At 42.3% G+C, this 232,248-nt stretch overlaps 7 protein-coding genes and 1 long non-coding RNA gene across 14 annotated transcripts; 5 read left to right on the plus strand and 3 right to left on the minus strand.

Moving 5' to 3' along the window:
- Positions 1–10,519: 10,519 nt before the first annotated feature.
- Positions 10,520–19,514, plus strand: tmem269 (transmembrane protein 269). Of its 2 annotated transcripts, none has more exons than XM_079176813.1 (7): positions 10,520–10,802; positions 11,916–11,959; positions 14,453–14,600; positions 15,084–15,181; positions 16,324–16,467; positions 16,557–16,757; positions 17,039–19,514. In XM_079176813.1, exons 2-7 carry the CDS (start codon positions 11,935–11,937, stop codon positions 17,146–17,148), a joined length of 726 nt encoding a protein of 241 aa, XP_079032939.1. In that variant the 5' UTR covers positions 10,520–10,802; positions 11,916–11,934; the 3' UTR covers positions 17,149–19,514. The 2 variants fall into 2 exon arrangements, with proteins under 2 accessions (XP_079032939.1, XP_079032940.1); XM_079176814.1 differs by having other exon boundaries at positions 10,522–10,802; positions 12,982–14,600.
- A 245-nt stretch (positions 19,515–19,759) lies between these two features.
- On the minus strand, positions 19,760–25,137 carry LOC306708182 (tyrosine-protein kinase receptor Tie-1; the record flags this gene model as incomplete). Its single annotated transcript, XM_079175920.1, is given in 9 exon segments — positions 19,760–19,855; positions 19,857–19,932; positions 20,658–20,762; positions 22,071–22,103; positions 22,196–22,203; positions 22,207–22,413; positions 22,813–22,911; positions 23,112–23,266; positions 25,086–25,137. Coding segments are annotated over 9 exon segments (831 nt in total).
- Positions 24,807–132,833, plus strand: magi3a (membrane associated guanylate kinase, WW and PDZ domain containing 3a). Its single transcript, XM_079173370.1, has 21 exons — positions 24,807–25,697; positions 87,278–87,394; positions 93,927–94,046; positions 104,370–104,576; positions 107,514–107,676; positions 108,511–108,590; positions 109,282–109,339; positions 111,635–111,741; positions 115,360–115,560; positions 117,090–117,704; positions 120,381–120,412; positions 121,469–121,736; positions 122,482–122,576; positions 122,808–123,000; positions 124,467–124,679; positions 125,663–125,848; positions 126,019–126,112; positions 127,227–127,302; positions 127,538–127,675; positions 128,262–128,400; positions 129,637–132,833. The coding sequence occupies exons 1-21, from the start codon at positions 25,391–25,393 to the stop codon at positions 130,674–130,676; spliced, it is 4,449 nt and encodes a 1,482-aa protein (XP_079029496.1). The 5' UTR covers positions 24,807–25,390; the 3' UTR covers positions 130,677–132,833.
- An 834-nt stretch (positions 132,834–133,667) lies between these two features.
- On the plus strand, positions 133,668–139,193 carry rsbn1 (round spermatid basic protein 1). Its single transcript, XM_079174263.1, has 7 exons — positions 133,668–134,301; positions 134,696–135,345; positions 136,440–136,577; positions 136,997–137,139; positions 137,302–137,469; positions 137,698–137,806; positions 137,891–139,193. Exons 1-7 carry the CDS (start codon positions 133,689–133,691, stop codon positions 138,425–138,427), a joined length of 2,358 nt encoding a protein of 785 aa, XP_079030389.1. The 5' UTR covers positions 133,668–133,688; the 3' UTR covers positions 138,428–139,193.
- A 910-nt stretch (positions 139,194–140,103) lies between these two features.
- Positions 140,104–152,706, minus strand: ptpn22 (protein tyrosine phosphatase non-receptor type 22). The gene is given in 27 exon segments (XM_079172172.1): positions 140,104–140,864; positions 140,949–141,029; positions 141,118–141,148; positions 141,237–141,340; positions 141,603–141,665; positions 142,644–142,671; positions 142,851–142,984; positions 143,069–143,146; positions 143,269–143,364; positions 143,536–143,563; positions 143,919–144,055; positions 144,160–144,231; positions 144,426–144,503; positions 144,633–144,719; positions 144,822–145,314; positions 145,754–145,840; positions 146,027–146,104; positions 146,218–146,284; positions 147,378–147,520; positions 147,828–147,887; positions 148,114–148,185; positions 149,021–149,059; positions 149,155–149,250; positions 149,370–149,446; positions 150,062–150,170; positions 152,453–152,559; positions 152,562–152,706. Coding segments are annotated over 27 exon segments (2,577 nt in total). The 5' UTR covers positions 152,632–152,706; the 3' UTR covers positions 140,104–140,802.
- Positions 152,707–168,941: 16,235 nt separating this feature from the next.
- Positions 168,942–171,810, plus strand: LOC306703768. The gene is made up of 3 exons (XR_013767297.1): positions 168,942–169,507; positions 169,999–170,152; positions 170,590–171,810. It is a non-coding gene; the product is annotated as an uncharacterized lncRNA (long non-coding RNA).
- Positions 171,811–172,582: 772 nt separating this feature from the next.
- LOC306705800 (zona pellucida sperm-binding protein 3 receptor-like) lies at positions 172,583–181,698 on the plus strand. Of its 6 annotated transcripts, none has more exons than XM_079172651.1 (15): positions 172,583–172,669; positions 174,151–174,243; positions 174,363–174,551; positions 174,729–174,828; positions 175,018–175,091; positions 175,184–175,363; positions 175,496–175,675; positions 176,466–176,645; positions 177,377–177,556; positions 178,041–178,085; positions 178,828–178,842; positions 178,997–179,044; positions 179,464–179,530; positions 180,916–180,976; positions 181,224–181,698. In XM_079172651.1, the coding sequence occupies exons 2-15, from the start codon at positions 174,186–174,188 to the stop codon at positions 181,224–181,226; spliced, it is 1,380 nt and encodes a 459-aa protein (XP_079028777.1). In that variant the 5' UTR covers positions 172,583–172,669; positions 174,151–174,185; the 3' UTR covers positions 181,227–181,698. The 6 variants fall into 6 exon arrangements, with proteins under 6 accessions (XP_079028777.1, XP_079028780.1, XP_079028781.1 ...); XM_079172652.1 differs by having other exon boundaries at positions 172,586–172,669; positions 174,178–174,243; XM_079172653.1 differs by having other exon boundaries at positions 172,620–172,669; positions 174,165–174,243.
- A 20,451-nt stretch (positions 181,699–202,149) lies between these two features.
- cd34 (CD34 molecule) lies at positions 202,150–219,870 on the minus strand. The gene is made up of 8 exons (XM_079175100.1): positions 219,686–219,870; positions 209,755–209,841; positions 209,355–209,587; positions 209,020–209,097; positions 206,452–206,563; positions 206,255–206,307; positions 205,807–205,953; positions 202,150–204,713 (listed from the first exon to the last, which is right to left on the minus strand). Exons 1-8 carry the CDS (start codon positions 219,753–219,755, stop codon positions 204,522–204,524), a joined length of 972 nt encoding a protein of 323 aa, XP_079031226.1. The 5' UTR covers positions 219,756–219,870; the 3' UTR covers positions 202,150–204,521.
- Between the last annotated feature and the right edge of the window lie 12,378 nt (positions 219,871–232,248).

Raw genomic sequence — 232,248 nt, forward strand, 5'->3', positions numbered from 1 at the left:
GTTATTTCAAGAGGGCTTTTTCCAGATCTAAAGTCTGTTTAAGTATAAATATGTTTTGATAGCCAGTATGCACAGGAGAAATGAACAGCAAGCGAGAGCTGTTTAAATATACATATATGAGCCTGAATATTGTTTTTCAACCGACCTGAAAACATTTGCATATCCTTTAACCCAGTAAAACTGAGAGTTGTTAGGGCCGAACTTTTGAAGACAAAGAGAAACTAGGCCTGTCAGACCGCAAAACAACACACAACACAACAAATAACCATACAAATAGTAAACAAAACACATACATTTATCTTAAAGGCAGTGTTAGGGTTTGAACAAAGAGAAAGGCCGGCCTTCTGCTGTGTCGTCCTTCCAAGGCAGAGTCAAAAACTAGCTGGTTCGAGTCATAATCAAATCAAAAGATATTTAATAGCTACAGAAGCTAAACAGTTGCAAACCGAACACACTATTAATAACAAAACAAACATATAAATTCCATGAAATTGAGGCCCACTGCAGGCCACGCGGCAGACTGGTGTCTGGCCGATGGCCCCCAGCAGATCTGAAGATGTCCCACAATTCACAGTCCCTTAGTTTCTTCAAAGTGTCTCTGAAAATCAGCTCAGTGATTGGCTGAAATCCGATAAGCCCCTCCTGGCCTTTGACCCATTGGCCTGATCAATCACTCCTCTCCAGCCATCGCTCGTCCATCCCCCGCTGGCACACACCTCAGTCATTTACATGGTCGTATCTGAAAACCCTCACTTCACCCATACCTCAGCAAATCTTCACAACATTCAATACATCCAATGACTATACTCAGTGTTTAATGCTTCTATAAGTAAACATATTGTGTCATATAATATCCTCTATAAGTAAATATATGGTGACATTGAATACATTCTTCAAGGTGTGCTTTTAATCATACTAGAAATGCTTTTAAACTTAAATTCCTCGCACAGTCCACCGTGATTTGGTCAAAAATAAAGAATTAAAGTCTATTAATTCATAATTAATAAATAAACAGATGATTTTAGGAAAAGTAAAGAATGAGCAAACATATCACCTTCTAACACTTTCATTAATAACAGAGTCTTGCTGTGAATAATAGCTTTTGACATTTAAACTGAACTTTGGGTAACTTAAAAGCTTCAAAAACACAAACAACAATAAAACAGAAATAGGAGTTTTTGCTAATATATAAATGTATCTGATGCATTAATGCATTTGAATATGTCGCTGAAATTTAGGAGACAGAGACACAATAGCACAGAACAAAAGAGCATTAAACAACAATACACTGAAAAACCACACATAACTCTTATCATGGGGGGGACATACCTCTTGATTAAATATGACTTAATTATCTGTTAAAGTGAATACAGATGGAGAATATTTACAATTCTGTCAAAAGTCAGTATATGAACAATGCTAATGATAGAGGGAAACTCCTGTAATCACAGAGAAAACAGTGGTGCTCGTTTTTCTGACTTGACATTTTCAAGTTTTTGCAAATCCCATCAGTCAAACCCCACGGGGAGGTGGGAGAAGAAAAGGATCGAGGAGGAAACCTGAACTTCCTGAGAGGAGCAGCGTGTTGGTGGTGATGCTTACTGCTCCATTACATATTACTGATTACTGAGGAGGAGCGCTCCTTATAGGCTCATCCTCCATGGGTGGAGGATATTGTACAGACACCATGAAGATCCCCGGGGATGAACAGACTACTTTAAACACGAGAACATCATTGTGAAGGACATTTTATTTCCTCTTTCATGAAGAACTTAACTTCATGTGGATTTGTTGCATTATACCTCTTTAAGATTACCGGATAGAAAATCATGCTGGTCTTACAGGTATTTTGATGTTGTGCAATTTGAACTGAAGTTGTGTATTTCATCACAGTGCAGACCAGTGATTTCTTTGTTTTCTGTTGTTATTTTAGAGCTTTGCAGTTTGGTGTCTTCTAGCATCAGGTAATATAATAAATGATTGGTTCAATTCTTATTATTTCATACACAATCTGTGATCAGAAACAGAATGTATAACTGATCAAAGACTTCTTCTTCCTCCAGACCTTCAATTCTTTGCCACTGCATTGGAAAGTAAGCCCTCTGTTATTCTTTTTTTGTCTGAATCCATTAAGAAAAGAATCACTATTGCACACCAGAATGTCGGGCTCTACAACTTTGCTCTTCCACAGCCTGTAAGACAGCCTGGTTCGATGAGCGCAATGTTTCCAGTAACGGAGACTCAGAGCTCCTGAGTGACTTGAGAAGGAAGCACTGGACGAAGATCTGCTCCAATCCAGTGGACATGGAGGCTCAGACGGTTTCTGGAGTCAAGTCACAGCACACCCGGAACACCTTCCACACGTAAAGTCTTCACTTTTACAGTACTGATTTCACACCAGCTATTAACACTTGTATGTTCCTAATGCACAGTGTGAGTTGTTGTAGTCCTAGCATCTAATAGTAGATTTTGGCTAATATTAAAAGGGTCTTCTATGTGATAATCTTTCCAAAGGAGAAGGAGACGTTTAGCATGTGCCTGATATTCTTGTTATCATTCTTAAAAAATGTAACTTTAAAGGCTACACTCTAAACAATTTCACCGTAAAATAGACTGTTATTTGATGGTGCAGCTACTGTAGTTTATTTTAACAGTATCTTACCGTATATTGAATAAAAGTGTGTGATAGTAGAATAACTGGGTTTTATGGTAATTCTACAGTATTTACCAGCACGTTACCTTATATTTACAAAGGGTAATAAAATCTGCTACTTTTGCATTTAATTCCCCACAACAACAACAAAAAAATTGTTTATTACTTGTCCTCAATCATTTATACAGCTGACTTTGTAAATAATAATTACACACTAATTTTACAAATGTAAAAGTGAACTGCATGAACTACATGACAGTGTAAAAGAGAAAGACAAAAGAAGGAGAAAGAGGATTTGACTGCCTCACTTCTTCATCGTCTTAGAGACACACTCCAGGTCTCCACTCCCTTTTGAACATCGTCCCGTTCCTCCTGGTTTGCAGCTCTACAGTCGGCTCTATAACACTTTTAGGAAACCAATGTTACATCTTCACACTGTAATTGGCGACTAACTTTACTAACGTTAACTTGGCTGGCTATGCAGTTAGCTACGGTTGATCTCCACATGGTTGTGTTCAGAAGAATGACTACTGAAGCTCTGCTGTCCAAAGTCGAGTTCAGGCACAGCCGGCCACATCTTGTCACTCAAAAATGATTAGTAGGCTGTGAGCAGTTTGATTAATAAGAATGTGCTATCATTATAGCTGAAACATTAGCCTTAGTATGATTTAGATGTATACTGACTCACTGAACTGTTATAGAGAGGTGTATTTCCACCACTTCACTGAAAAAACGGTATTACGCTGATAAATTACAGTTATCGACCGCTATGTTTAAATGACGGCATCAACTGTGAATTTACATGCGAACGATGAAGATTTAGCGATTTATATAATTTGATACCTTACATGAGGGGATGTGTGGTCGAATGAATGCGAGTGGAAATATACCATAAAGGTGCTTACTCTAGAGTTAGTCGACTTGTCAAGGATCAATACACACTTCTGCACTTTTTTTTTCTTTTGAACTTAAACCAAGTGTAACATTAGAATGGGATGGTTGTGTTTTGCAGTTACAGTGCATCAGAGGGCCTCGTATGCCTTAACTCGGAACAGAAAGGGAGACAGTGCTACGATTACAAGGTCATGTTCACCTGCACGGGACAGTTCTGCTCAGGTACGTGGTTAAACTAAACATGATTGGACCTTAACTTAAATGGACAGTGTGTAGGATTGGTTAAAGGGACAGTGTGTAGGATTTGTTAAAGGGACAGTGTGTAGGATTTGTTGGCATTTAGCGGTGTGAATACCTCCCTTTCCTAGACTGCGGTAACCTGAGCCACTGAGTACAAAACCGTGGTAATGATGTTTGCCTCGGTCAGAGGCCATCCTCACTACAATAACACTTCTTGAGGCGCAACGGAGGTCAAAAGGTTGCTGACTCTACCACGGTTTACTTTGCGGCTCACGTTACCACAGTTTCACATCTGTGTTGGAGAACTACGGTGGCCTTCAGGTTACATACAAATGCAAAATGCCTTCTCTAGAGCCAGTGTTTGGTTTGTCCGTTCTGGGCTACTGTAGAAACATGGCGGTGCAACACGATGGACTCCGTGAAGTGGACCCGCTTCCTATGTAGATATGAAGGGTTCTGTCTGAGCTAACAAAAACAATTCTTAGTTTCAGGTGGTTATAAACTAATGTAAAAACTTAATAATGAATGCTATATTCCATTTCTGAGAGTAGATCCCCTGAAATGAAACACACTGGCCCTTTAAATTCAAAGAAAAACATTAAGGGTTAAGCTCTAAAATGTGTGTTTCTTTGATTCCTCATTATTTGTAGAGTGTAGGACGCGCTGGTTTGATCATGATGACCCAACAGGAAATGGAGACTTCGAGGTCCTCAGCGACCTCCGAAGCATATACCCGAGAGAAATCTGTCCTCAGCCAATAGCCATCGAGGTCCAGACCATCTCTGGGGAACCTGCCTCATACACCTCCGATACTTTTTTAAAGTGAGATTAACAACATAAGCTAAAACTATTGAATTACTTGAAGAGAGATGGGCCACACTCACCACCCTCCTTTCCTTTTTGTTGTAGTTATGATGCCACCTATGGGTTTGCTTGTGTAAATGTAGAGCAGCGGAGCAAGAGTTGTGAAGATTACAAAGTCAGATTTACATGTCCAAACGAGTTCTGTCAAGGTACGTATCTTCTTCTGCTTTAGAGTGAACATACGGAAGTGAAAGTAATTTGTGTTCTTATTGCCAAGACAATTATTATCATAACTATTTTCACAAAGACATTCACAAAGACATGCAGGTCCAATTGATTTAAAACGCTAAAGATCTCCTATATTAATGTGAGCACCCTGTAATAGACAACCTGACCATAGTGTATCCCACGTCCTGCCCAGTGCATGCTGGGATAGACTTTTCTGTGTGTACAACCTTCCTAATCTCAGAATTAAATATACATTTGTGGTGAAAAAGTTTTCCATTCCCTGCTCTTTAACCCTCCTGTTATGTTCGTTTCTTAGGTACAGCCATGATGTTCGCGGGTCAATATGACCCGGTGCATGTTTAATCATCCAAAAGTTGTCAGTTTGTACCTCATCACCAACACCCTTACTAACAATTCAATCAGTATTTAGTGGAATGAAGTAATTCACCCCTACATAGATCATAGTTCAATGAGGATAACTCACTTGTTTTAATGAAAAATACATGTTAAAACAATTTTTTAGGTACATTGGAAAAACCTAGATGTAAATTGCATTAGTCTACCATAACATGTATTTTTCTCTAAATTATTTTTACATTTTGAAACATTATTTTTTTCATGGGGTGATGTAGATAAATGGAGATGAGACACCTCTGCTGTTCAGGGTCATATTGACCCGCTCACTCAAAATCAAGCTAAATGAGTCATGAGGATTTGTATTGAAAGTAAACTTTACTCATGTTTACTTGTAGTGTTAAGAAACAGACATTTACAAAAATTAACAAGATATAAACACAATGAACGAGGTGTGTGTGTGTGTGTGTAGGTGTGTGTGTGTGTGTGTGTGTGTCTACACAGCACACGAGTGTCACGAGTGTCCAGTAAGCTGCTGTGTTGCATGTATCTGCAGAGTGTAATGTTGGTAGGACTCCCAAGCAACCCTTTCATATGTTTCTCTCCTCTCCTGCTAAGTGTGGGTGGAGTTTTCCCACGAGAAAAAAAAAGGTTCCTGCCAAAATAGTATCTTTCTCGCACAGGTGCGGTAGTGAGACCGCACTTATATGTGTGTGTGGGTGTGTGTGTGTGTGTGTGTGTGTGTGTGTGTGTGTGTGTGGGTGTGTATGTGTGTGTGTGTGTGTGTGTGTGAAATGGGGTGAAACATGTTGGGAGGAGTAAGAGATACTTTGTCTCACATTTTCAAAGAAAGAAATGGTCTAAACTTGACCCTTCTGACCCCTTACAGCCTCCACTTTCACTGCCGGGTCAAATTGACCCGAACATCATCTCTGTTGTATAAACCTGCAGGGGGGGGTTGCAAATACATGATATTTTTTATTTAATTTTTTTCACGTTGATCACCCTAATTAAGGCAAGCAGAAGAAGTTTCATACAGAAAAAGTACTTTAAAATATTTTTTCTAGATTTTCAAACTTTGAAACGGGTCAATTTGACCCGCAACATAACAGGAGGGTTAATAAAATGTAAAAGAAAATTGACCATACACTTCCTTCTTCATAATATTCACAGTCCTTAACAAAACACACTCTTGTTTCCGCTGTAAAAAAGTTTTAATGTGAAATTTCCACTCAGTGTCAGAGCAGTGTCGGACACAGTGGCTGAACAGTGATGACCCGTCAGAGGAGGGTGATGTGGAGTCCATATTTCAGCTACTGAACACTTTCCCTGATCAAGTCTGTGTGAACCCAATCAGCATTGAGGCCAGGTCAACGAGTGGAATTTCTGCTGAACACACTGGAGACACCTACCTCTCGTAAGCAAGTTTTTAATCAATCATGCAGGTTTGTGGCTTTAATTCAGTGCCTCATCGGGCTTTCATAGTGAGTCTTTTATCTTGCTTGTATTTATATTCCAGCTACGACGCTACTTTTGGATTCGCATGCATCAATGAAAAACAGAGCGGTAAACAATGTGAGGATTATCAGGTGATGCTGACCTGTCCCTCAGATTTCTGTCAGGGTAAGTTTTCATTTTGATGTTGACTTTATCCTGTCAAGCTGTTGAGTTTTGCGAAAACATAAAAAGGAAAATGTAGATTACAGCAAGGCCTTCATATACATATACATGAGCCTCATCGGTGTGCATATTGATGAAAAAGAAATGTCACAACCTGTAAAACCAAATTAAAATCTCAGAATATGCCTCTGACTGGTTGGCAGGTTGCAGGACACGCTGGTTCAACACGGACAGGCCCACGCAGCGAGGGGACTATGAGACCCTCCTCAAACTGCAGATGTTACATCCCCGTCAGGTCTGCTCCAAGCCTGTGGCCATTGAAGCCATGACAGTGTCCGGTGTCCCTGCACACAAGACCGGAGACGTCTTTCAGATGTAAGTTTGTGTTGATGGATAAACGAAAACTTGCATCATAGTGATTTAGATGGTACATCTGCCAAAAGCAATGATGCAAGGATTCTAGCCATTCTGTATTAATAACACCAAACAACATGAATAGCAAGCCCAGCATTGCTACATTGTCGAGTTTCAGTGTTAAAGGAATAGCTTATATTTTTGGGAAAAATGTAACTTGCTTGTTCACAGTTAGGTGGGAATGTTGATGCAACTCTTATGTCTGCAAGGTAAATATGAAGTTAAAGTCGTCATTTAGCTTAGCTTAGCATAAAGACTGGAAGCATGGGGAACAATCTCAATTTACAAGTACCTATAAGTATTTATAAGTATCGATGCAATTTGTTGGTTTGTTTTAAAGTCTGTGATCTCCTTCATGTGAATTTCTTTATGTTTTTATATTGTTTTTCACTTTTTGCTGTTTTGTTTTTAAGCTGGTTATCTGTATTTCTTTATATGGTGAAACTTTTATGTGATCATCTTTTCATGGACCTTTTTAAAATAGTTTTCTTACTGTATGTTTTGCAGATATGACGCTAGTATTGGCTTTGCCTGTGTGAATGCTGAGCAGCCTGGGGGAAAACACTGTCAAGACTACAAGGTCCGCCTTACATGCCCGCTGGCTTTCTGCGCAGTTTTTTAGGAAATGAACTGTTGCTGCATTATGTGTAATGAATGATAAGCCAATATGTATGTCATCAACCTACATCATGTTAAATATGTGTTTCTGTATATTGTGTTGTGTCTTGGTACTCTTTATTTAGTAAGACAATGTATTCCTATTCTAAATAACCTAGTGTCTCCACAAGGGTTTGAAGAAGAGCGCAAACACTCACATTCTCCTGTAGCACAGTATTCTGCTGGCACAAGAAACACAAGGATGAAGGATACATTCATTTTAAAGGGTAAACCCACTAGTCAAATACAAGACATTTGCTTACACGTGTGTCCATTAATCTGTACTCATGTGAATTTGTAAATTTCCCAGGAAGCACTTTAATTATAGATACAGTTCTTAGATTGACATTCAACAACAACTCGTCAAAGGTTAGTATGTTAGTATGCAAATAAATACCCACTCTTCCTGTTTAATGAGAGTCATGTCATGTCATGTCAGGTCATGTCAGGTCAATGGACCATTCTGTTTACATTAATGACAGCTCGTGGAGCCTCTCAATGGCCCAATCCCAGTGTCCCCCCTAAAGCCTTAAACCCTGAACCCTCAAGGACTTCACCTGACATCACCTGTTAAATGGTTGAGTGTAAGAGACTGTAAGGGCTTGAAATGGTGTAAATACGAATGGGACAGCACTTTGCGGCACCATATCACGTTTCCATGACAAGGTCATAAAATGTTATGTACAATTTATTTTATACTTTTTACTCTCTGATTTGAAGGTCTTCCAGGCTTTTCCCTCACAAGACCAGAAATAATTGTCAAAAAATCACTAATCACTATCCGAAGTCTACGTGAATCACTTGAAAATCAAGCATTTTGAGCATTTTGAGCATTTTGAACTAACAGGTAAAGAATTATCTAACTTGATGCAAAAAAGTCTAATACGGGTCAAATCATTTTCTAAAAACATGCTCTACCAAACAGTTCAATTATTTTATAGTGATAGCTAAAGGTATAGTGTTAAAAAAGTAATTAAAATAGACGGAAGTGATGCTAATGAATAAGATAATGAATTTACAATGTTTATGGAATAAGAAAAACCTTATGAACATTCACTGTTGTCAATATCATATATTTAATGTTATTCCCTTACATATTTGATGAAGAATATACATTATTCAGCATGATTTCTAATTCTTTCTAAGATGTTTTCAAAGTAGCCTACTGTAAACTTGTTAAATATCTAGAAAAATACTTCTAAATAATACTAGTACTGGTAATACTACAAATTCCGTGGTAGCAAATTGACACACGTTGCTATAATACCAACATATTACTAATAACGTGTTGTATTTTACCTTTAAGTGCCATTTCAACCCTTTAATAAAGGTCCCTATAAAATAACTGCGAGGTCTGTTTAAATATAAAACATTGATTGTTGTTATTTTTGCCCAAAGGAAATAAAAAATGTTAAATGTTTTTGTAATTACTGTTTTCTTGGTTAGAACATTAGCCCTCATCCTACCATCATATACAAAGACTACTGACTGGAATATACTAAGAAACAACCATCATAGCAAAATGTTAACTTATTTATTCTCAAAACACGATCAGTTATGTAAATAATGTCATCTGAAGAAAAGTTAAACAGATTGTTGTTATTTTTGGACAGTCAAAGCATAAGCATTTTCTGTTTAATGAAAATACACAGAACACATGAGGAAATCTGTGTCTTTTTTAAAAGCTCTGATTAAAACAGAAACAGTAAACAATGACATCTAGGCATTAGGACTACATTGATTGACAAAGTCATGAAAAATAGAAATGATATAATAAAGCACCCATATAACAAAAAGTGTACCTCTGGGGTCTGCATTGGTAGCATGAGGGTTAAAGGATTAAGCAGTGAGTATTGAAACACTCTCACAAGGGGATAGTTGATAATAATCTATGATAACTCAGTTGACAGTTAATGGGTTAACTCTTCTGTGAAGGGTTGCCATTCCACTTCCTGATCACCAGAACCGGGTCAACAAAATATAGGTCAACAATATACGTTTGACTCTCAAAGACAAGTGAACACCTCCCAACAGCCTGAATTACAAGTTCAGATAGTTGAAGCGTATTGAGCCAACAACAACCTTGCTTGACTTGCACCAACTATGTTTTAATTGGTTTGTTTGTTCATACTTCCTCTTATGAAGCCATAGGAGCAGTAACAGCAGAAAAAGAACACATTCCACTCCGTTGTGCTTACCGCCCACAGGTTATTGTAGGTGCAGAAGTGTAGTGTCATTTGTTAGGTATTCATGACTGCAAACATGTTGTGGAAATACTAACTTCTTAAAAACATTTAAAAATGCAATATTGAGAATATTGTAAGCTAATAACATCATGTATTTATTTCTGTGGCTTGTTTTGGACCCAATGAAATAGCCTAATAGTAATAGCAGTAGCCCACTAATTCTAGATAAGTTTGCGTTATTTATTTATTGCAGCTTTTGTTTTTTTATCGCATCAAAAATGAAAGATGTATTTTAAAAATACACCTGACTGTAAAATGAGAACATTTGGGAACATGCGTTACACCCCAACTGGTTTTAAAAGCTGCTGTTCAGCGAACACGCTTAGGGAACCAGTAGGTTTGACGAGTATTAGGGGTGTAACACCAGCCGCTAGCTGAATTGTCATAAAAGAAACTAGCGGCAATAGGAGCGTCATTTCCGGTGGAATATTACAGCGGATTTACCCTTGGTCTTTAAAAGGACGCGCTGAATTAGAGGCTGTGAAGCTGAAAGGTAAACGGCCTATGTTGTGCACACTGTAGTCAGCGTAGGGACAGCGTAGGGACTCAACATACCAAAGACAGTTAAGGGACAAAGAGATCAACCACGTGATAAAGAAAAGGAAAGACAACAAGCTCCCCCCGGCACGCGTTTTTAGACGTCTCCGTCATTGGATTTGTCTATATTTTGTCATCTTTGGAGGTCCTTTCAGGTAAGATGAGACAATCCGAATGTGTATTTGGTACCTGCATCTCCATTATCAATGGAGAATAGATTTTTTTTTGCGTAAAATATAGGCCTGCGCTGCACGAGCCGCACAGTTAGTCTGTGACGCAGTTGCGAGCTATCTCCAGCCTCTTCATGATGGAGTGTTTGACTGCTCTAAATATCTTCATCATCAACCAGTGTTTATTCAGAAAAAATTGACTGAGCATTAAGCTTCTTTTTCTTTTTTTCTTTTTTTTTTTTTTCTTTTTTTTTTTTTACTGAAAAGGCCGGACACTACATCCGTGCGATTTTAAACGTAAACGATACAAACATGTCAGGCGCACTGTACAACATACCATATCATCTAGCAAACACCTGACATGATCTACCAACACACCTGTCTAATTATGATACGTCTTCTAATTTGGTGCGAACAAAAAAAATCTCCCGACTCAGTATTGGTCTGAGGAGTTTCAATGGTGAAAAAGGGTGTGTGATGACAAATGGAGTTTTACAGGAAACGTGCAGCGGAGTCACCTGTTGCTTTAGGTCATTTGATATTTTGATTTTCTAGCTGGTGATGTTATTTTGGCGCAGAGACCCCCCCCCCCCCCCCCCCCCTCCCACCCCTCCCCGCTGAGCGACTGTAAACCAGCAAGTGGTTTCAGAAGCAGAAGCAAATTTGGGAAGCGTAAAAGAACACCCATGGGTCCATTTTCTGGCATACAGCCAATTATGCATTTGGGATTTGGCCATCATTCTTTCAACAAATGAAAGAAGAGATGGACGAGCGAGGCGGAAGCGGTTGTTGTTGCGCACATTCAAAACATTTAAGAATTATTCAGCCACGCATTAACGGTCCAGCTAATAAAGCTAAAATACGTCATGGAATACAGATTTACAACTGGTAACAGTATAGCAACAGTATAGCTAAATGTGTAGGCATATAGTTTCCAAAACTGATCTTTTTTATGGACTTTCTGTGGCATGATGTTTTACCTTGTTTTCATTTGTTATCATCAGATAGTATAAATGTATCTGTCATGCTCCAACAATGTATGGTTGAATGTCACAATGCTAATATGAGTAAGCACCTTTTTAATTGTTTATTTTACAGCTGTGAGCCAGAGACAATCATGATCCTGCTGTCTCCCTCTTCTGGTAGGTACTTGTTTCTAAATTTCACCTCAACAGGTGGATTATTATGTACATGGGTGCCAGAGGGCAGGCCTACACGTAGGTCTGCTTGGATCTAATTTGGCAGGAAAAACAACCACTGAACTAAAGAAGCTTGAACCGAATTTAATTGAATAAAAAAATATTTTTTGTACAAAACCAACAACATAGAATACATATAGCATAAAGTAGACATGAGGGAGTTATGATATGCAATTATAATAAAGTATGTGGATGTAGACATCGACACCATCGTTACAGCACAAATACATTAATGTACACTGCACATAGTCCACACAGTTTGAGGATAGTTTATCGTTTTAAGTATATACTGTGAAACAAACCACACCCATTAGAATGTATAGGAATACATGTTGACTGGTGTATAGGATTTAGAACAAATTGCAATTGTATTGCCTTTTCTCCTCGACTATATGCCATTAACACAGTTAACTCAGGGAAAATGTAACTAGTTTATAATGTTCATGCCAGATTATCCCTGTTCTGAACTGTCTTCCTTGTTTTTCGTTTAGTCTTGGTAGTTGTTACCAGTTACTGTAACATAGCAGAGCATTACATAACAAGGGCCTTCCCATCATGCTTTGCAGTCATTAGGCAGCAATCCAGAAATGGAGACCTGCTTGAAATTGACTGTCCCTGGCTTTTATCCTCTTTTTATTTATTTGTGACCAAGACATGTGTCTTAAGTGGGTAATGCAAAACTTGGCAGTGTGATCTGCAACCTCACAGGCTTTGCACATGGGGCTGCACGTGTGCTTCCCTAATTGTATTTACTGTGACTAAAGTTAATGAACCTGACTATTCCATTAGCAAACTGCATTAACTAATGTGTTTGTTTACCCATGAACAGTTTTCAGATAACAATCCAAATGCCAGGTTGTGAATTGTTTTAAAAATCCCAAAATGAGAAGTAGAAAGCATGCTGTCAAGTAAAAGTGTAAGTTATTGTTGGCTTTTGCTGTGTCTCATACGCTGTTTTCTTTCAGATGAAGAATGTCTTGAACTCGCCTGGCTTTGGAATCACAGGAAGTTCAGGGTGAAAAACTCAAGGGTTGCTACTGCAACATTTTAAAAATCTCAAAATTTTGCAGGTCATTTATCTGTGCACTACTTGGACAGTACTATGACTTGAGAGAAAGCATTAAGCTCACAAGAGCGGAGGCAGACAGGAAACACTGATTTCTTTGTTTTACTTCATTAAAAAACATCACAGCTTTGTGGGGGGAGGAAGAAGTCTTTGGCTGGGGCGAGGCAGTGTCAGCAGTCATTCCATCTCACTGACTAAGTTGCAGCGTTATCGCCTTTCGTCTTCAAAACAACTAAGTTTGTCATGTAATTATACATTTTACTAACTGCACTTTCAACAAACTTAATTCATCTATTACAATTGGCTTTACACCCCCATGCAGCTAGGTATTTTGATATATACTGTATGTTATGTCAACAAGGAAAACAAGGAGAGGTTGTAGATCTATCTTTATACCATGATCCCAATTAAAGCCTTAGCTACAGTGGTATAAATAGATTTGAATAGTGAGCTATGGGAGTGCTGCTGCCATGTCCTTGTCTCAGGCCACCACGTTTCATCAGGCTAATAGATCTCACGTCTGGTATGTGTCTATGGAGTAGGTCCAACTCAATCTCACTATAGCCAATGGTGTATGTGGTAGTCCCCTAACTGTTTATGACTTGTTTACCACACCAGTATTCGTGTGTATTTGACCCCTGATATGATTACAGTTGGGCACTAACACTCCACATGCATCCTGTTCAGACATGTATCCTTTTGATGTTTTTCCTTTGCAAATATGATCATATCCATTGATATTGAAGTTTACTGCATGCTGCTTTTAAAATGTTATAATGATGTGTATTGCATAGCTATAACTGATAATGTAATGAGTAGATGATGAGACACTGTAATGTTGCATGCTATAGGCTGCGAATGAACGAATGTACAGTAACAAATGCATTTTAGTAATCTGAAAGTGGATGAATGTATCGTATGGTCGGTCTTCGTCCAATAAACATACGTCTTGGTAAGTGATGCTTCTTTTACATTAGACAGGGGAATCGCTTTTAAAGCAATATTTTGTTTTAAAAACAGTTAAAGAAAAACACACACATGCACACATGTTATAATATCTTGCCATATGTATTCATAGTGTACAAAATATTGTTTAAATTAATAAAATATAAATTAATTATTCTTCTATGACTGGTAAAGCATTAAGAATACTTTCAGAATTTTTTACACATTTTTCCTTTCACTTCAACTGAAGTTTGACTCAAACTGGGATATGATTATTTAACTATCCCCATGTTAGACACCTTCATCAAAAGCCCAGCTGGTATGTTCCCCCAATGATAGTAGGCTGTTAGCTTTTAGCTTTAGCAGGGTAGGGGTTATTGACATTACACAGACAACTACTAACTGCTGCTGTTGTGTGGTCTAAGGTCTCTTCCAGTGTACCAACAAGCTCTTTCTGAGTGATGACGCCACAGGACTCCAGATCAAGGAGTTTGCACGTAAAAATGCAGCCAATGCTCTGTCAGTTGCTAACATGGTCATGGGCATTGCCTCCATTCTCAGCAGTCTAAACGGGTGAGTTTACATTGTTAGATTTTACTATCTGAAGCATTAGTCAGGGCCGACCAAACAAACTGTGGCTTGGTGGGACTCATTGTAATCTTGTTGTTTTTTCAGATTAAAAGACAAAACATAAATGTTTATACAAGTTGAGTATTTGGCTAGGGTTTATAAAACCAAATTTTAGTTAATACGGTGGCAAAAAGTAAAACAGCATTTCACAAAACAAGGCAATGTGTCACAAAACTAACACAATTTAAAAAAAAAAACTAAAACGATACAGTTCTCAAAGTGCATTTAACAGATCAGAATACAAAATAACATTGCTAACAGAAAAGAAAACTAATTTGTTGATGTGTTTTTATGAAATATTGTGTTTTTCTGTTTTGTTTATATTTCAGCCCCTCAGGGCCACAGTAATTACTAAAAGTTGACTTTGAACCCCCTCGGAAAATCCTTCATTTTTATTAAAAGTATGATGTTTTTGTTTTTGTTCAGGCACCATCATGCTGCATGCTGGCTGGTTCTGATTGGCTACCTTCTGGATTTGGCAGATGGAGCGGTTGCCAGGCGACTCGATGCCTGCTCTGCGCTGGGTAAGTGGAGTGTTGTCGTCGGGAGCTGTTACCAAAGATAAACCTTGACTCGGGTGTTGGCAGGGCTCGCTGCACAGTCCTTTGTCTGGACTTTACAATCAGGCCGCTCAAAGTCATAAACAACAGTGAGCAGCTGAAGGAAACACCGCCACTGAATACTCTGGATAGTCTTACAAAGTATCCAATAAACTAATCATACATATTTAATGACGTGTAACTTGAGCTTTATCAAATAGATGCTTTTTAGCTTTTCCTATATTTCTAAGAACTCCACAAATCATAATAATATTTCAGGTTTTTATTGAGTGTGAATGGCACCCAATGCAAATGCACAGAACATACGATGTGGCTTGTTTTCAAAAGATCACAACAGTGTACATATTAAACAAAGAAGGCACACACAGCTGTTTTTAAAAGCTTCTCGTGTGAAAGTTCACATTTTCTCCGAAGCCCAAAATAGCTCCCAGGTGCATCACAATACATCGTTGGCTGCACATTTCAGGGGGCTTTGTGTCCCCGACGGGGTTTTTCTGCATGACTTTGCAGGTGGATGTTGTTGTGCCCCCCCCATGTATTTTGTCAAATGAACAATCACTTTCTGATTAAGCAGCCTAATTCCACAGGATCACGCTCCAATTGTCTTTTTTATCCCGTTGCTTTGGCTTCTCTGCATATCTGAAATTGCTAAAATTGTTGACCCTGGCCTGTGGAATTCCACCTCTGTCATTTGAGCCGGGGCCTGAATCACCTCATCCTCATCGGCTGAAAACATGCGCTGTGCTCCTGGGGGGGATAAAGGGACGAGGCAGTGGAGAATGTTGTTTATAGAATGGCTGCCCCGTTGGGCGGACTCTGAATTTTCCACTTGGAGATTATCACACATACACAACCCCCTGTCGGTAACATTGTCAGTGACCATGCCGGAGAGACGATAACATAGCTACACTTTGATAGAATGTAAACTCATGGCTCAATTACCGTCTGATTTTTAAAGAAGTGTATTAATAGAACAGTTGGCGCTCACTAGTAGCTCTTCTAATGCCAGTTATTCGGATTACATTTCAGTCCAATACAATTATTATCTCCTTGTGAACTTCCCAGAGCCACGTTTGGTATTCACACTTTTCTTTTTTCCTGTTCAGGTGCAAAGCTAGATGATTATGCTGACTTCACGACCTTTGGGATTGCCACTTCATTGCTTCTAAGGACATCTGACCTGCTGGACAACATCCTATGCGTGTGTTACGTCTTGTCAGTGTTTACCCGCCTGTGTTTCTTTACCAGCGGTAAGTTCCGAAATGTGTAGTTGCTGTACTCTATGCTGTTTTATTATTCGAAGGACCTACTGGAAATGTGTTCTTGTTTCGGTCCCTAGGGATCCCGTTCATGTATCGCGGCCTGCCTTGCATCTACTCCTCGGCCATCCTGGCCAGTGCCTCTCTGCTGTCAGGGGGAAACCTGGCCTTGCTGCGGGTCATTGCGGTGGCCATGATCCTCTTCATGATCAGCCAGAACTTCTACCCCCATGACAGAGTGCTAGAGTCCCAGGCCTGGAAGAAAGCAGTCTACGCTGGAGGTAAACTATTAAAAAAAAAAAAAAAAAAAAGAAATCCAGTACGATTCACATTTCTCTTAGACAAGAGCTAAGAGTAATGATTCATATCAGAAATGCTTCATCAAATTAGATATCAGGTACAACATTTAGCAAATGCATGTAGTAGCGGCATCTAGCCATGTAGATAGTTTCAGTAATAAGGGCTTTTTTTCTACCAATACATGCTGCTTTGTCAATTTGTGAGTGCTTTTACTCTTAATATCTCACTACACTTCTATTTTTTTTTTTTGTGTTATTTCCAGGAGTTGTCATGCTGTTCTGCTCATCCTTCCCCCCTGCATGTGTGTACTATCTGCTGTGGTCAGTCTCCTACATTTTGTTCCCAACATCCCTTTGGAGCAGTAAAGTGTAAAATGGGTGCTGGCTTTGTCCAAAACTCCCATGTAGGTTTGCTTCTATGACCCATCTGGGTGAACTGAGGCTTCCAGACTGCTGCTGCTCCCTACTGCCATGGAGGATCCAAGCTGAAACATGCTCATGTTCCACAGGCGAACACTCGCTCTATTTGACCTTTTTTTATTTTGATGCGACACCTCTAAAACAGAGCCCAGATTCAAGAGAGTTTGAGTGAGGGATGAGAAGTGCATTTTATTGTTCCTAAAGTAAGGATAAGCCTTCAATGCTGTCTTATGTCTGTGCTGCATTTTCACTGAATCCAGGGGTCAGATGGCTTGTTTCACAAATTTTCATCAGGTTCATCTCCCGTGTAATCTCCCTACTTCAATATTAATCCAATCTTTCATCAATGTTGTGAACACGCAGTAGCAGCGCACATCATTTTCTCACACGATGAGATAAAAAGAAAACAAAATCATTTTTAATAGATTTCTGCTTCTAATTTGGTTTTTAAAATGTTTAATTGTGTAATCACACAGGATCATAACTGTTATTATGATGTGTGTTGAGCATAGCTTAATGAGTAACTGTTCGAGTGCTACAGTATGTAGGTAAAGCCTTTAATTAATTATATAAAATATTTCTCAGCAACATTTTGCCAGATTCAAATTCCATGTCCTTTCTGCTTTATAACACGGTAACGGGCATTCATACAGCATTGTCACCAATTTTCTGTTAACTGTTAATGTTTTTATCAGGTTTGAGGTCACTTCACTTTCACAGCATTCAGGTCATGATGTGGGTTTCCTCGTAATCCACTTTTCCATTTTGTAGGGGTCTAAAATCCAGTGACTTACAGTAAGAAAAAAATTCTATCGTAACGGTGCAGTCATTCCTTATAATAGATTTGCTGTTTGAATGTTTTCAAAATGCTTCCATATTGCTTTTATGTGTCATTTTATCTGGTCATTGTAGGTGTTTGCCTCTGTTTTAGGAGGCATTGCGGTTTAAATAGTAAATCCACAATGGATCACGCCCTATGGTAGTCGTAGAGTTGAGGTGGAGTCGGGAATGCAACAGCGTGTGTGGCTGCGTACATAGCGCCACAGCAGCAGTTTTCTGCCTGGTGATTCAATGTGAATTTTCCCTTAAAGAGCAACAACACACAGGCTGCCCTCGCTGCAAGTTCTGCCTCCACCTTAAAGGTGTCGTAACATTGCACTACATGACCACTTCTAGTGGTGGAGCAGCATTGACAAGTAAAACCCACAAGGAAGGAGAGTTTAAGTGTGTTGTTAATCTTTAACTTGGCCAGTATTCTGTCTGAGGGACATCACTTTTTTCGTAGAGCCTGTTTCACAATGTGTAATTGTGCCTCCTTGCATTGCGTGTGTGACAAATGCTGAAATTATACAGTATTCCCATATTTAATTTTGGACTCCACACCTTCTGAAAACGGTCATCTTTGAGCTAGTAATCTTGAGATTTCAAAATAAAAGGTATGACATCACCCACAACTTGAGTTCAGTGAATTTAATGATAGCTTTAATGATTTTAACCCTCTTATAAACAATATCGGAACTGGGAAGACATGAACTTTTGCATTCATTTTGTTTTAAAACTCTTATTAGGGAGATTTATTTAGATAACTCATAAAATGCTAACACTATGAGCTATCTAACTTTTAAACTTAACGTTTTCTGAGGGAAATCTAAAACACACTTTCCTAAAGCAAGAAAGTTAAACACAAACGCCCATGTGTTCTGGTTCTGGTATTGATCTAAACCCACTGGTGGTTCTTGACCTGGTTACAATAACCAATGTTGTGAAAATAATCTAAAGTGTAAAGTGCATAATATGTCTGGGGCTATATCGCGGTTTTCTATCCCAATAAAGGTAATTTGGTATCCCCATAACGATACAGTATATCACGATAAAGTATGTTTTCTGCTAATTCAAAAAATGGTCTGTATGAAATAACCTCATGGTAATGCCTATTTTTGTATACTTCTGTGTCAATTAAATACTTGACAAATGAAGAGTACTGAGTATTTTCCCATTGAATTAAGAACTTTAGCGCAAAATCTTCGGAGAAATTTGAGTTACAATGTGCTTATCAATTTAGACAGCATAGTCGTGTATCATGATATCTCGATAAATGTGTTAATGATGATTTGTTTGCATTGAAAGACAATAAATTATCATATTGAATAATTGCCCAGCCCTATACTCTGAACTGAACACAAATCTACTCTGGTACATTCTGCTTTCCTGTGAGTGTTTTGGTTTTGAAACTGTGAAGCCACAGTAATGTACGCATGCCAGGAGCATTACAAATACAAAACTTGTACTTTGCCCAGTGAATTAAAAAAAAGATCTTAACGAACGTGTGCTTTTGCTTTTATTGTCCATACATTTTTTTTACAGTAAGAAGTTGATAATGAAACGACTTGCTTTCAATGTCATGAGTTCATAAAATCATGAATGCTTGACTAAAACTGTAAAGATGCATATATAATACCTATTCAATGGTGGACATTCAACACACATGTTACATTGGATTCCTACAGATAATCACTGTTTATATGTTGTTTCCTAGGTGTTACCATATTTGGTAGCACATGAGCCTATGAGAGCAGTCCTGCCTTTCTGTTATACTCAAAAATGTCCATGACTTTAGGAACACAAATATCTTTAGCAGCCGCCATATGCTGTGAGCACTCCCAACAGCTTTATGATGGCCGACAATGCAGGTTGGTCCGTCGAACTCCACATCCAACAGTACTTCATAAGATCATACCTAAAAGCATACAAAAGGAATTTAAGACAGCTCTGTGTTAAAGGAATAGTTTGACATTTTTTGTAAATACCCTTAAGTTGCTTGCTTGCTGAAAGTCAGATGATAATACACCATTCTCATGTCTGTCTGTGTAGGATTTAGGGTGATTTATTAGCAGAAATGTAATATAATACTCATAACTAAGTTTCATTAGTGTTTAATCACCTAAAAAACTAATATTTGTTGTGTTTTCTTAGCTTAGATTGACCAACATAAGAAGCAAGGGGACCGCTACACATGTTTCTACAGTAGCCCAGAAAGGACAAACCAAACCCTGGTTGTAGCTGGCTTGGACAGGGAGGGACGAGCAGATGGGCATTAAATTAGTTGCAATCTGCAACCCCTAGAGATGATGCCAATAAATCCAACACACTGGACCTTTAGGTTTGACTTAACACAAAGATTGGCAGCCTGGTTCTGCTCGAGGATAACAACATATGCCCAAGTGCACCTTGTACGTTTTTACACTTTGGTTTTAAATGGAATATTGTTTAAATTAGTGAATTTAAGACATGCTAGATTTTTTTTTTGTTACCTTTGGACTTCCTCGACTTTTTGTTTGTAATAGCTCAAGAAGAAGAATTAGTAGGAAATGGAACTTTCATGAGTATAAATTGACTCAATTGCTAACATGAAGGGATATATACTCTATGTTAATTGGGTCTATTTCTTACTAGTTTACTTACAAAGGTCCCCCACAATTCTCTGGTCTCTTCATTCGATACGATCCCTGCAGCTTTGAAAGCACATACAGAGGCTCCAGCTCAGGGTACGGGGGAGAGCCTGAGATAAATAAATGTGACTTTTATGGTAACATGTGAAGCTGCATCATCATTGTGTCATGATCCAATACAACAGTGTGACGACCCCTAGTTTTTGGTTGGGATCGGTAACGGAGAACATAGCTCGCTGTGTCCTGGCGAAAAATAGGTGACATTCTGGTACCACTTGTAGTATATAGTATTACTTTGTGTATATGTTTTTGAGTGAGTAAAATAGCTTACATGGTCCATTTGCCCAGAATGTCTTCATTACTTAGGTTTTTGATATATCGTAAAATATCATTTCATTCGTTCTCAGAAGTGATTTGTACTACATGTGTGTACTCTGTCGCCCCCCCCCCCCCCCCAGCCCCCTCCTAAGGGGGCCCTAGGAGACAAAATACCCTCTCCAGTTGGCAGCCAGCCTCTTGGGAAGGAAGATCTTTGTTGACTGGCTCACCACAGTTGTTGCTGTCTTTGTGTAAAGTGCTGTTAACCTTGGGTTACTTGTTTTTGGCGAGACAGATAAATAACTTCTTTTGGCCGCCAGCTCGTTGTCTCCCTGTTTGTGTTACAGTCTCTGAGCCGGGCTGTGACAACAGATTGTAGAAATCAGTACATTTAGAAGATATGAAAAGGCTCAAATACTGATGGCTTAAAGGGAACATGTCATGAATAACTGACTTTTTCAGTCCTTGTGCACATCCATTTGGGTATTTGGAGTGTCTACTACCTCACATACTGTAGAAATAAGACAACCCAGTCAGTTTTTGTGTGCTGCCTAGATCAGAAAATATATGATTCAACAAGTCATTCAGGTTTGGCACTCCTTCCTATACACTTGCAGGCTAGATAGAATATACTGCCCCCCATCTGAGTATCTCCACCCACGGCTTAGGAACTGCCTGGTACTCATATTAGCTTGTTGCTCTTATTGTATTCATATTAGTTTGTTGCACTTATTGTATTTGCTTGTTTCTGCACTGTACGTTTGCTCTGGTTTATGCTCTTAGATACTTGTTTAACAAGGGAGATGCACTTATGATTTCTGGTGACTAGTAGTTCTCTTGAATACCTATGTTGAATACACTTATTGTAAGTCGCTTTGGATAAAAGCGTCTGCTAAATAACTGTAATGTAATGTAATGTACCTTTGCAAAAGGTGCACAATATTCTTTCTCGCAAGGCAATTACAGCAGAGTGTGCTTTTTTGGGGGTTTTTAACATCAAAGCATGTAAACATGTACTCGTACAAACCCACAAGTATGAACCTGAAAATGAGCATGATGTGTTCCCTTTAAATAACACGAGTACAGATAATGGAACATGCAGCTTTACCTAAGTTCATACAGTAAGATTCCAAATGACCACCTCGGGAAAAGAAAATGTAAAATCATATTCATATTGATTCTAGCTGGGTTTCTTTGTGTCTTTTGTTTTCTTAGCCATAGCTCTGCCCTTACACGTCGCTTCAGTCGATACTGAGCTGCATCACGATACTCTCTGTAGCCTGCCATTTGAGAGCCACCTCTGCTGCCCTCTGTCTGATTGGTGGATCCATTTTGCGTCCTCTAAATGCCACGCCCAGTCCAGACATCCGGGCTGAGAGGCCTAGGCCAATTAAGATGTTCCTGGCAGCAACATCCCCACGCAGCAGCCTGTGCTCTGACATCAGGTAATCCTGATGGAAGGGCCAATTACAGCCAAACAACATCAATCTTTGGTTGAAATATTCATTCAAAATTCAAGACAAACATACACGGGGGATATTGGTATGCAGGTCGTTACCTGCTGCAGTACAGAATGACATCATCAGCAGAGCAAGACATCTAAATTTAGCTCATTTATTTGTTTGTTGGGAATAATCGGTCAACAAAGAGGGTACACACTGTAGCGTGGAAGAGGACCCACTCTGCAAACTCCGTAGCGTCATGCTGGTATGGGCCATCGTCATGGTGTTAATAACAGATGGTTAGTAAGCAACCGTATTATCTGTTTTTAACTATTGCAATATACTGTATATCTATTTAATTAATGTGGCCCCTCTCCCTCTGAAAACACCAATGATTTTGTCACATACTAACGACTGAACCACCACAGCAGAGGACTCTCGGCCTCTCTTCTTTAGCAGAGCTGTACAAATGGGGCCATGACGACCCGTCTGCCAAAACTCTAGTCCCTTAAAGAACAGACTCTTTGGGAATTTACCAGGGATACAAATCTGCCTGGACCTTTGGAGTGCTTACACATACTGCAGTCAGGGATACACTCTGCTGGCCTGTTGAAAAACACAACAGTAACTGCTGGTTTATTGTGAACCAATGATATAGTAGCACCTGGTGTTGTTGTTGAAAAACAGCTTTTATACAGAGGATATACAGCTATTGCAATTATGCCATTTGTAAAATGTGCCGAGGTGCTAGGTCTTCTTTGTTTGTTCTTGTGGAGATTGTAGAAAATCAGAGCCACCACTGAAACTGTGCTCAGAGCCAACAGACAAGGGGGGATAATTACAGCAAGTGGACCCGCCGACTCTAAAACAAGAGACGGAAGAAGAAGCATGTGGGGAATAGGAGGAGAGGAGTAGCCTATGAGTTTGCATTGCAATAATTGCCATGTGTTCAACTTGCAGCACACGGGGAGCGAGGTGTCGTTGCTGCATCCATTAAGGAGCAGCTGGCATTTCTCCCATATGAGAGAAACGGCCGATCATATCAGCAGGTGAGATTCATAACAAGTTTACCCCTGTGTAGAAACTATTAACTAACTGATGAATTAAAAAAAAATCAAGCGAGGGATGAAGTATAATTGCTACAGTTTTCCTACCTGACACCTGATGAACGATCAAGCAAACACACATTCCCAACCTTATAGTATAAAATATAACCAAACAAGGTTGTTTATCAGCTGCTTCTAGAAAATGGGCTCAGCTTTGTCTGTGAGGGCGCTGACCGAGGGGGTGAGTCTGAAAGTTGACTAAATGTTAATCATTGACAAATGCCCAGAAATGGCAACATTAACAGGTGTGGTAACACATACGGCTGCCTTAACAGTTAACTGATTAAACTGTAATGTGCAGCACAAACGGGATGTATTCAGTTTGTTTTTTAGGCCCCATGTGAAAAATGATGCTCTGTCTCAGGAACAGAATAGCATACACTCTATTAGAGGTACAAATAACACTAAATAAAAACAGATAAAAACAATAAAAGCAAGGAAACAAAGTGAGTGTAAAAGTGCATATGCTGGGTATAAGTGTTCTGGTGTTTAATTAATACAAAAAAACACAATAAGTTTATTGTTTATTGTATTATAGTAGTACAGTGTTGTTATTAGTGCTTGGGATGAGATACAACCACAAGAGGGCAGACTTGCGCAAGAAATTGCCTCCAACCAGTGGCCGAGTCCTCGGTTATGAGAGCAGGAAATATTGCAATTTGCATGGTTTAGACAATAATAAAGGCAAATAATCACACATTTTAGTCCACAGAATAAAGAACACATTGTAAAAATTGCATATAAACTGCATGTCGACTATCCCGAATTTGCAAAAATAATTTCCCACGTGAAAAGATGTGTCCCAGGGCTGGAGCTCCGCCTTGCTTTTTAACACACCATGGAAACTAAATCCAGCGCTTCTCAATCACAGAAGCCCCGCCTCCTGCCATTCATCATTGGTTCAACGGAGATACTCTACGACCGCCCCCCCCCCGCCCCCCCAATCTCTGATTGGACAGAAGCTCCTGCATTCAGGAAAAGCAACACGGAAAAAGATCAAAAAAAGTTATGGAGTGAAGCCTAATCGGATCACGCCCGTTGCATGACTGCGTAGTTTTTTTTTTTTTTTTTTTGTAGTAGTAAAGCGCGGAAGTGCACCGAGCGCGTAACGGAGAACGAGAAGCGAGGCTTCAGTTTGGTGAGGATCGGATTACTGATCGGACCGAGTGCCAGGTATGTTTTCCCGTTTCTAAGGACTGCCTTTGCTGATGTCACCGCGGAGGAGGAGGAGGAGGAGGGGGGGTGGCAGAGAGGAGGACAGGTGCGCAGAGTAAAGTTGACTCCGGTATGATCGGATTGAAGAGCTGTCACTGGACCGAGGGAGACGGGTTTTTTTGTGTGTGAAGTATTTTCTCTTTAAAGTAGTTTTCCGGGCAGTCAGATTGTCTGGTGTTTTCTGAAGTCTTAACGTGGAATATATACTCCACGCTTTTGGAACTCGCGGGCGCACGAACGAGGCGGGCTCACCGGATCCGTGATGTCGGGGTTGTAACGGGGGTGGAGGAGGCTGCTATTGTTTTTTTTGTTTTTTTAAGTTCACATTGCTGTGAACTGGGCTGTGGAATCGAGACGCACCAGAACCAACACTTTCCGCTTCAATGCGACACTGACGCAGCTGATCTCGCATCCCAGGCGCAGACAGGTGATGCTCGAGTAAATCCAATGGGAGGATCGATCATCAACAGAGGGAGTTCGATCTGAGAAAAAGAGAGAGAGATTTGTTTACCCTGGAATGGAATACAACACAAGAAATCAGCCTCAACTTCTCTGATCTGCGATGATTTTCCCATGCGTCATTGCGTCTTAGGCTCAGCAGCGGGTCTTGCGTTGAGGGACGATCGTTCTTGGACTTCCTCCCGGGTTTACAGGAGCTACCGACAATGTCCAAGACACTGAAGAAGAAGAAGCACTGGTCCGCCAAAGTGCAGGAGTGCACCCTGTCGTGGGGGGGTTCCGGAGAGTTGGTCGCGGTGGTTGAGGTGCGCGGCGGCGCTGAGCTGGGAGAGTTCCCCCACCTCGGAGACGTAGTTTCGGACGCCATGGTTTGTCACGTCGGGAGGTTTCCCTGCAGCGGGGACGTGCTGCTGGAGGTGAACGGCACTCCGGTGAGCGGACTCACCAACCGAGACACGCTGGCTGTCATCCGCCACTTTCGGGAGCCCATCCGCCTGAAGACTGTGAAACCAGGTGTGTATTTGATTCGCAATGACCCCCCCCCGTACATACATACATACATACACACACCTGCCATGCTGTGTAAAGTGCTCTACAATGGTTACATCACTGTAACCTAAAGATTGAGAAGCTTGGGACAGGTGAGACTATCATGGCTAAATAAGAGGGACTCACAGCTGAGCCTCTGTTTGCCTTTTAGGGCTTTGTGATGATGGGTGTGTGTGTGTGTGTGTGTGTGTGTGTGTGTGTGTGTGTCTGCACACAGTCTTGAGTAGATGTGGAAGCCAGTTTTCAGGTTAGGTGTGTGTTTTTCAGCTGGCTTTAGCATATTTAAATGGCCTATCTGCGTGGCTCCTATTCATTTATTGTATGTGCATGTTATTAGCCGACTTACTTGCAATCAGTTTGCACTTCTTCATGGCTCACAGACGTGACTTCTGAGTGTGTGTGAAATGTGCCAAGCATACTGACAGACAAACTGTATTAGTCATGAGGGACAGAAGGTGTGTGTGTGTGTGTGTGTGTGTGTGTGTGTGTGTGTGTGTGTGTTTGTGTTTTTATGGATGGATGAATTTGATAGAGGCTCTGCTGAGTGCGGTGCTTTGCAAACACTTAGCTCAGATTTGTTAATGTCTGCCTTGACCGGCTTAGACGGTGTCGGCCTGCTGGCGTTAAGGCGAGTCCAAGTCTAATTGAATCAATTGGGCCCTTATCCTTAAATCCTTCAGGATGCTGCCTCAGCCTGGCGACTCAGTCCGACACCGTGGCTGTCGGGCAGTTATGGTGGTTTTATGTGACGCAGATCGGTTCTCCTGCTGCACATACGGTTGACCTGTTGACTAGGGTCAGTGGACGTGGTTGTAATCAATATCACAGGATTATCATGATCACTTTTATGCATCACAGAAGACCAAACTTGACACTAATTGTAGCGCTTTTAACATTTTCTCTGTTATGTAATGTTAGTTGTATTCTGATGCTCAAGCCACACTTTGACATGCGCAGGCTGCTTACCATAGGCTCCTCTGTTCCCCTTGGGGCCCTCGCTGTGTGTTTTTTTTTTTTACATCTCTGTTCTCTTCCTCATGATTAATTCCAGCATCATCCATCATTAATGGCTCGCTCCGTGCCAAGATGGGGTGGCGGATCACATGTTTAGACCGACTGGTGTGCATATAAAGTTGTATACTCGTCGTGAGATTGGAACGTTGGGCGTGAGGATAAAAGGCAAAGTTTGAGTGTTCAAGTTTTGACTTCACGTCTATTACCAAAGAAACAACACAGTGTTGCATGTGAGCCAAAACCAAGTTGCATCAGCCTGAAAATGGAGAATTGTCTTTATATCAGTGTACCATTCTCCCTCCTTGCTGCCCAGTTTGACTTTACTTTATCTTTCCCCCTCAGACGATTATGCCTTATCATCACAGTTTGCCATTCCCGCTCTCCTCTGGTATTTTCTTTCCTTTGCTATATCATCATATATTGCACTCTGATTCTCACTTTTGCCTTTGTACCCTTCCTTCCCATCCTTTTTCCATCACCAGTATGCTGTTCTTTTTTTTTTCTTTTTTCACTAGCCACTTTATCCTCCAAGTAAATCTAACAAATATTTACAGTGTTGCACCAGCTCTCCTCGGGATCTTACTCCCTTTAGTGATTCCCACCAAAGGGAGTCATTTTACTCGCCGGCCATGACAATTAAATCATACATATTTGACTGCTCGACACTTCCCCGTGCACTGTCAGGACAGGAAACAGAAGTTTGCCTGGAGTGGTCCTCTGGCTCCAGACCAGCCGGTGCACTCAGTATGCAGCTCTCATCCAGAGAGAGGAGCAAGGCAATAGGCAGTAACCTTGAGGGGGCAATTGAGAGTAGAGGCGTAGTGATACAGATACCTATTGCGGCTTAGAGACTTGTGAGTGGGCAGCGCATTGATTAATGCTGTAAACAGACTTAGATCTGCTTGTTTTTGCCTCATGGAGCTTAAATGGATGGACCATTTAGCTCTCAGTTCCCGGAGCATCCTTGATTCACAAATCGGGTCTAAAATGGGAAAAGGGTTTTTGAAAACCTTCTCTGAAAAAGCCTGAAATATAGCTAAATAATACTAATGATATACCGAGAGGACAATGGTTCACATTTTACAGTGCTACTCCAGAGATTATGTCTGCGCACGGTATGTGAATACATTTCTGAAGGCAAGGTACAGATGGAAAAACACTTATCAGGTCAGTTCGGTTTTTTTTTGCCAAGCAAAAGCAAAAGCACCGCGCAAAACGCTTCACACCCATTGAACACCACAGCAAAGCCGCCCCAGGCTGCTAAAACGCACTCAGTCTGAGCAGGGCCGTAGATTGCAAAGAGTCTTTGCGGAATCCCTCACTAAAAACTGACCTCTGCCTTTGATTAAAAAAAAAAAAAGGTCGTATGTTATCCTGAAGAATGAGAAACCGATACAGAACAGATTTTATTCGCAACCTTAACATCATGTGGTAATTTGCTGCTTTACCTCAAGATTACGCAATCTCTGCTTCTTTTCTTTTTGTGTCGCTGGTGTTTTCATATTCAGGTTAACACTTCCTCGGTTTGCCATCAGCAGCAGAGCAGTAAGCGCACAGTCAGTGTTAATGTGGTCCCCCCCCCCCCCCCCCCCCCCCCCACACACACGGTGCAGTGCCTCTATGACTAAGCTGCTCTAAACTAGCTGAGGGGAGCTGTCAGGATCTCTCAGGTTCTGTAAACGTAACTTCTGTTCCAGTCACCGGCTGCTTTCATCATATTTGAGACTAACGGTGCACTCTCAGAATTTACGTTGTACATCAGGTGAGAATTGTAACCACTAAAGTACCGGAGTGCAGTCCGTTCTCTTTATGCGCCGAGCGACAAAAAAACAAACAATATATGTGAACGATTTAAAATGAAATGCAACTATGTCACTGTCAACGCTCCTCGGTTGCAAAATCATTTAGAATCCAGTTCCTCCTCTCGGCTCACGCTCTTCCTGCAGCTCCAAAACATGGAAGCCATTCAGTATTCTGAGTGCAAAGGGAGCTTTACTGGCACCATTCTCTGTGCTCTCTCTGCTGCATCCCATTTTCTCAGTGTGTGTGTGTGTGTGTGTGTGTGTGTGTTTAAGTGTACGCGTATCACAGCTGTACACCTGATGTGACATCCACCCATCATCCCCTCCCACTGGCTGCTCTCCCGGCTCATTCCCCAAACCTGTCACACTTCCCCGCCCTCCGCCCTGCCAGCCTGTCGGTGGCGAGGGACGGCGGTGCGAGCGGATGGGCACACTGAAGCCCCCCATACGGCAGAGGCTGCTGTGAATACCAAAAGCACGCCTCTCGCACTCTTTTTTTTCCATTCCTCTGTGGAGCAGCCCTCTCCTTCTGCAACTCGCAGCCCTGCACCTCCTCACCATCTCCTTGTCCACTCCCCCTGTCTTCGTAGAGGTTTACACCTCTGCCTCCTCCTCGCGTTTCTTTCCTCCCTCTCTTGCGGTGCACGGAAAACGCAGTGAGTCCGGCGAGGAGGAAAGAAGATGAATGATGGAAGAAGGAGAATGATGGGTTTGCGCAATGTGACTGCTGCATCATTCTTACAGTCTTGGAACCATCAGGGGAAGGCAGAGCTCCCCAAATCGGCCCTCAGATGTTTAGTGGCATGGGCATCCCTCTTCATTCCACCTCGCTGATGCTGTCCATGGAGACGCATTGCGGTATCGAACAGGCCAGCAACAAAGATGGCATTTTCGAAATGAGCCATGCCTCTCACTGGCAGGCACCATGACTTGGCAGGCATGTGTAAAGGCAGTGGAGATGAGTGCGTGCTGATTCACCAAGGCTGCCTCTTTCTACTCGCTGACCGGTCGTGCTGCAACGTCAGCAGCAGCAGCAGCAGCAGCAGCAGTGTCTGCAGGTTGCTGCTGGTGGAAACGGACGGTGTGGTTTAGAGATGTGTGTACACACACACACACACACACACACACACACACACACACACACACACACACACACACACACACACACACACACACACACACACACACACACACACACAACCTCTACCTCAGAGACTCCTGCCTTCCTTCCCTCAGCCTGACTCCTAATTGGTCTCCCTGTAACAGTGATTCATCCTTCTTGAGATAAGACGAGGTCATCATCCAAACAGTGCGTATACATAACAGGCGGCTCCTATATCATGAGGAATGGTAACCTCCTCTGCTGCATCACACAAATACCGCTCATCCTTTTTGTTTTTCACACACACAGTGTTTTGTGTTTTTTACGTTGTTTAAGTTTCACTGTGATTTTATGTCTCCGTGCAGCTAAAAGTGAATGTTTCCTCTTGAAAAGGGACACTGATCGCTGCTGTTAGAAGTAAACAAGGTATTTTTGGGTCTAGAGTTGTTCCGACAACAACACCAGTATCAGAAATGCCCCGAGTTGCAGTTTAAAATGGTGGATCGGGTAGCAGCAAGTATGCGAGTCTCATTTACGCTACGCAGGAACAACAGCAACACACGTCACTCACTACCTCGTGGTCCATTGACATCGTCATTGCGTCGCTGCAACTGAGCAACTCCACCGACTTCCTACTCTCGCATAGCCAGACCTATCTCCAGAGTGCTGTGTCAGCGCTAAAGAAAGGTTTGGCTCCACACATTATCATTGTGGTATGAAGGAGGGGGGGGGGGATCCTCTGGCTCGTTTGTATTTCTTTAAACCCAAGCCGTCTTGGGCGGCGCTTAACACAGGATGCGGCGACGTGCCCTTGCAAAATAGATAACGCGGAGGGAGAGGAGAATGGCGGCTGAAATTGGTGGCCAATGGCAGGTTTATACCCACAGTCTACATCCGTTGAGAAACTACTCTGATTTGTTTGATGACAGGATAAGGAAGAGAGAAATTGTCCCCTTTTTTTATGTGGCTGTGAGCAGCAGACAGCCCGCTGGTTCACGAAAATAGAAATCGAGATGGTGTTAGGAATCAAAACGCAGGTGCAGCCGTGGTTGGAGGGAGTCAGGCGATAGGTTGTCTGATTGTTGATTGAACCGAGTTTCCTCCAGATGCACGATCACTGCCCTCTGTGGAGAGACTATTTGGGGACTTTGTTTGCGGCGGGCTCTGTGTGAAACATCCCTGTGATGTTGCGACAGAGGCAACACCGGGGACAGAGAGGGGAGGCAGCCGGCACGTCGGCGCACTGGAAATTTCCCGAGAAGGATTTTCTTTTGATGGAGGTATTTGATTTAAAATAAAGGAAAAAGAAATGATGAACAGGTTTAGAGAAAAGAAAATGGGGTCAAAGAGGGAGGAGTGCAGACAATTGGAGGGAGGGGAAAGAGGAACGGGGGATCGGAGAGGCAGGAACGGGACGAAGAAGACGAGAAAGAGCAATGATAATCTCAGGGCTGAAAACGATTACGTTCCCATTAATCACCAATAATGGCATTGATTCTCTGTTGTGACTGTCTGAAATGATTCTACCCACTGTTCATCAAGCCAACGTTCACTGTTTCAGACTTGCCGCACAGTCGGGATTTCCAATCATGTCTGCAAATAACCAGCCTGTGTGAGCTGCCTGCATGCGTGTGTGCAAGCATGCATAATAATGAAAAATGAAGGCCCATCTGAATTGGTTTCCCACTGCTGGTTGCCTTTTTTGAGGCCAAACGCAATCATGGAGAAGGACAGCACGCCTCCTTCACCATGCTTTTGAAGGCTGCCAGAGATTCTTCTCTTTCATTTTGCCCATATTCCTCACTAGATGTCTGTTCTGTGACACTGAAGGAGTAAGCGGAGGTAGTGCTGTTTTGGCTTTCTTGGGAGTATCCTCCCTTAGATCTCAGGAGTTTATTTTGGAAGGTAATGATACGACTAAGACGGATTGCCTCTTGGTAGCGTGGACTTGCGCATCCCTCCGTTTCCCCAGTTGGGATCTTTCTTTTACGCTCTGGGCAATAAATCAGCTGAGAAGACTCGATCTCAGAGTTCAATCTCCTGGTTGTCTGTGGTACTCAAGACTTGGCCCTGTGCCCGCGCTGATGGTCCATACTCCTTCTGCAAGCGCAGCCCACTCAGCTGTTCGGCCGTTGGGACTCCACCTCAGAGAATCGATTTCGGCCCATCCTCGGGGCCCATGACGGCATCTGGTATCGGACAGATGTGAAGCCCACCGCCCTCCACGCACACCTTCACAGTAACCAGCTACTCGGCCAGCTGCTGCTGTGGCCGCTTCTGCTCTCAGAGCTGCAGCACTGCTGTTGTTTCTGCCCATCCCAGTGTTTCATGTCTGAGCACGGAAGGATTCTTCCCTCCTTTTGTCATCCGTGCCATCGACATCATGTTTTTGGGTCCGTACTTGCGTTCCTACTAAAATTCGGAAGTGAACAGACATGGATGTAAACCGCAACTTGACTGGTTGGCAGAGGCATACAACCGCGACGTGGTAAATCTAGTTTGATGTCTTCCTTTTAGTTTTTTCTGCATATGTTTGATTGATGATCAGGTTGTGTTAGAGATGTTATCACCGGCTAAAGTCAGCAGGCCAAACATTCAAAGACTGCAATTGATACAGAGCGCTGCTGCCTGGCTTTTTAACAAGTAGAGAAGTGACCACATCACGTCAATCCTCGCTGCCTTTCACTGGTTACCTGAGAGTTTTAGAATTGATTTTACTGCTGGTTTTTATAGCCTTGAACGGCCTGGCTCCTTCCTGTATATGCCTTCTGCTCCCTGTGTGCCTGAGATCTTCGGGCAGGGCCCTGTTAAACCGTTCCAAAATCACGACCGGTCACTAAAGGTGTCCGGGCGTTTGCTGTCAGAGCCACTAAGCTCCTTTCCTGGAGATCTAAGGAAGTCAAAATCAGTCCCCTCTTTTAAATCTCCTCTGAAGACTCACTTTTGTTTCTTACAGATTTGTATTTGTTGCACATGCACAATCTTGCTCCATCTTGTTTTTTTGCCTCCTCGCTTTATTTGCTTTGAAAGATGCTATATAAATAAAGTTATACTTAGTAAATTCATTAGTGTGATTGGACATAAGCAGGGTTATTTATGCTGTAAAGACATAAACGGATGAAGACAAATGGCTGCCAGGTTTGACACACAAGTCAGTCTGAAGATACATTTCTTCTGACGTGTGCATGGGAGGCAGCCATTTCCTCACTATGCTATTAATGCCCTCTACGGTAATGTGTCATGCTCTGTAGAGATGAGGTTCCCTGAGTGTCTCATTAGAATTCATGGGTGTCTGTTAGCTCCTCTAACAGGTTATTGATCAGGTCCAATCTCGTCCCCGTTAAGGCAACTGGCGCATCCGAAGCTGCCGCATGTGCTGTCCGGCCTGATCTTTATGAAAAGTCGAGGACACCGGGAGGACGACGACGTCTTGCTTACAGTGTATTTGACTCACAGCACTCTTCACGCATGTTTTGCCTTTGCGGCGGGTGCTAGTGAGCTCCCAGTAACCAGTGATTTTATCTTTTTTGACAGCCTGCCTTCTGAGCATTCTGCTCATGAAGGCCTTTTCTTATTTTTCGGCTGATAAGCCAATCTCTGGACACAAATTGCAGAATCCTTCTGAAAGGAGAAGAGGTTGTGCACCCTCTTCACTTGAGATTGTGTGCTTGGCTGTCAGGTGTTTGAGTTGTTTTTTTGTTTTTTTTATGGCCAAAACACACACGGTGACAAATTTGCCTCGAAGGCTTTGGCAGCAGCCAATCGGCCGCCGGCTCTCTGAGGTCTTTGGGCAAACTCAAACGATCACATGCACATTACTCACTGTTTGAAGTAAGCAGACGTGTCTGTCTGCAGTGCCGATGTTGTTGTGACGCAATCATTGGAGTATCCACTGGTATCGGTCATCCAGTGTTGACATACTGCAGCGAGGCAGATTATATGAACAGCTTTCAGATATGATTTGTGGCTACAAACATATTCGGCCCTTGAAGAGAGCCTGTGAGGAAAACCTGTGTTCTACCGTCGCTAGGTTTTCTATATGTCCTCGTCTGTAGAGCGGCGTATCTTCACCCTCCTTTAGGAATGATGATCAGGTGATATTGTACTAATTTAGGTTAGGCCTGTTACGATAATTTAGCTGTTGACTTATTGTATGTTATATGGACATTACCTCGTTTGTTTGTTTTCATGAGAATGTCACCAACACTTCAGTCAACACGATGCCAGAATAAACCGTACGGTTTTCCCTGCCATTATAAGAATTTGTCTTTGTGCCGACATTGCATTCCCAGAGAGTCCATTGTATTTACAGTTTAGGTTGTGTGTGATTTATGTTTCATTTATTACAGCTTATTCCTCTTAGGAAGGGTGCACTTGCACTATTTTCCTATTATATTATGATTTTATCAGAGGCATTTAATGGTCTGAAAAATATCAATAATATATTTTATCGCAAATATTTCTGGTACAATAAACCGTCCAGCAAAAGTAGTTGTCATGACAAGCCAGGGTAACGATTGTTGTTTATTTCCCGTCACCTTTTAGAGCCGATGTCCCCTGGGGTGGAGGAATAAACTCTGCGGTCCTTTTTTCTAAACATAGTTCTGTTTCCTTTTCCCCGGGATGACCTTCGGGCCGGTGCTGTTGTAACCGTGTTTTCTGATGTTTGCTGAATGAAGTTTGTCATTGGTTTTGGCACCGTCAGCTTTTCCCAGGGTTCATTCCAACAACCGTTTTCAGTAAGACACCATGTGTTCAGTCATATGTCAAATCACTGGAACATATTTGCCTCCAGCCGAACATGTTTAAGTGTCAGCGTGGATGATGCGTTAGAGTTTTATTACATAGTTAATTGAAACCGGTAATGATGTAATGTAATATCATTCCTTGATGTATCTTCTATAGTGCTTTGGCAAATGACTTTATTGTTGTCAGTGTGTGTGTGTGTGTGTGCTGCAGCGAGGCTTCTGTGTTTTATCTGGGAACGGTGATCATGTGTGGAATGCAGTTATTTTGGTTTTGTTGAGCACAGCGAGACCTGCTATGAAGTTCCTCCAGTGTATTGTTACCAACAGGTGCTTGTTCTGGCAGACACTTCGCATTGTTTTCATGTCCCCTCTCGCTGCCGCAGGAGATCGGGCTGAAAACGTCTACTTCAAGAACACGGTTGCTTCTGTCATCAAGGCATTTTTATTCGACTGTGAGGCCGTTTAGCTTACATTGTTGTCCTTTAAAAGAAAGCCACGACACTAGCTTGATTTCCTAAAATACCCACATTTGAGCAATTATAATGATGCCGAGGAGGATCAAAACCAGAAGTGTAATCACAACATCAAAAGGACATTTTTGGTCCTCAGAAGGTAGCTATTAAGTAAAGTAGTACCTATTTTGTTATGTTTTTATGTCAGTCATGTGAAATGTCCATTGTCCTGGTGTGTGTGTGTGTGTCTGTGCACGTGGCACACTTTCTGTACTGCAATGTATCAAAACGAACTGCATCAAACGTCATTGAAGGCCCATCATTTGTATGCCAGTCATTCATCATAACTCGTGCATGTCCTGTGAATGAAAAGGGGATTCGTAGGTGGCGCAGTCTGGAAGTCTGCTAACCTGTTATGATTCCAGTCAAGCGGTTTCACTGAAACTTCTCCCCAGAATATCACTTTCAAGTGGTTGTACACCGAAGTGTCTGGAGGATTCACTCACGGAGGAGGAATGCGGTCCAACTGGCGTTACTGTGATGTTGCTGTGCAACCTGTTTTCTCCCTCTCATGTGTAAAATAAAATGTTGAGACATCTTAAACTGTCCTGAATGACCTGATGTCAACAGGCCTTTTGAATCTTAAGTGTTGTACACCACAGACGGAGCTGATTGATGAATCTCTTTTGCTAACTGAGCAAAACGCGCTGGCTGAGGAAAAAGTGAAAACTTGAGCAAAGGAACTGGCTCAAATCTGTCGACTTCAAAGGTCCAAAAATTGGCTTTCGGGAATAGGGGGAGGGGTGGCCTTGAGCTAGTCCCGAGGAGGCCTAATGGCCAAGTTCGCCCTGCTTTCATCATATCATACTTCCTCTCAACTGGTCCAGGGCTTAGCAGAGCTGTTATGGGACCTGGCATGGCTGCCATCTGTGTGCCCAGGCTGCCTAAGGGCCCATGTGCCAGGCGGGTCCTTAGGAGCGGGCAGAGTAGCACAGCTTACACTGATTCAATACTTCTGTTGTCAGGCGCCACAGCTAGGTTGAGAAGCAAACACAAATGCGGACGCATGCGCGGGTGCGCAACACATGCACTTGTACACACACACACTCAAGCACACACACAAGCACAAATGATGGATAAAGTTCAGATTCTTCTTGACAGCCACCCCGCCCACCTCCCGTTGACCCGCATGACCCCTCACAGCGGTTTTGCACGAGGCGGCTCCAGACTGGACGTATGGGAGCGAGAAGAAATAGATCCTCTTGTCATGAAACATGCAGGCTGTTATTGTTTTCAGCGCTGTGTGATCCCATTGTGTGCGTTATGCTAATAAAAAGGGCTCTGTGCTTGCTCTGCAAATATTATTTTGAAATGAAGGTGTTACCTCACTTGGATTCAAATGTGGCCAAAAAAATAAAATAATTTCTACTGTTTTTTTTTTGTTATTTTAAAGCATAGATTGAAGTAGCAAAAACAAAATCTGGCTGCAAGACTGTCTGTTTGAGGTCTAGTTGTTCTGTAATCATAAGTATGTCTTGATCCTTCAGTAGGATTATGGCATGTGGTGATTCTGTTTGCATTATTAGCGTAAAGATCTCAGCTTTGTACCCTTTTTTACAGCCATCGTCATCAGACATGTGCGTGCGCATGTTGCGTTAGCTAGCTTTAAACATTGAATCGAACCCGTTCACGGCATCAGAATGTCCGGTTGTTGCACGTTCATTTGTCAGAATCAATATTCCAACAGCGCACTCAAGTGCTACAGTATTCAGAGCAACGGGTGTTTCAGTACAACAAGTGGCCGTGTTAACTGGTGACTCTCAGCCGAATGCGTCTGTGGTTGCTCGACGTAAATGGTTGGCGTAGGTAATAAAACCCAGATGATTATGTATTTAAAAGTGATTTGAAGGCTAAAAGCTTGAAGATAAAGACCGAGGCAGTGGATCTCTGCCACACGAGCAGACTCTCGCAGGCTGTGTTTTGTGTTTCTGTTAATGGCTGCCGTGGCTTGGCAGGGACGCGGTTGACGACTTACTCACCTCTGCTGTGAGTCACGCAGCCATTGAATGGCAGCGTGCGGATGAGAGGGATTCCTTTTGTGGCCCAGATGAGACCACATTGACTTACAGGAATTCTGCATCACTGATGCTCTCATGTAGCTGCTTATGGCAGATGATGATCAGTCTGTGGGTTACCACAACAGCAGGCACACAGACACGGCGGAGCTAAAGGACAATGCTACTAATGACTGTTATTGGTGCATATCAGTCATTTGAAGGCAGAATGTATTTTTTTTCTACATTCCGGGAATAATCAGATTTAATTAATGTCACTTTTTGACTTTGACCTTTTTTGAAAGCTCCTTGTCGATGCGTTCAAGTCTCCAACATCTGAGATTTGACAGTGCAGTACAATATGTTGTAGAAATCCCATAAAAATGATGTATATTTGTTTGTTTATTGCATTAAATAGGCTGCTGTTTAGCTCACAACTCATTTGAAAAATATAGTTACGGATATTAAATGATACTACTGTTAGCATTCCCACGTAAGCTTCTACTTCCTGTCAAAAATCTGTTTTTCACAATTTACTGAAATGAAAGGAATACAAACCAATGATTGCCTTTAAGTAGGACATCATTTATTGTGTGTTTTGTAAAACAGCTGGCAGAAATGTTGAATATATGCGACTTCAATGTTAAAGTTAATGATCTAAAACCATCAGCGTAGTCCTTAAAATGGTAGATGCAGATGGGAGTCAGAACGGCGTGAGTCTGTGCGGGTCCTTGATACCTGTGTTTCCTCTTCCATCTCAACCCTTCTGTTCTCCCGGTGCTCTGTTTGTTCCAGCCATCTGTTTGTTTACCCCGATTTATTGTCCGCTTTTATCTCCGCGCTGCAGCGAGCGTCGCCTCTACGATATGCAAATATATGCCCAGCTCGGTCTCCAGCAAATAACGGTGAGATCCCAAAGTTTGCACGAATAACCGATGATCAGGAATAGTAGCCAGGCTCGAGAAAAGTCTGTTTGACTTTGGAGTGGATGAATCGGGCCGCTAAAGGCTCGAGTTGAAGTCTGTGATTTTACAGACATGTTGTTTACTTGCTGTTTTCATTCTGATCCTCGGGCCTTGATGCTACCTTTTACAAATAGAAACGCATTAGCCACTTATCCCCTGTAGGTTTGCTGCTGAGCAGTTTGACAAATGAAGCCACGCTGAACTAGATAGAATTCAATATATACTCCTAAATATACTTAGCGGCACACATGTACCCTCATGATGATTCCCCAACAAGCCTGCTGTTACTCAGCTGATGATCAGTGGCCAAGTCGTTTCTATTATTGGGATGTGCTCCTATTCATCCATCATTGGCTGCTTGGTGATGCAGGGTGGCAGGGCGCATAAGTGGCCCTGCACTTCCCTCCTCTCAGCCCCCCCCCCCTCCTCCTTTTTCCCCCCCTCCTCTTTTTATCTCCTCTGTCCTTCTGTTTTCCCTTTTGCTCATCTATGGCTGGTTTATGCGGGAGATTGGCAAAAGTAGAGCAGGCTTTATACTCTTGGTCTGTGTGGCTTGTAGGGCTTGCCCGCCTCAGAGGAAAGAGGGTCCGTTGATGGGGAAGGGGAACAATGCCCCTAACGCACAGGGCATGTAAACATCATCAAAAGATGTCATGTTCAGTGAACTTACAGCGTGTTGTTTTTGATGTGAAAGTAGGGATCGGGCCGATCCTGATTCAAATAACTGTGCTGTGTGTCGGTGAAAATGGGGCCGATCTGTCTAAATACGGTATACATCATATACTGGAATTTTAATTACTGTTTCAGTTTCCGGTCTATGAATTATTATTTCAATAATGGATAACAATTCAGTTAATTTGTAGCTATGTATTTATTTGTAATATTTAGTTTTACAAGTCAAGCCTGATGTTGTCTTACACATAGAAAGAACAATCCCGGTCACTTTCACACAGTGAGGAATACAAGCGTGTTAATAAAACACTGGTATGGGATCGGTACTCGGTAGCAAACGAAACCCAAAGTCCAGGTATCGGTATCAGGGTTGGAAAAAAGGCGGACCGTGCTCTGTATGTGAAAGTAAGCAACGACTTTCTCCAAAGTTGGTAGCAACGACGCTGTTGAGGACATTCTTTGGTTGATAGGGAGCAGGTGCAGCTGATGCAGTTTGATACGCTTCGGTTTACCTCCTCCGTCTCGTGTAACATTCATCAGCGCCTCCCCCCTCGCCTGCCTGTTAGCCATGCATGTAAAACTAGACACACTTGTTTGTTGGTTTCGGGGGAGTTTCTAAGCAGTATTGTATTTCCATCTGGAGCCTGTCTGTCCAGATTGAAGAATGATGACACCTGTCATAGAATGGGAACGTCTTTGCCGCGCTAGCAGATTGCAGGTGGAGGTAATAGTTTCAACCTGAGACTCTTGGAAGCCTGCTTGTTTTCGAGGCTGATGACAGTATCGGGCCACGGTGTCTAACTACCAAACGGTGTCAATTACACCTGCCGACATCCAAGCCCTGAGAAGGGAGATATAGTATATTCTCTTTCTCCTTTTTAAAGATTTAAAGAGAGGCTCGCAGGGTTTAAAATGACACGGGGGGCTTACATCCGCTTTAACCCCGGCCGCTCACCTGCGGACAGGTAAACTGAATCCTGTCAGACTTAGACCATCGTGCAATCTCGGTGTGAGACCGCTATTGTACGGATCAAAGATGAGTGCGGTTGGGTGCGGTTGGGTATGTGTGAATGTGTGCAGAGCACATTTGTGTTTTAAAAGTCCCAGTGAGGCGGAAGTTGTGAAAATATACCCCAGTGTAACGGAATATTTGAGCAGTGTACAGTTACAAAAGACATCTAAATCAAATCCTTTTGCATTTGATGAGACCGCTAAAACGTTGGCAGGCTTTGAATGCAGTGCAATATGGAGCTATATATATATATATATATATATATATATATAAAAATAATTCGTTGGACATGTCATATATTGTTTTACAGGAAGAAAAGATTATTCAGTTTTGATATTAAAACACAAGGAAATAGTTTCTTTGTGTTTCTTTTGCATTTATTGTATCAATAAGTGCAGAATGTGACCCAAAAAGGGTTAAAAAGGCCTTTTTCTCATCTCGACTTCAAGAATGGGAGGAAGACAGTGCAGTGAGACCAATTAGCGTGATCCCAGCCCTACTGGGGATCTCTCTGGGAACAAGGTTTCATTTCTTTTCCGGTAATGCAGCACTGCAGCTGTACACATGCACGTGCACATACATGCACAGACCCGCTTGCTGCAGTATGAAACGATATTCTGTCACACCATACAATCCTAAAACTGCCTGCTTTTGTGGCAGATTCTGTTTGGGATTAGTTGTCAAGCTTGCGAGTGTTTTTCTTTTTTTTCTTTCCGCATCTCTTTGATCTGCTTCACATCCAGCACTCTCTCTTTGCTTTTTCATTATTAACCCCGCTCCAAGGTGCTTCACGTCTATTTTGAGCCCTCCTTGCCAATCTTGTGGAATCAAACGAGAATATTTTATTATTGTATCACGAAATGAACTTAATGATACAATAACAATCTCGTTTGTAACAGCAGGGATACATTCTGTACTTGATTTATGATACATTATTATTTCCACTGGTTTACCACTCGTAAACAAAACTGGGAGGGAAGCAACATGAAAGTATATGTTAATGTGAATTAATAATAATAATTCTGCTTTGAGACGGTAAGGTTTGCCTTTGTGTTTGGAAGGCAGCAACAGGGTTGAAAGCTCTGGAAGTTTATGTGGAATGAAGGCCTTTTGGTGGCAAGGGGCGCCTCGGGGAACTCTGTAATGAGGACGAGAAGGCGTTTGACATTCTCTGTCGCAGGCTACAGGCTGTTTCAATTCAGCGCTGACGTAGAATAACAGACATAGAAGAGGAAAAACAATGAGGCGGAGAGAGAGAGAGAGAGAGAGAGAGGGAGAGAAAAAGAGGAGGATTAGGAGAGGAAGAGGTCTGATCTAAGCCCTACGCCCCATCTGGGAGGAGATGAGCCCCGCTGTCTGTTAGTTGCGGGGAGGGCTACAGTAAGTCATCAGCGGCACCGCTGAATTAAGGCCAATTGTGGTCAGTGCCTGGTCGGAAATGTCACGGCAATCATGTGTTGATAATTGCCAATCCAGTCACTCAGCGGTGTCTGTCTGTAGCTGGGTCATTAAGCTGCAGAGCAATTGTCACCAGACTCTGAAACTCCACATGTTGACGTTTTCCTGGACACACGAATGCACAAAGACGTGCGCTGTCAGCAATACATTCCTGTTTACAGTTTCCTTTCTTAAGCCTGATTGGAAAATCTGTTTTCCTGTAGTGGGGTGGGACTTGACGGCTGGCGTATTTACTGTGTGCATGTAAGTTTCTTGGTGTCCTGTAAACGTGGGCGGATGCATTCCTGTGATTGCTGTGTCAATCACTTATCAAAGTCCAAGTGTTTCTCTTAAATCCAGCCAGTCCGCTGTCGATTGCAGTGCTCTGACCTTCTTTTCCTCTCCCCAGCTCCATCGCCCGATGCCTTTTTATTATTCAGCGCCAAAGATAAATTAGATTGAACACTTAATTGCTTTGGAAGGAACTAGTTGCCTGCAGCAGTCAAGTGTGTTGACATGTATTTACCGTCAAAAATAGACTTGCCTGCTTTGGCCCTTTTTTTGCGGCGAGATAAGATGGTCTGTGTAAATACTCCAGTACAAGCTCAAGTGTTTGCTTACTGGTGACAGCCTGCAGCTACAGCTCTATTTCAACAATCTAAACCTCTCTATTACATTTGGGCCGCAACTTCTTTTTGAATTATAAAAAGACACCTGTTGCGTTCTTTTTATTCTTTTTTTTTTTTTTTTTAGATAAATATCGTGCTCCTACAATACTTCTTTCGAGGAAATTCTAGTTACTGATAAAGAGTTTGCCCTCGAGTCTGGACTTTGCTCTGTTTGACCGACAGCCGGCCTCATGTCCGAAGTGAATATCAATGATTTGGGTTTTTTTAGTCTACTCCAGCGCAGCATGAGGGCAGCATGTGATTGTAACGCACATCTCATATTTGACGTGTCTGCCAATCACGACAGATTACCCGGTGGAGCATAAGTTAAGCATGTGATGGTTTAAGTCGGGGGCCGCTCTGCATTGGTCCGCCGGTCACATGCTGGGCATCGGGTTTGAGATGCCGCCCCACGTGGTGCAAAAGACGGTGGCAATATTCTCAAACATCGCCACATTTAGACCGGATTCTCTTTGAAAACTGGCCAAGTTATACAAAATCCCGCCGGTGCAATGAACCTGTTTGTTTGAAGTGGTTGTGCTTTGAAATGCTCTCATAATAGAGCCGCCAGAAATGCTGAGGTGAAGAGTTGAAAGGAACTGGAACTTTATTTTGACGGTGTGTTTCCAACAGCACGCTGTGAGCCCTGCTCATCTAGCTGGCATGGCTTTGACGCTCGGAGACGGGCAGAGAGCAGCGGCCTCGATGATTAACAGTTTGTATTTCTTACTGAAGTCCTGCCCTGCGTGTGTGTGTGTGTGTGTGTGTGTGTGTGTGTGTGTGTGTGTGTGTGTGTGTGTGTGTGTGTGTGTGTGTGTGTGTGTGTGTGTGTGTGTGTGTGTGTGTGTGTGTGTGTGTGTGTGTGTGTTAATCCTGACCTCTTTCAAGTGCATGGTTCATCCAATGTGCAAAAAACGAAATAAAATGAGTTTTTTTTACATTTTTTGTTAAGCTTGACACCGCTGTGCTCTGCTCACTGTGCAGAGCCAAAAGGAGTGACTTGCATGCGGTGGAAGCCAAAGAGCCTCGACTATCGCTGCCTTCGGGCCAAGATCTCTTTCCACAGACAAAGTTACACTTTTTTTATTGCTCCGGGGTGTTATTAGTCAGTCAAAGTAATTACACAACTATAGGAATTATCTCTCCTGAGAAAGGGAGGGAGCCGAGAGTGGGCTAATGGAGCCTATTGTTCTCCTGATCCGTGTTCAGACTTCAGGGAGGGAGGCAGCACTTTGGAGGTGCGTGCGTGCGTGCGTGCGTGTGTGTGTGTGTGTGTGTGTGTGTGTGTGTGTGTGTGTGTGTGTGTGTGTGTGTTTAGGGCTGGCTGGCTCAGTCATGATGATTTGAGTGTTGTGTGAGGTGCTGTGCGTGCCTGGCTGAGCCTTGTCTTGGGGGTCAGGAAGAACAACAGGAGTGTGTTATGCTGCACTCTGCTGGAGCCCAGCTGGGGCATTACTTAACGCGCACACACACACACACACACACACACACACACACACACTCACAGAGACATACATACTTTGTCGTAGTTCATTGAGCACAGCGGCGAGTCATTGTTCAGTGAACTATGTATGTGTGTTGGAGGGAAGGGCGTGGACGTGTGCGAGTGAGTTGTGTCTGTTTGTCGGGAGTAGCCTCTTCTGTGAGCAGCTGTGTGTTTTTTGAGTATGAATCGTATTAATGTTGCTCGCATTGTCTCGGCTCCCTGTCGGTTTGTGTCACTCTCATCCGTCTTCATTTGGCCCTCCTGGATTCCACCTAATAAATCCCAAAGAGAGTCTACTGATGTAGAACGATGTAATGAAAGAACCGGGTGCGTTTTCGCAGTAATCGTACAATAACGGGTGCGTGCACGCGTGTGTTGGTTAGATCTGTCTGTGCTGGAGTTTTGCATGGGTTATCTGCCATGCGTGTGTGTGCTCAGTAGAGGCAGCTGCAGCATGTGTCTAGGCTCCAAGTGATTTTTTTCTTTTTTTTTCTCCATCCAGATTGTCAGTGTTTTTTTAACAGATCTCTCAGGCCATTGTTGCTCCAAGGCTCGCCGATTTCAAGGCCTTTTTCCACGCATGCCTCAGCGCTGTGTCACTCTGTGTTCCCTGACTAGTGAGTCTCTGGAGACAGGTTAAAAGTGAAAACGATATCCTCACAGAAACCTTTGCAGGAACATTGTGATTCGTTATATTGAGATTTTATTCCTATACTTTTTGCCTGTGCGCATCGAGCGTGCAGCAATGTGCGCTGTTCTCGACACTGAGCAGCATCGACCAGTAGCGGCGCTCTTAAGCACTGACCAGACTTAACAGTTGCTGGCCCGTTGGTCAATATTGCATCATATTTTTGTCCATCCAGAATCCTTACAGTTCTGCTGGAGGGGCAGAGTAATAGTTAATCCTTGGTTGCACTTGACCCAAAGAGCTCTGACCTTTTGTGCAAACCATGCCATACCATGATGTAACACGGCCGAAGATTTGTTTTTTTTTCATTTTAGCCTGAGACTTTGTTTTTATCGGGTCGTTCCCCGTTTTCTGCCCTTCTTCTCGATAGTGCCTCCTCAAACTCTTACCCCGAAACACTGAGCGTTTAGAATCATAGAAAGCTCCTGTCTCCCATCCAGCATCCGCCAGCGTGTATGTCACCACTCTGATATCTTTATCTACCTCTGCACAGAGCTTCTTAGAGCTGTCAGCCCCCAAGCTCAGCCAAGCCGGTAACCTCTTCTCTTTGTCGTCCCGCTGCACAGCAAGATAGAAGTAATCACGTCTGAAGCCTTCTCTCCTTTCCTATCTCAAACTTTTTTTTAAAGTTTAGATACTATGTGTCACTTTGGTCATTTTGTGCTGTGGCGAAACTCCGAGGGAAGAGCGAAAGGCACCGAGCATTCCTGTATACCTGTGAACAATAGTCCTTCTATGTGTCCAGGCTCATTGTGCATTCCTAGAAGAAAATATAACATAGGCCTGCTGCTATAGAAGACATTACAATCAATCGGAAACCTTGAGGCATTGCACCTCTTCTCTTGTTTGTCCAAGTAGCATCCTGTAGTTGCTAAGTGACCACTGGAAGACTATTTGACGCACAGCCCATAGTTTAAAGTTGAACTATTTCTACAGTTCTTCACACTGAGCGCTAAGAACATACAAAGCTTTGAGCGCCGTAAGGAATGTGCAGCAGCATTCCACCAATGAGGGTAAAAGGAGCCGCTGGGTTGTTTTAATGGGTGCCAATGTAGCGGATGGTAAACACAGCTAAACTCACTTTCACCTTGATTTTATGGAATGGAGTTTGTTTACAAGGTGGCGCTGTTATAAATTCATTTTCATGAATCATAATAAAAAAGTAAGACATTGTGATATAGTCAGCAGTGGGAGGATTGTAAGTATTGAGTGAAAACAATGTTTCTCTGCATTTGCATACTACAAAAACACTCTGTTGCATGTTCAGAATGTGAGTAACAAAGCCAGTATTGATTTTCGGTGCTTTTCAAATTTAGTGTAATGCGAAAGCAAAAACCCATTTGCACTTGGATGTTAGTAAATTGATGATTTTAAAAACCTCGGGCCAGACAGTGTGTCGGAAAAATCCGGACCCCCTTGAGCTAAATTGGTCCCCGTAGGTGGTGATCGGACCAAAATCAATAAGTCGCCACTAGATACTTGCTTTGTTTCATTCTTTCCTGCCTGACTTGGTGTGAGGTGGAATTGCATTTTACGGCGCTCACGGAAGAGCTACATGCGTCTTATTGATTCTTTCACAAGTGGTTGTGTGAGATAAACAAAGGAAAATAGAGTTTTAGTACTTCACTACCGTAATCCTATCTACTGTGTATATACTGGCATCTGTTCTTAAATATCAGTCTGTGCAATCAAAACAAAAAACACAAAGGGGATGCTTTGTGTTTGTGTATGTGATAGAACATAAATCATTTCTCTCTCACGTGTAACCAGAAAAACCCTGATAATATTGTAACCTTCCAATCGTCAGCCTCCGGAACAGGCTCGCTTATCTTACCCTCTTGTGGACTTCACCCCCTCCATTTACCACACCTCATCCCCACACGCCCACTTAACCAGTCGGGTAGCTGCAGTGTCCTCAGGGTTGGAACCACAGGTGTTCATGACCGTGAGAGCAGTGACATTGGCCACTGTAGAAATTTCACCTGGGACTTGTGTGAAAATAAATCTACGATCCATAACCGCTAGATTTTTAGCCATAACAGCCCTTATGTGATTTAGAAAACTCTACCTCCTCCGGCTCTCGGCTTATACGAGGTCTTGAGCCTTTCACACATGAACTGCAACCATGAAATGATCTAGACATTAGGAGCTGCGTGAGAACTGAAATGTCTGAATCAGTTGAACCGTACATTAAATAGACTTTACCCTGCCAGCTCATGATACTGGAATTTTGAAATTTGATACAAAAAATATCGATGCTAAATATCCTTTTTGATACCCTGGGAAGAGAGCAGAAAGCACACCTCTGTATAATTTCTACAGACAATGAGTATTGAAACTGTTTCTCATATTAAGTATAGGTACTTGGGAACATTTTTGACAATACTACTCCCTTGTACAAAGTCTCTAATGTCCGATCAAGCCCATATGTGAATAGAGGCTGTGACCAAATTACCAACTGGCTACATGACCGTGGTGTAATCCGCGTCATGTCCCTGCTGCTGCCCGCTCTACCCAAATGGAGTATTTCCAGAAGGTGAGAATGGGTCTGACACGAACAATATGCTGTTGTGTGAAAGGGAAACCCGGACAACAACTGTACCTGATTCTCTGGACCTTATCTGTAGTTCATATGAGAAAACAGCCCTTTTAGAAACCTGATAGAATCAATAACATCAGCACTGTCATCAAATAGAGTTTATCAAGAGTGAAACACAAGGCCCATTAGGCAGACATCCATCATCGCCATCGCCCCTCCTGAGACAGAGATAAGATATCGGTCTGAAGACGGGAAGGTCACCGTGCTCCAACCTCTAGACCTCAAGGAGGCAGGTCACAAAAGGCAATCTTTGGCGCAACCACCGCTCGCTGCGCTCACGCTGCGATGCAATTTGGCTTAGGGGAATCTTTTATGACTGCAACGGCAGCTTGGTGTTCGGTAAAACTTGCTCCACGAGCAGAGATTGCAGGGAGGGGGGGGCCGATGGAAAAGGATAGCAGACAGCATGAGAGGGGAGGAGAAGAGGGGAAAGATAGGCGAGACGGCAAAGAGGTGGGTGTATGACGCTAACAACGAAGAGGCTGAAGTACATATGTTATAGCTTTAATATGCTTATATATTATAGATTTTCCCAAGCCCTTCGATACAGTGGTAGACCAGCAACTCCTGTGTTGTGCGAGGTATAATTACTGTTTTTGTCAAGGAGTCTTGTGACTTTGAAGAGAGTGATATAACTGCGTCAGTTCCCCGCGTAACTGGGCCATCTGGCACGATAAAGCGGTGGAAATATTCTAAATACACCATACACTTAAACTGATATATATATTCTTAAGGTGGGCATCTTTCTCGGTAGCTAAAATACGTTTTTGGGCTGCTCCTGTCCACATAAGTTTTACCTCGCAGTCAGACAGCCCTCAGACAGTCGCTGCTTTTTGCGAACAGCTTAATGGCCCTTTCCATTTGAAAAACCCAGAATAGAACGCAGATGTACCCGCCCTTTAGGAGAACAAACGAATGCTGGGGGAGGAATGAAAGTCATAGGAACTGTGATACACCATCTCATTCCTGCATCCCCTTCCCTTCTTCTTTCTTCCGTTTTTTTTTTTTCATGTTTCCTTTCTGTTTCTCCCCATCCTTGTTGCTATTTTTCCGCCTCACCTGTCATCCACAGGCTTCGGCTGTGGGGGCGTGGGGTCTGCCGTAGCGTCGGGAGACACGGGGACATATGTCCTACTCCTGATCCCTTTATGTAAGGGGCTTTGCAATGGAGGAAGGGCTTGGTTCGGGTTGGGTCATAAGCCGAGGCTAATTGGTAAGCGGGCGACCGGTACCCTGTGGGGGACATAAAGAGAGCGGTGAGGAGGGCAGGGGCCGCACTGCTCTCAGGGAGGGCTCTAACAAAACATATGGCAACACTAGAGCTGCTCTTGTTGATTCCAATTTAGGAGGAGGAAGTTTGGGTGCAGCACCAAGTGGCGCAAGGATGAGAGGAGTGTGTGTGTGGGGTGGGGGGGGGGGGGGCAGCAGATGCACAGAAGCAGTGTAATTAACAAAGGTTGCCATGACACAGTGGTTGATAACACCACCAGCCTGTTGCTCTGTGAGTGTATGCGTGTCTGCAGACCACTATGTCGTTGATGAATGAATGTTACTCAAAATTAAAAGCTACAATTGTCACGGGTAAACTGCACAGTTAAGTTTAAGCCTTTTGTAATAATACCATTTAGTCAGAAATAATAGTTAATTAAGGGTATGAATGAGGCCTTCAAAACGTCTATAAATCACTTGTTAAACTGATGAATGTAATCCACTCGAAAACACATTTTTATTTATTAATATGTGAGGGATTACCTTTCTGGCATCTGTAACGCAGCTCGCGTGTAATCAAGTCGAGTCCCGGCTGGCTAGTAGCGTCTGCAGCCGGTGAAGCGTGACAACAAAAGATCTGTCAAACGTGTGGTTAAAAGGACATTCTCCACAATCAATGAATTACGAGAACATATCCCCCTGGATTTGTTTTGGATTAGGCCAATTTCCTACTAGACGCCGGTAATCCCCAGAGGACGCAGGTTTTTAAGTCTTTTCGAGGCTGCGGAGACACAATCTGGTCAACATCATTCCCCATCTGTGGCTCTGCATCAGCGATGGTCTGCTGCTCCGACACCATGCAGAAACTGCCAGCAAGAGCAGATGAGAATTCACAACAGAGACAACCTGCTTGTTTCAATGCTTGTTTCCATTTCCTCAAAAGCCTCGAAACCAAATATGCCTTTATATGTATCAACTGGCATCAAATTCCAAGCACACTGATTCACGCTAATTGCAATTGACTGTTATATAATACCATTTGTAGGGTCGGTTTAATATAAAATCACATCCGTGGTATTAAGATCCTCGGGATGTAAATTGACCCTTTGCTAAGCCGCATCCCCACTACTGCTCCATCAAGCTGCCAGAGCTACCATGGGTCCACGCTGTACAGCACTCCCTGAATGAATATTATCTAATTAAAAAAAAAAGCAATTTTAGAGCGAAGCAGACAGGAGGGTCCACAATATGCATTTGAAAGATATATTCAAGATTTCAAACTCGTTCAGCAGCAAAAACATAAAGATAGAAGCTAAATCCTAACGATCACAGTGTAAATACAAACCACCACATCACCTGGTGATTTGAGACAGAAGTCAATGAAATTAAGGAACAACACTGTAGAGTCGGGTAGGACTTGATTCACTGTTGCGATCATTAAAAAGAAGAAGCAGCAGGTGTACCTCCTTATGCTGGCGTAGCATAGGAGTGATAACGCTACTTAATGATATGCTAACGTACTCTGCTAATATTAGCGCCAAATGCTTTTTACGTAGCAACCGGAACGGCAACCTCCGGTTCTGCCAAGTGAAACCAATTCGGAAGTGTCTTAAAAGTTGCATTCACTCTGCTGGCCAGCAGGGGGCGACTCCTCCGGTTGCAGAAAGAAGTCTGTATGAAAGTATATGAGAGATTGACCCTACTTCTCACTTTGATTTATTACCTCAGTAAACATTGTAAATATGAGTTTATGGTCTCAATCGCTAGTTTCAGGTCTTCTTCAAAGCAGCATGATGGGCTTACTGTGATCGACCGGATGCTGCCGCTACCAGAGCCGTATACGGCGTCTCTACGTCACTCCTCCGCATTCCAAATATGGTAACCTCCGTTCATTGGTTTCGAAAAAAAACGACATGGCAACAGCCGTAATTCAAGATGGCGAGGGCAAAATTGCCGAACTCAAGGCTTCAAAACGGCTGTCCACAAACGTATATATCTCCTTCCAACCTCTCCAGGTAACGAGTATCGCTATTACATAATGTTTAACCATGGCTAGCTCGAAATCCACAAAACCAGACTAGAAATGAAGAAAATCTGAAACGATCGAATGAGAGTCTATACCTAGCTGTCAGACCCTGGTTGGAGCTGGCCCCATGCTGCGCTATGATTGGCCAGTCTGTGTTTGAGGGGTGGGACTTAGAAAAGGGTAAATTCTACAGCACGTGGAAGACATTTTTCCGTTTATTTAACCAAAGCTCACTTTTCTCTGTTGCCGCCCCCCCCCCCCCCCCCCCCCAGATCTATCTGTCCCATCTGTCTTTATCTCGCTGTCTGCCTCTCTAACCATCTATGCATTCTCATATCCATTCTTTTCTCCATGCAAACATCTCTAATCCTGTGCTCTGTCTGGCACCAGGGACGGGAATCGATTGAGCTTCCGTTCCTCCTGCAGCATCCTGCATCCTGGGCTTGTTTTCCGACTTGGATCGATTATGACGTTGTATCGATCCTCCCCCTTTTCCTTCTCTGTCTCCCTGACGCAGCAGCAACACCTCCTCCATACATCTCCGTCCTCTGGCATCCTGCATTTTGCACCACGGAGCAGCAGCACACGAATGAGTCTCGTCCGACAAAGGGCCCATTGATTTCACTCGAGCCACGCGCAGCGCTGGGGAGCATTGATCCAGGCGGTGTTGAGATTTCTTATTGAGACGTGATTAAATGCTAAATGGGGTTGTCCATAATGGGCCAGTTGGACATACAATAGAAAACGTTCATGTAAAAATGCTGTACTGCGTAGGAGGAGCACACCAGGCAGATGATGTGTTGCCAGCAGTTCCTGCTGCAACAGGACGATTTCCCACTCACTGAAGAACACCATACACTGACATAATATCAATCTGAATAACTGATGGCACAGGGTTTGAGTCTGAAGCTTTTTCTATGCAGATTCAAGCTGAAAGAGTATGCATCAAACGTTCCTCATTCACTACATCTGCGGATATTTTCCAGTTTGGGCCGTGTTTTCACCATGATGTGCAGATGTATACCAGACCATAGGGTGCACTTTAAGTGTCCCATAGCTCACCTAGGGACCACCCTGTTGATGGTTTAGAGAAGACACAAGTCCGCTCGGCTGACCTCTCACATCTTCTGCTCTCTCCCATGACTCCTGCAGCGAGCAGAATGGACAGGAACATGGTACCACGGGTAATTGCTTCAGTTTTGCCGCTTGCTCGTTCTCCCCTTTTCTCCCGTCTTCTCAATCAATCTCTTTCCCATTTCAGCTTTCTTCTCTCGCTCATCCTCCTCGTCGGCCTTTGACTTGCTCCCCTCTCTTGCTATTCCCCTCGCCTTTTCCTTCAGCTGTCCTCGTTTCTGGCATTACTTGAATTAGACGTTGGTTACCTGTTTCTGCACCACCCCTCCCTCGCCTCCCCATCACCCTCACCCTCCTCTCTGACTCTTGCGCTCACGTCTGCCGGCTCTTCTGTTGTTCGAGTGCTGTTGGATGACAAAGCCAGATGAGGAGTTAATTGTCTCATTACCAAAGGGTTGTCTGGACCACCCTTATTAATTCATGAGCTGATGAGGGAGTATTGACCCAAGTTTGTGTCTGAGTGTGTATGTGGGATCCGTAGTGTTCTTTTCCGTCCTCCTATGTCTTTGTGTAGTTACCGTGTAGTGGTGGAAACTACTTTAGTTGATTCGTGAAGTGTACAGTTATATTTCTTTTATACCAACAAAATACAATCTTTCATTTCCTAAGCAATTTCTATGCAGATAACAACTGTAGATGACAATTACTGGTAAAAGGGATAACAATTAGAATTTTCGATGGTTTACACCGACTTTTAAAAGTTATATTTGCTTCTTTCTTTTTTTTACTCAAAACCATGACACAATCCTGATTGTGAGCTTTGTACTTGTGTTCGTTCTGTTGCAACCTCGGTCCCATAGGTGCTTGTGCAGCATTGTGTGATTGCGGCTCGCATGAATCAACCTGTAGTTGGAAAATCATAACTAAGATTTAAGACATTGGGCAATGATCAATATCTCTTATTCCTACAACCACTCCACTCAGGCACCAGTAAACAACTCCAATATCAAATCAAATCTTCAAATCCCTCCCTAGAGAACACCTTAATTCTGGCCACATACCGTATTTCTTGAAAGGGCAAACAGAATGTTTTTCTGTTGCATTTCATTGTGGATGTGTACAGGTCAGAGCGGTATCTTATTAAATGTGAATAGCCTTCTCCAGGTCAGTTTTAGTTATTTTCTTCAAGACAGTAATTCCATTGGGATTTGCAGTCTCCCCAACGCTTGAATGGTTTGGAACAATTTGCTGCGTTTTACCTACTAATAGATAATCAAAGGGTTAGACATTTTCAGAGAGATAATATCTCATAAATACAGTTTTTCTTGAGTTAAAACTTGAATGAAAAACATGACGTGTGTCCCTTTTGTCATCTGGGTATAATTGTGTCAGAGAGAGATTTCAGATCAAAATTTCATATCTCTGTGCTCAGATCTCATATTCAGCTGCAGCTTTGTACATCAAAATACCATTCACAACTGAAGTATCTCTGCCTTTGTAGCCAACGGATGCTGATAACGCCTCAGTGGACTTTAGAGTACGATATGGATCCAAATTCAGATAGTGTGATAAGAGTAGATTTGTTTGATTCACTTGTTATCCTGTCAAGTTTAAAGTTTGGGCGTAAAGAATTATACAAAAACATAATGGTGCATGTTTTGTATTGACTCCGTCCATTCTATCCAGTCACTCAGATTTAAAGTAATCCACCTCACCACCTCAAAGCAGTTTTCCCAGGGAAATATGATGTAATCTCATTATCGTTGTATTGTTTTTAATTACTCACATGGCTTAGATCACCTCATAGCTGCGCTGCTTTCAGTCTTTTCCTTCCTGGCTTTGTAAGGAGCTGTTGTTGCTGCAGCACGACTTCTCTCTGAGGAACACGACTGGTTCCTGGGAAGGAGGGGCCGGACGTCCTCCTGCTGCCTCATTGGTTGTCGCCGATGATTTCATGTTCACTTTGTGGTCGTCAACAACTTGAGGAGTGTCGGAAAAGCACATTGCTGTGTAGAAATGTCAAGTTCTTACGTCATTGCGCAAAGCAATCTAAACATGTATTTGCTTTTGCTCACACAGCAGAGTCCTGCTTGGCTATAATGGAGCTCACGTAAACGAAAGGCTGCATCGCGTTACATTATGATGCGTTCAAGCTCATAGAAATGACGTGTTTAACTTCCTAACACTAGCAGGTTATAATAGGCTACGTAATTAAAACTACTAATGCCAAGATATTTCTCAATCATAGCAAATATTTCAATAGAATTATTTATTTCCTAATCATTTGGGTTTTTATGCAACTAAGGCTTCCCCAGTAGCTACGGTGTAATTTCAAACACTGGAATTTAACATGCATGTAATATTTGTTTGTGTAAAATATACCAAACATTGTATGGCACAGTGGCAGGCAGTGAAATAAGTTAATTTGAGACCTGGTTGCAAATATGTTTGCCTCCCAAATTGCAGATTTCTGGAAACAAATATATTTACAAAAAATATATAGCCTGTGTATAAAAAACATGTACACGCTGTAAAGTGTAAATCACTAGATGTTATCGGCGCTGTGACTCCACTGAGGCTCACTACTAAAAATCTGAAGCCCCTCCCACCGGACTAATTTGATAAATAAATTCAATCCTCACATCATGGGAGAATTACATTGTTCACATGACTTTCTGATTAGCTGTGAAATATAGTTTTACCCACAAATATATAATTTTAATCCCAAAACCATGACATCAACTGAATGCACCCTGGTTACAATAGTATCAAACATCACTCTGGACAATGTACAGGAAAGCAAACGTGGTGAGAGTAACAAGTTTGCAGCCTGAAATGAAGAAAGAGTGAATATGCATTTTGGTGAGTGAGTGCTGTCTTTGTGTGCTACCAGCAGTCAGTGGTGGGGCCGCAAACTCACAGTGATTTCAAATTGCCTTGAATTAACAGTTCACAGTCAACAATGTGGACACTGTAGAGTGTAAGCAAGGCCACCCAGGCTCACCTCTCCTCCACACCAGACGCTCACATAATAGAGCCCCATTCTGCTGCCTGTCTGCTCATTCTTGCACAGGTCATTGCACCCTGAACTAACTAATCGAACATCTAACAAATGTGTTTTTTTTTTTTTGCACTTCCTTTCTCTTAAACATTTGCAAAGGGTTTCAAATCCTGCATTGTTTACACCCATGTGTATAACTGTGGAGTCTTTGTCTACCCTGCCTTTGTTGGCACATTGCTTCACGTCTTGGCGTGTTACCTCATTGGCAGGAGTCACTCGTGTGCACCAGGACATGCACATGTATATTAAAGCACAGGGGAACCCACTACAAAAAACAGCTCCACCTCTCTACCAGAGGTCCCCCGCAGTAACTTGTATCTACTTTGCAAGATGTGTGTTAGTCTTTCTTCAGCTTCCTTAATTTTATCTTCACTGTCGGCAATCGATGCAACGAATGCAACAGGTCACAAAACTTGCGGTTCATATCGTATCACGGTTTCGAGTCACTGATCGGATCGGCAGAAAAAGCAAATATAACTTTTAGAGATGCCCCGATCACGTCCTTTTGCCCGCGATACCGTTTGCCGATTGTTGATGAGCCATACCGGCCAATACAGGTAGTTTTTGTTGTTGTTTTGTTTTGTCACAGCAGCTGGTATACAAAGCTCCATACAATTTCTTTGGACCATCCATCCCAAAAGATCCTTTTGACCTCCCCAAAATCAGTGTAATAAACTGTCAAAAATTCTAAAGGTTATCTATATACTTTATTGACATCTACGGTGGTTATTTGAATAAAGACACAATTCAAAAGATTACCAAAAAAGAATCTCGTCTTTAGTAGTTTTTAATGTTGTATTATAAGCTAAGTTTTTTTTAATAGAGCTGTTTCTGACGTTGCTCTGAATGTGGCCTTAGTCCAGAATGCTCCCGTGATCATTATCTTTTTCTCACCTATATGCAAATGTGAACGGCTCCCACTGTCGGATCATTTTAGCGAAACAATCTTCTCAAACCTCTATTATGATGGACGAGCTATCCCACATTGCCCATTCCCATTCTCGTCTCTCTCTTTGCGACACCATTAACATAATAGTGCCTGTTGGAAGATGTTTGCCAGTGCTTTCCTTCCCCACTAACCACTCGTGCTCTTTGTCGAGTCACCCCACACCCGACCCTGCCAGAGCATTAATTACCAGTTGAGGGCACATTGTTGTGTCTTATCTCGCTCTGGCACAAGGAACTAGTCAGACAGTCGTGACATTTTTGGGAAGGTCATTTCTCAAAGAGCAAAAGCAAATGAGAGTGACATCCTGTGAAAGGCCACGATATATAACACGAGACCTACAGCTGACACTTTCACAAAAGTCATTGTGTCCCCAATTACATGCGGCTCTTTGGTGCTTTGTGTGACGCGTGCTCCTCTCGGCAAGTGCCCGGTGAACTTATGCAGAGCACACCGCAGGGGTCGAGGTCAAGTATACGGGAGCCTCTGTCGATACGGACAGAACACAGATGAGCACACGCCCTTCACATCTCAGCGCTCGACTGTGCTTTAACATCAAAATGCCGTGTGAGAGCAGACTGAACAGTTGTTGACAGGCTGATTATATTAAGTGAGTGTCTGCGTTTTCTGGGCAGGATCTATTTATTTACGTGTGTGTGTGTGTGTGTGTGTTCATGAAGGAGCTTCATGTGCCTGGTGGGAGAATGGTCTCGGTTATAAAGTGGAGGTTGTTATGCAGGAGAGAGCGGTTCACATGGAGACCTTGAATGCGTAACAATGAGTAATCGTGCGAGCAGCAGGTGCAGCGAAATATCCGGGTTCTTGTGTGCCCCGCGTCCTCTTCCGCAGTCATCCATCGCCGGTCTAAGACCCGTCCTTCCTCACCCAGCTTCCTCATTTAACCACGGCTTTAAATTCACCCCATGGCCCGGGATTGTTTTAAATTACTCTCATGTCCCTGTTGGCAATCACATCTCCAGCCTTTGCCTCTGAATATAGATTGCAAACAAGGAAAGGCGGGCAAGCTGCAAAATGAAAAAAAAAAAAGAAAAGGTCTGTTTGCTCGCCGCAGTAGCCCTATTCACAGCTGACTTCGATGAAATCCCGCCTCTCACATAAAGAATGGCTTGTGTGTAATTTTGGCTCTTATTCTATTTTCTCTTTTTTTACCAAAAACATCCCACCGCTTTTAGTTGTTTCTTCTTTATGCCACCTTTTTGACACGGGAGGTTTATTCATCGGCATTTACTTTGCGTTATGTGGATGGGATGACAAGAATATGAATTATATTTGTCATGCTTGTTCTTCGACAGTATCCATAAAAAGAAACACGCCACGGCCTTGGAGGGAAAACGAGCCTGCTTCACAGTGGCGTCACTGGCCATGAGCACGTTTGAGACATCTTTGGTGAATACTTCCCTCAATTGAAATCTAAATCCTTGCCCTTTCCTCTCATTGAATGTTTCATAGAAAGTTAGCGGTGTGCGGTTACAGATACACCTCTCGGATCAAACATGCTGCCAATTTAATTCAACTTTTCCGCATTTATGTTTCTGATATCTACTCAGAGAACCTCCATTTTACTATCAAGGAAGGTAAAAGACCCCGGTGCTGGACCTGATTCTTATCAGGCAGTTTTTTGGGTCAGCCTTTCCCTCCCCTATTCAACAGTGTTTGTTTTCAGCAGGACGAATAGAGGATGTTAGTCAAATACACCCACTTCTAAACCAGACGGGGGAACAATGAGGACATTGTGCAATAATGGACTTGCTGTAACTCCTTGACCACCTCTTGTTTGCTTGAATCTGCAGACAGCCGAGAATGCTAATCAATCTTGCGGTGAGTGCCTTGTTACAGGAAGTGCAGATAAAGTGGGAGAACTCAAGTGTAAATGCACTGGCATGCATCCATGTCTCCTCTCATTGGTGGGTCTCTTGTTTTACCTTTGCCCTGAAACTTCCACTCATACTTGTCTCAGGGAGGGGCTGCCCTGCCTGCATGTTTTTTCACCTCAGGGACTTAGTCGATTTAATTTAGGCTTTATAACCTTGAAAACCCCATTCATCTTTCTCATGTATGTGTTTTTTTTTTGTTACTCTCATTTTGCTCCACAAACATTGGCAATGCTGAAGGCAGCCAGGCTGAAATACAGACTGCAATTGGATGAAGTGCAAGGCTCCCGGACGGACGTGAGCAGGGTGAAGGGATTCGGAGCCCAATGCCAGGCAATCTCCCCGATAATGGAATGTGGCCGCCGAACAACATTCATAAATATTCAGATGAGGCGGAATGAGGCTGCCCAAGAGATGGTGTGGCGCAAGCTGTCAGCGTCGTGCGCAAGAAGAAAACCACATTGCTGTGTTGGTGTGCCGATGGGAAAGAGGCAAGGGTCTCATTCCGCCGTGTAGCGAGAGTCAGGAATGCGGGGGTGGCATTGCTCTTCTTCTTCTTCTTCTTCTTCTTTTTTTTGTTGAGGTTTGTTTGATTTTTAGATATGAACCTTGTTGAGCTGATCTCCTCTCTCTGAATGGGTAAAAAACAAACATCCCGCTGGCTCCAAGAAGCGACGTGCGAGGGCTGATTGTGGCCCCGCTTCACCTCAACAATTAGCATACGCTGCAGTTTCCCCTCAAAGTGTGTGTCAGAGCCACAATTAACATGGCAGTGGCCAGCCACATTTTGGTTCAGCAACGCTTGTCCCCGTGGGTCTACTGGAATCCTAATGACTGACAGACTCTGCAGGATAAGTGCAGCTGGAAAACGGTCACGTTAATACAAACAGTGGTACAGGCTTGATATTTGTGCTAATAACTGTGGTGTGCGTCGACCCAATTCTATGAAGCTCAGCCTGGTGCTGTTGAGCAAACACAATCTTGATCTAACATAATCACAGCAATATCAGCACAGTTAGCTCTGGTATTAGACATGTGGACGGCATCTCCTTTTGTTGACCCTCTTTAAACATCAGTGATATTTTGACAAAAGAATTAATTAAATGTAAGGGAAGATTAGATCTCCTCAATGGTTAAAAATACAGCTGAAATCAAATTATTTAACCTCCGCTTTATGACTTTCATTTAGAACAACTGGGAGGTAAACAGGGACACACTACCTCGAACTCTGCCTCTTTTGGCCACAATAGCATCTGATTTTGTATAGTTATACTATCCTGACCGTCAGAGCTTTTGTCTGTCAGTGCTTCTACTCTTTCTTTTTTTTTTTTTTTTTTGTCAGACATCAATAGATGCAGAATTGTGATCGTGCACGGAGCATGGCTTGTCGTGCAGATGATTGGAATGTGTGACACCTCTTTTTGAATCTCTTATTCATACCCAGTGCCAAGGACAAACCGTTTCTAGTGGATTGATGCACAGCTATTACATTCAGGCCATCAGCAGAAACAAGACCATAAAAGTGTACTTTGCTCCCAATTTTTAATATCTCAATGTCAATAATACCCCTTTTTCATTGCGTACTGTGGAAGGATGTAAATCATTTAGTTAAGCTTATCATTATGGCTATTTGGGAGCAGACTGATTACAGTGTTTTATGCCTGGTTGGTTATTGCAACAGGTTGGCTGATAACAGGGGTTCCCTTTTCATATTAGCATCACAAATTAGAAACAGTGGGCCACTAACCTTCAATTGATCTGGCTTTTCTTTTTTGAGCTATGCTAGCGGTATAGCTCCAGGGATGGCAATGGTCTGCTAGTCGAAGACAGAAATATCTCAAAAACTATTACATCTATTGACATTCAATTTTGCAGAGATATTCATGGACCTCGGAATCTACAGATTTTCCTGATCCCCTGACTTTTCCTTTAGCGCCATCATCAGGTCAAAGTTGTAATTTATTCAATACTTACAGGATCAACCCTGCAAAACGAAGGACATTCCCATCAGTCTCAGATGGTGAACACGGTAAACATTGCTCCTGCTTAACATCAGCATGTTGGCATTGTCATTTTCAGCATTTTAGCACGCTGACGATAGCATTTAGCTCAAAGCACTGCTGTGCCTTAGAATGACCTCGCAGAGCTGCTAGCATGGCTGTATGCAAAAAACATCTCGACCGCTCCTTGGGGGCTGGTAGGTAGTTTAGGAGGCGCTTGATTTGACATGCAGTGGAGTTTTCTACGATGAGCGGAGCACGCATTCTAATAAACGTCAATATCGCAGTCAATCATGGTCATTTCATTGTGGGAGGCAAAAATCGTGAACACAGTTAATATGCAATTAATTGTGCAGCCCTGGTTTCAATGAAGCCTTGTGATCAAAATATCAATTTGTATTTGTCCCTTATGCGTGGGAAATATAGTAAAATGTAGTTATGTGGCTGTGGACCTTTTCAGGACCCCCTCGGACAGCACTTTTGGGACCATTGATCCGAAAAAAAGGTTGATCGAACGTCTTTTACCCTGAGATTGAGTGTTGTGCACGGTCACTGTGGAGCCTTCTAATGTGCATCAGTGGCACTGTTACTGAAAGCTGTTTAATGGAGGATGGATTTGACTGAGCCAGCCTCACTCCCTGAGACTGAGGTAACATTACATTTAGTGAGGTAAATACATCCAAGTGTGGGAATGTTTTTGTGTCTGCATGCATCTGTTTTGTTGTACTGCTGTTTCTCCCCTAGCCAGTAACTTGACCCTTTACTAATTCTATTTATGGGACGTCAAACATCTAGGGACACATAGTGTCCTCATTTCTTGTGTACAGTACTTGTGTATATGTGCATGTTATTGTGTGTGCCTGCGGTTATGTGAGCTGAGGAGGGGGATATTTTGACTGATATTTTCATAGACCACTGTGGTGGTGCTTTTCCGCTAAACCTTGCTTTAGATTATATGTTTAGTCAAACAGCCTCAACAGCTCTGCGTCTAGAAAATCCCAAATTCCTTCCAAGGAAAACCATTGCTTAATCGCTAAGGGAGTTACTATTTCATGAAGCAGCTTTTTAAAAAACAGAAAGGGGAAAAAAAAAAAATCCAAACAGGCAAGTTAAAAAAAAAAAAAGAATTTCATTTTCTTATTTTGTCAGAAAGTCGCCCCACTGTGAGGACAAGCGTCGATCTGTGCTGGCACCCAGATAAACGGATCAGCTGACATGGAAGAGGCGTCCATGTCTAATCTCCGTTCTGCCCTCCCCAGCAGTGTTTTGTTATTAACTATCTACTCGGGCCTGCTGTGGGGAAAGCAAAAGAGCAGGCAGGAGAATATTAGAGGGAGAGAACAAGCGTGCCACTCTCTCAAGGACATCGACTCCTCTGACTGAGGATACCGTCGGTCAGACTGCAGTGCGTGTTCGCGTGCACAAGGCAGAAGGCGTCGGAGCCTTTGGGTCATTCCGCTGTGTGTTTATTTTTAGTTCCTAGCCACTATAACTGGGCAAATCCTAAAGCTTATACCATCCGGGGGTCTCAGTTAGGAGAAGAGGGAAAAAAAAGCCGAAGCATCTCTTTGGCTGGGCTGAGCGGTGGCTTCCATTGCATAATGATGGGTCAGGAGTCGCTCATTAGCTAATGATGGCAATCAGACCGGGATTTAAAACTCACTTAAAACTTAATTGGCAAATGCACTTTTGACCCTCGTGGTCGTGGTTATGCTAAAACGGCAAAACTCATTCATATCTCATTATTCATAATATCGCCTTATTCATTGTGAGTCATATTAAACAGCAGAATGCAAATGCGATCGGTTGGAGCGACGTGATGATGACTCGTGTGATGAGCTGCTCCATTGACCAGATTAACACCTGAACAGAAGTTTCAAACACAAGCCCCGGTTAGATCCACAGATTCACAAAAAGAGAGGTTAAAGCTGTGGACTTTTGGAGTTCTAATTTTGCGGTTTCATGACTTCTTAAGATTCCAGCAGTGAGAATTGTTTGCATTGCAGACAAAGACTGCTTAACGTTTGGATGAGAGGTGGGCAGGGGAAAATGGCAGAAAAAACCCCCACTTTCAATGCAATGGACAGGAACATGATAACTGGGGAATGAAAAGGGGAGAGGACAAAGAAGAGAGTAAAAGGCAGAAAGGCACATCACAGAGGTGGGAAGAGCGCTGAGTGCTGCCACAGTGTGAGCTGAATGACAGCGTATCAGATAGCAGCCGATACGTGGCGGCCTTGCTGATCTCCTCTGCCAGGGCTGTCACAGCCACGACTGGAGAGTAAGACGCACTATTGCACGTGCACGCCAAGTGCAAGACCTACATTTTTGTATATGCACAATACCCTCTCTCCCTATAATTCTGCTCATTTTCTCACATGCTCTGCTCATCTCCTCTACCACACCTGCCTGATGTGCTATTGACGGGGCAAAGAAATCACTCTAATGGTGTGTATAATTGCAAAATGGTTTCCGTAATTAAATAGCGTCTTGACATTAATTAGTTCAAGCTGCTGATAATACAGCCAGCCCAAATTCTTTTGCAATGCCTGCTATTTAATTAACCAAATGGACTGATAAATAAGGAGCCAATTGCTTTCAGTCTTGCCGTGCATCCGTTAACTACTGCACTTTCCTCAAACCAGCTCCTCCTGACTCTCCATATTGTTGGCTAAACTGGGCACTTGGCCCTTTGAGGGTACAGCTGCAGCATAGCTTCCACACATTTACAGCAGTACAGTACAGCTTCATCATCAGGTCAAAATATAATTTATCCAATACTTTGGTTTACTTTTACCTAATTCCTGCAAGACTAACGACTAGCCAATGGACCGCAAGAACATTTCACCCTGGCTAAAATAACTGCGAATCAAAAATATTTCTTGATCACTTACATCTTTAAGTGTGAGAATATCTATTCTACCAGTTTGAGCTTTTTTGATACTTCCGGCACCTTATTTAAGATAAAGCCGGGTGAAGCGGTGGTTATCCTGCATTAAGTGAACATTCAAAAAAATTCAGGAAGTCAGGTTTAGGCCTCTGCCTTCACCTCACTATCACTGTATATTTATTTATTTTTACCTCTGCTCTCTTATTCTATTTTGTATGTGGTTATTGGCTTTCTGTCCACATCTCTCAGTCTCACCTGGCCTCTCTCTCTCTCGCTCTCTTTAACTCTCTCTTTCTCTCTCACCTCCTCTCCTTTTTAGAGATTCACGTCATGGCCGCCTCTGAGGTACGCTTGGCTCTTGACATACAATATATGACCTTTAAACCATTTGTCTCTGGAGAACTTTCTCTTTAAGCCCTCTCCCCTTACACAGAAACCTGAAAACGCCGCGGCTGTTTCCGTTTTCAGTTAAGCATCACCATTGCAACACTGCACCCGGCTGGTTTGGACTGAGAAACCTCCTCTGTGTGTGGGGATGAATGATTCCTCCCTCCTTTCACCAGTCCCCTTTGCATTAAAATGCAAGTTGTTTGTGCTATTTTTCCCATAGTATAATTAGACAAGGCAGCTCTCCATGTAGCCCACTCTTTCTGTGGAGCTCAGGCGAAGCAGTAGGGGTCCCCCAGGATGCGGCTGGGTACAACTACACCCCGCTGTATGAGGGTGAAATATGACTGCATCACTGAGGCAGCATCTGCAGCCTTGGCTCTCATCCCCACTCTGAAGCCTCTTTTGCGGGCAGTCGGCATCGTACGATAACGGATCTGCAACAACAGCAAACGATGCACATGCAATCATTTGAAACACTACCACAGTGCCTTGCGCCAGAGGCGGCAGCGTACACCCCTCCTCCGTGACGGATGGTTTTAGACAGGTGTTGGAATCGCTCGGGAATGTCGGACCAAATGTCTCACCCACATGACAAGCGTTGCGAGCCGTTTGTGGAGGACGAGTTGTAAAGACGGTGCCTTTTTTGTTTTGGCTCTACAAAAAGTAGCATGCACTCAAAAGACGTGGTCTTTGAGCTTGTTACAAGAAGCTAAGCAGCTTGGGTGTTATTGTATCTTGAAGGCAAAAAAAACTATGACTTCAGTCAATAATTCTCATGCAGTGCTTCATGGGCAATTCTCGGGCAATCCCTCTCTTCTGATTGGAGTCCAAATCTGCCTGTTTTGTCCCATCAGCCCCAGAAAATGAGGTGCGATTAATGAAGTGAGGTAATAACTGGCATTCATCAGCACCTAGTTAGTACACTGGAACGCAAAAGACGTGCGATGAGGGCAGCAATAACCCAGCACAAAGGTGATGGAGTTATTAGCTCCCTGGCCTCTTTTTAAGTGCTGTCATTACACACAAACACACGGGCATATATGGACATCGTACACTGCGCGCACTTCCTGTAAACCCATAGCAACCCCTCAAAGCATCAATGCAAGCATTTATAAGGGGTGTTAGTAACTCTTACACCGCGCTGTGTGATTTATAGCAGGATGTGTCTTATACTGACTTACAGGCACCGGTATGTGCTCGATGATAAATGCAGCAGGGATGACGTATTTCTGCAGGCCAACTGGGAAGACGGCGTCGCTCTGGTTCCCTAATAAAAAAAAAAGCCGACTGGATTTTGGCAAACAGACGTTTATGATACTCTCATGTTTTGTTCAGCAAGATAATCTTCCCAAATGAGCCCCACTTTCATGGTTTCTGTGTGTGATTTAAGTGCCAAATTGGTAACTCATTTCCAGCATTTAGGACTCAGTCCTGAAGCACTCTGTTCACACAAAGGTTAAGTTTCTTGAATGAAAATGACGAGCTGTTATCAGAACTCGTCCTCTGCCTCGCCAAACCGCACTTCCGCTCAACATTGATCTTAATGACACCGTACAGTATATTGCCAATGCAGCTGTCTCTGTCTTTTTTTTTCTTTTTTTTTATTGTGTGGGGACTGATGTTCATTTCCCACTCATTTGGAATGTGTGGAGGATCTCTGAATGTGGAGAAGCCGGTCCTTTCCTGCTGCAGTTTCTGGCATGACTTGCACTCCCATTTGGGTTTCATGTTAGACCGGAGAGGCACGGGAGCGCGTTCATCACATCCTTGAGGCCCTTGTTGACGAGGAGAGCCTCTGAGGGGGGGGGGGGGGTCAAGGATTGGTGCAACAGAGTAATAATGAAAGGTGGCCAGCTCACATTGCTGCTGGGAAATCTAGCAAAGTGACGGCCACTGCTGTCAATGAAATGGCATTCCACGCAGCAGCAACACATGACAGGACTATGTCACATTTCGTCAGAAGAATTCCTCAATTCATTGTGTCCCTCTGTGTTCCAGCAGGTGATCCGTTTCCCCGGGGCAGTACAAGTTAATAGAGCAGGAACTAAAATGCTTAATGACTTGTAGTCCATGTTGTTGCGTGGAGATCTTAAGGGATCATCCCAGCTGGGGTGCACGGTACATCTTAGCTGTACGCTCACTGCCTGCCTGCCCCCTGCTGTACAGTTACTGTCATAGATACATCTCTCTCTCTCTCTCTCTCTCTCTCTCTCTCTCTCTCTCTCTCTCTCTCTCTCTCTCTCTCTCTCTCTCTCTCTCTCGCTCACTCTCTCTCTCTCACTCTCACTCACTCACTCTCTCACTCTCTCACAGCAGTGAATGACAGCCTGAAGCATATGCTCCATGCTAACCTTTTGTATCACATCGGCCCTTATGTAAGATAACAGCTAGTCAGTAGCTAGTCCGAGAACAGTGGCTGTTTTCATGCTTGACTTCTTGTCCATTACATTGGGTTCCTAAAGCATCAAGTTTACATTGTGATGGGGAAAAAAAGACGTACTACTTCCCAAAATAATTCAATCTACTTCTCTGGTGTCAAGTCAAAAGTTTGCACAGCTTTTGTTTGTCACTCGCACTTGCTGAACAAACCTATTCACAACAAGTCTTAAGAGGTAACCACGGGTATTTTGATTCCAATTTCTGCTGAGTTTCTAAGAACTTTAATTGACAGCAAGGCTCCAGATTAACCTTTTTCCCTACTGTCCCAAAAAATCATTTCAACGGTCCCGAAGTCCGTGTAAACTGTATAGCGACTTTGTAATGCAGTAGTTTTAAATTCAGCAGTATTTATCTTCATTTAATAGTTTAGGATATCACCTTGTGCATAGGGTTGAGTGTACTAATGTGCACCGTTACCTGCCTCTCTCATTTCATTTGACAATCAAGACTTTATTTTTAACTTCATCCATGTTTAAGAAAACTGCTATCTCCAAACTAACTAGGACCTGCCAGGCCTCTGCAGGGGTTTTATGTTCAATCTGGGATCATACTTCTGCATAAATGCAGCAACATAGTCCAGAAGCAAAACAGGCCCAGATGGCTGTGATTAGGAGGACCGGACCTGTGAAATAAAGGCTAAAAGGATGATCAAAAGCCCTGGAAGAGGAAGAGGAAGAGGAGAAAGAGGAAGAGAGGGAGGTCAGCTTTTACTAAACCTGAGAATCCTGACTGAGTACTGCTTTAGAGAGCAAAGAGGTGGGATGCATTTGTGGTGTTGCGTCACACTGGGTTCAGGGACAGGTTGCCACACCTCTCGTTATCTTTCCCAGCAGACGTTCTGATCACGGGTCCATCTGTGTTTTAATGATGCTCCCTTAGCTACGGTAGCGCCGCCGTGCCCTCCCTCTTATGTGAGGAGATGGCGTCAAAACGAGCCACATAAATGAAACGTAATTAACTCAAGAGGAGATGCCTTGTGGGTTTTTGACAGGCACCTTCTGACCCTGGTTTAGTTTCATCGCGTCAACGGAGAATGACGAAAACTTTAGTGACACGCAGCTATTTAAATATCTTCACGTCATTAAGCCCCTGCAGCTGGCAGGGCCCTCACCCTGAACTCGGTAATGACAACAGTGAGCAGAGCTATCAAACGTCGTGCTTTTTGTTTCCCATGCGCCCAATAGCCAACAGCACACATGGACCAGTCTTGATAGCATTTCCATGACATCCACCTCATAACGCCGGTGTAGCGTCCTCGCACTCTGACCCCGTTGGGCTGAGACGCCTTGCATTAGCCATAAAAATACACATTCACTCATGGACGGATTCTGAGTGAAAGGGCCGTGCAGGTATCCAACCATGCGTGTATCAGAATCTAAGACAGAGACGCGTCTTCATTTAAAGAACCCATTTCGCTTAAGGTTTACTTTAGCCTATAATTGATATGACATGTTCATATAATCTAAAAGGGCTGTGTGACGGATGCATCTCAGAGTGGGGTTTTTGAGTTTTAACAGGGAACACATGTATTCATATAAGTGCCTTCATCGAGGTTGTTGAGTTTAATCAGAGCCTAAGCAGTTTCTCTTTCCATACCTCATCGTTCTTCGAGAAACCCTTTAATTTAAGTTTGCTTCACAGTCGGAGTAGTTTTTTTTGTTGGTTTGGAGCCCGCAGAGACAAACAGTCCCTCACACCTTGTGATCGGAAAGATCTGTCAGCATTTTCTCTTTACTCTCTCTCTCTCTCTCTCTCTCTCTCTCTCTTCCCAGTCTCCTCTGAGGGGCTCACGCTTCTCTTTATTCCTGCCTGGTGGTTCATTTGAGCTTAATCACATCGCACCAACTTGCAGCCACCTGGGGACGGGCGGAATTAATGAGTGTGAGGGACGGCCAGCAGATGGATGAGGGACCAAGGGCCCTGCTAGGCGTGTGCAGAGAACGCCTGCTGGTTAGGAAAAAAAACATCCTCTCCCTCCCGACTCAGTCACAGCGAGAGCAATGACGAGGAGAGGCTGTCTGCAGGCTGACAGATTGTTCCGAGCTGTCCACACCTCCGAGAACGTCTTCAGAAACCTTTGGGGGCTTTGAGGAAGATGGCATCTAATATCTATCTCAATAGTGGGAAGAAAAAAAGACACTGCGTAATGAAACATGACGGATATTAGGATTAAGATCGGGCTGATACAGACAAGGGCTGAACAAGTGAGAGATGGTAACTGGTATTGTGTGTTTGTCTTTGATGTTGTGTGCATTTACTATCCAGAAGGGATGCACAATAGGCTGTTAATGGGACATTTATATCATTATTTTCTATTCTGATGATGACATTGTAGCAAATTAATAGAGACAATGAATCAAAGTCAAATGACCACACATTTTATTAAGTAGAGCACGGATTACATTGTCGGAGGTATTTTGTCGGTGGTAACGTTGGTTAGTATGGTGAAGACGTACTCTATTTGGCAGTGAGGCTGTTCTTGTAGGCTGTCCGCTGGACTCCAAGGACGTGAAGGAGAGGTCAGCCACCATCCAGCACCAATGTAACACTACACGGCATCGGTACTGTTCACAAAAGTGATGTCCGTTAGATTGAGTTGGGTCAGAGCGGTGGAATATGAAGTCACCGACCTCAGGCGTGGATAATAAATCACAGGTTATGAACTTCTTTTTGAAATATCAAAATGGTAAAGTTATCGTTTTGGTATCAACCACGAGAAGCAGATAATTGTCAGTTATTGCGTCGGCTGAAATAAATTCCACATCCCTACGAGCTAGCAGAACACCAAGATCCCTGGTCTCATATCCGTGTTAGGAGCGAGGGACCGAGAATAATTACTCACTGCTGATGACACAGAGCACGCCGGCACCACTCTTGAGGTGAATTCTTGTAATAATCTTTTTCATTAACAAAAGGGTAGTAGAGTTATCCGACCTTCCTTTGTGCATGTCTCAGACTCCTGAAGGTTTAATATTAGCTCGTCCACTGAACTACGCCAGACACGTATGAATATGTATTGTGTGGGACATTCTGCAGTGCTGTGGCTGTCACTGCTCTTAGAAAGCGAGGTACAGTTACAGCAGGGACTAGTGTAGAGAGCCAGTTATAACGTATTATACTATATGTTGTTTATTTTGCATTGAGTGAAATCAAATAGGCCAAATGTGTATTGAGGCTCTTCTCCGGTTTTTTTCTAAACCGTAAGAAGAAGATTTAGGTTCCCAAGGTGACTTCATTTTCTTTTTTATTTACTCACAAGCAGCATGAATTGATTTTGATGCAGAGGATTGATACAGGGAACCTCTATCATTATACCTGTACACTCTAATATATGTCCAGTAGTAGGCTGCCTGCCTATGTATGTATGTATGTATGTATGTATGTATGTATGTATGTCTGTATGTCTGTATGTATGTCTGTATGTCTGTATGTCTGTATGTATGTAAACACTGTCTATTTACGACTCACCATTTACTCACTTGTCCCACTTCTGTTCCTGTTTTCGGAGAGCTTCGTTAATATCATCTTGAGATTGTTCTGTGAATGTCTTAAAGTTCTTTCTGTCGCCTGTCACATGTACTTGAAAATTCTTTCAATTCCAATGTCTTTGAATTATTTAATTCGACACGTTATTTCTTCATGTTTTTTCTCTTTTTTTTCCATGTGGACCCTTTTCTTCCATCAAATTCAAAACTCGTTGCGACCATATCAGGTAAGAGCACGATATTCTTTTTCACCTGTTGAAAATATGTGAAAGTCTTTACTGTGCGTCTGCGGTGGCCTTGTTTGTGCTGTGAACATGCACAGCAGAATGCAGTTTGAATACAGATTTCTTGCATTTTTGACCAAAGCGGTGATATTTAGTCCTACAACAAATAATTTAAGTGATTTCAGTGAATAGACTTAAATCCTGTGAATTGTTTAGTTTGATGTTAATATATTAGCGTTGGAAAGACACTTGACCAAGACTCAATTTGCTCTGGACTCATTACATTACAGTCATTTAGCAGACGCTTTTATCCAAAGCGACTTAGAATTCAGATTCTATCACATTTCTACACCATAGGCACAGCTACGGGAGCACATTTTTGGGGTTAAGTGTCTTGCTCAAGGACACGACAACATGCGACTAGTAGAGCCTGTGCTGGGAATTGAACCGCCAACCCTTTGATTGAAGGACGACCTTGCTATCCACTTAGCCACAATCGCCCACTCGGTCTTGATTTGGTCTCGACTGCCTTTGGATTTGGACTTGATTCGTACTCGACAGGACCGGTTCTTGGACTTGACTTTGACTCAATTAAGTCGGTCCTGACTCCAGCCCCGGTAGGGTAGTCTGAGCAGAGCCGCCTTTGGCTCAATTGAACCACTATTATTTTTCTCTTTTCTTTTTTTTTCACTGACCGCCTTCGTAGATTTTTCTAAGTAGGTTAAGTCAGCATGCCAACCTCTTTGAGCTGCGATGTTGTGCTGGAAATGGTTATTTCCATCCAGTAATGTCCTCTTAGGTCCTGTCGTGATTGGAGTGCCTAGAGGCGACCTGTAACAGCCCCGCTGTTTCCTGAGAGGGAAATCTGACAAAAATCTCACTGGGCCACCTCAGCCCATTGCTCTGGAGACTGCTAGAGGGTTGTGACCTCTACTTTGTGACCGGTCCACAACCAATTACACACAGAGTTCAACAGACTACAAACCCCGGAAACCTGAGAATACTTTATAACCTGGGAATTAAGGCCTTTTGCAGCAGCTCTCTTCCAGCCAGCTACTGCAGCACTGTGGAGTAGCATGGTGCCGGCTTTCAAGGACAGTCAGTGTACTTGGCCTCTATGCATGCAGGCAGGCTGTCTGATTGGCCACAAGTGCACTAACTACAGCCTCTCCACTGTGTATTAAGTAAAGCAACTCTAGCATCAATCATGCTGCCATATATGCCCAAGGAAATTAGGCCATGTGGTTATACATTACATTTGTGAAGTCCTCGGTAATCATATGCATTAAAAGGTACGAGTATAATTTGTAATATGCTGTATGGCATCGGGGTAATAAGGCTAAATGTAATCCTCTGAAAGCCTTCGTATACTCCAGAAAAAGTGCTGTTCCGACATTCTGAAAGTGGCAAAAAGCTTCTTGTTCTGGGTGTGTGTTGCTCAATGTTGGTATTTTTCCAAATCAGCCACATCTGCATTCTGCAGTGGTTGGCTAGGTGGGAATAAGGGGCTTTTGACACGTCACAGTAGGAAAAGCACAGGTGTGAATAATGAAATGAATAATGGCTGGGTCCTGATATTGTGCTCGCTAGGTCACTGTCATTGCTAACTGGGACACTGGAATGGGGTGAAGCCATTGTTAATGTTATTGGTGCTTTTCCTATTATGACAGGTCCGAATCTCTTCTGTGAAAAAGGCATATTGCCTCCATGTTGGCAGTGATGGAAGTGGTGCAAAGTGTGACCGTAAATGCGATAATTTCCATTCCGAAGGCTGTTTTATTAAACGACTTCTACTCCTTTATAATCCCCGTCCTTTATGAAGGCTAGCTTCGTGCTTTAAAACAGGGTATTTATTTATATATTGCTGGTTGTATTTCTTGAAATTACCTTTACATCCCAACAGCAATCAATCAATCAAATGCTCTGACAAAGAAAAGCATCCAGTATCTGGTGCTGATATTAGCAGAAATGTGTGTTCAAGAGTCCAGTAGGATCATGTTTTGCTGCTCTTATCAATCTTTAACACCATTATCATCATCATCATTATTATCGTCATCGTCATAATGAATAGAGCCGTATTCCAGAAAAGTGTTTGCACTTGGAATTAAGGAACAAAAAAAAGTCAGCCAGGTTAAAACAGTTGCCCTGTTTGAAACGGAATAAAACACTCTCGGTCACACGGTAGCAGCAGCACTATGTGTTCCCAACAGAATGAAGGAATGCGTGTGACACCGCCGTTACTTCCTGACAAAACAAGCTGCACAGTGGTGTATCCGCGCAGACACCAGGATTGAGGGCAGGATGATTGATGCCTCTCTCTGCCTTCGTCTTCGTTTCCTTCCACAAACAAACTCTGAGGCCTGAATGAATGCAGCCTAGAAATACAAAATAGAAATAAAAAAAACATTGAATCCCTCATGACACTAATCTGACGTCACTACTCCATGCTTCTCAAGGGCTGTTCTGTTTCTGGCAAGTGACTGAAGACTATAAGCTTTTCTCAGTTATGGAGGCAGTAAGCTTTGATGTCTGTATTTTAACTTACCAGTCTTCCTTTCAGGGATGCATCGGTCCGTCACTCGGGCTTTGGGTATCGGCTGATACCGAGTACCGATCTGATTCATTAATGAGATGTGGTGGAAGTGTCTGTGAGAAGGCGACATCAGGCATGACGTAAACATTGCTTTCCGACCTTTGTTGAAACAGAATGTAATAACGAAATACATAGATATAACTTTACTGATTTATTTATTATCAAAATAATAAATGACACACCGGCAACTTGGTGAAAAACTAACAGGAATTACAATTAAAGTGTGAACATTTTCACAGCAACAAGTAAGTCAAAATCAACAAGGTTTAATATTCCAGTATATAATGTATATAGTATATAAACATAGAGTTGAACTGAATAGATCGGCCACATTGTCACCGATACCCGATCCAGCTATTTGAGTCAGTATTGTTCCTTCCCTCCTTTGCTTGTCTGACTCTGTCTTTGTTCCATCAGTCAACCTTGCAGCAGAGCGAACCTCGTGCTCTAATATTAATTTGGAGTATGACGGCTGACGACGTGCCAAGCGGCCAAAAGCCTGCAGGGTCGTGTTTGAATATATAGGCTGGATTTGAAACACAGTGATATCGGAGCACAAAAGATGCAAATCTGTGATACTCTGCCTCTCGCCAGCACCTCTGTCTGTTTTCTATTTGTCATTATTATTCTCATTCAAAGGGACCCTACAGCAAGCTGCATCCAATATGGGCTGGCGTGCCAACGTTTATCCTTACAGAATTCAATTACTGTTTTCCCTTTTTGCATTTCTTTCTCGTTGTCATTCATTAAAAAACGTTTTTGTAATTTTTCACAACAATACCCCCCATTATCATAAATCTGAGCCTATGTTCATTTCTCACCACGCTCAGCAGGAATTGTGCCGGGGGCAGGAGGGGAGGGCGGATATAACTGGCATCGATCACAGGCTGCTTCATCACTTTGCTTGCCGTCGGACAAACGAGGTTTAGAGGGAAGCAATGCTGCTTCTCCTCCCTCAGCTGTTGGTGTTCACAACCTGTGTCCGGATTTTTTCATCTCAGGCTTGTTTTCATCTCTTCGTGCTTGATCAACCTGAGGGAACCTTTTCTTGGCTGGTTTCTTATCTGACCCAGAGGACATAAAGGAAAACTGCTCTCCCTGTTTACCATTCACTTTAATTTCAGGGTATGAATTAAAACACAATAGTCCTTGGTTTTATGGTATTCTCTGACTTTCAATGTTTTATTTGTTGTCACTATACTAGTATTCTGAAGCTGGATTTTTATTTCTAATACAACAAAACATGTCGAACCCCTTGGATTGGACTTTTCAATTACTGGAGTAATTACGCGCTCGTAAACACGTGTCAGGATTTAAGCAGAAGTCATACAATTATTATCTTTTTTCGTGCCAGTAAATGTATATTTCACAACGTATTCAAGTATTGTTGCATATTGAAATGAGTCAACCACTATTGGATAGATGGGCGTGACATTTAGTTCAGATATCTATGGTGTTCTAGAGATTCCTTCACCTTTCTTCTCGCACATCAGCTGGTAAAATATCTTGACATGTACTTCGTGGATTGGTGCAAAATGTGGTACAGACATTTCATGAACCCCAGTGGATGAATTAGCATAAGCATTGCATTAAAGACCCAGCCTCACAGAGAGCAGCGTGGCTGCAGACACTCTTAATGCCTCCGTGCTGGCCACAGCCTTCAACCGCGAGGTGGTAGTTCAAATCTAAACATAATAAATCTTCTAATAATAATACACTTTATTTCATCGGTGTTTCTGACTTAGGTGTGTGATGCAACTATGTCATGGCAGGTATTTTGTTCAGGACCCAGAGGGCGCAGTGTTGAGTGTGAAGTTATTCGTATGAGCTGGAAGCAGCAACATCACAGGCCCAGCGTTCTGCACTAGTTATGACAATTTCACACTGTTGTTTTGTAAGGAAAAGATGTTGAAGTGACAGTTTGGATAGACGCGGGTGTAAACTGCAACTTGGTTGGTTGAGGAAGGCGTTCATCCGCGAGGCGGTAATTCTAATTTTATAACTGTCCCACTCGAACAGAAACGTTTTAGAGCTCTGATAAAAGTGAGTGACTTGCATCAGTGTTTGCATGCTTGTAGACTATGCACCGTTTTCTCCCTTAATATGATATTGTGTCATATTTGCCCCAAAAGTTTTAAACTTTTGTCCCATCTGTTAATACAAAACCATCTTAACAACAATATGAAAATCCGGTTATAGCCTTCGAGCAAACATGAAAGAGACAATCAGATCTGTGTCGTCCCTCTTTGAAGTCTTTTCATTTCTTCGTGAGATAATCAGCATCGCTGGATTTTCCTCAAATTTCTTCCCCATCTTGACCGCTGACTGATAGAGGCCTAAATCTTGAGATGAGCTTTCCTCTTCCAACCCTCACCAGCTTCACAAACTCTCCCTCCAGTCCACTGAAAGCTTCAGCTAACATCATGCCTATTTAACAATGTTTCCTCAAGTCAGCTTGATTCAGAAATATCAATTAAATTAAAGCTTATAATTGTGCTTGGACCCCTTTTATTGTCATTTGCAGCTGTATATCAAGTTATATGTATCTGCTGTTTTGACTCGGGCCAATTAATTCAATAATTCAGGTCATTCCAAAGGAGTCAAGGAGTCAATACAATGCGGCTGTCTTAGAAGTAATACTAATAATCGAGTGAAATAAACCAGTTCAAGTTGTCCCGGGCAAACCCAGTAAACTTCACGTTGAGATAATTAAACTAGCTTACACTCTTGCAGCCCACGAACAGTACAGCTTCATATTCTTTGTGTTTTCCAAATACGTTTGATCTAAAGACGGTGAGTGAAGTCCAAGCAGGCCAGAGGACGATTGGGACAATTAGTTAAAAGTCGTTAACACAACAATGAGCGATGCCTCAATCCGAGCCGGGCTGCAGGATGAAAACCAGACCGTTGGGTAATGACGTTTCCTTCTCCGCCTCTGCTGTCTAATTGAAAATGTATTTATTCCTCTGAATTAGCGCCCGCTCTCAGCTTTCCCTCCCTTCCTATTAAGAAGATTGGCTGTGAGCATTTAACTTTGTCCGTCCACTTACGAGTGAAGCGGTTTGGAGAAAAAAAAAGAAAAAATCATCATCATTGCCACGGGTTTGTGTCGACTTGATTAAACGGCAGAATGTCTTTGAACTTTGAAGTGCCAAAGTCTGATTTCTGCACATTTCCCAAGAGGGGCTTTACTGGGGCAGAGCAGGCCGAGATGTTGTGTGATGACAGGCCATTTCTACTGAGCAACTTTAGTTTATAATGGCCTCTCTCTCTCTCTCTTCTTCCCTCCTCCCAGATTGGTAACGATTCAAACGACATTTTTCATGATAAACATTTTCTCATGGAAGTATGTCCCTCCCCCATCCTCGTCTTCCTCCTTCGCTTGCTACAGGATGTTAACCAGGGCACGCTTGCACGAGGTGTGGAGTGGAACAGATGCCATTATGCATGCTTCTGCAGATTAGCTAATCACAGGCACCACCTGGGTGTGCTGATTGCTATTAATCCACTATTGTAATTGAAAATTAGGGGTTTCACCGCGAACGCATGCTGTCTGTTCACTGGCCCTAATAGATTTATTTTTTTTACGCCTGCCTCCTGACAGACTTGTCATTCACACTGAGCACAGCAATACCGCATCAACCCCCGAGGTGCAAAGCTTTACTCGGTTATGATATAATTGCGATGGCCGCAATCCCATATTACAGCGGTGCCGTTTCTGTGTCTAAATTGCAAATTTCACATTTTGTACAGCAGTGTAAACGCGGGAAGCGGCGCATGCCTCGTGTTAAATACTCTTTTCCCGAGGACATGCAGTGTAACCGCAGCAACCCTCGCCTCCACAGTTCAACCATCAATAGGAATCGGCATGCAGAGTAATAGATCATTAAGTGACAATGAGGCATTGTTGTGCCATTTTTATGAACAGCGGCACTGACGCTACAGTGTTTGTTCACCTTGCCAGCATGTCACCAGCGCTCGCTAAATGGAGAGTGACTTTTCTCTTTTTTTTTAGCTCTTTACGTTTGGCTTCCACTAGTAGACACCCACTTCTAGCAGGCAGCACCCCTCCATGAGTTTCCCACTGGTGAGAGACCCTGCATTCGCTGAACAACGCCCCGCCACCGAGCGTCAGTCGTCATCCGGCCGCCGGCTGCTCTGCTCCTTCTCACCATTGATAATCCTGTTCCGAAATGTTATCAAGGAAAACGGATTATGGCGCATGGTGGTATGAATTTCCCTCCAGCTGTATCGCACAGTTAATTAAAATTGTCATTGTCTTTTGAAATGGCTGGCATCCTCATTCTCCTCACTCTCGCTGGGACGTGTGCTCTAGTAGAGGGACGTCCTGTTAGAGTAATTAAGCCTAATGGATTCCCTTCACCTGGGGATTCACGTCCGTAATCTGCTCGTCCACCTGAGGGCTTGTGTGTGTGTGTGTGTGTGTGTGTGTGATCTGTCTTAGTGCATTCTTCTTTGTGTGTAATTGCACAAAAGAACACAGAATAATAATCCATTGCTCTCGTTATGTAAAAGTGCACCAAAACACACACAAAGTACTTTGACCACCCGACACAAACCATGCAAAGATGCACACACACGCACTTTTGACAAAAAGTTTTTATTTTTTTTGGAATAAACCACCTCCACACTGCATGTCATTTTTCAGCAGACAGTGCTATTGTTAAGTGTTCATCCTCAAGTGGAGACAAAATAATTCAAATGCCAACAAGACATTTACAATCGTGCCAAGGCGATAGAGTGCTAGAGGAACGAGTCCTTGAACCCGGAAACGAGTTAGCATTTCTGCACTTCCACTTCCCTCGTCTTGGTTTTTTTTTAATGGGTTTTTGGTTAGATGTCTGATATAAGGTCTGTAGTTAACACAAGCTTAAGAGAATTTAATGTTTTTTTAAATACCCCAGTCATAAATTTTCAAGCTTATACGTGTCTTAAAAAAGGCAGTTGCTCACTAAATTTGAGTACTAAAGGTTGTCCCGCTGGACACTCGTCCGTCTTTAGCTCAGTGATTGTGCCGTTGAAGACGTGTCTGTGGTGTAGCTTGTTTATAGCCTAACATTAGCTTTTTACTTCTGCCGACTTTATCCACGCTTCAAAAATCATAAAGTAGTGTCATGAACGTATAAGTGTCATGAACTTGAGTTTGTTTTCTGCAATAATCCAAAATCCAATTGAAACATCTCATTGGCTTTTTGTTGAGGGAACCAGTGCGATGATAACTTCCAGGGTTGGCCTCCAAAAAGATTTCATCCCTGCACTCTATGAATTAATATTGGCATAGTTATTCATTTCACCCTGAGACGGCCTTAAAACTTTGATCACAAAAAATCTTCTTCCCTCTTTTGTGATCCTTTGAAGTGCTGTATAATAACTACCATTTTCCTCTTCGGGAGCTCTTAAGAAGAAACACCTTTCCTAACACAAGTACCTGCTGGTGGTCCAAACATGGTAGATGGGGAAAAAAAACAAAAAACGCGACTAAAAAGTAAACAAAGCTGGTGATATCCGTTTTAATGACTCTGGTTTCGTGCACGGCCGTCACTCTGCCTCTCCTCTCCTTCAGCGCTGCCAGCACCAAACGTGTTTTCCGTGGCACTCGACACATAAGAGCGGGGTTGTTTTGATGCACAGCAAGACACACTTCTCTGCGATAAGGGATGGCAAAGCTTTCAGCTGTCAAAAGACGCCTCGAGGAGTGTGCGAGGAACGCTCGTTTCTGAATTCATCGCAGTGCACCTCCGACTCGGCGCTGTGCAAGGGGGCGTTGAAGATGGACACGAGAGAACACCTACTACATATGGAGCTGTGTTGTTCTCGTGTCTCCGTCAGTGCATGCATACACAAATGTATTTTCCGTCTTACCCTCTCGGTTTTCCTCTCTTATTCTCCTCCCACGTTCTTGACCTCGTATTAAGCGCGTGTATTGTTCACTGCAGTCATATTTCCTTGTGTTTTTAAAGCACACTGCATCTCCAGTGCATCAGAAAAAGCATCTGTGGCAAAATAACGCAGATAATGATCATTGACTCTCAGTGGAAGTGAGTCGTTGTGTTTGTGGTGTGGTCAGGGCTGATCTTATCCTCAAGCATGTATTGGCATTGAAGTAATATCGCTGCCGTTTTGTGCTCGTATGTGTAGTTTTGTTAGGAGAGTTGGTGTTTCCGAGGTTTGTATTGCAGTTGATGCTGGTCCACTGAATCAGTTACAGCTTTTATTAGGCTTACTCGCAGATCTGGCCTCGCCCCTGGAACTCATTCTTTTGTCATGATCAAAACCACCGTGCCCTTGTTGAGGTTAACCTCTGAGGGGGATGTCCTCTCCTTTTTTGTTTGTTTTGTGTGTGTGTGACTGTGTTCCAGTAGGAACAAGACATTCTCAGTGAGTCAGCTGTAACCGTCACACATGGAACGAATCAGTCGAACAGAAATCCAAAATCCCCAAATTGAAAGCTCCGGCGAGCAATCTCTCTGACATCATACTCATAACAAAGAGCTTTGGACCAACAGGGAGAGGAGTCTGTACTGTATTAAATCAGTTCTGACGGGATCAGTCCCTGAGCAACACATCTCTATGACTCACCCACTCAGGCTGGGTGTCAGTGCTGCCATGCTCTGTGTACACTGTTCATTCCTGAAGAGAAGGCCCTACATTTCCAGGATGCCATTGAATCAAAATAAAATGCAAAAAAGTGGGCAAGAAAAATGTAGATGATTTATTTAATAGGTAATAACAATAACTTAATTCGCTAGTCACGTGGAAAACAAACTGTGAAACAACGAAAAGAAGATCCACCAGACGGCAGGAGGTTACTTTGCAACAACAGCTTGTGTTTCTCAGAGTTCGCTTTACCGTACAAAGCGATGTAGACATGCAATCGATTTCGATTGGAGATGGCACGACTGCGGCTGAAATGGCCAAATAGTTCTGTTTTTTCTTTGCTGCAACTGCAAACTGTTGTTTGCTGTCAATGGCGTGTCCGTTGGTTACATAACTCGCAGGGAACACAAAATGTTGTCACACCGGTGACTTCATGGAAGCCGGAAGATTTTACCGTTCGGTTGTTTTTCTGTCATTTTCTGACCCCGGCAGTGGCCATGGTGTCTTGGAAAGTGCAGCTGCGGCGCAGGCTACCATGGATGTATAAATAGAACTGGACACAGGGATGGATGTGGCGACCCGTTCATTCCTATGAGAGTTGTTCAGTGGCGCATGAGGCAAACAAAGTTCAACTCCCGATGATAAAATTCAGATGATATTACCTCGATCTAATGGCGATCTTCCGCATCCATGAGCCCGTAGAGAAAGTGCATTAGCATTTCCTTTAACCCCGCCTCCAAGCCCTCAGTCCAGCCTTGTTCTCATACACATGAACGGAGGAAGAAAATAACCCTGGATTCGGCAATTAGTGCGTTTTACATTTGTAAGAACCTAAGGATTTAAATTAGTGTTAAGTGTTCGTACTGGAAAGTTGAGTCAGGAAAAGGTCTTTTTAACCTTCAATGGCAAATTGTAGTTCCAGGATTTGGCCTAATTTGTTTCTGGCATATAGTCACAACCTCTTTCAGCAGTTTGAATGCACATTTGTTGCTATTATGGATGGTGGGTCAGCTCTGTCTGACACTCAACTACAAACACACACGGTGTGATAGGATGCGTGACGTCTTACACACACCGCAAGACAAAGGGTGTTTGCTTTCTCAGCCAAACCCCATTTCTGTCCGTCTCGTTACAGCAAGCGCACAGATGTTTGTTTCGATCCACTGCAGTACAGCCCCCCCCCCCCCCCTCCATGAGTCCTCAGCCATTTGGAAGAATTATTTATGAAACACATAACTAACGTCTGCTATGTATGTGCAACTACAAGAATACAAATGTGAGTCATCAGAGAGCGAGAGCCTTGAAAACAGCATGAGGCAAATACTGTCATACAACTTTCAGCGGTTGTCGGGAGGTTTTGCCTCTGATTCTCCTCATATCTGCTCTCTGGCGTCTGGCTGCTAAAGCCTTTTCATCTGCCGTGAGTGACTGATGTGGCTGCCCTCTTCTCCCAGGGCATCTGCCCAGCTTATTGAGCAGCCCCTCCTGTGTGCCTTCAAAGAGATGAAAGATAAATCGCGGATAAATGTCAGTATCCAGTGGCCGAGCAATGTCTCTAGGCTTCTGGAAGCTAAAGTCATACACCTACCCTTGGCTCAGTAACCCTTCCGCCATAACTCTAAGCATTCTCTGCACACACACACACTACAAACACACATCTATCAGTGAGAGGGATGGTAGGTGGACATGGGCCCGAAAAGACTGAAGTCAAGCCAGCTGACTCATTCCGGTGATACGCGAGTCTCCTGTCCTGCAGCTAGAGGCTCCAGCACATGATGGATGGATGTAATGTTGGAGAGTGGTTTCTCCTCATGCACCGCATCCCTGCTTGACCTCCTGGAGATGGACAACAGGGATCAGGTCGTGACGGTGTGTGTGTATGTGTCCCTGGACCTGGAATTGCTTTTTGAGTAGCAGAGAGCGTTGAGGAGGTAAAGGGAAAAGCCAGCCAAGGAAGTTGGGTATTTTAAGTGACGCAATGTTACATTACCCGCCGAGCTTAGAATAAATCATGGTGATTCTTTGAGTTTGCTCCTTTTACTCGTTTTAAAATGGCTTAATTGTCCTGGAATTATAGCTGTTTGAATTTCCATATTTTCGAAACACTTGTGACACCCCTAAAACAAACGGATAAGAAGGCCTTAACGTTGGAGCAGACTTTCCCCAAGAGAGGCACCTAACTGAGAGGGCCCCTAATAGCTATAAATATATCACAATAAATAGATACAAAACATATGAAATGTCTCTATTCTAACTCATAAATGCACTCAAAGCGTGTCTTTTATCTTCGTCAGTGGTCCTTGCGCCTTACATGGCATTGATATTGTAGCTGAATGAGATGGGGCTGATGTCAACTACTTTATCTACTGCTGGGTATTCTACTCTACAATAATTCATTCTATTTTTATCCGTCGATTATATGTTTTGTGTCTACAATTCCAATCTGCGAATTTAGTGAAGTAAATCTATAAAGTATTGTCTCAAGTTTATGCCAGGAAAACGGAGGAATAACAAACTATTACAACCAGCAAATACCAGTGGTGGAGAGCGCCATTCATTCAAGTATTCGAATTAACAACAATTCTTTACTTTATTTGCTTAGTCAATCTGACCACTATACATCACAAATGCTGGCAAATGTTTGCATCATGAAACTGGATGGGGCTCTCGCTTGTTAAATGGCTGTAATAATTAATCGGCTAATGGATTAATGATCATGAATTTATTGGTTCAGCACTGATGCATGCAAATACCTCCCTGGCGTGTGCCTGTGTCAGCAGGATGCCACTTGGAAATGTGTGTGAGTCAAGGATCGAGGCAGCATCTGGGTCAGCCCGCCAAGAGATGCGCATGTCAAATCAGCAACTGCAGCTCCTCAGGCTGTGCTTTCCAATACAATGCCTTCTGCTCCGTTGTGCATATTATTAGCAGACTACCCAGGGCCTTTTTGAAGCCAGTCTTACGCACACATATGCCAGACCGCCACAAGCCCACAACAGTGCATGCGAGTTGGGGAACAGAGCAAATACCTCATTAGGTACCTGTCCCATGTAAATCGCTCTTGACGCATATATCAGCAAATACTCAGTACCCCATCGCAAAAAGATCTTTTGATCTCTGATATGTAACAGTGTCACCTGGGTGTTTTCAGTGTTGGTATGCGCAGGTGTGTGAGAGAGAGAGAGAGAGGTGCAAGATGGAGAGACTTTTGTGTCCCCTGGGGTTCGCTCTGATGCATCGGATGGCATATTGTCAGTGACAGCCCAAGTTATTAGGGCTAAGAGCACATCACTTTACTTGCTCTGCAGAACCGTAAACCACAGAGCTGCAGAAGCTCCCGCTGCTGCTCCATCTATCTCTGTGTGGTTCCACCCTCTCCGATCCTTCAATATTACACGGATTGATCTCTATGTCACTTCTTTCATTCCCTCTGATCCACTGATGACAATGAAACCCTTTGTCTCCCCCCCCCCCCCCCCCCCCCTCTCCATTCGATGGAGATCACTGTATATCACGGAGATGAGGAGAAAAAGATTGTTACACTCTTTGATCTCTGCTTCTCATTCAGTGTCTCTGGAAGCTTGTATGTCTGCTCGCGTGCAACGTGCAGAGTTTTTGTTGGCCCTAGTGTGTGTGTGTGTGTGTGTACAGCAGGTGTGTGTGTGTGTGTGTGTGTCTGTATGCAGATAGACAGACGGAGGTTTGAAACCGCGGCGATGGCAAACAGCAGCAGGCGTTTGATGATGCACAATGCAGAAGGGAGCTGCTTCTTCTCCACACAACAAATTAGGCAAATGAACAATGGGGCGAAGGGAGAATGTTGCTCGGAGGCTGACGTGCCTTTTGCAATAACCATGACTGTCTTACAAAAAAAAAAAAGTTATGGCAATCCATCTGATTGTTGTGCAGACATTTTTACAAAAACTCAAACGTGAGCCTCATGGTGGTGCTAAGGTAAAGTCGAGGGATAACCAAATGATTCATTTGGATCCATTCTCTGGGGACCATGAATGTATGTACTAATAGTTGATATTTCAGTCTGGACAGAAGTGGTGGACCAACAGAGAGACAAAGCGACATTGACATATAGTCAAAACAATATACTAGTCGGTGACGACAACACCAGAAAAATGAAAACCAGCAAAGTTATTCCTACTTTTCCCCCTCTAACATACTAAAAGTCAGCACTGGGAACCACTAACAACTGCAGTGGTGGTGGGAGTGTCCACTCAGCTGTACTAGAAATGACAGACTGCAGGGCAGATAGCAGTGCTCATAGAAGCGGTTGGACATGGACACTGGGCGAAGGAGAGGTTAATGTCACGATCTGTCAGTCTGCTGCACATCACAGGACGTCGACAGGAGAGGGGGAGGACTGCAGGGCGGCTGTGACTGTTCTTTCACCTCCCTGCCGCAGCGAAGAATCCAAAAGGGACAGACAAGACGAGAGCGGCTCAACCTTCGTTTTATTTCAGTTTTTTTGTTAAATGTCTTCCTCTAAGCCACGATGGGATTAGAAAGGACAATTTCAAGGTTACCTCTCACTGTCTGGGGGGGTGGGGGGGGGCGGAGCTTGTCATCGCTGTAACACAGTGATCAGGGAGGACAGGGTACCTTGAATATATGTGGTCTCACCTCTGGCTGCTCTAAAGTTTAAAGAGCGTATACACACATTCCCCTGTTATCAACAGAATCGGTGTGTACTATTAAATGAGCCAAGAAAAGCACAGAGCCAGTTTTATCCCAAACATGTAACTAATGGATATTTAGTACAGTCGGCCAACAATAGCAGGCAAGCCATCCGGAGCCAAGAATATATTTCTGAAAGCTGAGTGCTTTGGGACACCATCTGTGTCTATTGCCAAGTGTTCTGATGATTATCACATTGACTAGAATAAGCACGCAACATTAAGCCGGCACGCAATGTGTAGCAAGACCATTCCTTTCAATTAAGAGTTGATCGTGCTATTTTGTCAAGGGTGCGGGGATAATGCCATTGTCCTTGTGGCACAGCAAGCCCAACATAGTGCCACACAGTCACTTCCCCTCCAGCATCGCATCCCCTTTCTGTCTGGTGTCATCAAAAGGAATTTGACACTCATGGCTTAAGAATTCTGCTATTAAACATGTTGCTAAGGACAAAGTTTTGTTTTTTTTACAAGATACAATTGGAAAAGTGGAAGTTGTATGAGGTGGTTTTCGACCTGGTCATTAGTTATTTTATAGCAAAAAACACCCGGACTGACCTTATGTTGAGATACCATCCCACTAATTGGATTTTAAGGGGGATGTATCTAACCTGAGGGACGAAAAGGGGCGATTGAGGACATTGATTTCCTTCATGTAACATTTTTCATCCCAAAGCCTACCTCCATCCATAATTAATCTCTTGGGCGCTGCTGCTGCTGCTGCTACTAATTGACTTCACACTGACTACTTTTTTTTTGCGGGACAATTACAGCTCTCCGCTCGGACAGTGGCAAATACGAGCAATGGGGCTTGTCTCGGGGTGAGAAAACACTCCACGCCTCTCCTATTACGAGGGGAGATGTTTAAGGGGGAGTGGTGGTACTTCTACCACTATCACTTGTAGTGAACATGAGCATGTGTTTGGGGGATGAGACCATTGGTGTTGGAACCTAAAATGTCTCTCTATCTGTGCCTGCTGCTCTTTAAAGAGAGAACCAAATTGCCATTTTAAGGAGAAAGTGAAGAAACTGGGTGTCTCTTAGATGCCAATACACTGTTTATTCTCTCTCCGCCTGTCACACAAAATGAGGCAGGACGTTCTGTTACCCCGAAATGCCGAATGAACCTAACAAGGTGGTAATTAGCAGATGGTGGTGGCTTTTTCCGCTGTTTCCGGAGCTGCACTACTGTCAGAGAATTGCCTGATTAGACACCCACTGACACCCCTGCTGGTGACATGTCTGCATAGCTTCCGCTCTCATTTAATAAAGACATTCTTTCAGTGCAAGCCCGTTGTAATTTGACTGCCCATTTACTGGATGACTTTGGTGACTTTTCATCTAGCCCCCACCGTTTGATCAAAACTTTGAACAATTTGTCCAACACACTATGGTTTATCAGCAAAAGCCCAAACATCAGCACGCTTGCACTATCATTGTGAGCATGTTAGCAGGCATATATTAGCATTTAGCTCAAATAACTGCTTTGCCCAAGTACAAGTTCACAGAGCCTCACAAATTCTTCGTCTTATTGAATTCTGCTAGAAAATTTGGCAATCAAGTCAAAGCGATATTATTTTTTTTCCAAAAGGCTTTGGGCAATTTTTCAAGTCTTTGATGCGTTGTAGCTTTTGATTGTTTCCATTACAGCAGTAAAGTTGAGTCGAAAATGGTTTCACTGCTCAACCTGTTTTACAATAGTAGAGGGACTTGAGCTCTTGTCCGGTCTTTTGGCTGAAAAACAACTTGTCTCTCAATGAAAGACTTTTCGCAAAGCGCTTCAATAGTTTTGACATCAGTGACGGGAAGTGACAGATGGTGAGGTGAGCGGAGAGTAGCGCTTTCCCATGGCAGATACCAAAATCTGAAAGTCCTAGGGGAGTGGGCAAAGGATGATGGGCAGCAGCATGTGCTTTCCTTTCATTCCTGTGTGATAGAGAGAGACAGACAGAAAGTGGGGGTTTTGTTAGTACATCCATCTGATATGTTCTCACTCTTTACTTGGACTTAAATTGTCATCTATTATTTTTATTTATCTAAGTAAGGCCTCTCCTCTTTTCTCCTCCTTTACATATGTATAAAATGCTGAAAACTAATAGCAATTTTAGAAAGAGCCCGAGGGGGGGCTTGGTTTCTGTTTGCCTTCATCTGGGCTGATCTATTGGGCAGAGAGGGGGCTGCGGTGGAGCCAGCGACAGGTAGAGATGCACACATCACTTGAAAGCAAAGGCTTCTATAATGAGAGAAAAACAAAAGGTTAAGTGGCTGGCGGTGGAAGAAAGAAAAAGGGGGAGATGCAATGAAGGCCGATAGTTATTAAGAAAGTGATCCAAACAGGATTGAGGAGCCCTGTGGGGATGTCGCCCGGGGTGATGGATCTCTACAGCGAGGGAGGCAACGGCGCACGGTCAGAGATGGAGCGATTGAATGCGGTGAAAGGGCAGGAGGACATTCCACGTGTGTTCCCATGCGTCATCCGTACTCCACGCTACAAACATCCCCCTCCACCCTGTCCTCCCTCGGTCCCTCTGTTTTTAATGATTCGCCATCCTTGAACAACCCCCCCCCCCCCCCCCATATGAGAGAGTGTCTAATGGACAGATGACAAGGCACAAAGGCTTCTATTGTGTCCCGCATGCCTCGCACTACCAGCCTGGCAGGCCAGCGATGCGCTGCCTTGTAACCTAGTGGGAAGCTGAGAATTGCTGCTCCCTCCCTTTCTCTCTCTCTCTCTCTCTCTCTCTCTCTCTCTCTCTCTCTCTCTCTCTCTCTCTCTCTCTCTCTCTCTCTCTCTCTCTCTCCCCCCCCCGCCCCCGTATCTGGAGATATGATGTAGCACGCTAACACAACCTGACAGGCGGGCCACAAAGACTGCACTGTTAGAAGCACTTGAGAGGGAGTTTGCTTTGGGCATGGGGAGGTGATTTGCATGTGTTTGTGTGTGTGCACGGGAGAGAGAGACGGAGAGATTGATTTTGTGACCCAGTGGGATATCTACCGTTAGCTGCAGGAATCCTGTGGTAACAATTAGCTCCATCCACTGTGCATACTGAAACCAGTTGACCAGAAACCAGCTCACTGAAGGCAGTGTGCGAAAATGGTTCCAGGGCGGCAAATCCAAGCATGACAAAAGCCCCGGTGCAGGCAGAATCACTCCCGTCCCCTTTAACATGGGCCCAGGCCTGACCTGGGAGGGGAGGGAATAGGATGTATATTGTTTGTGTGTGTGTGTGTGTGTGTTTTGGGGTTTTTCATGTCTCATAGCTTCTGGGAACAGGGACCACAGGCTTGTGGCTTTCCAGTTGCAACGCGTAGCCAGACCCAGCTTTTGTTTCCTTGACCTAAATTCCTCACATTCATCGTGCCAGTAACAACTCTATAGAGTTATATAATGAAGAGCCATGCTTAACTTGGCCCCAGCCCTCTCTCGCACCTCTGCCTTGCTGCAGCTACTGTTTCAACTTCAGTAAAGCAGCAGGCACACTACAAAGCCTAGGAATTCCATAATCACTTGAATTATCAGCTCGTGTGTGTGTGTGTGTGTGTGTGTGTGTGTGTGTGACTGCACAGCAAAAGCTTTGAGTTATGTTGAACACCCTAAGAGCAAGAAACTACAAAAGCTCAAATATTTTCAACGTCCCTTTTTGGCAGATGTTAAGGCCTCTCAACCAGGCTACATAATGCTGCTGATCTGCAGTCACAACGGTGGTTGTTTTTTCCCCCTTAAGGGATAAATATGACAAATTCATTTATTGTACAATATTTTTGAATTTGGCAAGCGATAGCCTTTTATTCCCAAGCAGCCAAGTCCATCCTTTTTGCTGAAAATGGGTATCATAAAAAATACTGTTCAAGTTTCAGAGTAGAATTCTTGAGTGTGGGATGCGTAGGATGCTCCTCACTTTTTTTTTTTTTGTTTTACTGTGGGAATATTTCTCTTTGTTACGACGCAGGCTGATCATGTTTTATTCTGTTTCTTTCTGCAAATTTCTACTCGTTTGAACTCTGCTACTGGTTCAAAAGACGGGATCTTTTGTGTGTGCGTGTGTGTGTGTGTGTGTGTGTGTGTGTGTGTGTGTGTGTGTGTGTGTGTGTGTGTGTGTGTGTGTGTGTGTGTGTGTGTGTGTGTGTGTGTGTGTGTGTGTGTGTGTGTGTGTGTGTGTGTGCATATTGGTAAATAGATTTGAATGGAGTTCACAAAATGGTTCAAAAATCAAAAGCAAGTCTACAATGATTTTTGAGTGTGCAGCGTCTGGCACGCTGACTCAAAACTTTGTAGTACGGTAAAGTATTCATCGGGAGATTAGCCGGCAGCAGAATTAGTCCCACTAGAGGGAAAGTCATGACATGTATTCACAGTCTCTGTAGGTTTCTTGCTGGGAGAGGTGTGTTATCTTATCTTATACTGGTGTTCCTCGGTCTATGCAGATCTCACCGCCTGGCTTCTGCTTGATTTTGATTTGTCAACATCAGATCTGCGGGACTTACCACATGCGCCAGAGAATCTTTTAGACATTTGCCAGCAAACATTCCCCACATTCCGTCCTTGTAGAGATGTGTGTTTGAAAACCACACACACAAAAAAAGCAGATGTCGAACATGGAACCATTTTGATGAGGCGCATTACAGATCGTGTTGCACAGTCGGAACAACTGCAGCATGTAGATAGCGGTCATCTGTATGAGGTTTAATTGTGTACCCCCTGCTGGTTTTTAAGGCCCACAGTAACTGAAGCCATATTCAAAGCACATCTGCATGTCCCTTCCTGAGCCGCTGCCCCCACGCACAGCTGGAGTCTGCGCAGAGGAAGCGCGCTACTGGAGCAAACACAAGGGACTTCTCTCTCTCTGGTTCTTTGTTCTCTCTTTGTATATCTCCCTATTTCCTCTCGCTGACATTCTGTCGCTCAGAGGAGAATGGTAAATTTCCCGGTTCTTTGAAGATGACTGTTCAGCTCCTTCACTTCCTCAGCCCGTAGTGACTGTTGTTCCAGAGAAGCAACAGTCCTCATGCTGCATGCCTCCTGCTTTCTGTTATGCCTTACCTCTGGATTTTAATATTCATCACAGCTTCAATATCTTTGCCAGTTAGCGCCTTGCCTTCTCAGGTACAAGTAATTGCTGTCCTGGCCCTTTTTGATTTAGGGCTTGTCCGTCGGAGGACTGTGTTGTAGCTTGTTATGAATTTAAATTTCAGAATGTCAAAATCAAATCATCAGTGTGGGTGTTTTGTGTCTGAGCGCCGTGTAGATGCCCTCCTATGTGGTTAAATTGTTGGACTGACGCAGACTTCCTCTTTCTTTTCCTCTAGGTAAGGTGCTGAACACTGATTTGCGTCACTACCTCAGCCTGCAGTTTCAGAAGGGCTCCCTGGACCATAAGCTCCAGCAGGTGATCAGGGACAACCTGTACCTGCGCACCATTCCCTGTGAGTAGCCTCTGCACGCCAGTCTCCTCCCTCTCTGTCTGGGTTCTGCTTGTTGCCCTCTGACCCCTCCAGATGGAGCCTGGTCTGTTGTCCATCTGTGGCTCTACCTGCGCCATCCTACTTATTGTCTTGCCGGCATTTCCCATGTTGGCTACACTTCTTTTGGCGCCGTTTGATTATATGTTTTCACCATTTAGAGCAGGGTGGGCCAAACTTTTTCAATTGTGGGCCATATACTGAAAAAGCATAAGGTGTCACAGCCAAACAATAGTGAATGCAAAAAAAAGAAATAGTACTATCTTCACACCACGTAGTCAGCTCAGCAATATGGAGAAAATATGTGGGCTGATGAACTATTTCTGTATCTGCTACTTTTAATTAAAATTGTATTAATTCAATACTTTAAAAGCTTGTATACAGTGCATGGCCTAAGTGCCCACTTGAAATAGAATATTATGTGTAACTCTGTATATAATTAAAGTTACATGCAGATATTGGCAAATATTGTTTTCTGTTCATGGCCTACAGGCCTGCTGAAGAGATTGCGATGCATATATAAGATGTAAAACAGGCCGAAATGGTTCAATATGGTTTTCTGTGCTAAGAGGTTAAGACGGAGATCATTTCACTAAATTCAGTCGGTGCATTATTATTTGAAATATGCTAAAGCCAAATTCTAGTTTCTTCTAGGACATTCAGCAGCTGTAGTTTGGCCGCCTATGCATTGTAAAAATATTATAACGTATTAAAACTATAGGAATTATAATACACGCAGATCCTTGCACAACAAAAGGTCAGCTAGTGACCCACACAGGTATTATGGTACTTGACCTTATAAATCATTATAAAATGTCTTATAATGTGTTATTATTATTGCGTTATGAATATTTCTGGGTGCTTATAACTTACACATTTTACAGTGCTATAGAAGCAGATTATAATGCATTATAGACACAACTATTCACATCATAATCCCAACGTAATGAGTAATGGCACCCAGTTTCAGGCTAAATGTAACTCTGATGCAGAAGGCTCACATGATCTGATGAGTGAAATATGCGATGACTTCAGGGTTTGTACAGAAGAAACTGTATTGGAATCGAGGGGAATGACACACTTTCTCGGTCTTCGTGTTTAATTTAACGAGAATTAGTTTTAAGAGAGACATTTATTTTCATATAAACAAAAAGAAATGTCTGATTATAGTCAGACCGTGGTTATCTTACAATGTAAGGTGTGAAAGAGTGCTGCTAACATTTTCCTCCATTTCTCTCTTGTTTTTTTTTCTCCGCTGCTCCTCTTAAAATAGAAGAATACAAAAAACAGGACGGAACGATTTTGTTTTTACACCCCAGTGATTTTAAAATGGACGTCGAGGCCAACAGGCGTAAATGAAAGAGCAGCTGCAATTTTCTGGGCCGTGCAGCTGAGTTAAAAAAACAACAACAAAATGTTTTGGCCATTTATCACTGCTCCAGACATGGTTCAGTATCTGCGTTTCAAAAGCTCTCATATCTGACATTTAGCGTGGAAGGAAAGTCATTTAAAGAGCATCACTTGAAGTTGCATTTAATGTACAATAAAGCAGGGATGATTAATTAGACATAACATAATCAGCGGGGCTTTCTACTTTCTCATCTTGCTGAGTGACTCTGTCCACAGATTGGCTTTAGAAATGTATGAAACCATTTGCTCCTTAGCTATTTATCTGCATTTATATAGAGCACATCACCACAATCTCTTACATATCAATAAGATAATTACAGTTAAGCGCTGACAGTACACTCCATGTTCTAGTATTACCCATTTACGTACAGTCCACTTCAGAGGGTCAACACTGAAGATCTAAATACCGGTGCCATGCATATCCCACGCGAGACACTGCAGTCTGGCTTCAGTGGCGCAGCATATGTCGCTTGTCCACAGTGCCAGTAGCTTATCACAGCGCACTGAGAGCCACAGTGACCGCGCGAGGAGCCTAAATAGCCACCACAGCGTGATGCCTGGGCTCATTACGGCAGCGCGAATGGCATCTCGGAGCGAGGGAAGCATGACTTCCCGCTTGCGCGACACACAGCGAGGCTTTATTAAGTGTCACTGCTGCCTCCCACAAAAGATGACAGGAGCTCAAGAGAGTGCCAGGGGTCCAGGGCACCACGGAAATCCTTGAGGCCGGGCTAAATCCCGACCCACAGCTCCTCCACCAACTATCTTTTTCTTTTTTTTAATGTATAAATCCCTGGGCATTAGTATTTGTCATGGTATGGCAATCAGCTCCACAAGTGTCATTATTTTTTGAAGATTTAAGAGAAATAGAAAGTTAAACGTGGATCGTATTAAATTCTGTATTTTATATAAAGATTGCATTAATCCACAGTGCTATTTTTAGATTATAATCCATTATAAATCATAGAAAGTGTTACCCTATATTTCCTCATCCAAAACACACAGTGGAGATTCATTTTATTACAGTAACATTATTACACTACGCAGGATTTTTATATGGATCAGATGGATGCCGATCAGAAAGGTATATGATCAAACCAAACTTGTTTTATGGAGGGCTTGTTTTCACACCATCTATAAATCAGATAAAAACCACAACAGTCCAGTTTTCCATTACATGGCCTAATTTGTGTGCAACAAGCTTCTTATTTAGAATTACATAAGTAAAATATATATTGTATAACTGTGTGAAAAGCTATGTTAATACAGTATATTAGCTTCTTAGCAAGCAAAGCAAGTTTAGTAATTGTTTGTGATGAATGCAGATTATTAATAATTTAATAACGCGCATCATCGACCTGATAATTTAAGGAGCATTGATGCATAACTTATCAGTATAAAAACATCAAGCTACTGCTGCAGTTCAATGTAAGATTGCTGATCTTGCAAGATAACGCTCCAGAAATCATCTTTTTAATCTGATATGTGCTCCAAAATGGGCAGACTGCATGAGGCCAATATTGTCGCTGCCTTTTAAAGTTAGTATTCTACTTTATTGTGTGTTCATCAGACATTACAGCCAACGTCCGACTCCTACAGTCCCTCTTGTTTTTCTCAAAATGTAGAGTTGACACCATCAGATCTGGTACCTGTCAGTTTAATTCTACAATGTGATTCTCTTTTTTTCTTTTCTATTGTTCAGCTGTAATTAGCATCTTATAGCCTTGGTGGTAAACGCTTGTCACACGGCCTCTGGTGCCCCACTGAGTGGGTGTTCAACCTGCTAGGACGGAAACGCACAAAACAGAGTTTACACCTAAAACTGGAGAGCTATGTAATGTTGTTAAGCCCTGTAGACCCAGTGACTACAGTGGCGCTTTTGTCTTGTATCAGTGCGGTCGTTTCATCTCTTCAAAGAGAGGCTTGTGAGGAGCCACACACAAGATGGAAGTTCAAACAGCTCTTTTCCAGTGAGAATTAGCAGCAAATTTCTTCTTGTCTTCTCTTCAAAGCTCCTTATCCCAGCGCTCCTTCTCAGATAACGGTTAGATTTCCAGTTTCGTCACTCTTAGTAGTCCCTGTCTACCCACGGCTGGGGCGTGATCATACTCCTCACTCCTCACAGCTGTCCAGGTGTGGAGACCGAAGAGATGCTGCGCTTTGTGAGTGCAGATAGCATCCACTGCCTCTGTTTTCCCCATTATTTCTTTTGAGCTGTAAAAAATGCTGTCACCTCATAAGGTTACAGCAGCACTTGACACCTCAGATGATAAACCTACAAAAACACATGATGGTGTTCGGAGAATTAGAAGTGAAAGGGTTGCTAAAACTTATTTGAGAATCTTCTCGTAAGGTTGCTGAATAAACAATAAAAAGCGAAATAATTGCATTTCCCCGTTCCTTCTTCCAAAAACAAGCTCATATTTCCTCCCTTCGTGGCTTTGCTGGTCCCCTCTGATTGCTCTGTTTGACAGAATAAAAGATTGTCTCTGCAACCGACTAAGCTGTTTCAGATGTGATGGCTCATACCGCACTCAGGATGGATGATGACACAGAAAGAAAATTAACTAAACTCTAAATTTCCTTATGCCTGCAGTGCAGCCAGATAGCAGAGCAGCAGTTCAGCTAAGGTAGCGTAAAAAGCCCTGATTACATCTAAGATGACGGCAAGCTTAGGGAGCGTAAAATCATTTTCATAACAATGCGTTTCCAATGTCTCGCAGATGAGAGTATATCAACAGGGAAAAACATGACACGTTCTTTAACCGGTTGCGCCAGTTATGGTGCATTATTATTGAATGAACTGGAACTTTGCATGAACTGGAATGCGGTGGAGAGCTTTTGGAGCGGCAGTGTGTTTTAGGTGGAAAACAGAAGTAGACATTAAAACCTCTTGGACCCGAAGCCTTTTTTTAGGCCTCTTCTCGAAAATTGTAACCCATACTAACGAGACTACAATTCTGTAACTACAAGGTCTATTTTAAAAATGTTGATGGTTCAATAACACTAGGAATTGTGAGATTTGATGAGATGAGTAAATTTTGTGTATATGTTACTGGTTAATAGTAGCTGAAGACAGAACACAGCAAACAGGGAAAATTCCCAGGTTTGCCTGAAGGAAAAAGCACTGTCATTTATTAAATGAGGCCCTGGCTAGCCTAAAAATATTCCCAATTCATAGCACAAAGGGTGCAGGTCCCTCACAAAAAGATTTGGTGTAAATAAAGTGAAGCAAACTCCAGTTATAGGTGTTTATGTAAAATAAAACATGCCAAATTCTAATTTTCGAACCAGGATTTGCAGCTGTTCCATTGTACTTTTATATACTATATAACTATATATTTCACTATATTTCACTTTGTTTATCACTCATATTGTACAATCTATCATAAAAGAGCTGTTTGGCATCATTTTGATCCATTTTGAGCCATTTTGACCTCTCATATCTCTCCTCCATGCATTTTCCTCATCTCTGTCTGTGTGTATGGAGCCCTTGTTAAGCCTATGGTGGGCGCATCTTATCATGTGACCACTCGTTAGAACCAGGTGGTTATTTCAAACACACCCATATGTTCCATGAATTGATTGACTGAATTTTCAGCCATTAAAGCTCCAAAACCGTGCCGCGATCAGCCCCCAAGCCCCAAGCCCCTGTATGATTCATACGGTTAAGTTTCAGAAGTGCATAGTGAGCTAGCGAACACATTTCTAATGAGGATTAATTTGGGATTCCTCCGTTTTTTGCCCTGAAAACCGACTCAAGGTATGATACGGTTCTAATGTTTGGCAGTGATGGAGTTGTGCTTTCTGTGGCTTAATGGCAATAACTATTGAACGCTTTCACGGAGAGAAATTCGGATGTTATCGCTGAAATCTGTGGGAAATGCTAGTGCTGTTAGCTGTGTGATATGCCGGGGGAGATGCAATGGCCCCGATGTTTGAAGCATTTTCTGAGTAGTTGGCTCGCCGGCTGTGGCGTAAAATGCATGATATTGTGGCGGATCTTCTTAGTTAGTTAGTAGAATAGTTTATAATGGTGTTTGCAGTGTGTAAAATGGTTTACATGATTAAGTTAAGGAGACTTTTTTCCAAAAAAAAAAATATATATATTATTTCTTTTATTTATTTCTTTATGAAAAGTCCATTCTGCGACATTTGGAACCGAGCCTCGGAACCGAACGGAGACCTTTTGGGCGTCGTCGGGTCCAAGAGGCAAGGAAGGAGAGGAAGTTGGAACTCATTTTGCTTCAAGAGCATTTCAACCATAAAACAACTGACCTTGACCATCACCACTGGCATGAAGGAGACGGTACACTGTAATACGTGTCACTGATTTTTACACCCATGACCTCGTTCATCCTTGTTTTATGAACGTGAACAAATCCTCTGGAAACAGTGTTGCCTCTAAGGCTGTAACCTTTTAGTGTGACAGGAAAGGCCTTTGACGATAAAGATGCCATGGAGGCATTCACAAATTGATTCTTTGGTCTATTGCAAATAGGGATGTCGCAGAAACGGTCTGGCGTAAACAAGATGTTTACTTCAATAGCATTATACTGCCAAGTCACCATTTAACAGTTTAGTTTAATCGTTGTTTTCCACTCTGTTGCCTTGGACACCAAGCTGTACGTGGGATTGAGGATTAATTGTTTTGTGAGCACACAGCAAATGTAAAAGTAGTTTAATTATTCAACAAAAAGGCAGAAGGTCGACAGTGAAGTTAGACTTCATCCATTTATGTAGTTGGTGCACAACTTAGTAAAGCCGTCTTTTCTAAATGCTCCTCATGTATGTATCACATTAATATATTATTTAATTGCATCCTTGAGGAATAAAAGTGATGCTGCACAGAAATCAAAGAAAAAGTGTGCAATTCTATTCCTGTTAATTGTCATTATCATCACACTTCCTCTATATTCTGACAGCTGTGTTGGTGCTGGAGAGGATGTTTTTTTTTTTTCTTCTCTGTTTTATATTTTAATAATGCATTCATATCTTTGTGGTTTCAGCTCTGATGACTATTCGTGATGTAGACACACGTTTGTTTGGATGTTCCCTCTGTCTTAAACTGTGTCATTGTTGGCAGGTACCACTCGGCAGCCCAGAGAGGGGGAGGTTCCTGGAGTGGACTATAATTTCATCAGTGTGGGGGAGTTCCGGGACCTGGAAGAAAGCGGACTGCTGCTGGAGAGTGGCACCTATGATGGTATGTCTCAATGCAACACATACTGCAACTCTACAACACTGTAGATGGGGATGTATATGCTGTTCATTTTGCGTAGCTGGTTGAGTCAGAGACGGTTGGTTGAGGTTAGGTGTTGACAGTAGACTTATTTGTTTAATACCCCCGAAGGGCGGGACTCAAAGAGAAACGGACAACGCCATGCAGAGATTGGTCATGGCAGAGAACATTGGTCATGGCAGAGAACCGTATTAAACCAAGTCACCGGTGAACCATGAGCTCACAGATTTGCGTGGTTGCCTCGTTGCCTTTCAGTTGTGGTCCGTGTCGTGTTGCCCAAGACTTCTCACAAACTCATCCGAAAAGTAAACATGAAGTCATATTGACTCACGGGGAACTCGTATATTGAACAGTTCTGATGAGCCATCGCCCCGCTGCGTTGACCCACGGGGGGAAATCAAATACCGGTTGCTGACGGCGGGTCATGCCGCACTTTACTGCCTTTTTATGTGTATATTTGTGTTCTCGCAAAGGGCTCCCCAAGAAATAACTGATATGAGCATTGTTAGTCGAGACTGCAACTCGACCTCATGTTATGAATAATGAGAAACAGGTGGGAGCAAGAGGAAAAAGAAGAGGCTGACCATAATAATATGGGAGGAAAGTTACTTTTAAATGAGGAAGTCAAACAGAAACACAACACCGCTTGTTTTTAATTCCTTTAATGCATCACGGAAGGTCACTCAGGAGTGTGTTGTGCACACAAGTTACCATGGTTATCAAATGAACTCACATGAACAGGCTTCATGCGCTGCTTATATACGACGCAACACTTTGAAGACGCGGGCTTCTTCAGGTGGTCTCAGTCTGCTTGTTTGGACCTCATCAGACTTCAGTTGACAGCTTTCAACCGAACCCAACGAGCAAACGCGTCTCAGTTCGCCAGATAGTCAAACTAATTTAAACCGTAGAGAGAAAAACAACAGCTCAAAGAATGCAGAGGGAGAAACGCAGCATTAAGTGATCACTACGGTGCATGATCCCCGTCCACCCTGGGGACACGGCTGCAGCGGAGGGTGAATCCCAACGCCGTGCCCCGGCTATTAGTTCTCTTGTGAATTTGCCGAGCTGTGCACCATTTAGGTCATCACATGACAAGTCATCAGCGGCCTGCTGTCACTATACGCGACCTAGCTGGAGATAATATATCCCCAAGTGATTTTTGAGGCCGAGAAGAAGTTCACTCTGGTCCTTTTTACACGTTGTGTCGTAAATCTCTTGGCTACGTTAGAGCCCTCTGTCCCATACCCAGCCCTTCAACCCTGAACCTATGAACCAGTCAACAGGATGAATAATGGATCTCTTCTGCCCTTCCCTGCTTAATGTAACGCAACCGTATGTTTATTGAAGGCACAGATTCAGAAGCCCACAGAAAGTGAATCATTAATGCCCAGACTGTTGACCTCCGAGTCTCCACAGATAAACTGTTAGACAAACACAGATCTACAGACAGACCGGCACTTGAATGCAGGGAAAGGGGGAGGGGGAGATATTTACCACATAATGAATGAATTCTCCACGATGAGTTAGTCATTGACTGCAGATCTGTTACTTGTCACCACGGCTAGTATAGTGTAGATTGTAAAATTAGCCTTGAGGGCCCATTCACACAGCAATGCATTGGAGAAAGATTTTCTTTAATTTGTACTAACATGTATTGTAGGATGTCAGGACTTGTTGGTGCAAAAATAGTTCAACTTTTGTGGATATCAACAGGATTTCATTTAGATTGAGTTCTTTATGCAGTAGACACTGCAGATTAAAACACATTTCTCACCAGTGCGAGGCAAAAATGCGGTGTGGGAATCGGAAAGTCCTCAAAACACAATAGATAAACTAATCAGACGCCAAATTTGATGCTAACGTTAGCTGATGTGGCTAACGTTAGCTGATGTGGCTAACGTTAGCTGATGTGGCTAGCCCATTCAGTGACAATCGTATAACCTTAACAAGTGCATATCGGCTAAATTGCTATATTAATCTTATCTCAGCTGCTGTGCGATCTCAAGCCATATATTGTCCCTTATTTGTTTTTTTGAGGTAGTAGTCGCAATGTTTGTCGTACATTATTGGATGTTGACAAAGGGACTGACAATTATTCTAAAGAAACAATACTCCAATTGGACAGGAAAAAAAAAAAATTCTGACAAGAGGATACACTCTCCTGGCAACAAACAGAAGCACATGACTAATTATTATGCATAATGACGGCAATAATTTAAAGTCTTTCATTGGTCAAACATTTATTTCCCCCAGGTTGAAATTCGCTGAAATCGAGGTTAGTCCGAATATTTTATCTCCTGCACAAAAGTGCCGCAATTCATAAGCATTCATAAGAATCCACAAAATCTGTTTTTATCAATTTTCGAATAAAATGTTTGGGATGGAAATCCACACTTGGTATGAAAGAGCTTTTAATGACGCCATAAACTGCTTCTTGGTTCACCCAAGCACTTTGTTTTATCTTATTCATTAGTTGCAGATTTTTAACATCATGGACTCTTTTATGTTATTCTGTGTTGTGGTTATAGTATTCACTCGTTTTATGTCTTGTGTTGTTTTGTTGGGTTTGATTGTTTCCATGCTGCAAAAAGAATGTCCCTCTTGTGCGACAAAATCTGAACCGAACTGAGCTTTGAGTGTCAAGGGCTCAGTGGAAACCACAACTTCATTCCCTTGTACTTTTTCATTGCTGCCAGTCACTAGCCACCTCTCTCTCTCGCTCTCTCTCTCTCTCTCTCTCTCTCTCTCTCTCTCTCACTGTTTGTGATATGCCCTCCTTAGTGCACCGCTATACTCACTGTATATGTGGCGAATTGATTGGAAGCACGTTCCTGGGCAGCCCCGTTCCCCGCTGTGACTAATCCTCCTGACCTGTGAACAACAGGGGCTGGATGGATCCACGGTTAATCTGTAACCAAGACACTCACTCCCACTGCTCTGCTTGAGCCAGTATCTGAGACAATGAGTGTTTCACAGATTGGTTGTCACATCGCTCACCAATAATAGAAAGATATTTCCGAAAGGCCAATATTCAGAAAATACTTCCCCAAGCACAAAAGAGGAAAATTGTGTGTTTATGAGCTCGCTCCTCAGCATTAATCCATTACATTTTCAACTCCCAACAGTCTCGCTCTCTGCGTTCTGAGCAGGTCTGAGCAGCGACGTTGACTCAGCCGCTGGTAAAGTGGATGGGGAAGTTTAAACGGCACAGAAACAAAGACGGATTAGTTTGCCAGATTTCTTTTTACAGAATGACTAAAGTGTCAATGTGTGAGTAATACTTGTTACTTTGGCTGTGCCGGACTGCATGTATGTGAATGAGGGCATATCCAATTTTCTACCCCTCACTGTGGTCGGGAAAGAACAGCCAGTAATATGAATCATTCATGACTGAGACAGCGAGCTGGAAAGGACGAGCACAATTCAAGGACAGCAGGTATCTCTCTCTGTTGAAGCTCAAAGTAAGCGGCAGTGGATATAAAGATCTCAGCTGAAGAAGCAGCATGAACGTGTATGTCTTATTGCTACCCACGTTATGCTGACACTGCTAACATTTATTAAGTATGCATTCCATATGCCTTTCTATCGTGGGCATTTCTTTTTATCGTTGTTTAATAGGCTGTGGTACTTTCTAGCTGACACTTAAAAAAGGGGGATGAAGATGAAATGTCCTTTTTGTTTTTGCAAATACAAAATGTACTCCCCTTGACAATCATGGACTTTACTGCTAAATAAATTGCCATTTACTGTCCCCTTGTTGTGCTGGGTCACATTGCCTTCAGCCATTTTATAATAGGGTCGCTTTTGTTATAATGGGCTTTGTGAAGTTCTGAGGCAAAGCTGAATAGCTGTGGATTAGATAGAAGCAGGGCAACAGGCTAGAAGTCACGGAGGAGGGAGGGTGCAAAGGTGCTGCGCTAGCAACAGCTGCCCACTCCGAGGAACCGGCAAATCGGAGGCTTGAAGGATTAAGAAGTGCCTCCGCGCTCAGGACTGCACTGCTGATATCATAGGAGTCGGATTAGTGTTGTTGTTGTTGTTGTTGTTGCTGCTGCGCTCGTCCAAGTAAAATAAGAGAACAAAGAAAAAAAAATGTATATTTGAAACAGAAAGTGGATGAACAAAAGATGGAGGGAGAAAGAGGAAAGGGGTTAGGATGGATGAGCAGCTCGAAAAGGGAAAAAGAAAGGATGGAAGGAAAAGACACGGAGGATGTATCATTTCCATTGGGTGTCACTGCACAGACTGAGGCCATGAACATAATCTACAAAGGATGAGAGCCACGTTATTTAACAGTGGATTGTGAAGCTGTTTGCAAAATATCACACACACACACACACACACACACACACAAGCACGGGGGAGCAGAGGAATGCGGGGTTAACAAGGTTGGCTTGTGAAGTGTGAGCATCCATGCCAAGCAGGACTGGAGCCCTGTGCCAAGGCTGGAGCACAAGACGGGCTTCACCCGCCCGGGGCACTGGTAGTTAGTGATGCGGCCCCGGCAGCCAGGGCACTGCCCCAGAGAGTGGAAGCCCATCCTCAATGATTAATGAGGGTCTGTGACTGTGGCTGGCAGGTTCAAAGAGGCAGGGGGGTGGGGGTGGGGGGGCTGGTGAAGGCTGTGCCCGAGTATAAACCCTTTTTGAGAGGTTCTTCCCAAACTGCCACGACAGAAGGGGTGTCTCTCCGATTTACCATTTGTGTTTTAAAAACACGGAGCTATTGCACATCGCTAAATGACCATGACCGCATGCATCTTTGCTCTCGAGCATTTCCATCGCCGCTTATAATTAACGTTTTTTCTGAAGGTTATAGTGCGATTAAGAGAGATTACGTCTCGCTGCAGATTCAACTCTGGTCACAGTTGTACTCTCATTTTTAATCAGATTCCCACGAGTTGGGGATGAGATATGCTCACAGCTGCTGACTAAAACGGATGACGTGACACACACACACACACACACACACACACACACACACACACACACACACACACACACACACATATACAGGCATTCTTTCTCACCCATACACACACACAGCTTTAGTAGTGTATACTTCAGCTCTCTGGGCACAGAAACCTTTTAACCCTTTTTTAAGGAAGCAAGTTTAACAAAATAAATAAAATACGCCCTTTGACATGAACCTGCTTCTTATTGGCAGCAAACACAACCCTGCATGTGTAACATGACTGAATAGCTGTGTAATTCAGTGCCAAGCAAGCGTTGGCCCAGGCTGTTAAAATGAAACTGGCTTTGCTTTGCACTGTCCACCCACCACTCTCTCAAAGCTGCAAAAGAGCTTTAATGTAATCACACTATGCCGAATTTGTCAGTCCTCTGTGTGCGCACTGTTTCTGCTGATGTTACCTTTAGCAAGACTGCTCCTTGTCATTTTGCCACAGCGTGACTAAAGAGGAGCAAGAATAGAAATTGCATAATCTGTTGATGACCAGAAATGTTTAATTTTACAGTGTGATGAGCAGTAGTATTTTTATCCGCTGTCCTGTTCTTCTCGTTAAGACTAACCTTTGCTTCTAATAGGTTAAACAAACAAACAAATTGAGACGTATATGAACCTCATCAGTAGTTTTTATACTTCTGGTCTTATGGTCAAAATCTTCTGTCCAGATGTATGTAATTTACAGAGGTAGGTAGCGTAGCCACAAACTGTATTCAAGTAAAAGTACTCTTACATGCCACATATAAGACAGACAATATTCCCAGTCTGTGGTCACAAAATATGACATTAATATTATACCTTTTATTTTAGTTTATTACACAGTAATTGTTACTCGTTACTACCGACCTCCCGTTCATTTCATACCTGGATAACAATATATATCACAATGTAGCCCGTTTTCTGGTAGTTTACTAAATAGTCTCTATGAAATGACCACGTAGTAAAGTTTAGTATAGTCCTGCGTGAATGAGAATATATTTCCAGCTATACACTGACTATTTATACATGCATGCACACAAAAGTAATTAAGACAATAGTTTGATTTAATTGAGGTCTTCCTGTGAGCAGAATTCTTGGTTGTAGGCACTCAGGATTTGAACTATAACGCTAAATGAATGAATGACGACAATCCTGCACACTGCTGTAGGAAATCACGACTCACAATTTATTTTAACCCAACATTTGGCTTCCAAGTGGACATTTATTCTCCACCATTACGATGCAGAGAGAACCCACTTGGGCTGTATGCCCCGCTGTATTCTGCAGTAATGGAAGCTGTGCTAGTTCTCTTCAACTTAGATGACGTAATTGTGTTTCAATATATGATTTCATCCTGATATGATTCCATTGAGAGACGATTAATCATCATATTGAATTATCGGCCAGCCCTAATAATAAATCAATTTAGGTAGAACACACATTAGTAAGTGTAGTACAGGACAGTAGTAAATATATCATTTGTATGCATGTGTTGTGTATTGTATTATTGCTTGAAATGCTCATAGCTGAAGTGTTTGTAAGTGGGCGATCTACCGTTGAGCATATTGTAGAATACCAAGGACGGAGATCTGAGCCATCACTATGGCCTGATTGTGGGAAGAATGATTCTTTCATAGATATTACGGTAATTGTTGTTGCGCCATGTCTTGTTCATTGTTACATTCCTAATAGAATACAGCATGTTGACGTGTTGATTCAGTGCCCGTATCAACAGGTGTCACACACACACACACACACACACACACACACACATGGTCATGGGGAACTGGTGGGATGGTGGCTCCCAGGCTCTTTTTTTCTCTCTCCAAGAATAAACAACCCATTAATCTAAGGCAGTAATTAAGGTGGAATATTTGAGGTGGCATAATCGGGGTTGCCAAAGGGTGACCAGACATGCTATTCAAATGAGGACTGGTTTTAGAATGTGTTCCAGCATCCCAATAGGGACGGTCTTTGTCCTGATAATGAGACATCGGGCATTTTGTTAATGAGGCAGAATCATACATCAGGACAAACAGACAGGTTAGATCGGTGATTTCTCTCTCCGGCATCAGTCGTGAGGGAAAGCACAGCAGCAGCCTCCACATCACCAGATGAGCTATTATGATGGCAGCTCTAACTATCTTGAATTTAGATGACGATCTGGGCAAACTACTTTCTCTCGTCTGCCTGTCTAATAGTGCTGGGTCGATGACAAAATGAGCCATTTCGAACTTCAAATAAAAAAGATTCTATCCGGACACAGCAGCAGTGTGGGTGCTAATCTACAAGCAAAAGTGAGTCTTGACACTTGGCAGTTTCTGTCATGCTCAATAATTTACCAAAAAAAAGATTTTTTTTTCTCTCCATGCTAATTCATAACCACTCTTTCTGCTAGAGTATGTTTGTATAAGTACAGTGTCTGCCAGTCTGTGAGTTGGTAGGTACTCCAGATACCAAAATGTAGGTGCACGATAACTGGCCTTTAGGCATTATTTAATCTGATATTCTATAGCTGTTTATTTACTTTTGTAGTCTTTTATTGATTAGAATATGAAATATCTACATGTTTGATCTAGGCCACTTTTGTTGCCCATGTTGTGGCGTTTTTTAATAATAAACTCTAATTGTTATTGCTAGATAAAACTGATGAAACACACTATGTGCAGTTGTCAGATCAAAATAAATATTTTTTGTCACATTTGAATATTAATAGGATTGCGCATTCTAACTCTATTAAATGAAACAGTGGATATTTAGTAACTACTATATTGTAATATGATTATACATTAATCTAAATCATATAGCTGACTATAGAAAGCTGGGGAGCACTGTGCCCCAGATTTACAGGATATGAAGGCTAAATTAAACTGCATTTTGTTAAAATAACTTTAAAAGAACAGTGTGTAGCATTAGATGCAGAAATGTAATATGATATTAATGAGTGTGTTTTCTTTAGTGTATAATCACCTGAAAATAACAACTGATGTCTTTTCCTGTTTCCTTAGAATGATCATTTTAGCCACCGTAGTTCAGCTACATGCTTAGCCCACGGGACACGTTTCAGTTGGTTGCATTCTGTAACCTCACCACTAGATGGCATCAAATCCTACACACTGCACCTTTTAAAGTAAAACTCAATGAGACATCTCACTTAATTCTGCCCCAGCCTCCAGGCTTTTGAGTTATTTCTTCTCAGGCTGCAGGATTTTTACATCCACACTGAATGAAGTTATACATTCTTATCAACGACTGAGACTCATTAGTACCATATAATTACAACATAATTCATCTCAATGCAGTTCCTTATTGTGGCCACTTTCTCCCGGCTCCTAGCTAATGGGTACTTACAGAAGCTACGTGTGCCTGAGCTTCAGAGTGCACAGAGCAAATTACTACTTCTAATTTAACTCCCTCAATTTGCATTTCGTTTGTAAGCATCCTATTAATTACAAACCTAGGAAAGGATTTAATGGTTTTGGATAAGGTACCGAAATTAATACTTCATACATTCAAACACGGATTAATGTAATTGCCATGATCAATTATAATGTTCCGTTTAACATAGCGCTCAGATAAATTGCGCTTTATAGTTGATTGTTTATGTAGCATGTCATAATTACAGCTGAAAAAAGAAGCTCTAAAATTGATTTGTTTCCTCTGTGCTGTCATTGTGACTTATATGTGAGTCAAATCAAATATGTATTTAAAGGAGAATGAAACTCTTTAAAAAGATTTTGCCTCATTTATCTCGGTGTGGAACCTTAATTCCATTGCCACATTTCTGTCAGTAAGAAAGTGCTCTCTCTCTCTCTCTCTCTCTCTCTCTCTCTCTCTCTCTCTCTCTCTCTCTCCCTCTCCCTCCCTCTCTCGCTCTGTCTCCCCCTCTCTCCGCTGCCTCCAGTCCTTCCTCCTTTGTTCCATACTCATTGCTCGCTCTTCTTCCCAGCGGACTTCATCGCACTGGCTGTCCGGTCCCTGATGTACCGTTTTACTGTTCCAATACAATGCTCAGCCACTCAGACACAGCTCACTCTTAAACACTGCAATCCCACACAAATACTGGAGGACTGTGGATTCACAGAGAACCACCATTGAATCAATATTTGCACCATTCCTCCCCAACTATTTTCTCACCTCTTGTGCTTTGAAGTTTTCATCCTCTCTGTTTATGCAGCATTCTCTTGCAGGACGAGAGAAGGTAGTGAGTGGTAAAGTGGGTCACCCCTCTCCAATAGTTGAGGAAAGACGAAGACTCGCTCTGTGGTGGAAGGCTGTTTGCTGCCTTAGGCACCAGCATGACAGCAAAGGCAAGCTGATGGACTTAAAGGGGCAATCGAGTGCTTGAGAAGCTACCTTGGCGTAAACCCACAGTTCCCTGGGGAATGAAGCAGTACAAATTATAATGCTACAGCCCAGGCTCTTTGGCTTTGGTCTGTTTTTTTTTTTTTAAAGCAGTACATTAATTAACACAAAGATTAAATTGGACAGTAACAATATAATAAAACAAATGAGAAAATCGTATGTCTCTGTTGTTACATTAGAAACTCTCTTGCTAGATGGCAGGTGCGCATAATCAGCATTCAGGCCCGGGAAGACGACATGACCCCCCTCCCTGTGTGATGGTTTCGCCACATGGTACTGTTGGTAAAACGATGCAGAGCCGACAGTGTGGGTCAGTAGTCACAGCGATAGCGCTATCCAATTGGAATGAACAAAGAATAATTTGCGTCAACTGTCCCTCGTCCAAGAAACCTTTCCAAGACCTGAGTTACGGGAGTAAAGGTTCGGCCTCATTTTGTTCCAAGCAATACGGCTCTGCCAAGACATGATCTGTAGCTAACAATCAGACTCTCCTGTGCCTTTTAAATCATTTAACTGCTACAGTTGAGGGGAGATGGTCTTTTCCTGGATCTGGTATCGACAGAGCGGTTTTCCAGCTGCATCGGTGCTTAATTGCCTCTTCCTATTCTGCGGTGTAGTGCCAAGTCAATATCGGCAATTCTTTCCTTCAGTATTTAACCTTTGGGACTACGTGTGTGTGCACCCTTTTGGTATTAATATACTCATGAGGACCAAATATACTCTCAAGGGTAGAAAAATCTATTCGAGCATGGCGGTCCAACAATCTCTCCATCCTAGCTTCAACAAGGGGCTGTTGTGGGGTTTGGAGCATGGGTTTAAGATTAGGATTAGATGGGGTCAGCTGAGTGTACGGGTTGAGATTAGATAGTAACGGAGGGTCACATTGGTTATGCATTGAACTCCCAGAAGTCTTCTACAAGTAAAACATATTCACAAGTATATTTGTCTGTCTCTGTCGCCCTCTCTATATTCCAGGAAACTACTATGGGACCCCTAAGCCCCCTGCAGAGCCCAGCCCCGTGCAGCCAGACTTGGTGGACCAGGTTCTGTTTGATGAGGAATTTGACACGGAGGTCCAGCGAAAACGCACAACCTCTGTCAGTAAGATGGACAGAAAGGACAGCGTTGCACCAGAGGAGGAAGAGGAAGATGAGAGGCCTCCTATGGTCAACGGCTTGGCTGGTGAGAGACGCTTTTGTCTTCTTCTTTTACTGCTTCTGCAGTTCTTACTAGTTGTTATGCAGCCGTGCTTCTTACCGCTTTTTGCCGAAATGAAACCCCCAGCAGTTCTTTGTTTGCTCTAATAATTTTTATGTTCAGGCATTCATTATATTATTCTCATAATGCAAAACAACAGGACCTTTTTTTTCTTTGCTCCTCCTCATTCTTTTCTCAAACAAACATTGCCAGGATTAGCTGCTCTGTATTCAACGTCAGCACTAAATCACTGCACTGCAAAGTCAAGAAGCAGTCAAAGTCTGGCTGAGATCAATGGAAGCAATCCCCCGGTTAGAGGGCTAGACTTTGTTCTTGTTTGGCTGTCCTCTCGTGGCTCATGGCACAGGCAAAATCTGAACATGTTTCAGCTAATGGTGAATGGTCCTCATTGTGAAAGCAGTTAGGAATCCTCTAACTGCTGTGCTATTATCAACACTACAATTTAAATGGTAATAGTCAGACTATGGGCCAACATGTTACATAATAACCATCCATATGAAAAGGTTTTCTCTCATAATACCGTTCACCCATATTAAACCAGCCAACTGAACATAGTAGCAGCTTCTGGCCCTTCACTTCTCCAGCTGGAGCAGGCTCCTTCAGCTGTCCTGTCCTCTGTTATGGCTTCAATGTCGGGCCTCTGACCAGTCCAAATGACACCCTGGCCTGGTGCTGTATGGCACCGCCACTCCAGATTGTTAGCCAAGTGAGCTTCTCTGCACAAAAAAAGACCCAGTGAATAGCCAAACATCATGTCAAGATAATTGCATCACAACTTGCAAAGTAAAATAGACTGACCATTCTGTAAATTCAAGTAAATGTCTTAGCTGACACCTGCCTAAATAGACTATAGAGCAATGCAACTGCGAGGATTGCGAAGACGTTTTATCAATGCGAGAAAAATAAGAACTCTCATGCCATCATCATGTTATTGCTATCAGCACTAAAACATATAGTAAATGTAGTGAACGCACCAAGTTCAGGTATGTTCCCAATGACCCCACCACACCCATCTGGAACATAAATTTGTATACACGGTTACAATGATCTACCGCTGCTCAGGATGAAAAGGCTTGGGACAGAATCATTCCTATACAAAGGCTGTTTAAATAATTAGTTTATATTACTCAAGTAGTCCACTTACAGTTTTCATTTGGGGTCTTCTCATACATAGTAAAGCATGGAAAAAAATAAAACTACTGCAATTATAATTTAGTTTTTTAACTTTTACTCCCATGAACCCGTCTGCTTCTGATTGGCTACCTGAGGCCGGTCCTGCATGCACATTGAAATCATGACGGGAAACCGAAAGTCATTTTTTCTCAATGGAAAACATCACCTCAGAGCTTATGACAAGCTTAAGTTTAGTCTACTCAAACATCGAGAAACAGTCGTGGCTGCATAGTGATGGGCAAAAAAATACATTTGCATGTGAAATGCACCTGCGGTTGAAGTCGCCCATCAAACAGCATTTGAAACAGCCAATAAAATGCAGTAAAGTGAAGCTGTCTGTCTAATTACCTCATATAATAAATCTACAAAAAAATTGTTTATGTGCTTTTAGTGCTCGATTTGACCCAGACAGGCGTGATCCCAATAACACTGTATTGTGTGAACCATATGTAGCATCCACAGGAGGGAGGGGGAAAGCAACTTTACTCTGTGAGACATTGGTTACATGTCAATGGAGGACGGGGGAAGTTTGTAAAAAAAAAAGAAAAGAAAAAGATCAGCGAGCGTGCAATTGCTCATCCGACATCCAAAAGCAAAAGAGAATAACATTGTCAGAGACGCATCATCTCTGTGGCCCTGGGCAGTAATGATGGCAGTGTGGAGCCCAGCCAAGAAAAAAAACATTGTAGAACGATGTCACTCCCAATTCTGCAGTTCACGAGTTGTCTTATCTCAAATGCTGTCTGTGGATGTATTGAATTGTTGAAGCGGTGAGGATGTATTATACAAGGGGTAGAGGAAGACATTATCACCATGTCTTGAAGGTAGTTCAATAATGGTGATGCGTCCTTGTTAGCAGACGTTTTTCTTTTGTGTCCTGTTAGCATGCTCGTCAATTTACAAAGCCCGCGTCCCCCTATCTGCAACATAGATAATTTATCGCCACAAGGGTTGAGAGCTGCTGTAGCCTAGAGCAAGTGTCTACATGGAGTCAATTAGTCCTGACTTTATAAGTGCAGAAGCCCCTCCATGGGGTCCATGATGAAAAAGAGGCCCCAATTTCTCCACACAAAGCTCTTGGCTTCTTCCAGCCAACAGCTGTCACTTCCCATCTCCGCCTTTCAATTACCCCAGACAAACAGACTGAGCATTCAATGCCACGATGAAGCTAGGTCATACACAGCCAGATGAAAACCTGCAGATAAGAGCATCTCACAGAGAGGCACACACACACACACACACACACACACACACACACACACACACACACACACACATCAAGATTAGGCAAACACACACACACACATGCAGCAGCCTGTGTGATGCTAATAGAGTTGTGATGTGGCACTCGCGGCTGTGTTGAAGCATTGGTCAGCTCTTGCCCTTGCCTGGGAGGCAGTTTCCAGCACATCTCTGCTGACATGCAAATCCTATGGCAATTGCTGCGCTTCCTTCCTCTCTCTGTGCACTCTCTCTTTCTGTCTCTCCCTCTCTTTCTCTACCCCTTGCTCTCTCGTGGATGTAACCGTCCACCCAGTGTACAGAGGGAAGATCAACTCGAGCGACAGCAGCAGCGGGGAGAGATGCAAGGAGCCCAGAGGAGCTCCAATGGCGCCACATTCTCACCTCCTGTCTCTTTCTCCTTCTACCACCTCCCATACCTTTACTGCCAACCCATTCCCGTTTCTGTCTCCATGCCCGCGTCCTTCTCATCATGCCGGGCCGCAGAGCACAAAGACAAGGCGGAGTGGAGGAAGACGGTGCCCAGCTACAACCAGTCAGCCGCGGCTATGGACTTGCGCGTGTGGAACACACAGGACGAAAGTCAGGAGTCCTTGCCTAAAAAGTGGGAGATGGCCTACACGGAGACCGGCATGGTTTATTTCATAGAGTAAGTAACCTTTCTCCTGCTCCTTGCTTGCATTGTTTTTGGTCTTATTACTATCCCATTACATCAGCATTATGCAAATGGTACCACCATGGTGAGCCAAAATGTGTTGCGAGATCTGGCGGTGAGTCGTCTCTGCTCCCCATCCGACGGACTCCTCTGTGCCGGATCAAACCAGGTGTTGGACGTAGAAGCTATCTGCGGGCACAACAATGGCAGTTGTGTTGTTCTCGATTACGTTTTTCTTTTATTTCCCCCTGTGTTTGTTGGCTGATACTAAAAGTAGCAGGCCCTGCTTTGTTTACCTGGCCCGTTAGTGTGGCAAGCAGTCAGTGCTGAGCTACTGACAGAGCCAGGTGCCGCTGCTCGCTGCTAAATCAATAGATCATTCTGCCAGCCAGAGAAACAACAGGCTAAATGAAGCTCGCCACCCCTGACCTGCTCTCTCAGTTCTGCTCTTTATGATCTCTGCCGCTGCTCACTCTATTATTTTTGTGCTTTTATGTATTGCCCCTTTTCTTCCTTCTTTACTTTGTCCCATTCTCTCTCTCTCTCTCTCTCTCTCTCCCTTTTACCTCAAAGGGTCTTCTAGGCTTTGTTAAAATGTAAAGTCTTTTTTTAATAAGCTGTTTGATCCAACAAGATAAGAAGTTAGCCACTGTTTTCAGGGAGCTTTCAGCTCTGTTTGTTTGTTAAAGCTGGTGGAATAGCTCCTGGGTTCAGTGGCTCTTGAGAGTTGCCAGTGCTGCGGTAATTGCTTGATTGTCGCACTGTCTTACATTTTTGTGAAATGATTTTTACTGAAGCCTGAAGTCGCGTCTCCTCTTTGTACTTCAGTCACAACAGCAAGACCACGACCTGGCTGGACCCCCGCCTTGCCAAGAAGGCAAAGCCTCCCGAGAAATGCGAGGAAGGAGGTGAGACCATATCTGCAGATAGTCGGTACGGTAGTAACATTTGCACTTGGGCACTTAAAGCCCTCAGTCCTCCCTACCCATACACACTTAAGACTTCATCCCAACTCCCTGCTGCGCAGAGCAGTGTGTGCATCCCTTGAATCTCTGAAGAGGGCGCTGGCTAACAGACGGCGATGGAACAGCTGAGCGGGCCTGGTCACAGTCATGCCGGTGACACAGAACAAACCTCCAGTCTTCAGCCTGCCCCTCTCCTCCTAATGGCTTCTGGGACACATGCAGGGACCTCATCAGTGCAGCATCTCTCAAAAGGCAATTTCCTAGGTCCCCTCTTGCGTTAAGATCTCCTCGGAGCCGCGTGTGTTTGTCACACAGCAGCAGAGACTCAAGATGTTGCACACATACACACTGCTGGAAAGGAAGGCTATTATGTTCCGGAGAGGCTATATAACAACTCGGCATTTCCTACTTCTCTCCCTGCCTCCTCCGCAATGTGTATTAAGCCCTGAACACATAGTGACATAAAAAAAAGAAAAAAAAGCCGTCCTCCTGTTCTCTAGGTGTAGGCAGGCATGCTGTGAAGCTGCCAGTCAAAGCAACACGCCTCATTACGTGTGTCCAATTGTCCATGTGGTGCCTCAGCAGTAGCAAAAATGATTCACATCTGCCCTCTCCCTCTCTGTTCTCCCACCAGAGCTGCCCTACGGCTGGGAGAAGATCGAGGACCCGCAGTTCGGCACCTACTACGTAGAGTGAGTAGACTTCTCCCGGTGCATTAAGGGGACCCAGGGGGATACCGCTGTGAATTGTGGTGGATAATATGGCCTGCTGCTTGCTCATATTCAGTCTCTTTGTGTCTTTGTTGAAGTGACAGACTAAAGGTCCAACCCAGTGCTTCAACCAACTGTATACCTGTGTGGGTCCTCTCACTAACTACACTTTTCTGACTGAGTTCTGTGTTGTTGTCATAGGCCGTATATAGGACGTGAACGTAGTCACCGTGACGTCACCCATTGGTGTGCGGATACGGTTTTGAAGCCATGAGTTTGGCATTTTGGCCGTCCCCATCTTGGTTTTTGGGCGTTGCCATCTTGGTTTTTTGCAGCCAGAAGTGACACAAGAGGGTTGCTGGAGTATAGCCGAATGCTGAATAAGACATTTTATGGGAGTAAAAATGTCACAATTAACTTTTTCATGAACTGAAAACACACTGTGAAAGTGCAAAATGTATAAGACAAAAACACGACAACTCCCAGACTAGACAAAACTGTGGTAGTGGTATGTTTACAATGTTTACTGAGGTAATACATTAAGTGAGAAGTAGGGTCAATTTCTCATAGACTTCCATACAATCTGACTTATTTTTGCAACCAGATGAGTCTCCCCCTGCTGGACATTAGAAGCAATCCAAGTTTAAAGAAGTTTCGCATTAGCTCCACTTTTCAGAACCGGATGTTGTTCTCGATTATTATATTAACATCTTCTGCAACTTAAAGCCGTACAGCTGAATTCCAGACGTAGACAAGTATTGTGTGTGTGAATCTTAGGGGACCCAATAGCATATGCCACCTGTGGCATATGCTATTGTCCATATGGTTGTTTCCCACAGTCCTGTAGAAAGCAATTATGTCACAACACTACAGATAACAGTGGTGGTTTACAGCTTTGTGTGTGTGTGTGTGTGTGTGTGTGTGTGTGTGTGTGTGTGTGTGTGTGTGTGTGTGTGTGTGCTTGTGTGTGTGAAAGAGAAAAGACAGTGTAGGCAACAGACAATGAAGGTTTAGGGTCCCTGAGAGCGAAACAAGGGGCGAGATTCCATTCAGATCAAGAGTGCAAACAAGAGCACAATGTTCCATTTTAGTTTCATTACTGTGGTCAAAGAGGGAGAGACCTGCAGGCGGGAGGGGGGGGGGGGGGGGAGGAATCAGTGCGCATGTTTATGCAAGAGGGTCATTGAGAGGCTGCCTCTCCCCTGTCTCTGTCTCTTTGTCTGGCAAATTTTGATGCGAATGAACGACCGAATGCAACAATGTGACACAAAGTGTCATTATTTTTGCCGAACAAAACACGAGGTGTGGCAACCAAGGGGTGAGAAAGTTAGACAGAGAGGAAATGAAAGAGAGGGAAATGTTTATCTCCCCAGACTTAATGGGAAGGGTATCTCTGTGCATGAGTCGTACGCAGCAAGAGCACTTGTTTGTTGAATGCACGCACGCACACACACACACATCAGTGTCTCAGCATGTGGCTGATTCCCTATGCAGCATCAGTGCATTTCGCCTTCCCAAGGTGCTGTCATGAGCGGGATTTACAACTGTTCAAGCTCATTACGCAGATAAGCTACCTTTCTCCATTCCCATCCAACCGTGGAGGGACCTTTCATCCAGGTAGCAGGAAAGGTTTCAGCACACAGGTGGCAATTGTTAAAAAAAATTAAGTATAGCTGCTGATCCCGAGTCAGCAAAGCTGTTTATTTTCAAAGCTGTTTAAAAGGAAGACCATCGAAAAAGGGGCACATTGTCGCTTACAGCCATCTACAGTTGATTTAATCTTTTGATCCTGGGATTACAATGCATTGAGCAGATGCTGATCCCACCGTGGCAAAGTGGACTACTGCAGCAAAGATTGCTGCTGATCCTCTCGATCCAATTTTGAGTCTTTCAATTCACTGGGGATGTCAATTCATCTCTTTTATGTCTTAGGTTTTGATAATGCTCTCAATCTATCTCTGTGTGTTACACTTCTGGCATAGACGGGTTTGTTTTTTTTTGGTTTACATACTGTTTTAGAAAAGCCTGTATGCTAGATGACATGCTGTCTACCCAGCATAGGTTAAGTCACATCCAGCATCAGCATCAAGAGTGGACAAGCTGTGCTCTGCGAGGCCGAACATGAGACCACAGAGAAATACAAAAGCAGAAACCTTATCTGGAATGTGATGATTGGTATACCGATGGAAACGTATCACCTCCGCACAGTAAAGCTTTATCTTAACAACTTTGTTACAATTAAACTAATCATCTCATGTTGTTATCTCTCTTGTGCAGCCACATCAACCAGAAGACGCAGTTTGAGAATCCAGTACAGGAAGCGAAGAGAAAGTTGAGCGTTGACGCGCCCACTGCAGTACTGCCGCCAGCAGCCACACCCTCAGGTAACTGCACCCACACACAGTGAAGCCCTCTGGAGCAGAAAGAATCTGCAATGGCGTGAGATCATTCTGATCTTCTCACTGCTGATTTATTTTTTTTCCCCTCGAATGTTATGTAAACGAGTGGCAACGGGGAGAGAGGAATGGAACATGTCAGTTCAGAAAATTCATTTTGATTTAGTTTTTAAACCAACCCACATTCAGACGGGTCACGTTTTCTTAAGAGAAGAAGGAATTTAACGCTGGCATGATACATTTTGGCAGATTAAGATGAACTCAACATTATAGATATTGATATTGTGGTTTTCCACAGATCTTTAGTCAGTTCTGCAATGTTTACATTAAGTGTCATGGTTTAGATTGAGGGCCGGGAAGTTTTGCTCAAACTGGTCATCAGGGAAATAGACAGGAATTGACATCATTTGCTCTAAATTGCATCCTGGAATTTGAGAGAGAGAGAGAGAGAGAGAGAGAGAGAGAGAGAGAGAGAGAGAGAGAGAGAGAGAGAGAGAGAGAGAGAGAGAGAGAGAGAGAGAGAGAGAGAGAGAGAGCACAAAGTAACACATGAAGAGTGCATAGTTTCAGTCTTTGACTCTTGATTTAAATATTCCTTGAAGAGAATTGAAATTGAAATTGTCTTGCAGCATGGCTGTAGCAATGGCAATGTTGGTTGTCGATTGGTCGATCCTTTTACAACTTTGGTTAACTTTAGATTGAAACATCTCACCGATGGATGGATTGACATGGAATTGTGTCCAGGCGTTCGTGGTCCCCAGAGGATGAATGCTACTGACTTTAGGTGCCCTCTTGACTTTTCATCTAGCACCACTTCGAGGTTGACATTTGTGTTTTTTAGGGAAATATCTCGACAACTGCTGGATGGATTGCCTTGAAATTAGGGTATAGACATTCCTGTCCCCAATTCAGGATAACTTGAAATAATTGCTGTGATCTCTTAACTTCTCATATAGCACCCTCATCAGGACAACATTGAAAGCTGCCCCTTCGCATCAGCCTTAACTGTACCTTTGTTTCGTGCTATTTATAGTAGCAAATATTTGCATGATAATACAAAAAGACTAAATAGTGATTATCCTAAACATGAAATCTGCTAAATATAATTTTTTTTTATGAATTGTCATTGTAAGCATGTTGGCATAGTGATGTTTGCTTTAGCCCATTTAGCTTTAGCTCAGTAACGTTTACAGTTGTCTGAGGTTTCCCTGCTCATCCAGCTGTTATGAGCTGCAGCACAGGTGTACACAGCATTATGAAGAAAGCCTTATTGAGACGCCTTTATAGTTCTTCTAGCTTTTTGTTTAGTGAGGGCAAAAAAAACAAATATAACAAAGTATTAGATGTGTTATCCAAATACCGGAGCACTTTTATGATCTCCTTCATGCAGAGAAGTCTTTCTGAAAGATGTTCTACCCGTTGACATGCTGCCGATGAATAGCCCATAGCCTCTGAAGCAATGATATTCAATTTGAATAATGGAACAGCGCTTCACTGGGCGGCAGATTTCCTTTTGACAGGGAGATTATGAAATGGGGGAGAGCTCTCCGACGTCTCTTTGAATATGCTTTTGCCCCAGTCGCTCACCGCAGTTCAAAGATCTCTTAAGAACAAAGAACGGGAGGGAGAGTAGAGGGACTGAGAAGGAGAAAGCGGTGGACTGTGGTTGAAAGTGACTTATGATCATAAATTGCATTTCTACTGGGTATCTGTTCATCATTTACCACCTGTGGCGAAAGATGCTGCTTGACTGTTCAAATGACCCTCTTCTCAGTCAGCTCTGAGAAGCGGAGAGGCCCTGTGTTGTTGTAACATGCGTATGAATTGTTCTGCTCTTCTGTGCGTGCACACACAAGACATGGCCACATTAGTATTCAAACTAGCCTCTGTATTTCAGACACCCCTTGGACAGAACTGTCTGCCTCGCTCAGTTGCGCGCAGAATCCCGCCTCCCACAGCCGAGGGTCTCTGCGGTCCGTGGATGATATTTCCTCTGTGTGCCACCGCCTCCAGCTTCAACTGGCTCCCCCCGCCTCCCCGTGCACATTCTGCACCTTCCCACCCTTGTTAATGAGAATGAATGGCTAGTGGTCTTGTGCAAGTGTGTGGCGGACGTACGTGAGGTGGCATCTAAACACTGTTTTGACAGGGCTGGCTTTGCCTGACCTCCCAGACAATGCCGCAGAGCACAGGAGCAAAGCGCAGCACTGTTCTCAGCCATAATTACAGCGCTGACAATCCTGTCTGACATTTTATATAATCGCTTCGCCCCCCTTCGAGAATACAGACTGTCCCTTTGTGGGCCACAGCTTAATCAAGAGCATGTAAACATGGCTTTGGCGTATAGCTGCCTTCCCAACCCGCACCCCGCTCTCTCTTTACTCCCCTGTCAGTGTTTCTTACAAGGTGAACCTGTAAGAAACACTGCGGACAGTCGGTTGAGAGTGAGTGTGAACATGGAAGGCCTGAGCAGTCTGAATCATGTCAAACCTGTATATTACACACATGCTCCCACCTTAAGTTCTCATGAGGAATATCGTGTTGGTGCATGCATCATTTTCATATATAATCTTGAAAATATCTCTGGCACAGCTGTCAGGCACACGTTTTTTTTTTTTTTTATATTAAGAGCGGTCACATTCATCTGCCAATTGCAATGCAATTATGCAAATCACAATCCCCTGACACATTGAGAGTGGTGTTGGAGAGGGGGGGGGGGGGGGCTTCTATCTGTACCCTCCCTAATGAGATTGATGTTCCACCATCTATCAGTGTGGGAACTGCCAGAGAAGAAGCCCCGCATGCAGGGACACGGCACATAACTCACAATCTCATAGGCCCACAGCACAGGGAGGAGCGAGCTAGGATTTAGTTAGAATGTCCCTCTTTCTGTCAAGGCTAACTCTTTCTCTCTGTCTCATTGCTCTTATCTCGCTCTCTTTCTCACACACACACACACACACACACACAGTCTATTATAATTCCTATCCTCTCTTCTAAAAAGCCCCGTTTACTCATCCTGCAGGCACCACAAAGGAAATTTGCAATGACAAGTTTACCTGGAAAATGGCAGGCAGGCTTCAGGATTAATTTATCACTGCCGTGAAAAGAAACGGTTGTTTGCGGTGAGACTGGGGCACAATATGTAGACATTTTGCAATAACTGGATGTTTATTGGGCTTCACAAACAGGAGCAGGAGACTCGCAAGTTTTGTGCGATTTGTTTGAGTTTGCAGTTAAGTTTCCGATGCTCTCGGAGTCTTTGTGTAATTACTGGCAGTGAGTGACGTGCTGTCACACGTTGTCACTGTGCCGAATGTTGTTAAGATGGAGACACATGGCACTTTGTGAGAACGTTTTTCTGTTTCTCTTCACATCCCAAGCTCATTTTCACATACACATGAATGCTCCCCTACCACATAGACTTCAAAGATGTGCTGCTCTTTTCTATCAAACTAATGCCGCTTTGTAATGTGTTCAAATGGAAGCAACAGAAGCAATTTAATATATAGTGATTACAGTAATTTTGGCATTAAAGATATTTTTCTCCATTTCCCCCTGTCCATTGCCTCTTGTCAATCTCTCTCCTCTTTTTTCCACCAACAGCAGAGGAGCCTGGCAGGGGAGCGCGGGTCTTCACACGAGATCCATCTCAGCTGCAGGGTTCCATCCTGCAGGCTGCACTTAGAAAAAGCCCCCAGGGCTTTGGGTTCACCATTATCGGAGGAGACCGACCCGACGAATTCCTTCAGGTCAAAAACGTCCTTCCCGATGGGCCTGCCGCGCATGACAACAAGATCGCCTCAGGTAGGCTTCCCCCACAGGCCTACTGTTTATAAAAGAGCACTCCAGTATCCCGACTGCACTTTGGCTGAGCAGTTTGACGCAATTCTACATGCCCACGATGCAAAGTCATACAAGGAGGAATTGAGACGAATAGGCTTTTCATTACTTGTCTAAACACAATCCAGCGTCACATTCACAGGTATGTTTGCATGGCATGAATGCCAGTACACCCAGTGACACTCGACTTGGTATTGGCATACGTGCTGTTCATAATACAGTTTTAATGTATCCCGAGTACACACAAACAAACACATTTCGAGGAAAAAACCCACCAAACTGGCTCTTTACCCTGAATGTCACATTGCTTGATCAAGCAAAAGTTTATGGTGTTCAGTGGAGCAGCTCTAAAAATAGGAAACATGTTCAGTTTATGGTTAACAACCAGATTTTATATGCAGCCGTATACAACGGATTTAATAGGCCCGCAAAGGCTGGTGGGTGACAAAGCCTGCTTATCTGCATAATGTTCTAATGCAGTAATCTGCAACACTGACATGTATGCTACATGTAGCTTTGCTGGTGTGCTTTCTATAATCCCACTAGTGCTACTTTAGCTCAGTAAATTCCCTTTTTATTGTGTATATATAAATACTGCCATCACATGGTGATTGTAGTAATTTGAAACACTGTCAGCGAAGCGCTTGCTTCGGGATTCACATTACAATAATATTGATTGCATTGAAAGCTCTTACGGCCACACCAGTGCTGCTGCTGAAGAACGAACATGAAAGTAGAACAGTGAGAGAGATTATTTCCAATGTTTCATTGCCCTTGAGGAGGAAGGTAATTGATTTAACCAAAACATTTTAAATGTAATTAATTTCATTAGGTACAAACAGGAAGCGCTGAGCTTTAACTTTATGTGACATTCTTCTGGATTTAAGACTTTCTGACTCCAGGCCTGGAGCGTTAATTCATGCCAAGGGTATAATTCAAGGTTCTGAGACTGTTTTACCTACAGCACTGTTATTGTTTTGAGGATGGTTAGTTATTAGATAAGTCATTGGAGATACGTGTAATGGGTTCTGAACAGGCACTACATTGGGATATGGAGCTCATTTCCGAGTGAAACCGTAGCTGTGTTATTGATTGTGTAGGTGGGCTGAATCCTCCACTGGGCTTTCAGCCAGCTAGCCAGTAAGCAATTCAGCTGCCCATCCAGGCCTATATCTCAGCCAGGCCAGGGGTGAGGAGAGTCTTCCCCCCCTTACAGACAAAAGTTAGACGAAGAGAACGGCACGTCAGTGACCTTGTTCTGTTTTATAATCGTGCTCGCTCTCTCCCAGGAGCAGAGGGAGAAAACATTTACAGATTCTACTTGAGCAATCCAGCTAGATAATTATCATGTCATTTATTGTGATGTCTTGTCATTGACGTTAGTGTCTCTCCTTTTATTGCACCTCTTTAAGTTTGCCTTTGTGTGTTGATCACAGTCCACACTGTCAAATGTGGCTGTTTCACAAACGTCTGACAGCTCTCTGTTCTTGCAGGCGACGTGATCGTGGACATCAACGGGGCATGTGTGCTGGGGAAGACTCACGCTGATGTGGTGCAGATGTTTCAGTCCATCCCCATCAACCAGTATGTGGACATGGTCCTTTGCCGGGGCTACCCCCTGCCTGAGGACTCCAGCAGCAGTGAGGAGGCTTCAGGAGGCCTCTCCAAGGACACTTCCCCTTCCCCCTCAACCTCCACGCCACAGGACCCCCACCATACAGTCTCAGATGGAGGAACCCTCCCCAGGCAGACTGCTGCAGTACCACACATGACCAACGGTGGACGCCACCACCACCACCATCTCCACCAACACCTTCCTCACGTCCCCAACCAAGAAGGCCCTGACCCCACTTTCTTACAGCCAGAGCTGGTGAGCGTGCCCTTGATGAAAGGCCCGGGGGGTTTCGGCTTTGCCATCGCCGATTGCCCCCTGGGCCAAAAGGTGAAGATGATCCTGGATGCCCAGTGGTGCCGCGGCCTGCTGAAGGGCGACGTTATCAAGGAGATCAACAGACAGAATGTCCAGACGTTGAGCCACTCCCAGGTGGTGGACATCCTCAAAGACCTCCCTGTGGGCAGCGAGGTCAACGTGCTGGTGCTTAGAGGAGGTGAGTTGGCCAGGAATGAGAGTTGCCGGAAGTGTACGGTGCAGCCGCAGGTAAGCCGGAACTAATCCTAAAAAGTATGTCGCAGCTGGCGGGGTTGCAGTGCCGACGCTGTGACTTCTCTTTTGTTAAAACCGCCGAGGTCTATATTAATCTACTCAGCTTACTGTTCAGACAACAAACAGGTGTTAGTGCCCAGAGATAGTCTAGAGGTGTAGACCCCGCGCTTCTGAAATCTTTTCAATCCCCACACAGCTTTGTGTCGCCTACATTATCATCTCCCTTGCGTTCCCTTTTCCCAAAAGAAAGCAACGAGTGAAACAACAGAGGGGAGAAGCCCACCCGCTTGCATTTGAAATTGATTCTTTAAGAGAGAAAGAAACAGTTGTTATGCCAAATTGACAAAGGTCTACTTTGAGGCCGTGTAACACGTAGCATGTTTTAATTTATAAACAGCAAGGTGGACTGTGGTTTTCTGGAGGTATTTGCTTGGACACAGATTCTCCCCATGTTAAGTAAAGCAATTTCATGCTCTGGTTGACACACAACTCTGCATCATCCGCCGCGCAGCTTCCCAAGCAGGGAGGAAGTGATGCTTAGTCACATGTTGAGCTGTGCTGGGAAGGTGAAGAGAGGTGGCAGTTTCAGTGATTCACTTGCTGCTCAGAGAGAAAGAGAGAAGGAAGGGAAGAGAGACGGAGCGTGGTGGGTAATCATTGCCCTTCTACCAACTTCAGGCGCTCTCTGATTTGATGTGCTTGTTCCTTTTTGCCTTTACTGCAGTGCAGTAGCCTAGATTCAAGAGTGTTGCACCCACATATCAGATGTACTCAGCTGGGCTCTGTTCTGAGCTCTAGGGGCTTGTCCTCTGCTTCATGTGTGTGTGTGAGCGTGTTTTACCCATCTTATGGGGACATCAATCTGATTGCACTTAATGTGGGGACTCGCCTTCCTTTTGGGAACAAAATGGGGACAAATTGCCAGTCCTCAAAATATATGTCATTATCATCTACACACTTCTCACGCTTTACTGAGCCGAGTCGGTGTGTGTGTGTGTGTGTGTGTGTGTGTTTGTGTGTCAGTGTCAGAGTGAAGCACGACTCCGCCCCTCGTGCAAAGACGGGCACAGAGACAGAGAGGGGAGGTTTGAGATGCTGCTTTTTTCCACGGAGATCTCACTAACTTCTAAAGTACCGATAGCAGAATCGATACGCCGGGTTTTTACTACTGTATAATCGGTTCCCGTTTAAAAAACCGAGTTTCGGGGGGGGGCATCCCTAGTTATGGTTATGTGTAGGGTTAGGGCAAGTCTCCAGGAAATGAATGTAACCAATGTAATGTCCCCAAAAGCCATGAGAACACGGCTGTGTGCGTGTGTGTGTGTAGCCGTTATTAATTAATTAAATGATGAGGTTATATAAGGTCTATAATAGGTATATAATGATGACATGTGCATTTGCAGAATGTGTGCAGAGGGTCTGTTTGTGTGCTACTGCTTAAAGAAGGGGCAGCTTTCCAGGACTAAAAGGAGCACCGCTGCAGGGCTTCCCTCAAGTCACCCATAAACCAGGATTAGTCTAGGCTTTGCTCCCAGCCAGGGGCTAGAACTCCCTTCCAGTGACAGCAGCTGAGAGAAATTAAACAGGAAATAATTTGGCCCTGATCCCTGGAAATGAGACACAGTAGTCTTCCCCGTGGGACATGCTCTGCACTCCGTGCCTGTGATACAGAGATGCTCATTTTTTGCAAGTCTCCTATGATTGTAATGAGAGTTCCACCATCTGCTGCATGCCACCCAGTCTGCTTAAAACAGCTATATCCAAGGAATTCAAAGTATGTACTGTATCATCACTCCTTTATTTTTTGTCGTACAGTATCAGCATTGATTAGTTGTTTGGAATTATTATATTATCACTTTAAACAGGCTATATAAAAAAAAACGCAATGTAAACTTTCCCTTGAATTAGATAACTGCATTGTCCCCCAATGGAATCCAACAATAGGAATCCAATAATAACTGAACCTATTTTTCATTAACAATTAACGTGTGACTGTATAATTGTATAATTACACTGGTTGTCCAACTAATGAGTATAATGATAATAATCCACTAACTCCACTGTGATATGATATGAGCAGATAGATACCGTTGGTGCTTTCGTACTTTTTATATTTAAAAAGGAATTTGAAAAAATATTTAAGATGTATTTATCCTACCCACACTATTTTACTGAGGACTTCATACAATTCTGTTGGTGACATTTAAAAGCTGGCTATGAAAATCTGCAGACTGAGAGCATTCAGCGTTCTTGCAGAGTAGCAAACAGCTGGCCGGTTTAACCCAGAGAAGTGCATGTTTCCCATGGCCTAGCCCTGGGGTCACCTCTGTGTCCTCCATCCTGTAGTGACATGTAAACCATTGGAGTATACTGCCCCCTACTGGTGGAATTACACCGAGACTCACTGACAGAGAGGAAAGCAGACCATGTACAGTATTTTCTTTTTTTTAAACTGTGATAAAACCTCTCACCGCTATTACTAAATTAACTAGAGGATGTAGTGTGAAGAAAGATGGAAAGAACAACTCATCCTTAAAGTGTTTTAAGCTATATGTTTGAATAGATCTTATTGTTGTTTGCATGATGAATTTAACATCCCCCTCCCCCTCTCTGCTTACAGGGCAGACATCGCCTGTGAAATCACTAAAACCAGTAAGTTGAAGCACCCATTTGTAATTTTTCTCCAATTTTGTGGGATGATAAAACTGCAGCTGAATTATTCAGAAGAAAAAGGTTTTAACTTGGTTACCCACAGCCGCCACTTAGTGTGTGTTAGTGTGTGTTAGTATGTGTGTGTGTGTGTGTGGGGGGTGCTGTGGAAGCTGTTAGTTACATTATTCAGTGAGCCCACATTAGCCAGGCTGTTATTTCTGGAACTGCATGTGGGTAAATATGCTGGCTCCTGGCAAACAGCAACTTAACATCCCTCTGTGTATGGGTGTTTAAGATGATGCCATGTTCAACAGCTTGTTCCTGTGCTGCTGCTCCATGCTGCACTCTTAAAATAGGAGCCGAGGCTGCAACAGGCTTATTAATACTGTTTTATTGGTTTAAGACATAATCACAACGTGTGCATGCACTATTTAAAAATATATTTTTATATCAAATGCTCCTGCTTTAGCTACATTTAGAAGATTTCATACTATGGTAACACTTTATAATAACCATCATTATTAAATAGTAAATTGATAGTTGATTAAAATGTTGTTATTTGTTAATGTCAACTTATTATTAGTAATGCTATAGTGTATGCTATTTTATCATTAGTTTGTGTAATATGAATTATATCATGTATTAAGTACAATTATTAACCATTAACAAAGTGTTACAAATATTTGGTCCATTGTTTTATGTTTGTTTCACAAATCATTTGGTAATCATTAATACACATTTAATATAGTATACAAAATGTTACAATGTGTAAAATAAGAAACTAGCAATAATTATAGCATTATTAATAATTAGTAATCATTAATTATCATTTCATTTGATTAGTAACAGTAAAATAACTATAGTTTAATTAACCGTCAATTTACCATTTATGAATGATGGTTACGTGTTAACAAATAAGGTATATTATATAGGAATAGGAGGACATTTACAGTGTATGTTTTCCGCTATGATGACCTGAAGTGTTAGTCAATAACCTGTGTTTCTCTTTATCACTACATCACTGCTCTTGTCTCTGCTCTTGTCTCTGTGTTGCAGTGCACGGCTCCCATGTCCCAAGGATTATCCCAGCCTACGCCTCAACAGGCTCCCCATCCCGCACCCCAGCTGATGCCTCATCCGAGCTCCCAGCCCATCGCACCGCCGCAGCAGCAGCAGGAGATAATTAACAGCACAGAGGCCCTCGGTCCGCCCGAGTTGGCCCCCAACCCGCTCCCTTTCCCTGTCAACACACTGCGCTCGTCTTCACCCAAACCGGACGCGTCTGAGCTCTACATGAAGTCCAAGGCCTTGCTTGACAGCAAGCGTAAGTGCACACAGTGAAACTCACAAGTGTTTTTTAGCCCCCATGGCTCGGGAGCCCTGTTAAAAAAAAAAAAGAGGACCAGGCACTTCGCATCATTCAACGTGATTATTAACATTTACATTTTTGGCCATAACTCGTGCGCTAATTATGGCAATTTCTTACAAATGTCAAATAAAATAAAATGATGGAGTGATGACATTTTGGACAGACGTCCAAGATGGATGTAAACTGCAACTATATTTTGTTGGAGGAGGCATACAACTGAGGCTGTAACTCTAGTTTGTCTAGCAATCATTTTTTTGAATTCCTCAGGTAGATAATGTATTATCCAAAATAAGGCTGCCCAATACAAGCTACCAGGGTCTAAACATCAATTGGTACTAAATGTACAATAAAGAAGCAAATGTTTTCTGTTGACCAACTTATCCGTTCATCTATTTCGATCATTTATTCTATCTACATGTGAATTTAAAAAAGATCATTTTATTTTAGTATTTCATCTGACAAAGGATAGCTGAAGCTCTCGGTTATCTAAAAAATATATTATAAAATAATATAATCTTTTAGATATTTAAATAAAATATTTCTTTCAGTTCGGTGGCTTTTACCGTAGTCTCCCAGTCTCGCACTGCATTATACGATACACACACTGCCCGGCAACACATAATACGCAAACAACATAATTCATGTGTCTTGTCTTCATGGCGAATAAAAAGCATTACTTACTCTCCTCTCCTCTCTGCAGCTCCTAATACCAAGGACCTGGATGTGTTCATCAAAAGAAACCAGGAGTCAGGATTTGGCTTCAGAGTCCTCGGAGGCGAGGGGCCGGATCAGCCGGTAGGCACATCAATATTAAAGCTGCATTCAGTTAAAAAGACAGACTTACTGCTATTGCTGTAGGACAATAGGAAAAAAATACAGCAAACCTCTATTTTGCAAGTAGAACACAAGATGCTCAAAGCAACTTAAAGGATTTCAGCTGATCATTTGCCATAATGCCCGTCAACCCTCGCGCTCACTCTGGCTCAGATCAGTGTGAACAAGCCGTTTCTCTCGTATCCTCCACAGGTGTACATCGGTGCCATCGTGCCGCTCGGTGCAGCCGAGAAGGACGGGCGCCTGCGAGCAGGGGATGAGCTCCTCTGTATAGATGGCGTGCCAGTCAAGGGCAAATCCCACAAACAGGTGCTTGAGCTGATGACCAACGCTGCCCGTAACGGCCAAGTCATGCTCACGGTCCGCCGGAAGCTGACACACTCAGGTGGGTCTGCTTTTGTATAATCAGCTCTACATTTCTCTGAGGGCACTCAAAGCTTTTTTAGCACGGCTTGTTGTTTTTACTCTCCTTGTTTCGATCAGTATGCTGGAGGAGGTCCTCCTGAGCAAAAGCTTTGATCTGGGATCGTTCTTTCACTAATCCTTTCAAATTTGTTCTGGGTGACTTCCTTGAAAGTGAAGAAATGAAGTTCAATCAATATTGACTTTTACTGTAGGATGTTATTCTATGCAGGCTTTTACCTAAAAGGAATTCTGTATTTACAAAAGTGTCTTTTCTCTGTGTTTATCTGTCGAGGCTGATAGGAGCCATGTGAAGGGCAGTGCAGATTAGATCAGCTGGTAGAGTTGATTTACATCTCAAAGGATGGAAAAATAGAATATGCTGTGTTTTCTTTTTTCAACAGCACAAACCCCTGCTGCATTCAGGCTTGTTTACCCCCACAAATAACCACTCCATGAATAGTACCAGCACTTTTTGAAATTACTTTGGATTTGATGTATTGCAACAACAGCTTTGATCACGTTGCAGAAATTAAGCATCAGTCATGTTAAAGGGTTTATGCTTTCAGAGCAGCGGTTTAGAAAGAGATTCCCTGATGCCGGCTGACAAAACAGCGACGCGGCAAAACAAATATACAATGAAGAGAGAGATGGAGGTAGATCAGCGTGTCTTATGAATAACAAAATTGTGAAGGGCTTTCATCTCAAGTGTCGAGTTGACAGTTATATTTCATGTGTGCAATAAACGCAGCAAAAAGGCTATCTTCAATAAAGCCGCTGTGCTTTGGATTATTTTTGGAGGGATCTGAAGGATGATAAATTGGGAACATTTTGACAAATAATTGTTCACGGCTTGAAGTGTATGTAATCTTCTTCAGAATGACCCCTGCATAAAATAAACATTTGTGTTTGCCCTGTTGGTGAAAGTGACACATTTGAATGTATATTGCAGTGGTGGAGGGAGCATCAATACCACAGACCAAAAATACATTATTGAATTATTATTATTGATGCATTTATGTGTTCATCACTGTAATGTTGCAGCTGGTAACGGTGGAACTTATTTTAATTATTCTATATACTGTAGACTAGCTAAACCTCAGTTCATTTATATTTGTTATCAAAAATCTAAATTTTCAAAGTAACCAGTCAGCTTTAAAATAAATGTAGTGGAGTAAGACGCACAATATTTTGCCTTTTAAGATGTAGCGCAGCAGGAAATGGAAATACTTGAATGAAGTACAAATACCTCAAAACAGTACTTGAGTGAATTTACTTGGTTACACTCCACCAATGGTCATTTGCCGTCTGGGCTGTCCCTCTCCTTTCAAAAAATGATGGACAGACATACTGGCATTGATATACAATTTCCTCGTTATTTTAGGAGAGCTGTTCCAAATGCGTGACCGTGAGCATAACCTTCTGTTTCTGTGCATTGTCATTTGTCAGATGGCGAAGAGGAGGAGAGCACTCAGCAGCCGCAGCATGTAGCATCCGCCCTGGTCAACAGCTCTCCCAAGATGCCGCATGTCGAGGTTCCGAATGCCGCCCAGCCTGTTCAGTCCTCCCGGCCAGAGTGCTTTGATGTCACTCTGCAACGCAGAGACAACGAGGGCTTTGGCTTTGTTATCCTGACGTCCAAGAACAAGCCCCCACCTGGAGGTCAGAAATCAAGAAAAAAACATCTTCTATACAACTTTTAAAAACATAGCGTTGTATCAAATAAATAAAAAAAGCATGAGGTCATTTATGGGGAGACAACCCAGGTGAATAGGGTAAGAATGTCACTCATGGATATCGCCAGGAAACTTCCCCATTTGATTAATTATATAAAGGCAATAATTTTTTTGTACAACAGGTTTTCTGAAAACATATGTGCTAATTTGCCTACATTTCCAGAACAGATATCTGAACACTGGAGAAAGCCAGGTCCAAAGTTCTTGTTTCAATTTGTTATCGTGGGAATTTTGGATAACTCTCTTCATCACTCCATAAATCAGACAAAGTGTAGTAAAATAAACACTTTTAGCCGTGCTAGCTCTAGGGATGCAAACATCTCAAGAACTATTGGATGGATTGCCATGAAGTTTCCCCATAGACATTCATGTTCTCCTTAGGATGAATCCCTCTGACTTTGTTCAACCCCTGATGTTTCATACTATGCATAAACCCGTGACTTTTCCCTCTAGCGCCATCATAAGGTTGACAATTGTGTTGGTTTCAGTGCTAAATAGCAAATGTAAGCATGCTAGCACGCTACATGAGAATGTTAACACTGCCGTTGTGAGCATGTCAGCATGCTGCTGTTAGCATTTAGCTCATAGCACTGCTGTGTCAAGGTATAGCCTCACACAGCTAGCGAGGCTGCAGTCTCTTAGTCTCGTGTTTTTTGAAATGTAAGACCATAATTCACTGAATTAGATGAGTAAATAGTTATACCGTTTATCACATAATATCCTGTACAACTTCAATCCATGTTTTTACATATAAGCCATGTATTGATTAGCTTCCCAGTAACTCAGAAATACTGCAATGCATTGTGATTTGAAAGGGATATCTTGATTTGGTGTTACTGAATCAGTGCTGTTCAAACATAGAACAAAAACAGCAACAGGTTGTGATTTCTTTGTTCTTCCCTGTTTCAGTTATACCTCACAAGATTGGCCGTATTATTGAGGGCAGCCCCACAGACCGTATAGGTCAGATGAAGGTGGGAGACCGTATCTCCGCTGTCAACGGCCTGTCCATCATGGAGCTGTCGCACAACGACATTGTCCAGCTCATCAAAGACGCCGGCAATTGTGTCACCCTCACTGTTGTGCCTGAAGATGGTAGGTTTGGCAAAGAGAATGTCTCAGTCCTGTGAAGCTGATTTCCAGAAAGCGTATATCAGAGTATTTAAGGAGTCAAAAGGAGGTTTTGAAATTGCTTTGTGGCATCCAATAGCAGATCACCAGATCTGCGCGTCATACTAAATGGTTGTGTTTGTGTGTGTTCACAGACAGTGCTCCTCCATCTGGAACAAATTCAGCCAAACAGAGCCCTTCGGCACAACACAGAGCTATGGGCCAACAGCCTCCCAGCTATCCAGACAGGTACACGAATATACACACACAAGCATTTCACACAAGCTTGCCAGGGTCCATCTCAGACACTGATCCCACTGGAGACAGTGTAATACATGTTCTGCCACTTGAACCATAAATCAGACCCAATCCTCTCAAAGCGGGCTCTGGTTTGTGCTACAATGTGGCCCATTAGCATCTCTTGTGGCCCTCTACTTGCCTTGTTATCCAGAAAGAGAGAGAATCCCCTCCGTGGTCACTGCTTGGATGGCGAAGCAAAGAAAAAGAGACAGATTAATAGGGAGTCTCACTTCCTCTTTGATCTTTCTTTTCAAACCAGATTACCTGTGTCAAACTTTTTAATCCATTGCTGCAGCAGCAATTCTCCACCATCGTTTTTCGCCCTCGGCCGCTCCGTTTTGCCGCCTATCAGCATGTGTTCCCCTTCTCCTCATTTAGCCCTCTGTCCGTTTCCTGGGCAGCACCCTCTCTCCTCTCCGTCTAATCTCCAAAACGTGCCTTGGGTCAGCCCGGGCTACATATGAGCCGAGGCTGTCAGCTTGGCTGCATGAAGTGTGTAAACTCTTCTCCATGCCAGAGCTGTTAAGAAGGACTAGACTCCTTTAGATAGTGTGTCAGCACAGCGAAGTTCCCACAAAGGCATTGTAATGAGTTCTACGAAGCATTAAAGTATGCCCTTGTTATCGTCCTGTAGAAGCAACATGGCTCTTTGAAGGATTTACATAGGTCAGCGTTGTATAATGAAACCGACAGAAAGAGGCTCACGCTGCTGTAACACAGGCGTGTGGGTAATACTGGACAGAGCTGAATGGGAAGAGAATGAGACCTATTCTCTGCTCTATTCACAATATTGAGCGTCCATACTTTTCATGTGCGGTAGCTCGTACACAGGCATTACTGCGAACATGACGCATACAAAGCCGGTGGAAGATTATGCTGCTGAAATTGTACCCTGTAATGATATGTCCTTATTTTTCTGTTTTAGAGTATTTGCTGAAATTCAATTCTCATCTCAAGATGAGATATTCTGCCATATTGTCATGAAACACCACTAAATATATTTCATACCCACAGTATGTTGGCCACATTATAATGTGTGTGTGTGTGGTCTTTTTTTGAGTAGAAATGGTGATACTGAGGTGAGGAACTCTTTCCCACCAAGCGAGATGGGAACACTCATCATGTCGGGCCCTAAGCAGGTAAGACTGTAGCCAGAATTATTGAATGTTTCTCAATTTTACAGTAAGTTACATCATGTTTGTACTTTACTCATTCTGCTCTGGTGCCAATTTGACCTTAATCAATTCTTAATTTGAGGGCTGTCCTTTTAAAATATATATCAACCAGTGATGACGACGGCGTGCAACCTTTATCTCATGTCTGTCAAGACATGTCCCGGTCTCAAAAGCTCATGTCCTTGTCTGTGAACTACAGGGCTGCTTTGTAGTGGAGCTGGACCGCAGCCAGCGGGGCTTCGGCTTCAGTCTGAGAGGAGGGAAAGAGTATAACATGGGCCTGTTTATCCTGCGACTGGCCGAGGACGGGCCTGCTCTTAACGATGGCAGGATACATGTGAGTTTATTTTGTGCGCTCTCTAGACAAAGACAACTGCATCCAAAGTTCACTCCTGATTTTTGTCTTATTTCTGATTATCATGCTCTACATTTTTTTGGGTGCTCTGGAGGATGTAGACAGGCAGTTAATGTCGCAATGTGGGGGGGGTCAGTTAGCTGTCGGCTCCAACTTGTGTGCGTGTAGATATACATTTTTTTTGCGCCATTAAATGTATGCGGACTTAGATACTTGCAGTTCCTGTTTGCAATGTACTCATTGACATTCAGACGATTAATGGATTGGATAATGCCATCATTTGGAAGAGCTAAGCGGGCCAAATTAGCAAGCCTAACTACAATAAATAACTTCCTGTTGTTTTGAGGGCACTGGCATGAACCTGCCCCTTTTACCCTTACGGCTCTCCCACTGCGCCTCACCTTCAACTCTCCGGCGCCCAGAAAGGGAGACGTTCTTCGCAGTTTAAAAACCTCTGGTTCTCACTTGAAAAAGAACAGAAAATGCACTTAATCTTGTTTAGAAAATTCTGAAAGACCCTTTGCTTGTAACATGTGTACAGTAAGCACGGATTATATCTGCACCACAGGTCGGAGATCAGATCGTGGAGATCAACGGCGAGGCCACCCAGGGCATCACGCACACTCGGGCAATTGAGCTGATCCAAGCAGGCGGCAGTAAAGTGCATCTGCTGCTCCGGCCCGGCCAGGGCTTGGTCCCGGATCACAGTGAGTGACTGCTGACGGCCGCATGCATGCACACACATTGTTACCGCTGCGTATAGATCGACACGATAGCACATTGACCATACGTATTATTAAGAAGGTTTTATATGGATATGCTTGATAGCAGGGTGCTGAGTTTTTTTTATTCTCATGCATGTGTTGCGAGCTTCTCTTGACTTTTCTCTCCTGTCATTCTCACTTCTATCTTTATCTGCTCCTGTTTTCTGCACTGTCACGGCCGTCTATTTCTACCTATTTATCTTTTCCTCCTCTAGGTCAGAACTCTTCTTCCACCCTGTGCTTCTACATGAAACCAGAGCATCACTAAAGGCCTCACTGCTTTTCTTGGTCTGTCCCTAATAACCTTGGTAAACCTTGTACTCCTTGTACTTTTGCCTTTGACCTCTCCTTTCAAAAGTGATTCATCTCCCAGATGTAAGTGTCGTTCTCTGTCCCTTCCTTCATCCCCATGATCAATTTGAAATAGATCAGTTAGCAGAGTTACTCTTCCCCTGGAGGGCTGAACCAAAGCAGTGAGTCCTAGAAGAACGAACAGACCTGCAGGAGCGCTGGGAGGCTTCAGAGCTCTGCAAGTTATTTTTTTTAAGGGTATTGCAAAAGCTGGGATGCCACTGAACACACACCTCCTCCTGAATGAAGATGCAGAGCTGGAGGAAAAAGCCTTAACTAGATATTGATCAGTGAGTGACAAGTGGCAAAAGGATCTGTGTGCATTCACTGGCATCCACCTTTCAATCCAAAGACCACATTAGAATGAATTTCTATGAGTTGTTGCTCCTAGAAATCCAAAATCTCATTTCAGCACCACTAAGTCCATCGCTCTTCTTTTTTTTTTTTTCTCTCTCTCTGATTTTCTGCTGCATCCCAATCACAGCTGTGCAATTCTTATCAGCTTGGGGGGAAATTGAAACGTCAGTGCTGGGTGAAAGCTATCACCTTTTCCATTGATGGCTGTCGTCGGCTGATACATATCTCAAACAAGGCAAATATTTCGAGAGATATTACAGGGTTATTACAGAAAGTGGGCACGGTGGACATCTTTTATTCACAATTAAGGATATTGTTCCTCTGTTGCATGACATATTTAATTATCTTACATTTTTATCAAAAGTGCGAAATATCCCATACAAGGGATATTTTAGCTTCTGCAGATCCTTGCAGTACATACATTGTCGCTCAGCTAGAACGTTTTCTTACTTGCCATTGTTTGTTTCTTAGGTTCAAAGGACAAAGTAACTATTCCAACCTCAAGCTTTCCCAGACTTTCTGAATCTGACGGGCACTCGGCTCCAGTCTCTCCGGCCTCTGTCTCCCTCTCTACCTCTGAACCGTCCCCGTCTTCACCCAAAACAACCGCCCCTGATGAGTTCTCCGGGGAGGATCCCAGGGTATCTGGGTCCCCTGGCGCTGGGCAGGAGCACGGTAGGCACGCGAACAGATCAAGAGGACAACAGCTCTCTCAACACAACCATAAGCGTACCACCAGCCCCAGCACCCAGACCAGAAAAACAAGCAGGAGTGACTCCAAGTTGGCTAGTCCCAAAAGAGCCACTGATGGCCGGGGAGATCGTGAAGAGCGCTCCGAGAGCCCCCGAAAAACCGAGCGAGGCCACAGCGGATCCCTGGAGGATGTGAGGAAGGAGAGAAAAGCCCAAGGGCAGAGAGACCACCACTCCTCTAGCCCCAGGAAGAGCTCGAAGAGGGAAAGTGACCCTGCTGTGCCTATGAAGAACCTGGAAGAGCCCCACAGCCCCCGGCGTCCAGCGGGCCAACAGCCCAGCATTGCCTCTGGAGAAGGGAAGGACCGGAGGTACAAGGAGGAGGATGCGGCCCACTGGCAAGAGAGGGTGGCTACAGAGAGCGGAGACAAAAGCTACGGGACCAGTGAGCGCCACAAGAAGAGCAAAAGGGCTGAGCAAGAGGCAGCGGCACAAAAATCCCATTCCCAAATGCACAGGGAGAGGGCCGGGTCGGAGGCTGATGGTGGCACCCTGAACCGGAAGAGTAGAAGAGAGAAGGGGGATAAGGAATCTCGGGAAGGCAAGCACCATGGGCCAACTGAAGAAGTGAATAGAAAGGATCCCAGAGGTTCAAACAGTAGCATCCAGGATCCCAGAGGTTCAAACAGTAGCATCCAGGACCCCAGCTGCAACGGGACCACTACCAGCAAGAAGGCTCCCATCACCCCTGGTCCATGGAAAGTTCCCAGTTCTGCTAAGATCCAGTCCCAGGTGGACACAACCTACGCAGATGTCTGATATCCTCCGACGACTCTCTGCGTATATATGAAGAAAAAAGCTGAGCCCCTGAAATATGGACATTAAGAATGGAAGGATCTTTTTTGTTTTTAGCAATCTCGGACAAAGCAGATCACTGTGTAACCAGCAACATAGCTTTCTCATTGCTTATATACATTTTTTATTTTTATTTTTTCACCCAGTTTGCCTCGGCCTTTCAGTTTGCATCAAGCTGCTGATGTCTGATCTGACGTGCATGCTTGCACCTTCCTGAGTATTTGTACCGCACGATGATCGTCGTGCGGTACATGCGTGAAACAGGTTGGTCCTGAGTGAGATTTTTGGATGCGACACTGAAGTCTATTTTGTGCCAATCAGAGACTCCGGTTCTAAAGAAGCTGCTCTGCATTGCACTCACTGTGAGACTGTTTTGTGGGTTATGAGAGAGACTGCTCTCCCTGGCTACCCGCCTCGATGAAGGATCCTGCTCTTCTTCTTCTTTTTCTTTAAAGGTTTAAGACTTATTCATGCAGTGACTTAGCTTTTCTCCCTTTGCCAGATTGATTCACTGTTCGCTGTCACTATTGGATGTAGTAGAGAGTGAGACGGTTGAGCTTCTCTTAAAATCGGCTGCAAAGGGTGACGGAGTGTCTCCTGCTGTGTCTGTTTTGTAAGAGCCTAGACTAGAGTTGTGGACTTGTTTGGGTGACCGTATTCCTGCACACGACAAGACTCTCTGATCCCGTTAGCTTATCGGAGGGTGGACAGACTACCCCGGAGCTTTTTATGCATCAATCAGCAGACCAGATACTTGTGGTTATAGTTCTAATGTTTGTTACTTATGTGTGTTAATAATAAAGCATAATGTAATTTATTGAAATGATATGTACACAAAAAACAATTAGTACACACGTCCATGCTGAGTCATTTCACTTTTGATGTGGACTTAATGGTAGAAATAGAATGTGTAGATAGGTATCACCGTCTGAAATAACAACACTATGAGATCTATACATTCTACTTCTGAGATATCGCGGTCTGTAAACTGTCACACGAGCCGGATTCATAATGTCGTCTACTGTTTAGCAGCTCTGTATGTTCGGTCCTCTGGCTCTGTGCGTAGGTATACAAGCAAACACAAGTATTTTATATATCGCTGTAGCGTTGACAATACGTAATCTGAAACAAATATTATTTAACAAAGTGATTTCACATAGTGACCCATGATTTAGATGAGTTGAGTTACCAGAGCTTGATTGTAAGAAGTGGCAAGTCTGCCTTCAACTTATAAGAGATATTGTATTTTTATCACAAATATAGGCACAAAAACACATTGTTTCTCTTAACCTCCAAATCTATCTTTGCTTATTTTAATTTAGGACATGACCCATAATGTGAGGGGAGGGGGGGGGGATATGTAAATGTTTGCTTAATTGTTCATCATCAACAACATCGTGGCTGTCACGTTTGTGTTATAATTTAGGCCAGACTCCCTCAGAATGAGGGAAAGTCTTCCCAGTGTGCTTCCCTGTGGTGGTTACAAACAGTGCACAATGTGAAAATGGCTTGACTGCTTCTTTTGGCGGTGCTCTTTGAATTTACTCTCTGAAGTTTATCAAATGTAATCAAACCGGGAATAAAGGCCTGGATAAAAAAAAATACATATATATATATATATATGTATGTATATTTTTTAATTTATTGGGATCAGTTGTGCCCTCCTCCTCCTCTGAAGACAAGATTAGTGTTGTTTAAATGTTGCTACTGTGGAGTACAGAGACACCTAGTGGTTCATAAAGTGCTATTCATAAACTCTTCATTGCTTGAACCGTACCCTCCTCAGCCTGCGTAAGGATGTACAGAAGTAACACGCGCATCTCTCGGTCGGTGAGACCACTTACTAATTTATTGTCCACTTTATTGTTGACATGATGGGCTACTGTATTATTTTACTGTTCATGACATTACCATGTATGATACTGTGGCCTTGCATTGCTCCAACATATATATATATATATTAAAAAAAGAGTCTTTTAGTTTTGACATCATGGTAGTTGTAAATGTTTATAAATTGTACAGCACCTGTATAAATATTTGCCTTCATGCAGAAAAAAAAAAAATCCTCTGTAAATCGTTTCATTATTTTTTTAAGGGAGCTGAGAGTAAAAGATATAAAAATGGGTGAAAAGTAATAATCTGGTCATGGCATTCTGTTCATGCACTGACAAATAAAGGTTTACTGAATAAACATGGCTGAAGTATTTGTTGTTTGTTTGTGGATTTAGGGGAGCATGTTGAGGCCTGTTAGAAGATGCACAAGTTGATTTAGCCTCAGTTTATATCGGCGGGTGTGCCATTAAAATATCAGACGTTACATTACTTTTTCAAGGTCTTTGACTGCCACCACAGATTCTCTTAAAATACATATTTACAATGTGTTTGTCTTTTGTCTGTCTTAATTGCCAGGTCTTCATATGAACATTGGCACTTAAAAGGTTGCAAAAAAAACATTCTTAGATAACGTGTCTTTAGTCCACACATTGTTTCTGCGTTCAATCTCTATACCCACTTGATTTGTCTTAACTCAGACCGCTGGAGCATCATATTAACTTCAAATACACTTTAAAATATCCACATGCACACGTGGACTAGAGTACATCAAACAAGTAGACGGGGCATTTTGTTGTGTCCTCCAATATATACTTGTTTCATTGTGAAGTCGAATGAAAGATGTTGCTGTTTATGTTCTGCCTCACGTTAGAGAACATGTGTTGCCTCTCGTGAACCATTACGTCAGCTGGGCAGCGGTGAGTGCGTGCGAAGTCGCACGCAGTCGGCTCAGTATACTCAAACTCCCATGAGCCTTCGCGATATTAGTACTACATAATCCACAGCTCCATGCGTTACGCGTGCGCAAACAGACACACAATGCAGGAAGTGGACTACAACGTAACGGCAGGAGGACTACACATTTTGCGGACACCTGCGCAGTAGAATTAGCGAGCCCCCTTTAAATGTAGCCTACGTGCAAAGATGGCAGCTCAAGTAGACTCGCTCCGGGCCAAAGTAGAAGAAGAGAAGGTGAGGGACAGTCTTGATAGATTCATCAGAGAGAAGAAAAAGAAGAAGAAAAGGGACGCGTCCGCGTCAGCTGACAAACGGGAGAAGTCTGCGAAAGAAGAGAAGAAAGTGAAGCTCCATCACCACCATCACAACCACCAGCACGGTGAGCACCGGACCTACCAGCTGCAGCAGAGTCCGAAACCACACAAGTTCAGCGCAGATAAACATGTCCCGCACATCCATCCGCAAGGCCACCACCACCACCATCCCTGCCACAACCGCGGTCTTACCAATGGCACAAAAAACCTGCAGCCGACTCTGCCGCCGCCGCCGCCTCCTCCTCCTCCTCCTCCTCAGCAGCCGCGGAGGGTACCAGAGCAGCTGCAGAAGAAGAGGAAGAAGAAGAAGAAGAAGCAGCAAGCGGTGCTCTCCGAGCCACCTGCGCTCTTCACGTTCACGCCTCTCAAAGTGGTCAAGGCCAAGGATTTCAAAGAAAAGCATCGGGATAAAGACCTGAAGCTGAAGCTGAAGAAGGAGAATACCGAAACAAATGTGAAACACGCGGAACTCAAGAAAAAGAAGGGTGAGTTTTTTATTTTCTGCATAAATGGGTAGGGTAGGCCTATCTATTAAAAATGGTAGGGAATATATATATATATATATATATATATATATATATATATATATATATATATATATATATATGTGTGTGCGTGTGTGTGTGTGTCCAGAGACCAACATACATTCTTTACAACTATGTTGTATTTTAAAATTATTTTAAATAATCTGAAGGTGCATGACAAATGGTAATTACGTTTAATAACTCCTGCACAACAATATTGCTACTATAGGAAGCATGCTGATTAATAATTATTAAGTCATGCATTGTTTAGAAAATCATCACATGCGGTGTTTCCCCTCCGCTCTATGTGTGCCCTACCTCTTCTAAATGTTCCTTTTTATTTATGCACCTGTAGAGCCAAGGCCCCACAACGAGAATGCCAAGTCTCTGACACTGGAGGAATACCTCCTGAGGAAGAGAAAGAAGAAGAAGAAGCACCGCGAGGATGAGCACAGTGCCAAAAAGGTCCGGTACATGCACAACAAAGCGGTTCAGACTGTGGGGCTTGGGGCAGACCTCACTCTGCCCGTTCGCCCTGACCCGCCTCTGCCTGGCACCAGGAAGCATGAAAGCAGAGAAGACACTGTGGACAACCACCACCCCTACCTCCGTGCCCTCAAGCTCGGACACGTCCCCTTCCTCTCCCACCAAGACCACTACATCCGCAGCTCCTGCCTGCAGACAGGCACCTGGTGCGGACGCTTCATGCACGAGGAAAGGCAAGCCAACGGCGGGGGGTCAGTTCTGCACGCGTACGCTGACGAGATCGCCGGTCTCAGCCCGGCTGAGATGGAGTGCTTTTCACAGGAGTTTCTGGAGTTGGCCTTTGCTGAGACACCCAGAGGTGCAGCCTCGTATGCCTTGGCAGTGGTGCACAGCGCAGCCGCCTTCCTACCCGACTTCCTGGACTACTTTGCCTTCAACTTCCCCAACACGCCGGTCAAAATGGAGATACTGGGCAAGAAAGACATTGAGACCACCACTATTGCCAACTTTCACTCTCAGGTATGGGAAAAAGGGAAGAGGTGACAACCAAACTCATAGATCATATCTTCTGATGAGAGTCATGGTGGTGGTGTTGTGGATCAGCTCAATCAGCCAGTTTCCTTTTTTTGAATTTAGTATGAATTAATATGATTTAGTCTTTAACATGTGAGAAAATAGCGAAGAAATGTCAAGCCAGCAGTCTAAAACGACAAAAGATTACATTTAACCATAATAAATCTCAGAAAATCAGCAAATGTTCACATTTGAGAAATTGGAGCCAGAAAATCTTTGCTTCTTAAAAAGCTTTGAATAAGCTTTGAAAATGATGAATGAACTATCAGAATTTGACGGTAGACAAAACAAGAGTGAAGTAGAATAGAATAAAATGCTCGCATATAAAAAGTATAACGTATTAAACCTATTGTGGCATGGTTGTAGTCGGTTACAGTCGGACCTCATGTTGCATTGAGAGAGACCTTTTTGAAGAGGAACTCTGAACTGGATCTGAATACCTGTATAAAAGAGCTGACTGCAGTGTCTCTGGGGCACGCAAATACGTTTAAGCACATGTTTGCCACCCAGTAGACTCAATCCAAAGGGCACCGTTGTTCGGGTCTTAAAAACCTGTGCTTGTGCCAAGTGTTCCCTGTTTATACAGAGCTCTAATGTAGTCGCTTCTGCTCCATGTGGATGCAGGATTATATATCTTCCCTCGCTGTCAGAGAGGAGAACGAGTGAGTCAGGATGTCAACATGTGTGATGTTAGATCTCCAGCAGAAGGCACAGTGAGAGCCAATTTGTAAGAAGAGATTGACCTATAATAGTTTAAAAATCACAGGCTGTGGTCTGCAGTGTATCTCCTCGACACATGCCATCAGTGTAACTGTGTACAGAATTACAAGGATCTGTTAAGCAGCTGTAGCTTCGTTAAAGCTACACTTCTGTGGCCTGAGTGCAAACTCTACCTCTAGCTTAATACATATATCTTTTATGTATACTAACTGGAAAAATGGTGTATATAGTATACGATACACAATGTAGTATGGATACAATTAGTGTGTGGAATGGAAGAGGACACACTGAAAGACATAACCTGTTTCTCCTTCTCCTAGGTGAGCCGGACTTACTGTTCAGGAACATACCGGTCTGGACCCATGAGGCAGATCAGCTTGGTGGGAGCTGTGGATGAGGAAGTTGGAGACTATTTCCCAGAGTTCCTTGACATGCTGGAGGAGTCGCCCTTTCTCAAGGTCCAACAGAGGAAGATTTGTTTTTATATTTTTTCATAGCGGGGGGGAAATGTTTGTACTCAGCCGTATGTACTATACCGTGCTTTGGCAGTCTGAGCAACAATGGGACTCGTGCAAGAACATTTTTGCACGAGTGGTTCTTGCATGAGGCCCATTGTTTTTGCTCTGCCTGCCTCCTGATTGGAGGACTTTGACTCCATAGTCTGTAACCTGTGCAATCCTCCTGTAGACCTCAGAATCAGTTAATTTGCTGAATGCAGTATGTTTCTCTCAGGAAGCTCATTAAGAAGTACAAGTACCACAATCCGTAATCACCCCGTTTTGCTGATTCATTGTTATTGCTGTATTCATCAGTTGTGTCACCAACATACTGTTTGACTCACACAAACGTCTGTGTGTGTGTGTGTGCGTCACCACAGATGACCCTCCCGTGGGGAAGCCTCTCCAGTCTGAAGCTGGACTGTCGCTCTCAAAGTGACGATGGGCCCATCATGTGGGTGCGACCAGGAGAACAAATGGTACCCACTGCCGACATGCCCAAGTCTCCGTTCAAAAGACGCAGGTACCGCTCCAGCTGCGAAGGAAACATACAAACACGGTTCCATATCCTTACGATGTGAAACACAGGGGGGAAAAACAGTTGTGATTATGAGTTTAGGTATGATTGTAAAAGTCTTTTTGTTCGGCCCCTATCCCCCCCTCTTCCTCCCATCTTTTTGTCTAGGTCCATGAATGAGATCAAAAATCTGCACTACCTGCCGAGGGCCAGTGAACCCAGAGAGGTTCTGTTTGAGGACCGGACTAAGGCCCATGCTGACCATGTAGGCCAGAGCTTTGACTGGCAGAGCACTGCTGCTGTGGGGGTTCTGAAGGCTGTGCAGTTTGGAGAATGGTGAGTGTCTTTAAAGTCAATCACGGGCTTATTACAGTCCTGTGACACCCAGATACCGTCTTATTTTCCTTTTTGATTTATTGATTGTTGTCGGGATGTCAAGATCATTTCGACAAAACAAAAAAAATATTTTTGAAGAATATTACCAACCCTACCTTTTTAAATGCATTGACATCATATGTAATGAGGAAGCGGTGTGTTTTATGCTTTTTGTGCAAACTGTTGCAGGAATAACCAACCTCGAATAACCAAAGACGTAGTGTGTTTCCAAGCTGGGGACTTCAATGAAGTTGTCCACAGGCTGCAGCTGGATCTGTATGAGCCCCCAGTGTCTCAGGTGAGGAACTGGTATTTACATCAATAATCCATTAGGATCTGTGTCTTTGTTTTAAACATGAAACCACTGTATGTTTTCATGCAGTGCGTCCAGTGGGTAGACGACGCCAAGCTCAACCAGCTGAGGAGGGAGGGCATCCGCTACATCCGTGTCCAGCTCTGTGACGACGACATTTACTTCATCCCGAGGAATGTCATCCACCAGTTTAAGACCGTGTCTGCAGTCTGCAGCCTGGCCTGGCACATCCGCCTCAAACAGTACCATCCAGCGGGCAAGGACAAGGAGGAGGAGAGGCGGCCCAGTGATCTCAGCTCCACCTTAGGGCGATTCTCTTTTGCCTCCCCTGCCAGGCCTGACGCCACCGTAACCCCCTGTGCACGGCCACAGGCGGACAACATTCAAGGTGGCGTGGCCAAGACTGAAGAACTGGAGTTCCAGAGGCCAGCAACGCCTCCCCAGGAGCCTCAGCCAGCCCCTCCACAGCCAACCAAATCTGCTCACGTGCCACCAACATACCGGGATCCCCACCTTTTCTCAAAAACAGTCCACCCTGGTTGTACATCTGCAAAAGGGCCCATCCTTCCAAAAGCTCTCGGCCACACAGCAGCGTTCCCTAAATGACCCCACAATCTCTCTCTTCCCACCGGGGTAGAGTGAACCTGGAAGAAGCGTAGACTAAATCTGACCGCTGCGTCAATCAGGAAGCCTTTTAAATTATTCTTCACACTCTTTTAAATGTTCATGAAATGTTCCAATATGATTTTCAGCCAAAGGGATTCGATGGGATTCGACACATTTTTTTAAATTATTTTTTTAATTGACAGCACCTAAGCTGGAACGCTCTACTTTCTCATTGTGTATCATGTGAAGAAACTATTATTTGTAGACTGACTGAGTTGCCACTCTGACTGTACGACGTTTAATCTGTGATGACGGCTCCGCTGTTTCTTCTTTTCAGAGAGTTACTTCATCGAAGCTGGAAAGCCTGTGGCAGGTGGAGTCGTTGTTTACATATATAAGATATGATTACTCTCGACGCATGATATTGACATGATACTGTTGTATTCATTTCAGTGAGAAAGGCTTATAGACTGACCTTACCCAGGAGGTGCGTGTAGTTTCATAGGTTGAGGATGTTGTCTGTAAAGCTGGGCCTTTGCCATTTGAATCAAAAGCTCGCCACCTATTTGATTTCCTGGATTGGTTACAGCCAGTAAACAAAGGAAAATCAAAATGAGTCTTTGGTTTCAAATGTTTCTTTTAAATAAAAGAAGATACATTTTTCTTTGGGTTGAGAATTTTCATCTTCTAGCACTTACCACTTCTTTTCCTCAGCTTTATAAGTCGTGGTTTGGTTTTATTTTTAAAAAACAAACATTTTATACAATGCCCCTTTTCTTAATGTTGATACTGTTTTAAGATATTTAATTATTTTCTTAAAATTGAGCTCATCATATGAACACAGGTGAATAACCCGTGCTGGATATTTAAGATTATTATCCAAGTATAGGAGTGCTTCTAAATCATTGCACTTGGCAACAATTGTCTGAATTTTTTCTTCAGGTGTGGAGTATGTCATCAGAATTTGGTATGTATATTTAAATTCACTCTCACCTTTTAGTTTTGAGCTGGTTTTGTCACACGGGTGATGAGGACCGTAGAGGGGTCCTGTGGTAGTATGCCAGTGTTATTGTGGGGATTTATACTGTTTTTTTTCTTATCGTTCCACAAAATCTGAAATAATGAGGCCTGTATCAAAATGATCCAAGACGAGTCCCTTTTATCTGTAGTCTTCTACACAGGAAGTGATGTTGTAATACTGCCTTTGCTCTACCACTGGCTATGTTTTAGTGCCTTGTACTGTATACGGTTTGCCTCAGCTAAATCTGTGAGGTTTATTTATTGATGAGTAGAATGGTAAAATGGGGATTGTCCAAGCAGCCATAGTGCATCTTTTTTGTGTTTTTTTTAAATTTATTACAAATATTGCTCACGTGACGCTTTTTATCTGAACGTTTCCTGAAAGAGACAATTACTAAGTCATAGTGTCATGCCTACGAGATCCTGTTCAGCTATTGTTTTGGTTTGTCAGAAATGTGTTTGTCTTGACTTACTAGCTCAATGTAGAAATAAGTTACAATACCTTTGTACCTGTTGTGACGCTGTGTTCTAGCACCAGTGATTGATGTTGTTAATGTTTGTACTGAGGCATTTTGAATCAGTGTTTCCTGGGTGATCAGTTACAGACAGTAGAGATCTGATGCCAATATGTTAAAAAGGGAAAAACAAACTGCAGAGACTTTCTATATATTTTTAATAAATAATTTTGTGTGTAACACGGTTTAACTGTATAGGTACATCATATACATCACATTCACTGTACCTTTTGACATGTTGACGATGCTTTAAAATTCATTCATGAACTAAAGATGGATGTGTTAATTATGACAGAAAAACTAAATGACACACATTGTACACTGAACGATGTTTAGTTTTTTTGTCTTTATAATAGAAAAAGTGATGTGCTGATGAACTAGATGCAAAGTTATACCGGTTTTCACATTTCATTCCAAAAGCACAAATGCACACACGTAACAAAATCCGTTTTAGTACAACAGCGTTGCTTTAAGCATTAAAACAAGAAGTGTCAAACTTCTCACTGCAGAACTGCCCAAGCTAATTATTCTAGAGCCTGAGTTTTTTGAGTCAACGTTAAAGTCATTGTTTGCTGTCCGTGGTGTTCAGTCAGCGATGCTCACAGATTAAAAATCAACCTCAGTTGATTTACTGTACAAAGTGCATCAGAGCTGGTAACAAGGTACTTCCTGTTCTCTGCTGCTGAGGGTGCTGCTGTGCTGTGCGAGACAAAGAGAAGCTTCCTTCAGTGCGTTTCAGCTCCACTGTATACGAGTCCTTTAGCGGTGCAATGGATTATGTTGATCGTCATTACAAGAACAGGTCCAGGTTGGATGTTTAGAGATGGCTGACTCTAAATATCAAACCCAGGTCTCTGGATAACCCCTCGGGCCTTTTGGCTTTCCAAAACGGTTCCCAAATCCTGTGGAAGGTGGAGATGGTGTCACAAAAATTGTATGCAACGTTGTATAATATCTTTATTGTTAATAATATCATCATATCCTACCAAATTTGAACATTGAAGATGAAGCATGTGCTGGAGGTTGTGTTCCAGGTTGAGTGGCAGGCGGTGGAGGGTCAGTTTTAGCTGAAAATATAGTTTTAAAACGTGTTAATCCTACTTTTCTTATAAACATCAGATCATTTATTGAGCTGACCGTTAAATAAACACTTACGTTTTTGTTTGTGTCTAAAAAACTTCAGACTCTGGGACAGAGGAAACAAAAACATAGCTGTAATTGTCTACATCTAAGAATGTTCCTTTTGAACCAGCTGCGTGTAGCTCTTGTCTTACCCTTGTTCGAGATATGCCCTTCTCATTGCTTTTGTCTGATTTGTTTCCTGACGTCTCAGTGTTCAGGGAGGGCCTGCGGTTCACATCGTGCTGCCCCGCTTGCGCTAAAGAACACAGAAACAGAAAGTAAATGAAATGATTTGCTGCATTTTGAAACTGCCCCGATGGCGACCCCCATGCACTCGCTACATACTGGATTTGTGAGAAAGACCCCCCTGTGTTGTCGATCCTTGAACAACTGTTTTATATGACAGACGTTTATCTATTAACAAGTAAATATGTGTCTAATAATACGAGTGTGTGTGTGTGTGTGTGAAAGAGGCTACGGTGTAGTGTTCAGCCCCTCTAATGTCTGAAGCAACTCACCACTTCCTGCTCCAGCCACGACCACAGGAGGTGGAGCAAGCTGCCGAACCGCAGTCAGGGGCTCTGCAGTGGAAACACAATGATAAACAGTCCCTCATACAGACACAATGTTTTAGATTGATCATGAACAAGACAGCAACTAACATGGCATTTTACCAGTCAAGCTCTCATCTCTCCAAAACTAACAAATGAATGGATCCCACTCAGTATTATCTGTGTTCCCAAATTATAATAGAATAAACCTCCATTGTTGTCTAAAAGCTGAGACATATTTCTGTCATTGTGATGAACATGAGCACTTTATATTGAGTCGAACCCACATACACCGCCCTGCTGCTGTTAAAGGGGAAGTGCGACCATTTTCAAAATTCAAGATTATTCCTGTGGTCTAAGATGGTACAAAAATGTTCGTAAACATGAACAACTCTCTCCAAAATCCCTGAACTAGAGTGCTGATACTCAGATGGGTGATGTCATACAGTACGTATAGTCTGGAACTGCTTCATAGACAACGCATTGGGACAGATGTTATAGACGACACTGAGAGCACCCAGGGGAATGTTCTGTTTCAGAACTGAGTACACCACAACATCTTAAAACTCATTTGGGTAGACAAAAAAGAGGGGGGTGAGGAAGCCCCGGCCCCAGTTACTGCAGCTATATGCACTATTTTTCAAGCCATTTGAGATAATTACAATGCCTAAATGCCTGTTCACAAATATTGATTGAACTTTTCTAGGACATGAAAATAACATGTGATAATTCTTATTTTAGGTTGTGTTCCCCTTTAATGCTGTGTTCACAGTACCGGCGACACAGCAACAGGCTACGAATCGTTTTCAATAGAAGCCAGTGACATGCAGCCACAAGTGACGGGTGTGACACGCTACAAATCAAAATTGTCATTACAATGACATGATGAAGCATCATCAGCCAGCTCCCAGTACTCTTTAACAACATAACTACGCCAACAAGCGCTGTCTTTTACCTGCCAGGTCAGGTCGAATGAGAGCACAAGAGGAATTCATAGGAATAGCTTACCTTGTCTGGAACTTTTAGCTCGAACACTCTGGGGGGGGGAATGAAAGCAAATATGTTAATGTATTATAAAATGGAAACTTATGATGTTGATTACTGAATGGAAAAGCACTGCGATTAGTACAGGAAAATGACTCGGTGCGTGTCACTATTTAGTGTGCTGACAAGCAACTGTAACCCCCAGTTTCTGACTTATATGACAGTCATTACCTTGCTCCGGCTCATAACAACGTCGAGGAATTTCTTAGGCTGAGCGGTGCCATCCCACTCAGATGAGAAGCCTACCCTCGGTAAGGGCCATGCTGCTTCTACGGGATGCGGGCAGAGTGCGGTTTTCTCGTGAACTGTTGGAAAAGAGCACGTCACTTAGACAACAAGTACTGCAGCATGAGCTAAATTGTGTCTCTCTGTTGCAATGATATACACACTCTCTTCTGTGGTGAGGATGAAGGACTCAGGGGTTCTGTCAGGAAGTGGAGGAGTCAGGCTCTCCTCAGCTGCACAACCTAAGATAAAAGACTTCTTGTTAAATAACAAGGAATTCCTTTATTTTCTTTTTGTGTGGGTTTGTATGTTATAACATAGACAGTAATGTTTGCGGATTTGTTATTCAGTGTGGTGAGCTCACTTTGAGGAAGCAGCGGAGGAGTCAGTGGCTCCTGAGGTGGACAGTCAGGGTGGAGGTTTGAAGTTGTAGATGCAAGATCAGGATGTGTTACTGGAACTGGAGATATCACAAGAAAATACTATTTAAATCAAAAGAAACGTGAATTAATTTCATATTAACTTGGCAGATATAATGTGAAATGTTGAATCCCTCTCAATAATTTGTCAGGTGGCTTTATTTTGAGCCCGTGCGTATACATTTTTGCCCTGCGTGTAATAAATATCTTACCTGTGAAGGTCGTTTTTGCTCTCAGACTCTAGAAGAAAGAGAAGTATGTTGCTGTTACATAAGTGACATTTTAAATGCTCGCAATATTTAAATATCACATTATTTATACAGGATGATTTCAGAAACCCATCAGTTCAAGTGTAAACTTCAGGGTAGTGAAAGAGGTTTGAATCTCCTTTTATTTGAGCCACCGCTTTACAATTTATGGTTTGGGTGACACATGTATCGTCCACATTCTCCATTGGCCAAGGTGTCTGTCAAACAGATGCTGACTTCATTAAGTGCTCAAATAATGTAAATATGCTTAACTCATCATCTCACAAACCCTCATGGCACTCACTTACGGAAAGTCACACTTTCCGACGAAGAGACTTTATTCTTACCTTACTCCTCGCCCAGGGTTTCGTCTCACTCTGAGATGCAGGGGCAGCTGGCTTTGAGTCACCGGACCATTCTGAAGACATTCCTATTCTGTTCAGCTTCACTGCCGGCTTGACCTCCGACTTCAGCTTCACAGGAGCTGAAAGATAACCAAGAATAATCAATTTAACTATTACATTTTGAAGTTAAACTTATATTCAGCATTATTACTGTTGATTGTGATTTATGATATTATGAAGTCACCTTGATCAAGGGGCAACTCGAATGATTCCGGGGTTCTCTCGGGGAGTGGGGGGACAGGGGAGGGGGGGCTGCCTGGAAAAATATATCATAGTTTGTTTTTGGATATTTTACTCCGCATTTCAACATTAAAGAGTCACTCCACGTTTAAACAAAACAATTGCATTACAAATAATGGGATCAGTCATCTTCAGAGATGAGGCACTAGAAAGAAAAGCATAATTGAGTGCGCCATAGAACATATTTAGGAGTTTCAGATATTTTCTCACCTCCCAACTCCCTAACAGCCTCAGCAGCAGCATTGGGTGGAATGATGAGCATTAACCTTTCACAGGGATCTGGGTGCTCTGAAAAACAAAAAAACATGTTATATGTCGCATCCTCTAAAGTCCAGGATATATGCACAGAGTAAGCTTCAAAGAAACTAATGATTTATATTCCAGATGTTGTTTTTAATCTACCCTGAGAACACCAACCTGCATCCACAGCTATTACATAGGATTCAGGGGTTCGTTGAGGTAGGGGAGGAGGTACCTCCTCATCTCTACGAACTTCAACAGTACCTGCAAAATGCACATCAGTTAATGCAAATATCTACAACACTGAATTCCACTACCCTGTTGTCTCTGTAGTCCGGACTAACATGCACAAATATGACCATTTACCTGAGGCAGGAGAGTTAAGCTCCAGAGTCTGGCCATTCAGACACAGGGAGGGCGTGCTGAAGATGGGGCTAACTGTCCATTGTTTGCCGTCTTTAGTCAAGTCCGTTGGTGCTTCCTCTGATGAAGGGAAGCTCATTGGTGTGTCAAAGTAAGGGTCTTCCACCATCAGACAAATGGCTGCTGCCACAGCCGGTGGAGGGTTCAGTGATGGTATGTCATCGCTTTCCTTTATCCTCTCCTCTTCAGCAGGGGCTCTCTGGCTGGTATGCGCCTGTGTTACGGGGGTCTGAGGTCCCTGGTCCCTCGGCAAGTCCTTGGCTCTCAAGGCAATGTGGTTTTCTGAAGCGGAAGGCAAGGGAGTGTGGTACTGTTGCAAAACATCCCTCTCCTCATCAAGAAGGTGCTGGAATTGTGGCCGCAAATCCAACTCCTCACTCAGGTCAGAGAGCGCGCTTTCAGTGTCAGTCGTGATGGAAGATGGGACCGTTGTCACCTGGCCAGTTTAACAGATGAGTGAGTCACAGCAGCAGCAACAGCTTTTGATAAATAAAGACAATGTGCATGCGCATGCATTCATGCTCGGCAGATAATGTACACGTCGTATTATGGAGTATGCAATGTTATGCAGAGGTCTTACACTTTGAACAAATCACTAACTACTTGTGTTTAGCTTCAAGTAAAGCGCTAGTCTTATTGACACAACCTGCATAGTTTATTTGTCTGCAAATGACTGACTTTCCTATCAGATCACGTGACTGCATTCTGCATCAGTGCGACTGAAACCACAAGAGGGGCCTGCCACAGCTGCTGTTTCTGCCTTGCTGATCGGGATGATTGTGCTTGTCGATTGGCGGTGGTGGAGCCAGTATTATATATTTCCATTGTATTTTTACATCTGGCTCATTGACAAGGAAGTGTTCTTGATCTCTCACCTCATTTCTGCAGGTCTGTGCCTCCAAAGACTGCAGATATCTTTCAAACAGCAACTTGATGGTTCTGTACACCAGCTCATATTGTTCCTGAGGTTAAACAACAAAAAACCTGCTCTGTTAGGTGACACAGCCCCGAGGCATGACGCACAAATCATCAAAAGATCTTTGATAGGAGGAAGCAACTGACGTAAAGAATGTCCTGAAGTCTGGTTCTGCCTGTTAGAAGATTTGTTACAAGTGATTCTTTGTTTCAAAAAAAGAAAATGCAACTACCTTGGTTTGAACCACCGAGGGCCTCTGGGTTCTCATATTTTGAACCAAGTCATAGATATTGAAATCTGGAGTGATCATCTAAAAACAAGCACACAAACAGCACAATCCAGCTTGAATCTTTACTGTTAAATGAATCTTACTTTAGATAGATAATGTGCAAAATGTATTGAGGAACTGCAGGTATTTCTCACCTGTTTCTTCAGGAGGTTCCAGGTATAATCAATGACACACAGGACACCTGTTCTACCACAGCCAGCACTGCAAAAAACAGCAGCAAAGAGTCACATTTTAACCACTCAGCTCAGGACCCTCAAATTGGTAAGTCAAACATTTGTGATGTTACGTTCTTTATCCTGTGGCTGTTGAGGAACAAAATCCCGTTTTGCACTTTTGACAGCTGTCTAGTAACGACATCACTCAGAAGTGGGGTGATCTCCTGGTATGTAGGTTGCATCAGCCACTTACTCAACATTCCATTTCTGACACATCATCCTCAAAAGGTGTGGGCACTTTTTCAGATCGCATTTGTTTCCGGTATTTATATCAATAACTACTCAAAATATACAGCAAAATTAGCTAATTAGTCGTCACAAAGAAAACAAAACTTTAAAATAACTTATATTTATGTATACAATTCGTAACTGACTATTTTGAATGTTTAAAATGTGGACGTCATACATATGCAAAATCAACTTCAGTTTATATCCTATTAAACAAAGTATTGCATATCTAACAGCTCTGTTTTGCACTGATTCACCAAAAGGACTATTTATCATAAGGCCTCACACTGCAGCTGTATAACTAAGCACAGCACAGAACACACACATGCAGATGCTTGTGTGGATTGATACAAGTCACAAGACTCTTGAGTTGTGTAAGTTTCAGTAAAAAGGTGGATGTGGGTTTTAAATCAGTTAAAGTGTAAGGGCTGGAAAAAGTGAGGGGAAATGCACACATACACTTTAAAACCTAGTGGGCCGTTGGCTACCCGCCTACACACAATTCCTGTTTCAAAGAAAAGGGAGGAGGTGCCTAACCTCTAAGGCCTGAAGTAGGGGACATATACATTCTGCCCACAGGAAATACGTTCCCATAGTAACTACTCTATGAGAACTAAAAGTGTGATCACTGTTTGCCTGCAATAAAACAAGCCCTGCCCATCAGTAACTGCTCTTAAGTCTTAAAATGTTTTTGTTTAGGACATTTTTACAAGTTGTTCAATATTGATTTAATGCTGTTTTGGTCCATAAAATGAAAAGGTTGCCTCTCCATACGTCTTAAGAGTGTAGAGGCAGACACAGATGACTGAAAAGGAGATTAATTAGAATTGGATTCCATAGAGAAGGCTGACCTGCAGTGGATGCAAAACGGGACATCGTCATGGGCCTGATAGGATCGCATCTCCTGCAACATGTCCAGAATGGGAGGGATGGAGTCTGGCACACCGTGATCTGGCCAGTTGAAATAGTGCAGCTGTTTCAAAGTTCGGCTACACTGGAAAAAATAAAGGCATTGCCGACATTGTAGACAACAATATAAGCTTCTTTACAAAGCACAAAACATTTTTACGTGTTTTTTTGCAACTGTGTCATTGTGAAAGCTAAATATTTACATAAATTATTTCAGTAAACGTTAGTACCGTAGATCCTTCCTCAAAGATGTCAAATATGACTACATGGGTCATTTCAACAACTTCCGCTTGTCTTTGCAGCTAACAACAAATGAATCTGATAATCTCTTGCTTGTCTCAGGAGAATAACCGTTATTCTTACAGTCAGGGTACAGTATAAACACTACTTACGTTGCGATAAGTCACCCTCAACATCCTTGTCAGATAATCTCCTTTGGTTTCCTCAGAATCCTGTAAGAAGTCAGCAATGCATCTTCAAGGTCAATATTTATTCTTGCTGTTTAAAAAAGGAGGATCATTTTTTTGTATTTTATTAATAATAGCATTATCATTTGTTGTATGACACAGATGTTGTATGAAGATAGTGTGAGATTACTATGGCAACATGTTACGGAACACTTCCACAGAAACCCGTCAAAGTAGGAAGTGTGACTACGAGAATGAAGCAAATACTCACACAGTAAACTGTGAAAGGCTCACACAAAAATGGCTGCTCTTGTTTCTGTGGCCAGTAGCGCTCACACTTTTTCTACAATAAGAGTACAGAAAGCACAGTGTTCACACAGTTTTACATTTCACACAGTTTTAAACAGTTTTAAAAACACAACAGACATGGCTTTGTATGCGTGTACAATTATATTCCTTGCTTAAAGTTTAGTTCATGTGTTTGTTCACGTTTCTTTATAATCCTGCAATCATATTCCTTTGGGTTAGAATTAGTTCATGTATCTTCACAGGCGCACATTCATGAAGCTATGAATAGTCACGCTTTGCATGTACTTCACGCTCATAAAATCGTGTAAGTTCACGAAGAGGCCTGTAACAGTGTCGCCCGCGCTGTGTCCCAAAGGAACAAGATGCCCTTTGTGCATACGCTGCTAGGTCAGCATGACCGGGGGAGCTCCTGCAAACTGTGGAGCACATACGAATGCGTAGTTGAGGTCAGGAGTTTAGCAGAGTCATTAGAATGCAGATGGTTGAATGGTACAAAGCCTGGGACGGATCAAAGCTTAATTTAAACAACGCACACGCACCCAGAATTGTCAATGTAAAGATGTAGGCCGTTATACCGTCTCCATAACGAGCTTCTGGCAGTGGACACCACATAGTGGCTTCAGGTCACCGCCACGAAGCTAAAAGCGGACTAGTGTTCAGCGGGATGATTTTAAATAGTGTCATTTAGCTTAGACTAGTTTCTCATACAGGAAGGTTTCCTCCCACCTTGAACGTGAGGTCACAGCAGAACGGCTAGTGTATGAATATGGTGGATGGCCTTGCATTCTGGTTTTCAAAACCAAATGGAAAGCAAATGGAACACAGTCTTTTGATGAAAAGTGGAATGTGGATAAAAAAAATGATGTTACCTTTCCCATCTCAAATTCTCGACAGGCCATTATCACAACCTATAGCCAAGGAATTCAAAGGGTCAGTTTATGTAACCAAGCACCTAGTTTTGAGAGCAACACTATGTGTCCACAGACGACAGGCCGGGTCATACCGTGACGTTGTACTCCCAAAGCATCCTCAAGAAGTCCAGTACTGTGTGAGACAGAGGACCCTGAGTAGCAATGTAGGCACTAGAGCCTGACGCTCCCTGGAGACAAAACACAACTTATAGTCAAGAGATGTTCGTAACATTTGCTTAAACCTTATTAGTTACATAAATGCACAAATGCAATTTATAGGAATATTATAAAGACACTGTTAATTTACCTTGATGAAACTGGCGTTGATGTATTCGCTGTCATTTTTAGCTGTGGTGAGAGTGAGCTTTACTCTGGTGTGGTCAACTAAAAGGAGATGAATATGTAGTTACAAGATCAACGTCACACAACTAAGGAGTATGTGACAGCGCTGTACTTCACAACCTTATGGCAAAACAAGAATATAGAGAATTAGAGAAAAATATGATTAGGATTTTTACGTTTTTCTTGATGGACATATTCCACATCGTCCAATGGTTATAAATATTAGAAAAAAATACAATTTTTTTATAAAATAAATCAGATATGATGTCAAAAATAATGAGTCACATTAACCTAGAAAAACACAAGGTAATTATTTATTACATTTTAGCTCATCAATATCACCTTGCGTAATTCCAGGTCATCATACACATATAAATTAATTTAGGACATAATTTGCATACCATGCCATATCATAGTTTTTATATATTTGCATCTAAATGTCACTTATACTGCAAGCCATATGATTCTCTGATCAATCTACACACATTTTCAGCATTAATGTGCCAGATGCGTAAATATATGGTGGTAAAATGACTTTTTGACCTCCATATATTTAGAGTCCTAGTCATATCTTATCTGAACTGCCCTGATGCAGATTATGCAGAGGTATAAATGGCAAACCGCTATGTTCATAAATCTGCCTTGAGCAAAGCTTACAGGGAACAATGTCTTTGTATCGGTTCTTCTTGTTGTTCTCTTGCTTTTCTGCTGTCTTGGTGGGGTAGGTCTTGTCAGTGCGGTACTTAATCGACTGGTTTTTCAACCTCTGAAAAACAGGAAAGATATAGAATCCTACATTCAATTACATTGCATTTTAGTCATAATGCACAATGTCAGAGAACTTTTTGGTAACCGATAATGCATTGTTAACATACTTATAATTGCGTTTTAATCTGCCTATAGCAGTGTCATACATATACATACAGCTTTATAACAATAGTTATAACACATTATAAAGCATGGTATAATGACTTATAAAGTCAAGTATCATAATACTTTACACTTCAAGGATCATAGTGTATTATAATTCCCATAGTTGTAATACATAACAATCATCTTTTAATGCATTGTAATGTGATTATAAGTTACTCTAAGTGGTTGTTGGGTGCTCTAAGTGAAGTAATGACATTCCTGATGTATAGGTTGATACAATACATGATAACCTGGTTATAAGTCGCTATAAGTGTCTATCATTCAGTTGTTAATCATCAAAACGTTTTGTCAACTGAATTTCTTTTATGACCTGTTAAACAAATAAGATAATTTGACAACGTTTAGTGTAATGTTCTTGAAAAGATTTAACACAAACAATGACCGCCTATAGTGACTTATAATCCCATTGTAATGTATTATAACACTGATTGTAATTCATCCGTGCAAAAACAATGTCAGTCAATGACCTATTATATATATATTACGGTAAATGGATAAATGAAGTTGTGTTTAGAATGTGGCTCTGGTGGGTAAAATACTAACTTTATGAAGCTCAATTTTCTATCTTGTTGAGACTATGTATTAGATTGCCTTGCATTATAAAAATGTTCCTAGTATTATGTACCTAATAAGCTGTTGTCTTTTTAGAGTGTATCTTGTTTGATGTCTGTTCTATTTCACACCATCATGATTTTGGATTCCACAGAAATATAGTAATAAGCTGTACTGCTCATTGACTAAACATAACAGTTGCAAATGGGAGAAAACTGTTTCTCTAATGAAATATAATGTAACATGTAACGTGCGTTGGCTTATGTTGAGGGATTATATGACCGGATAAAGTCAAGTATACAGTAAACACAACTAAATTATGTTTACCCAACTTTTGATTAGCGAAACAAAAATAACTCATCAATGCTGTTTTATGAGTGACAGCATATCTGGGCAAATTAATGAATTCATGTTTTCTATTGAACAAAAAAATATATATATATAGTATATTGTTTTTTGTCGTATTGGTGGTTGTGTGCCTTACGATGCTTAACTTAGGAACCATCTTACTGCTCTGACACAAATCTATAATAGCTGTGGTGCGGTTGTATAATTAAAATAATTCATGCCTTTTTTTGCAGTATTTTCATAGTCGTACAGGAGAGTCAAGAAAAAGAGGGGCCAAATAGCAGGCATGTTACACGTGACCAAACGCACAATGGTCAGTTTTTTGTGATTCAACCCCGGATGACCAGAATCTGTGACTCACTTTACTAGAAACTGACACGATGGCTTACAAACTGAGAGGATTTCCATCCAGAATTTACTGTGCGAAAGGTCTGACACTCAAATTAAAGTCATGGCTCGTCCAGGCTTACAGGATTTGTTGAGACACTGGTCTTTTTGTTTAGAGGCCAATTCTACCAGTTCCAAACAGTCTGCTAAAGGCCTTGCAGACCATCTGTGCTGCTAACACTACAGAGTGCACTTTGTTCTTAAAGGAAGTGATGCAATAGAACCCTTCCTTCAGAGTGGTCGGGCTGGGAGCAGCCTGTGAAGCACAGGGGGCTGTCCTCAGGCACTGGCATGTCACTCATCACCATGGCAGCAGCCCTCTGATGATGTCATCCTTCCACTTCTGATGAAGAGTTTTTTTTTTGCATATATATATATATATATATATATGTGCTTCTGTGTGAAGGTTCACGCATTCTTATATGTAAGACTTGTTCATACATGAACAAATGATTAGACTAACTGAATCTTTGTTCGTTGTTTAATGTTATAATGCATTTGCTTATGGGTCCTTCTTGTCCATGCGCCTCCAATGACAAGCATCAGTGCAAAGAGGAAGCACAAATGTGGCGTGACAATAGCAGCGCGTTACTTCCCTGAACAAGACGCTTTTGTGAAATTTTGGAACTCTGTAAAACTATGAACTTTCCCTCTCGCTGTACTTACTTTCAGTTCATTCAGTAGCTCTAAACATAGCTATTATGACATGGCTACTGGTGATGTGACAACGAGAGCGACGAATTGAATAAGTCTACTGTACGGAGGCTTCATCTATACATTTCACAACAGTGGGCTACCTCAACCAAAGAAACAAAACCGCTGACTCACCGTAAACTCCCCAGCAATGCCATTAGGCGCCTGCTCGTCCACAGCCTCCTGTCTCTCCAGCTGGACCAGGAAGTTCCTCAGTATCCAGGCCTGCTGCTCCATGGCTGGTTGCACACTCCCTGGGATAGGGCACCTTTCACAGGCATGTCAGGACTCAAAGGTCCTCGTCCAGGGCTCATGGATTAGGGTCGCCAAGGCTTGGGTTCAGGGCTGTGGCGCTTCTGTTGCTGCTGTACAGAGCACTTCTCTATTGCAACTGTCACATCAAGGAACTACTGTGAGGGAACGTGTGAACTGTCTTTGAGGAAGCAAGAGTAAACTAACAGGTTCTGTGGTCAGATTAAAAATATTGCCGCGCCCCCTGGGTGTCTCTCACTGGGTCCTAAAGTCACCCGGGTGTTTGATTGCATGACAGCAGGACTAGAAGAGGAAACACACACACAGACAAACAGAGTGGGACATACATTTTTGCAAAACGAACAATCACAAACAACTGTCACTACCCGATGTGAGAGTGCAATGCAGGCAGTCTAGCCTGTTGGACAACATTCCAGAAGCACAAGAGGGGTGGAGGAGGGATGTGGGCAGGGATGGAGGCAGAGGGTGTGGTTTAAGAGAGAGTCTGCATGAGGATCCAGAAAATCCTGATGTTCTGAGCCAGCAATTGGCAGCAATGCACTTCATTTTCTAGGTCTGGGGTGGCCTAAACTATGGTCCGTGGGCCAACTGCAGCCCGCTGCTCTTCTTAAAAAATGGTCTGCACTGTATGTACATTGCACATTCTAGTTTATACACTAGATGTCGACTAAAATTGTGTAATTATATCTGTCTTAACCTCTTGGCATTCCTGCCTGTTCTATTTGTTACATCTTAATATTGCACTTATAGGTTTACATCTTACATTTGCATCGCAATGTTTTAAGTGGGCCTTTAGGCCATGAACAGAAACCAATAATTGGACCTTTTTGTCTGTTATAACTTTACTTAATTACAGATTTAGACATAACATCGAAACCTTGGGCCATGCACTCTATTAGATTTTAAAAGCATTTGATTCATTTAAATGACATTTAAGAGCAGCAGATACAGAAACACTTTCTGTAATGTGGCCACACCAATACACTACTGTGAAGTCGAACAGCAAATGGTGTAGTAGTTATTTTGATAGAAAATACATTTTCTATGTCACATGTACATCTGTATATGGCTAACGGTCAAAAAGGTTTGGCCAACCCGACTCTAGGTCTTCATTTATTGTTTGTCCACAGTAGACATTTGTTTTGGTAAACCGCTGCACAGTATTTTAGACAAAGTACTATCACGTAAACGCTGCCATTTCTTGTAAAACTTACTGTCATTTGTCTAGTGGTTGACCAGTTTCTAATTTGACTACATAGGACTAGGCTTTAAACAGCAATGGGAGGAGCTCTGTTTCAAGGTACAATGGCATTAAGTCATGCGTACAAAGCTTCCCTTTATAGCAAGCTGGATTAGAGTATGATAAGTAAAATAAACAACTATAATAATTCAACATATTTGTACTGTATAAGATTTTCTTACTGCTAGCATAATGCTATGAATATGAAAATACCAGTAACAAAATGATATAAGGAATACGTAATGAAAACCAGCTTACCAGAGAAGTTGACATGCAGTTCATGTAAGAGGAGGCAGCCGAACTGCAATTTAGTTGACATGATGCAGACGATAATGAATTGCATGCTGGATCCAGCAGGTGTTGCACAACAGTAGTATGGTGACATCTAGTGGCTTTGTTGTAGATTAACCCAAATAGATATGTTGGGTGTTTCGGTTTACACAGTGGTTTGTGTGATTTTATAGGCAAAACCATTGCCTGTTGCCTGTATGTCTGATTTGACTTTCCTGGCTCAGGAGCCAAGGATGTAGCTGCCTACATCTGAGTAAATTGGGACTCAGCCTGTTTGGATTCTTCTCGGATGTCTCTCCTCTCTCTTCCTCCCACCAACATGGTTTGGTGAAGGTTTTATATTTTGTTTGCACCCATCACAAACTACACTCCTTCATACGGTGTATTCATTACTGACCTGATAAACATGATTATTGATATTTTACCTTAAGTTTACAATTAACTTCATTTGTTTAAAGTTTATTTTGCTGTTTTTGTCACTGACCTTTGGCCAGCTTGTGACATAGTAGAAACCCAGTCTAAATACAAGTGACTGAGTTAAATGGCTATCTCAAATGTGGAAGAACAAGTCAAACTAAAATGTGTGTTGCCATATTGAAAGTGCAGTTTTCTCAGTTACTTATGAAACCAGTGTTTCAAGGGGGGTTTCAACAACAACCTGAGGTAAATGTGGCAAATGTGTCACATGTGTGTTCAGGACATAACAGCGCGCAAAAGTATGTCCCGCAATGAACCAACAGGAAGCTATGTTCACCATAGTCCACCTCTACAGCTTCCTGAGTGTTAAGATCTCACTCTCCTTAAACATCAAAATGAGGACACTGTGTCTGATTTTGCTTTTTCATGGTGAGTGGACTATGATTTACAACTTGTAGTAATAATACTAATACTTTTTTGATTTATTCTAAAAGTTCTAAAAGAGAAACTAATGTATTGATGACTTTTGGAAAATTAGAAATGGGATATATTCTGCATTTAAGGGGACTGTTTTTTTGTGCAAATATCTGTTTAACAACATTTCACGGTACCGGTAATTTTATTAATAATTTAAACTTGATTAGTAACTTGGAAACATTGCAACAATCCCATAGCCTATTATAACCGGAAACAATTCTATTCCATCATCCAACAGTAAACGGAGCTTCTGTCATGTCAATGTAGTTGGTAGTTGGCATGATGCCAGAGCATTTCGCAACACCGATGTTGCACGGCTATTGGAAGAGGATCCTCAGGCCCTGGTGCCAGAGGGAATGCACATCATCGGTGATTATTATTATATATATATATAATATATATATCAAATCAATTAAGCGCCAATAGCGGCATTTTGCTTTCTCTTTTTTCATGTTTACTTGCAGAGTAATAATGAAATGTAACGACACAAGTGAAGCGAGTTATACCCGGGTGTGGTAGCCAAACTTGTAGAGGTGCACATTCCGTCCTTGACCCACACAGTAAAACAACCCACAGCAGTCCTAGAACAGTCAAATGAGGGAAAAATAATGATAGACTTAAAAAAGCTAGTCACCTTCATAGCAGGGGTAGTAAATGCTACAATGGAGGTAAAATCCAAAACAGAGAGAATCCAGATCATTGTTAAAGCAGCAGTTCACCACCTATTTGAATATATATGTGAGCGAGAAATTAAATGAAGATATTGAGGAGATTGATACAAAAATGACATTTACAATACTGGAAGCAGCAAATCAACAATTGCTAAAAGTAAAGGAAGGATGAAAAGAAAGGCAGTCCCCTGGTGGACAGATGAGTGTGGGAGAGCAGTGAAAGAAAGGAACAAAGCTCTTAAAACCTCTTGAACCCTAGGCCTATTTTTAGCCGTGCTCGAAAATGTCCTACCCTTACGCAAAGGGGCTTATCTCACTAACTACAAGGTCTATTTGAATAATTTAAATGGAATAATAACACAAATAAATGTGAGCTTTGTTAAGATGTGTACATATCATTGTATATGTTACTGGTAAATGCTGGATGAATGTTACACACAGCTCAAATTGAAAATGTTCAGGTTTGACTTTTTTAACCTAAAAAGCACTTTTATTGATTTGAAAGGATGCACAAGATGGCCTAAACTCTCCCAAATTATATCACAACATGTCAGCAGTCCAACAAATGGGCTTTGATAAAGTGAAGTATGCCTGAGAAATCAAGGTCAGCTGAGGTCAGCCAACATCAATTCTGATTTTGGAAGTAGCACAAATAGCTGTTTTATTGGACTTTTATATACTATATAACTATACATTTCACTTCTTTTATCACTAATAGTGTTCAATATATCTAATACAGCAGTTTGGCATCATTTTGAGAGCTTTGGCTATATAAAAACCTGTAAAATATGGCTCATTTTTGTCAGAATTTGAGTTTTACGTGATGTAGTTGAACATAAGATTTGAACCGGAAGAGTGTGAGGAGTGTATGACATCTTCGAGTTGTTTGACAGAATTTTAAGCCAATCAAATAATCGAAAACCGTGATCCGCCCCCATGGATCAAACCGATTGGCCAAAACTGAAATAGGTCAAATATTAGTTACCCTACGTTAGATTGATCCCAATTTCTTCAGGAAACAGTTCAGAGCCGCCACAGGATGTTGATAGAACAGTAGGACCCGGAGAAATATGCCTTTGTTTACATCAAAACAGCACAACGGTAAGGAGAAATATTAGCGGTGAAGCTGGTTTGTTGTTCTGGTGCTTGTTTGCTCACAGCTCTGTGGTGGTTTCACTTAGATAAATAGCGAAGATATTTTTGGATTCAGTGTGTTATTGGCGTGTTTTCTGCTATTCGGTTTTCCGTGTTAACATTTAGCTTCTTCTTATTAGCGCCTACCGGAGTGTGTGGTCGGCTCAGCAATGGCGAAAAAAGAGTGATTGTGGACATTCTTTTAGTTGCTTATTTGAGTTTGTGTAGAATTGTGTTTGGAGTGTGTACACTGGCTTGCAGGATAGTGTTGAACAGAATCTCTTCGTTAATTTGGTATGAAGCATTAATAATATTTTTGTATGAAAAGTCCATTCTACGACATTTGGAACAGAGCCTCAGAGCAGAATTGAGACCTTTTGGGCGTTCTCGGGTGGCTTCTCAAGCGACTTTTGCTCGCGCGAGACGGACGTTTGCTCGCGGAGTGATATAAAATCGCTTGTCAAAGTAAAATACGCGTGCGCATGGATCTCATTTGCGCTCTTGGATTTTGACAGTCATTTGCCTTCATAAGAGCCTACAATATATATTCTTGAACGCTGATAAGCTGCTAATGTGTGGCGTCTGTCGAGGCTGGAACTTCACAAGAGGAGGTAGGCTGCAAACTTTCACCGCTGCTGACTTCCAGCAACGGAGACTAATCAAAAACGAACTGGATCCAATTAAAAGTCAAAAATAGTATTTAATAAAAAGATAGCAGATACAACTGCAACCACGAAGGTAAACAATGCAAACTGATGCACTCAATTGCAACCTAATGTTTTACAAATGCAATCTGAAATACACCATGCATGGTAATGTTCTCGAGAACAGAGTCCACGTGCAATTTCACTCACAGATCCGACCTGGTCAGTTAGCTGAAAAACGAATATTGCCGAGAACTGAAACTTTCTCTCTCAAACATTCTTTTTATGTTCTTTGATGGGGGGAAAGCGTCCCACGCTGTCGCAAAACATAAAGGCCGTCATCCGGGGTCAGTGATTGGTTTCCGATTGATCTGACCCCACCTCTATCGATCCGTTGCTCATCTCAGTGGCTGGCTCCTTGTGACATCACCTCTGACCTGGGACCGCATGGTCTTACCCAGGAGTCCTCTCTGTTGTTTTATGGGCGTCTGCTTCACTTCAGTTGTCTCCGGTTCTCCTCCTCCTTTGTTGGCCATTTGTCCAGCACCTCTGTGTCCCCTTTGATGTCCCCTTTGGTGTCCCCTTTGATGTCTCTGAAAAGCCTTGCCTTGAATTCCCTAACTTTCCCTGATGGCTATTCTTTACAGTGTTTAAATCCTCCAGTGTTTATGCATTCATGATTTCAATACATTCAATATGTCAATATACTGTAACATATAATATCCTTCATGTAAACATATTACAAACATAATTCATTCTTCAGTAAATATTTTGTGACTCTTACATATTTTACATTTTATTATTGTGACACTTCTATTCACCACTAAGGGTGCTACAAATTCTACTACTTCTACTTCTTAATACTGTAATTCTCCACACGTCACGGCGTCCATGTGCGACGTCGCTGACAGGCTGCTAAAATGTGGCATTGGCCAAATCCCAATGTCCCCCCTAAACCCTCAAACCCTGAACCCTCAAGGACTCACTAGCTATGTCCCAATTCAGGGGCTGCATCCTTCGGAGGCTGCATTCGTAGACCGGTTACGTCACAGCGCGGCGACTAGGCTGTCCCAATTCATGTTTGTCGAAGACTCCTTCGAATGCAGCCGACGAATGCAGCCTTCAGACCCCAGATTTGAAGGATACATCTGATGTATCCTTCGCGGCCCAGCACATCCCGAGATGCATTGCGTGCCGGTGAAGATTTTATTTGAACAAACATGGCGGCGACTGATGCGAGAGCTGGAGAAGCGGCAGTATTCACTTTTAAATGTAAGTATTGGGTTTCATCTCACTCGAATGTCACTGTCGTGTAGACAACTTAACAAATTGAGATCGAGGAGTTTCCTTAGATTCAAGCAATAGTTTTATTTATCACAGAGATATTAGCCGAGCAGTTAAACGTGCACGGTCCTAACAGTTCCTCTCCGATTGAGAGCAACGTGAAAAGGCGCCTGGACACGGCAGCGCGGTAAGTTTTGTAGGTTCTCCTTAGAGGAGCCTATTGGTCAAAGTCAAGTTGCAGGCGGGATCGATTTTAGCAGAGCGACGGCCTGGTTGGAGCACTGAGCATATCCGCTCGCACTGGCTCACGTCCGGGAGCCTCCTCGATGCGTCTTCAGTGTGTGTGTATGTTGTGAAAGCCTAACAGGCTCCAAAGTGTGACGTCTACGTTTTGCTATCTCAAGCTGTGGTACGTACTGTTCTCAGCTGGCAGTTTACTCCAAGATTTGATATCAGTGTATAGTTGCCCAAGCGTGTCCTTCAGAGTTACAGTTTTCTCATTCCTTTGTACAGGCGAGTGCTAGAGCGCCCCGCCTGGAGTTTTAAACCCTTCATAACCTGTAACTCGCAACTCCGCTAATTAGCACATAACGCTCTGATTAAGTGTATTTACATAACATCACCGATACTAATGTTGAAGCAAAATAAGAGATCGTATAACATCACGTGTGTTAAAATGTTCCGTTAAGTTACGTGACGTTGGTAACTGACAAGCTAACGTTAGCCGCTGCGCTATTACCGGCAGCTCGGCTGCCTGCATCCGACCGTAGTTAAGCCTTAAAGTAACTTTTAATAACTTTACATTCAAACCTCAGAGGTTGAATAATATCTTACTGAGATTGTGATGATTACAGATGATTCATACTTCATATCATGAACATAAATGGACCAACGTGAGCTCAGGTAGACAGGTAGTGAACCTGAAATATCACCTTAAGTCCGGTAACGTTAAGATTAATTACACGAATACACTGAAGTTGAGTATTTTGTAACTAAAAAAGTAAAGTAACTAAAAAAGTAACTTTAAAAGTAAAGTAACTAAAAAAGTAACTTTAAAAGTAGAGTAACTAAAAAAGTAACTTTAAAAGTAAAGTAACTTTAAAAGTAACTAAAAAAGTAACTTTAAAAGTAAAGTAACTAAAAAAGTAACTCTAAAAGTAAAGTAACTAAAAAAGTAACTTTAAAAGTAAAGTAACTTTAAAAGTAACTAAAAAAGTAAAGTAACTAAAAAAGTAACTTTAAAAGTAAAGTAACTTTAAAAGTAACTAAAAAAGTAAAGTAACTAAAAAAGTAACTTTAAAAGTAAAGTAACTAAAAAAGTAACTTTAAAAGTAAAGTAACTAAAAAAGTAAGGAATATAAAATCGAAATAGAGGTGTTAAAAGATAAAGATTTCTAAATTCACGTACCCCTAATTGGGATCAACATCATTGATGAATTGGCTTTTGAGTACAGATCTCGAACTATGTGGGAATGGTTCACCCATAGGAACATCGTGAAAGAATATAAAATTCCATGTCGAATGAACGGTTTCCAAACGGAAGCAATGTTCAATTCTGGAGCACGCGATTCATTTATTGATCACCAATGGGCACTGACACATATGCCCAACGGCATTCGTCCTATTAATGAATTGTACAGTCGTGGAACAGGAACTGTGGGATGTGACGGGAGGCCTATGAATATAACTGGATGTGTCCAAATTCGACTACAAATGGATTCACTGGCTGTTCCTCACGTTGATCTGCCAATGCTTGTTCAGGTAGATCGTGGGATGGCAATTCTCGGAGCAAATGCGTTGAGATACATTGTTGAGGTAAACCACAGAGCGTCTGTCATGAAGAAAGACTGTTGCATCGGCAGGTTCTTCTCGGCTGTGGGTCAAACCATCACCAAAATCCGTAGACGAGGGGCCAGGGTCGGTGTGCTGTAGGTGATGCTAACTTTTCAGGTTTTCTCTGGGTTCTCCGACATTAATTGTTTGAATGCTGCATCTGTCTCTGTCTGTCTGTCTGTCTGTCTTTCTCTCTCTCTCTGCCTCTCTCTCTCTCTCTATTTATGTCTGTCTGTCTCTCTCTCCTTCTTTCTCTCTATTTCTGTCTCTGTCTCTCTCTTTCTGTATGTCTGTCTCTCTATTTCTGTCTGTCTGTCTGTATGTATGTGTGTCTCTCACTCTCTCTCTGTATCTCTCTCTCTCTCTGGTTTTCTCCGGGTGCTCCGGTTTCTCCCACTTCCAAGACAAGAGGACGAAACTTAGTTGGCACCACTATCTGGAAAACATCATTTTTCCCACAAGTCTCATCCATGGGAACCCATTTCCTGAACAACACCTCGTTCTGCAAGAAGTAGCCATTAGCTGCACTATTTATCTCAGAAACAGGCAAAACTCCGTTGAGACTGCTACTGGGTGCCGCCATTGTTATTTCCATTGTCCGGAGAAACGGCGGGAAACGTTGATGAGGGAGCCATCCCAGCGCCTCTAGCCATCCTCACAGTAGACTCTCTCAGGCGATCCCTCACCTCACTTGACGCTCTTGTGAACTCTCTGGCCATGTCCTCCGACCACCCGCACGCTCCCTCCTCCTCCATGTCTCTCCTTTCCTTCTTCACCGTCCTACCGACACCATCCATGACCAAAAGCAAGCTAACTGGCTAGCTCACGAACGAAGCTAGTTAGCTCACGAACGGATTTGGCGTTATGTCTACGTCCGTCACAAAGTCACTTCTGACACCAGTGTAATGTTCCACTTACGAGTCGGAGACAGAGTGAAGTCCTTGCAAGAGGTTTACTAACACAAACCGTAACAGTAGTGCCGAGCAGCTCCAGCCAACATTATCCGTCTTTTCAGTCTAACAACACACTCTTCTTCGTTGGTTCCGGTCTAACGACCTTGCTAGCTACCGACACAGAACAGGTAACAGCAGCAACAGGTTACTAACTGTAACAGGATCGCTACAATATAATATGTACTTTAGGTACGTCACATCTGTGATGTGGATACATCACATATGTATATATATATTAATTGATATATATATATATATAAAATAATAATATAATATGTACTTTAGGTACGTCACATCTGTGATGTGTCCAGCTGGTACATGGTGATCACCGAGGTCATGTGCTGTGGAGCCTGCACAAAGGCAGCCAGGAGCAGAGAAGGTGGAACAGTGGGCCGGTGGCTTGCATGGGATTCCGCTATTTTAACGCAACTTAGCGAGGCTCATCAAGCTCAGTTCCCTGCCATCCTCACCAGCAGGTGAGTTTACTGAACATTATCTGCATTTAACAGACTAACTTGAAAGTATTCTATCAACCTCAGCATATTGATTGTGAATCTACTCACAGGCGTGGTGTGGATTGGGGTGTTGTGCGCCTTCTGAGGGACCGGACCGAAAGCAAGTATGCTATGTTCAAGTCTGCTCTAGCTGGTGCAGTGCTGGCCTACAACCGATCAGACCTGTGCCCTCCCTCTCTGCATCCACAGCAACCGCTGAGACTGCTGGCCCCTCCACACGGCCCACAATGTCTGCTCCTCCTACTCTGCCCACAATGTCTGCTCCACTTGATTTAAGCCAATCACAATAAATAGCTAATTACAATCTGAAATGGACAATTTTACACACATGGAATCAATCCAGATGATGACAACAGTGTCTGCAACATCTACTTTGAAAGGAGGTGAGGCGTGTTCTAGACTCCTCCTGTGACTCCTTCATATTCATTATATATATACTTCATATATAGGAGGGTTTGTACCAGGCCAATACCTCAGTTGGCTCATTGACCTCATTTTTACAGCAGTAGTTCTTTGGAAGTCATATCAGCCCATGTGACATTGGTTTGTGGTTTTATTATTTTTATCATGGTTCTTTTATAACACGTGAGGATTTGTGAAGAGTCTGGGTCATAATGTTGAAGTTTATCACAAATAATAACATTTACACGTCATCTGAGGCCCTCGCTTGCCTTACCAAGAGGTGAAAACAGAGGAATGATCTTCGACCACATGTTCATGCTCAATTAATAGGTCACTATGATAATATTATATTTGTTACATAATATTAGAATGGAATAGTTTAAATAAAGGCAAACAACTTTTTAAATGCCAGCTGGGAAAGATGACCATGACTCTTGATGAGAAAGGAGGCCAGTTGTTGCTCTGCTGTGAACATTCCTAATGTGTTACTGTTCATTTACTTTTATCAGATAAAGCAAATGCAGTTAGCCTGAGTGTTTATTTCTGTCTCTGTCTCTCTCTTTCTGTATGTCTGTCTCTCTATTTCTGTCTGTCTGTCTGTATGTATGTGTGTCTCTCACTCTCTCTCTGTATCTCTCTCTCTCTCTGGTTTTCTCCGGGTGCTCCGGTTTCTCCCACTTCCAAGACAAGAGGACGAAACTTAGTTGGCACCACTATCTGGAAAACATCATTTTTCCCACAAGTCTCATCCATGGGAACCCATTTCCTGAACAACACCTCGTTCTGCAAGAAGTAGCCATTAGCTGCACTATTTATCTCAGAAACAGGCAAAACTCCGTTGAGACTGCTACTGGGTGCCGCCATTGTTATTTCCATTGTCCGGAGAAACGGCGGGAAACGTTGATGAGGGAGCCATCCCAGCGCCTCTAGCCATCCTCACAGTAGACTCTCTCAGGCGATCCCTCACCTCACTTGACGCTCTTGTGAACTCTCTGGCCATGTCCTCCGACCACCCGCACGCTCCCTCCTCCTCCATGTCTCTCCTTTCCTTCTTCACCGTCCTACCGACACCATCCATGACCAAAAGCAAGCTAACTGGCTAGCTCACGAACGAAGCTAGTTAGCTCACGAACGGATTTGGCGTTATGTCTACGTCCGTCACAAAGTCACTTCTGACACCAGTGTAATGTTCCACTTACGAGTCGGAGACAGAGTGAAGTCCTTGCAAGAGGTTTACTAACACAAACCGTAACAGTAGTGCCGAGCAGCTCCAGCCAACATTATCCGTCTTTTCAGTCTAACAACACACTCTTCTTCGTTGGTTCCGGTCTAACGACCTTGCTAGCTACCGACACAGAACAGGTAACAGCAGCAACAGGTTACTAACTGTAACAGGATCGCTACAATATAATATGTACTTTAGGTACGTCACATCTGTGATGTGGATACATCACATATGTATATATATATTAATTGATATATATATATATATAAAATAATAATATAATATGTACTTTAGGTACGTCACATCTGTGATGTGTCCAGCTGGTACATGGTGATCACCGAGGTCATGTGCTGTGGAGCCTGCACAAAGGCAGCCAGGAGCAGAGAAGGTGGAACAGTGGGCCGGTGGCTTGCATGGGATTCCGCTATTTTAACGCAACTTAGCGAGGCTCATCAAGCTCAGTTCCCTGCCATCCTCACCAGCAGGTGAGTTTACTGAACATTATCTGCATTTAACAGACTAACTTGAAAGTATTCTATCAACCTCAGCATATTGATTGTGAATCTACTCACAGGCGTGGTGTGGATTGGGGTGTTGTGCGCCTTCTGAGGGACCGGACCGAAAGCAAGTATGCTATGTTCAAGTCTGCTCTAGCTGGTGCAGTGCTGGCCTACAACCGATCAGACCTGTGCCCTCCCTCTCTGCATCCACAGCAACCGCTGAGACTGCTGGCCCCTCCACACGGCCCACAATGTCTGCTCCTCCTACTCTGCCCACAATGTCTGCTCCACTTGATTTAAGCCAATCACAATAAATAGCTAATTACAATCTGAAATGGACAATTTTACACACATGGAATCAATCCAGATGATGACAACAGTGTCTGCAACATCTACTTTGAAAGGAGGTGAGGCGTGTTCTAGACTCCTCCTGTGACTCCTTCATATTCATTATATATATACTTCATATATAGGAGGGTTTGTACCAGGCCAATACCTCAGTTGGCTCATTGACCTCATTTTTACAGCAGTAGTTCTTTGGAAGTCATATCAGCCCATGTGACATTGGTTTGTGGTTTTATTATTTTTATCATGGTTCTTTTATAACACGTGAGGATTTGTGAAGAGTCTGGGTCATAATGTTGAAGTTTATCACAAATAATAACATTTACACGTCATCTGAGGCCCTCGCTTGCCTTACCAAGAGGTGAAAACAGAGGAATGATCTTCGACCACATGTTCATGCTCAATTAATAGGTCACTATGATAATATTATATTTGTTACATAATATTAGAATGGAATAGTTTAAATAAAGGCAAACAACTTTTTAAATGCCAGCTGGGAAAGATGACCATGACTCTTGATGAGAAAGGAGGCCAGTTGTTGCTCTGCTGTAAACATTCCTAATGTGTTACTGTTCATTTACTTTTATCAGATAAAGCAAATGTAGTTAGCCTGAGTGTTTATTTTCATTCTATTCTTCCATGTAAACCTGTCATACAATAGAACGTGAGGAAACAGGGGGCGTGTTTCAGGCCCTGTACTCTTTACAACAGAAAGCCAAACCCACATATCCTGACCACAAACAGCACGGCTCTCATCTCCATAATGTTTCAAACTAGGTCCTAATGAAGTCCATAGAGTAGCACTGACTTCTAGTATGTTAACTTTATGTTGATACATGAGAGTGATTTAGGAAATAATCCAATGAAAGTGTGTGTGCAATTAGAAATGTAAATAAAGCTTGTTGTTGTTGCAGATTCTGTTTCAGTGAGTGTAAACCAGTTACAGGTTCCATCTTGAGTCTGTACATGTTATGAGTGATGCAGCCTTATAAGGATACAAGGATAGTTTTTCAGAATCTAAAGAAATGCAAATACCTCTTTCCACATATTTTTAACTGATCTCTTGCACAAACAATGATTCAGCGATGAGGTGTTTTATGGCACGGAAATGTATTGTCTTAGTTGGTTTGATAAAAATTCCAAGGGTTGGCAGAGATATATATGACTGGGCAGTGGCCTGGAGTCTGGACCCATCCATTCTCAGTGCTAGAAGCTGCACGTCCCCAAGTTAGTACTGACATTGTAACATTGTCGAAATAATTTAAAATAAACTTTCAATTTCCAAAACTTCCTTACATGAGTCCTGTCTCATTTTTTTAGAGCTTGAAAGTGACTTAAAAGGGAAATGGGCTTTGTGAGAATAATAGTGAAACAGGGACATTTCATAAAAAGGCCAACAACTTAAGCTCAGTGGGAAGTACATCACTTCCTCATGCTGGCCCTGCCAGGGTTGGGTCCATTACATCATGCTCTATGAATGCCTTGTTACCATTGAAATGATGACGGATTGTGACTGGCCATGAGGAGAAACATGACCCCATCGGGTTTAGAGGTGAAAGTATTTCAACATCTTTATTATTTTAAAATATGTTGCTAGCTGTATTAAAGGTTAAGATACTCTGTCAAATAGTGGGAATCAGCTCGACCTAAAACATTAATTTAGACTACACATCAATCCATCAATAATTATAATCCAGTAATGTGATAACATTATTCAGAAATGGGACAGTATGCATAATTTTCTATGTCACATGTACATCTGTATATGGCTAACGGTCAAAAAGGTTTGGCCAACCCGACTCTAGGTCTTCATTTATTGTTTGTCCACAGTAGACATTTGTTTTGGTAAACCGCTGCACAGTATTTTAGACAAAGTACTATCACGTAAACGCTGCCATTTCTTGTAAAACTTACTGTCATTTGTCTAGTGGTTGACCAGTTTCTAATTTGACTACATAGGACTAGGCTTTAAACAGCAATGGGAGGAGCTCTGTTTCAAGGTACAATGGCATTAAGTCATGCGTACAAAGCTTCCCTTTATAGCAAGCTGGATTAGAGTATGATAAGTGAAATAAACAACTATAATAATTCAACATCTTTGTACTGTATAAGATTTTCTTACTGCTAGCATAATGCTATGAATATGAAAATACCAGTAACAAAATGATATAAGGAATACGTAATGAAAACCGGCTTACCAGAGAAGTTGACATGCAGTTCATGTAAGAGGAGGCAGCCGAACTGCAATTTAGTTGACATGATGCAGACGACAATGAATTGCATGCTGGATCCAGCAGGTGTTGCACAACAGTAGTATGGTGACATCTAGTGGCTTTGTTGTAGATTAACCCAAATAGATATGTTGGGTGTTTCGGTTTACACAGTGGTTTGTGTGATTTTATAGGCAAAACCATTGCCTGTTGCCTGTATGTCTGATTTGACTTTCCTGGCTCAGGAGCCAAGGGTGTAGCTGCCTACATCTGAGTAAATTGGGACTCAGCCTATTTGGATTCTTCTCGGATGTCTCTCCTCTCTCTTCCTCCCACCAACATGGTTTGGTGAAGGTTTTATATTTTGTTTGCACCCATCACAAACTACACTCCTTCATACGGTGTATTCATTACTGACCTGATAAACATGATTATTGATATTTTACCTTAAGTTTACAATTAACTTCATTTGTTTAAAGTTTATTTTGCTGTTTTTGTCACTGACCTTTGGCCAGCTTGTGACATAGTAGAAACCCAGTCTAAATACAAGTGACTGAGTTAAATGGCTATCTCAAATGTGGAAGAACAAGTCAAACTAAAATGTGTGTTGCCATATTGAAAGTGCAGTTTTCTCAGTTACTTATGAAACCAGTGTTTCAAGGGGGGTTTCAACGACAACCTGAGGTAAATGTGGCAAATGTGTCACATGTGTGTTCAGGACATAACAGCGCGCAAAAGTATGTCCCGCAATGAACCAACAGGAAGCTATGTTCACCATAGTCCACCTCTACAGCTTCCTGAGTGTTAAGATCTCACTCTCCTTAAACATCAAAATGAGGACACTGTGTCTGATTTTGCTTTTTCATGGTGAGTGGACTATGATTTACAACTTGTAGTAATAATACTAATACTTTTTTGATTTATTCTAAAAGTTCTAAAAGAGAAACTAATGTATTGATGACTTTTGGAAAATTAGAAATGGCATATATTCTCCATTTAAGGGGACTGTTTTTTTGTGCAAATATCTGTTTAACAACATTTCACGGTACCGGTAATTTTATTAATAATTTAAACTTGATTAGTAACTTGGAAAGTAGATTAAAAACTTCACACTTCTGTCAGCGCAGGTTATATTCGGCAGTCACACTGGAGTAACTACTGTGCCATATTTACATACATATATGTATGAATTTGGGATATACATTTGTCTTTGTCTTATGTCTTAAAACATGCAGTCATTCTTAAAAAAAACTATTTACATACAAATGTTATTTCACATGGTTTTCAGTTTCATTTAAAGTAACTGAAAACCACTGAAAACTTTGAATTTACATTAGGTGACCCATTGTTGTTTTTACATGTTTTGCAAAGCTTACCAAAATGTGGTTAAAAAAACAGTGAAATCCCTTAAATTGAAAGTTGATTTTTTTTTTGTAGAACAGCCTGAAACAAGATATGTGATTGCTGTGGCTGTGAGCGGTTTCATTCTGATTGGACTCTTGTCTTACAGCAAGTCTTCAGCTCCAGTGTGATAAAAGCTACATCACAGCACATATTGGAGGTGAGCTCATTCTAATCTGCGATTATGACACAACCCGATTCCTGTACAGTAAAAAGTACTGGTGTCGAGGGAACTCCAGAAGCAACTGTGAGATTTTGGTAGATTCAGAAAGTAAAACTAAAAACACACGCAGGTCTCACATAACAGATGCAAGAAGAAGAGGGCTGTTTGTGAAAGTCACGGATCTCCAATTTGACGACACTGGAGTGTACTGGGTTGGGATCGACAAAATATATGCTGACATCATGACATCAGTTAATGTGGTCATCACTGAAGGTAAGAATAAATCAGAATCACATTCTCAGAAACACATTCTCACGCCCCAACTCCTCGAATAGGCCTACCGATGCTTGGTCAGTGGCCCTAAACTACAACTATGAGGTACCCTTCTGACGTCATTTTGGACATGTCAACAACGACGTGTCATCTTCCACTCGTTATATGCATAGCGTCTTTTCATAATAAACGTTTGTCTCCACGGGAAGTTAAGGTTAGGCAAAACAAAAAAATGTCAGGTTAGGTTTAGGAAACGAGCGTGGTTGACATTATAACTTGAATGACTATCGACTCACGCCACTAAGTGACTAAGAATTCTCACTACACTAATGTATCATGGGACTATGACTCGTGACAAAATGTCAAGATTTACTTTAGTTTCGCCGAGACTTGAAGTCCTCTGTTAGTATATCCATCCACCACAACGCTCTGTACCGTAGTTGTTCTGTGCAGTTAATAATGCGTTAATTAGATGCCTACTGGGACTGCAATCGTCGGTATTTGACTAGTTACAATTGAGACCAGGTAGTTAGAAACATGGAAACATGGAACACAGGAAATGTATTTCTTTATAATGTCAAGCTGAATTCAAATATATTGCGGTCTACTTTTTTCTGCCAGTTCCAGTATCTAAGCCGAGGCTCCAGCCCTTGAGCTCTCTGGCGGACGGGCTAACGTGCTGGGGGAAGCCCGTGACGGTGCGCTGTGGTTGCACAAAGGGCACAGGCGTTGGTTACGTCTGGTACCAACGGACACACCACAACGAGTTTTTGCTCCACCGCTCGTCAGACTTGCACCTAGAATGTGGCACAGTACAGAAGGACAGCGAGTATTACTGTGTTGCCAGCAATAACATCGGCAGCCAGGAGAGTGATGTCCTCTCGGTGCAGGTGCTGATGCCTGCAGACCGCAGCTGTGTCTATGTCGTTACTATGCAGGGTAAGCACAGATGCAAAGCAAGAATTAGTAACAGTTACTGTGAAGCCTATGTTTATACAACTTTTTTTAGTTTTTGGATTATTCAAAAATGTTTATTGTTAGCTATACTGTATATTGTTTATATAATGAATGAAAGCCCTAGTGTGCTGGGTTTGACTTTGGTGACTCTTAGTGGCCGTATTTAAAAAGACACCGTAGCAAACAGCAGTTCATACCAACCCTTCCCCTAATCAACCTCCCATCTGACCCATGACACATACATGACACATACAGTACACTGCACCAGTTTATAATGGGATTGATTTATATCAAAAGTAATAGTACAAAATCATACAGAAAGGGGTTTTAGATATGATTATATACTATAAAGACAGGCTTAAAAGAATGGACTGATAGGATCTGATTTGTTAACACTGTTGTGAAATCCTTATTGCACAAAGTACAAGCTCATGAAAGAATTCCAGTGTAATGCTATTTGTATTTATCATCAGGCCAACCCTTTTATGACTGTGACGACAGAATGAGCACCACCACTGCCACAACTCCACCTCTGACTACCTGGCAAGCTACCATGAAAATCCACTCTGACACAAGAAACAGGTCTTTACCAATCAATCGAACTGGTCAAGATCCGTTTTTCAGCAGGTTAGACTACAACACTATACTATATGTTTTAGATATAAAAGGTTCTTAAAGGTTCTCTATTCAATATTCAGAGCATATAGCAGCAAACTAGTATTTGCTATGAAAAAATATAGCCGGGCCGGCCGTGCGTGCCTTTTCGTGCATGTGAGTGTGCCTCAATAACAAACTAACCGCTCTGCATGCAGTGGTAATTGCTGATTATGCGGTCACGACTGGCAACGTTGTCGCACCCTCCGGATCCCCCTGCAGATAAACACTGTTCGCTCTTTGCACTTTTATCATCGTTAGCTGCAAGCCGCCAACTCAGCCGACGCTATGTTGAGAGCCACTGAGAGGCAATAAATATGCTCTGAATCGTGTCTCTAGCACCTTTAATATATCTTTAAAAGGATCCACAAAGTGAAAATCAGTCACCAATCAAATCTTTGTTTTCACAGGGCATGGACAGGAGTGCCGTTTTGGTATACGTTGCTGCGTTGGGGTTCTTTTGTGTCCATGTTGATATTTTTGTGCGTAGTGCTCAAAAGTACCAAAGTAAGACACAAAAGTGCCAAAAGGAAGAGGAGGGTTTGTACCAGGCCAATACCTCAGTTGGCTCATTGACCTCATTTTTACAGCAGTAGTTCTTTGGAAGTCATATCAGCCCATGTGACATTGGTTTGTGGTTTTATTATTTTTATCATGGTTCTTTTATAACACGTGAGGATAATGTTGAAGTTTATCACAAATAATAACATTTACATGTCATCTGAGGCCCTCGCTTGCCTTACCAAGAGGTGAAAACAGAGGAATGATCTTCGACCACATGTTCATGCTCAATTAATAGGTCACTATGATAATATTATATTTGTTACATAATATTAGAATGGAATAGTTTAAATAAAGGCAAACAACTTTTTAAATGCCAGCTGGGAAAGATGACCATGACTCTTGATGAGAAAGGAGGCCAGTTGTTGCTCTGCTGTAAACATTCCTAATGTGTTACTGTTCATTTACTTTTATCAGATAAAGCAAATGCAGTTAGCCTGAGTGTTTATTTTCATTCCATTCTTCCATGTAAACCTGTCATACAATAGAACGTGAGGAAACAGGGGGCGTGTTTCAGGCCCTGTACTCTTTACAACAGGAAGCCAAACCCACATATCCTGACCACAAACAGCACGGCTCTCATCTCCATAATGTTTCAAACTAGGTCCTAATGAAGTCCATAGAGTAGCACTGACTTCTAGTATGTTAACTTTATGTTGATACATGAGAGTGATTTAGGAAATAATCCAATGAAAGTGTGTGTGCAATTAGAAATGTAAATAAAGCTTGTTGTTGCAGATTCTGTTTCAGTGAGTGTAAACCAGTTACAGGTTCCATCTTGAGTCTGTACATGTTATGAGTGATGCAGCCTTGAAATACAAGGATACAAGGATAGTTTTTCAGAATCTAAAGAAATGCAAATACCTCTTTCCACATATTTTTAACTGATCTCTTGCACAAACAATGATTCAGCGATGAGGTGTTTTATGGCACGGAAATGTATTGTCTTAGTTGGTTTGATAAAAATTCCAAGGGTTGGCAGAGATATATATGACTGGGCAGTGGCCTGGAGTCTGGACCCATCCATTCTCAGTGCTAGAAGCTGCACGTCCCCAAGTCAGTACTGACATTGTAACATTGTCGAAATAATTTAAAATAAACTTTCAATTTCCAAAACTTCCTTACATGAGTCCTGTCTCATTTTTTTAGAGCTTGAAAGTGACTTAAAAGGGAAATGGGCTTTGTGAGAATAATAGTGAAAGAGGGACATTTCATAAAAAGGCCAACAACTTAAGCTCAGTGGGAAGTACATCACTTCCTCATGCTGGCCCTGCCAGGGTTGGGTCCATTACATCATGCTCTATGAATGCCTTGTTACCATTGAAATGATGACGGATTGTGACTGGCCATGAGGAGAAACATGACCCCATCGGGTTTAGAGGTGAAAGTATTTCAACATCTTTATTATTTTAAAATATGTTGCTAGCTGTATTAAAGGTTAAGATACTCTGTCAAATAGTGGGAATCAGCTCGACCTAAAACATTAATTTAGACTAAACATCAATCCATCAATAATTATAATCCAGTAATGTGATAACATTATTCAGAAATGGGACATTATGCATAATTTGGACAGAGCTAAAACTTTAGTCCAACTTTTATTCAGGAGTTTGAATGTGAATGTGTGATTTTGAATTCTCACCGAGTAGTTAATAATTAATAAAAGTGCGTTTGTATTGTTGGAAGTTTTGATGAACTCATCCTACATCGTGATCCATAACTTTGTCTCGTCAATATTCAAGTTCCACGCGCTAACATGTTGTAAACATAGACTCTATGGTTGTTAAATTGAGGATATGATGATGCGTCACTGATTAAAAGGCCACGCCTATTTCCGCCAAGGAGTCACGTCAGGCAGCCGTGAGGACGGAACCGACATCCACCATTGTAGTTCAGCTTCTGCCACTGTGAGTCTTCACATATACTTGGGTAAGTCAAATCCGATTATCCGATGTTTTTAACAAGCTGCGCTACGAACCCAACCGAAAACGGAACGGGGACATCGCTCAAACGCGACTGAAACGATGTGTCATTGACGTTTGTTTATGTGACGTTAGCTAAACGATAGCTAGCTAACGTTAGCTTAACCCAGTCTGTGTTGACGGGAACCGTTGTGATTCCACTGAATTTGAGAATGTGTTGATAGTGAGCGAGTTAAAAAATAATCAATTGAAGGCGATTTAACGTTTCCCCCCCTGCCCCGGGGGTCCTCTGGTGATTCGGCATAGATCGTACATAAACGGAAGTTAGAGTTCGTCTTTTACACCGTTAGTTTAGCTAGGACGCGGTGCCGCGCCCACAAGGTTTAAGGTTTAGTGTTGAAGGAAGATGGAGGTGGGGACGGAGTGCCTACCTCAAGTGAAGGAGTTTAAGTATCTCGGGGTCTTGTTCACGAGTGAGGGTAAGATGGAGCGGGAGATCGACAGGCGGATCGGTGCGGCTGCAGCAGTAAAGCAGGCGCTGCACCGGACCGTCTTGGTGACGAGAGAGCTGAGCCGGAAGGCAAAGCTCTCAATTTACTGGTCGGTCTACGTTCCCACCCTCACCTATGGTCACGAACTCTGGGTCGTGACCGAAAGGACAAGGTCGCGGGTACAAGCGGCCGAAATGAGTTTCCTCCGTAGGGTGGCCGGGCTCAGCCTTAGAGATAGGGTAAGGAGCTCGGACATCAGGAGGGAACTCGGAGTCGAGCCGCTACTCCTTCGCATCGAAAGGAGTCAGCGGAGGTGGTTCGGGCATCTGATATATGCCTCCTGGACGCCTCACACTGGAGGTTTTCCGGGCACGTCCAACTGGGAGGAGACCCCGGGGAAGACCCAGAACACGCTGGAGGGATTATATCTCCCAGCTGGCCTGGGAACGCCTCGGGATCCCCCAGTATGAGCTGGAAAATGTTGCGGGCGAGAGGGAAGTCTGGGTCAGCCTGCTTGACCTGCTGCCACCGCGACCCGACCCCGGATAAGCGGAGGAAAATGGATGGATGGAAGATGGAGGGAACAACATGCCTGATGTAGTTTCACGGGCTGTTACAGTGGCATCTTTGTAATTTTCATTTTTAAACGTATGCCGAATTTGCCAGTCGAAACTGTAGCTACAGACAAGTTGTGAATTATCTCTGTAAGATTACAGAGACAAGCAGTGTCACGCTAATTGGTTAATATTGAGATATTTGTAATGGAGTTTGACGTAAGGTTTTCTTAAATGAGCGACACAGACTAAGCAACTATGCATCGCTATTTGTCATGTTGGAGATTTTAACTTGAACTGAATCTATATTGATGTTTTAGTTCAATGTAAGTAGAGGAACTTGCTGTTATTGATAATTTACATGTGTGTGTGATTTGGCTTGAATGGAATCAGCGGCAGCATGAACCATGTTAACCAAGTTATTATTTGTCTTTGCCACAAAGCTCATTGACTTCAGTCAGACTTTCCAGATCTCGTCATGAGTGTCGCTTACTTCGTACTACTGAGCAGTCTTGGCCTTGCCATTACCACTCAAGGTGAGTAGAGCGGATAACTTTATAACGTACTTTGTGTGATTTATACACAAACTGGTGTTTAGTATTACGTCATCTTGTCCTCACGTCTAGTGTTAATCTCTCGCTCTCTTTCATTACAGCTCAAGACTGCTCCCTACCAGTAGGAGGAGACAACATGGGATTGAAGGACACTGACATTCTTTTGGAAACGTTCCCAGATGGGGTTCAAGTTTCTTTTGCCTGTAATGCTGGCTACAGAAGCGTAGGAGGGTCTCCAAGCATTACTTGTACTGGTGGCATTTGGAGTCCTGTGAAGCTGAGATGCGAGGGTGAATATCAGCACTTTATTTTTACATTCAAATTCATAATAACAATATTTAACAACAAGTTTAAACTGGCTTTATCATTGTTTGTTTTTCTGGTAAATATTGTTCAACCAAAAAAATACATTCTGGACGAATAGATTAATGAGTCATTCGGGACGTAACGTGTTTTTCTTTTTTCAGTAAAAACCTGTGGCTCTGCTGGAGAAGTGGAGAATGGAAATGTTGATTACCCTGAAGGGATTGACTTTGCCGCTAAACTAGTGGTGACCTGCAATGCTGGGTTAGTATTAAACTGATTACTCTGATGGCTCATGTTCAGAAAATCAAAACAGTTATTCTAATCAATGTGGGTGTTCAGTAGGGCTTATCAGTCAGTGGTGTCATGCTAAATTAAAGGGCTAACACTGATCCTTAACATTTGTTGTCCTAAGTCAAACTATCTTTTTTTTTTTTTTAATTCCCTAATTAGTTACAGATTGGTTGGCAAAAGTAACCTCATTTGTGGAGACGAGGGGTGGCTGGGCAGGTTGCCTGAATGTGAAGGTTGGTAATCTCTCTGTGTTAATACAGGGCACATGACGAAATATAACTCTGTTTCTAGTTCCATTCTAATAGATGTCACTTTTATTTTGCAGTGATGACTTGTAATCCGCCAGATTCGGTAGTGGCTGGCACTTTCAGTCCAATAGAGGAATCCTATCGCTTCCAACAAGTTGTACAGTTCAGTTGTCAAAAGGATCATACACTCAATGGATCAAAATCATTATCATGTTCAGAGGATGGAATATTTAAGCCTGCTCCTCCAACATGTGTCCGTAAGTGTTTTTACCCTTTCTCAACATTTTCCCCAGTGTAAATTGAGCTGTGACAGATAATCTCACATACTGTGGAGAAGGTTATTTTGGGCAATTATATTAATTTCCATTTAAAATGTTCTTTGCCTGCAGGGGTTGAATGCAAAGATCCCGATATAAAAAATGCTAACTGGAAAGGGGGTTCTCGGGCTCCTCACAAATACATGTCTACGGTGACTTATGAGTGCGTAACTGGATATTCTGCGAAAGGAGCGCTCACCCTAACATGTGGAATAGACAATCGGTGGACACCTGGACTTCCAACATGTGAACGTAAGTAATGAATGAAAAGTACTGCTTTGTTTAGTCACTTTTATTTAGGTTGTGAAATTACTGCATGAAAAATGCGGAATTAAAAATGTCAGGATGAATCTGTAACATTATTTGAAAGTCTATTACCACACATCCTCTCTTGGCCTGTGGTGTTTCTCGAGAACCGCTCAAACAAACAACTTCACTCTCAGCACTAGCTCTTTGGTCCTGAGCAATAGTTGACACGCACACGCACACGCACGCACGCACGCACGCACGCACGCACACACACACAACTCAAACACTGGTGAAATACACTGGTTCATGAGAAAAAAAACACCAGGGCCTGACTTAAGCGTTGGGCAAGCTAGGCTCCCTGGGCACTCGTCACTGTCACTTTTTACCCAGCCGTCCAATCACAGTGGAGATGGGGAGGGACAAATGGCCCAAGTCATGATCAGATGTGTTTTAATATGAGTGTGTTGTGGTCTTAGTGTGTATGACATTATTGGTTGGTACTAGGTTACGTAATTATGTTTCATATTTTGTTGTACAAGAAGAAAAGATTATTCAATTTGAATATGAATTTTTTTTATTTTGTGCACAATATGAACGGGATGTGATTTAAAAGGGCATTTTTCATTTCTTCTTGACTTGAGAATTAATAAGTGTATCTATGAGGTGTTAAAAAAAATTCCTCAACATTTTTCCCCAGTGTAAGTTCAGCTGTGATAGATAATCTCACATACTGTGGAGAAGGTTATTTTGGGCAATTATATTAATTTCCATTTAATATGTTCTTTGCCCGCAGTGACTCAATGCAAAGATCCCGTTATAGAAAATGCTGCCAGGGATGGGGGTTCTCTGCCCCCTTACATTTTCAAGTCTACGGTGACTTACAAGTGCAAATCTGGATATGTTATGAAAGGAGCGGGCACCCTAACATGTGGAGTAGACGGTCGGTGGTCACCTGCACTTCCAACATGTGAACGTAAGTCATAATTGAAAAGTACTACTTTGTTTAGTCCCTCAAATGCACCTTTTATTTATGTTATAAAATGACTGCATACAAAGTGCTGAATTAAACCTTTGCGGATGAATCCGTAACATTACTTTACAAAGTCTATTACCACACATCCTCTCTTGGCCTGTGGTGTTTCCCGAGTCGCTCAAACAAACAACTTCACTCTCAACACTGTAGCTCTTTGTTCCTCAGCAATAGTTGTGTCACACACACGTCGTGACTATTCAAACACTGGTGAAATACACTGGTTCATGAGAAACAAACACCAGGGCCCGACTTGAGCGTTGGGCAAGCTAGGCTCCCTGGGCACTCGTCACTGTCACTTTTTACCCAGCCGTCCAATCACAGTGGAGATGGGGAGGGACAAATGGCCCAAGTCATGATCAGATGTGTTTTATTATGAGTGTGTATGACATTATTGGTTGGTACTAGCTTACGTAATTACGTAATTCAATTTGAATATGAAGACATTTTTTTTAATTTCATATAATGTTAGATGTGTGCACAATATGACCGGGATGTGATCTAAAAGGCATTTTTCATTTGTTCTTGACTTGAGAATGAATAAGTGTATCAATGAGGTGTTAAAACATTTTCCACAGTGTAAGTTCAGCCGTGACCGATAAACTCACATACTGTGGAGAAGGTTATTTTGGCCAATTAGATTAATTTCCATTTAAAATATTCTTTGTCTGCAGTGGTGCAATGCAAAGATCCCGATATAAAAGATGCTGCCAGGGATGGGGGTTCTCTGCCCCCTTACAATCACATGTCTAGGGTGACTTATAAGTGCAAATCTGGATACGATATGAAAGGAGCGGGCACCCTAACATGTGGAGCAGACAGTCGGTGGTCACCTGGTCTTCCAACATGTGAACGTAAGTCATAAATGAAAACTACTACTTTGTTTAGGTCTGTTAAGAAAAGTCAACCTGTTACATTTGCTCATTGCTCGGTGGTTCAATTTAGTTTTAAAAGTCAGTAAGTTGCTATAACTTCAGCTGTAAGTTACACTACTGTTTTTAAAAAAACGTTTCCACAATTGTTTATGCTCTCACTCAAAGGCACCTTTTATTTATGTTGTGAAATTACTGCATAAAAAATGCTGAATTATAAATTTCCGGATGAATCCCTGACATTAGTTGCAACATACTCTCTTTGCTAAGACTAGTGCAGTGCCCTGTTCAGAACCAGAAGCTTGGCCTGTGGTTTTGCTGTTTCATGATATATTTGGTTCCAATTGGTTGGTACTAGCTTACGCAATTACAGTTCATATATCTTTTTACAAGAAGAAAACATCATTGGAATTTAATTTAAAAATATGAAGAAATATATTCTCTTTTCTGAATACTGTTTTTGCAGTAATATCCCCCACCACACGTCCTTCTACCACCCAGAAAACAATAGGTAAAGTCCACTTTAATACTTACGAACCATCTAAAGCCCAACAGCGTCTCCTGATAAAATGTTGCTATTTCTTTGTGCCAAAAAACCCAAAAGGTCACAATATTTTACAGTGTCAACGCTCATTAATATCTCTTGGCTCAAACTGCTATCAATGTGTTTGTGTTAAAGTCGAGGTTAAATGAAAAATGCCTTTAAACATTTTAGATCACATCCCAGGTGATCTAAAATGGGATCTAAAATGTGTTTTGTCATTTTGTTTGTGCAAAAAAAAAAAATGACAAAACAATTTCCTTGTATTTTTATGTCAAAATCCACCAATCTTTTCCTCCTGTAACTCTAAATATGTGTGCTTACGTACTGTGACATCATCCATAAATCAATCTGCGGTGATTAGTTGTTCAAATCTTCAAAGTACATTTCCTTATTAGTTGACTTGCTTGCCAACTAACTCATGGCACGCTAACTTTTTATGTACAATATTTGACAAATGAATGGATTATATCAGTTTAGAAAAGGTAAGATTGGTTTATGTTTGCTTATGACGTGGTTAATGACAGAATGTGTAGAGCAGTCATCAACTCACAGCAGTCAAAACACACTCGCCATTTATTTCACTGTTATGTCTTTCACCTTATCTCCTTCCTCAAACGTGGCTGAGCCCTAGTTGATGTGTCCATGTGAGATACAGGAGATGGACTGGATGTTTTTCTTTTAATCTTTTGTTTGTATTTCTCTACTTCAGATGCTGACAAACCTGGTAAGTCCTCAAAGTAATCTCTTATTAATTAAATGAATTAGTCTTTTTTTAACAGTTACAGATCAGAATTGTAGTTCAATTAACCAAAGCCACTGTTATGTTATGTTACACAATTATGTCCTTATTCATTGTTTTTTTGTTTTTGTTTTTACAGGCAACAATGGAAATAGCGTGGTGAAAGTGTTGGGTATTGTTTTAGCTGGTAAGTTTCTACTTCATAATTTAACAGTAGATCAAGACTGTAAAGAGGTAATGTTGATCCAAATAAGATCACGATGGTCTCGGAACAGCACGGTGATATTGCAGTAGCGCGGGCATCGCGTTCCTATTTGAGACAACAAATAACAAGGTGACTCATTCAGCCATTAGACCATGCTCGCGTGGTAATGTCTGGATGTGTCATTTCACTGTAGTTTGTGTTTGGTACTTGATGTCCATGTTTCTATGTTGGATTTATATCAGGTTTTAATTTTTAAAAGAGCAAAAGCATTCATTTCATAAAAAAATTCTTTGTGGGATTACCAATCTATCCCTTTTCATGTCTGGCATTGAAATGGCTCTTCATTTGTCGGCCTCGTGGCTCACCATCTTCAAAAATCTTTTTTTTCCTCATCAAAATAGTCATTGTTATTGTCCTCGTTATCGTTGGATTGGTTATCTGGAGACTTCGGCCGTTCATCAAACGACGGTAAAATGTTGTTTAATTCATCTCTGCAGACTGCTTTTGTGACCATCTGACCGTTGGTGGATCACTGTCAACGCTTTTCCAACCTTTTTATGTCTGTGTTTTGTCAGCATTTTCTTACTGTTACAGCTCGCTATCTGTCAAGCGTTGCATGTCGAAGTTGGGTGCATTTGATAGGCTTTTTAACAAAGGTATGTTCTCTACCACACGGTGTCTGTGTTGTCATAAGGGAGTGCTGTAATAAGCCCTCAAAACACTCTCCTACACAAAGCTGTCGGTCACTCAGTAGAAAGAGCTCTGCCCCTAATGCCTTTTTATAGTTGTTTTAATCAAATGCAGCATAAATGATACATTTAAATATTAACAAGGTATGCACGTTTTTTGTTACTGCGTTTGTTTCCTGTTCTTTTTCCACATGCTACATATTTACATGACCAAAGAGGAAGCACAGGTTCTAGCAATAGAATGATATGCAAATTGGATGTTTCATGTGCATCCACACAAGCGATGTCATAATATAGTATGCCGTTACCCCTTTTTAACGAGGGTCTGTCCAGTTAAGAATCACAACTTGATGAAAGCTACTGGTTGCATGGCATCATCAATGCTAGTGTAGTTTGCATACTTGATGCCAGGTAAGCAGAAGACACATAATGTCTGATTGTAGAATCAACAGAAACGCTGTTTGGGCTGAAGTTTGATTAGTAGTTTCTGCTTAAAATTCCCTTTCTGTGTTTTTTTTTTTTTAAACGTTGGCTGATTTTTATCTCTGCAAAATAGGAAGTAGTGGTTGCTGGTACGACTCGTTTCTGAGGAAACTGTTTTTGTTTCCTGTTGGGGTAGAGTTATTTTTATGCAATGCCTAATCGCTGTTTAGGAGAGTGTCTTCAAAGTTAAAGATTTAATAAACCCTGTCGCATCACTGCGTATACAGTTTGGAAACTTGCATTGAAGTTTCACAACTCGGCCCCACAAGCTAACTGAATTGGACTTTGTCAAATAAACTTTTGGTCATCCTTATGGCTGAAAAGATGGAGGCCATATAACATTACGACAACAGAGCATTTGTTGGTATTATAGTCGTTTTACTTTCTGCAGAAGAGGTGTTCACATTTTTCCTATTTATTATTTGAACTGTTTGTCTGATGATGCTGTGCTTGATTCTGGCTCTTAGAAATGAATGGGTAGTATTTAGATTTTTCGGGCACAGATGGACATCAGCAGACGATGACGTGTGTGTTTGTGAGGTCGTCTTAGGAGATGGGTAGTCTGTAGTCTTGTGGGGGGGGGGGAGAGAAGGTGTTTCTCTGGGCTTCCTGAAACTCTCTCGCTTCTTGTGCCTGGTTGTTCATAAGCAGTAATGCTGATCAGTCATTATTGGATTACAGCTCTGCGAGAAGCAATCCTGACAAAGCCGTTCCGAACGAGGGAGAGACGGTAGCACTCGCGGTAAGAAGATGGGCCAGTTATGCCAAAGGAACAGTTAATGATGTGATCATGTTGGCAGAAGCTTTAATATTCCATACTGTATATCTATAATGTATTACTAATATTTTCTTCCTTCCATAACTAACTTTACTCTTCAGTTAATTTGTTCCTTTCACAGGGCTGTATTTTTTTTAGTTTTTGTTTTTACATTTTGTCTAAAAAATGTCTAATTTGGATTCCTTTTCTCTGCTTCTCTTTTTCTCTGTAGTAAGCGTCCTGTTTGTCCAACATTGCTTGCTGTAAGAACGGCCGGTTGAGGAGATGATGCCACGAGACAAGTCTTTGAATGTACTTGTGTCGTCCATTGTGCATGTGGACGGCACAGTCTTGTGAAAAGTCTGAGATTCAGAAACCTCTGCAAATTGAGTTCAATACTTGTAACTCATGCTATGAGTCACTACTCTTCTAGTTTGACAATAATTTTTGTTTCTGACAGGCAACTCATAACTTTTTTTCTGTTGCACTAAATTTAATTCAGTGATGTTTGGGTTCCCTTCACATCACAGCACTGTTTCAATGCTATAATTATGAAGGAATGAGATTTCACCTTCTCAAACGTTTGCACTAGCGCATAGCTTGGTCAATTTAGCTTGACAGTGACCTAAAACAAGCAAAATCAGTAAATGTTTCCATGCTTGACCTTTTTTAAATAGTTATGATTAAATTGATTTGTGTTGAACTCTGAAACATTCAAAATGGCAGAGACCTGTGTTTTACTTAGGAACACGGTGGATTTACTTTGATTAAAAATTATACCATTTGTGTAACAGATGGAAATAATGAATTCATCAGAAAAGACATTTTTGTAAAAGACTTGCTGAGGCTTCTGTATTGTAGGTTCAAGTTCCACCTTCCTAGAGATAATACAACAGTCTGTGAAACAGAACCTAGCATTGCCTAAATATATGGCACGTTCCATATGCCTTAATGCAAAAAGCCAAGTGTTTTAGCTTGTCAGTTGTATGTTTCTTTTTAATGGAGGCTTTAGTTGTGGGCTCAATGTTTATGCTAAATAATTAGCCATGTTAAAGGCCATGTTTGGCAGTTTTTTGTGTAGCACTATAACTTCACCAAATGTATTTAAACAAATCATTTTTATTATTGGTTTGTTAAAACTTCCCCCCCGCCCCCAAAGTACTGGTGTTGTAGAAATCTCTCTTCCAGATGTCAGTTTAATATTTGTGGAGCCCCACACACACACACACACACGAAGCATACTTTAGGACACAGGCATGGTTTCTGTGGTGGCATAAAGATCATTTGTATATATTGAACAAAAATGTTTTTCAGAACATCTCAGTAAGATTATTTTGTTTCAGGTTTTTATGTTGGCGCTAGCTTTTGTAATTAATGAAATAAAACAATAACAATGAAAGTGTACTGCCTTTATTTTGCAATTAACAATTTTCACCTCCAATTCTCCCATTGACTCATACACCAACAGGCTACATGTGGCCAACCATTGGGAACCATTTCATACATAAGACCCGAGACTTCCAGAAGCACAACCACCCACACAATAGTGTTCACAATATATGGTTTATAAAAAGACAGTTGAGTCAGTCAAAAGTTGTAGTATAGTATTTCATAAAACAGACATAGTACAGTGTAGAATAGGTCAAAAAGTTAATAAAAGCAGTCTTATGTCAAAGTTATGTTACAGTATGTCGAAACAAAAGGCATAGAATAGTATGTATAAAAAGTCATAGTAAAGTATTTCATTAAAAAAAAAATCAGTGTATCATAAGAGCCATCTTTTGGTATGTTGAAAAAATTATAAAGTCAGTATAGTAAGTCACCAAAAAGTCATGTCATAAGGTCATAGTATCCAAAAAATAGCATGAAAAAAATTGTGGCGTGAGTGAGAAAATGTTAAAGGCGGCCTCGCCAACGAGGACAGATGGGAAAGCTCCATGGGTGGTGAACTTGAGCCAAAAACCACATCGGGCCCAGGTGTGGCTCAAACAGATAACTAGCCTGAGCCTGCAACACAAGGAAGATCCAGCAAGACAAGGGACACCTGTGTAAATGTGTGTACATTAATTGCATTTGTGTATATTTGTTTGCACAAGACCTTGAACTGTAAAAAAATTGTAAGTCAGAATGGCAAGTCAGTGTAGTATGTCAAAAACATAACAATATGATAGTATGTCCAAAAAAGTCATGTTGAAAAACAATAAAAAAAGGTAAACAAATTAATAAAATCCAATTACAGTAATTTGCAAAAAGTCATGCTGTTGTATAATCATGAAACAATATAAAATCATCTTATTCTAACATCTCATAATATAGTATATCATAAAAAACAAAGTATAGCATGTAAGTCAGTTTACTTTTATAGCATGTTGAAAAAAGTAGTAAAAAATGTCATAGTAACATGGCAAAAAAATCATTTAAAAAGTCATCGTAAAATATGCTGAAAAAGGTCATAAAAAGTCAATGTATGCTGAAAAAAGTCATACAAATGTATATTATATCATAAAAAATACAGTGTAGTATGTAAAAGTCAGTGTAGTGAGTCAGAAAAAGTCATACTTTAGTAAGTCAGAAAAAAGTCACAGTACAGTATGTACTGTGACTTTTAGTACCTCAGTATATCATTTTGAAGTAATAAATAGTATATCATTTTGAAGTAATAAAAATGTATGCCGTGTCGAAAAAAGTTATAAAGGCATGGCTTAGTTTATTAACTATAGTATGTTGAGTCATAGTAAATTAAGTAAAACATTTATTATAAAAAAAATAATTACAATAGGTGAGGAAAATAACAGAAAGTCATAGTTTACTATCATCTAAAATCATACCATCAAAATAAAAAGACAGTATAGTATGACAAAAAGTCAGTATATTATATCATAAAAGTATAGTATTTCCAAAAAAGTTGTATAGAAATCATAGAAAAATGTCACAAGTCATACAAAGTCATAGTGTAGCTTGTTGACAGAAGTAAAAAAAGGTAGGTAAAAAAATCAAATCATAGTAATTCGCAAAAAGTCAAAGTGTAAAAGAAAGTGCCAAAAAAAAGCCATTCTACATTATGTCATAAACATGTTTTACTTCCTCCACTGCAATCATCAGTCTAGATATCAATGAAAGATCCATGGAGTCATTTTGTTTGATTTGTAATTAATCACAGTAACGGTGTCGATCCACAGTCTATAAAGAGCACAGCTTACCTGCTAAATCCTCCACAGAGGAAGAGGAGATCCGTCCTTCACGGTTACTAATTTCAAACGGCGCTAGAAACAAAAAGCAGACTCTTAACGCCGACAGCAATCAGTCAAACTCAGAAAAGGGACAAAGAGACTGGTAGACACCTCTCTAGACACTCCCCAGCTGTCTGTTGGTGGCCAGTGAAATACTTCCCACCCCAAGAACACTGATTTCAAATGGTGCTAGATAGACGACAACACTCTAAGCCACCACCTGAAACCAGCTTCCAAGGGGAGCACTTCTGACAAACGGCATCCTTCTGTGGCGTAAAGCGCCCTCAAACCTAAAAGAGAACAATGGAAAATAACGGTTGTAAGTTTGTTAATGGCGGTTTCATCGTGGGTCCACCTTAGATTGCTTATGCTGAATAATTATCCGCGTTTAGCATTGTTTTGGTGTAGACTGTGATCACTCAATATAGCGCACTCTTAAATCTGTAGTTACTAAACTAAACTAAACATTTGTAACAGAACATCTTAAGACTTTTGGATTATATTGAGGCAGACTTTCATATTGGCACTACCTTCAAATACAAACAACTCAAATGTAATGAAACAATAACAGACAATGTAATGGTGTATATGGACAGCATATCTAATTGGAACACACTTTGACAAAGTCTTAATGTACATGTATAGAAGCTCTGCTTATGACTAAATATCACAGAGGTGTGGCTAACCTTGAGTAGCCGTAGATCTTCAGGTGGGGACCTTCTGGCTGTAACAAAGTGGAGGTCTCAAACTAAAGGTGACATGCTTGCCTGAGGCGATACGGCTCTGTTATATTGCCATGTACCCGTCTTTGTCTATTTATATAGCACCTTTAAAGAAGTGTTTTGACTAAGTTCATATTGTTATTATTGTTGAATAAGCCACTGTATAATATAGGGCAGTGAACTGCTAAATATGAGCAATAGAGAGATTCACTTTCAGGTCTATGAATGCTGAAAATCAAACATGGTTTAAAGGCGGCACAGTGATGCAGTGGTTAGCTCTGCTGCTGTGTGAAGGATTGTTTGTCGCCCTGTGATTGACCTGTCCGTCCACGGTGTACCCGATGATGGATGGGACATAATTCCTCTCATATTTTATACTACAGTGCCACCTTGTGGATTTGACTAGAACACTGTTCAAATGATCTCTTGATCAGGTTGACGTCCAGAGGTGGAAGTACATGAACTTAAGTACAGTACCGAAGTACATTTGCAAGGTATTTGAACTCGCCTATTTTCAAGGAACACTTCTTTTTAATTACATCAATACATTTCAATAGAAATATTGTACTTTTTACACGACTACATTTATTTAACCGTTTCGTTACTTTGCAGATCGATGTTTTACATACACAACAATACACGTAGCAAAAAATACTTGTAATGTACTTTCACTTCAGTAAAGTGCAGGACCTATACTCACGAGGAGCACATTTACAGTTTGGTATTGTGACTTTAACTTAAGTAAAAGGATCTGAATACTTCCTCCTCCACTGCAAACATCAGTCCAGATATCGATGAAAGATCCAGGGCGAGTTATTTTGTTTCATTTGTAATTAAACAGTAATTTGTAATTGTACTACAGTCTGTAAAATAAAGAGCACAGCTTACTTGCTAAATCCTTCTCAGGGTAAGATGAGATCTGTCCTTCACTGTAACCGATTTCAAATGGTGCTAGAAACAAAATCACACTCCGAACACCAAAAGTAATCGGTCAACCTTGGAGAAAGGACAAAGAGCTTGAGCTGTCAGAACATCAGTGGTGGTTTGTAGCTTCAGGAAGTGATTCCTTTAGCTCCGGACAGCTCGTGCGACACTTCCTGTTGGTGGCCAGTGAAATACTTCCCACCCCAAGAACACTGATTTCAAATGGTGCTAGATAGACGACACTCTATGCCACCATCTGAAACCAGCTTCCAAGGGGAGCACTTCTGACAGAAAGCATCCTCCTGTGGCGTAAAGCGCCCTCAAACCTAAAAAGTAATGGAAACTTGACAATAAGAGCAGACAATAGTGAGAAACAATTAGTTTGATTCATTGTTAGCTTGATCCGAGAAAGTAGAGGTTCAGATGCAGCAGCAGACACACGGAGCTTGATATCGGCATGTGCTGTAAATAAATAGAGCCTACTGTAGATGTGAAACAGTTACTGCAGTAGCCCGAGAGAAAACCTAGACTTCGGCGTCTGCGACACAAACAACTGTTTTGTTTGGAATGTATTCATTATATTATAAGAGGGAAAAAATGGGTTATGGAAGTGGGAACTGAAAAAAACTTTGATCTCCGTAGTCTAGGAGTTATTAATTACTGTTAATTATTAAGAGTTAGACTTCTATTTCTCATCAGGTACTTACATTGTATCACACAGGAGTGGTACTCAGTAGCATCCACAAAGGGAAATGCATCTTTTATGGAACAGTGGATTATACATAAATCGTATGAAATGTAGAAAATACCCATAATTTGCAGATGTGAATTATGCATTAAACAAACACCCCATAATACAACACAACAGACTGTTGTTCTTTTAGTTGGGAAAGTTGACTTTAAGGGATAGTTGGGTGTTTTGAGGTACTTCTGGACAGTCAGTGATTAAGCTGCAGTAGATGGGTCAATAGGTTAGTTTGTTTGTGGTTTGTGCGACTTTGCTGAATACAAACTAATCAAAGTCCCACAATGACGCAAACTAACCGATCAAGGCAGCGGTAGAGCAGAAACTACCGTGTTCTTCAAAGTAGAATTACTCCTCTGGTTCAGGACAGAAAACAGAGAGGAGGGAAGCAGATGAAGGGAGAGTAAGAGAGAGATGAAATAGAAAACCACTGAGAAGGCACCAGAACACCTCTCTCTCTCTCTCTCTCTCTCTCTCTCTCTCTCTCACTCACTCACTCACACACTCACTCTATTTGTCTCTAACACACCCACGCGACTGATCCGATACTTGATCCGAGCTTCGCGGATGTGTGAACGGCCAAAACAAGAACAGACACACAAAACACTGCAACTGCATGTCTTTCAAGCTCACCTGCAGCTCCATGCATACAGATATCGACGAGTCCTCTTCTGTCTGCTGCTTGCTAGAACAGTGAGGATGATAGTGAGTTGCTCTCCGGCCACTATAAAAAGGGGGAAAAAGCAAGTAAGTAGGCAGTGAATCGCTGGCAATGAGAGCCATGGCGCAGCTACAAAAGCACTGACAGGGTGGGGCAAGGACAGGTAGTGGCCAGTTCACTGACATGTTGCCAAGTCTTTCAACAAAGTACAAATCTACCAAACCGTTTCTAACCTTTTGTTTTCTTCTTTTTTCTCCCCTCCTGCTGTTTTTACACTTTGCATGCAGGAGAAAGGACCACTAACAATTCATTGTCTTGCTTCAAACCCTGCGTGTCCCTCCAGAACACACACCCACACACAGTCTGCCTTCATTTCTTCATGTTTACAATGACAAATACTAATGGTCTCAAAACAGACTAAAGCCAAATCAGAGGAGCTCAGCTCCAGCCCAAAACATTCACACTTTGATTTTCACAATAAGAGGAAGAAGAAAATCCCCACGGCCCTTAAAAGTCCTTATCAGGGTTCAGATGGACCAGGCCAAGCCGTTTCTTTATTTTTGTGAGGGCTGTGTGTGTGTGTGTGTGTGTGTGTGTGTGTGTGTGTGTGTGTGTTTGCACTGTAGCCACAGCGACGGCTCTGATCAGAGGGCCTGTCTGTCCGTAGGTGTCTGGTTCCTTTGCCTGGCAGGCTCAACTCAACCCTGTCACTTTTCTTTTCCGGGGTTGTTTGTTTACTGGACCTGTTGTGTAACACTTATACAAGATTTAAAGGGACAGGAAGCCTTCAGAGAGCGGCCACCAACAGAACCAGAATTGAACTGTGCAGCACCTTGGGGAAACCCAAAGGGCTGAACGTCTCCACAGCCGGTCTTTAATTACAGAGAAATAACAATTTAAAACCCAACAGGAAATTGCGATGCGAGTAAGCTGAAGCAAAACATGAACGATACTTAATTTGTACAGCTGTACTTCTCAACGCATCTACAAAATAATATGCTCGTTAAAATACTCTATCCGTGACTGTGTGTCACGATTACGCCTTGTGTTGATATGTAGCCCGGTAGACTAACGAACAGCAATGTTAACTTTATTATAAGAAATGATCCCCCCCCCCCCCCCCCGATAGTGGTGAAGTGAGAACCAGCTCCAGCACTGATGCTAAGAATCATCATCTTCTTTACGGCTATCTTTAAAAAAGAAAAAAAAAAAGGCAGCGATAGTACAGTATGTTATACCATCAGCACATTCAGAGGAGAGGGAGCGAGAGAGAAAGACACTGACTGTAGCGGCTGGAGCTGCAATGCAGACCACGGGCAGCCTCACACGCTCTTGCATCATCTTAGAAGTGCGACATCTTTCGGGTGTTGGACTTCGAGTCAGGAAAACGAGCGGACCTCTCTCGTCTAGGGATTAAAAATCCTTCCTCATCATCACAGATATCAGAGTGTCAGGCATGCAGGCAATGCTGACCAGCTCTCTTTTACTGACAGTTCCCAGTGAACAGCGCAGCCTGGGTAACGCTTTATTTTACCGTCGCCATAGCATCCCATCATTCCATAGAAAAAGGAGCCGATACGTCACTGCACATTTGTAGGAAGGAACGATGTCATTTGGTATGAATTGGGACAGTGTCTATTGGTGCATTTCCAATTAATTCATTCTGATTAAATGCTAGTGCAGCCTTGAGTCAGTGCACAGAAGGTTACATGCAAATATTTTAAATTAGTCTACAGGCAAGAATATGGAGTAAAAAACTAAAATTCTGCCATCACATAAACATTTAATCTGATTTAAATGGATCACTGCCAGTTTCTTCAGTAATTCATCTTTTAGCAGTTCTTTCAAGGAAATTCATCTGGAAATCAACACCTGCTCTATTGTTGTTGCCCTTTTTTGGGAAGCTCTGATGGAAATGATTGGGAAATGACGGCACCTGTGAGACAATGAGGTTGGCCCAATGCATCACGAGAGGCAGGCCTGGATAGAAGGTCAGCATCGGCTAGAGCAGCGGTTTTCTGGATGCCTCTGGGATCATGATTAAGTTATTCGATCTCATAGCCACTTACTTGACAATTGAGCCAAATATTGACCTAACTTTAGATTACACCAAATGCATTAAAAAAGGCACTTAAGGGACTTATAAATATATTTAAATTCCACAAAACTTCTGTATCTCTGAACTAACTTTGATGAAATCACTCATTTAGACTCCATGTGATCTTTTGAAAACTAATGTAATAACTAATGAAATATGTCAGATTCATCTCTTACTAGCTTTCTAAACCCACCCAGGAAACAGGTTACAACTTCTACAAAACTCCCTGGTTAACGTTTTATTTGACTGTTAATATATTAACAGCTCAACCCATATAAACACACATAGCCCTCATGTATCCATGGAAAAGTGTTTCTGCAACTGCAAAGCCTTTGGAGAAGAGAACAATGCTTTTTAACCAATCAGATGTTGAACTCCAGCTGCCCGCTTTGCAATAAGCCAATAAAGCGCTGCTGTGCAGCATGTGGAGCTCCCCCCACCCAATGAGAGTCCAGCTTTGGCACGATGGCCTGTGATGCAGCAGCTTTAGGAAGTCCAGTGCATGTGAACTGGAGAGAAGCCAACGCGGAGCCACCAAGAGAGCAAAGTAAACAAGTCCTCTCTCTTTCTCTGTCTCAGTTTCTCTCGCCTCCTTTTGCCCGTCTCTCTCTGATCCTGAGCCATGACATTTAGCCTCTTCTGTCGCTCAACACAAGCCTGAAGAGAAGTCCGGCCCCAAAAACGACTGCGTCACCATCTTTGTCTCTCCTAACTACGCAGAAACAAATGTCTTGGGAAGGGTTTTTGCCAAATCCCAGCGGCCCTGGGGCGGGGGGGGGGACAAATCACATGACACAAGTGCCACTAGCCACAGATACCGAGCTGATCTGTTGTCTGATAGCAGCATTCAGCTGGATGCCAACCAGTCTCTGCCTTCACACATGCCTGCTTCTCCATGCCCACCCTTTCCTTTAACTCCAGCAAGAGTTAACCACGAGTAGGCTAAGCAGTCAACAGTTCGAACGCAGACACACAAGTGTACACACGTCCGGTCGTCTTTTAAAAAGGCTGCTGTAATGTCCACCCGGCTGCATCTGCGCACACTCCCTATAAAATGGTGTATTAAATGTCTAATACTGTTTCATAATAGGTCAGACGGCACCATGCATGATTGTATTCACCGATTTTCACCAATGTAATCATCCGTACTCCTTAAGGTGATGGTGGCAAAAAAAAAGGCAATGTTCGAATACGTTGATAATTCTCAGCAAAACATTCCTCACCGAGCTTCGTTGGGGTATTAAGAACCCTCCAGAATATTCTTTTGTTAACCCCTTTGTCGCACCTCTGCCCACCCAAACCACACACACACACACCTTACCATGTTGTCACAACAAGACCTAGAGAAACTGTGTCACATCTTCAGCATCCATGTTGAAACTCCCAGCTCACAGGACCTACAAGGCACACACGCACGCACGCGCACACACACACACACACACACACACACACACATGCACACACACACGCAGACGGGCGGAGTGGAATAAAACTACCAAGGAGGAAGAGGAGGAGAAAGCCGAGGTTGTCCGAAACCATTGTGGCGACTTCGGGTGAAAAAACTCGATGACTCTGGGCTTCTGTTATCTCAGCTTCCGTTTCTCCTGACATGAAAAAGTGACGTAGCAACTAATCCAAAATCTCTCTCTCTCCCTCTCTCTCTCTGTGTGTGTGTCTCACTCTGACTTGCTCTCTCTCCCTCCCTCCTGGTATCTCCCTCTCTCTCTCTGCTATCCTCTCAAACACACGCACTCTTTATTTTCATCTTGTTGCAACAGCAGAACTGCTATTAGTCTGCTACTTCGAGCTAACATATACAGAGCAGAGCCCACACAAATACATATGTACCTGCGCGCGCACGCACACACACGCACACACACGCACTATTCCTCTTCCCGACTGTGACGCAGCACTTAATTCTCGGTGCTTTTACACCACTGTTGTGGCTACACAATGCAACTTCTTGATCTAGCTGAGGCAGAAACACACTAGCTAGCTGCCACACAAGACAAGGTAGCATGAGCAGACTGCAGTTAAAGGGACCCTACCACCGTGGCTCCTTGTTCTCCAACAGTGTGACGTTGCAGTGTCCCCATTTCCCCCCTTGTCCCCTTGTATTTGGGTCTCTCTCACTCTCTGGCGCACTCCTCTCTGCTCTCGGCTAGAGACGCACTCGCTCCTCTGCCTGTGAGGCTGAGCTGACTGAGCCTCCTCGATCACCTGACAACCCACCGCTTTTAAAGGCACATCACCAGCTTGGTGTATCAGTTGCATAAGCACTCGGATGGTCTTTTTGGCTTTTTAAATACAGTCTAGTCTGTTTATGTTGTAACATGATGCTCTTGTAATACCCACATGTTGGTTACCACAGTGATTTCTGATGTGTGGGAAAACATGCGGTTTCTTACTCAGTGCGACTATAACGTCGACACTTCACCACGAATAGGCCTACCGCACATGCACTTCCTCTTTCAGTTCTTGGTGCTTCCTTCTACAGCTCTGCCCCAAAAGGAATCTGCTCGATCCTGTTTCCATTCAAAATAATACTGTTATCCAGTTAAACTAATAATGAATCTTGTAGAATACCAGGAAGATTAAAAAAAAAGACATTCCTGTTAACTAGTATAATATGCAAGTGAATTGTATTGAATGTTAACCAGGAATGTAGCTGTTCCTTTAAAAAAGGACTGTGTTCCCGTCTTATAAATAGTCTGCTTTGGTTCAGTCAAACATTAGCAGAGTTTATTTTAAGAACTCGAGTCTCTCCATTCTGTATCCGATCGTTCACATACCTTGATCAGATGATTCATCGTGTGTTATGTGAATCAGACTGAAGGGGCTGTGGTGGGTAGATAAAAAAAAAAAAAAGGAGGAAAACACTTTTTAGAGTTATTACAATCAACAATCATTGCAATAAAATTAAATTTGACTTTTAACATGGGTATGAGTAAAGCCAAACGTGGACGAGACACTTTGGTTAGGCTTCTGTAGCATTCACATGTAAAAGCTCTACAGTTGAGCCAATCAATGACAAAACTATACTATGATTCTATTTTATACAAAGTTCAAATCAAGACATACACTATGAATGGATTCTTCCTATCAACACACATTATTAGTCAGAGGAAAGGTGTGAATCTGTCGTTGGGTCCTAAATTTGTCAAATTTCTCAAATTTGACAAAAATTCTTTGTCAAATTTGTCAAATGAGGCACTTTGTGTTTGTGACAGGCTTGGTTCCATCTTTTTTATGAGCGTGTCTGTTCTCAACAAGGATGTGACTATTAGGTCTGTCTGCATTTCTGAACTATTAAGTCCTCTTTAAAGTCAAATTAAAAAATGCGGCTCAGTTATCAAAAAGGTAAACAAAGTTTGTGTTGAAGCATGCATGTGTGTTCCTGTCATAACTGTTGGCTAGAACTCTATAACTATGCTACAGTGCGGACTCACAGACCACCTGGACATTGAAGTTCACACAAGGCACAAACCATCCCCCGATTGTTTCCATTATCCTCCAGTTACAGGTCTAGATTTTCATCTGGCTGGACATTTTCTTCGTTCAAGTATTTGAAGCTTGTGAGGCCCTAGTTCCCCACTGGAGCCAGAGAACATGGAGCCCACAGCTTCACCTTACAGGACTGAGAAAGGGAGAGCATCGGCAAAAGAATCAGCTTTCACCCTAGAGCTGGATGCTGTAAGGGATCCGAGGGATCAAGGCATGTTTGCTGTGAGCAGACTGGTAGATGCTGAGGGTATCGATCTGAGGATTGAGGTCTATCTTCTCTTCTCGGATGAAGATGTCTGTTTATGCATCCTATGCACGGTAACTACAATAACACGAGGGAATATGAACGCAAGTTGAGCACTTGGTTTGGTGCTAAATGTTCTCCTTAGAAGATTGTGTAAGCTCTGAGAGCCAACCTAGGCAGCCAGGCCTTTGATTAAGAACGGTCTAGACATTGTTTTACGTTATTCTATTGAGTTTCAGTTGTAAAATGTTATTCTATTTTATTGTTATTGTATTAATAAATAATTGTATTGTATTAAAGCTTTACATTCTAAGAGAGATTTATTATCGCACGTGTATTTGTCTCAAATTGCTGAATGTTTTTTGTCTTTTCAACTGTTTTCATGATCCACACTTTGTCTTATTTTCGTCTCGTCAGTCATCTCTGAAGCACTTGGAACATCATTAACCTGTTTGAAAGGTGCTGCACACATACTGCTTGATTGATTGATATATAGATAATAGTGATGCATTACTTTGCACCACTGATGCACTTAATGGGCTCTCATATTGAATGCTGTCAGTTGCCCGTAGCAGTCCTACTATATCCATACCCGTTCAAAGTGTTGTTGATAACTTTGTTATTATTGCTCTTCCCTACATAATGCAGCCTCTAAAGAGAACAGGAACTTTGACTGTGCTGGTGGTTTGTGTTTATGCTGACAGAGACACGCTGCAGCTTTAAAGACACATTGAAGTACCGGTCCTTCCTCTCTGCTATTTATGCTCCTCATCCAGTGGGCAGTTAATTTTAGCCATGTCATCCATCAGCCATGCCTGTTCTACTTCCTAAACCCTAATCTCTCCCTTGGAAAATGGCCTCGTCAACTCCAATGATATTGCTTTTGACTGTATTGGGAACAATGGACACATCTCCTAAATGCACCTTCACATACATTTATACAAGAAAAAAAAGGGGGATAATGTTCTTACAGTGTTTTATTGAAAGTAATCTTTTATTACCTGGTTTCCAGTAACCACTCAGAAGAATGCGAACAGGCTCTCTCTGGAGATGTCCGCACGCGTTCCAGCATCACTCACTGTATGACGGAAAAAGAAGAGCTTCATCCTCGTCAGGTCCCGAGGAAATCCCAGGCGTTGTTTCGAGACATGTCAAACACACTACACCGTGAACTAAAATGTTTCCACTTAGCCTTTAGCGCAGTCGTTTCTGGCATCAGAGTGTTGGACACAGTCAGAGAAAAGTGACCGTTGTAGAGGTATAATGTGACACTTTAATGTTGAAAATGACCATTTACCACTGGCTCCACCTTGCACTTGAATACTAAGCAACAGGTCAACTGAACCATTGAACAACATTTTCTCTTACTGTGCCTCTGAAGCAGTCAGCAAAACAATCGGTCAATCGACTGCAGTCGGTTTTGGGGTTTTGACGTCAGGCTTTTTTTCTCCAAAGCACAACCGATGGATGCGTTAAGTTCTCCTGTCAACAAAGTTACAAAGCACAAAATGAACAACAGCATACATTCACTTGCTCCGATGTAGTTGTTCAAACTACTGTTTTGCCATCACTCTGTAGTGTTGCATTAATGCTTATAATATCTGACTCATTCCAAGAAGACTTCATCGAAATAACTTCATGCTCTGTAAAAGATCTCAGCCTGCACAAATATGCCACCCTGTGTTAAGTAAAGGTATTGCTTTTGGAGGGTTTGTTTACATCAGGAATAAAAAGTGCGTATGACATAGAAACCTCTGGATGGATGGAGCCGAGTCAAGGTATTGGGCACAGGAGGCGCACGCACTTAATGTTTACAAAGCATAAAAACATCTTTAGAATCAATAATACTGTGGCTTTTCTTGAACTATTGGAAGGACATCTATTTCTGCAAATGCACAATGGGAAAAACAATCTGATATCATTTTAACTTTAGGTCTATATTCAACAAAATGCTGTTGAATGAAGTGGTAACTTATTTTACATTTCTTTACTTATGTTACAATGTAAATACAGTATGCTCAGCTGCAAATGGTATTAACTACATACAGCAGGATGCACTCCGACAGATGAAACAGTGACGCATTTCAAAGACTATAATTTAACATTCTTGAAAAGGTAGGCAAAATATTAATTTCCTTATGAATGATGTTTTTTTTTATAAATGACTATTAGTTAAAAGTAATTCCCCTCCTCTGTAACTTTAAAATAAACTTAGAATATTAACATTAACATATAAGGACATACGTTTAAATCAACCATATTCAAGTCTAAACTACTACTAACAAATAGCATAGACAGACAATAACAACATCTACTACATAAATTAAATTATTACGCAGTACCGCATGGATGCAAAGACGCACTCACTCCTGGAGGTAAATTGAAGTGCGCAACATCCTCCTGCAGCAAGCATCCAGCACACCTCTCCATCCCACCCAGCTCTCCTGCCCTCTGGCTGGCTCTGAAGAAAAAAACAGGCACAAATCCACCCCAGACATGTTTCATAAGGAAACAGCTGTGATCAAATACCCTGCTTATTTCCGGGTAACGTTGGAAACAACGCTGGAAATTGCGCACTAGCCTAGATCGCGATAATAAAGTCACAATCATGCGAAAAATTATCTCCTTTAATACAAAAACCGTATAATAGTTTCAAACAAATCATAATTGAACAGCCAAATCACTAAAACAATATAAGCACTGTAAACTAAATCCATATAAATGACGGTACAGAATATGAAAGTGTATAAACAGTATCTCTTGGAAGGTACGATGGCTTACCGCCTCTTTCGTGACACGTCCGGTCCCTTTACTACTCCGTCACCGCTGCCATTACCTCCCATCAAGCTCCCAGTTATTATGAAATCCAAAGTGGGCCCTTTAATGACAAACCCTGACCATCGACATGTTCACAGCAACACAAACAAGCAACGCCCACCACACGCGCACACCCCCGTGTCCTGATTGGACGTCGCTCCGCAAGGCGTCAGCGGGATCACGTGCTTTTGACGCAAGTTTACAAACAGGCGCAGAGTCTTTAAACGTCTCATGGTGCAGAGTACTGGCGAAACAAGAGGGTACACTCCTCGGTACTTCCGCTTAGGCTTACATTCCGTTTATTTCCTCTCTTACAGGGAGAGAGAGAGAGATTGCGCAACGGCGTGACTAACATGTTGTATAAGGAGGAGAACACATTCAGACAACATACATATTCAAGTGATACTTATTTTAAGCCCTTACAAGTGTTTTCATTTGTGAATTTGGACAGTGTGAGACACATTGGGAGGTCTGCTCAGTAAAATGATTTCCATTCTTTATACAGACACTTCCCAACCACTTCCAGTTAGGATGTAGTATTGCTAAATATAGCACAATATGTACAGACTAATGAATTAAACAATATAACATTAACTACAAAGGAGCTTTCCTTTAGAAAGGGATTCAGAAAGGTTCAATTATAGCTTCAGAGTCCGGATATGCTAACAAATATGTCCCCTGTGCCCTAATGAGTCACAAAGCCATTAGAAAAAAATATATTTGTTGAGGATACATTATAAAAATGTTAATAGAACATTTGCATCCAGTAGGCACCTTAAATTTAAATCTTTAGGATTCATCTTCAGTCTAACGTAAGCAAACTATCCTACAACTGTCACCACATTTTTGTCAAAATGTAGCTAAACTGCACGAAGACAAACATGTGACAAACAACTTCCTGCTGAAATCTGCTCACTTCAGATTTATTTTTTATTTACACCATCCAATTTCATGACATCAAGTGCAATTTCTGTTCAAATTATTGACTGCAATTTCCTAACCTAAAATTATTTATTAATATATTTTGCAGTTGCCATTCATGGTGAACATACGTACATCATCTTGTACAGAGTAGATGCTCATAATATGTATGGTATTTTAGTGTGTTAAGGTTATTAAATTTACTTTGGATCCGTTCTTGTACTTCCTTTTGTTGCAGTGACAATTAAGTTTGAGTGCAGATCAATTAAGTTTAGGTTTTGCCGAGGCCCCAGTATTCCATTAAGAACATATTTAAGAAACTCAAAGCTTGATTCGTGGTGTCCTTTACTTGTAGACTTGTAGCTTCTGTGAACCGGCAAAAATGTGAAGCTTGTTAAGATTACTAATGAGATTAAAGAGACCTGCAGTTATGTTAATATTCAATGTTGAAATATATTTTAAAAGTTGCTTTATTTGTACTTTTCAGATGTGTAGTTCACATTATGTGTATGAAAAAAACATGGCTGAACTTAAAACTTTAATTAGGCCACATAAATCACATTTCTACAATTATAGAAACTGAAAAGATTCATTTCACTTTAGAGTTTGTGGTTTGGCCCCAGGGCTGCAGCAGGGGGCATCCTAACCCAACAATCACACTCAGACTTCCTTCTCCTCTGTATGCTTTACTCCATCTGTTGTTTGGATTCTTTCAACGTGGGCTGATGTAAATCACTTGTAGAATGTACTGTATGCGCCTGTTTCAAAGTGTGTACATTTTAAATGAGCATTTATTGTTTTAGTATCTAAAGCCTCAGGTAACACCTTTTTATAAAGACTGATAAATTAGATTAAGAGTATGCAGTGTTATAGTGCAATCTGTCTGCACTAATTAAATGAGCTTTTAGTAAATTAGCATTAGTATGCAATTAACTGCGCGTTCTACAGTTCACTACAGGGTGTGATGTTCCTTCTTTGGACAGTTGCATCACTGGAAAAAAAAGAGACAATGGCTTCCAGATTGTTTCCCGAAGCAGATGTTGGGAATAGACAACGACAGCACAGAGAAATGGACAGGAAACAGACGGGATATCAATTTAAGTTTCCGTTGTTTTCCATTTAGGTGTCTATGGAAACAAAATATTATATTTGAGCTTTTCAAGTTCCAACATTCCTTCATTAGTTTATTAATTTCTTTGATAATGCAGCGCAGTTCCTTCATTTTAACAGTGATTCTATTCATTCTACAAATTCCAGAAAGATACTATATTGCAAAAGACTACTCAGATGAGATTTAAAGGAAAAAAAGAAAAAGAAAGTCCGATTGCTTCATACCACATGAGAAGAACCTGCAGTTTATTAACAATAAACACATTTCGTAGTAACTTTTTCAGGGCTAAACAAAAGCCTTGGCTAACACCTTACTGGCCTGACACAGCTGCCTGATGGGACAGTTAGAAGGATGTGTCTGGTCACTCCCTCATGCGTGCACATTAGTCAGTGAGGCCCCATATTTGTGTTACAGAGGGTCCCTCCCTTAATCTGGATCCCAGCTTTGAAACTGCATAGTACATTTCCCTTGATGCGTGTTTTTATTCATGCGTGCAATTCATTCTGACAACTATCTGAGCAACCAGTTCTCCAGTCACAATAACAGCTTTATTATATTAGCACTCATCCCATATACTCTTGAGTAGAGTAAGCTAGCACTCTAGCTTGGCCTTTAAATTAGCTACTTCTTACATGTAGCTATATTTAATATAACCTAATTATGCATCATATAACTAGTATGTGAAAGGGGTTGTAAAGTATCATCACCCAACTGCAGTTCCCCTCGGCTCTACTGAGTGTTTTAAAGTCTTTCAGCTGGTTCTTTTGGTTTGTAAACCTGAAACTGTTGGTTCACTCTCACCCAGTTAGCTAGCTAGCTAGTTAGCTGATGAGCATAGTGGAGCAGTTAGCAGCTAGCTCCAGTTCCGGTCACGTAGGTAACCATCAATTAACCATGCAATGTTTGTAAAACCCCAAAAAGCAGCTGGAAACTACTTACCGCAGTTGTGAGGGCATTTTCCTAAATCATCAAAGACTTTTCTAACCACCGGCATGGAAACATATTCCGTCCGCTTGCACGACCCTTGTTTCTCAAGTTGCGTGACTCAGCCACCTAAACCTGTCGCGTCTGGCTGCCATCTTTGTTTTGATTGGCAATCAGTGGCGCAAATTGGGTAATGGGTTGAAATGATTTCTTTCATTCAGTGGGCGTATTATTGTTTTTGATCTTTAGGAATTCTGGAAATAAACCATTTCACAGCTGTAAACATTGTGTCGCAGTTTGTTTTCCTGTTGCAGTGCATGTGAATGACATTAGCAATTGCAATTCAATTGAAATGGTCTCACATCATACACTCAGCTAGGCAGACTCGTGACTCCAAATACAAGTTAGTTTGCACCATATCTGAATGATGTGTTAATGGTTAATGGTACCATTGCATTGCCTTTCTTTCTACACCTTTGGTTACATTTTTCTTTCTGTTAGCTACTGCATTAACAAACACTTGCAACAGGGAATACAAAAGTGCCAATTTAGAATGTTTATGTTGTCAATTTTTTAAATGTCTAAAGGCAACTGTTTGCTAATCGCTATATGTCAGTGATTTGATTATAGCTTGTTTCTTCTTCCCCCAAGTGGCTAAAATCAGCTATTGCAAGTTTAAGACTTTTTTTTCGATGTAGCCTATGATAAAAATGTAGATTTCTACTTCTATCTGCTTAACCTGATAGAGGCTGTTTTCCCCCTTTTTTATCTTGTGCTTAATTGCTTTGGGAATAATACAGTATGTCCATAATAATCACTGGATATAATGCAAATTTAAAGTGGGAAAACATGTTAACAGAGACCAAATCCTTTATCATGCACAATCAAAGACTCAATAGACTCCTTTTGCTAATTCTGCCTCCTTGCATTCCTGTAACCTTTTCATGAACCTGAAAGTTGATCAGCTTTTAATTTTCATCATAGTCTCACCCTGCGGACCACACCTCCTGACCTCCGAGTCCCATAGCTCTGTCTCTTGTGTGCTCTCCTTTACCTCCCACCCACCCATTCCAGCCAATATTATCATACCATCAATTGAGCTTAGAAGGGCGTGCTTTGGCACGGAGAGGGAAAACATGACGTACTTGGCAGCTGTAAGTACACTGAGGGGGAAGCCACCCCACAATAAAAACAACCAGCTGAGTTTTGCTCATAATCCCAGATTCCACTGCACATACACTACTCTTGGCTCGATGGAGGAATAGAGGGGTGGAGAAACTAAAGAGCTGGATGAGGTGAAGGATGGGAGGAAAGCCGGCTGGAGCTGGGGGGCTTGTGTGACGTTGAAGAAAAGCTGTAGAAGAGAAGATTTGGAGTGATATACTCTAGGCGTACAGGGGCCAATGGGTGGAAAATATAATTGGTCAGTTCATCCAAATTAGGAATAAAACATGTTTATTCACTTATTTCTGGTATCTGGACAGTTAAATAGCATTGCTTTTATGTTTTTAATGTTTTGCCACAATCCACAATCAGTTTAATGGAGTTTTCATAGTAGTAGTAAAATGTCCACAACAAGGTCTCTCCATAAATCCTTTGTTGCAAACAGAGAAAGAGATGTTGCTTTTTCCAGCTCAAAGTTAATTCCATTAATCTCCATTGTATTGGGGCATTGGCGGAAAACCCAGAGATGTATAACTTAAAAACCTGGGCAAATAAAACTATCTGCATGGCAAGACACTATTAGGGATAAGTGAGAACATTTAGTTTTTTTGTGTGTAATTTGAGTGAACCAACTAATTTAAGAGTGACAGGCGGGAGAGCGTGAGGAATTAATGAATGTGGACCAGAACAAAGAGACTCAATATTCTCAAATGGGTGGAGTCTGTTTTCTTTAATCTAGACACTGATGATCTTGTTTTTCACCTCTCAGAGTTCATGATCACACAAGTTGAAAATAACAGAGATGTCTGTGTCTGTGTGTATATACCAGCAACGTTCACGTCCACTGGGATTTACACCTTTTATATTTGTACCATGCAGCAGTTGGCCATGTCTCATATTTTAGATGACCGCATTTAATCCAATTTATTCATGTCTTTAGTACGGGCCTTTTATTAGGGCTCTGCGGGTGTGGCATATTGTGACAACAGGACTGTTCCGCAGCACTGCTCAATGGCCTATAGGAAATATCTTCCTTGTAGGGTGTGGGAAGGGACAGGGCAGGGTAGCAACTCACATGGGGCTTGATCTTGTGATGAAAGAAGGACGTGAGTGGATGGGAAATAAGGTCACGCTGTCACATGCTTTGGATGGTGACAGAAATTGTATTGAAAATACGTTTATGAACACGATGATGGATGGTGTGTAGACTCTGGACTGACGTCTTGCTCATGGACATGTCCTGTGCATTTTAGAGAAGGCAGCTGGTGGATGTTTTCACTGCCCCACCCAAACTGTGAAAGACAAAACAGTGTGGAGTGATGTCATTACTACTGCTTATGCAAACCAGCTGTGTGAACTTATGGGCTGTACAGGGTTTAAATTCAGCATGTGCTAGTTAGAGCAATCATTCCCAAAAGACTGGGTCGGGACCCACAGGGAGGTCGCAGGAGTGTTTTTAGGGTCACGAAATAAATAAGCAGAATTTCTTCATGTCTTTTGTTTAATATTTATATCTGCTGTACACCTTTGAGCCACATGAGGGAGCCTGAATGTTTGTGTTGTTCTGATATAGCCACTTATAACATTAAATGTAATATTGAAGGCTATCATATGTTTTTGTTTTACTGGGAGGACAAAAAACAAGAGTCTGCTTACTTTGCCTAAATGCTTCTATTTGGTATCAATTATTAAGTATTAAACAAGTGTATATGTTTTCAAAAACACATGCATAAAACAACAAAGTTGTGATTTATCAAACGTATATTCCTTCAAAATGGCTGGTTTAATATATTCGATGCTTCCCCATCCTCTAATAATGGCGGTCAAAATGATCAAGAATGTTCATTTATGTACAAATTTGTTCTTCTCACATTTTATAGATAAGGCCTGTTGTGAATTGGCTCATGTGGTTTGTCATTTTTTTTTTAAGTGGTTCCGAGAATAAATAGTTTCCAAAACACTGAGTTTGAGGACAGATGTGGGTGCATGTGTGTCTCAGTACATGTGCACATGTTTCTGTAGTTTAAAAAAAACATCGCTTTTTCCACTCACTCTTTGAAAACAAAATGAGGCTGAAAACATGACAATTCTTAAAACGTTATTCACCTTTCTCTTTTTATTTTCTTCAGGGTGCTAGTAAAACGAAACAGTCACATTGGAATGTTAGCAAAGAAAAGATACAAAATGGATTGAAAGGAGAAATCAATGCGAGACGTTCCACTTATAAATCAGAATGTTTTTCCTTGGTCCAGTTCACCTACAAAATATTGCAGTTTCCTTTAGTATTTGATCTCCGTCTGTCAGTAAAAACTGCATTTACAGGACAAACAAACCGATTTTGGCCGCTAGATGTTTCCTTCTAACAGCCCTTGGACATATTCCTTTGAGTTATGTGTCCTGGATCAAATGTTATATAAAGGTGCCACAGAAGTACATATTTTAGCCCAACATAAGATATGAAATGAAGTTCTTTTGCACACAGAAGAAACATAACATGTGTTCACAAAATAAAAACAAGACAAAAAAGTCATCATACTATACACACTGCTCAATAGAATACTGATAGTAGAAAGAGCATACACAGTATATTGAAAAGAGAATAACATTGACAAATGGATGGGCAGAGTTGACAGTAAGCGGCTCTGCATCGGAGTCTGTTGGTCAGTCTCATGATCAAGAGGCTTGTTGGCTTCGTGATTGATTTCACCACAGTTTGCAGTGATAGATGGGAGAATTCCTCGTGGCTGACCCTCTTCAAGAAAATAAAGTGATTCAAACTTCAATACTTCTTTCTTCTCACCACGGTAATCTCGGTGAGCCATCACTTTTACAAAATTGTACACTTTTAATGGCTAATGTCACATTCAGACTCATCATTCACTCGCGTACTTTTCATCAAACACACATTCATACAAGCACCGGGTTCCCACACTTATTTCAGGACATTTTCATTGTCGATCTGGTTTGGCAGACAAGGATCTCGCCAGACTTATTAATTAAATCATCTTTTTTTATGCTTAGAAATAATGACTAATGGATTCAAAGTTAAAGTTGAGTTTGCTAGGATTACTGCCAATGACTCCTATCTGTAAATCATCATTTTACACTAACAATGAAACACTGCGGTTGAAGAGAAAATTCATGCCAAGTAAAAAAAGTACCGTTAGCCAGCATCTAGTGTTTTGTGCTTCCATTTATTGTTTTGACCTTGGCTTCTCATTCATTATTATATAACCCTCTCAACAATGCCCAACACACATTTGAAACCATTGCTCCTAGCCAGAGTTGAATCACAAACCTTAAACCATTGCAGGCAAAACAATCTAGCAAGCACGTCAACTTTAACAACTAAACCAAACATGCTAACACATTTAACATTATTTAATCGTTCAAACAAGTTGGGACGAAAAAAAACGTGAGGTAATGTCATCCAACCTGCATGTGCTACCATGTGTTGTGACTTGGGGGGTGGGTGTTCACAGCTTTTCCACAACATTACCAAAATACTCTTGTCCATAATCTACCATTTGAAATAATATGATCCTGAACATAACTTAGCCCTCTCAGACGTCTTGGGGAGTTGTGATCGATAGCTTTGTAGTTTAGTCTCGGCTAACGCGTGGGAACCCTGATACAGTAAGCAAGGGCAGCTTAGATGCATGTATGGATATACATACAGTCCAGGCACAGTTCAGATGCAAGTAAACACTAACACACGCATGCAAGATTTATTAAAAGCAGCACATGCATTCTCACACCTCCACAATCAATGACTCATCAGACAAACAAGATCAGAGCCCAATGTATTTTCTCTCTGAGTTTGTAAACAGATTTCAAGGCAGTTTGATTTATTTCCTCTCTGTCTGTCATGGCTATACAATAAACTAAGGAACAATTTCATTGATGCGCTCATGCTGCATTTACTAGTGGAGGGCTGGAGCTTTATACTTGACGACATGCAGAGACCCTGCTTTGTGTTGACAGCCCATGGCTGGGACTCCAGAGGCTGCAGGCATCATGGGAACCAGTGCTGACTAATGCTCAAATACACTCTCTTCCCACCCTGAACTGCCCATCTCCTGTCTCTCGTCTGCAGCCTGACTGCCGTCAACAACCCAGGGACTGAGCCTTCGTCATCATCAACCTCATTCATCACCGCCGTCATCGTCAGACTAGTTTTTCCTGATGTTTATTGAGGCACCGAGCCAAAAGAGAGGGAGGAAAGGGGACCACAACAAGAGGAGCGTTGATGTAGTAAATTGTTCTAGTCCCTGATGTCCACTTTGAAGTGGGCTCACTGTGGTTTGGCAAGAGAGGATTCAAAAAGGGGGGCGAGTTTGCATAGGCATGTGTGTGTGTGTGTGTGTGTGTGTGTGTGTGTGTGTGTGTGTGTGTCTGTGTGTTTGCGTGTGAATAGGTGTGATTTTGGGGGTCATTCCTGGGCTACAATTATTTGTAGACTGTTTCACAGCTCGGTGTCCGCTGTCTTGGTGGTGGAGTGGCCGTTGGTGGGAGGAGGAGGCTGGGTCTTGTCTGCCTCTGTGGACTCTCCGTTTGCGCTGGGTTTCTCTGGGGTTTCCAGAGGGGGGTTTAGGGGGGCCACAGATACAAGAGTGTTCCCCTGGTTCTCCTGATCTGCTGGATAGGCCTCCTCTGCCTGCAAATACAGCACAAATGAACTCATCATGGAAAGGATAGACAGAGAATGTCAACAACACATGGGAGTCAGGATACGTGTTGCTCGCAGATAAACTGAACTAGCTGTGAAGCAGCTGTCCCCCTCTTTTTTTATAAATGTGTACATTAAACATGCGCATTGAAGTCTTCATCACTAACATAGCAGCCATGCTGGAGATTCCCATTTTGCCCATGGTTTGCTTCAGTATATTAAAAGGAACAACAGCTTCCCTTTGTAATGTGTTGTGTAGGTCCTTGGAACAAATGTTGTTATGGGTTTAAAATTGAAGCATTTGATTTGCTGACACAGTTCTGTCAGGCGCTTAAAGACACACATGTACACAGATGCATCCACTAACCCCCACACCCTTCCACCATTACTTATAAACACACACAAACACATCCTCTGATGTGGTCTCTATCATGTGATATTGCGAGTAGCACAGAGAAACAGCTGTGTCTGGCTAGTAGATGAAACTGTGAGCTCTGCAGATGAATAAGGCAGCAGAGAACAGGGCGTGGGTCTTTGGATGACGTACACTCTTTCTCTGCGTATTCTCTGTGATAACTGGCCAGCAACATCCCCTAATTAAAACATTGGCAGCAATTGATTCCAAAGGAAAGAAAGAGTGCTGTTTTGATTTTAGATGTAGTAAAACACGAACTTTGCCTGAGAAAATCTATGCATAGAGTTACTGGATCTATAATGAGGGGTGTGATTGCAGAAACCGGCAAAACACATGGTGGAAAAAAAGTACATATTATTTGATAAAACACCCATCAGGTCAATATTTAAGGTCCCTCAGATCAGTGTTAAAAATGTAAGAATACAAATGTTTAGGTTAACAAATTTCATTAATTGCAAACATAATCAAACAAGCATTATGCATGGTCTGCAGTGGAAAAGGCAAACTCTTTTTAATTAATGGGCTGTAGGCTGAATGATTAACCACAACTCCCGTAGAGCCAGCATGGACACGTAAACCAGGAAGTAGGTAAATGAGGTCCACAGTGGCAACATATAGTACAGTGCAGGATATTGTAGATCCATTCTTAACAGAAAATGTGCTCACCAGCCTCACTCCCTTGGTGTCAGTCCTGCGTTGGCATTTGAGGTAACCTAGAGTGATTGCAAGGGCAGCAAGCAGACCACTGACAAGTATTCCCACAAAGACAGAGGAACCTGATGAAGTCGGGGTTTCAGTCTTTGTCACACCCAGCTGCAAACAAGTTGAAGACATAATGTTGTGGTCAAAAGCAGTAGATGTCCAACGTTATTGATCATTTCCTGTTTGTATAAAATGTTTTTTTTTGCATACAAACTGTCATAGTATACCGTTTTTTTTCAAATAGTATTTTGTACATACTGTTTAAACTTAGAATGTGCTGTAGTATGGATTTCAGACATGGGAGAAGAGGTCATTTCAGTTGCAGGACTTGTAGTGAAGGACTTGTGGGTTTCATGGTTATTTCATCTCCACCCCATCATATTCAAGCAGGTAGCATCTAATGCTCTCTTACCTTGTCTTTCAGATGTTCACTCTTGAGTGCTTCAGCCAAAGTAGCCAAGTTAGCTGCAGGGGCAGTGGATATTAGAAATATATCAGTACTTAGTTAATCAGGTCTATATAGTATTTTCTGCCATACGACAACATCTTAAATGTCACATAAAATAAACTGTGCATGTGTTTGCATTAATGGATGCCATCAATACCCACCATCATCACTGGCCACCAGCGCCGTGTTGCCGTTTTGGAAGATTTTTAGATTACAGTGTTCCTTGTGGCACCAGCCTGCAGGGTTCTCCTCAATAATGTGTTTAGTTGCTTCCTATAACAGAAGATATTATGTTAAAGGAAAATGTACTATACATACTTGTGCTAAGTCTAAACTTAACCTGAACCTATTTTTTGCAGCGTGTTTTGTGAAATCATGTTTCTTCATGTGCATCACATAGGAATAAATAATAATGAAACAGTTCATTTTTCTCATGTATATTTTGAAAAACAAGATTTCTCTGATTGGGGAAAATTGAGCATGAACTTAACTCAAAACTAGCCAATGCTTGAACAACTTTCACATTTGTGTACAGCTTACACAGAGTAAAGAGATTGTATCTCCTTTGGGTGATCATTGGGGCCAACAATCCAGTGTGTGTTCCTGAATTTCCCCGTTGACCATCAGTGCACATAGGCCTTTGTGTGAGTAATGGAGACAAAATTCAGTTGGATGGAAAACTGACCACACCTTCTTTTTCCCACCTTAACCCCAAACTATGATATCACCTTATTGCACAACTTTAGGCACTGTGACTTGGGAACACTCTTCATTTTCTGTAATGTGATCCAGACAGCTCTCAGTGCTCCCAGAACAACACTGTGAGCAAACCCTGAATCCTCAGTTAGTTGGGAGTGGGCCCACAGCTGGACTCTGTTGAAACACCCAAATCTTTGAGGCAGGGAGGAAGGAACTCCGGAGGGCTGAATGTCAGTACCATGGAATGAAATCTACTCTCTTCTCCATCTGTGTTTGTCACTTGTGACCCATCACATGTTGCTCTTAGGAATTCTACATTGTCTCATACCCTGCTTCGCTTGACCTTACGTGGCTTCCTCCGGTTAGAATTGATTTGAATAAAGCCAAAGATTTAATTTGAAACTGAAATAATGTTTAGAAGGAGAACAATGTGTTTTTATTTTATCGTATTAAACACTACTTTTTATAGCGAGTCAGAAATTTGGGATGTACAAAGGTTTAAAAAAGACCTCTCTCATTTTCCACTACTTCTGAGCATTGCTGCTTTATTACATTTGTTCAACTAATACATGCTGTTCTTTTATCATGCCATTTACCCATTCCTGCCTGAGGAGAATAACCTTGGTTTTCTCCCTACGTGTATTTTGAACTAATCATCAGCTGGCTAAGGCTTCTGGCACTGCAGTCCATGTTTAGTTTCAGGTTGAGTTGGACAGATGACTTCTGCAGATGGCCCTGGCTCTATGGATGACACAGTAATGAACCAAATAGAGGCTATGTAAAGAATGCGGACTGGTTTGTTAACTGATGCTGAGTGAAGCCAATGCAGAAGTGTCTTAAAAGTTGCATTCTCTCTACTGGCCAGCAGGGGGCGATTCCTCCGATTGCAAAAAGAAGTCCGATTGTATTGAAGTCTATGAGATAATGACCCTACTTCTCACTAGATTTATTACGTCAGTAAACATTGTAAACATGAGTTTCTCAATCGCTAGTTTCAAGTCTTCTTCAAAACAGCATGATGTTCATTTATTAAATTCTGGATCTTATTTAGAGTAAAATAGACCGTAAAGCAGACTATGCTTTAGGGCGAGCTTACTGTGATCGACAGCTCTCTACCTCACTCTTCCGCTTTCCAAATATGGTAACTTCTGTTTACCGGTTGCAAAACGTCAAGATGACGACGGCCATAATCCAAGATGTCGACGGCCAAATCGCCTAACTCAAAGCTTCATAACATCAGTTAACAAACCAATGGGTGCTGTCACAATGACTACGTGCACTTCGTATATACAGTCTATGGTTTGCTCACAACCTTGGGCAACACTACCATAGAGAGGTGAAGTGTACGTTTTGATGTGACGACCGTTCCGCAAACTTGAAGGGTTGATGCCTTTAATCGCATGAAAAAAAGGCCTTTAGGAGTTAACAGTAAAAGGTAAAACTATAATTATATAGTAATATAACTCCAAATGTTTGCTAAAGTTTGGAGTATTTTGTACGGGCAAGACAATAGATGCATTCCTGAAGTAAAAAAACTAAAAAGCCCCTCTATGTGTAGGCTTTCAGTATTATGAAAAACTGAAAGCCACACCCTTGCTATTCCCCCTTTCTTCTTAAGGACCCCAGAGCAAGAGAGGAAACATTAGCCTCCCACTTTATTTGTCTCCCGCCAGGAACACAGTCCCAAGATTTACAACGCCTGAGGAATGTCTGCGAAAAGATCTGCCTTTATCAGGGCAATACGTTCAACTGTAACTCTTTAAAACACATCCATCTTCTTCCTCTAAGTGGAGTAAGCGACTTCCTCTGGAGCCATTGTGAAGGGGGTCAGATAAGGTTTTGGTAAGAGGCACGTGTCACTTGAAGGTAAACACACTCAGCTCTCTCCTCTCGTTTCACTGTGGTCTTAAATGTCGCATTCCAAAATCTCAGCTGTTGGTAGTTTGATTCTGGAGGGCTCTTTGTTGTTTGTGAATATTCTACTTTTACAGTCATATTGTTCAAAATAAAAGAGGTAAACCCATACTCACGCAATTAACTGTTGACAACGCAGCCTTGACAGCATTACTTTCTGGAATGTCCTCCTTTCCAACACACACCACATCGGGCTGTGGAGAGAGTGAGCCAGGTCAGAGAGGCATATAAAGTCAGGAGGAGACACTTCGCACATATGATCGCAACCACAACACCAGTCATCCATTGTAATCACATCTTCCTCCAAAAGAAATATATGTTAAACAGCATAAAAATATAAGGTCTTTATTAGAGTTGTGTGCTTTTGTGCTTATGTTTATACTATCTCTGGATGTTGATAAGTCAAAAAGTGGAGAAGCACCATCTGAACATGGTACAGGCCGGTACTCACCACCACTGTTCTAACAGAGTTGGAGACTTCTGGGATCACGTTGGCTTCGACAATGGGGGCAGCAGTGGTGCCTGTGGTGCCTGAGGTGTCTCCATCCAGGATGTTATCAAGTGCAACGATTACATCCTTTGCTGGCAATGTAGCATCTTGAGGAGCAGCGGAAGCAGCAGATTCTCCACCGACAGCAGCGGTTGGAGTAGCACCTACATCTGGGGCACCAGTGGCATCTGTCACTAAAGAACAGAATCCAAGGACAATGCTGTTATTCACAGGCTCATACTGGATGGTGTCAAGGACACGTGATGTAAAGCAACATAACTTGACAAAAACCTGAACTCTGGAATAACTTCTCAAAAATCCCATTGAAATTTCAAGTATCGTTAAAGGTTTATCAGCCTACCAGCGTCTCCGGCGTCTCCAGCGTCTCCAGCGTCTGTGGCGTCTCCAGGTGCAACTGTTGATGGATCACCTTGACACATCACCTCATCTGAAAGGAAGGGAGAGCAAGAGACACACTGAGAGAGAGACAGCAACTTAAACACTTTCAATCAAAAAGAGATAACTGATTTCTGGTATAAATCCGAGGCTAACAAGGACTACAGCAATGTAATCCATTTCATCCGACACATCATTTCTAAACACTCCCCTCCGCATGGAAGAAAACCAATGTAGTATGTTAATAGTCTAACATCCAACCAAAAACTATTATGCAATCACAGGAAAAATGTATTTGGTGCACAACTACGTATTCAGACAAATAGCATCTATGGAATGTTTTTAAAGCCATTCACTGTCCAACAGTTAAGTATTAAGAGTCGGCTGAATGCTTATTTCTGTTATATGTTGTAAGTTTCTTAGAAAGAATACATAATTGTATTAAATGGTTTTCTTGTTAATTAAACACACATTACATGAACTGATTCTGCACACAAGATGCACATAAATGCTTATGATGCACATGGAAAGACACACACATATGCACCAATCAACTCCCTCTAAACTGTCATAGGCTGAAACTCTGCACTATGTTCAGTAACTCTCCACTATTGTGGACAGAAACACACCAGACAGCTGTGTGAGAAATCTCGCTGTGTTTTCAGCCAGGCCCCGCAGCATCAACATGAAGCCTCAGGACCTCCAGTCTCAACACAAACACAGGGAAACATACATAACACTCCTACTCCACAAACACAAACTTGGTGTGTCTCTCCAGAGTGTTTTTAAATTGGCTCAGAGAGCACAAGGCCAAGGCTGCAGACTATGTAACCTCCGGGTTCAGTTCTGATCTTCACTACTGGGCTACATCAAGTGGATTTTCGCCTCCTTGAAGCTTTCAGTCTGGGTGTTCCAGTCTTTGACGTGGTGTGCGGTGTGTGGTGTGTAGCCATGCCAGATGCAAAGAACGAAATCATAGGTTAAAGAGAGAATGATGCCGAGTGGCAATTCAAATGCAGCATATATTGCCGGTGGTTGGACAAATCAACTGCGATTATAAGGCAGCACAAAGGCAGATATATCACTAACAAATGTAATATGGTGGATGCTTCAAGTGCCTTTCAGCAACATGCCTGCTGACATATTTAGCACACGAAGCCCCAGGCAAGTTTTTGGCTCCATCTATGAAGATTTACAAGACCACGATCGTTATTGTTGACATGCTGCTGGAATGTGCTGCAGCTAATGAGTTGCTGGTCTGTAAGCTGTACTTCATACTTCAAGGGGACAAAAGCAGCTCCTAAACTTAGTTCTATACATATTATATATCAGGTGCATAAATGAAGCAAGCCTAATCTCTTGGAAGATTGTCAAGAATTTCACAAATGACTGCCATAGATTATATATGGAGAAATGGAATATTATGCCATTACCAGGAGGGTCTTGTGAATTTTACATTACATTAAGCAAGCACGATTTTTGTTCAGTAAGGAGAGAAATGGGAATGAAGGTAAGGTGTTTTATTTAATACTTTTCATCATGCATACGTTAGTATTTATGGGACTTTACATTATGCATAAATGGCACCATTGAAAAAAAATTCCGAAGGGGGGGTAGAGATGCTCCCGGAGACTTTGACTACATCGTCATTAAATAATTTGCACTCTGTTGATCACTTATTTAACAAACCTGTATTTGAACATTATCATGTACAGCTTGAATTCCAGGACATAGTCCACTCTATAAATAAATCCTATCTGCAAGGCTGAGACAAACAAACACATCAACGCATTCTGTAGCACTCGAAGCTGTGGTTGGACCGATGCCGACACGAAGGACAGTGATGAGATAAGTGCAGATGGGAGTGTTCCAGGGTTTAGCTCTGTGTCAGGTGGTCGACCATATATTTCTACGGCGAGGACTCAGGGGAGAGCAGGGAAGAGAAATGATAAGGTGGAGGGGGAGACTGTGTCTCACCATCACTTTATATAATGAAGTTGTTTTGAAAGCTACGTTTTTTACATTAGGTTCCGTTTCCTGCCAGACAACCTCCTTCCAACCCTCCTCCTCACTGGGGAAAAAGCCCTCCAACTTCCCTTTAGACACTTATAGAAACACCCACATAAGTTCACGAACACACATCTGCAATCACACAGCTGGAGGAAGTGCACAATGCATAGCATTCTGTGGAGGGAGTGTAGACATCAGTCTCAAATGCTGATATTAGCATGGTGACCCTCCTGTTATGTTTGTTTTGTGTTTACAATTTTGTGTTTTGAGTTCCAAAATGACTGCCCTATTATAGCTGAGTATAAATCCATAATAATCCATATGTTATCACCTAATGAGTTCTTGTGAACATTACACGTTTTGAACTTCTATTTGCTATTGTATGGCCTATAGGGGTCATTGTTTCTATTAGTAACGAAAGGACTTAGGCATTGGTTGTCTATTGGTCTGCATCATATTCTGTGACGTCTTCATTAATGACTTCCTCATCTTCCCTGTCAGTTCCGTGGTCTCTCTTCTCAACACCAGTGTCAGGAATCATGATCGAAGATATGATCAAGAGCTTCACATGCAGTCCATTGTGTTGCCACAGCATGAGTGCTGTAGGAATGAGTCCCAAAAAACTGGAAATGAGTTTGCATTTTTGCACTTTCGGATCCCTCGTCGATGGTTTTCTTTAAAGCATTTTTGGTTGGAAATAAGGTCTGCGGTTAACACAAGCTTAAGATATTTTAACGTTTTGTTCTGTGATATTGAATATGTCAGCGAATTTTGAAGCTTTATAGTGTCTTTAAAAAGTGGCAAAATGAGACTCTTAAATGTTATTATGCCTAGTTCGCCTTTACAGCCTCATCATGTATGCTCACGCTTATGTGACCGAGGTTTAGTTCGTTGATAGCCTAGTGGTGGATTTTTGCTTCTTAAAAGAAAAAATCATAAAAATGGTCTAGACAGTATTTTGCTGAACAAATTGTAAGTCTCAGAAACGTTTGTTTGTCACGGGAACCAGTGACACGTTGACTTCTGGGTTTGGTCAACAACAAGTCGTCCCTGCACCACTCTATTGTGAGAAAGGCCCTCAAAAAAAGCTACCATAGCTGTGAAAAAAGTTCTATATATTATTGAAACAATGTTGCCATTGTTTGGTTAGAACACCAACAGGTCAGACGCCCGTGGGGATGATTCTATCGAGCGGTGCAGGGATGATGTATTTTTGTAGGTCGGCCCTGGAAATTAGCATCGCAATAATTCCCTTGACAAAAAGCCAATGGGATTTTTCCATTGGATTTTGTGCACTTTAGATATAGGGAAAGCATATTTTGAATCTTGCTATCTGGTCCCATACGTATAGTCACTCACCATGTCCCTGAATCTCTCATTTGTCACAGCCTTTTCCACTTTCTCCCTGATGCGTAACTGCCACTGTGACTGCCATTTTTTCTTTACTCTTCCTGCCATTCCGGGCCCCATATTTAGGGTGGGGAAGCGTGAGGGAATAACAGCAGAAACAAACATAGTCACACCTGATTAAACTGGTTCAGTCAGTGTATGAGCAGGGGACAGCAGCTGCAGTAGGTCTCCTTAGGGAGCTCCTTCCCCTCCCTGCATATGTGCTGTACTGTCAGAGAGATGTGAAGTGTCTGACATCATAGGGGGAAAGCTTCAGCTCTGAATCTTGCATTTGACCTCCACCCAGACCACAGAGACAACACCTTGGCTGTCACTATGTGCCACACCCTCCTTTCCTTTTCCTCCCATTGACCGCTGTATCCAGATGTCCACAAAAGGACCCTGAAATCTCACCTCACTCCTTTCGTTTCATTCCCTACTAGGAGGAATGTCACTTCAGCTTAACTTGGGAATTCTTTCAGTCTCACAGACACTCAAGGAAATTCAGGGACTAAGAAATGCTAAGAGATGGCAACCAAGATGGAGTAACGAGCCTTAGACTGATTATTTGTATTATCGGTTGATTTTCAATTAATTGTTTAGTAAATAAAATACCCAGAAACCTGATTTGGAGGCATCTGGACAAGTTTTAGGACTCATTCAGCTGACTCCTCCCTTTCCAAGACTGTCAATTAAAACATAGTAATGGATATTATATTCCATTTCAGCAAATAGATCCTCTGAAATGCTACACTCTGGCCTTTTGAAATAACAGTAAAGATGAAGAAAGAGCAAATCCTCACATTTCAGCAATAGATGAGCCACGATCCTTTGTCGGCTCACCGGCTACAATAACAGTTCCTGCAATCATAGTAACACTATCCTTCAGGTAATAATGTCGTCTCACAGCACACCACAAATAACACCTTTTCAAACTCCTCAGGCTGTGCAATAAAACTAAAAAGTATACTACGAAGTGTAGCCATGGAAACCACACAAAGTCCACTTTACTACTTCCTACAGTAACTATACAAAAGATAAAGTAACGCAGGAATACACGGTTCGTGCCCCCGAGCATGAGAACTATTTTTGTTTCTGCACAGACTGGTGGCAAAAGTTGACTTTTCCACCCTGCCGACGCCCCTGGTGTGTTTAAACAAAATACAAGATAGTTTTGGGGGGGGGGGGAATGAAAAGGAATTATCAACAGGTTTGGAATGTTATCCATGCACATCCTGGACAGGATGTGGCTGTCACAGCACACGGCGTGCAGTGACCTCCTCGAACTACAGAGGTGAACATGCTGGGAATACTCTGGAATACAGAAACACACTCCTGGAGTGGGATTACACACACACACACACACACACACACACACACTCACTAACTGTTATCGTGGGGGGTGCAGCACGGCGGTTGTCCTCTGCATTATTGTGGCTTGATGTGATGAATTACTGAAAATGTTACTCTAACTTCAACATTTGTTTTCAGGGTTTGTAAAACCAAAGGCTGAGGAAGCCCTAAGGAGGGATGAAAGCAAAGAATGAAAAGGCAACACTATGATGATTGATGGCAGCTACTAACCGTTGTTTTGATTCAACCTTTAATTTACTCATTAAAATAGTTTCAGCAGTGCAGGGAAACTTAAAACCTGTTTCCAAAACAGTCCATCCATTTTTGTTAGCGGATTAGAAACTGGAAACACCAGCTGCTCTCTGTGTCAGAACCAGCACTGGGGCTGCAGCAGCAGATGTCCATGGACCGATTCCAGCTGCTGCTTTTACATGAGACCGTGTGTGGGAGGGGTTGTAAAAAGATATTGAAACCTATGGCCCTGAACAATCTGGCTGCGATATGATTGAAGCTAAGGGGCCAAAGTGGGAGAGGAAGATTGAGAAATAATAGCACGAAGTGTGATCGCCTTCCAGATATAGCTAAACTCTGCAGTTTTGTTTTAAGCGCACAGAAACACACTGTTTATACACATACAGAACAGATGAATAAGGGCCAAACTCAGGACCTTCAGCAAAACAGCATGGTCTTGTGTTTTCAATTAGGAAGTATAAAGCATGGCTTCAACGGCATACCTTTTACCGAACATTAATTATCAGGAGCAATTATTCCGGCAGTCAAAAGGCCTCAGCCAAGGCTCATTAAATGCTTTTACTCTCAGAGGTTAACAGTATACCCCTCCATGAATACAGCCATGACTGGTTAGCCAACATACATTACAGGGATCCGGGAACAATAAGGAGGACCAGCTTGCCCGGGGCAAGTAAAATGCCACGTCGGGTGAGTAAATCTAGAAACTAATTTGCCCGATAAAAAAAGAAGTTTTTCTGATGATGGAAGTAGCTAAGGAGTGAGCCATCTTGCTTCCTTCTCATCTCTGTTGAGAGCTTCACATGCACAGTACGCTAAATTATGAATCCCGCTTTGGCAAAGGCATGACCTGCCCTACTCTGTCAATGATTTGCAAGTACTCATTAAGTGAGACTGGTTGGGGTGAGCATATCGGGGTAAGCCAATCAGAGGCAGAGTAAGGCAGGTCATGTCTTTGCCATAGTAGGATTTGGAATATCGCACGCAGTACCGATCGAGCAGTGGTTAAGACAAAGCTTATAAACTGAAGCAGATTAATTTACTTAAATAAAGATTAAACATGACAATTAACTTTGGTGTTTGTTGTGATTTGATAACCGGTAAAGCAGAGAGTGCTCACGGGTTTCTCGTGTTGGATTTCGCACAATAATCTTTGGACTTGCACATCAGCTGCACATATGGGCGATTCTTTTTGTGATCAGTGATATCTGGAACCTTGTCCCGCTAAAGGAGGAGAGGGGGAGAGCCCCCTTCCCCCCCCCTTCCCGCCTTTCTGCTGGTAAAAACCAACAGCTGTAAAATTGCAGCAGGGTGCCAGGGGAACAAGGAACAATAACCTCACCACAAAACAGCAGTAATTGGAATAGGAAGAATTGAATGCTAACACAGCATCTGCTTTTCATTAACATTGTTTCACTGCGTAAATATTGTTGCTAGATGATCTACTTCTCCACGTCAACTCCTCTTTTCTCGATGATCATTTGTTAGCGGCGACAGTGGCTTTGTTTTCTTATCATTAATATGTTTTCTTTGGACAAGAGTTAGCTTTAAATGAAGATAATTCAGAGAGAGAGAAAATACATGGTAAAATGCCCTCCCCTCCCCTTGTTACGGTGATTGTCTGATGAGAGCTAGCAGACGAGGTAACAGAGCGAACACTGGCGACAGGCAGTGTTTGTTAGAATATTTTAATGGTTTCAGCTGTAGCCTGACCTGGCTCTCTCACATGTAGAAATCACTGAAGCAAATTGGCAGTTTGACAGAACACAGGCTCCAGGTTTAATTACTCTGCAAGCTCACATGGCTCCTAAGCCCATAACTCTGGGCCCAAGTGGACACACACCCTAGCCTGACATAAGACCGCTATCTGCCAAGGCTTACATAAAAAGACCCACACCCACCAGCAGATGACGTGAATCAAACTTCACCATCGCAACTTGGGACTGAAAGAATGCTGGTCAATAGCCGAGAGCAATGAGAAAGAGAGTGGCAATATTCTGCCCTTGTTTACGTTGGCAGGGCGGAAGTCTGAGAAACAAAGTCTTGTGCAGGCATATATGAGCGCTGATTTCGACTCTCCGTAAAGCACGTGTTGTCTTTTTCAAGGTTTTAATCAGGACATTGTTTTTCTTATACATTTTCCCGGAATCCAGCAATCTGTGAGTTATTGTGTCTCTTCTTCCTTTGTGTTCAATCATTTCAGTTCATGCCATCTCGAACAAACTTGTCTCAGTGAAGGCCACTTAAGTGTGCGTTGCACAAAGTATATCTACTGAGCATTGGTGGCTTGAGCACAGACAGACACACACAGAGGAACTCAGCTTGGCCTGCGGCGCTGACTTGAACAGTCATTGTAGATGACAACCTGAAATGAGCAAGACGCTGTGTTTTTCCCCCTTCTCCACAGCAGATTTAAAGCTTTGTTTTTCCCCCGAAATCTTGAGAGAGTGACAGCTTCAAACGTACTCCAAGAGGCGATGAATGACATCATCCAACATTGCAGTCCATGCCCATTTCAGCGCTACATATTTGCACGCCTGCTCAACTCCTGAATGACATGGGAAGTGGGAGCATAAACTAAAGCTGTTTGCCGGAGATTCTGGATGATTGGCCTGCTCATACAAGACAAGGATGTTTGCTCTGATTAACAAAGTCAAACACACTCACTTATCAAGTGCATCAAAGGCTCTCATCCTGTCTCTCTTGCACCCAATCCTCCATCCACTCATACTCTTTTGCCCGAATCTGTGTTTCGAACCTTCAAATCCCTTCAAAAGTCTTTGAAAATGTACTTTTCCGCCCTGAGTCCATAAACATGTCGTACGATGAGTGGCAAGTCCAAGGCTTTTGTGAAATTAGTTCGCTGGTTTCCAAATGTGAGACAAAGAGAGAAAAGTTAACAGTCAAGTTCTTCTCCGTTTTGCAGAAATGCTAGAAAGCCTGGTTAAGACTGACGTCAGATCAGCTGCCACACCCATTTCCCCCCTTCTGGGGCTGATGAAATCACTGCCACCAAATCTGAAGCGGCATAGATTAAACCTCCCGATACAAGACAATTCCACACTGAGAACGAGACACAACAACACGGGAGCTGTGCAGTGGAGCGCCTCTGCATGCGTCAGGATAGAGTGACTTGACAAAGAGTCTTCTTTGTGCACATCAGGACAGCCATAATGGAGCAAGAAACATTAAAATGGCTTTGTGTCTTTGAATGAATAATGACTCATATACCACTGCAGCCACATAGGCCTATACTGTGAGAAGAGTCAATGAGGAGACAGATCGCCTCTTGTGACTTGGCCAGGCAAGTATGCGGACGACCGACGCAACGACAGAACTGGCAGGATGTAGATCACATTAATAATAGTAGCAATAAACCATTGCATATATTTAAGTGAGAGGTTTTTCCTTTCTTTTCCGAGCCCTATGTGACCATGCCTCTGAATTCTCGCACCGCATTGCCAGTTGGACACAAGTGTCAACAATGTAGCAACTCTGTGTGATCGGTGGACTGCTGATGGATGTGGTAAAGAATCGAGGATGGGTCAGCGGACTTGAGGCAACACCTCTATGATATTCTTAAAGTGGAAATCAGAAGCTGTCTGCTAAAACCTAAAGGCAGAGGCAAGACGTTTGGGCCAATGTAAGATCCTATTTCAAGTTAATCCCAATCACTAAAAACAAAATCCTAATCATACAGATAATAAGATAGCAGCATAGCGTTTTTTTTTTTCCAATTAACAACAAAATACATGCTTGATTATTAGTTGTGTCTAAAGACATTGTCCCTGTATTGTAGCTTTAATTTCTCGGCAGGGTGCGCCCAGAATAATTAGATTTCCATGTAAATCTAATTACCATCTGTTAAGCTGCTGATGTATGTGGTGTTCCCTTTTATTGTGCAAACTACAAGCATGTTCCGCCATGTCATGATCTTTTCCCCGTTAAAGTAAACACTTAACTATTTTCATCAGTCTGGAACGCTCCTCTACCCAAGGTCACCCCAAACACACCCCGCCCCTGTGTCCATAGATGGGTCCTAATGGCTCTGCAGAACACTGGGCTGAACTAGAACTAGTCCTGCATTACAACCAGCAGGGCAGCAACACCATCCAAGCCATACATCACCCTGCAATTAGTGTCTGGCCTCAGCCTGATTTGGAGTGGGCTGCCCAGTGCGTCCACACATGATTGCGCGCAAAGACACACACACACACACACACGCACCCGCACACACACACACACACACACACACAGTTTGCAGATCTGCAGGGAACACAAGTAAGGGAACTATTCTATTGCTCTCTGTGAATCCAGGTCACATGTGGTCACTTTATTATTCGTAGCACACTGCAGTTCACACACACACTCACATTAAATATCTTTTTTAGAGTCGCAGTCAGGAATATGCAACAGATGAGACCAAACTGATAGTTTTTAACATTAAAAAATACTTTTTTTTTAATGCCGTGTTGTGTGCTTGGTTTTAATCCCTTTACACACATTTAAACAGCTCCACCCAGATGCACTGCAGGATGTAAAGCATAATTATTCCCAACTGCAACTTTCCACTCCTGAGCAGACCCTTTGTGTCTGCAGCCACCCCGTCGCTAACCATGCCTCTTTGCATCTGCGTGCAACCTCATGGCAGAACACATCAAAGCAAACCCCCCAACTAGCGTGTAAAAAAAACACTGTTGATGCACACAAACTGCATGACGTGAAACAAGAATTTTGCCCACTACAATGTTGGAGACACACAACAGGAACAGCAAAAAAGTTGATATCCACAAATAACATAAGACTCTGCGTGGATAGATAACTTTCTAAGAAGAGAGGTAATATTAGAGCTGCAAAAGAACATGCTGTAATCAAACAATTATAAGAGTACTCACTGCTGAGCATTAGAGCGCAGAGCACCAGAACTCCAGCCATCCTTCTCCAGGGGCCATTCATTCTCCTCATGGTCAGACTCAGTGCGGCCGGTGGGACTGTGTGAGAGTAAAAAGTGTGGTGATTGATAATGGGTGAGTGTGTGAGGGCCGGGGGAGTCGGGAGTTTCCTGTGAGGTCTAAGTGAGCGGGACAGTCAGGCAGGATAAAGCCTGGCTTGTGTTCTGTTGCTCTTTATATGGCCCCACTCCTTTAGCCTCTCTCTCTCTCTCTCTCTCTCTCTCTCTCTCTCTCTCTCTCTTTCCACACCCCTTTTTCTAACTGCCTTCTGCTAACCCATTTCCCCCAATGCAAATGTACAGCAAGCACCAGAACCAGATGTTAGTGGGTGACATCCTGTTTAGCTTTATCTTTGCTGCAGTTTTGTTTCCTGGGGACAAATGTTGGGTAAATGTATGCTAGTGGTGTAACTGTTTTTCCTGCAATGTGGGGGCTGTGGTTGGAGTTCAGGAAAGCTTCAGGTGATGCTTTAGTAGACATGGTACAAACACAGGCTGTTTCCACTGGTTGGTCTATGAAAAGAAAGTACACTGGCTCAACACTTGGGGATTAAGCACCCCTATGTGAACACAAATTTGAAATATCTACAACAGGCTTCGACGGGATTTGTAGAAAAAGGCTTTAAAGTAGCTGAGCGTGTCCTTACTCTCGATTTTTTGAAGATGCACCTGGTAAACAGGAAGCACTCCTGCCGCCTACATGCTGTGTACATTGCTGAGAGGCCTGTAAAAGCACATGGCGTCACACAGAACACTTGGCCCCTGGTTTTTGTGCGTCCCAGGACAAATGACTAACAGCTTACAGTGAGTCATCCACTGAACCGCACAAGTACACACGTACATGCACACTTGCATGTACGGTGCACACGCTTTTTAAGAATGCTGTAATACACACGCACACTGACACCATGACATCATTAATTACACCACATCAGCAGAAAAGTGACGAACTGTTGAACCAATGTGTGATGTCGGGTGTTCACCGTTCATGTTCACACAGAGATGGGCTGTTCCAATGAAGTCAGGCAGGCCACATCTGGAAGCACTGCACTGGGTTTTTGAGGACTGCTTGGAGACGCGCTTGTCAAACAATGCAACCATATGGGGGCTGAATCAAGCCAAGATCAGGCTGCTGTCTGACAAAAAAGGAACTCCTGCTGGTCACCCTGTATGTTTCACACACAGATACTTGTTAAAGTTTGTTAAGGGGGCCTTGAAATCACATTCAAAATTCATTAAACGGAAGCAAATCCAAAATTTGAATTTCTGTAATAACTGCTTTGTACGTACAGTGTGTTTGCACTTATGTTTTTGCAATATTAGCAACAGCGGTGCATGTACATGCTGCGGCCGGTAGCTCCCATGAATTATGCAATTGTTTTTTGTCTTTAATGGTTTTGTGTTCATCACTAATGGCATGTGACAGAACACATTCATCAACATCTAAAAAGGGAAGCGTGGGGATTGGATTAAGAGCAGCCTACTGCTGGCTGTCTGATGCCGGGTCGCAGAAAAATAAGATCCTCACAGAGACCTGGCTCCATCGTCACCTGACGGGCGGGACAGCAGGACAGAGAGCAGGACTCCTGTGGGACGAGAGGTTGACGCTGTGTTTAAATGAACTCCACAAAGAGTTAGCGTTAGATAATATCTTATTTGGATAATTAAACATTAAATCTATATAAACAAACTCGAAAAAACAATTGTATTAATGTAAGGAAAAGTCATTTTTATATCGTAATTACCTGTAGTGTATGGAGTTTCATAAAAATTAGTTTCTCAAATCTCCACCTTAGAGCATTTACATAAATTAAACTCTACAGTGTTATTCTTATCTATTTCTGAAGGTTTTTACAGAACAATTTTCATTCATTCATTCATAACATGATTTATATGCTATTCCTAACAACATGGCAAATGTTGTTTTTTTATGTCTGTTGACAGTATTTTCTGATTTATGAAGTGATAAAAAGAGATACCCCAAATCCCCTCTGTAAATACCTTTGACTCGCCCGGCTTCATCCAATAGTTCTGTTCAGGAAATGTGAGCAAATTTTCACATGTATTTGATAAGGAAATGCCTAATTTGCATAATGGAACATAACATTTCTGAAAACTTGTTATACGAGAATGTAAGTATACTGGAGAAGTTTCATTACGATATATATTAGTTACATTCTAAATCTATTGTATGGCACCTATATAAGACAATTTCATAAACAACTGTGTGTAAAAAACACTATTATATAGAAGTATCTCTGTCCTGATCTTGAAACAAACATGAACAAAAATGACTGCCAGTGTGCAGTAATTAAAGTTATTACAATATTAGAAAAGCGTTATGAAGGGGTGTATCACAGTGGATTACTACCCTTAATATGCCGAAAATAGAAATAAATGAACATAATGGACCTCAATACGCCAGGAATCTTGACAGACTAATACAACTATGTGGATATATGTGCATGTTTTCAGATCCATCTTACGACTTCTACAGTGGCATGATATTTGTTTGTGGAGGATTATATTTGCACAGTTCGGTTAACCCTTATTTGAATGTGAGGCGTGTGTCCGTCTACAGCTGAAGAATCCTGATTAGCTAAGCCTGCCAGGGGAGTATTTCTGGCGGATTTAACATATATCTCTTTCCCCCTTCCTTCCCTATCTTAACATTTGACTTATTTTGGTTTATTTGCACAAAGAGTCTCTGTAGAGAGTGTGTGTGTGTGTGTGTGTGTGTGTGTGTGTGTGTGTGTGTGTGTGTGTGTGTGTGTGTGAGCGGGGAGGGGGGGGCATAATCAGGACATCACGAGGATCGGCACATGGTAGCAGAGAATCTGACCCTCAGGGACCTGTTTGGCTTTGTTTTTGTTTGGAGGATTTGGTGTTTTGTGAGTGAGCTGGAATCCAGTTGGATGCAAACCATCATAAGAGCACGCCTGACATGTGACAGTGGTGCCAGTACAGGCATGAATACGTGGGTAATCTTGATAACATTAATAAAAGCTCACATTTTGTTAAAATGCATGAATTTGAGAACGCTGCAAGAGATCCGGAGGCTAAGTTACTGTTCCAAATATTAGTCATGATTGTGGCCTTATTTACCCTCATCTGTCTCTCTGCCCTGGGCGTTTTGTTGTTTTTCTTTATCCGGTATGTTTCTTCTACTGTGGCATGTCTAAATATCCTTCATACTATAATATTTGTTTTTGCCGTCGACAGCCGTAAAATCTGAAAATTAATTGAATGGAGTTTTGTGACCCTTTCCTTTTGCTAATGTAGTGTCATTCTGCTTTTGTTGAAATGTTGTTCAATCTAAATGAACAATGGGCAATTGTGAAGCTGATGTAATGGCATTATGCCATTAAAAGAGCTCAATTTGAGGTCATTTGAGACACTTTAAGACTATGCCACAATAGCAAAATCAATCTGTTTTAAAAACAAACATTCCTGGAAGTTGAGAGGCCTTCCTGCTTTCCTTTTCATTAGTGTGGTTGGAGTGTGGATTAGGAGGGTGAATGCAGAAAGACTTCCCAGGCACGGATACCACTAATGCTTTGACCAATGGAGTGGAGGAAACAACGCAAAATCCTCCCTCTCTATGAAATGACACTGCCGGTGTCCGATGGGCTCCTCTCCTCCCTCAACATCCTGCTGACCTACCCATCTGTCGCCACTCCCGCATCTAAATTCCTCTTCTGTTTCCTGCCATTCTCCTTGTGCGTGATGTTTCCTAGTAGCCAAGAGTCCACTCTTCCCTGTGCAAGTCCAGAAGTGAGCAGACAGACCCAGCGATGACCCCAAACCGGTGAAAGAGAAACATGGAAATGTATTTATATTCACCCATAACCCTGCAGCTTGTGTTATCTTGATGCCCTGCCTTCCATGTCTGTTACATAAGACCGTGTGAAACGGGACAGACCTGGCCAAGTGTTTCCGCATTGTAATGGAGGGGCAGCACCAGAGTCCAGTTTCTCACAAAGGGAGCTGGGTGGAAAGAGCAACACGGAAAGAGAAAATGGAGGAAACAACATTGTGTTACACGGCTAAACCTTTGCAGATCACTCTGGAGTTGATCGATGTAGAGCATAGCCGTCTGCCTCAGGTCTGGCGTAGCTAGCCCAAATGTGCGAACAATGAAGATATACTGTGTTATGAGGAAATGTAATCTAATAGCAATACATCCGCCAAGTGTAAAGTAGATCGGTGCTCGAGATATACAAAGGACACACCCACAGAAGTAACTTTATAGTTACATTTGATCACATTTCACCCACTGAACCTAGCTTTCGGGACATGATGTCATCATAACATTACCTTGACACCACTCACAAGTCTTATTGAGGAAAAGAGACTGCCAGAAAAGACAGAAGCAAACAGTTAATATAACAGAGGCCTCCTCAACCTCTTTAGTTATTACATCATGTTCTGGGCAACCCAAAGAATGTCTCTGTTTCTGTAAACACAATTCAAACACACAATGCTGTTGAATATGTCCTGCAGGACCTGCAAACCGAATATTCGACACACAGTCTTGATAATCTTGTGTGGAACTGGAGTAACTTTCTTACTTGTTTACTTACGATATGCACCACCTTATTGCTTTATTGATCGAGCAGTCTGCGTTGTTGCACTTTCCAAAACACAGAGCCCACTGCCAAAAATCCTCCCCCCCCCCCCCCCCCCCCCACACACCTTTAACTCTCCCACTGCCTTGATCCCATACAGATGTTCCTCTTTAGCACTCCCGTCTGGAGGGAGCCCACAACCTATTGTTCATAAAAATCAATTCCACGGTCCCGGCCGACCCCGCCCAACACACACAGCACGCACGTTTCAGTTTCACGAGCAGACAATCATGCATACTCGGCCTTAGACACGCATGATGAGAAACATAACACAGCATGGAAAGTTAGTCAACATAGCAACAACTGGAACACTTCTGGGAAATCCCAGCTCAGAGGAGAACTCACAAACATAGACTCTTTCTCTCTCTGTCTCACTTTCTGTCCCCCGACAACCTCTCTTTGAGTCTCTTCTTCGTCCCCCAGCTTCCTCTACGTCCTTTCTCTAGTTTTTTTGAAAAGGGCAAACTCCACGGGCCTGTAACGAGCCCTAATTGGCTGTGATTGGGTGGCACCGTAGACATCTTGAAGTGATTTATGCTCAAGGTTGAGAGGGTTGTGAAGGTTGGGAGTGCTTTCGGTCTCAGAGCTTCTCAGTCATAACCCCAGGAGCTTTAAATCACCGATCCAGATTCCCTTTGGAGTGTATCTATTAAGGGTCGATGCATATTGATGCACTTGCAGAGAACGAGAGCAAAGCATTAGGTACCGCAAAAGGCATTTCAGAACTCGTATTTCACGGCTCTATATGTTTTTATGTGTAATTCCACTTTTTGCTATTAAATTGAGCAATCATTTATTGGCCCTTTAATGACCAAGTTATAGGACTAATCTGATATTAATTTGCCACAAAGGATCAAGAGTGAGAAAAACAATAACAGGAAATGAAAGACTTTCACAATAGAATTTCCATTAACATGTTTCAAAAACAGTTCCTTGTTTTGACTGATTTTGAAATACCTAACTTCCCTGACTGTTCCGTCATCCATCACAACTAACGCGAGCACCCCACCATAGCGCTGGCATCCTGTAAGTACATAATAAACTGCGTGTGTTCTTGTGAGTGGTGGCCAGATAAGGTCTGCGGGATTAATTCATTAGAGTGCTGGCTGCCCAGATGGCTCTCATTACATGTATCTGTTCAATTCATCTCTGGAGCACTTTCTCACAAGTCAAACTGTCGGCAGTAACAGCGGTCCATCAGCAAAAGAAACGTGGTCATTCTAGCCAGTTGTATTGACTGATATTATGGTCTCCAGGGGCCCTATTAAAAACCAGCATAACGTTCAAATACAGCTTTGCTGAAACAGATGTGAAACATTGTTATTATTAATTAGTTTTACCAGGATATGAATGACTATACTTATTTTTAAAATGACTCTTACTGAACTGTTAAATGCAGGGGTTAATATGAAATCAACAGTTGGAAGCTCCTAATTTGATGTTGTTATTTCTGTTTTTCTGAGTGGTTTTACAAGGACATTTGACCACAAAGCTATTTCACCCATCAAACCATGAGATGGCACTACAGGATCAGGCTTTTAATAAAACCATCCCACGTCTGCAACAAAGGGAAGAGAGACTTCTGAATGACTCAACTCTGCACTCTTGTGGCAACAAGAAAAACTAAACAAATCCATTTTTGTTGCATTTCCTCAATTCTTGCCATAGAAAACATGGAGTTGACTAATGCCATGCCACGAAACTGTCAGCATGTCATACATGGAGGTGAAGAAAATTGTGAACTAAAAGCTGAACTAAACCAATGTGTAAGTGGAGATGGCAAACAAAAGAACTCAGACAGCACGCACCCACAATCAGATCAGTCAGCCTCCAGACTGTATGAGGCAGACCATTTCATCCAATAACCCGCCATAACCCGTCTGGAGTGTTTTTTGGATATGGTGATGAGTGGATGAGGTGGTGTGTGTGTGTGTGTGTTTTGAAGCAGGTAGCTATACACCTTCTGAAGTGTTGCTTTGGGCTTGCCGGGAGACGCTTAGGTCCTCCACATCAAATATTCATTTCACAGAAACTCCTAAGCCTTAAATAATTCTCAAAGAAGTGTGCAGAAAGCGAGCCCTTGCAATCCCGGGCACGTTTCGATCTGGACAATGGATTCAAGGAAGGGGGGGGGGGGGGGGCACGGGGAGGGAGACAGAAAGAAGGAAGGGGGGGGGGGGGGCAGACAGTGGATTGGATCTATTGTGTGGGAACAAATGGGTTGCGATAAGGGGTTATAACAGATTACGTTAAAGGGGATTAAAAGCGGTGTAACATTTGAAACGTGTTGCTTTGTAATGGCAAATAAAGATCACGAAAGACAATGTTAAATATCCTGATTCATCACGTTTTGACTTCCATGATGGGCTTAGGATAAACCACTCGGAAAACATCTGATGGATATTGTCTGTTGATTTAGTGGACCACGTCTTCATTTCAAGGTTTTTTGAAAACCTACTTTCATGCTAATTGAGCCCACCCTCTGTCAGTCTGTGTGATAACAACCAGCACCTGATCTCATCTGATCTGACCCTGCTCTCATCCAGGACTTTATTCCAACCACAATTACACCATACCGGATGGATGATCTCGCACTCATTATCCCTCCATATCGGAGACCCTGACTGAACGAATCTGTCCCCTCTGGTGAGTGTGTGGCAGGTGGTGTGTCGACTTGGCCCCCGCCCCAGTCCTCGGCCCTGGCGCGCTGATAAGAGCTCAGCGTGGAAAATCAGACAGCGGCGCTCTGGCCTTTCAGATGCGAGCCGGAGAAAATGAGCCATGAAGGAAATCGGAGGTGATTATCTTTATTATCAGCCAGGGGAGTAACTGTGGAAACGGCGACTTGTGGGGGGGGGGGGGGGGGGGAGATGCACAAGCTGTTCCAGTGGCATGCTGATTGGCCCATACAAGCTCCAGTGGTAATTAACATCTGCATATGCAAACGAGTGCTCCAGCTAGGGAAATTTGGCAGGCGTTTCTCACCTGCACCCTGTGCCTGAAAGCAGCAGGGTAGTTGAGTTTGTGTCACCATGTGGATGTGTGAGAGTGTGTGTGTGTGTGGGGGTACACAGTGCAGACGCACGCACACACGCACACGCACACACACACACACACACACACACACACACACAGAAAATCAAATTACGTATGTTCTGTGACTTCATATTCACAACACAACCCTGTTCATAGGGTGCACTTGTGTATTTTAATGTTCCTGTGCATTTGCATAGCTGAAAAATACTTACGCCTGCACTTTCTTTCGAAGCACAGCTGGTTTGGATGGACCGGGGGGGGGGGGGGGCACTGGGTCGAATGGACGCCATTCTCCCACCTCTTTGTTTTCTGCTGTGCCGTGCTAAAAGAGAGGAGGCCACACAACAGGAGGCTGTCAGTGGGCCTGCTGGGAGAGACTCATTACCATCTCAGGGAGCAGGGACATGTCGCGTCCAGAGAAAGGCACTGACCTGCTGATAGGGACAGTGCTCAGAAAAGTGGGAGAACTTGTTGTCTGCAAATGGCAGAGGGAGACTTTCCATAAGCATGAGTGAAGCAGTTAATTAATAGCCGTTTCCCTTTTCATTTGAACATGCATGTTTGCATGAGTTCAGGGTCTCGTGATGCACCTGTATCCTTATGTGTGTGTTGTTTTTCGAAATTCATACTATTTCCTGTGTGTGTGTGAGACACAGACAGCTATACGAGTCTCTGACCTGTGAATTATGCAGACTAGCGCCCACTGACGTGGCCGGCGTGTGTTGTGCTGTGGAGTTCTAATGAGAGAGAGGCTAGCGGGCGGCAGGCAAGACGGGCTGCGGAGCAGACTGAGAATGACAGCCCCAACAACGGGAAGCCAGACTATAAATAGAGCCTGTGCTGAGTTTATGACACCTGGATTCACATTCGTTCGCAATTTCCCTCCGACCAACTTCCAGACCTTCCACATCTCTTTCTTGTGTTCTTCTCGGCCTCCGTGCTGCCTCCAATGTCTTCTCTCTGTTTTTTTGCATCTCTCTTTCTATTAACTTTCTATTGTTTTTATTAATTAAGTTTACCAAAAATGTTAAGCTCACATACTCGGCGTAAGGCTCTGACCTGGGGGTGATTAAGTAGGAAAGATACCTGCATCTGATATATACAAGTTGGGTTTATGATTTTCAGCCAGTCAAACGTATCTATTCTTAAATATATTATCTTCTTTCGCCCACTTGTTTTTACAGATTCATGTGGTGAAGTATTGAGAGACAGATGCACTGTTGGTTTGGGCCTTTTCATTAGTTTTTTTGACAATAACACCCGGGCTTTGTATTGAAAAGAATCTGCCGATACGATCGCCATACAGGGATTATGATTAAAAATAAATTGCGCTATATTGAGATACAACAGGGTAATATATTGCAATTTTTTAAGGAGAACTATCATAGTATAAAAATCACCAGCATTTGCATTGAATCTGAGGAAAACAAGTTTAATTTTGAAATTCAATCAGAACAACGGGATTTGCATTTGCATTCATCAAAGTCCCGGTAACATCCAACATCACAGCACTTCTTTTGTGAAATCTGAGCCTCCGACTGCCACAAATCTTTGCATGTAAACTATCATTCTAAAATCATTCTATAGAAAAATACGATACCACAAAACATAATATTGCGATGCTGAAGTGTTTCAAAATGTTCTTACACCCCAGACTATCGCCAGACTTATCCTTATAAAGCTGATTCTGAAAAGAACCTCTACGTTACTGCCTATGACCTGCATGCATAGATCTAAATGATAAATGGTGTGCAGGTATACAGCGTGGTGGGAAGCCCCTTACAACGCCCAAAATTGTTCCATGCACTCATCAGAGGCAGCTCAGGGTGTTTGTTCAAGGACGCTTGGAGTTGTCTCCCATAAATCTAACCTACAGAATGAGTGCTTTTCGGCTACAAAAGCAGAACTCTGCCAGCAACACCACATTACAGAATAATACGGCACTTTTCTTCCTTATCAACCACATGGCTACAAAGTGGCAGATGTGAGCTACACATCCCCAATGCAGTGGTTCTCCTCACTTTGCCCAAAGAAGATCTCGACCAGTGGCAAAGGGAAAACAAAGACATCGGTATCCGAATGAGAAGCGCTGGGGTCCAACACAGTGTCAGGGTTTGTTTCATTGTGAAATGAAATACCCGAATATTCCTCAAAATGGAGCAGAAATCACCGCTGGTTTCGTCTCGCAAACTCACATTACCGTAATTATTTTAGAATTTGCCTTGTAATCCAGGCTGAGAATCCTACCCAGAACGAATGGGATGTCAGCTTTATGCAACTACTTGTAAAGGCATTACAGGGCGTTAAATCCCGCGTGGATTTGAATTGGTCTCAGCAGTACAGGATTAGAAGCAGCCGGGGATTAGACCTTCCCTAGAGGAAATATAGGAGCAGGGGTGGCCAAGAGACTCAAGATAAAGAATAAATATTGCTTGATAACAGGCTGCAATAGGAAGCTGAGAAGCGTTGTTTACCACTACTCCATTCTTCTGTAAACTGTGTCTAACTACACTCTTTTTGTTTGTTTGCTTGTATTAATGTCAAGTATGAAGGGCCACTCCTCTCTCTGTCTTTACACCATCAGTTAAATCTTTTGACACAGGTGTGACACCATTATTCTTGTGGTGCAAAGTGGTTGCACAGTTGCCAGAATATATTTTCTCACATGTGTGGATGATGAAAACAGCCAAAAATCACAACGTGATTATTATAACAGAATAAAGTGGTAGACTCAGTGAAGGACTCGACTGAACACGGTCATGGGCACCTGTACCTCCTTCTCTACAGTCTGCCCACTCACATTATTTTCGGTTTTCTTTCCTCTGATAAAATACAAATGCACCAGGACAAGTTGGCAAACGTTTGAGCTTGTGCCTCAGTGGTCATCCACAATCATCCTCTTGAGGAATCAATGACCTCGCTGCGCCATTTCATTCCAGCTAAACACGCTCACCCCAACACTTCCATGAGCAACCTAATGTGATTGCAGCCCCTGTGGTGGCGCAAAGAAGCCCGAGCGCCAGTGTGCGCTAACAGACTTGCATTAAAGACAAAACTGCCGCATTTCAGCGTGTTATAACCACCGTCTATTCTGTTAGCCGTTGGCCAGGAAGGAAGTGAGTGGGAAAATGCAGGATGAAGCCAGGCGATGGGAGAGAGATGGCCTGTGTGTCTCCTGGCGCCTGAACGCTGCGGGGGTCTGGGGATGTGTCTGACAGAGGCCGAAATTGGCATCACCTTTGGAGAGGGGATTTCAAACTGTGAGGCCGGGAGGCATATAATATACTGCGAGAGATGAAAGGGACGAGTGTGTTAAAAAAAAACAACGGGGATTTAGTTATTGTGGTTTGGCCCGTTGATCACGATCATGAGGAACAGCGGGCTATTTTGAGACCAGACCATGCTTCTACTCTGAGTCGTCCCTCAGCCAAATGTCAACACACAGACCGTAAACAAAAACGTGACTTACAGACGCTCCTCATTACTCCATCTTGCTCCAGAATGATCACATTTGAACCTTTCTTCAGTATCAAACTAATCCAGTAATGTTTGTCTGTCGATTACAAAGTGTAGTCCAAAAATGCGGCGCTGAAGTCGTGGCATGCGTTTCATGCTGAATCTTTGTAAACATCATACTTCCTGTTTACGTTCCCCAAAGCATTGTGGGAACGGGTTATGATTCTGTCGTCTCTATTTATCCAATTTGGGTGTTTGCTCAACAAAAAGACACGAATACAGATTTCGGCTCTATGCAATTTTTAACCAGCAAAGTTTATTTATATATAACAACAGTACAAAGTGAATCCTTGGCTTGCAAAATAGGTGTGCTTCATATTTACAATAGGTACACAATAATATATTATCATAACAAAATCAAAGCAAATAAAAAAACAAGAGAACAACCTTTTTTAAATACTTTAAGTTTCTTACAATTTTCACAACACTTTTTATAAAACAAGAAGAACAGACAGCCATTATTATTATCATCGTCATCATCATCGCCAGTAATTACTATTTTACAGAACTCCAGTGTCTACAAAGGGTTTGTTTACAATGTGTTTAAAATGGAAGGATACTCATTTTATACTTTGTGATATTTCGACTTGAGTGTAATACATCGGTCAGGATTTCAATTCCTCTGTCTAATGCCAAGAAGCAAACAAAATGCTGATTAAATGCTTTGTTTTGTATAAGGAATGACACGTGCCAGTCTAAAAACCACAACACCATCTCTTCGATCACACATTACACCGAGAGCAACAAAAAAAAAAAAAGTGCACAAAGCATCTTCAATTAGCAATCAGCTCGAGCTGAAAAGAGGTTGTGTTTAAGACAATCTATCTATATCTCACACAACTGGCAGTCAATTGGGATTCTGCGCTGCAGAAAGAGTAAACAAATTGTTCTCTTCTCAATTCAAACTGAATTTAAAACGTTCTCAGAAATGAGTGTACAGCATGGAGACAAGCTGGTAACAAAGCAAAAAAAAATAAAAAATCTCTTTCACAAAAAAAAGGTGCATTCAGCTGTGATGCAAGATGTGCACAGATGGGCTTTCGGGAAGAATTTGCAGTTAGACTAATGATGGCGTGGATCGATATGGAATACCGAGCAGAACTAAAGCATGAATTAAAATGCATGCACGAATCTCACACAAGACAAAAGGAAACATCCTGATATGAATGATCTCTGAGAGAAAAATCAAAGCCACTTTCAACCAATTTGTGTGCCTCTGATTACGTTAGTCACAATTCTGAATACCGGGGAGCTCGTGTAAGGGTTGGAAATACTCTAATAAACATACATTTTTCATCCCTTGCAAAAAGGAAAAGGCATTTAGGTC

Source organism: Pholis gunnellus (assembly GCF_910591455.1).
Source record: "Pholis gunnellus genome assembly, chromosome: 2".
Lineage (NCBI taxonomy): Eukaryota > Metazoa > Chordata > Actinopteri > Perciformes > Pholidae > Pholis > Pholis gunnellus.

Coding starts and splice junctions, on each gene's coding strand:
- tmem269 (XM_079176813.1), top strand. CDS start 11,935: ATGATCCTGCTGTCTCCCTCTTCTG. Junction 16,468..16,556: donor CCTGTGTTTCTTTACCAGCG/GTAAGTTCCGAA, acceptor TTCGGTCCCTAG/GGATCCCGTTCATGTATCGC. Junction 16,758..17,038: donor GAAAGCAGTCTACGCTGGAG/GTAAACTATTAA, acceptor TGTTATTTCCAG/GAGTTGTCATGCTGTTCTGC.
- LOC306705800 (XM_079172651.1), top strand. CDS start 174,186: ATGAGTGTCGCTTACTTCGTACTACTGAGCAGTCTTGGCCTTGCCATT. Junction 175,364..175,495: donor TGCTCCTCCAACATGTGTCC/GTAAGTGTTTTT, acceptor CTTTGCCTGCAG/GGGTTGAATGCAAAGATCCC. Junction 177,557..178,040: donor TGGTCTTCCAACATGTGAAC/GTAAGTCATAAA, acceptor CTGTTTTTGCAG/TAATATCCCCCACCACACGT.
- rsbn1 (XM_079174263.1), top strand. CDS start 133,689: ATGGCAGCTCAAGTAGACTCGCTCCGGGCCAAAGTAGAAGAAGAGAAG. Junction 134,302..134,695: donor GGAACTCAAGAAAAAGAAGG/GTGAGTTTTTTA, acceptor ATGCACCTGTAG/AGCCAAGGCCCCACAACGAG. Junction 137,807..137,890: donor ATGAGCCCCCAGTGTCTCAG/GTGAGGAACTGG, acceptor GTTTTCATGCAG/TGCGTCCAGTGGGTAGACGA.
- cd34 (XM_079175100.1), bottom strand. CDS start 219,755: ATGAGGAGAATGAATGGCCCCTGGAGAAGGATGGCTGGAGTTCTGGTG. Junction 205,954..206,254: donor GTGAACATCTGAAAGACAAG/GTAAGAGAGCAT, acceptor ACTTGTTTGCAG/CTGGGTGTGACAAAGACTGA. Junction 204,714..205,806: donor ACACCAAGGGAGTGAGGCTG/GTGAGCACATTT, acceptor CTGTATTTGCAG/GCAGAGGAGGCCTATCCAGC.
- magi3a (XM_079173370.1), top strand. CDS start 25,391: ATGTCCAAGACACTGAAGAAGAAGAAGCACTGGTCCGCCAAAGTGCAG. Junction 124,680..125,662: donor GAACAAGCCCCCACCTGGAG/GTCAGAAATCAA, acceptor TCCCTGTTTCAG/TTATACCTCACAAGATTGGC. Junction 125,849..126,018: donor CACTGTTGTGCCTGAAGATG/GTAGGTTTGGCA, acceptor GTGTGTTCACAG/ACAGTGCTCCTCCATCTGGA.